This window comes from Bombina bombina, chromosome 6 (assembly GCF_027579735.1).
Source record: "Bombina bombina isolate aBomBom1 chromosome 6, aBomBom1.pri, whole genome shotgun sequence".
Lineage (NCBI taxonomy): Eukaryota > Metazoa > Chordata > Amphibia > Anura > Bombinatoridae > Bombina > Bombina bombina.
The window spans coordinates 553,010,134-553,298,491 of record NC_069504.1 but is presented as its reverse complement, the minus strand read 5'-3'; positions in this window follow the sequence as shown (position 1 = coordinate 553,298,491).

The window sequence follows — 288,358 nt, the reverse complement described above, 5'->3', positions numbered from 1 at the left end:
TTACTATATTACCTAAATAATTACTATTTAAAACTAAATACTTACCTATAAAATAAACCCTAAGCTAGCTACAATATAACTAATAGTTACATTGTAGCTAGCTTAGGGTTTATTTTTATTTTACAGGCAAGTTTGTATTTATTTTAACTAGGTAGAATAGTTATTAAATAGTTATTAACTATTTAATAACTGCCTAGCTAAAATAAATACAAATGTACCTGTAAAATAAAACCTAACCTAAGTTACACTAACACCTAACACTACACTACAATTAAATAAATTACCTACATTAAATACAATTAAATAAATTACATTAAATTAGCTAAATCACAAAAAAATCCCACTAAATTACAGAAAAAAAAAAAAATTACAAGATATTTAAACTAATTACACCTAATCTGATAACCCTATCAAAATAAAAAAAATCCCCCCCAAAAAAATAAGAAAAACCCCTAGCCTAAACTAAACTATCAATAGCCCTTAAAAGGGCCTTTTGCGGGGCATTGCCCAAAAGAAATCATCTTTTTTACCTGTAAAAAAAAATACACGCAACCCACCCAACAGTAAAACCCACCACCCACACAACCAACCCCCCAGATAAAAGCCTAACTAAAAAAACCTAAGCTCCCCAAGGGCATTTGGATGGGCATTGTCCTTAAAAGGGCATTTAGGTCTATTGAAGGCCCAAAGCACTAACCTAAAAAATAAACCCACCCAATACACCCTAAAAAATTCCTAACACTAACCTCCGAAGATTCACTTACCGGGAGAAGTCTTCATCCAAGCGGCAAGATGTCCTCAATGAAGCCGGCAGAAGTGGTCCTCCAGACGGGCAGAAGTGGTCCTCCAGATGAGCAGAAGTCTTCATCCAGACGGCATCTTCTATCTTCATCCTTCCGGCGCGGAGCGAGTCCATCTTCAAGACATCCGACGCGGTGCATCCTCTTCATCCGACGGACTAACGACAAATGAAGGTACCTTTAAATGATGTCATCCAAGATGGCGTCCCTTCGATTCCGATTGGCTGATAGGATTCTATCAGCCAATCGGAATTAAGGTAGAAAAAATCCTATTGGCTGGTGGGATCAGCCAATAGGATTGAGCCCGCATTCCATTGGCTGATTGGAACAGCCAATAGAATGCAAGCTCAATTCTATTGGCTGATCCAATCAGCCAATAGGATTGAACCTATTGGCATCAGCCAATAGGATTTGTTCTACCTTAATTCCGATTGGCTGATAGAATTCTGTCAAGGTATTTGAAATATTATTAGATGATATATACTGGTATACTTATTATTATTTAATAGATCTGTGGCTGTGTACATCAAATAATTCATTTAATTTCTAAAAACTTCAAATGGCACTGTGTGAAATTTAGCCCCCTCTCTCATTCATCAAATAAATTACTTGCAGAACAAAGAAATGTTTTCAAAGTAATCTTAGAGGAGACATTTGGTCTATTTAAACAGTCATTTCAAAGAAAATGACAAACGTTTAAACTGTTGAGATAGGATAGGACCATTGAGTCACTTCAAAACATCCCTTACCCCATAAAACTGTTGATTTAAGGCCTAATGAGAAGCTCACAATTTCAAGGAAGTGGAAATTAGCATGCTGGAGCCTCAAAAGTACATGCCCATATATGGGTTTCCTGACCAAGGTGTAGCCGATCCGTCTGTGAGTATGTTTGAAGCTACAAACATGTGTAAAAAATGATGACTACATAGTGATTAACATAGACTTGTTAATTAGTTCCTGCCTGTGTATTGAGGCAGTAAAAATTTGACCAGCTAAAAACACATGTTCTAAATTATACTTTTAAACTTTTAAACTGTTAAAATACAGCATAGGAATGATATTTGTGGACCTAAAAAGCAATGATTAATAGTAACAATTTAGATAAATGCTGCAAATAGACATACATATTTGACCATTTTTGCCATTATTTCACAGGAAAACAAGAGGTCCTTAATCATAAAAACAGACATATGGATATTTTATATTTTAACATAAAAATTAATAACCCTATTATTTTCATTTCAGAGCTGCATAGACAAGATTCATGCATTCAGGATTTATTAGAAATATGAAATATGCTGTATTTGTATATAAATGTGGGGAAATTACTTGGTAACATTTTTAATGGATTTTAAGCTAATAAGTTAGCAGTATAATTGCTTTGATATAATATAATGTGGAAAACATACTGTAATTAGTATTGGAATAATCAGAAAATTCACATGATGCTATCCTACTTGGAATTCGGAGTGTAAGTAATTAATGCAAGAAATTATAATGATTTTAAATAATCATTATATGGAAGATATTTAAAATGTAGCAAACATGAATGTTAGGACTAAATGAGTCTGTGTGTTGTCATGTTGCCCCCCGATGGCCAAGGTCCAGTATTACAGACAGAAGGCTTTGGCTTTTAAAAATGAAAATTTCCAGGGCCAATCCGATGGGACCTCCTGAGTGTCCAATGAGAAGGGACAAGCACTGTGGGCGTGAATGAAAAAGATCATCAATGATTATATAAGGAATAGCTAAATGCAAGACAGGAACAGTTTTTTTGTGACTTGCTGAGACTGGTGATTGATAACTGGCGGCCATACTTGGGAACACATTCACTTAAGCAAGGAGATAAAACTTACCTTGATCTATGTGATAACTTTCCTTCATATGAGATGATCTAAAGATATTTGGAAAAGACAACTACAAATTGGTTCAAATTGGTGATGTATAATTGTTCTAATTTTTAATATTTGAAACAAAGGTTATTGGTAAGACCATGTTCAAATTGTAGTTAAGAGATTTAAGAGAGCAGCTTGCATTTTAGCTTACATTCATAGTCTGGGTATTTTAAAATTAATCCTAAATTTTAAGTTGTTTATCTTTGCAAAATATACATACATACACTTATCTTTGGTAGAACGGTTATCAGGCAGCAGGACTCCAACATTGGTTTCTGAGACAGGATCAGATTGAGACCTTGCAAATGTAAGAGAAAAAACAACATATAAAGCAAAATTATTAATTTCCTTATATGGCAGTTTCAGGAATGGGAAAAAATGCAAACAGCAAAGCCCTCTGAACATAGAAAAAGGCAAGAGGCACATAGGAAGTGGGGTTTGAATAATAAAATTATTTGGCACCAAGTATGACGCACAACGCAAAATGACATTTTTTGGCGCTAACTACTTCAGGAAATGACGCAACTCGCGTCATGGCAGATGCAACCTTGTGCAAGGAATCTGGCGTCAACTAAGACGCCAAAAATGGCGAATTTGCATCACCGAATGTACCTTCACGCTAAAAAAATTCTGGCACCAAGGATGGCGCAATAAGTATTAGCATTTTGCGGCCTCACAAGCCTAATTTTGCCCATGAAAATGAATAAAAACAGTCAATTTTGAAGAAAAGACTATAGCCCAGGTAAGACAAAATAGCTTCCTAAATATGTTTTCCCTATTTTGAAACTGATAGTCTGCAAAAGGATATATACAAAAACCTGACTCGTGGCAAATATAAGTACAATACATATATTTAGAACTTTACATTAATACATTAAGTGCCAAACCATAGCTGAGAGTGTCTTAAGTAATGAAAACATACTTACCGAAAGACACCCATCCACATATAGCAGATAGCCAAACCAGTACTGAAACAGTATCAGTAGAGGTAATGGAATATGAGAGTTGATCTAAAAAAGGGAGGTAGGAGATGAATCTTAACGACCGATAACAGAGAACCTATGAAAAGATTTCTCGCAAGGAAAACCATAGAATTCAATAGGTGATACTCCCTTCACATCCCTCTGACGTTCACTGTACTCTGAGAGGAATCAGGCTTCAAAATGCTGATAAGCACATATCAAAGAAGAAAATCAAGCACAAACTTACTTCACCACCTCCATAGGGAGGCAAAGTTTGTAAAACTGAATTGTGGGTGTGGTGAGGGGTGTATTTATAGGCATTTTGAGGTTTGGGAAACTTTGCCCCTCCTGGTAGGATTGTATATCCCATACGTTACTAACTCTTGCCTATTACCTGAAAGAAAAAGCTGGATATGGTAAACAAAGCAAAATCAAAAAAGCATATGTCTAAATGTAAGTTCAATCCTATTGGCTGATCCAATCAGCCAATAGGATTGAGCTCACATTCTATTGGCTGATTGGAACAGCCAATAGAATGTGAGCTCAATCCTATTGGCTGATTACATCAGCCAATAGGATTTTTTCTACCTTAATTCCGATTGACTGATAGAATTCTATCAGCCAATCGGAATCTAAGGGACGTCATCTTGGATGACATCACTTAAAGGTATTCTGTTTTAGTCGTGGGATGAAGAGGATGGTCCGTGTTGGATGTCTTGAAGATGGACCAGCTCCGCGCCGGATGGATGAAGATAGAAGATGCCATCTAGATGAAGACTTCTGCCCATCTGGAGGACCACTTCTGCCCGGCTTGGATGAAGGCTTCTGCCCGTCTATAGGACCACTTCGCCCAGCTTGGATGAAGATGTCTCCTGGTAAGTCGATCTTCAGGGGGTTAGTGTTAGGTTTTTTTAAGCGTGTATTGGGTGGGTTTTATTTTTTAGATTAGTGTTTGGGCGGCAAAAGAGCTAACTGCCCTTTTAAGGGTAATGCCCATCCAAATGCCAAATGGGGAGCTTAGGTTTTTTTAGCTAGTATTTTATTTGGGGGGACTGGTTGTGTGGCTGGTGGGTTTTACTGTTGGAGCGGTTGTTTGTATTTTTTTTTACAGGTAAAAGAACTGATTAGTTTGGGGCAATGCCTGGCAAAAGGCCCTTTTAAGGGCTATTGGTAGTTTAGTTTAGGCTAGGGTTTTTCTTTATTTTGGGGGAGCTTTTTTATTTTAATAAGGCTATTAGATTAGGTGTAATTAATTTAAATTTCTGTAATTTGTTTATTATTTTCTGTAATTTTGTGGGGGGGGGGGTTTGTACTTTAGCTATTTTTTTTTTTAATTGTATTTAATGTAGGTCATTTATTTAATTGTAGTGTAGTGTTAGGTGTTAGTGTAACTTAGGTTAGGTTTTATTTTACAGGTACATTTGTATTTATTTTAGCTAGGTAGTTATTAAATAGTTAATAACTATTTAATAACTATTCTACCTAGTTAAAATAAATACAAACTTGCCTGTAAAATAAAAATAAATCCTAAGCTGGGTACAATGTAACTATTAGTTATATTGTAGCTATCTTAGGGTTTATTTTACAGGTAAGTATTTAGTTTTAAATAGGAATAATTTATTTAATGATAGGAATATTTATTTAGATTGATTTAAATTATATTTAAGTTAGGGGGTGTTAGGTTTAGGGGTTAATAACTTTAATATAGTGGCGGCAGATTAGGGGTTAATAAGTGTAGGTAGGTGGCGGCGATGTTAGGAACGGCAGATTAGGGGTTAATAATATTTAACTAATGTTGCGAGGCGGGGGTGCGGCGGTTTAGGGGTTAATATGTTTATTATAGTGGTGGCGACATTGGGGACAGCAGATTAGGGGTTAATAAGTGTACGATTAGGGGTGTTTAGACTTGGGGTTCATGTTAGGGTAGACATAAATTTTATTTCCCCATAGGAATCAATAGGGCTGCGTTACTGAGCTAAACACTGCTTTTTTTGCAGGTGTTAGGGTTTTTTTTCCAGCCGGCTCTCCCCGTTGATTCCTATGGGGAAATCGTGCACAAGCACGTTACACCAGCTCACCGCTGACTTAAGCAGCACTGGTATTGAGGTGAGATGTGGAGCAAAATTTTGCTCTACGCTCACTTTTTTGCGGTTAACTCAGAGTTTGTAAAAACCTGTAATACAAGCACTGGCCTAGATTTGGAGTTCGGCGGTAGCCGTCAAAACCAGCGTTAGAGGCTCCTAACGCTGGTTTTGGCCGCCCGCTGGTATTTGGAGTCAGTGATTAAAGGGTCTAACGCTCACTTTTCAGCCGCGACTTTTCCATACCGCAGATCCCCTTACGTCAATTGCGTATCCTATCTTTTCAATGGGATCTTTCTAACGCTGGTATTTAGAGTCGTTTCTGAAGTGAGCGTTAGAGCTCTAACGACAAAATTCCAGCCGCCTGAAAATAGCAGGAGTTAAGAGCTTTCTGGCTAACGCCGGTTTATAAAGCTCTTAACTACTGTACCCTAAAGTACACTAACACCCATAAACTACCTATGTACCCCTAAACCGAGGTCCCCCCACATCGCCGCCACTCTATTTAAATTTTTAACCCCTAATCTGCCGACCGCCACCTACGTTATACTTATGTACCCCTAATCTGCTGCCCCTAACCCCGCCGACCCCTATATTATATTTCTTAACCCCTAACTTGCCCCCCACAACGTCGCCGCAAGCTACTTAAAATAATTAACCCCTAACCTTCCGACCGCAAATCGCCGCCACCTACGTTATCCCTATGTACCCCTAATCTGCTACCCCTAACATCGCCGACCACTATATTATATTTATTAACCCCTAATCTGCCCCCCTCAACGTCGCCGACACCTGCCTACACTTATTAACCCCTAATCTGCCGAGCGGACCTGAGCGCTACTATAATAAAGTTATGAACCCCTAACCCGCCTCACTAACCCTATCATAAATAGTATTAACCCCTAATCTGCCCTCCCTAACATCGCCGACACCTAACTTCAATTATTAACCCCTAATCTGCCGACCGGAGCTCACCGCTATTCTAATAAATGTATTAACCCCTAAAGCTAAGTCTAACCCTAACACTAACACCCCCCTAAGTTAAATATAATTTTTATCTAACGAAATAAATTAACTCTTATTAAATAAATGATTCCTATTTAAAGCTAAATACTTACCTGTAAAATACATCCTAATATAGCTACAATATAAATTATAATTATATTATAGCTATTTTAGGATTAATATTTATTTTACAGGTAACTTTGTAATTATTTTAACCAGGTACAATAGCTATTAAATAGTTAAGAACTATTTAATAGTTACCTAGTTAAAATAATAACAAAATTACCTGTAAAATAAGTCCTAACCTAAGATATAATTAAACCTAACACTACCCTATCAATAAAATAATTAAATAAAATACCTACAATTACCTACAATTAACCTAACACTACACTATCAATAAATTAATTAAATACAATTCCTACAAATAAATACAATTAAATAAACTAGCTAAAGTACAAAAAATAAAAAAGATCTAAGTTACAGAAAATAAAAAAATATTTACAAACATAATAAAAATATTACAACAATTTTAAACTAATTACACCTACTCTAAGCCCCCTAATAAAATAACAAAGCCCCCCAAAATAAAAAATTCCCTACCCTATTCTAAATTAAAAAAGTTACAAGCTCTTTTACCTTACCAGCCCTGAACAGGGCCCTTTGCGGGGCATGCCCCAAGAATTTCAGCTCTTTTGCCTGTAAAAGAATAAATACAATACCCCCCCCCCCCAACATTACAACCCACCACCCACATACCCCTAATCTAACCCAAACCCCCCTTAAATAAACCTAACACTAAGCCCCTGAAGATCTTCCTACCTTGTCTTCACCATACCAGGTTCACCGATCCGTCCTGAAGTGCTCCTCCGATGTCCTGATCCAAGCCCAAGCGGGGGCTGAAGAGGTCCATGATCCGGTCAAAGTCTTCATCCAAGCGGGGCAGAAGAGGATCTTCCATCCGATTGAAGTCATCATCCAGGCGGCATCTTCTATGGTCTTCCATCCGGAGCGAAGCGGCAGGATCCTGAAGACCTCCAGCGCGGAACATCCATCCGGACCGACGACTGAACGACGAATGACTGTTCCTTTAAGGGACGTCATCCAAGATGGCGTCCCTCGAATTCCGATTGGCTGATAGGATTCTATCAGCCAATCGGAATTAAGGTATGAATTTTCTGATTGGCTGATGGAATCAGCCAATCAGAATCAAGTTCAATCCGATTGGCTGATCCAATCAGCCAATCAGATTGAGCTCGCATTCTATTGGCTGTTAAGGTCAGCCAATAGAATGCGAGCTTGTAACTTTTTTAATTTAGAATAGGGTAGGGAATTTTTTATTTTGGGGGGCTTTGTTATTTTATTAGGGGGCTTAGAGTAGGTGTAATTAGTTTAAAATTGTTGTAATATTTTTTATTATGTTTGTAAATATTTTTTTATTTTCTGTAACTTAGATCTTTTTTATTTTTTGTACTTTAGCTAGTTTATTTAATTGTATTTATTTGTAGGAATTGTATTTAATTAATTTATTGATAGTGTAGTGTTAGGTTAATTGTAGGTAGTTTATTTAAATAATTTATTGATAGTGTAGTGTTAGGTTAATTGTAGGTAATTGTAGGTAGTTTATTTAATTATTTTATTGATAGGGTAGTGTTAGGTTTAATTATATCTTAGGTTAGGACTTATTTTACAGGTAATTTTGTTATTATTTTAACTAGGTAACTATTAAATAGTTCTTAACTATTTAATAGCTATTGTACCTGTTTAAAATAATTACAAAGTTACCTGTAAAATAAATATTAATCCTAAAATAGCTATAATATAATTATAATTTATATTGTAGCTATATTAGGATGTATTTTACAGGTAAGTATTTAGCTTTAAATAGGAATCATTTATTTAATAAGAGTTAATTTATTTCGTTAGATAAAAATTATATTTAACTTAGGGGGGGTGTTAGTGTTAGGGTTAGACTTAGCTTTAGGGGTTAATACATTTATTAGAATAGCGGTGAGCTCCGGTCGGCAGATTAGGGGTTAATAATTGAAGTTAGGTGTCGGCGATGTTAGGGAGGGCAGATTAGGGGTTAATACTATTTATGATAGGGTTAGTGAGGCGGATTAGGGGTTAATAACTTTATTATAGTAGCGCTCAGGTCCGCTCGGCAGATTAGGGGTTAATAAGTGTAGGCAGGTGGAGGCGACGTTGTGGGGGGCAGATTAGGGGTTAATAAATATAATATAGGGGTCGGCGATGTTAGGGCAGCAGATTAGGGGTACATAGGGATAACGTAGGTTGCGGCGGTTTACGGAGCGGCAGATTAGGGGTTTAAAAAAATATGCAGGGGTCAGCGATAGCGGGGGGCGGCAGATTAGGGCTTAATAAGTGTAAGGTTAGGGGTGTTTAGACTCGGGGTACATGTTAGAGTGTTAGGTGCAGACGTAGGAAGTGTTTCCCCATAGGAAACAATGGGGCTGCGTTAGGAGCTGAACGCTGCTTTTTTGCAGGTGTTAGGTTTTTTTTCAGCTCAAACAGCCCCATTGTTTCCTATGGGGGAATCGTGCACGAGCACGTTTTTGAGGCCGGCCGCGTCCGTAAGCAACTCTGGTATCGAGAGTTGCATTTGCGGTAAAAATGCTCTACGCTCCTTTTTTGGAGCCTAACGCAGCATTTGATTAAACTCTCGATACCAGAGTTAAATTTATGGTGCGGCCAGAAAAAAGCCCGCGGAGCGTTAGCAGCCCTTTTACCGCCAAACTCCAAATCTAGGCCACTGTCTGTAAGTGAGCAGTGAGCATAAACTGCTCATTAGCACCGCTCCCCTGTTACCGCAAAACTCGTAATCTAGCGGCAAGTTAGTGACTGTTAACGGATAAATGTTTTAGCTCCCAAGTAAATTTTTTAAATGTCTTGGAGGGTTTTCTTCTTCTTTTAAGCCTCTCTATATCAGTCTGCACTATGGACAAATGTGTACAGAACTTATAGTTTAAAATGCAGCCAAGATATGAAAGAGTAACAATCTCAGCATTGAGTAAACAGTATTGAGTAGATAGAAATAATATAATATGTGGACTGAGAAAAAAAAATATTGCATAATATGCTTGGTTAAAAAAATGCACCTCTCATGACTGCAAAGATGCTGATTTAGTTTTCACTTGGGTACCAACCAGGTGGATTGTTATGGGTTCTGTTATTGGAGTTGAGGTGTTGCAGGTCCTTACCCACACTGGAAATAATTATCTCTAGAATACTGTTAAACCTTTGTAATAACATATATATATATATATATATATATATATATATATATATATATATATATATATATATATATATATATATATATATATATATGATACATACCCAGAAAGGGGCATATATTTATCAAGCTCCGTAAACAGACGTTTATGGACCTCTGCTCCATGACTTGTCTGCCTGCTCTGAGGCGGCTGACAGAAATCAACTCGATCGAATACGATCGGGTTGATTGACACCCCCTGCTAGCATCCAATTGGCCGCAAATCTGCAGGGGGTGGCATTGCACCAGCAACATGCATATGCTGTCTGCATTTATCGATGAGCCGCGAACATGATATGCTACTTCGTATCATGTCTGCTCGCACATTGGTAAATAGGCCCCAAAGAGTACTGAAACCCCTTTCGTTTATTAAGAAAGTATTTGTTTTGACACCTTCATCTTTTTTCTATCAATTTTGAGTGGTGATTATAGTACTTGCAGTTTGATGCATACTAAGGCCTAGATTACGAATGGATCACTAATGTTATCGTGAGGAGCATAAATGCAATTGTGAGATCCTGGTGTTCTTTACACTCAAATCCATATTACAAGTGGCGTGCTGTTAAAATTACTGCATATTTGTTTGCGCAACCTCGCGGTAATTTAATATCCTTGTATTTTCTATGGGTATAGTTGAGCGGTGATGTGCGCACGTATTACAAGTTGAAAGTAAATCTGATCATGAGATAGTTTGCCTGGAGGAAACAGTTGCACTAAACTACACTTTGAACCCCTAAACCCGCCAACCCCCCACATCACAAACTATCTCTTTACACTATTAACCACTAAACTGCCACACACCCCACTGCAAAGTAAGTTGCAACACGATTAACCCCTAAACCCCTGTAGTCCCCACTACACTATTAAACGCTTAACTGCCAGCCCTCCAAAGATGGCGATATTGCTTTTAATATTATGCTTGGGGCAGAGAACCCTTGCCTCCCACTTTGAAGTACAGTAAAACCCTCTTGGTGAGACTGCTTCAAACAGTGATTTAACACCTCTAGAGCATTTCACCTACAATCTGGATTGTGAGACGGATAACTTGTTACAATGCTTATTGCTTACAGCATTGGGCCCACTGTCTAATCTTCAAAAAAACTCTTTTTTTTTTTGCTACACTTGAAGAGTAAAACTAAGTTGATATTACTTTCTTAGGGCTAGATAGTGAGTGAAGTGTTTTTTCTGCTCTAGCAGTAAACTGTTTGCACGTGTCAGGTTGCGCTGGTATTATAAGTTAAAAGCTATAATATCACCTGTATGATAACCTATTCCTTCCTAGAAGTCTACACTATTAACCCCTAAACTACCACCCCAATGCAAAGTAACCCACTATACTATTAACTACTAAACTGCCAGACCCCCCAATTCAAAGTAACCCACTAACATCTAAATCCCCTAACCTATCACCCCCTAGGTTAACCCAAAATAGACTTATCCTACCTTTACCAAAAAAAATTAACTATCTTTAAAAAACATAATTTATGCTTACCTGATAAATTTATTTCTCTTGTGATGTATCGAGTCCACGGATTCATCCATATTTGTGGGATATTCTCCTTCCCTACAGGAAGTGGCAAAGAGAGCACCCACAGCAGAGCTGTCTATATAGCTCCTCCCTTAGCTCCACCCCCCAGTCTTTCGACCGAAGGCTAGGAAGAAAAAGGAGAAACTATAGGGTGCAGTGGTGACTGAAGTTTTTTAAATAAAAATATACTGCCTGTCTTAATAAACAGGGCGGGCCGTGGACTCGATACATCACAAGAGAAATAAATTTATCAGGTAAGCATAAATTATGTTTTCTCTTGTAAGATGTATCGAGTCCACAGATTCATCCATACTTGTGGGATACCAATACCAAAGCTTTAGGACACGGATGAAGGGAGGGACAAGACAGGGACCTTAAATGGAAGGCTCCACTGCTTGTAGAACCTTTCTCCCAAAAATAGCCTCCGAAGAAGCAAAAGTATCGAATTTGTAAAATTTGGAAAAAGTATGAAGTGAAGACCAAGTCGCCGCCTTACAAATCTGTTCAACAGAAGCCTCATTTTTAAAAGCCCATGTGGAAGCCACTGCTCTAGTAGAATGAGCAGTAATTCTTTCAGGAGGCTGCTGTCCAGCAGTCTCATAAGCCAAACGGATGATGCTTTTCAGCCAAAAGGAAAGAGAGGTAGCTGTAGCCTTTTGACCTCTCTGTTTATCAGAATAAACAACAAACAATGAAGATGTTTGACGAAAATCTTTAGTTGCTCGTAAGTAGAACTTTAAAGCATGAACCACATCAAGATTGTGCAACAGACGTTCCTTCTTTGAGGAAGGATTAGGATACAGTGAAGGAACAACAATCTCCTGATTGATATTCCTATTAGAAACAACCTTAGGAAGAAACCCAGGTTTGGTACGCAAAACCACCTTATCTGCATGGAAAACAAGGTAAGGTGAATCACACTGTAAAGCAGATAACTCAGAAACTCTACGAGCCAAAGAGATAGCTACTAAAAACAAAACTTTCCAAGATAGAAGCTTAATATCTATGGAATGCATAGGTTCAAACGGACTTTAAGAACTAAGTTTAGGCTCCATGGTGGAGCAACAGGTTTAAATACAGACTTGATCCTGACCAAGGCCTGACTAAATGCTTGAACGTCTGGGACATCTGCCAGACATTTGTGTAAAAGAATAGACAAAGCAGATATTTGTCCTTTTAACAAACTAGCTGATAATCCCTTCTCCAATCCTTCTTGGAGAAAAGACAATATTCTAGGAATCCTAATCTTACTCCATGAGTAACCCTTGGATTCACACCAATAAAAATATTTGCGCCAAATCTTATGATAAATCTTCCTGGTGACAGGCTTTCTAGCTTGAATCAGGGTATCAATGACCGTGCTTTGATAGAATCAGGCGTTCAATCTCCAAGCAGTCAGATGCAGAGAAATTAGATTTGGATGCGTGAATGGACCTTGGATTAGAAGGTCCTGCCTCATTGGCAGAGACCACGGTGGAACTGATGACATGTCCACTAGGTCTGCATACCAAGACCTGCATGGCCACGCAGGTGCTCTCAGAATCACCGAAGCCCTCTCCTGCTTGATTCTGGCAACCAGATGTGGAAGGAGAGGAAACGGTGGAAATACATAGGCCAGATTGAAGGACCAGGGCACTGCTAGAGCATCTATCAGCACCGCCTGGGGATCCCGGGACCTGGACCCGTAATAAGGATGTTTGGCATTCCGTCGGGACGCCATCAGATCCAATTCTGGTGTGCCCCATAGCTGAGTCAGCTGGGCAAATACCTCCAGATGGAGCTCCCACTCTCCCCCGGATATAGATTGCTGAGAGATGGCAAGAGTGATCCTCCACCCATCGGATTATTTTGGTTACCTCCATCATTGCTAGATAACTCTGTGTTCCTCCTTGATGATTGATATAAGCTACAGTCGTGATGTTGTCCGACTGAAATCTGATGAATTTGGCGGCAGCAAGCTGAGGCCACGCCTGAAGCGCATTGAATATCGCTCTCAGTTCTAGAATGTTTATCAGGAGGAGAGTTTCCTCCTGAGACCATAAGCCCTGTGCTTTCAGGGAGTTCCAGACTGCACCCCAGCCTAGTAGGCTGGCATCTGTCATTACTTTGAGCCACTCTGGCCTGCGGAAACACATTCCCTGAGAGAGGTAGTCCTGAGACAACCACCAGAGAAGAGAATCTCTGGTCTCCTGGTCCAGATTTATTTGAGGAGATAAATCTGCATAATCCCCATTCCACTGTTTGAGCATGCATAGTTGCAGTGGTCTGAGGTGTAGGCGGGCAAAAGGAACTATGTCCATTGCCGCTACCATGAGACCAATTACCTCCATGCACTGAGCCACTGATGGCCTAGGAATGGAATGAAGAGCTCGGCAAGTGGTTAAGAGTTTTGATTTTCTGACCTCCATCAGAAATATTTTCATTTCTACCGAGTCTATCAGAGTCCCTAGGAAGGAAACTCTTGTGAGAGGGAAGAGAGAACTCTTTTTTATGTTCAACTTCCACCCGTGAGAGCTCAGAAAAGCCAACATGATGTCCGTGTGAGACTTGGTTTGTTGGAAAGTCGACGCCTGAATTAAGATGTCGTCTAGATAAGATGCCACTGCTATGCCCCGCGGCCTTAGCACCGCCAAAAGGGACCCTAGCACTTTTGTGAAAATTCTGGGAGCCATGGCCTGAAGGGAAGGGCCACGAACTGGAAATACCTGTCCAGAAAGGCAAATCTGAGGAATTGATGATGATCTCTGTGAATAGGGATGTGTAGATACGCATCCTGTAAGTCCATGGTAGTCATATATAGACCCTCCTGGATCATTGGTAGAATGGTCCGAATAGTCTCCATCTTGAATGATGGTACTCTTAGGAATTTGTTTAGAATTTTGAGATCCAAGATTGGTCTGAAAGTTCCTTCGTTTTTGGGAACCACAAACAGGTTTGAGTAAAACCCTAGCCCTTGTTCCTCTTTTGGAACTGGGCGGATCACTCCCATGGTATGTAGGTCTTCTACACAGCATAAGAACGCCTCTCTCTTTGTCTGGTTTACAGACAATTGAGAAATGTGAAATCTCCCCCTTGGGGGGGAGTCTTTGAAGTCCAGAAGAAATCCCTGGGACACAATTTCTAAAACCCAGGAATCGTGAACATCTCTTGCCCAAGCCTGAGCGAAGAGAGAGAGTCTGCCCCCTACTAGATCCGGTCCTGGATCGGGGGCTACCCCTTCATGCTGTCTTAGAAGCAGCTGCAGGCTTCTTGGCCTGTTTACCCTTGTTCCAAGCCTGGTTAGGTCTCCAGACTGACTTGGATTGGGCAAAATTCCCCTCTTGCTTTGCAGCAGAGGAAGCTGAAGCGGGACCACCCTTGAAGTTCCGAAAGGAACGAAAATTATTTTGTTTGGTCCTCATTTTATTTGTTTTATCCTGAGGGAGGGCATGGCCTTTCCCTCCAGTGATGTCTGAAATAATCTCTTTCAGTTCAGGCTCGAATAGGGTCTATCCTTTGAAAGGAATGTTCAAAAGTTTCGATTTTGATGACACATCCGCAGACCAGGACTTAAGCCATAACGCTCTGCGTGCTAAAATAGCAAAACTTGAATTCTTTGCCGCTAATTTAGCCAGTTGGAAAGCAGCATCTGTAATGAAAGAATTAGCCAATTTAAGGGCCTTAATTCTGTCCATAATCTCCTCTAATGGAGTCTCCATCTGAAGAGCCTCTTCTAGAGCCTCAAACCAGAAAGCAGCTGCAGGAGTTACAGGAAAAATGCACACAATAGGTATGAGAAGAAAACCTTGATGAACAAAAATTTTCTTCAATAGGTATAGTTGTACGCTTAGCCAGAGTAGAAATAATTCCCTCCACCTTAGGAACTGTCTGCCACGAGTCCCACATGGTGTCAGATATGGGAAACATTTTCTTAAAAACAGGAGGGGGAGCGAACGGAATACCTGGTCTATCCCACTCCTTAGTAACAATATTCACAATCCTCTTAGGGACTGGAAAAACATCAGTGTAAACAAGTATTTGTCCATTTTACACAATTTCCCTGGGACCACTATAGGGTCACAATCATCTAGGGTCGCTAATACCTCCCGAGCAATAAGCGGAGGTGTTAAAGCTTACATTTAAATTTTTTACAGCATATGTAGCAAGCCTTAGTAAGGTTGCACCACTAGTAAGAATGAGATTAACCCCTTAGTTACCAAACCGGATTGACAAAAGTCTAAAAATCCGGAAATATACAGTCAGCACCTTGCCACAGCTCTGCTGTGGCACCTACCTGCCCTTAGGGGTTGAAATTGGGGGAATAAAGCTTTGTTTTGGCTCCAAAACTGCTTCAGGACCCTCCTGTGTTGAAGCTTGCTATCCAGAGTAAAAACAAATGCGCAACTACGGCGTGAAATTAGGCCACGCCCACCTCATACACGATGTCTGAGGGACCTTAAATTAACACCTCAAGTGTTAAAAAACATAGCCATATGGTATAAAAACCTTCCAATATAAGCCAAATGAACCCCTAAATAAAAGTCCCAAAAAAACGTTTTTCTCAAATCTATCAAAAACGTCTGTTTTAAACCTATAAGTGTCAACCAGCAGTAACTTAGCCCTTATGCAAGCTTATAATACTACCCTAAGTGTCTGATTAAAGCTTACCCTTCCCTTCATGGGGATAATGTCAGCCCTTTTCTTGAAATATCCTGTCTTTCTAGAAAAATTGACTGAACATATCTCAGTGCAGTAGAGACTGCAAAACCGTTCCTCAGCTGAAGTTTCCTGTACTTTTCAGCCTCTGTGGGAACAGCAATGGATCTTAGTTACCAAATGCTAAGATCATCATCCTCCATGCAGAAATCTTCATCTGTTTTCTGCTTGAGAGTAAATAGTACACACCGGTACCATTTAAAATAACAAACTCTTGCTTGAAGAAATAAAAACAAATATTTTGTCACTACAATCTCTTTACCCTTCCATCTTGTTAGAGCCGGCAAAGAGAATGACTGGGGGAGTGGAGCTAAGGGAGGAGCTATATAGACAGCTCTGCTGTGGGTGCTCTCTTTGCCACTTCCTGTAGGGAAGGAGAATATCCCACAAGTATGGATGAATCTGTGGACTCGATACATCTTACAAGAGAAAAGCTTTTTTTTCTATAGGCTGATTTAAATTTTATCATGAAATCAGCCTATAGGAATGCAAGGGTACCCTTATATAAAAAGGGTACCTCTCACAGTGCAGCCACAATATTAGAAGTAAACCATTTCAGTACAGTGTATATCGCAATTGCACTATACCAAACATGTCCTATTTAAACAATTTTAATTGAATAATATTTCTTTGAAGTGTTGCAAATTGCAAAAAGGTCACATGGTGTGGCAAACAATATGCAGGTGTGGCTATGTTCACTTTGGACCCCTTGAAGTGACACAGGGGCTGGAAATACACAGATCCCTTAATGCTTAGAGCTCCCCTCGCCTCGTCTATAGTGTGCAAGAAGCAGGCAGGCTGGGAGGAGGGAAGAACTGACCTGTGTTTTGCTCAGCTGCATGCCATCTGCCATCATAGGGAAGAGTAGTCTAGAAAAACTACAAGGTTAAACATTGACTTGAAACGTGTGCACCAAGAGCTCCCATGCATTAAACCATTAACGAACTTGACGTACCATGTATATCGCCGGTCGTTAAGGGTTTTCCTGTACATAATAGTGTTGGTCCACGCTATTATACCCTTCTGGTCACTGGAAAAAGCATGGTCTTGCAGCTGGTGGTGAGACCACGCTATAAGTCAAGAAAACCCCATAAGAATACCAGTGACATGCAGGGTACGTCCCTGGTCCTTAAGGGATTAAGGTAGTTCCTGGGCTTTTTTCCTTTTTTGAGATTTATGGAAACTAAATACACATTTAGATTACGAGCAAAAAAACACCCATGATAAACCCCATTTCGTTTGAGCATAACTGTTAGCGCTCCATTCGTAATCTAGCCCTTAATGTTTGTATTTAAATCGTGTTCAAGTTTTATATTTTAAAATGTGAGTTGAGCTCTGTTTTTAGGGCTGACCAAATTTTTTGCCATTCCTCATGTTTTCCCCAAAATAATTTCCCACACAACAACCATTACAATCTCGCTCCAAACAATATTATATTTCTTTTAACGACAGTTCTTCAAATTTACCCTAAAAAGAGATGGCTTGACAAATCTCAGGAAGCCAGGGCTCATAGAATATTACATATAGCTCCAAATGTTTTGGATTATTTCACATAGATTTGTATACAAACACCTTTATATAGCTCTAAAAAAGTGCACCTCTAGCTAACGTTCCTAAGTTTAATATTATTTTTTCAGTCCCTGCTTTATAATTTTTGCAGTATCTGAACAACAGATACTTAATCTGTCTCTCAGTAAATAAAATTGTAATCCATTAATGTCATCCTCAGAAAGGTTATAATTTTAAAAGATTTTTAGATATCAGTAAAAAAAACTACACTAATACTAGAAGCAGTTTCTTTATACTTTATTTTACAATTTCTCACTAAATATATTTACAAGACATGACTTTTGCCTCAGTGCAATACATAATCATGTTGCATAAGTACAAACTGTTAGATTTTTCTGAAAAAAAAAAGAAACAACACTTAACTGATATTACAGCTAAGTATAAAATGCAACATTTAGGTCTGTCAGTTATAATGCAAACAGCATTACAACTGTACTTGATTTCAAAAAACACACAACAAATCGGTTTCATATCATCCAAACCAGTATCCTTGGATTCAGATAAAATATTTAATGCAATATATTTTATTGTATGGTAGAATTAGAGATCAATATTTGTTTTTTGTTTTTATTGATGAAACATTTTATCAAAAATATCTCAAGTTTCATGGAAAATACCCCATTATTTTCATTGAAAGAAAACAAAGGAAGTATATGAAAAAGAAAACAAATGGAAGAAACCCTAGCTAAATAGGAAACAATTCAGTAAAGTTGTTTTAAACATAGAGCTGGCTAAACATTGAAGAGAAGTATTAGACTCTGGTAAGGAATGCACCCCTCAAGTATTCTTGACAGCATGTCTTCACAGTGATATTCCAGAAAGGATGGAATAATATGCATAAGAGAACCGCATCCTTTCTATTTTTTCAATTTTAGAAAAAAAAAAAGAACTTCAATGTATGGGATTTATACAAATTGCAAACGTATATAAAAAAAAATATATTATGCAATAAAATAAGATATGCAATAAAAACAAAGTACTTAACACAAATGTTCTGAACAGTATGACGAGGTGACAGAATATGAAGTAATTCAATAAAAGAACTGCACATTAACATACATTTATTTAACAAACACAACTCCTTAACTGATAGTTTGGTTCTTAACCAGGCTGAAAACTGATAGGAAATCAGCCTTACTAAAAATAGCATTAGATAATTTTCAGTTCTAAAACTTGGTTTTGGCACTTCATGGAAACAAGTCCTTGCCAGTCATATAAAAAAGGTACATATCCTCTTCAACATACCTTGCAAATATAGTACTTGTGTACTGTACTAGCAAACACTGAAACATATTGAAATAAACATTCCCACTGATTTGCACATGCATACACAATTCAAATGACAATACTTTATCAACGCTTTTTGAACTTTATCAAGTTCTTTGAGGTGGCGCCTCATGCTGTTGTGTCATTTTAGATCTCTTCAGGAGACCTTGTGTCAGATTTCAGCCTCACAAATTCCTTGGCTACTTCATCGTTGGACCTCTGAGAAAGTATCCGTAAAATTGTTAGCCCAGTTTCATCCATGCAGATGTTTTTTATCAGTGGATACCAAGAGGCACAATTTCCTTTCTCCACGATACTCTTCAGTTGGATGACTGTCATTCCTATAATGCGATCCTCTCTAGCAAAGCAGTAATCCTTTACACAGAGGTGAATCTCATGGGCCCCTGGGCTATCTTCATTACTCAAGATGCTGTGTGGAGGAAAAAAAAAGAAAAAAGAATAAGGTACAAGAACTACATTTTAATTCCTCTTGCTTCAGTGGGATTAGATAGACTTCTGAACATCATTACATTTTTAATATGTCCTTAAGGAATATTTGCAAATTACTAATAAAAAATCTTTGACTTTTGTTACCTAATGCTTCATTTTACTGGGAAAATGCTTTGTTCCTTATGATTTTAATGAAATACCGTTTTTTTATTACTTTTACCAGTCTTGTAATTTATTTATTTTCCTTTATTAGAACATGCTTCATATTCTGCTATCACCTATAATTTTGCAGTGCCTCCAAAGCCTTACAGGCAGAAACGGGTTATATGTTGTTTCTATGCGTGTTTGTTCAAGAAACATTCTGCTTTGTATACCAAGAGGATTTCTAAAATTAGAATGATATTTTTTAAATATTAAGAAACAAGCAGTGTTTGTACATAAACAATGAGCAGCAAATGCACAGATGAAGCAAATGTTCCACCTGCTGACATATTTATGAGGTTTGTTGAATGAGATAAATTACAAAAACATATTTACGATGTGTGTATGCTTGTTTTTTTATTTTTATTATTTTATAAGCAGAGATTATATGCAAATCATATTTCTAAAGTGTCAATATATATATATAAAAAAAAATAGGTAAATAAACATACTTAAAATATATAACTTGACATAGGCAAAAGAGTCATATCAGAAATCAACAATTTGAAAGAGTAGGAAACAAAACAACTTTTGTCAAAGTAACATATATCATAAATATTTCTCATCACCTCTTGCGAGGGAGGGGGAGCTGAGTGAAGAGGAGGTGAAAAAGAAAAATGTGTGTGTAAGAGGGATAAGAATAAAAATTATAATATAAATATATACAAAAAAGGAAAGAGCACAAATGCATATATGTGTAAATAAATATATATATATATATATATATATATATATATATATTCAGAACCTTTTCAACTTAATTCTGAAAACAGTGTATTAACTTCTGTCAGGTTAATCTGAATTCTAGATATGTGCATGGCGAAAAAATTTGGTTCGGTTCGATTTGGAATTTTGCGAATTTCGGTTTGGATCGATTCGAATTTGGAAAATTTTGAATCGATTCGTTTCGGATTTGTTTCGGATTCATTCGGATTTGAAGAAATTCGGCTGGATTCGGTTCGGAAATTCGGAATTTCGGTAAGTGTTAGGTGGGATTAGACTAGTATTATGTAATGTATATTAGGTGTAACCCATAGCAGAGTGAAATAACCTAATATACTGTACAATACTAGTGTAATCCATGGCCATCCGAATCTACCGAATAAATCCGAACTAATTTGAATTTATTCGGTAAATTCTGCAGTATTTTAATTCGGAAATTCGGTTCGATACGAATCTCCGAATTTTCCGAATTTCCGAATCTATCCGAAACAAATTGCACATATCTACTGAATTCAAGACATTCTTTTGTAACAACTATCTTCAGCAGGAAGTATATGTATTTATGAATCAATAGAACATTTTCTTGTATGTGAAAAACGTAATGAGGAATATTTGTCTAGATTACGAGTTTTGCTGTAACAGGTGTGCGGTGCTAACTTGCAGTTTATTCTCACCGCTCATTTACCTGCAGCGCTGGTATTACGGGTTTTTATCAACCCGGCGTTAACAGGCAAGAAGTGAGCATAGAGCAAAACTGAGCTCCACACTGCACTCCAATACCAGCGCTGCTTATGTGAGCGGTGAGCTGGTTATACGTGCTTGTGCATGATTTCCCCATAGACATCAATGGGAAGAGCCGGCTGAGAAAAAGTCTAACACCTTCCAAAAAGCAGCGTAAAACTCAGTAACGCAGCCCCATTGATTCCAATATGGAAACAAATTTTATGTTTACACCTAACACCTAACACCCTAACATGAACCCAGAGTCTAAACACCCCTAATCTTACACTTATTAACCTCTAATCTGCCGCCCCCGACATCGCCGCCACCTACATTATACTTATTAACCCCTAATCTGCCGCTCCGGAGATCACCGCCACCTACATTATACTTATTAACCCCTAATCTGCTGCCCCCAACATCACCGACACCTACTTTATACTTATTAACCCCTAATCTGCCTCTCCGGACATCGCCGCCACCTACATTATACTTATTAACCCCTAATCTTCTGCCCCTAACATCGCTGACACCTACATTATATTTATTAACCCCTAATCTGCCAACCCAGACATCGCCGACACCTACATTATACTTATTAACCCCTTATCTGCCATCCCCAACGTCGCCGCCACTATTCTAAATTTATTAACCCCTAAACCTAAGTCTAACCCTAACACCCCCTAACTTAAATATAATTAAAATATAAATAAAATTCCTATCATTGCCTAAATTATTCCTATTTAAAACTAAATACCTATAAAATAAACCCTAAGCTAGCTACAATATAACTAATAGTTACATTGTAGCTAGCTTAGGGTTTATTTTTATTTTACAGGCAAGTTTGTATTTATTTTAACTAGGTTATAGTTATAGTTATTAACTATTTACTAACTACCTAGCTAAAATAAATATAAATTTACCTGTAAAATAAAACCTAACCTAAGTTACACTAACAGCTAACACTACACTACAATTAAATAACTTACCTAAATTAAATACAATTAAATAAATTAAATTAAATTAGCTAAATTACAAAAAAAATAAACACTAAATTACAGAAAATAAAAAACAAATTACAAGATATTTAAACTAATTACACCTAATCTAAGAGCCCTATCAAAATAAAAAAGCCCCCCAAAATAAAAAAACCCTTGCCTAAACTAAACTATCAATAGCCCTTAAAAGGGCCTTTTGCGGGGCGTTGCCCCAAAGAAATCAGCTCTTTTACCTGAAAAAGAAATACAAACAACCCCCCAACAGTAAAACCCACCACCCACACAACCAACCCCCAAATAAAACCCTACCTAAAAATTCTAGAATTCTATCAGCCAATCGGAATTAAGGTTGAAAAAATCCTATTGGCATATGCAATCAGCCAATAGAATGTGAGCTCAATACTATTGGCTGATTGGATATGCCAATAGGATCTTTTCAACCTTAATACCGATTGGCTGATAGAATTCTATCAGCCAATCGGAATCTAAGGGACGCGATCTTGGATGACGTCATTTAAAGGTACCTTCATTCAGCAAGAATACATCGATTGAAGAGGATGCTCCACGCTGGATGTCTTGAAGATGGAGCCGCTCCGCGTCGGAAGGATGAAGATAGAAGATGCCGTCTGGGTGAAGACTTCTACCCATCTGGAGGACCACTTCTGCCAGCTTCATTTAGGACATCTTGCCGCTTGGATGAAGAATTCTCCTGGTAAGTAGATCTTCGGGGGTTAGTGTTAGTATTTTTAAAGGGTGTATTGGGTGGGTTTTATTTTTAGGTTAGGGCTTTGGGCAGCAATAGAGCTAAATGCCCTTTTAAGTGCAATGCCCATCCAAATGTCCTTTTCAGGGCAATGGGAGCTTAGGATTTTTTAGTTAGGGTTTTATTTGGGGGGTTGGTTGTGTGGGTGGTGGGTTTTACTGTTTTACTGTACTGGGGGGGTTGTTTGTATTTCTTTTTCAGGTAAAAGAGCTGATTTCTTTGGGTCAATGCCCCACAAAAGGCCCTTTTAAGGGCTATTGATAGTTTAGTTTAGGCTAGGGTTTTTTTTTATTTTGGGGGGGCTTTTTATTTTGATAGGGCTCGTAGATTAGGTGTAATTATTTTGAATATCTTGTAATTTGTTTTATATTTTCTGTAACTTAATGTTTTTTTTTTTGTAATTTAGCTAACTTTATTTAATTTATTTAATTGTATTTAATTTAAGTAAGTTATTTAATTGTAGTGTTAGGTGTTAGTGTAACTTAGGTTAGGTTTTATTTTACAGGTAAATTTGTATTTATTTTAGCTAGGTAGTTAGTAAATAGTTAATAACTATTTAGTAACTAGTCTACCTAGTTAAAATAAATACAAACTTGCCTGTAAAATAAAAATAAACCCTAAGCTAGATACAATGTAACTATTGTAGCTAGCTTAGGGTTTATTTTATAGGTAAGTATTTAGTTTTAGATAGGAATAATTTAGGTAATGATAGTAATTTTATTTAGATTTATTTAAATTATTTTTAAGTTAGGGGGTGTTAGGGTTAGGGTTAACTAGGGTTAATAAATTTAGAATAGTGGAGGCGACGTTGGGGACGGCAGATTAGGGGTTAATAAGTATAATGTAGGTGGCGGCGATGTTGGGGCAGCAGATTAGGGATTAATAGGTATAATGTAGGTGGCGGCGATTTTAGGGGCGGCAGATTAGGGGTTAATATTTAACTAGTGTTTGCGAGGCGGGAGTGTGTCGGTTTAGGGGTTAATATGTTTATTATAGTGTCGGCGATGTCGGGAGCGGCAGATTAGGGGTTAATAATTTTATTTTAGTTTTTGCAATGCGGGAGGGCCTTGGTTTAAGGGTTAATAGGTAGTTTATGGGTGTTAGTGTATTTTTTAGCACTTTAGTGAGTTTTATGCTACAGCTTTGCAGTGTAAAACTCATAACTACTGACTTTAAAATGCATTAGGAATCTTGGTGGTAGAGGGTGTACCGCTCACTTTTTGGCCTCCCAGGACAAACTCGTAATACCGGTGCTATGAAAGTCCCATTGAAAAAAGCCTTTTTTATGAAATTTACGTAAGTTGATTTGCGTTAAGGCCAAAAAAGTGTGCGGTGCTCTAAACCTGCAAGACTCGTAATACCCGCGGGCGTAAAAAAGCAGCGCTAGGACTTGATAACACTGCTTTTTCATCTTAACGCAAAACTCGTAATCTAGCCGATTCATATTTTCATGTCAGGTTAGCGCACATGAGAATATTCGATCGGGTTTGCACAAGAGTGGGGTGTCAGGTTTATTTCCACTTTTGCACAAGAGTGGGGTGTCAGGTTTATTTCCACTTTTGTTTTCTCCATTGCCTTTTATGGGGGAATATGCGATAGTCTAACTTTGGCTTTTTGTACTTGTCGGCTTAACGCTCAAATGAAAACAGTTTACTTTCAACTCATAATACCAGCGAAACCCGATGAGGAGCATTAATTAGCACTCCACTCGTAATTCTGCCCTAAGTGTTAAAAATAAGTGACACAAAACACGTTAAAATAAAGTATTACGGGGGGCGGAGCCAGCTACTAAAGGAGTAAGACGTGTTTTTGGGAATCTCCTGGCTTTCAGCTAAAAATATAGCAATTAAAATATACTTCAGAGCCTGAAATTATTTTGCTATTCAGCTGAATACCAATCTTAGCTGCTCTACATTCAAAGTAAGTACAGATCGTTCTTTTTTTAGCTATTTTTACGGAAAGAATTATCTTTCATTATGCCACGTGGAACTTCTGAGCACAGCTTATATGTAACTACGCCGACCGTTATGGACGCTCTGCAAACATGGGAGTTGAGCACTCAGAGACTCCTGGAGACCCATTATCGGAGTCTAGCTAAAGATCTAACGACAATACTGAACTGCCTATAGCTCGAGTGTATAGATCCGGTACTAATTAGGGGAAACTATGGCGTTGAAGAGTACTCAGCTTTAAGGAGACCGGAGGATGAGCCAAGATCAGCCCAGTTGTTTCTAACAGGCAGCAAATTTGGGCAGTCCTCAGAGGCTCCCCCACTCACTATTTGTGCAAAATACTCCCGCACCCAGACACAGGAGGATGGGATTGATTCACGGAGCTGGGAAATACAGACGGAGCTGAGTGATCTGAGTGAATGCATAGATGTAAGGATGTTATTCTGTTTACCCTGTTACGAGCAGCTCCCAGATGATCTGCTACCAAAATCTAATATTCCCTACCTGCTGGAGAAAAAGTTGATCCTTTTACCGAGAGCCCAGATGACCCGCACCAGAGCAGATGACTTTTCTTGTCATATGAGCCATGTCACATATGCTGTCGGAAGGAGAATAGTTCCTGTACTTTCCACTGTGCCCTTTCTGGACCATCAGCTACAGCATTACCCCATCTCAGAATTGGAGTCGGCTAATTTTGTATGGCTCTTGGCCAGCCTCCTGTGTGACTCTGGTATTAACATGTGTACGATAGCCCTTCAAGATGCAGCTTACTGAATGTTTATATAGGACCTGTACTGTTCCTATCTTTTCAAATACTGTCACACAATTTTTTCATCACCATGATGCCACGGACTGAGCATATACCTCTGAGAAATTGTACTGTAAGACATGGTTCTTAATTACTATCTTAAACATTTGGTTGCTCCTTTTTGTCTCCATGCTAAATGTTTTCCTTGGTGGATGTGTTTGGAGGGCTGGTTGGGAAAGCCAATTGGCTTATAGTTATTTGTTAATAGTGTTGTTTTCCTACATATCTACATATTCCTACATATCTGAGCTAGCATCAGGGTTATCTACAAGTATCACCAGAGATATTTCCTTAGGAACTTCACTACATGACAGATGAGAAGCTTGTTCCTACAGACTCCCTACAGAGTATGCTAGCTACTTCTATAACACACAGTGCCCCACACTTCAAATATATGTATTATGCTATAGCTAATCTTCCCTTGCTTAGACATGCCTCTGTTTATTGCAATACTGTTGTCTTTTACCTATGATTATAAAGCATCATACATATATTATAATTATATACCTTGTAGCTTTTAATATGTCATAGAGTAGCTGGTACATGCACAGTTACCTCCCTATTGGGAACAATTTACACGTTCATATGTGCTAACAAAATTCCTAAAGGTTAATGCCTTTCACTGCTTTAGTATTACTAGTCTGTGGCCTAGCCTCTCTACTATGACAGCTATAGTAACTAGCTCCCCAGACCTAGCTATATTGCCATTTCATATTTTAATGCTCCTCATCATTTTATTTTCCATCCTGGGCTCCCCATTCAAGTCTGCCTGATATACCTATACCAAACTTATCTTTAATGTTACACTGACGAAAAAGATGATTATCTAATGTGTTTCAGAGCATCATCTAATGTTTCATATATTCTAAGGGATTCAGATGGTTGTACATTCCCCTAGTATCAGTAGGTCATTCTACAAGCCATAACTTTGTATATTGCATACTGTTTATACTATATTATTACTATTTTATATGTTACTGTCGTAGATGGCCCATATGTTATGTTACTTGACTTGTACTAGCGGTTGAATTATGCCACATATTTTCTATGACGGACTGGACCTATAGTGGCCTCTTGTATCTAACTTTCAATGTCTTATGTATTTTGCTGTAGTTTAAAGCCATATCCTTTCTGTAACAAAGGTCTAAAATCTACAATTCCTGATATCTGCCATTATCGCTATAACACCTGATATTCCTCTAACGTTTAAAGGCCTACTGTATATGTGACTGTAGATCTACATCTGAAGTGGTGGGTTCAATGAGTCCAGTTACTAGTGTTGCCATACATTATTGCTTCCTTATAGATATATATGTTTTTGAGCTTGTGACAAAGGCTACAAGAAAGGACCTAACTGTTGCACTATAAGTCTATTCACCACTTGTTCTTTATTTTATTAATATCTGATGTTATGTATAACTCTATATTTCTTAAAATTGCCCCTATATATATATATATATATACGGCTCCCCGCCCTTTTCCTTATTTGCAGAGCGGTGCTTACCCGCTGATATATCTCCCCCCCCCCCCCCAATATTGTATTCTAATTTTTCGCTTTCATACGCTCATACAGAGCTGCTCATCCGATCACAAGTTGTCTTATCTACTCTTGGACCTTATGGCCTAAAAATGTGTCTCCTATTGGTCAACTAATTTCATCATCATAATATTATAAAATCGAGGTTCCATTAGCCTACTCACTGTCTATTTCACAGTTGTCAAATTGTTTTATTCAGTTGTACTAGTATCTTTTCTTTTGCTGTTGTCAAAGGGCGTTCTATGTTTTAAGTGTATTTTGCAAAACCTCAATAAAAATCATAAAATTTAAAAAAAAAATAAAGTATTACACATGTATATACACTTTTTAATAAAAAAATGTATAATTGAAATAATAAAAATGTTTTAAAAGGGACATACATGTCGAAATATGTGTATGTGTGTATATATTTGTGTATATATGTGTATTTATGTGCTATAATACACATATATAGACATATACACTTTTCAGCCCTTCCCATTCAAATACCTTTAAACATGTAATATAATTTTAACTAGTTAGTTTTAATGTGTTTTAGATAGAAATAGTTGAAATTATTTTGTCCTTCACATAGAATAAAATGTTTTTTTATTTAAAAAATAATTATAATAAAAATATATCTGTATATACAATATATATCTATATATGTATCTATTCATATATATATATATATATATATATATATATGTATCTATTCATATATATATATATATATATATAAAATACAGGACAAGCGCACTCCAAGGGACTTTTCAAAAATCACTTTAATCAGTGTTAACGTTTTCGGACGTAACGGACTATATTACGTCCGAAAACGTTAACACTGATTAAAGTGATTTTTGAAGAGTCCCTTGGAGTGCACTTGTCCTGTATTTCTATCTATTTTGTTTGCTGCACCAAGGGCATAAGGACTTTGGTCATTGGGAGTGAAATTTCCTGCTTGTCTATATATATATATATATATATATATATATATATATATATATAGTAATTTTTATTGTAAATACATATATATATATACCCATACCTATATATCCATTCTTAGTATGCAAAAGTTTAGGCACCCCTGACAATTTCTATGATTTTCATTTATAAATAATTAGATGTTTTGATCAGCAATTTCATTTTGATCTATCAAATAACTGAAGGACACAATAATAGTAGAAATGAGGTTTATTGGATTAACAAAAAATGTGCAATATGCATCAAATCAAAATTAGACAGCTGCATAAATTTGGGCACCCCAAGAGAAATATTGCATCAATATTTAGTAGAGCCTCTTTTAGCAGAAATAACAGCCTCTAGACGCTTCCTATAGCCTGTAATGAGTGTCTGGATTCTGGATGAAGGTATTTTGGACCATTCCTCCTTGCAAAATATCTCCAGTTCAGTTAGGTTTGATGGTTGCCAAGCATGGACAGCCCGCTTCAAATCACCCCACAGATTTCCAATGATATTCAGATCTGGGGACTGGAATGGCCATTCCAGAACATTGTACTTGTTCCTCTGCATAAATGCCAGAGTAGATTTTGAGCAGTGTTTTGGGGTGGTTGTCTTTTTGAAATACCCAGCTCCGGCGTAACTTCAACTTTGTGACTGATTCCTCAACATTATTCTCAAGTATCTGCCGATGTTGAGTGGAATCCATGCAACCCTCAACTTTAACAAGATTCCCAGTATCTGCACTGGCCACACAGCCCCACAGCATGATGGAACAAATTTTAGTGTGTCTAGCAAGTGTTTGTCTTGGAACGCTGTGTTCTTTTGCCGCAATGCATAACTCCTCTTGTTATGACCAAATAACTCAATCTTTGTTTCTTCAGTCCACAGCACCTTCTTCCAAAATGAAGCTGGCTTGTCCAAATGTGCATTTGCATACCTCAAGCGACTCTGATTATGGCGTGTGTGCAGAAAAGGCTTCTTCCGCATCACTCTCCCATATGCTGAATTGTTGAGCGATGCACAGTGACATCATCTGCAGCAAGATGATGTTGTAAGTCTTTGGAGGTGGTCTGTGGGCTATTTTTGACCGTTCTCACCATCCTTTGCCTTTGCTGCTCCAATATTTTACTTCTTGCCTTAACAAGAACTGTGCCTGTGGTCTTCCATTTCCTCACTATGTTCCTCACAGAAGACACTGACAGCTTATATCTCTGCAATAGCTTTTTGTAGCCTTCCCCTAAACCATAATGTTGAACAATCTTTGTTTTCAGGTCATTTGAGAGTTGTTTTGAAGCCCCCATGTTGCCACTCTTCAGAGGAGAGTCAAAGAGAATGACAACTTGCAATTGACCACCTTAAATACCTTTTCTCATAATTGGATGCACCTGTCTATGAACTTCAAGGCTTAATGGGCTCACCAAACCAATTGTGTGTTCCAACTAATCAGTGCTAGGTAGTTACAGGTATTCAAATCAACAAAGTGAAAAGGGTGCTCAAATTTATGCACCTGTCTAATTTTGTTTTGATGCATATTGCACATTTTCTGTTAATCCAATAAACCTCATTTCACTACTGAAATATTACTGTGTCCTTCAGTTATTTGATAGATCAAAAATGAAATTGCTGATCCAAACACTCAATTTATTATAAATGAAAATCATGGAAAATGTCAGGGGTGCCTAAACTTTTGCATACGACTGTATATATAATAAAAAGTACATTCTATATGAAGAACATTGGAATGTAAAATATGCATAACGTGTATCAGGGTTTGCAATGTAGGACTAAGGGTTAGCACAAATCAAGAACTGCTAACTTCAATGCACATTATTGAAATATTAAATAAAAAATATTAAAAAAATATTAATACTAATTATTAAAAATGATTATACATACTGTAAACTGTAAAAAAAAGTTGAAATAATCCATAGGAAAAAAATAAATAATATATATATATAAAACATTATTTTGTATAGCTTAATAATTATTATTACCTCTAAATCTGAGGCCATGGCCTCTATTTATCAAGCTGTTAACTGCAAATATGCTGGAATTCCGCAGCGTATTTGTGGATAGCCTGATTCGCCTTAGTTATCAAAGGCTAGAGACTGGCAAAAGTAGAATTTAGTGATGTAACATACGATCCGCCGGACTCAGTCCGACACAGATCGATGGTTACGTCACTACAGATGTTCTGAACGCAAGTTCGGCACAATCTGACTACTTTTGCTAGTTATTAAATAACTAGCAGGTACGCTAGCCACTATTCCGGCCCAGCGTACCTGGAGGCGGCGGATGCCATAGGAATCAATGGGAGTCTGACAGCAGCGAAAGTTCATGTTCGCTGATGCCCGATATCCCATTGATTCCTATGGGAAATGTCTACACCTAACACCCTAACATGTACCCCAAGTCTAAACACCCTTAATCTGCCCCCCCTACACTATATTATACTTATTAACCCCTAAACCGCTGCTCCCGGTCCCGCCGCAACTAAATAAATTGTTTAATCCCTAAACCGCCGCTCCCGGACCCCGCCGCAACTAAATAAAATGCTTAACCCCTAAACCGCCGTTCCCAGACCCCGCCGCCATCTACATTATATTTATTAACCCCTAATCTGCCCCCCCCCCCTACACCGCCGCCACTATATTAATTTTCTTAATGCCTAAACCTAAGTCTAACCCTAACCCTAACACCTATAAAATAAACCCTAAGATAGCTACAATATAACTAATAATTACATTTTAGTTATTTTAGGGTTTATTTATAATTTACATGCAAGTTTGTATTTATTTTAACTAGGTAGAATAGTTATTAAATAGTTATTAACTATTTAATAAAAACCTAGCTAAAATAAATACAAAAGTACCTGTAAAATAAATCCTAACCTAAGTTACAATTACACCTAACACTAAACTATCATTAAATTAATTACCTAAACTAACTACAATTACTTACAATTACATTAAACTAAAGTACAAAAAAAAAAACCCACTAAATTACAGAAAATAAAAAAATTAAAAGAAGTTTAAACTAATTACACCTAATCTAAGCCCCCTAATAAAATAAAAAAGCCCCCCAAAATAATAAAATTCCCTACCCTACACTAAATTACAAATAGCCCTTAAAAGGGCCTTATGCGGGGCATTGCCCCAAAGTAATCAGCTCTTTTACCTAACACTAACCCCCTGAAGATCACCCTACTGGTTGGAACAGCCAATAGAATGCAAGCTCAATCCTATCAGGCAATAGGATTTTTCCTACCTTAATTCCGATTGGCTGATAGAATTCTATCAGCCAATCGGAATTCAAGAGACGCCATCTTGGATGACGTCATTTAAAGGACCAGTCATTTAGTCGTCGGCCGTCGGATGATGAGGATGCTCCGTGTCGGATGTCTTGAAGATGGACCCGCTCCGCTCTGGAAGGATGAAGATAGAAGATGCCGCCTGGATGAAGACTTCTGCTGGTCTGGAGGTCCTCTTCTGCCCGGATAGGATGAAGACTTCAGACCCTCTGGAGGACCACTTGTGCCTGGCTGGGTGAAGACGGCTCAAGGTAGGGTGATCTTCAGGGGGTTAGTGTTTTTAAGGGGGGTTTGGGTGGGTTTTAGAGTAAGGTTGGGTGTGTGGGTGGTGGGTTTTAATGTTGGGGGGGTTGTATTTCTTTTTTTACAGGTAAAAGAGCTGATTACTTTGGGGCAATGCCCCTCAAAAAGCCCTTTTAAGGGCTATTTGTAATTTAGTATAGGGTAGGGAATATTATTTGGGGGGGCTTTTTTATTTTATTAGGGGGCTTAGATTAGGTGTAATTAGTTTAAACTTCTTGTATTTTTTTATTTTCTGTAATTTAGTGTGGTTTTTTTGTACTTTAGTTTATTTAATGTAATTGTATTTAATTGTAATTAGTTTAGGGAATTAATTTAATGATAGTGTAGTGTTAGGTGTAATTGTATCTTAGGTTAGGATTTATTTTACAGGTAAATTTGTCTTTATTTTACCTAGGTAGTTATTAAATAGTTAATAACTATTTAATAACTATTCTACCTAGTTAAAATAGATACAAAGTTGCCTGTAAAATAAATATAAATCCTAAAATAGCTACAATGTAATTCTTATTTATATTGTAGCTATAAATATTGTAGCTATATTAGGGTTTATTTTATAGTTTAGTTTAGGAATAATTTAGTTAATAATACTAAATTTATTTAGATTTATTTAAATAATATTTAAGTTAGGGGGTGTTAGACTTAGGGTTAGACTTAGGTTTAGGGGTTAATACATTTAGTACAGTGGCGGCGGTGTGGGGGGGGCAGATTAGGGGTTAATAAATATAATGTAGGTGGCGGTGGGCTCCGAGAGCGGCGGTTTTGGGGTTAAACATTTTATTTAGTTGCGGCGGGGTCCGGGAGCAGCAGGATAGGGGTTAATAACTTTATGTAGGTGACGTGGTATAGGGGGCAGCAGATTAGGGGTTAATATGCATAATGTAGGTGGTGGCGGGGTCCGGGAGCAGTGGTTTAGGGGTTAATACATTTATTAGAATTGCGGCTGGGTCCGGGAGCGGCGGTTTAGGGGTTAATACATTTATTAGAGTTGCGGCGGGGTCTGGGAGCAGCGGTTTACGGGTTAATAACTTTATTTAGTTGTGGGGGGCTCCGGAAGTGGCGATTTAGGGGGTAAAACAGTATAGTGTGGGTGCTTAGTGACAGTATAAAAAGAAAGCTGTGAATAAGCCGAAGAGCAGCGAGATCGATGACTGTTAGTTAACAACAGTCCGCTGCTCATCACCCCGTACTTGGTGCGCGGCTTTTTGACAGCTTTATTGATAAATTTGGCCAACGTATTCAGGTCCGCGGCGGCAATGCTAGGCGATCTTAGGCGAGCGTATTGGGGTCGTTGAATGCAGGTAAGTAGACAGCTTGATAAATAGAGGCCTATGACTCTCAGCAGGAAACCAGTGGATTGCATACTCCAGGTAGGGAATAAGTCATTACCCCAAGTGAAGGAGTTTAAGTACCTTGGGGTTTTGTTCACGAATGAGGGGACAAGGGTGCATGAGATGGGAGCAGTGGGGGTGTTGTTGCATTCACTTTACTGCACCATTGTGACAAAAAGAGAGCTGAGCCAGAAGGTGAAGCTCTAGATCTACCAGTCAATCTTTGTTCCTACCCTTATCTATGGTCATGAAGGATGTATTTACATTAAAATTATATTGTTCTGTCATGTGAAGTATTCATAACTCAGGTTAGCACACAAACATTAGGTGGGTTTTTTTTTCTTCTGCGCTCTGTTTACTTCTATTGGGAGAATACGTTAATACGGTCGTGACTTTGGTTAGATTGCATTGGGGTTTCGCTCGTGTGCAACATTTTTACTTTCAAAAGCTGATGCTCGCAAAAAGCCTCAGTTTAGCAAAATTTATATTCAAGTGGGAGCTCTAAATAGTTCTCCACTTTTAATCTAGCCTTATATTGTTATACCCTCACATGTACATCTTGGGGTTTAAGGGACATTCCAGAAACTTATATGCATACAATTTATTAGAGAATTCATTTTTGCAATATTGAATCTTAAATGCTATGGGCAAGATTGCAAGTGGTGTGCAAAATTGAAATAGGAATTAGGAATAAAGAATAAGCCCAGGATCATGTCAAGATCTCTCTCCTCCTGGGTTCCTAATCAAGCAGCTATATAATTCATACTTTCAAAGAAACTGAGAACCAACACCAGGGTGTCACAGGCCTCTCTGTAAGTATTCAGGGCTGTGAGGTTCACAGTGACTTGGGATGTGTACACTGTCCAGTCTGACAGTGCAGTTAGTTTCTGTGTTTTATATTTACTTAATGGATATTACAAAGTCCTGTGAAACCCTGATATTGGTTCTTGGTTGTTTGAAAGTATACATTGTGTAACTGCTGTGCACAAACCTGACATGAGTACGTTAATTCTCATTGCAATAATACAAAAACTGTGCAGACTCTACACAAACAAAGGTCTCATTTAATGCTATTAACCCTAACTATGATCCCATGTCACACTTAACCATGATTGTCCTTGGATTCTCACCACTTTAAACTCTAGCTGCTCTTAGCTTCCTAACTACTAATCCCACCCACCTAACTGCAATTAACCATACACAGGATCAATACCACAATTAAACTTAACTGTACTGAATACCATAACGTACACAAACTTCTGCCCCAATACATCTGAACCTCCTCCTTGACATACTACCCCACCTTAATTAACTGCATACCACAACCCTTAATCACTGTATCAACCCTTATGCATTAATCAGTATTGCTATAAGCAAAAGGATTCAAATTACTGAAAAGGCTGATCAAGAAATAAGATAGGAAATACTTCACAGGTGAGGTGATAAGGAGACTATTATTGTTTTATGGTGTGGAGTACTTACATACTAGGGTTGACCTTGAGGTATTGGAGTGTCTAGGTATGTGCATTTGGATCCTTGGTGAGGATCTGTATGTGGAAACTGATTGTTTCCTTTGGATATTTTTGTAGCTAGAATGATTCCTGTAAAAGATCTCCACTCTAAGGGCTCCATGTACTAAGCAACGAAAGCTGCTGTGGAGCTCTTGTAGGGCAGGTTTGCATATGTGAGTCTGCTTCCCGCAATGTAAGAAGCAGCAGTCATTAGATAGCTGCTTCTTACAATCTACAACACCTCTGAATAGTGAGGAAAAATCACCTAGAGCTCACTCTCTGTGATTGACAGTCCATTATCTCATGCTATTGGTCACGCGAGAGAAGGGGTGGGCTTTACATGCTCACTTGAGTGTGTAATGATACATAAGGGCAGTGAATCCTGTTCATCTGCTGCCCATATGTAGCAAAGGCAAGCAGACAACTTTTTAGCTTGTCCGCTTGCCTTTTAGTACATGGGGGCCTAAGATCTGTATTTACACAAATCTTAGAGTGGGGATCTTTTACAGTAATCAATCTCACTACACAAAATATCCAAAGGGAACAAGTGGCTTCTTACTTCCGCATTCAGATCCTCACGAAGGGTCCGAATGCATATCCCTAGGAAAGACTCCTGAATGTTAGGGGGCATTAAACTTAGTGAGACCATATAAGGAGTGTGTATTAGGATGTAGTGGTGTTTATGTGTAGGGTTAATGGGGAGGATAAGATTAGTAGTATAAAGCCAAGTTCCTGACAGTATAGGTTTAATAGCAGTAGTGAGTCTTTGTGACTAGGCATTAGTTGTGCCGGAGGTCCCATTTAATAAAGGTTAGGAGGCTAGGGATAATAAATGTTTTGAAAGTTGGGGATGTTAGCATTAATAGCAGTGGAGGAAGTGACAATTCTGGGCAGGGAGGGTGCTAAGCACCCACAATTATTGTGCTAAACCCTCAATTCTTAGGTTTGAACAGTTTTTAGCATGCAAGGTAGACACTTTTCAAATTGCACCTTTAGGATATAAATGTTGACAATTAGGAATTTAAATTACAAAAATTAGTAGTTGGAAATAATGTTTCCCACCAGTACCACACTTTAGTAGCTTCCTCAATTTCTAAGGCCTAAAACCACCATGGGTGATGATCCCAGTATGTTTAGATTTGATTGCAGTACAAGGTTTGAATTGATTACTGATACAGAGTCTACTCATGACAATCAAAAGATCACCAAATGTGTGAATAACACTGGTTCCATTATTTTATTGGTTTCAATGTTAATGCAGCAATGGTCATACACTCCTTAGTTGCTGGTCATCTATGAAGAATCTCTATTATTTAGTTAAACATGAATAGTGTGCTGTCACTAATCATTACTGATGAAATGTGGCATAGTCACTAATATTGAACTGCTATCAAAATCTGCTTTTTCTAAACAGAATACCAGTTGCTCTAGTTTAAGGGCTCAGTTATGGTTACACCAACATATTTATGTTAAGATCAAAGGTATTCACACTTGTTTTTAACACTTAGATCAAAATGGTCAATGTATTAGCACTGCACAAAGTATTCTCAAGATGCCCTACATGGTGCTGAAGCCATCATTTAAATATTGGTCTTTTAATTATGACTTAAAAAACAAAATCTTGTCATGATTATATTCTTTTTTAATATTATACAGAACCGTGTTTTGTTACAAAAAAAATAGCTGAGAAAAAAACTTTTAATTGCTTAGAATACAGATAACATACTGTTATATTGTAAATCACTAATTAACTAGTTCTGCCTTATGAATGCAACAAATCTGTCAGTTACTCCTGCAAGACTGAGTATAGACTGCCTGTGGGTACTTCCAGTGGGAAAACCACCTGTTCCCTATAATGTTAGCAAGAATGTGTCATACTTAATATTTAAATATCACAGTTCCATATAAACATGCCAAGCACCCTATAGAGAAGAAATGAGTGTGGATTTAAGCACTGCTTATTGCAAATTCTGGAATTGTTATTATTTACACAGTTCTTATTTTCATTGAGGTAATAATTCATCATGAATTAAAAAAATAAGGTTTAAAGGGAGAATTAGTAACTGAAGTATTACAGTGACATTGTTTGAGAAAAGGGATTATTATATACTGTAATATATATTATATTACGCTTTCAGGATACATATTCCATTAATTTAAAGAAGAAAGCTTACTACAAAAACATTAATGCGAACATTCTGATTGCAAAGTAAAGATAAGGAGTAAAAAATAAACACAATAACCAAATAAGACAAGAGAAGAAGAAACGAGGAAATTGGGGAACGAATGCTATATTTAAACATAGTAAATATGTTGAAAGAAAATGAAATGTGTGTTATAAATAGTAGTTCCAACTGTAAATCAATATTTTATCAAGTTTCATTTCAGACTTAGTACTTACCTGATAAATTAATTTATTTAATGGTGATATGATTCCACAAGCCATTACTTCTGGATTTCAAGTCCTGGCCACTAGGAGGAGGCAAAGAGTCCAAAAACTTCAAGAGTACTTAATTCTTCCCACCTCTTTGGTATGCTAGTCTTATGTATAGCTAAGAAAGGATAAGAAAAAAGGTAAGAAAGGACAAAGTAGGGAATCTAGATCTGCTGACAGAAAAAAATGGGTTGAATGCATTTTTGGAGAGACTTTCCTGCCTCAAAGTAAACCTTGTGAATCAAGAATTATAGCCAAGAATAATTTTGTGGATTAGAACAAAGAAAGGAACTCCAATTTTCCAATTGGCATTATCAGAAAAAAACACTTTTGGGAAAAAAAAATAATCTAATCTAGTCCTTGAAAACACCTTATCTTGGTGAAAAAACAGAAAAGGAGATTTACACAAAATAGCAGTAATTTCAGAAACTCTTCTGTAAGAAGAAATTGATCAAAGTAATGATCAAAAAGAGAGACCTGCAAAATCTTCAAGTTGAGAAACTCATTATCTAGATTATAGAAGGAGCTTTGAGGCAAAAGTTTGTGGTGTAATGGATGAGACTATGGAGGACAACTGAACATCTGTACCAAATCTGCAAACCATGTTCTATGTGACCATGCTGGAGTAACCAGTATGCTGATGATAGCTTGCTTCGTACTAGAACAGTTGGAAGAAAAATGTAAGCAAGACAAAAGACCAGGGAGCTGCTAGAACTTAAAACAATTCCTCTTGTGGACCTCTGTATCCTGCAAAGTATCTGTTGAGTTTATTGTTCAAACAAGAAGCCATTAGGTCTATCTTTAGTAGACCCATAGATCTACATTCTGTTTGAAAATGTCACATAGAAAGACAATTCCCCTGGATGAAGTGATTGATGACTGAGAAAGTCTGCTTCCCAATTGTTCACACCTGGGATATTAATAGTAGGCATAGTACAAATATTTTTCTCTGATCAAGCCATAGACATAAACCACTGCTGTGACCATGTTTGATTGTAAACGTAGATGTCTCTTTTTTCAGGAGTGGCCAGTTTTGAAGGGTCCTGTAGATTATATTTATTTGTAACCTCGAGGAGACCAAACTCCTTGTGCTCTCCTGTTCCCCGATACTGCACCCCCTCTCAAGAGACTTGTGTCTATGATGACTATAGTCTAAGTCAAGGTTTGCATATGAATGACGACCCTAGAAAAAATAATAAATTAATTAGAGATTTTTCCACCAGTCTCAATTTGAAATCCAGGATGATTATATAAGAAGCTATGTTTAGTCCTTGCATCAAAGATGTAGCATATATGAAGAGGTCTCAAGTGAAATCATGCAAAAGAAATATCATCTGATGCTGCTATTGTCAGACTTACCACTTCCATGCACCGAGCTATAGTAGGATTGGAAAGGGACTGAAGCGTTACATAAGCTACCTAGAGTTTTCATCTCTTTTGATCTGTTAAGGAAAGACTCATAGAAATTGAGTCAATAATGACTCTTAGGAAAGAGACCCAGGTCTTTGGAGAAAGTGAAATCTTTGGAACATTGATTCTCCAACTCTGCCTTCGCAGAACCAACAAAAGATTGTTTGTATAAGAAACAGCTAAAGGCAAAGATGAAGCCTTAACCAAGATAATTTTCTGGTAAGGAGCCACCAAAATAACTTGGGGAATGTGTAATAAGGGGATTATTTATCTTTTTCAACAATACAAATTCTGGAGTAGACTGTCTTTTTAATAATTATTACTCTAATAGTTTTAGGCACTGGAAAAAAACTCTGGCATCTTAGTAGAAGGTTTAAGTCCCTTGTTCGACAGGTTTAACCCTCCTGAGATTTAGATCATTTACTCCTAGAATACATAAATCCTCATTTAAGAGAGCAAATATGTTCAAAATTGAACAAGAAAGAGGAGGATTCCAAATTTTGATCAGTGACCAACTCCTGATCATCTGTAATTATTTCACTTTGAAAAGACATAGTCTGAAAGGCATTTAGCTGTTCTGAACCTCTTAGGATGCAAATTTGGTAAATACATTAATTGTAAGTCATGCCTACTTGAAGAAGAACGTTGGTAGAAAGTCTTGGAGTTATAGCCAGACCAAATGGAAGAGTGACAAAATGAAAGTGCTTGTCCTGAAAGGCAAACCTTAAAATGTGTTAATTAATTTTTATACTGACTCTGCTATACCAGAGGGAGAATAGTCAAAATAGTTTGCATCTTGATAGTAGGAGCCATGAGAAACTCTGTTCAGAGTTTTGAAAACTAAAATATGCCTTTAAGTCCCTTATTTCTAGAGAGCAATAAAAAGGTTTGAGTTAAGCCCTGGGACTATTTCCAACACCGGTACTGGAAATATCACTCAATTTAGTTCAAGGATTAAAGCACATTGAAAGAAGGCATTTGTTTTTACATGGTCCTTTGGCACATGAGATAAAAGAAAACTTCCTCAGGGAGGACCTGATTTGGGGCCTATTCTGTATGCAAGGGAAAATATTAAACCAAACCCCCCAAAAAGGGCATAATCTGTCCTCTGCCAGAAATAGATCTGAGATGGGGAACACACCGTCTTTCAGATTTGGAAGAGGAAGAAGCCTTTTTGAACTGCTTGTTACAATAAGGATTGGACATCCATGAATATCTGAAAGATTCTTGTTTCTGTGAAGAGGAATTTTGTCCTTATACTTTTTGTCCTGAAGGAGAAAGGCTTCCTATATCCAGGCACAGTAGAAAACATACCGCTAGATTTAGAGTTTTGTCGGTAAAAAGCCGCGTAGCTAACGCTGCTTTTTTTCCCAATGCACCCTTCCAACAACGCTGGTATTTAGAGTTGTCTGAGGGGCTGCGTTAGGCTCAAAAAAGGATGCGTTGAGCCTAATTTAGCTCCACTTTAACCCTTAATACCAGCGTTGCTTACGGTAGCGGTAAGCTGGGAAAACGTGCTCGTGCACGATTTCCCCATAGGAAACAATGGGGCAGTTTGGGCTGAAAACAAAACCTAACACCTGCAAAAAAGCAGGGTTCAGCTACCAACGCAGCCCTATTGTTTCCTATGGGGAAACACTCTCTACGTCTGCACCTAACACCCTAACATGAACCCCGAGTCTAAACACCCCTAACCTTACACTTATTAACCCCTAATCTGCCGCCCCGCTATCGCTGACCCCTGCATATTATTATTAATCCCTAATCTGCCGCTCCGGACACCGCCGCAACCTACATTATCCCTATGTACCCCTAATCTGCTGCCCCTAACATCGCCAACCCCTATATTATATTTATTAACCCCTAATCTGCCCTCCCTAACATCGCCGCCACCTACCTACAATTATTAACCCCTAATCTGCCGCCCGCAGCATCGTCGCTACTATAATAAAGTTATTAACCCCTAAACCTAAGTCTAACCCTAACCTTAACACCCCCCTAAGTTAAATATAATTTAAATGAAACAAAATAATATTCCTAAAATTAACTAAATTAATCCTATTTAAAACTATATACTTATCTATAAAATAAACCCTAATATAGCTACAATATAAATAATAATTACATTGTAGCTATTTTAGGATTTATATTTATTTTACAGGCAACTTTGTATTTATTTTAACTAGGTACAATAGCTATTAAATAGTTATTAACTATTTAATAGCTACCTAGTTAAAATAAAGACCAAATTACATGTAAAATAAATCCTAACCTAAGCTACAATTAAACCTAATACTACAATATCATTAAATTAATTAAATAAATTACCTACAATTACCTAAAATAAAATACAATAAAAGAATTCAATCAGCCAATCGGAATTAAGGTAGAAAAAACCTGATTGGCTGATGCAATCAGCCAATCAGATTGAAGTTCAATCCGACTGGCTGATCCAATCAGCCAATCGTATTGAACTTGCATTCTATTGGCTGATCAGAACAGCAAAATTATATATTTTTACAAAAACACTTCCAGATGGGCTATATAAATGGATCTTCAAAAAAAAATCTAGTGTAAAATGTCCCTTTAATAAACAAAGAAATTCAGACAAATAACAGAAAACAATTAATTTATTGTATAAAAACAAATAATTATATGGAAACAATGAGAGACAAAAAGCATTTGAATACTCAACAGTAAGGCTCCACAAACTTTGACATAAATATGAGCAAAATAGTTTAACCCTTTAGAGAGCTTTAAAATAAATAAATCAATTATAATCTCATAAATAAAAATATTGGACTCTATGAAAAATCAAAACTTACCCACTTCCACACAGGGATTCAAATTAAAGATGGCCCCCAATAGCACAGAGGACTGTTACCTCATAAAAATTATACAAAGGATGAAAGCATGGTGGGAAGAATTGAACTGTTACGCTGCCAAATTATACTGTCTGCTATGCTGCGAGGGTGCTCTGAGAAAATGCTGACGGACATTTGGCTGACAGCATTTTGTCCGACGGACATTTGGCAGATGGACAGAATGCCGAAGCATGCTACGAGTTCGGCCGAGGGCAGATACACTCTAATCAGAGCCTCGGGCACCGCAACCACCTCTAGGAACCTAACCATGGGTCCCAGCCCGCACGTCTTGTAATTCTCTGTCTGTGAAATTATCTATCTATCGAATCTATATATTTATATATCTATCTATTGAATCTATCTATCAAATTATCTATCTATTGCATCTATTTATCTATCTAATCTATCTATCTACCTATCTTGTGGCCAGACTGTTATCTGACAGCCACTTGTGTGTCGCACTATTATCTGTCGGTCAAATGTCTGACGGCCAAATGTCTGTTGGCTAACAGTCCGGCCACATGCTGCGAGACATAGGAATAAATGGAGTGCAGTAAATCGAGTCAGTAGTGCAGAGGAGAAAAAATACTGTGTATAGATCGAAAGCATGCAAACAGAATGGGAGCACTCTCAAAAGAACTAAAATATCTGTTTAAAAGAATGAGTGCTAAGTACAAGGCAATAAAATAATTGGAGTGCAAAGAAAAAACAGAGTGGCGAGCTAAGAAAAAGTAAACATGAAAAAATAAAAAATGAACTCTCTCTTTTTTAAGACTTTTTAATAGAATAATATCAGAAAGTAATAGTATCAATTATATTGCAGACAAGTCTCCCATTAACAACTAGACTGGTCAAGTAATAAAGCCTAATGTGTAAAGTGGCATCTCTGCATATTACCCAGTATATTACTATGTTGTACCTCATGAATATTGTACCTGCTAATAACCTACGGGCTATGTGAGTGCATGGATTTGTTCACTTACCTTTAGATGCACCCAGAGCTACATAAAAACTACTTCCAGTAAAGAGCCTATCCAGTGCTATGTACATCACAGAAGAGGATCTAGGTACAGAGTATATTAACCAAACAATATGAGGATGTTAAGGTCCCCATGACACCTGTGGCATGCTTGGGACTAACTCTTTTACTGGGAGTGATTGTGTCACTACCCAATACTCCAATCTCCCATCTGTCATTCAGTAGCAGCTCTCTGAAGGGGAAACATGTGCCTCAAAATTGGTCTTAGAACCCATCTCAGCAAATAATCTGGAGCACCTCAATACTTCACCTTCCTCCTAGGAGCATACCAGGGAGGTGAGAAGAATTAAGTACTCTTGGAGTTTTTCAGAATCTATGCCTCCTCATATTGTCCAGGAGTTGAATACCAGGAGTAATAGCTTGTGGACTCACACCACCTTATAAACTAAATAGGGTTGGTACATCAGCCAAGGGTTACTGGACAGTTGTGAGTTATACATATTGCACGAAAATGAATAGAATAGCTGGGCAGCACAATTTATTTCCCTCCCTTCAGACCCTGCAACATGTGTATGTCATAACAGTTTAGGAAAATCTGCCATGCCTGGAAACCACCCTTTACTCTTTTGGACTGCTTATCCTGTGAGATAAGGTATGGAAAACTGTATTAAGGGATTACATTACTACATTTTAAGTTTACAGTGCAGCAATAAAATAATATCATTCCAAAAGAAGAAAGACGGCTATTCTTCAACTTCAACTCTAACAGTGGTTCAATTACTGAATGTATCATTTGCTTGGATACCAGTATGGAGGATATAAACAATGATTCAAATAAGAAATATGTTCCTAAATTGATACATGTATTTAAGTCCCAATCAATGGGACAGATTGATTGGGACTTAAATACATGGGTTTCAAAACACTATCAACCTCACTCATATGAGATAGGTCTGGAGCATGTTGGAAGGGTAATGTTACACACAGAGGCCCAGATTACGAGTTTTGCATTAGAGGCTATGCGGTGCTAATGAGCAGTTTTCACTCAACGCTCACTTACATGCAGCGCTGGTATTACGAGTTTTTACAAACCCATCGTTAAAAGACAAGAAGTGAGCGTTGAGCAAAATTTTGCTCATTATCACACTCCAATACCAGTGCTGCTTAAGTCAGTGGTGAGATGGCTGAAAAAGGTCTAACATCTGCAAACAAGCAGCGTAAAACTCAGTAACGCAGCCCAATTGATTCCTATGGGGAAATAAAATGTATGTTTACACCTAACACCCTAACATGAACCCCGAGTCTAAACACCCCTAATCTTACACTTTTTAACCCCTAATCTGCCGCCCCCAACATCACCGACATCTACATTATATTATTAACCCCTAATCTGCTGCTCCGGACTCCGTCACCACCTACATTATACTTATGAACCCCTAATCTGCTGCCCCCAACATCGCCGACACCTACATTATATTTATTAACCCCTAATCTTCCGCCCCCAATGTCGCCGCAACCTACCTACACTTTTTAACCCCTAATCTGCCACCCCCAATGTCCCCGCCACTATAAACATATTAACCCCTAAACCGCCGCACTCCCGCCTCGCAAATATTAGTTAAATATTATTAACCCCTAATCTGCCGGCCCTAACATCGCCGCCACCTACCTACATTTATTAACCCCTAATCTGCCGTCCCCAATGTCGCCGCCACTATATTAAAGTTATTAACCCCTAAACCTAACCCTAAACCTAACACCCCCCGACTTAAATATAATTTAAATAAATCTAAATAAATATTCCTATCATTAACTAAATTATTCCTATTTAAAACAAAATTCTTACCTGTAAAATAAACCCTAAAATAGCTACAATATAACTGATAGTTACATTGTATCTAGCTTAGGGTTTATTTTTATTTTGTATTTATTTTAACTAGGTAGAATAGTTACTAAATAGTTATTTACTATTTAATAACTACCTAGTTAAAATAAAGACAAATTTACCCGTAAAATAAAACCTAACCTAAGTTACACTAACACCTAACACTACAATATAATTAAATAAATTAACTAATTTAAATACAATTACCTAAATTAAATTAAATTAAATTAGCTAAAGTACACAAAAAAACAAACACTAAATTATAGAAAATAATAAACAAATTACAGACATTTAAACTAATTACACCTTATCTAATAGCCCTATTAAAATAAAAAAAGCCCCCCCAAAATAAAAAAAAAAACCCTAGCCTAACCTAAACTACCAATAGCCCTTAAAAGGGCCTTTTGCGGGGCATTGTCCCAAAGTAATCAGCTCTTTTACCTGTAAAAAAAAAATACAAACAACCCCCCCAACAGTAAAACCCACCACCCACAAAACCAACCCCCCCAAATAAAATACTAGCTAAAAAAACCTACGCTCCCCATTGCCCTGAAAAGGGCATTTGGATGGGCATTGCCCTTAAAAGGGCAGTTAGCTCTTTTGCCTCCCAAAGTCCCTAACCTAAAAATAAAACCCACCCAATACACCCTTAAAAAAAACCTAACACTAACCCCCTGAAGATCGACTTACCGGGAGACGTCTTCATCCAATCCGGGCGAAGTGGTCCTCCAGACGGGCAGAAGTCTTCATCCAAGCCGGCAGAAGTGGTCCTCCAGACGGGCAGAAGTCTTCATCCAGACGGTATCTTCTATCTTCATCCATCCAGCGCGGAGTCGGTCTATCTTCAAGACATCTGACGTGGAGCATCCTCTTCATCCGATGACTAACACAGAATGAAGGTACCTTTAAGTGACGTCATAAAAGATGGCATCCCTTAGATTCCGATTGGCTGATAGAATTCTATTAGCCAATTGGAATTAAGGTAGAAAAAATCCTATTGGCTGATGCAATCAGCCAATAGGATTGAGCTTGCATTCTATTGGCTGTTCCAATCAGCCAATAGAATGCAAGTTAAATCCTATTGGCTGATTGGATCAGCCAATAGGATTTAACTTCAATCCTATTGGCTGATTGCATAGGATTTTTTCTACCTTAATTCTGATTGGCTGATAGAATTCTATCAGCCAATCAGAATCTAAGGGACGCCATCTTGATTTCTTTTAATTATATTTAAGTTAGGGGGGGTTAGGGTTAGTCTTAGATTTAGGGGTTAATAACTTTAATATAGTGGCAGCGACATTGGGGGTGGCAGATTAGGGGTTAATGAATGTAGGTAGGTGGTGGCGATGTTAGGGATGGCAGATTAGGGGTTAATAATATTTAACTAGTGTTTGCCAGACGGGAGTGTGGCTGTTTAAGGGTTAATATATTTATTATAGTGGCGGCGATGTCCGGTTCGGCAGATTAGGGGATAAAATGTTTCTTTTAGTGTTTGCGATGTGGGAGGGCCTCGGTTTAGGGGTTAATAAGTAGTTTATGGGTGTTAGTGTACTTTTTAGCACTTTAGTTAAGAGTTTTATGCTATGGCATTGTAGTGTAAAACTCTTAACTACTGACTTTAAAATGCGGTACCAGTCTTGACAGGAGAGGGTCTACCGCTCACTTTTTGGCAGACTCGTAATACCGGCGCTATGCAAGTCTGATTGAAAAATGTGGCAACGCAATTTACATAAGCGGATTCGCGATATTTCCAAGTCTGGCCAAAAAAGTGAGCGGTACACCTGTACCTGCAAGACTCGTAATACCAGCGGGCGTTAAAAAGCAGCGTTAGGACCGGCTAACACTGCTTTTTAAGCCTAACGCAAAACTCATAATCTAGCCGAGAGTCTCTTATTAGTGCCTCTTGTATAGTAATGTGAAACCAGTCTTGGTTGGCTTCTTTACTATGTACCCCTGATTCTTTTATATTTTTTTCAATCAATGTAATTCGTGCAAGTGACAGATTTTTTTTAAATGTGTTCATTTGGAAAAATGTCAACAATGATGTTTTACAAAACAATTATGTTTTTAGACCATGGAAACGTTTGATTAGATTTATGTTTACCTCTTTAAGTAGCTTTTCAAATGATTACAACATTGCAGATAGATAATAAACATTTGAAAACACAAGTATATTTTGATTAAATGTATGTTTTACTAGTTTTAAAGGGTTTCCAAATGATTCAGACATTGCAGACAGATAATAAATGTTGAGAAAACACATATATATATATATATATATATATATATATATATATATATATATATGTTACCGCTAAATTGCAGAAATCAGTTATTCTACAGATTATCTAGGTAATGTGCAGATTAACTAGGGTGATCCATTAAAGTGCAGAAAAATTGTTTCATTTCTCAAATTACCTAGGTAATCTGCACATTACCTACTAGGCACTTGTTAAAGTGAAAATAAGATCTTTACTTTAACAACAGCAACATTTCTATACGCAGTGCAGAAATAAGATCTTTGCTGGAACAGCAGCAACGTTTCTGTAATTTGAAAACAGAATTAGCTATGCTACGCACTGGCAGCCGACGCAAATTATGAGAAGTAAAAACAACCGGCGACAAGACCAAACTAAAAGTGGAGGGAGAGGGGGAAGGTGTAGGGAAAGGAAATGAGAGAAACAAACTTTTGAACTTTAACGATATGGAAGCCGTTATTGTGCACATTACCTAGGTAAAATGCGGAAAACTCTTGATTCCGCACGTTAACGGAGCAAATCAGTTAATCTGCAGATTAGCTAGCTAATGTGCACATTAATGGCTTTCAGGCTTTAGCAGAAACATATATATTGACTAGATTTATGTTTTACCTCTTTTTACAGGACTGCACATGATTATATATTAAGGTCCCTAAAATAAAAATTGTAAAGATCCACTAAATAGTTCTTAGTACATGTACATTATGTTTTTTCAGACTTTAGCTTTAAACTGAATATGTCTTGTTAACTGAGTTTAACATATATGCCTAGACAGGCCTGTACTGGTCATTGTGCAAGAGCGACTGGTATGTTGGATCAGTATTTTGTAGCTCTGCCAACTGAGTAATGCAGCAAGTGCTGGCTGTAGCATTTTTTGCCTGGCTATCAGGCAGAGTGGAGACCGAGTACAGCATTTTTTTGCCTGGCTATCAGGCAGAGTGGAGACCGAGTACAGCATTTTTTGCCTGGCTATCAGGCAGAGTGGAGACCGAGTACAGCATTTTTTGCCTGGCTATCAGGCAGAGTGGAGACCGAGTACAGCATGTTTTGCCTGGCTATCAGGCAGAGTGGAGACCGAGTACAGCATTTTTTCACCATCACATACAGCCCTGTCCATGGTGCTTTAGTAACAGAATTGTAACTCTGCCCACTGAGGGCTAGATTACAAGTGGCGTACTAAATCATTTTTTTCCTTGCACTGTTCATAGTAAACGTTTAACGCAGGTGGGTTATAGTGCATTTTACAAGTTGAAAGTAAATTCTTTGCGTGTGAGCGATACCCAGTGCACACTAAACTCTGGACTTTGGATATTGCAACCACGTTAACAACTCCTAATAGACTTCAATGGAGCGTGCTTAAAAAAAAAATAACACTAGCAGCTAAAGCGCTAAACCCAAGGAAGTTATAAATATTTTACATTTGAATGTTCTTCACATAGAAGAAAATGTTATATAGATATATATATATATATATATATATATAAATAATGTTTTATAAAATATATCTCTGTACCTATATATCTATATGATTATATATAGGTATATATATAGGTATATATATATATATATATATATATATATATATATATATATAGGAATATATATACATATATATAAATACAAAAAAAATATTCTATGTGCAGAACATTGAAATGAAAAATATTTACTTTAGATACACATTAAAACAGTTTTTTAAATATTTAAATTATTATATTGTGTTTTGGTGCACATTTTTCTTAACCTTTACACTTTATGCTAGGGGGTCGATTTATCAACCTCCATATCAACCTCCAGGGGCTTGATGCCCCTGTTTCTGTGCGAGCCTTCAGGCTCGCCAGAAACAGAATTTATAAAGCAGCGGTCTAAAGAGCGCGGTTCCATGACTTGTCCGCCTGCTCTAAAGGCTGCGGACAGAAATCAACCTGATCGAATACAATCGGGTTGATTGGCAACCCCTGCTAGTGGCCGATTGGCCGTGAATCTGCAGGGGGTGGCATTGCACCAGCAGTTCACAAGATGTGCAGTGGACATGATACGCTACATCGTATCATGTCCGCTTGCACAATCATAAATATACCCCTAGGTCTTCACTTGCACAAACCTGACATGCGCTAATTTAGTATGCACTCAAGAAAATGCATTTGCTTTCAACTTGTAATACGCGCAAAAGTTAGCACTTGTAATCTAGCCCTGACTAATGCAGCAAGTGTTGGCTGCATTATTTTTTGCCTGGGTATTAGGCTATGTGAAGGCTAAGTACAAAATGTCTCCTCTCTCTCTGCTGCACACACAGCCCGTGCCTTGTGCAGTAACAGCATAATGTGCAAAGAAAAAACAGCAGCAGCAGGTAAGGGGATAAAGAAAATGTTTATTCCAATACACTGGTAGCACAACAATGTTGAAGTTGTGGTAACAAATTCTGTAACTTCCAAGATACATAAAACAACTACAGAAACAAGAGAGAAGGAAGCAGAGAATGCCACATAGTTAAGCCGCAGTTTTCTGGATATTTCAGTTACAAACAAAAACTGAATGGTCTGCATTTATTTTCCACCACCTCCCCTCCTTTATTTTTCTCCATCTTAAGAGTTAATTACATATTTTTGGTAATTAGGAAAAATAGCTGCCATCACTACATAATTGGTAAATTTGAATTTAATTATCCAATTTCATCTTGACTCATTAACAGTAGACTCTTATTAAATTCAGTGTTTATCACTATACGTAATTGAGAGTTTATCACTATACGTAATTAACAGTTTATCACTATACATAATTGAGAGTTTATCACTATACGTAAGTGAAAGTTTATCACTATACGTAATTAGGAGTTTATCACTATACGTAATTAGGAGTTTATCACTATACGTTTAAAGGGACACTGAACCCAAATTTTTTTCTTTTGTGATTCAGATAGGGCATGCAATTTTAAGCAACTTTCTAATTTACTCCTATTATCAAATTGTCTTCATTCTCATGGCTCCAGTAGTAAAATCAAAGACAGCTGTAAGCTCTAGCAATCTCAGTCACTCTTTGCCGTGTATCTTTGTAAATTTACAAAACCTGGAAAGTAGGTTACTCTACCTTTTACTGCACAAGACTATTTTATTTGTATTTTTTTAGAAAGAAAAATGTAAACCATTTGCATATTAAACTATTATTAATGACTGATTGTTGGAAGCATGTTTGCTACCATGAACTCACAGTTACTGGATGACTATCATCTCTTTCTAGCTATGCAGACTTTCTTATGATTGCTTTAATGAGACCCACTTTAATGATTCTATATGGCACCACATTACATTATATCAATGTGAAAATACATAGGAGCCTATCTATCAAGCTCTGAATGGAGCTTGATGCCCCGTTTTTCTGGCGAGCCTGCATGCTCACCAGAAACAGCAGTTATGAAGCAGCGGTCACAAAGACTGCTGCTCCATAACACTGTCCGCCTGCTCTGAGCAAGCGGACAGACATCATCGGAATTCAACCCGATAGGGTTGATTGACACCTCCCTGCAGGGGGCGGCATTGCACCAGCAGCTGTTGTGAGCTGCTGGTGCAATGCTGAATATGGAGAGCATATTGCTCTCCGCATTCAGCGAGGTCTGGCGGACCTGATCCGCACTGTCGGAACAGGTCCGCCAGACTTTGTTAAATAGAGGCCATTGCCTCTTTGCAGTATCTTACTCTCTTAAACTGTCTACATTCAACATTTAATCAAATAATGAATATGCAGCTAAACATGAGAAAACAATATCTTCATAGGTTAAATCAAAAGACAGCTAAACATACAACAGAGCTTGACAGTGCATACTAGAAACATCAACATGTGAGATCTTTACTATGGAATTCAAAAAGGCATACTCCTATTGGTCATCCAAATGTAATAAAGTGCTTTAACTTGTTAATGATTGGGGGAGAGGTTTCTGGGGATGGGCCATGAGTAAAACTTTTTAGATATTTTATTTGATGTGCTTTTCATAATCAAGCATGGTGAGAACTGGGCTTAACTACAGTAATTCTTAGGGTAGCAGGCACAATGGATGATGATCAGAAATGCAGTAGTGTGCTACAGGGGGGCATTTGCCCCCCCCCCCAGGTTAAGCCTTGCCACCAACCCCTGTGCAAAAACATAATGAATCAAGATCGTGTCTTGTGTAACACACTGAGTACTGATAACTTTAAGTGTGAAGTGAGTCTGAATCTTCTTAAACAGTTTTACTGCTCTGGGCCGGTGTTATTTTATGTAATGAGATGAGAGAGAGTTAGTTATGCGCAGTGGCAGCATTCAGTTGGATTTGAAACCCCACCCACCACAAGTGCCTCCTGTCAGCAATACATGCAGTACCACTCCAATACCCCATGCTGCTGCATGATGCCTGGCACTATTTATTCCTCCTTCAGACCAGTTCTACTAGCCAGGTCAGTGGTCACATAACGTTCCTACAGCAGCACACTGAGCAGTGATTTCAAGGATCATGACCGGAGACTGGAGATGAAGAGGGAGGAGCACGGGAAGGAGTAGCACCAGCAGGCACTGGCTGTCTGGCACTCAGTGGCAGCAAACAACAAAGTAAAGAAGTCCTCTCCTGTTGAAGATCATCTCATTCTGGGGTAAGTCACTGTCACACTCACAAAAGGGTACTTACTAATAGATTATGATTACTACATTTAGTTACTCCACTCATTAATACCTCACTATCTCCAGGCCAACCAGACTGTTGCTTGGATCTGCCCTGAGACAACTCAAAATCCCTGTTTATGCTACCCTATGACACTTAGTATATACAGTAGTTCTCAATACAAGAGTGCAATGCAAAGTGCAGATTACACCACCAATCTAATGTTCTTTTTAATAGATGTTCCAATACTTAGTCAATCAGGTTCTACTTTAGTTATGTATACTGATAACCTGATGTCCTGGGACCATTAGCAGCCTGAATCTGCACAGCACATTATATCATAGGATTTGGGTAGGTCTTATTATTGGTGATGTGTTTTAAATATAGTAATAACATTAATGTGTTTCTCCTGCTAATAAAGTTTTGAAGTACTACAACAGTTTTGATACACTTTATTAACATAAAAAAACTTGCGCCTAGATTTAGAGTTTGGCGTTAGCCATCAAAAGCAGCGTTAAAGGGGTCATAATGCTGCTTTTTACCACCCGCTGGTATTTAGAGTCAGGCAGGAAAGGGTCTACCGCTCACTTTCTTTCCGCGACTCAAGGCTACCGCAGATCCCCTTACGTCAATTGCGTATCATATCTTTTCAATGGGATTTGCCTAACGCTGGTATTTCGAGTCTTGGAAGAAGTGAGCGGTAGAGCCTCTACCGACAAGACTCCTACCGCCAAAAAAGGTCAGTAGTTAAGAGCTTTATGTGCTAACGCTGGAACATAAAGTTCTTAACTACTGTGCTATTAAGTACACTAAAACCCATAAACTACCTATGAACCCCTAAACCGAGCCCCCCCATATCGCCAACCCTATAATTATTTTTTTAACCCCTAATCTTCCGACCGGACATCGCCTCCACCTACATTATAGCTATGAACCCCTAATCTGCTGCCCCTAACATCTCCGACACCTACATTATATTAATTACCCCATAATCTGCCCCCCCCCCAATGTCACCGCCACTAACCTACAATTATTAACCCCTAATCTGCCGCCCGCAATGTCGCCACTACTATAATAAAGTTATTAACCCCTAACCCTCTTACCCTAACCCTAACACCCCCTAACTTAAATATCATTTAAATTAATCTAAATAAATTTACTATCATTAAATACATTTTTCCTATTTAAAAATAAATACTTACCTATAAAATAAACCCTAATATAGCTACAATATAACTATTAGTTACATTGTAGCTATTTTAGGATTTATATTTATTTTACAGGCAACTTTGTATTCATTTTAACTAGGTACAATAGCTATTAAATAGTTAATAACTATTTAATAGCTACCTAGTTAAAATAATTACAAAATTACCTGTAAAATAAATCCTAATCTAAGTTACAAATACACCTAACACTACACTATCAATAAATTAATTAAATAAATTAACTACAATTAGTTAAACTAAAATACAATTAAATAAACTAATCTTTAATAGAAAACCCCCCCACTAAATTACAGAAATTTTTTTTTTTTACAAGAAGTTTAAACTAATTACACCTAATCTAAGCCCCCTAATAAAATAAAAAGCCCCCCAAAATAATAAAATGCCCTACCCTATTCTAAATTGCAAAGTAATCAGCTCTTTTACCAGCCCTTAAAAGGGCATTTTGCGGGCATTGCCCCAAAGTAATCAGCTCTTTTACCTGTAAGAAAAAATACACCCCCCCAACATTAAAACCCACCACCCACATACCCCTACTCTAACCCACCCAAACCCCCCTTAAATAAACCTAACACTAACCCCCTGAAGATCTCCCTACCTTGAGTTGTCTTCACCCACCCTAGCCGAATTCTTCATTCAAGCGGAGCAAAAAGATGTCCTCCATCCGGTAGAAGTCTTCATCCAAGTGGGGTCTTCTATCTTCATCCATCCGGAGCGGAGCCATCTTCCATCCAGCCAACGTGGAGCCATCCTCTTCAACCGACGGACTAATGACGATTGACGGTTGCTTTAGGAGCTGATAGGATTCTATCAGCCAATCGGAATTAAGGTAAGAAAAATCTGATTGGCTGATTGTATTTATTTTTACAGGTAAAAGAGCTGATTACTTTGGGGCAATGCCCCGCAAAAGGTCCTTTTATGGGCTGGTAAAAGAGCTGATTACTTTGTAATTTAGAATAGGGTAGGGCATTTAATTATTTTGAGGGGCTTTTTCATTTTATTAGGGGGCTTAGATTAGGTGTAATTAGTTTAAACTTCTTGTAAAAAAAAATTATTTTCTGTAATTTAGTGTTTTTTTTGTATTAAAGATTAGTTTATTTAATTGTATTTTAGTTTAGCTAATTGTAGTTAATTTATTTAATTAATTTATTGATAGTGTAGTGTTAGGTGTATTTGTAACTTAGGTTAGGATTTATTTTACAGGTAATTTTGTAATTATTTTAACTAGGTAGCTATTAAATAGTTATTAACTATTTAATAGCTATTGTACCTAGTTAAAATAAATACAAAGTTGCCTGTAAAATAAATATAAATCCTAAAATAGCTAAAATAGATTAATTTAAATGATATTTAAGTTAGGTGGTGTTAGGGTTAGGGTTAGACTTAGGTTTAGGGGTTAATAACTTTATTATAATAGTAGCGACGTTGCGGGCGGCAGATTAGGGGTTAATAATTGAAGGTAGGTGGCGGCGATGTTAGGGAGGGCAGATTAGGAGTTAATACTATTTATTATAGTGTTTGCAAGGCGGGAGTAGTAGTCTCTGGGGTCTAGCAGAAGAGTGCATGATCCTTGTGATCCTTTCATAGGTCCCTCTTTATTTTGGACTTACTAGACACGGCTTACTGTCAGAGAGACTGGAAGTTTGGAGAGAATTTGGCTCACAGTGTCTCTCAGAGAGACTGGTCTGAGAGAGAATTTGGTTCACTGTCTGTCAGAGAGACTGGGAGTGCATTTGGCTTACTCGGTGAGCCAAATTCTCTCCCAGTCTCTCTGACAGACAGTGAGCCAAATTTTTTCCCAGTCTCTCTGACAGACAGTAAACCAATTTCTCTCCCAGTCTCTCTGACAGTGAGCAAAATTCTCTCTCAGTCTCTCTGACAATGAGACAAATTCTCTCCCAGTCTCTCTGACAGTGAGCCAAATTCTCTCCCAGTCTCTCTGACAGACAGTGAGCCAAATTCTCTCCCAGTCTCTCTGACAGTGAACCCCTTACAAGAACTGCTGGTGCAATAATAAATGCTGACATCATATGCTGTCAGCATTTATTGATGTGCCGTGGACATGATAATCTACACCGTATCATGTCTGCTTGCACATTAATAAATTGACCCCTGGGAGAGAATTTGGTTCACTGTCATAGAGACTGGTAGAGAAATGATGATAAAACAAATGCAAAGTAAAGTAAAAACACATTAGCTCGGTGAGTGTTGTCACTTCTGCCACCTTGTCAGCCATAGATACCAAAAAAAAACATGACAGGTGACTGGGGAAGAAAGGACAACTCTTGACAGCTTGTCTTTTAAGTATTAGGTTAGTAGAATAAAAAGGTATCATTGCATCCTGCATTACTCTGGTATTTTGGAATTATATATATATATTTATTTATTTAGTTTATTTTCAATTGTATGATTTAGTGGTGAAAATTATTAGTGCACCCCCAGTTTGACTGTGGTATCTTATGTGCCCCCCCCTATATTTTGCTCCTAGAGTCACCACTGCAGAAATGTATTGTGCATGCTCCTACTTGATCAGAAATAATTATTTAGTCCAGTCATTCCAAGCACAACTTATGCTTTGCTGCATCAGACACAAATAGAAAGTATATTTGAAAATAGCCACCCCATAATGTCCCACTGAGTAATATAATGTTACTTATAAAAATAATTCATCTTTGGATTTACAGAGAAGTATTGGCAATTTAAACAACACCTGGCAACTAAATAGCTTTCTTTAGCTTCTATACAAAATCTGCAGAACATGCTTATGTCCATGACTATTAGACTTGAAGCCACTGAATGGCAGACAGGAAGGGACATCTAAGAAACAGGAATCAGTTGCTGACTCCTCCTCTACTTCAACTAGGGTTGCCACCTCAGCCATGTTTTCCTGGACAGTTATGAGTTACACATGCTGCAAGGTAGGCAGGGAGGAACATGCATTGTGCCACTTGACAGCACATGCTGCTGCTGTATAACACTATTCATGTTCCTCCCTGCACAGCATGTACTATGTGTAACTAATAACTGTCCCTGAAAACATGGCTGGGGTGACAACCCTAACTGCAACCTGCGTCATCTGCATTACTACCATTTTAAAGGAACACTGGTCCTAAAATATTCAGATACGCATTTAAATGTATTTATTTTTATTAAAAAAAAAAGTTAAATGAATTTTAAAAGGTTGGTAGTAAGCAATACAGCCTTAGCATGGTAATGAGCAGCAGATCAGAACCATGTGCATGGTAACATCAAGCACTGAATGCTAATTGTGCTCTAGGTACCAAGCACAAAGCTGTCAATCAGTCACTGCTCATAAACAATTGGAGCAAGCACACTTCCCAATATTAAGTAAAAACCTTTTTTTTATAGACTGCATATGCAGGGGCTTAATTTCCCTTCAAGTAAAACTTTTAAATCTAAACAGAAACTAATACGACAATTTCAGCTGTCTACTTCCTCCTAAGGTGAACTTGCTTGTATTAATCCCATAGCTTTATTTCTAGAGAGGGAAGCATTTCTGCAAATGTAATAAGTCTAGTCAGGACAGGAGCATCTATTTTTTAAAAACATCAAACAAACAAAAAAACTATAATATATTTTGAAAATAAAGATGGAGGAGAGAAGATGAGTAAAGAGTAATTATAGTTGTAGGTATATATCTGTCTAACTAGGACATAGCTGGTAACAATTTATATGTGAGGGAAAGAACAAAATAAAGCAACAGGGAACCAGCAATGTGGCATCCACTGCCCATATTAATTTCACAATAGAATATATGCTTAGCCTGGGCCTTCCCCTTTGCTCTAACACAGTTTGAAGTCTGCCACTCAATACTTCGGAAGCTGCTTTTGTAGATTCATAATTCAAATGGTCTAATAACTCAAACCACATTAAACACATCTTGTTTTTTGTACAAAATTTGTGCTCGTCCCAAACTCCCTAGAGAGACCAAAAATCAAATTCTGTAACCTGCAAATGCTGCAAATCAAACAGCTGGTTAAAAAAATTGCAGCCTAGAACAACTAGATTTCAGATTTTACTGTTTAGCCTTTCTAGGGAGCATGGAACACAGCAACATTTTCTGGAATATGAATTGTTTTGATATCTACAAATATTAAAATGTCCATATAAAGAAAAAACAGAATTTATGCTTACCTGATAAATTACTTTCTCCAACGGTGTGTCCGGTCCACGGCGTCATCCTTACTTGTGGGATATTCTCTTCCCCAACAGGAAATGGCAAAGAGCCCAGCAAAGCTGGTCATATGATCCCTCCTAGGCTCCGCCTACCCCAGTCATTCGACCGACGTACAGGAGGAAATATGCATAGGAGAAACCATATGATACCGTGGTGACTGTAGTTAGAGAAAATAATTCATCAGACCTGATTAAAAAAACCAGGGCGGGCCGTGGACCGGACACACCGTTGGAGAAAGTAATTTATCAGGTAAGCATAAATTCTGTTTTCTCCAACATAGGTGTGTCCGGTCCACGGCGTCATCCTTACTTGTGGGAACCAATACCAAAGCTTTAGGACACGGATGAAGGGAGGGAGCAAATCAGGTCACCTAAATGGAAGGCACCACGGCTTGCAAAACCTTTCTCCCAAAAATAGCCTCTGAAGAAGCAAAAGTATCAAATTTGTAAAATTTGGCAAAAGTGTGCAGTGAAGACCAAGTCGCTGCCTTACAAATCTGGTCAACAGAAGCCTCGTTCTTGAAGGCCCATGTGGAAGCCACAGCCCTAGTGGAGTGAGCTGTGATTCTTTCAGGAGGCTGCCGTCCAGCAGTCTCATAAGCCAAACGGATAATGCTTTTAAGCCAAAAGGAAAGAGAGGTAGAAGTTGCTTTTTGACCTCTCCTTTTACCAGAATAGACACCAGCCCTAGTGGAGTGAGCTGTGATTCTTTCAGGAGGCTGCCGTCCAGCAGTCTCATAAGCCAAACGGATAATGCTTTTAAGCCAAAAGGAAAGAGAGGTAGAAGTTGCTTTTTGACCTCTCCATTTACCAGAATAGACAACAAACAAAGAAGAAGTTTGTCTGAAATCTTTAGTGGCCTCTAAATAGAATTTTAGAGCACGGACTACGTCCAAATTGTGTAACAAACGTTCCTTCTTTGAAACTGGATTCGGACACAAAGAAGGTACAACTATCTCCTGGTTAATATTCTTGTTGGAAACAACTTTCGGAAGAAAACCAGGCTTAGTACGCAAAACCACCTTATCTGCATGGAACACCAGATAGGGCGGAGAACACTGCAGCGCAGATAACTCAGAAACTCTTCTAGCAGAAGAAATTGCAACCAAAAAACTCTTAGCCATCTCTGTGGAGATGTTGCCTGTGCAACGGCAAAGAGAATGACTGGGGTAGGCGGAGCCTAGGAGGGATCATATGACCAGCTTTGCTGGGCTCTTTGCCATTTCCTGTTGGGGAAGAGAATATCCCACAAGTAAGGATGACGCCATGGACCGGACACACCTATGTTGGAGAAACAAGAAACACAGATTACTTTCTCTTTTTGAATTTATAACCCTTATGGCACCCAGTCACGTGCATTTTACAGAAAATAAACAATCATATAGAGACATATGTGAATCTTATTAAATATGTTCAATTGTATCTACAATAAAAAAACTTTCTAACTGACATTAAAAAAAACTATACCTGAAACAACATGAATGGCAAATTATCAAAAAATTGTGAAACAATACAATAACTATACTCAATCAGATCATATGTTTCCCTAAAAATATATGCTTACAAAACAGCTCTTTCAGAGAGGCAATATCAAAAAACCTAATCTAGTTAGTATGCACACACTCTTTTCAGTCTACCTGACAATTGTACAGCCTTTAGCCTGCAGCCAAATGATTGTTATTCTTGCCTACATCTCACATACCCACTTCACATAAACACTTTATTCAAAGAAATAAGTATTTAAAACTTGAAAGGCTTACAATTGGAATGTCTCATTGTACTTTGGAGACCAGGTGTTGCTTTTTGTCTTGGTTCCAAATTTTCTTTTCTTATCGCTGAGATTAGGGCCCAATGCATAGACTTCCACAAACGGCCGGAACATAGCAGTAGTTTGCCAAATTAAGCCATTGAGAGCTACAACTGCAAAAGGAATTATATAATTGAGAAAACAGCTAACATATTTTTTTTAGTTTAAGAAGCATACATTTTTTTCAGCACAAAAGCACAAGCATTTCTACTCCACTACTAACAATAAAGACATTAAATATAATGTAATGAAAATAACATTTATTGTAAGCAAACCTTTTACTGTAATTTTGTGTTCTCCGTTTCCAGGGTGAGTGAAGATATCCACTTGAACTGAAATCTCTCCCACTGAGCTTTCTGTGGACAAACCTAAAACACAAAAGACAATAGTGTTACATCTACAGTGTTTAGCTAAGAAAACCAGATATTTTTTTAAACAACCAGAAATTGTTAATCTGCTTAACATAAAACTTTGATTACTGATTTTTTTAGTTGCACCAATTATTAAAATATTTTGCACAGATCAATAACCTTGCTCACAAATTGTGAATATTTCTTTTTTCAAACAGGTAGAATCTGGATAAGGAAAAATTGAGCACTTCTCAGATTATGTGCCCAACACACATTTGGCAATCAGCAAGTGTCAGCTTGCCAATTGCCACTTAAAAATTGCTAAAATACACTGTTTACTCATAGATGGTATTTGTACTTCTGTTTATAAATCTGAACAGATAAAATCAGTAGTTTTTCTTCTGAACACCATTCATTTTTCTACTGAATAAAATCACTACATTGCCCTGCAACTACAGAAATACAGAACACATCCAGTATTCACCTGCATTAATTAAATATTTATTATACAAATGTATTTTTATTACACAAATATATGTGTGTGTGTGTATATGTATATATATATATATATATATATATATATATATATATATATATATATATAGTATTTATTTCTAGCACTGCAGAATCTGTTGGCGCTCTACAAATAACCGATAATAATAATAATATGTATATACATATATTTATATATATGTATATATATAAATATATATATATATATACATACAGATATACAGCTTCAGTATGTCACAGTACATGTTGGCATTCATGGTTCCCTCAATGAACTGTAGCTCCCCAGTGCCCGGCAGAACTCATGCAGGCCCAGACCATGACACTCCCACCACCATGCTTGACTGTAGGCAAGACACACTTGTCTTTGTACTCCTCACCTGGTGGCCACCACACACGCTTGACACCATCTGAGCCAAATAAGTTTATATTGGTCTCATCAGACCACAGGACATGGTTCCAGTAAGCCATGTCCTTAGTCTGCTTGTCTTCAGCAAACTGTTTGCAGGCTGTCTTGTGCATCATCTTTAGAAGAGGCTTCCTTCTGGGATGATAGCCATGCAGACCAATTTGATGCAGTATGCGGCGTATGGTCTGAGCCATAGGTGTCACTATAGGGGGGGCAAGGGGGGCTATTGCCCCCACTAATTTAATGCTTGCCCCCCTGTGCACCCCCACTGAATTAAAACAATTAGGCAGCCATACTCCCAATAGTCTCAGGTTGTGTGTCCTAGTGAGACTGCCTGCTTTAGTCCTGCATTGCCCCCCCTGTCACTAGCGCTGGTCACATTTTTAAAACATTTTTAGATTTTTTTTCTGGGATAAAGATGTTGCTACGATATTACAAGATTAACAGCTAGTTCCCAAAAGATAATTAACCCTTGCTTCCTCCATGGTTACATCAAGTACAGTGATGATCAAAATAAATAGCACAGAGAGCAGAAGGCAGAGCTGATCATCAGAATACAATTTTTTTCTTCCTAAAAAAACTTTATCATTTGTTTGCATCAGTCACTGCCTGCTGTGACATCACAAGTAAATGGATGGGAACTAGAGATTACAATTTAAGCTCTAATATCCCAGATTCTGCAAGGTATGTTTTACCTTTGATTTATTTTCATTATTTTTAATACTGTTCTTTGGTAAAATATATGGGTAACATATATGAGAGCACTAATACACATGTAGTATATATTAATATACACATTTCTCTCAAAGAGAGAAGTAAACAAGTAAGGTTATTTAACAGGTTATTTTAAGTACAAATTAAACTTAACTTTTATTAAACAGAAGTTAAAAGATCTTTTAACTTGTTATTAGTAAAAGTTATGTTTTATTTGTACAAGTCCCTGTAATTACAACTTACATGATAAGTTCTTTAAATATATTTACTTTTTTCCCTTCTCTCTTTGAGGGAAATTGGTATATTAAAATATATATTAAAGATATAAGGTACTCTCCAACTACATATATGTTATGGTTAATAATTAATATGGGTGAGTGGGGGAAAAAGTGTAGAGAAGTATAATTGATACATTTGAATCTCTTGAGGGATATTGCAATTCTTTTTTCAGTACATATATTATATACCTTATATTTCAACTTCTTTACCAAAGCCCATAAGTTGCTCCTCACATAAATGCAGTAAAGTATTTTCTGTATGCTCTGATAAACATACAAAAGCAAAATATTTCATCACATAATGATAATTTAAAAAAAGCCTTACTTATTAATTTTTAAATTACAATGAGATACTATCAGCCTATATAGTCCTATTGCTGTTTTAGGTTTTGTATATACAAATCAAAACTCGGGTAACTGGGAGAAAGGTGTCTCTCCAAATGTTGAGAGGTATGGTAAAAGTGCCTGCCAATAGGAAGGCAGGGCCACGGTAAGTATACACCTATGGGAAGAAAGCTTTGAAAAGAGCTTGCAGTAGGAGGCAGAAATTACAAGCTCCTTGGTGTTGAACCCAGCACTGACTATTACTCTTTAACCTCTCTCTCTTAGGCCTGTGAGCAGTTAAGTGCATGCTACACTTTGATTTTTATTTCAGTAAAGTGCATGCCACACTTTGCTTTTTCTTTCAGTAAAGTGCAAGCTACAGACCGGGCTTTTTCAGTGAAGACAGGAAACGTGTGTCACTTAAGGTTGCTCTCTTTTTCAGTAGACAGCGCTCCTTTATACTATTGCAGTGCAGACCAAGCCCTGCAGTGCTATTACAGAGCCAGTTAACTGTCACTGGAGGAGTATAGCACTAATATGTACAAATTTAGGGCAAGAGTTTATTTTTTGTCTGCCTCTCTTTTTGTTTGTTTAGGCATCAGATTAAAACCTAAACACACAACTGAGCTGCAGAGAAAAATAACAAGGCAAAAAGATATTAACAAGAATATTTGAAAAATATTTACCAGACTATGTCTTTAGCATATTTACAACAGATAAATGTTTGATTGTGACTTAATCTGTTTGTGCCATGTGATTGTGTGTATGAGTCTGTGTGTGTATGAGTATGTGTGTGTGTATGAATCTGTGTGTGTGTGTATGAGTCTGTTTGTGTGTATGTGTGTGTATGAATCTGTGTGTATGAGTATGTGTGTGTGTCTGAGTCTGTGTGTGTGTGTGAGTCTGTGTGTGTGTGAGTGTTTGAGTCTGTCTGAGTGTATGAGTCTGTGTTTCTGTGTGTATGTATGAGTCTGTGTGTGTGAGAGAGAGTCTGTGTGTGTGTATGAGTCTATGTGTATATGAGTCTCTGTGTGTGTGTGTGTGAGTCTGTGTATGTGTGTGAGTCTGTGTTTGTGTGCGTATGAGTCTGTGTGTGTATGTCTGTGTGTATGAGTCTGTCTTTGTGTATGAGTCTGTCTGTGTGTATGAGTCTGTCTGTGTGTATGAGTCTGTGTGTGTGTATGAGTCTGTGTGTGTGGTGAAAATTATTAGTGCCCCCCCCCCCCAGTTTTGACTGTGGTATCTTATGTGCCCTCCCCTATATATTGTTCCTAGTCGCCACTGGGCTGAGTGCTGACAGGCTGATCCTCCATCCGTTCAACCTCTGCAGCAATGCTGGCAGCACTCATACGTCTATTTGCTAAAGACAACCTCTGGATATGACGCTGAGCACATGCACTCATCTTCTTTGGTGAACCATGGCGAGGCCTGTTCTGAGTGGAACCTGTTCTGTGAAACCGCTGTATGGTCTTGCCCACCGTGCTGCAGCTCAGTTTCAGGGTCTTGGCAATCTTCTTATAGCCTAGGCCATCTTTATGTGGAGCAACAATTCTTTTTTTCAGATCCTCAGAGAGTTTATGTGCCATGAGGTGCCATGTTGAACTTCCAGTGACCAGTATGAGAGAGTGTGAGAGCGAGAACACCAAATTTAACACACCTGCTCCCCATTCACACCTGAGACCTTGTAATACTAACAAGTCACATAACACGGGGAGGAAAAATGGCTAATTGGGGCCAATTTTGACATTTCCACTTAGAGGTGTACTCACTATTGTTGCCAACGGTTTAGACATTAATGGCTGTGTGTTGAGTTATTTTGAGGGGACAGCAAATTTACACTGTTATACAGGTAGTACAAAAATGTGAGGGGTGTACTCACTTTTGTGAGATACTGTATATATATATATATATATATATATATACACACAGACACACATTCGGGTTCATATTACATTATAGTTTTCTATCTAGTATTGTGGCATTGACTGCTCTGGTTTTGGACGTCACATACTGATTTTAAGCTCCTTATACTTGCCCTGACGCTGAACATTACAGCTGTGGATGATGCTGGGGACAGTTGGTAGTTAATAATGTGTGCAATTTTTTTAGAAAATATATTATGTGATTTGTTTATGTTGGTGGACATCATGGACATGTTTGATTATTGGGGGTTGTGGGGCTTTGCTAAATTGGAAGGATTTAAGTTTGAGGCTAGCCTTCGTAAAGATTAGGGCTCTTCAGCTGGATGACATTTACTCTCATGGCAGGTGGCAAAGTCAGCTTTTTGAAACATAGAGCATGACAGTTTGTTGGTTCTTGTTTGACTAGGTTCTTTTGATTTGATTCTTTAAAATTTGAAAGTTTTATGTTTTTCTATTGTATTGTGATTCTGTTCTGGAGTAGGAGATGAAGTGTGAGGTAAGTAATAGGCCACAACTGGACTAAGTCTCACGTAATTTAAATCTGACAAAAAATATGGAGGATATTGGGGTTTTACAGACATGCTAAAAATACCCACCTTCCATGAAGAGAAAGAAGCCCATATGCTTAGTTTCATGCCCCCAAAATGTCTCTTTCTCAAAGTAATATTTTACTTTTTTGAGCTTCCATGGCAGTGCTATTGCCACTTTGCTGCCTATCGAGTGATCAAACTTGTTCAGAATTAAGGTTGTATATGGATTCATAAATAAAAGTTATATTTTAAACCTTTTGAGCTTCCTGTTTGCCACTGTAAGTCACATTATTACCGTCATTATTTGCTGCCAATCTGGAGAAGCCCATTGTTCTAAATAAAGCTACCCCCCATTCCCCCTAAATAAGCCCCATAATATTATTTATAAATAAACACAATCACAATAAACACATGTATTATTCTATAACTATTCACCAATGCTGAACACTATTAACCATAATTTCAACCCCAAACCATAATTAACCATAACTGAAAGATTGCCTAAAATTTATAGCTCCCCTCCACCATTAAGCATAACTGTGAAATATTCAAAGACAAAGTGGGCACTTAACATCTCCACTATACCTAAACACTTTGCCAGCTGAAACACCCACTACATAGCATTTAACAGACTGTCACTACAAGGATTGACCCATCCATTAGCCTACACCTTAAGTGTAAAACACCTGGGGGTCGATCCGATATAAAGCGTCGTCGGAATTCGGCGGACGCCATCTTGGATGACGTCATTTAAAGGTACATCATTCCAAGTTCAGCAGTCGGCCGGGATGGATGCTCCGCGGTGGCGGAGCGAAGAAAGAAGATTGAAGATGCCGCCGGAAGAATGAAGACTTTGCTGCCGCTTGGAGGAAGACGTCGCCGGAGGAAGAATTCTTCTTTGCCGCTTGGAGGAAGACATCGCCCGGATCGGATCAGGAGTTCGGCCCGGTGTGGTGAAGACAAGGTAGGGAGATCTTCAGGGGGGTAGTGTTAGGCTTTTTTAAGGGGGGTTTGGGTGGGTTTAGAATAGGGGTATGTGGGTGGTGGGTTGTAATGGGGGGGGGGTATTGTATTTGTTGTATGCAAAAGAGCTGAATTCTTTGGGGCATGCCCCACAAAAGGCCCTTTTAAGGGCTGGTAAGGTAAAGAGCTTTGAAATTTGTTGAATTTAGAATAGGGAAGGGAATTTTTTTTATTTTGGGGGTTTATTATTTTATTAGGGGGCTTAGAATAGGTGTAATTAGCTTAAATATCTTGTAATCTTTTTTTTATTTTTTGTAATTTAGTGTTTTTTTTTTTTTTTGTAATTTAGTTTAGTTAATTTAATTGTATTTTTAGATAGATGTTAGTAGTTTATTAAATTTATTGATAGTGTAGGTGTATTTGTAACTTAGGTTAGGATTTATTTTACAGGTAATTGGGTAATTATTTTAACTAGGTAGATATTAAATAGTTAATAACTATTTAATATCTATTATACCTAGTTAAAATAATTAACAATTTACCTGTAAAATAAATATTAACCCTAACATAGCTACAATGTAATTATTAATTATATTGTAGCTATTTTAGGGTTTATTTTATAGGTAAGTATTTAGATTTAAATAGGAATATTTTAGTTTATAAATGAATTAGATTAATTTAATATAAATTTAGTTAGGGTTAGATAGAGTTAATATAGTTAATATAAATACTATAGTAACTATATTAACTATATTAACCCTAATATAATTAGGGTTAATATAGTTAATATATATAATGTAACAACTATATTAACTATAATATACTTAGGGTTAATATAGATAATATAGCTGGCGGCGGGGTAGGTAGATTAAATTAGGGGTTAATCATTTTAATAGAGATGGCGGCGGTGTAAGGGGCTTACATTAGGGGTTAATAATTTTAATATAGATGGCGGCGGTGTTAGGGGCTCACTTTAGGGGGTTATAGATATAATATAGCTGGCGGCGGGGTATGGGAGCGGCGGTTTAGGGGTTAATAATTTTATTAGGTTGCGGCGGGGTAAAGGAGCGGCGGTTTAGGGGTTAATAGCATTTTTATTGTTAGGATAGTGAGGGGGGATAGCGGATAGAGGGTTAGACAGTGCGGGCTATGTTAGGGAGGCGTGTTAGACAGTGCGGGCTATGTTAGGGAGGCGTGTTAGACAGTGCGGGTGTTTTAAACTTTAGTCAGGTTTTATAGGCGCCGGCAGTTTCTAACGTGGCGCAAGTCACTGGCGACGCCAGAAATTTGTACTTGCGCAGATTTCTGGACATCGCTGGTTTGTGAGACTTACGGCACGTTAGCATCTGACGGCGACCTATATGGGATGGCTCGAGTTGCGAGCTGAAACTGCGGGCGACGCCGGTTCCCTCGCTTGCGCCGCAAACTGCGATCGATATCGGATCGCGCCCCTGGATGTAGGTTCTAACCTTAATTCTTGTTTCATTGTTATTCACATTATATATTTGACATAGCTCCTCTACTTCACCTCCAATAAAACAATATCTTATTTTTGAGAAACAACTTCAATCTTCATCTTCAGCCACTTCCAACCATGTTTACTACAACAATCCTAGCGTAGGATTATTTTTAATCCTGATAAAGCAATTAAATGGGATTTGGGCCCTTTCCTATTTTGATTGTTTGAATTATATTTGACAGAGTTTGATCATCAAACAGATATTTGAAAACGTTGTGCATTATTGCTTTTTGAATGGTTGGAACAGGATTTATATGGTGTTAACATGATGTTGGTACTATATCTTATTTGGGACACCTTGTTGTGTATATATATATATATATATATATATATATATATATGTATATATATATATATATTTTTTTTTTAATTTAATATACACACATTACTATAATATCATATGTGTGTGTTGTGACACAGAGACATATATTGCCTCTCTTAAACCTAATCTAATTATTTATGTGGTCACTCTGATGTATAACTACTAATTTATCTATTATGCCAATGATATTCTTTGTAACTATGGGATCATTTTTGTGATCTCATATGCTTCATTCGTATACAGGCATAGTACACAAGCCTCAGTGTGAGGTTTTCAACATGATTGGTATATAGTGGGTTAACATTACCATTACATCTCATGTATGCATTGTAATTGTCCTTTTATCCATTACGTATATGATCATTCAGTTATGTTTAACTAAATTTACAATATGTTCTGCAATTTAACATTTTACAATCATTGAATGCCCTATGTATGTTCACGCTAAGTATGACTATTCTTAGCAAACTTGCTAACAGATTCTTGCACTTTTCTCTTTGACTCTATTTGAGATGAGCCTTAAGCATTCTAGCAATTGATTGGTAGTTACAGTGGTAGGTGTGCATTTTTTAACCTTTAGGAGTATGGGGTACCCTTTTTAATGAAGTGCATAGTGTTTCCTATCAGGCTATGATTTTGGCTAAGAGCCGAAACGCGTAAGCCGGTTGCACTGCAGCCACCACTATCTTTGCATGCTGTGTTTTCCTTTTAACATGCTGGAATAAAGTTTTGGATTTTACTCTGCAGCAAGACGCTTCCTCTTCTTTAACATGATGTGAAGCCATAAAATTTGAAAATAGCTAAAGAAACAGGAACATCATTGACTAGTGCAATAAGACCAATAAAAATTAGAATCTATCTCAATATGTTCCATTTAAGGATGGTTAAAAAGATGGGGTTATAAGATAACCGGAGGAATTAAAAGAAAAAAACCAACAACATAGTAATAGGATAACAAAGATAGGAAGGTTGTATCCATGGTTAAGCATTATGGTAAAGGACATGCCAAGGATGTTAAATTACTGTTTAAAGCTTTATTGTATTATTCCATCTTTTCAATATCCTTCTCAATTCAAGAGTTACCTAAAAAAAACAGATTTAGATTTTTTGCAGTTTGCTCACAACATATTTTTTCTCATGTCCTAGAATTTATGTGATAGGTACCTTTAAGATACCGATGTATACCAATGACTTTACTGGCAAGGAATTTAATTTGGGGATTTTATTTGATCAAGTCATTTGTTTGTTATGGAAATAGATTACCTATTGATGGCAAAAGTAAAGTGTATTTTTTTTGCATTCTTCTTGTGTCACTAACATTTGGATTGACATATATTATTCTTAATGAGTTGACCTGTGTTTGTCTGTCAGCTGTTCATTTTTGTGAGAATGGTTGCTAAAAACAGATCAGCCTGTTGGTGGTTGACCTATTTTTTTTAGTTATTTGTGTAAAGTTCTTTGTGCACTGTTACTAATTTTGAATATTTTGAATGTTAGTTGCCTTTGTATACGGAACATAATGTGACAGTTGTGATTACTTAACATTAGCAGGTTAAACAGCCACACTGAAGGGATTTTACAAAATGAGAAGATAATACTATAGAAGGGCAATTTCATTTCAACTGCTTTTTTCAAATTATTGACATATTTTTCAAATTAACTTTTAATTATTTATTTTGGGTGATTCCCCTAGTCATTAACCTTAAAAAAATGATAATCTTCAACATTACATAACAAAGCTGTAGTTTTTAAAGGTTCACTCAAGCCAAAATAAAGTTTTTATGATTCAGAAAGAGCATAGAATTTTAAGGCACTTTCCAATTTACTTACTTGTTATACACACTTTCTGGGGAACAAGATCCTACTTAGCATGTGCAAAAGGGGTATACGTTTACTAGTCTGTGATTGGCTGATGTCTGTCACATGATACAGTAGGGCCAGAAAATATGGGGGGGGAATAAATTTGTCAGAAAAAAATCTATTGCCTATTTAAATTTTAAAGTAAGTGTTATTGCATTGTCTTTTTACTATGCACTTGTTAATTATGTAATTCTAATGCATTGAGTAGTTCTTTAAGGGAACCAGACACCAGATTAACCTTGGTTTTATGGTATAATTTAGACAACCAACATTACAATAGACTGTACGTATGCTGATAGGCATAGTTTGGAAAGCTGCATTACTTGTTAAAGCAGAAAAAAAAAAATTAAGTCATAGTACATGCAAAAAATATTTTTCAAAGTTTAGAACATATGTTTATAAAGTTTTAGCAAAACAAATTGATTGTAAAATGGATAATACTGTATCTAAATGAAAATTTTAAGGTTACAATTGTCTTGTTTTTATTTAAGTTTTTCACCTAAAACTTTGTCAGACAGGTTGATTTCTTTTCACGTAATTGACATATTTATGCAACATTATTATTATGATTTACCATTATTCTACAAATATTATTTTATTTCTTTTTTTTTGTCTAAATTTGACATCACTGTCTAAAGGATTTCAAAGTTTACGTCCTCACCAAGCTTCCCAAAGCTTTAATTTCTGGCCATCTGCTGTTTAAAGGTTTGACAGGCTCATTTTTGGGAACATTTGCTAAACAATGGTATAATTTATAAGAACAGATGGATTTATCTGGCTGGATATTTGGTTTAAAGAAACTGTCTTCTCTACCATCAGCAAAAAGCTGTGATGGCAAGTATTGAATACATTTATAAAATGCAATGTTTTCAAATACATTTTAAGCAAAATTGTTAATTAATATTCACATCATTCCATATGACAGAATGGCTGCAAAATGTAATTTATATTTCTTCTCTACAATGTAAGAAAGAGCCTGGAGCATCATAGTTTCCCAAACAAATGTGCAGTTCTGTATATAAAATATGGTTGTACTTACAGCCTTTGAAATTAAAGTTCTCTGAAAGCCGGTCTTAAGTTAGATGAAAATCTAACAGTTCAGACTACAGAATGAATATGTTAATCAGATACATAGGTTTATTCTTAAGGCATATCATACAACAAGGAATGATTAAAAAAATGTTATTGTCAAAATCCAGATGGAAAAAAGATCTTCGAATACATCATGATTTCTGTTTCAAAAGGAATATTTTCTCAGCAGAGGAAAAGAATTGTCATACAAATGTTATAGACTGCTTGAATACAAGTTTACAGGGATTCGATCGCTGAAGAATATAATATTCTAGGTGCACAGATGTTCATGATATTTATAATTGAGAAAGATAAATATGGAAATAAGATTTGTTAGAATGGTATCAGATTATCATTCAACTGACATATGCTTTGGTATACAACTCAAAAGTCTATTAAATAAAGACTCATAAACTGGGATTAGGGCAAGAATACAAGAGGAGCGCAAATGATTTCGCTAGGGTGTTCACGATAGTTTGCACTAAAATTGTGTTTAAATTGCGCTCATATTACAAGTTGAGTGAAAATCGCTATTTACGCTAGAATCCTTACCGCTATTGAAGAGCTGTGGTTAACTGTTTTCTGAAAATAAAAAAATGTCTCAAAACACATCAAAAATCCATTACAGAGTATCGTTATACGTATAATAAGACTGTCTAATAAAAATTATTTGAAAAATATATTGCACACAAAAGTTTTAAGGGCTCAAAGATATGACATCTCGAGTGTTAGGAAAAAAAAGGCGGCAAAGGACTTTAACAAAGTGGTACTTACATATACATGTCTAAAGATGTATATGTATGTATGTATGTATATATATATATATATATATATATATATATATATGTATATACAGACCTATAAAAACATTAATATATTTATACATTATATATATATATATATATATATATATATATATATATATATACATACAGTATATATAGTTATTCTGCCATACATCCTACCCTCCCTTATTCCCATTCCTCGATTTATGTTATCTATTGTTGTATTAATTGCAAATTTGTTTTATATCATTAACATGTCTACAGCAAAGGCTACAGCATGTTGTGCATTATTATGTTTGTGTCAATGCAGTCACCTTATGAATATTAACATATATTCTGTATTCCACAGTTCAAATGGTTTTTCACTACTAAAGTGGTTACTACTTATCTCTACAACTTGTAAAGGTTTGTGCAGCACATATTCCCTAGGTCCCGGCTCCCAGCCACAGAGTTTGACCCCTGAAATAAATATACCACTACAGACTGTATTTTGCATAGCACATTACGCTAAAACGCCTATTCATACCATACCATGTCCAATAAGAAAATACCCCACAATGTCAGAGGACTTAACTCTTACATCAAACGTAAAAAGCTATATCTGAATATAAGGCTCTAAAAGTACACATGGTCATGATGCAAGAAACACACCACCAAAACCTACACACCCAAATACTGGGATAAATTGTTCCCCATATCACGCAATAAGCAAAATGTGGAGTGACAATACTCTTCCTTAAAATATAAGGAGGAAGAAGAAGTAAACATATACACGCCTAATGATTATCAAATCCTATTTATAACTAAATTAAGAAAACAGTTGACACTCTGTATAAAAGCATCATTGGGGGTGACTTCAATACGACATTAGACATAAGCCTAGATAGGTCATCACATAGGGCCTTAAAGAAATCTAGAAATCTAATAGACAAACAAAATTCTAAAAGATTTTACCGCTGACCACAACTTGATTGACTGTTGGAGGACACTCAATAGAGGGACAAAATACAATTAAAAGCTAAAAATGAAGAATTAAACCAAATGCTGAATAAAAAAGCAGTTAGATCCATCAGATAATTGACACACAATATTACATTTATGGTAACAAACCAGATTGAATGCTAGCAAACAAACTAAAAGAAATCACTAAAACATCCACTGTACCTCACATTCAACAATTAGACATCACAGTTACCAATGACCCCTCTTCAATTGCAAATAAGTTTGCAGACTTTTATAACAAACTATGCAACCTTCAAACTGCTAACAAAGGACAGGATAAAACTCCTGAGCTCGATGATTTCCTAGATAACAGCACACTACCGACACTTAAAACGGAAGAACTAGATTCTTTAAATGCCTCAATCTCCATTATAGAGGTTAAATTAGCTATAAAAAATCTGAAAAGTTCTAAGGCACCAGGCCCAGATGGGTACCTTTTACAAAACCCTTCAGGACGTCATAGCCTTATAACTAGTGCAGCTATTTAACTTTATCCTTCAAGGTAATGAAATTCCAAGGGATATGTTGATGGCTAGAATTGCAGTAATTCCAAAACCTGGAAAGAATAAACACTACTGTCAAAATTATAGACCTTTTTCCCTAATCAATCAAGATATGAAATGAATCACCAAATGATTAGCAAATCAATTAAACCCCCTCCTTTTAAAGTTAATCTACCCCGATCAGGTGGCTTTTCTTTTAAAAATGTTTTTTATTGAGGTTACACATTGTTACAAGTACAAGGTCAGTAAGTACATCTTCATGAAAATAACATATTTACACACATGTTTTCAAACATACATAATAAAGAATTTTCAGAAGTCGTATGATTATGTAGGTTATTACATCCTGAGCGGTTTCAGTAAATCTAGAAAGGTGAAAGATAGGTATAATGGATACCTGCATGGGTCCCTCATTTTAACATTTTAACAATATAAAACAAAAAACGTATAAGCCAACCAACCTAGTAAAACAAAATAGTTTGGTTTTAAAACTTTTGTGATTCCTCAGTATCTAATGAGCCATAATAACAGCGTAGTATCTCTTGTATATATGGGTTTGGGTGAGAGAGAGAAAAACAAAAACCTTGTTTAGAAAAGAGTTTCAATGAGTATCTCCTCTGAGTCATAATTGGGAGTAGAAGGAGGTGTACCCTCATATAGCACAGCCCATTCTCCCCTCAGTGTTGTTGATAATATGAGTTTGTGGTGTATGAATGGCTTTATTATTTGTCTTTGTTTTCCCGGTGGTGTCTATGAAAGCTTTCCACTACCTCAAGAAAGGCAACAATCTGTGTTTGGTGTCTAGAAGGACATTGTATTGTTCAATAAATGTTTGTTTAAGCGGCGTTTGAATTGTGGTAAGGATGGAGAACTTCTGGAGCACCACAGAGAGAGGATACACTGTCTGGCAATTAGGGTGAATACTGTTAAAAAGGAGCAAAATGTACTGTGGGTATTAGTCCAATTGAAAAAAATAGATATTGGTGAAAGTGAATGTAAGATCTATAGCTAATGTTATTTTGAGCCAGTATTGTAGGCAACTCCAAAATCCTTTAACCTTTGGGCATTCATAAAAATAGTGAATTAGGGAGGGATTAGGGTAGTGACATTTAATGCAGCAATTTGGGTGTGTGGGGTTCCACTTCACCCATCTGCTGGGTCTGATGTAATCTCTGTTGATTAGTCGAACCTGGGCCTCCCGTAGTGTAAGAGATAAAGTGGCTTTCTTATCTTGCTCAAGACTATTTTTGACATCTTGGACGGCAACATCATTAGTGGTATCTAGATGCAACCTCTCCAGTGTGTCCCCTTGAGTTTTGAGTGTGTGTTTTCTAAGGAGATCTTTGATAATAGTCTATGATTGAAAAGCGGCCTAAACTGAATGCCATTTGGGAAGTTATGAAGGGTGCAGGAGTCCAAAAGTTAGGGTTGATTTTTTCCAGTTCTCTAATAATTTTTCGGAGTTGGAGGTATGCGTAAAATTGGGCATTGGGAAGATCAAATTTTTCTTTTATGTCTTGAAAAGATTCTGACAGTGTACAACGGATCTAGAGCATCTCCCACCTTCTCAAATCCCCTCTCCCACCAGATGCTAAAGGGAGCATGTTAATTTCCTGCAGGGAAATACCTGTTTCCAATCAGGGGATATATTTGTGGGTGGATTGTGGAAATTGTATCATCTTATGAGCTAGGAATCAGGCCCTGAGAGGGTCTGTATATAAAATATTGTTCTTGACATATACAGTATTGGTAAATTTTTTAATGACCAGTATGGGAGGTAAGACAGATCATAGGGTGCTGTCATTGATTCTTCTAAGGTTCGATCATAAAAGTGAGTTGTGTTGAGTTGTCACACTGTCACAAATTTCGGCAACCTAGCACAATTGTAGTCTTTGATGTTTGGTAATCCCAAACCTCCATTTGAGTATGAGAGGTGTAATTTACATGCAGCTACTCTAGGTTTTTTTCCCCGCCACAAGAACACGCCAATAGCTTTTTCTAGGCATTTAATATCCCTTTTATTACTTAAAAGTGGCAGCATAAGCAGTGGGTATAAGGGTTTCGGGAGTAGGGACATTTTTAGCAGATTTATACAACCAGTGAGACTCAGAGTGAGATTCTTCCAGTTATTTAGTAGTGTCTGGAGCGAGGTACATTGACTTGCTATGTTTAAATCATATAGCATGTTTGGGTTTTTGTGTAGGTGGATACCTAAGTAAGTGAGTGAGTTAGGCACTTCGACAAAGGGGTAGGAGGTTGTCACTGAAGTTTGACGATTTAACCACAAAACTTCTGACTTGTTAATCTTATACCCCGAGTGTTACGGTTACCCTTAGTCTCGCTGAGAGATGGACCGCTTAGTAGCCTGGATCCCTATTGCTAAAGAGGGGAGAAGCTGCTTTCCATAGTATTCTATATGAGTCTCGCAAATATAGAATAATCTCCCTTAGCTGCAGTACAGCTAGGATACCCTTCTGCCCACAAAAACGAGTCAACGCTGCGATTGAGGGTCAAACAAGAACTCAGGACTGGGATGCCCAGCCTGCTTTTTATTAAGGTTACATGCACACAGGGCACTCCCAGGGGGAGAGGGGGGGAAGCACAAAATCCTCCATCACACATTTAGATAGAGAGCACTGTCCTTTGACAGGCCACAATAGGATTACAGTACTTAAGATAACAAGTTTACAAGTTCATCTTATCAATTAGCAGTCTGGCTCCAGAGGTGATTAGACAATGGGATTGGTTATCACTAAACTTAGAGCTGAGGCCAGCAAACGTGTATTTAGGCAATAGTTTCTAAAAGCTGAAAAAAAGTTAACTCTTTATGAAATGATACTTGTTACAGTTTTCTTGGAGCCCTTCTTAGGCGCTGGCTTGCTGGTTCAGGCATTGCTGCTGGGAAATAAGCTCTTCACAACAAAATAACTAATGCTTCTGTAACAGTGCTCCCTTTCTGTGGAACACTCTGGCAGACACGGTCTGACCCCTTTTCGGGGCAGACTAAGGCTGTCCAGACCGCTGGTTATGTGGGGCTGAGGTCGGTTTGTCTGGACAACCCGTCGGCATTGCCATTCTGTTTCCCAGGTTTGTAAGTAATGGTGAAATTGAAGGGTTGCAACGATAAGCTCCAACGTAATAGCCTGCCGTTATCTCCAGAGACCCGGTTCAGCCACACCAACGGGTTATGGTCGGTGACCAGAGTGAACTCCTGACCATATAAATAGGGAGTCAATTTCTTTAATGCCCACACCAAAGCCAAACACTCCTTTTCGACCGCTGCATAGCTGACTTCGCGGGGCAGGAGCTTCCGGCTGATGTAGGCAACTGGATGCTCCCCTCCATCTTCGCCTACTTGGCTGAGGACGGCTCCCAGCCCGAACATGGAAGCATCTGTATGGACGATAAAACGTTTGTTAAGGGCTGGGGCCGCCAAGACAGGAGCGTTAATTAGAGCATTTTTGAGAGCCTGGAAAGCCGTTTCTCAGTGGGGAGACCACAGGACCTGTCGAGGTAAGTTCTTCTTGGTCAAGTCAGTCAGGGGTTTGGCAAGTGTGCTGTAGTCTGGTACGAACCGTCTATAGTACCCTGCCGTGCCCAGGAAGGCTAGGACCTGAGTCTTAGTGATGGGGGTGGGCCAATTGGCGACAGCTTCTATTTTGGCCGGCTCTGGTCGCTGCTTTCCACACCCCACCCGGTGACCCAGGTACTGTACCTCGGCCATCCCAAAGTGGCATTTTTCTGGCTTCAGAGTCAGGCCAGCAGCCCGGATCTGATCCAGAACCATTCCGACATAAGCTAAGTGGTCCTCCCAGGACTCACTGTGGATCGCTATGTCGTCCAGGTAGGCGCAAGCAAAACTCTGGAAGCCATCCAGGAGCCTATCCACCAAGCGCTGGAATGTAGCTGGGGCATTCTTCATCCCAAACGGCATTACCCTAAACTGATATAAGCCGAAGGGGGTGACGAATGCCGACTTGGGGATAGCCTCCGGGGCCAGGGGAATCTGCCAGTAACCTTTGCAGAGGTCAATAGTGGTCAGGTAATTTCCCCTGGCTATACGATCGAGTAGCTCGTCTACCCTGGGCATAGGGTAAGCGTCCGTCACGGTATTTTCATTGAGCCTCCGATAGTCTACGCAGAACCGGGTGGTCCCATCTTTCTTGGGCACCAAGACAACTGGGGAGGCCCAGGGACTATCGGAGGGCTCAATTACCCTGAGCTGGAGCATCTCATCGATCTCCTTCTTCATTCCTATCCTAACTGCTTCGGGGATTCGGTATGGAGCCTGGCGCAAGGGAGCTTGTCCCGGAGTATCTACCTGGTGGGTGGTTAAAGTAGTGTACCCTGGCTTCAGGGAGAAGGTGAGGTGTTTGGACTGGAGGAGTTGGTTGAGCTGCTCCCTTTCAGTGGGGCTAAGTCGGTCCCCTATCTGAACCTGCGCCACTATACCTGTGGGGAGACTCTTTTCTAATAGGTCTGGAATGGGTAAACTGTCGGGGTCTTCCTGAGGGGAACAACATACGGCCGTCACGTTCTCTGGTCGCTCAAAATATTCCTTGAGCATGTTTACATGGAATGTCTTTCTAAGATTGTTGTCATGGCAGCTAGCTATCACATAAGTGGTGTCTCCCCTTTTCTCTACGATCTGGTAGGGACCCTGCCAGGACGCCTGCAATTTGTCTGTCTTCACCGGCTTAAGTACTAACACCTTTTGTCCTATGGTGAAGATTCTCTTTCGGGCCCCCCGATCGTACCATACTTTCTGTCTTCTCTGGGCCAACTGGAGATTAGCCCGCACGGATTTGGCTAATTGCTCCATTCGGTCCCTGAGTTCCAGCACGTATGGCACAATGGGGACACCGTCAGCCTCCATCTCTCCCTCCCAGTGCTCCCGGATCAGGTTTAGGGGTCCCCGTACCTTTCTTCCGTAGAGCAACTCGAAGGGAGAGAACCCTGTCGTTTCCTGGGGCACCTCCCGATAAGCAAATAGGAGGTGCGGCAGGAAGCGTTCCCAGTCTCGGTATTCCTGAGTGAACGTCTTGAGCATTTGCTTGAGGGTCCCATTGAACCTCTCACACAGCCCGTTCGTCTGGGGGTGGTATGGGGAGCTCAGGAGGGACTTAATTTTGCAAACCTGCCAGCGTTGTTGGGTCAATTCAGCCGTAAATTGGGTGCCTCGGTCGGATAGGATTTCTTTTGGAAATCCTACCCGGGAGAACACCTGTACTAGTGCATTCGCTACCGTATCCGCTTGTATGTTGGATAGGGCGACAGCCTCTGGGTACCTGGTAGCGTAGTCCACTACGGTAAGAATGTAGCGCTTACCGGAGGGACTAGGGGTAGCCAGTGGTCCCACTAGGTCAATAGCAACCCGGCTGAAGGGTTCCTCTACAATGGGCATATTTACTAGATGGGCTTTAGGGTGATCGCCTCGCCTTCCTACTCGTTGACACACATCGCAGGTGTTACAGTAAGTTCTAACGTCAGCGTGCACCCCTGGCCAAAAGAACGTGTGAGTAATGCGGTGTAGGGTACGGGTTACGGCTAGGTGGCCTGCTAAGGGGATGTCATGGCCTATTTTGAGGATTTCTTGATGGTATTTGTGGGGCACTACCAGCTGTCGCCTACGCTGTCCCCTTTTCTCTGTCCAGCGGTATAGTTTCCCTTTTTCCCATAAGAATGTTTCGTTATCTGCCCCGCCCCCTCTGGTCTCTGCTCGTTCCCGGTACTTTTGTAAGGTCGGGTCAGTCTTAGACTCTGCCTCGAAAGCATCTGGGGTGTCCCAGGGTATGGGGCCTAACCTGTCAGGCAAGGTCGGGGTAGGTCTTACCTGTGTCTCCCGCACTGGTGAGAGCTCTCGCTCCGTCCGGGCTTGGGCCCGTGTAGTCACTGGGTCCGCCTCGTTGTTGCATACTGGAGCATAGGCAGAAGTCATGGGGCCCAAATCGTTGCCCAGTAGTACTTCGGCAGGTAAATTATCCATTAGGCCCACGTTCACAGCCCCCTTTCCCGCTCCCCAATCAAGATGCACTTTAGCTGTTGGAATTTTGTACACATCCCCCCCCCCGCCACTCTAATGGCCACAGTCTGTCCGGATCGCTTGTGCTCTGGCACCAAATGACTCTGTACCAGCGTGATAGTAGCCCCTGTGTCTCGCAATCCCTCGGTAGATCGCCCCTTGAGCCATACCCTCTGCCGATGGTGCTGGCGGTTATCTGAGGCAGCATATACAGGGTCTGCCTCGTGAAGCGGCCCCACATATCCCTCCATAGGGGCCTCTTGGTTAACACAGAGGGCCCGGGCCGGACGATAGGACCCAGAGGGGTAATTGTAATTCCTGGGTGTCTGGTGCGTATTAAGGGGGCAGCTAGCCATGAAATTCCCCGGTTGCTTGCATCGGTGGCAAGTCGGTCTGGGACGCTCAGAGCTGTTATTGGGTGGTCCTGAGTGTCAGACAGGCCCTGTGGGCACCGGGGCTCGGAATTCAGCACGAGGGGGTGCACGGTAAGCCTCTCTGGGTTCGACCCATGCTGGAGCTCGGTAGTTCATGGGTTCGTGAAGATGGGAGTCATAATGTTCATCGGCCAATTTGGCTGCTTCTTCTAAGGTAGAAGGCCGCCTGTCTCGCAGCCATTCCTTCCCTTGCTGTTCCATGCCATTATAAAAATGTTCTAAGAGAAACAATTGTAAAATTTCCTCCCCAGTCACCGCTTTACTTCCGCTCAGCCAGTGATTTGCCGCTCTCCGCATTCGGTGCGCCCATTCCATATGGGTATCGTTAGGCTTCTTTTCCGTGCCCCGAAACTGTCGGCGATACGTGTCTGGAGTTACAGCGTACCGTCGCAACAGTGTCTCCTTAACTAGCTCATACTGTGTCACTTCCTCAGCACCCAGAGTACGAAAGGCTTCCAGGGCTCGCCCTGATAGTTTCCCAGACAATATCGTGGGCCACTCTCTGTTGGGAATCTGGTGCAGGGCACATTGCCTTTCGAAGTCCGCCAAATATTCATCAATCCCTGTCTCGCTCTCTAGGAAGGGTCGAAATGCCGCATAGGGTATCTTGGGCCTCCCAGCATTTTCGACAGGGATGATTACCTGCGGGGCTTTAGCATTGCGGTGTGCGTTCGCTAGGTTGAGTTCGTGGGCTCGAGTCTCTCGTATATCCTCGTCCGCCTCCGCCATCAACTGCTGTACCAATTCCATGGAGGGGTTCGGCCCGTATAATGAGAGCCTTTCCCGAACAATCCTGGTTTTTTCGTCACTAATCGTGGTCGGTGTTTCCGCCATTGTGAAGCTCTGATCCAGTTCGGTCAATTCTGCGATCAGCTCTCTCCTCGGCCGGTTGCTGGCGTACCCCCCTCTGCTTTCAAGTAAATCCTTTAGGGTTGTACGCTTCAATTTTTCGTAAGCGCTCTCCATCCGTTCTGTACCTCTCCTAGGAAATCCAGGAAAAATCCTTAGTCTCGCTGAGAGATGGACCGCTTAGTAGCCTGGATCCCTATTGCTAAAGAGGGGAGAAGCTGCTTTCCATAGTATTCTATATGAGTCTCGCAAATATAGAATAATCTCCCTTAGCTGCAGTACAGCTAGGATACCCTTCTGCCCACAAAAACGAGTCAACGCTGCGATTGAGGGTCAAACAAGAACTCAGGACTGGGATGTCCAGCCTGCTTTTTATTAAGGTTACATGCACACAGGGCACTCCCAGGGGGAGAGGGGGGGAAGCACAAAATCCCCCATCACACATTTAGATAGAGAGCACTGTCCTTTGACAGGCCACAATAGGATTACAGTACTTAAGATAACAAGTTTACAAGTTCATCTTATCAATTAGCAGTCTGGCTCCAGAGGTGATTAGACAATGGGATTGGTTATCACTAAACTTAGAGCTGAGGCCAGCAAACGTGTATTTAGGCAATAGTTTCTAAAAGCTGAAAAAAAAGTTAACTCTTTATGAAATGATACTTGTTACAGTTTTCTTGGAGCCCTTCTTAGGCGCTGGCTTGCTGGTTCAGGCATTGCTGCTGGGAAATAAGCTCTTCACAACAAAATAACTAATGCTTCTGTAACACCGAGAATTTTCCAAAGGTTTCTAGTGTCTCTAAATGTATAGGTATATAAGTCCTCGGGGTATCCACATCATATCATCTGCGTATAACGCAAGCTTGTGAACACTGTTTCCAATTGAAACCCCTGTGAAGACCTGTCTTAATTTAACAGCTAGGGGTTCTAATGCTAGGTATAAAATCAAAGGCAATACAGGGGCCCTTGCTTAGTACCCCTCTCCAAGATGAACTTTGGGGGAAAAATCCATTGACCGAAATTTGGACCATGGGATTAGAGTAGATTTCATGAAATGCCATGAAAGTGAAACCTGTCCAGTGCTTCGAAGAGGTATGCCCACTCAACACGGTCAAAGGACTTCTCTGAGTCGAGGGACAGAAGAAAAGCCTCAGAATGAGTTTTCACAGAGCCGTGCCCATCTCTCTCCCAATAGTGGTTTATGACATGTAACACTCGTCTTAAATTAGTCACAGAGGTGCGATGAGATACAAAGCCCATTTGGTCAGGGTGTACCAAGGAGGGTAAAATATTTTACAAATGATTTGCACGGATCTTTGTAAAAATGTTGTAGTCCATATTGAGGAGAGAAATAAGATGGAAGGATCCTGGTAATGAGTGATCCTTGCCAGGCTTAGGGTTCAAAGTAATAAACACAGAGGAAAATGTGGTAGTGGGACATTCATCTCCTTGCATAAAGCCATTGTATATTTTAGTTAAAATAGGGGACACTTGAGGCTGTAATATCCAATAAAATTCGGTAGGGAAACCACCGTCTTGCCCAAAACTAAAGATTTGATAGTGCTTTGAAGCTCTGCTACAGTGATGGGAGCATACAGAGTGCTCAACTGCTCCTCAGTAAGTTGGGAAAGTGAAACAGATTTCCAAAACTTCTCAAGCAAATCTGATGATGCTGCCGGCTGTTTAGTATATAATTGTTTAAAGTAAGTTGTGAAGCCCTGGGCCACATCTGAGGGGGTCATGTATGTGGTATCTTGGAGTCTTAAAGCTACCACTTCTCTTCTTGCGGTACATTTATTTACCAGAGCGGCTAACAATCTGCCCAACCTGTTCCCAAACCTATGGAATATACCCGCCGACTTCAGTAATGCTGATGCCGCTTTTTGCTTTAAAAAGGTGTCTAGTTCCTCCTTGGCCAGGATGAACAAACGTATGCCACACTAGTGTAAAGTTTACAGTACTCCTGATATGATTGTTCCACTTTTTTCTGTAAGTCATATTTTTTATATGTTTTGTGTCAGAGACTGGACACATAGGAAATGATCTGACCTGTGAGAACCGCTTTTGTGGTCTCACAAAACAATAGAGGGTTATTGAGATGTTGTTGGTGTAAAAATCATTCCAACTATGTGTCAGGTCTTTTTGGAAGGCTTCTGAGTTATACAGGTAGGTTGGTCCGAAAGCAAGATATCATGGATTTTTTCTTGTCTGATTTTGGCATCAAAGATTCAGAAATCAGGAATAGGTCTATTCTGGATAGAGAGCCATCTGTTTTTGATAGGTGTAAGCAACATAAGAAAACAGAAGCGCCACATGGCCCAATATTGTTTGAAAAAATGATAACAGATAACAGTGTAATATCACACTCACATTTGGTGAGACACCCCTAGTGATGCACTAGGGGGGTCTCACCAAATGTGAGTGTGATATTACACTGTTATCTGTTATAATTTTTCCAAACAATATTGGGCCATGTGGCGCTTCTGTTTTCTTATGTTGTTTACAGATATTTGATATTGATCTGGGCCTTGATCCATTTACAGACAGCTGCCTTGACCTGAACCATTTACTGTTGCTCCGTGATAATACCATATATTGTATATCTCTGGACTTTTATACCATAATATCATGAATTATTGCTTGAATTATTTTCTATCACTATTTGTATATATGTCTCATTGGTATAATTTTCATTAAGAACAATAGTTATTACACTTTACCATGTGATCACCAACGGCGCCCCCTATATCATCCTTCCTGTTTTTGATAGGCATGTATAGTCTCTATCAGTCGGATGTTTCCTTTTACAAATGTCACACACCGCCAGATGCGAGTTTAATCTGGAAAATAACCTATTCTCAAATCTTCCTTTGTATGTTCTGCTTCAGGTGTGTGTCTGAGAGGGCTGCCGTCAAGATCTGTCTAACCGTGGGTCTGGAGCAAAATTGAAGTCTCCGCCCAGTATTAGTGGAGTAACCAGAAATGGGAGCAGGGCTTGTAATAAGGTATTCCAGAAAGAAATGGTTTTGGAATTAGGTGCATATATGTTACACAGAACATATACTATATTATTAATTTTGGTTTTTAGTATGAGAAATCTGCCATCTGTATCTTTAAAGGTGTGTAGGATATCTACTGTTAGGTGTTTCCCGAATAGAATAGCCAGCCCCCTGCTGGAGCTTGTATGTGAAAAATATGATGTGCTTCCTTTCCAGTTCCCCCGCAATTTGTCATGCTCCGGGTCTGTTAGGTGTGTTTCCTGCAAAAAGTTAATGTTGGATCCCATTTTTTTAAGTGTCTGAGAATAGATTTCCATTTTGCCTGGGATTTAATACCTCCCACATTCCAGGAAATTAACCTAATTGACATTTTCTCAAGGGGAAGAAAAAAAAAGGGGGGGAGAAGAAGAGGGATACATAGTTTCTCCACCCTTGTGGACCCCTTTGAACTGATCACTATAAAAGAGTTGGAGTATTTTGGTAGGGAGAGACTAAATTTACGGTGCATAGAAAAAACATCTCTAAGAATTTGATATATATATACATACAACTATACAAACATGTGAACTGTTGTGCAATATAAACCATACACAAATACATATAGCGTGATAAAACATTGAATTTTAATTATGTAATGGATGTCAAGGTTATCAGCACTTTGGTTGGTTCTAACCCCGTAGTTAGTGTTTATACCTTTGTTTACGTTGGATATGTGAATATTCATTAAACTGAGATATACTGTATGTAAGAGGTAAAATAGTGCAATCAAACAAAACTTTAAATAACCAACAAGCAATTCAGAAGCCGGAAATATTCTAGTCAAGCAACAGCTTCTCAAAAAAAAACAAATGGTAATACCATATACATTATGAAATGGTGGAGTTGTTCCACAGTTAAGCTTTTGCTAAATATGCACATTATCAAAAAAGACCAATAGGGCATTAGTCATTGTTAACAGTGATAGACATTAAGAAGTTCATATTTACGTGTTCCGTTGAAGATCTCTTCAGCCAGCCTCTTGGAGCCTTTCTGTGATTAGGTAGGCTTCTACAGCTTGAGGGGTGTGGAAGTACTTAGGGCCCAAGGTATTATGGAGACGTACTTTAGCAGGATATAATAGGGCAGCTTGACGGCCTTGACTGTAGAGTCGTGAGCAGATTGGTGCAAAATCTTTCCGTTGCTTCGAAACTTCTGATGAAAAGTCTTGGAAAAGTAGTATGTGGTTACCTTCGAATTTTGTAGGCTCAAAGAATTTTAAATTTTTCTTGGAAGTTGAAAAATCACTTGCCTAGGTTTAGACTTATTATTTTCCAGATTGCGTACAGGCCCGACCCTATGAGATCTTTCCACGTCAATGGGTAGTACATCTTGTGGTATGCCCAACAGTTTGGGGAAGATAAGGGCAGTGAAGACTAAGAGATCTTTGCCCTTAACTCCTTCAGGGACACCCACTATTCTCAGGTTATTGCGGCAGCTTCGATTCTCTAGGTCATTGACCCTTTCTTGCAAGATTTTGTTGCTTTTGAGAAGTTGTATTGAATGGTTCACTTCTGTCTGCCTATCCTCAACTTCTGAGATTTGCCCCTCAGCGCTGGTTAATCTGGCTGAATATTGCCGGACCTCACTGGTCAATGTGTCCATATCTGCCTGTGGAAGAATTTTGGGCAGGAAAAAGGATTTGAGTTCCTGCATAAGGTGACTCTGGTACCTTGCATGTTTAGTGTGATCTTCAATGTGAGGAGTTATCTCAGAGTGCACCTCTATGGGCTGGCGTGTCTTTTTGTCAGCAGCCCTAGATTTATAGCTCATGCTATCTGTCGGAGAAGAGGAAATCCTTGGAAAATACTTGTCCACTTTCTTTAGCGGAGGATAAAGGTAGTTTGTGTTCTAGTCGGTTATGTTATATAAATATCCTTGTGAGTCACAAAAGCAGGTGGAAGCAAGATGCCCAATGGTATTCCAAGAGGTGATGTATTTTTTGCAGCCTACCTTACATACTGGCTAGAACTGTGGTTCAGGCTGTTATACTTGAAAAATTTCTAGTTACCATACCGCTGTAGAAACTCTTAGAAGCGGGTGCTATATTGGCTTATTAGCAGCAATGAGGCAGCAGGCATAAATTATAATAGAACATTTCCCTCTTTTCTTTCCCTTTTTGTAAGTTATTTCCATTTTCTACCACATGGGGATAGTTGTGTATCACAGTTAATGCAAGCAGAGTATGTGAAGAAAGTAGAACATAGGAAAACATATAACTGTTCCTCCTTTTTCTCTCAGCAGGCAAAGATTCAGGGTATAATTCAGATAAAGGTAGTGGAACAGACATGTGCCCCAATGAACTTTCTTTGATGTGGGGGGTTAATTTGGTATATCACCTATGTATGCTACAATATCCAGGCCATCTATCCACTTGCAACTTGCAGGCCGCTCAAAACTTAGCTGATACATTATTTATGATTGCTTCTCACAGTTCTGTTACAGCTCAGTCTGTGTAGCTCTGTTTATGGCCAGGCGTCAATGTTCTTATGCCAGTGTTAAGGTTCCCTGGCTGTCTCCTTACACAGAGTCTCTCTCTGTTCTTCAGGCAAGATGGCACTGGCGCTTTCACGCTCCTGGTCTATGCACTGTCCGGAGACAGGGGTTTTGGTTTCATACCCCACACGCTCTTTTTGGCTGATACAGACTGCTCCCCTGATGTTAGTGGGGCTGCGGCGGCATAAGGATTAAGCGTGGCAGCAAAATTTGTGGTGAGAATGGCAATTATAATCGCCGTTATACCGGAGCTCTCATTGCAGCGTTGCTAATTCTTCGCTTACCGGAAGTCCGATCAGGTAGGTTTTATCAAAACCAGAGAAGCTCCTGACAACACACGAAAAATAAAAGATCTGATCAATATAGCCACGGCAAAAGGAATGCCTTCTCTGTTTGGTGTTTGACAGGACCAATTGGGAATACATGCACGTCATCTCAAATAAAGTAGGAATTACCGGAGCCTTTCACACAGCTCTTACTGCCCTATATTCAAATCCCACGGCTAAAGTCAAGTTATCGGGCTATCATTCCAAACCCTAAAATGACCCTACTACCAAAACTACTGTACCTATTTTGATCCCTACCCATTTCAATCCCAATCCCAGACCTACACAAACTACAAAATTATATCCTAAAATTTATCTGGCAGGGAAAAAAGGCTAGGATTATTAAAAAATATATGTGTCAGCATAAAAATGAAGGGGAAGTAGGGCTTCCAAACTTAGTTTCATACTACTAATTGGCAAGAATGGCCCAGACCCTTCAATGGTATAAAAAAGACACTAATGAAGACGGTGAGGTAGCTCAGTTGGTAAATGCCCTGACTACAAAAAAGCCTGTTTAAAAGATCCAAGTCACAGGTTCAAATCCCAACAGGTCCGACTCAGCCCTTCATCCTTCCGAGGTCGATAAAATGAGTACCATTAAATTGGGTAATAATAACTGTTACTGTTCAGCTGCCGATTTGGTTAATTCCAAGAGCGAGTGCTGAAAAAGCACTTTGAGTCCCGCTGGGAGAAAGGCGCTATATAAATATTAGTTATTATTATTAATATTCAATGGGTTCAAATTGAATTGACTATAATGAATATTGATCAGATCTATAGACTTTTATGGACACCTAAATCTAACAGTCATCCCCCAAAAAAAACATACATAGCGATTAAACACACTATTCACATATGGAATATCTTAAAATCAAAACACCCCATACTCCATGATAAATCCAGAGTAACAACATTAGTAACTCTATAATCACCCATTGACACACAAATGCAAATAAAATGGGTCAATGAAGGTCTTTATAGAATTGCAGACACCCTAGTAAACAACAAAATCATCTTATTTGACCAATACGCTACCCTCGGTACTGCAGACATCTGGTATCACTATCTACAGTTGAAATCCAGAATGCAGGAAATACTAGGTTCAGAGAAAATTCCTGTAAATACTATCTTTGAGTCTTTATGCCTAGCGAAAAAATCATATTAAAGGCCAAATCTCCATTTTATATCCCATCTTCAATTCCACCACTAAAGATACTAAGATACTGCTTATGCTAAAATGGGAGCAAGACCTTTGAAATACATGGTCAACCAAAACGTGGGCCACCAATTTATCTCGAGGTATGTCATCTCCCCCAATGCCTCACTTAAAGAAAATTTCCTAAAGGTTGCCTTTAAATGGTACCTTAACCCAACAAAATCTAACAGACCAGAGACGGTAGCCTCCCAATTATGCTACAGAGGATGTGGTGAAAGGGGAACTTACATGTACATGTGGTGGCATTGCGATAAAATAAGAGATATCTTGGAGCAATCCTCCGCACTACTAAGCTCCATATTCCAAAAGCAGATTGCTTTGACACCAGAACAAGCTTTACTACACTTACCAATCCCAAACATCCCTAAGACTAACCACAAACTAATTATGACCATTTGTACCATTATTAGAATCTGTATTGCTCAATTCTGTAAGACAATGACCCCTAACCTTAACTTCATAAAAGAAAAAATAGTATACCATTACAATATGGCTAGCCTTGCGGCCAATTCCTAAAACAATATAGAGAGCTTTGTGGTTCAATGGGAACTATATATTATGTACCACAAAGTCAATATAAGTTTAGGGCATAATTGAAATGCATAAAACAGAAAAACTCACTCAAGGAGAGCCGGGACCTACCTACCCACCCAACCTTTTATGTTTACTACACAAAATTAAAAAATTATTTAGGTGCCTTGTGTAAATACGCTGTACAAGATTTTAAGGTTACAAGAAAGATATCCACTACATCAAGATAGACTATAATACCATTTGATTCATAATTAGACAAAGCAGCCAAAGAACATTTAAATGTTTCTCTTTTATTGCATAACCATTGTAATGTATAATGATCAATGTATTTTATTGAAATGCTATGTTCAATATACATGTAAACATGACCAAAATGATAATAAAAACTATTTCAAAATAAAGACATATATATAAGTGCATAGGAGCCTTTTCTCGATAACATGAAAACATGTAAAAGCAAATTCATGCAATATTTATATTTGATAAACGTTTTAACTATGTATTTACTGTAAATATTTAATATTCCAATGTATTTCTAAATAGATATTCATATATATATATATATATATATATATATATATATATATATATATATATATATTAATAATCTATGTATACATATACAGTATATATATATATATATATATATATATATATATATATAAAGAGAGAGAGAGAGAGAGAGAGAGAAAATGTAAGTGTAAGATGTGTGTAGAGATGGCGCTGGGGATTCCTAGTGGCGCTAGTTGAAGAAGTGTAAAATTGCAGCCCTAGAAAACCTATCAAAAAATGAATAGTAACCCTAAATACTATTCACCTGATAGAACAATTAATGCTATATAAATAATAGGGGAGAGGGGACGGACTGGAAATAATGTTTCTAGTGGCGCAACACTCGTACAGATATTAACAATAATGGTATCAAAATGGTACCCTATGTATAGGGAAAATGTGGAAAACCAAAGTGACCAGTCTGTACTTCATAAAAAATATATGTGATAAGATAAATAAACTTAACCACATAAATCCAATATATAGCATAAGCTACGTGAAAGTTCTATAATGCTATATAGCCGTCCAAGAATTATACAAAATATACAGTATAATAAAAGTATATAAAAAAAAGTCACCAAATTGGTATAGTAGCTAGTTATTTTCAAGAGGAAAAAAAAAAAAAAAAAAAAATATATATATATATATATATATATATATATATATATATAGCTTGCATAATAACAAGATATAAAATATTCTATCAAGAGCTATGTATAATATACATCATATCATAACAAAATAAAACTGATCTCTATCATAGTAAAAAACAAAGTTTAGTTAATAACAGATAGAGTCCATGGTAATCCTTGGATTGGTAACTTCAAACAACAGGTCCCTTTGGGAGTCTACTTACACTCATTCACCTCAATCTACAAAAGGGATTATCATTTGCCCCCATAAAAGGACCGAATCCTCAATTAATTTACTAGGAGTCTGACCCTAAAAAGACATTTTGAAAAGAATAAGAATAAAGCAGATCTAAATGTAAATAAAGATGGTCTCCTTAATATACAAGAAACTGATATGGATACTCTAAATGATCTGATTTCTCTTGAAGAAGAGAATACAAATATATCAGGGACGGGAGGAGATATAGAACCAAGAAAGGAAATTCATACGAATCTAAAGCCGAGATCCACTTTTTCCCTGTTCAATCCAAAGGTAACTATATATCAGTATTTTTAAAAATGGTGCAGGAAGACTTCCACACCCTTTGTAAGAACTATAAAATTAGAAAAGATAATATGGACAAAAAAGAGAAGGAGTTTATAAGGAATCTGGAAAAAGATAGAAACATCATAATCCACAAAGCGGATAAAGGAGGGGGTATGGTAATTCAAAATAGGGAGAATTACCTGAGAGAAGCCTACCAAATGCTATATGATGTAAATACATATAGAAAATTGGTGGGAAATCCAACTAAGAAATTTCTAGTGGAATATAGACATCTAATAGATAATGCCAAACATCAGGGTATACTGAATGAGGAGGAAAGTAAATATTTAAGAAATGATACACCAACCACAGCTATTTTCTATCATCTTCCCAAGGTCCATAAAGATTTGGCCAATCCCCCGGGAAGACCTATAGTCTCGGGGATAGATTCCCTAACGTCAAGGTTATCAGAGTACATTGATATTTTTCTAAAACCATTGGTTCCAAACATGAAGTCTTTTCTAAGAGACACTCCTGATACAATGGAGAAACTAAACAAAATCAAATGGGAAGAAGGTTGGGTTACATTAGATGTTAGTGCCTTATATACTAACATACCCCATGAGAAAGGCGTAAAGGCAACTGATTTTTGGTTAAGAGGGAAAACAACCTTATCATGTGGTCACCAAGAATTTATACTTAAGTCGGTTAAGTTTATCTTGGAAATAAATTTCTTTCTATTTGAAGAGAAGTATTTCCTCCAGATCAATGGCACGGCAATGGGGACAAAATTTGCCCCCAGCTATGCCAATCTCTATATGGGATTGTGGGAGGAAGAGAATATTTGGCATAATAATAATTATCTCCCCAACACTGTCATCTGGGGGAGATATATTGACGATATTATCTTCATTTGGAAGGGGACAGAAATAGATCTAGATACCTTCATTAAACAACTGAATGTAAATGAGTTCAATCTAACATTTACAGGAAAAAGAAGTAATACCGAGATAGATTTCTTGGATGTTGTATTTTTCAAAGAAAACCAACATATACAGACAAAATTGTATAAAAAGGATACAGATAGCAATGACTATCTTCATGCCCAAAGTGGCCACAATCGCAAATGGATTGATAACATACCTATGAGACAATGTCAAAGACTAAAAAGAAATTGTTCCAAAAAGGATGATTTTGAACAAGAGGCGAAAAACCTTACGAAAAGATTTATAGCAAGAGGATATAATACATATAAACTAAAAAATACCTTTGAAAAAGTAAAAACGATGGATAGAACCACTCTATTAAATACAGGAAAAATAAAGAAGAAAGAGTATACGGACACTAACTGTAATACAGTCAACTTTATTACTACGTTTAATGAAGGTTCCGCAGAAATTAGACATATTATAATGAAACATTGGAATATCCTGAAGAAGGATGATTTGCTTAAAAACATAACAGAAAAAGCACCAAAAGTGATATACAGGAAAAATCAGAATCTCAAAAATATTTTAGCTCCAAGCTAACTAAAAGGAGATTCTGACATAAAGAACGATTGGCTAAGTAAATCAACAACTGGATTCTATAAATGTAATAGACGTAATTTTATGGCCTGTGAACACCATTTTATGAAAAACAAGCCCACAAAGAAAATATTATCCACATTAACTATAGAAAGTTACTCTCTGTAACTGTAAGACTGAGAATGTGGTCTACTTACTGGAATGTGGGTGTGGCATGCAATATGTGGGACGTACTTCAAGACCCTAAAAAAGAGGTTACTAGAACATCTCAATAACATAGAGGTGGGAGAAAGAACCCACAACCTCTCAGCACACTATTTAAAGAAACATAATCAAGATCCGATTGTTTAAGAGGGACAGTTCTAGAGTACATTCCTGAAAGAAAAAGAGGTGGAAATAGGGAATTACAACTTTGTAAAAGGGAAACCTTTTGGATTTACACATTACAAACATTGGTTCCTTATGGCCTCAATAAGGATATAAACCTTGCTGCCTTTTTGGCCTAATTTATACATATAACTGTTCCAAATGAAATCGCTGCCTTCTAATCTGTTCTCTCATATTCAATTTTCCCCTTTTAATGAAAAATATTAATAAGTAAATAAGAAAAATAGGTCCGACAGATTCTATTATTTATTATCCTTTAAAGGATATCTAATTTATTCACCATTGATTGGCATATTGGGTTGACAGCAAAAAAATGTCCCATATATATTATTTTGAAAAAAATCTTAATTCATATTATTACTTTATAGTTCATCCCTATCATTGTAGTTTTGGTCGGAATTAAAATTTAATTATTCAGACTTCTTATCAGGTTTTCGTAATTGTTTTTAAATAATACTGTCAGTTTCAAATTATTAACTAGAGTTTTTAATTTATTATATATGCATTTTTTAGTATATCGTATTTTAATATTAATAATTTTATTTATCTATTTATTCTTCATAACGAATTTTAGTAGAAGTGACAATACGAAAAATTATGTAAGTTATATCATCTGAAAATAATAGGCTTATTGGTACCATGTGATGTTCCATTCTTATAAGAACTCCCAAAATATGTACATGCGCTTCAGAACAATTGCTACACGTACATACATATCTGTTGGTGTCAACGGTTGTTTTTCAATACTAATATATACATATAACACTATTCAATTATAGGAAACCCTTTATACTATCCCATCTAGGGCCAAAAGATTTTCTTACACTATAAGGGTAGAGTTAGTGAACCAGTTTTTCGCGACTCACATTATATTTGTTATAGCTAGTACGATGAATACTTTCTATTGGGTCTACCTATTAGAGCACAACCAATCAACTGAATGAACTACCATGTGATATGAACATATGGGGCTTCTACGTAATGGTGCTTACTTTGAACCAATGAACAAGGGATTAACAAAGGTGTGTGCCGCCGCCGCCCCGTACATTTTTAACCAAGTTTTCCACAGCAAACGATGATAGCCACTGAGGAAGAAGGGAGTAATTTGTTTTTACCCTTCAAAACGCATCGGGACTCATAAAAACGTTTGCACATAGTGCACTCTTTGATTCTTTGTATTTTCCTACTATCTATGCAGTCTATGGCATGAAAGTTTTTAATTACCTCATATTTTATTGAGGGTATTTTATGTAAGCATATTTCTTATCATAATAAATTAATTATATATTTTACACGGAGTTGCACTATTATTTGCTCTCTTTCTCCACATGCCATATACGCTTGGGAACGACTTTTGAAGAGTGGACAAGTCTATTAACAACACATCTCAGCACGATCTGCAGCTGTGATCCCAAGGGACTCTCCATGCACTGCGCGGCACTTAGACTGAGTAAGTAGACTCCCAAAGGGACCTGTTGTTTGAAGTTGCCAATCCATTTATCATCTGACTCCTCTTTTTATAGGATTACCATAGACTCTATCTGTTATTAACTAAACTTTGTTTTTTACTAAGACAGAGATCAGTTTTATTTTGTTATGATATGATGTATATTATACATAGCTCTTGATAGCATATTTTATATCTTGTTATTACGCAAGCTATATATTTTTTTTTTCCTCTTGAAAATAACTAGCTACTATACCAATTTGGTGAAATTTTTTTATATACTTTTATTATACTGTATATTTTGTATAATTCTTGGACTTCTATATAGCGTTATAGAACTTCCACGTAGCTTACACTATATATTTGATTTATGTGCTTAAGTTTATTTATCTTATCACATATATATTTTTTAAAGTACAGACTGGTCACTTTGGTTTTCCACATTTTCCCTATACATAGGGTACCATTTTGATACCATTATTGTTAATATCTGTACGAGTGTTGCGCCACTAGAAACATTATTCCCAGTCCGTCCCCTCTCCCCTATTATTTATATAGCATTAATTGTTCTATCAGGTGAATAGTATTTAGGGTTACTATTCATTTTTTGATAGGTTTTCTAGGGCTGCAATTTTACACTTCTTCAACTAGCGCCACTAGGAATCCATTTTGATACCATTATTGTTAATATTTGTACGAGTGTTGCGCCAATAGAAACATTATTCCCAGTCCGTCCCCTCTCCCCTATTATTTATATAGTATATATATATATATATATATATATATATATATATATATATATATATATATATATATATATAGTGTATATATATATATATATATATATATATATATATATATATAAGCAAAAATGGAAGCGTTAGTTACCTCATCTGGCCAAATGGAATAAGCCCAGGTACCACGTCAAGGTCTCTTCCAAAACCTGAGGTCCCTAAACAGCCACACAATGCAAGCTCTCAATCCAACAAACTGGGAACAAGTGTAGGGTGCACAGGCTTATGTAATCACCCTAGAAATATACAAAACACAGAAGGGGACTACACTCTCAGACCGGACCGGGTACACATCTTATGACCCTGCAACATGCACAGCCCTGGGTGCACAATAGCACTCTCAGGAAGCTGCACTGTCCCCTGTCCTCACAGCCAGTTAACCCCAGACAGGTCTGGGTGCAAGGCACATAGGGAAAATTACAAAACAAATTAATACAGCACACAGAGAAAGTCCAGCACTCACAAGCTCTCAGCTAAGATTAAAAGCAAAAAAAATCTTACCTGAGAGCTTGTGAGTGAGTGCTGGACTTTCTCTGTGTGCTGTATTAATTTGTTTTGTAATTTTCCCTATGGGCCTTGCACCCAGACCTGTCTGGAGTTAACTGCCTGTGCATGTTGCAGGGTCATGGTATGTGTACCCGGTCCGGTCTGAGAGTGCAGTCCCCTTCCATGTTTTGTATCACAGATAAATATGTAAAACAAAACAGGCCCCAGAACTGACCCCTGAGGAACACCACTAGTAACAGCCCCCTCTGCTGAATGAACTTCATTTACTAAGACACTGTTTTCTGTCCCTAAGCCAGCATTCCCAGTTCAAAATTTTTGAGTTTAGACCAAGGAGATACAGTTTGTGAATTAGTTTATTGTGTGGAACAGTGTCAAATGCTTTGTTGAAATCTAGATATGCTACATCAACTGCTCCCCCCTTGTCTAATAATTTTATTACATAATCAAATAAGTCAATTAGATTAGTATGACATGATCTCCCTGAAGTAAAACCATGCTGATATTGGTCCTCTAACTTGTTTGTCTTTATGTGAGTCATAATTCTTTCTTTTAAGAGGCTTTCCATTAATTTCCCTACTACTGAAGCTAAACTAACTGGCCTGTAGTTACCAGATTCTTCCCTACTGCCCATTTTTATGAAGAGGTATTACATTTGCTATTCTCCAATCATATGGGACAGCTCCTGTTAATAGTGACTGATTAAACAGATCAGTTAATGGGGCAGTTAGCACTGATCAAAGTTCTTTTAAAACCCTTGGATGAATATTATCAGGACACACTGCCTTTTTAACATTTATTTTTGATCATGCTAACAAAACCTCATCCTCTGTAAAAAGGATTAGTGTTAAGCTTGTTTCTATTTTTCGTATCATCCCTTAATGTAGACATTCTATCTTCACAATCTTTTGTGAAAACAGAACAGAAGTAATCATTGAGACAGTCTGCAATTTACTTATCTCCTTCTATTATTCTACCATCAACTGATTTCAATTTTACTATCCCTACCTTATTTTTTCTTCTTTCACTGATATATCTAAAGAATGTTTTGTCCCTATGTTTTACTGACTTGCTACCTTCTCTTCTGCATGAGCTTTAACCTTCCTAATTACCTGCTTAGTCTTTTTTGTTGGAGTTTCCATATTTTCATATCATCATCTGATTGTGTGTTTCTGTAATTTTTTCTAAGCTATCTTTTTTGTCTTTACAGCATGTACTACTTCTTTGGAAAACCAAATTGGTTTCCACTTTCTTTTACTTTTACAGACATGTCTAATACAGTCTGTGGTTGCATCTAAAATGGCACCCTTCACAAATTCCCACTGTTCTTGAACCTCTGTAATAAGAGTTTTCTACATGTATATATATATTTATGTAAAAGCCCTTTGCCTGCCTTTTTTTCTAACACCTGGTACCTCATATCCTTGAGCACTTATAACTTTTTTTGTGAATTTTTTTTTAACTATACTTTTTAATGTATTTTTTATGTTTTGTGGCACTTTTTTATTTCACAAAACAGTTAACCAGATCTCTGAGAACACGCTTCACCGACGAGTGTAACTTGAATTGCACTCAAGCGATTGTGTTTACTTTCAACTTGTAAAACGATTAAGCCAAAGTGCAGACACCCACGATAAACCTCTTATCACTCATATGCAAACATTTGTGCTCCACTTGAAATCTGGCCCTTAGTATTTAATGTCCCTTTATGGGTTTTAGCCTGGTAATAGTGAGGGTCTCCAGGAGGCATTCACCAATAGTACAGTATTGCCGCTGTCGGCGATATCCTTGCTATTTAACCCCTTAATGTGGAAATGACAGTTGACATACATTGTATGTCAGCTGTCATTAATAGGGTTAAATATGGTTAAATACTGTTCAATTCACAATGTCAAATTATGAAACTTGAACATGACTAATATATGATTATTCAAATGTTCATTTATGATCACAATTAAGGGCTAGATTACGAGTGGAGCACAAAATTGCACTTCCACAAGCACAATATTTGCACTCCACTCAGTAATACCTGCACACTAAAATGTGCACTGGTATTACAAGTTGAGTGTAATGTGAATGCGACCTTGTGTTCGCATTTCATGGAAGCTTTGCGCTCATGAGAGCATGATTCCATTGGCTCCAATGTGAGCCTCGTCCTGATGCCAATAGACATAGCACAGAACTTAGAGCATATACATATATATTTATAGAGAAAACACAGTCCCCATATACCACAATGTAAAGGCACTTTTCAGTGCTGTTGATTTTTTTCTAACATCCCACATCCCCTCACTTTAACCCATTATAACTGCTTTGTGCAGTTATTTAAATAAAAAAAAAAAATCCTAATATTGTTTATTTTTAAAATGGAACTGTACATTTTATTTTGGGGGAAATTGGGGGACATTTCTGGTAAATGAATTTGAGCGCTAATTGCTACCGCAAGTTCACATTAGCAATAACCAGCCACTTGTAATGGCTTGTTATTTAATGCGCGCCCGTTAGAATTGTGCTCTACTTTTAATCAAGTCCTAAGTTGTTAATAATACCATTACATAAAAGTATAAATGTTGTCATTTTTCTATTATTAGTTAAAGAAAGTTGCACTCAGGCGCATCAATATTGAATCAAAAAGCGGATTTATAGGTATGATACATTTGAAAAGGCCAAAGAAAATTAATTTTTCTCACCTTTGTATGTTTATCCAGTCTGATAATCCTGTTAATATTGTAGTCTTATCTAGGTTGTCCAGTTATTTCTAAGCCACAGGAAATTCAAAAACCATTGCGTGAACTTCCTGATTGTTACTTTTAAAGAAATAAAAGTTTACACTGAGAGTTGGCTGGGTTCTATAATCAACCCATCTGAGGTCTTATATAAAGTTACATGTAACCCATTTTCTAAATCACTTGAATGTGATGCAGCATATAGGCAAAAAACCTCACATTTCTCTGTGAAAGAGTTAGATATGTTACCTCAAAATTTCCGCAAAGGAAGTTTAAGCATCTCATCTGGATGCTTGTTCTAGAACACAAGGGAACATGCATCTGGTATGAGCAGACACTCCAACTTCCTTTTTCTCCTCAACTTAATAAAGTTTACTATGATATCGTGAAATTGCATAAGATTGTGCCAAAATCCTATCAGATCACAATAAACAAAAGTGTAAACTCACCACTGACGATGTTGGTTTGTTGAAGAGCAGCAGAATATTAAAGGGACATTAAAGCTAAAATTAAACTTTCATGATTCAGACAAAGGGGTACATTTATCAAGCAGCGGATGCTGCTTATGCTGCGTTAATAAGCAGCATCCGCTTATTCACGCTTAACTCGTCCGCCACATCTGAGGTGGCGGACTGCAATCATCCTGATCAGATACGATCGGGATGACGGACACCCCCTGCTAGCGACCCACACAGCAGCTACTCTGGTGAGTTGATAAATAAAGTAGTTTTAACTAAAGAAAAGCCCAGGTATGCATCAAAAAACGTTTCCTCGCAGCTGCATCAATAATAAATTAAAATGTATGCTGAGTAACATGTCCCTTTTAGTAATATTAACATGAAGAGAAATGTATTTTTTATCTAGTGTCCATTTAATATTAATGTTTATCATAAGAAGAGGATATATGTGGCTTTACATGACTAAAACAAAGGGCGATAGTCTTATGCCACAGAATTTTTATGATAGTTTGTTTTGAAAAACACAAGGTATATAAATGTATGGGTCTCTTAAAGGGGTTTCACTGATGTTATTGTTAAACGTTTCTATATATGGCAACACGACTTACACTGACCTTTGTAAATATGTAAATCATTTTATATTCATCTTGCAATGCCATACTGTAACTTATTAGTTCACAAACCCAAACATGCCTTGCATGGATTCATACCAAGAACCACAAACAATTAGAGATGGAAAATAAGACACACAAATATTTTTAAAAATAAATGCAATTAGATCTCAGAAGGGTTAACATTAACTGTGCTATGCTAATTATTTTGATTTTCTACCAAGAACAGAGAAAGTTAGGGTCTGTCTATTGAAATACGAACAGCCCATCTCTTAGCCAGAAAACAAATGATGCATATCTGAATCTTGTAATCAAATATTAAATTGCATAATTTACCTCAGTTCATTTTTTATAGTGTCAACAAATGAAGCTGGCAAAGTCACTACATTTTGCATGAATATACAAATAAAGATTTATGATAGCTTTTCTTAAGAATGTCAGACAAACTTGATTCAATTATATTATAAGTGTCTGTTATTAATGTTGTAAACACATGCTGGGTATTTATTAATAGCATTAAAGGAGCATTGCCATCAGAATGAATCATCTGCTGCATACAGAGTGGTAGAGAAGGGGAGATCACATTTTCTTTCTGAAGAAATGTATTCTATTACATTTTAAGTGTCTTATTAATGTAAATATGTACTAAGTCTTTAATAAAGGAACAGTAAATTGTAATAACAAATACAAAGTAGTAGTTCATTTTGTTATAAAAAGAAAAAACGTAAATAACATTAAAGTGATATATTTTAATACCCTAAGATGCTGTTATATTTACTTTCCTGCCCCCCACCCACCCGAGCTTCATTTTTAATGTTGATGTTGAGAACAGTTTAGTCAATCAAAATCAAACCAATTAGAGCAGGCTCCCAACACCTCTGCTTGTATAACTCAAATAGCATGTCCGGGGCTGGGTCAAAATGCATACCGCAAAATTACAAATTATGCGCTACACCCGGTGCATAAATAACGCAAACAATTTAGCGGCACCGTACATTCCATAGCACTGCCATTACAAGTTACAAAAAAAGCTTCTTGTGTTGTGCGATATGTTGCGTTAAGCTCCATACCGCACAAAAGCCAAGACCTGACTTGACGTGCTCGTTTTCCCCCATAGACATCAATGGAGAAAACGTGTTAGAAAAAAACTAACAACTGCTATTGCGGAATGGAGATCGCTATAAAGCAATCTCCATTGATGTCTATAGAGACAAGAAAGTGTGTGAGAGAGAGAGTGTGAGAGAAAGAGTGTGGGAGTGTGTGAGAGAGAGAGTGTGTGTGTGTGTGTGTGTGTGAGAGAGAGTGTGTGTGAGAGAGTTTGTGAGAGAGTGTGTGAAAGAGTGTGTGTGAGAGAGTGTGTGTGAGAGAGAGAGTGTGTGAGAGAGAGTGTGTGAGAGAGAGTGTGTGAGAGAGAGTGTGTGAAAGAGAGTGTGTGAAAGAGTGTGTGTGAGTGTGTGTGTGAGAGTGTGTGTGTGAGAGTGTGTGTGTGAGAGAGATACTGTGTGAGAGAGATAGTGTGTGAGAGAGAGAGTGTGTGTGTGAGAGAGATAGTGTGTGAGAGAGATAGTGTGTGAGAGAGATAGTGTGTGAGAGAGATAGTGTGTGAGAGAGATAGTGTGTAAGAGAGATAGTGTGTGAGAGAGTGAGTGTGTGTGAGAGAGAGTGTGTGTGTGTGTGAGAGAGATAGTGTGTGTGTGTGAGATAGAGAGAGAGAGAGAGTGTGTGTGAGAAAGTTACACAGAAAAATAGTGAGAAATGTCTTGAAACAAATTATACTAGGAAACAGGTACAGATAAGTGCTAATTGAAGCCAACTATACAAACCGGTATAGCAGATGTCTGAGTCAGACAAGATCCAAGAGCCTTGGAGCCAAGTAAGGGCATGCCTGCTTCAGTGCTAAGCAAATGAGTGCCCACTTCTGGGCCAAGCAAGGAATTCCAGGGAGCTAAATACAGGCTTACAAATAAAACAAAAAGGAAAAACCCTTTCAATATGTTACTCCCCTTCAAATAAAGGTATATTGCAAACGTTTAAATAATAAAAGATGCAAAAAGTGAAGGGTGCGCCTAAAAGAGTCAGCTATACAAAAATATATCACAATTGAATGTTGACTAAATATAATTTAATGGGTGTCTACATAAAAAAAAACTATTGTTGTATCAACAATTCTATTAAAACAATGTGAATCTTTAAAAAGTAACATATTCTAGGCCACCAGTAGTCTTATAAAATAAACAAAATGTATAAAATGTTGCTGCTGAAAAAATAGCTACTACTGTGGCTGTTATGAGAGTGATCTGTAACTGAGGCAATGCAGTGTGGAATCTATTCAATATATCTCTGAATAGATAGAATAATCCTTGATGGTTAGTTCTCTGAATAAATATTATTACCCAGAGAACTTCGTTAAAGGCCAAATAGGACGTGTGACCGAAGTAGGACCATCTCACATAAATCTGGGATATATAAGAATAGGTAGTTTGTATGTGGTATCCAAGTCTGGGACAACAAAACTTACCGGAATGCGGAAAAAACATTTTTCTCCGCTCTTACCAGTTCCTGATCCACGCCAAACCCTCTGCATTCTCCTTTGGTGGTAAGGAAGCCATCTCTGTGAGCTCTGGTCACGTGATAGTGGGTGGCCAATTGGAAGAGCGGATTGTCGGTGTTTTCAATGTCCCAATTTTTTAAACTTAAAACAGCTCGATCTTTGCTATAAAATATTCAGAGCTCTCAGATTCTCTTCTCCTCTCTTTAGTGTAGTACACAGACTACTCATCACATCGACATGTTTCAGCTTAATCAGCCTTTTTCAAGATGAGTCTCCTTAGTCTGTCAATGTCTATTTATACTGGTTCCTCCTTACTCCCATTTAGAGATTTAAAGGGATAGTCCACTCATTCCTTGGTTATAATTCTTCTTGTATTGTCAGTTATTTTGCAGTTGAAATCTATTTCATGTATTCTTTTATTATTCTCTCTAAGCAGCAAACCTTGCAATAATTCAAAATATATAATTTCTATACATTTACTAATTAACATATGATTGCCATACTTATTTATATCATATACAATCTCATAACCAATAATCAGTTAATTTTATAAACTAAATTTAACTATAAAGTGTTATAAATTACAGAAGACAGAAAGTGCTAATTAATAGTGTGATCATATAGTACTTCATCTCAGGTTAATGTTTCAAACCCTAAATACAGGCTGCAAGAAGCTACAGACAGAGGCAGAGCCAAGCAAATAGGCACAGCAGGAAATAAGGTACTGGAGCTGTGAAAACTGAAACAGAGGAAGTCCAATTAAAAGTACTAACTGGGCCAAATGCAGAGACAAAGTCAGGTCATTCCAAGATTCAAAGGCAGACAGCAAGCATGAAGTCCTGGTAACAGCCAGGAAATCCAGCACAGAACAAACAGGAAGGAAAAACACAAACATAGGAAATACTCCAATAGCAAAGGAAGGAGTGAAGACCTAGGCTGCTCTATGTATCAAAGATAATCTCCCTGATTGGCTGGCATCCAGAGAGGGTATTTTGGGAGACAAAACTACTGATGACAATATTCTTCCTACAATCTATCGCAAGCAAAAATCTACTACTGGCACACTGGACTCTGAACCTGGAGCCTTCTGGTTTGAGCCCAGGCAGGGCCTAGTGAGGTTAGTCTGTGACCTCTCCATGCAGTCTGCATTTTGTCATGAACAGAGCTTATAAGATCCTGACGTATCTTATGGGATCCTGAAATATTTTTGTTTTCTTACATTTCTTGCAGTTATTGTTTGTTATGCAATAATTTATTTAACCACAATTAAATTTCTAAATTACAGGAATGCTCACTAGAGAACAACAATACAAGGGAGATGAAGAGAGCTTCAATGAATCTAGAGCATAGTTTCTTTGGTTCATATAATACAGCATTGTCTACTATTTTCATTGTGTTTTGCTCATGGGCAAAATAATCAAAATGCTCTAGGATACCTGCTAACAAGTTGAAAAGACCAGTTTGGAATTTTATCAAATCCCTTTAGCTGTTGAATTTCATAAGTGAAATATGATCCCAAACATTTTATATGTAGGGCATTTTTGGATGACTGATAATGGGCTAGAATACAAGTGGCACGATAATTTTTGCGTGCAAGAGATATTAGCTTTTGTGTGTATCAGAAATAGCACATGTATTTCAAGTTGAAAGTTAACACGATCGCAAGAGCGCAATCTAATTTTACTTTTGTCAGGATATAGCGACTCAAATCGGCGCGTAAAGGGTAGTGTGTCAACATAAATACACTCATATAAACACTATCTGATTAAAACATTTTCATAGAAATGTTAAAAAAATAAAGTTATAAGGGTTAAAAGGTTTATGGTATATGACAAGGTGTTTGACTGCAAAGGGCTATAATGTATATATACAGTACATACATATACATGTCTAAATATGTGTATGTATGTAATTATATATATATATAGATGTGTGTACATATGTTTTATGTATTTTACAGCATATTTAATGTACATATACAGGTAGCCCTCAGTTTACGCCGGGGTTAGGTTCCAGAAGGAATGGTTGTAAATCGAAACCGTTGTAAATTGAAACCCAGTTTATAATGTAAGTCAATGGGAAGTGAGGGAGATAGGTTCCAGGCCCCTCTCAAAATTGTCATAAGTAACACCTAATACATTATTTTTACAGCTTTGAAATGAAGACTTTAAATGCTAAACAGCATTATAAACCTAATAAAATAATCACACAACACAGAATATATAATTAAACTAAGTTAAATGAACAAAAACATTTGCTAAAAAGCATTATAAACCTCATAAAATAATCACACAACACAGACTTCACTTGCATTTTTCAGCAAACAGTTCTTTCTATGCATTCCAATCTGGACTGATTTATAGACAGGAAGATCTTGTTCCTTTGAAATCTGCTCGATAGCTCAGGTCTGGTTAAACTGATTAATTTCAGCTTGCTTGGCTTTGCTGCAACACAAGCGGACAGCTCCACCTACTGGCTATTTTAATAAATGCACTGCTTCTCAATGCTTTTCAATAGCAGTCACATGACTGGAAGAAAAGGTTGTTATTCTGAAACGGTGTAAATTGAACCGTTGTAAAACGAGGGACACCTGTATCACATTCCAACGTTCTTTACATAAAGGATAATGAAATTTTTGTTGTATATATATATATATATATATATATATATATATATACACACACACAATATACTGAGTCTGTTAAGCAGAAGGTATCAAAAATCCACTTAATTATTAATTCGGGTGCAGGCCCTGTAAACAAATATTTTTACAAATCTCAAGGATGAAAAGTTTGAAGAGGTCACAGTAGTGTTCTCTCCAAGAGAGACAGGGATTTCAGCACTCCATTTAAATGTTATATTCAATACACCCATATGTAAGTATTAATTTAGAAATAGGTGTTCCAGGCCTCCATGCAACCAAACAACTTCTGGGTCCCCTAAACCAAAACCACACAAGATTGATATAGATAAAATAAATTTATTAGTGCAAACAAAGAAAGAAAAATAAAAAAAAAATCAATCACATACATTTAAGAATACATTGTGTACATTAAATGCATAGATAAAGCTGGCCAGCTCACTCAGGTTGATATGATGCAGGTGAATACCTAGATATAGGCTTTTGAGTTATTAGGCAACACCCCTACCAGTGGGTAGCCCTGTGTACCAACAGGAATCTGCTACCATGGATAATAATGGGGATCCATGCGTAATCACTCATATGGTGCACAAATGAAACTGACAACACCTATATATATACCTATACATCTATTTTTATAGATATATAGGTATAGATATCTATTTTACATTAACATTATCAGATATATAGAAATATATATTTAATAATAAAAAAATACATTCTTTTATGAAGAACATAGGAATGGAAAATATGACTAACGAGCATCAAAATTTGCAATTTAGGTCTAACGTGGTGTCGGGTTAGGGCACATGAAGAATTAGTCATTAGTCTTACATAACATTATTGAAATATTAGATGTAAAATATTTCAAAAAATGTACATAAATTATTATAGATACTGTAAAAAAGTCAAATTAATCTATAATATATATAAATATATATATATATATATATATTAATGCATCTATAATAATTTTTATAAATAATATTCATTTTTAAGATCATTTTATACGTTATGTTTCAGTAACGCAATGTAAGATTAGTAATTCTTCATGTGTGCTAACCCGATACCACGATTTAGGTCTAATTCAGTGTTGGGTTTGGGCACATGAAGAATTGCTAACCTCAATGCGTGATTTGAAAAATATTACATATAAAATATTAAAAAATATGAATAAAAATTATGACTAATTATGATATATACTGTAATATATATATTATATTATTTTATATATTATAATCTTACAATATATATATATATATATATAATATTGATTATTTAGCATTTTTACAATATGTATAATAATTTTTAATATTTTTAAAATATTTTATATGTAATATTTTAATAATGCACATTGAGCTTAACAATTCTTTATGTGCGCTAACCCGACGTTAAACCTAAATCATTAACCCCAATGCACGTTGCGTATATTTTCCATTCCTATGTTTCTTAAGTAGATTTTTTTTTATTTTTATTATTATATATACACACACACACACATATCTATATCTATATATATATATATATATATATATATCCAGTAATGTTAATTTAAAATAGATATCTATACCTATATATCTATATACTGTGTGTATATATATATATATATATATATATATATATTTACAATAAAAAAACATAATTTATGTAAGAACTTATCTGATAAATTAATTTCTTTCATAGTGGCAAGAGTCCATGAGTTAGTGACGTATGGGATATACATTCCTACCTGGAGGGGGCAAAGTTTCCCAAACCTCAAAATGCCTATAAATATACCTCCCACCTTACTCATACCTCAGTTTTAACGTATAGCCAAGAAGTGATGTGTATAAAAAGAAGTAAAAATCATACAACAAGAGGAACTGGAAAAAATAATGCAAATGCAAAAAAATCATAACCACAAAAAATAGGGTGGGTCTCATGGACTCTTGCCACTATGAAAGAAATTAATTTATCAGGTAAGTTCTTACATAAATTATGTTTTCTTTCATGTAAGTGGCAAGAGTCCATGAGCTAGTGACATATGGGATATAATACCCAAGATGTGGAAGTCCACGAGTCACTAGAGAGGGAGGGAAAAAAATAAAAACAGCTATTTCCGCTGAGAAATTAAACCCCCAAAATAAAATAAAAGTTTTTTTAAAAATTTAAAAAAAAACTCAAATCAAAGGCATTAGAATCAAGCAGGAACAACTGCCTGAAAAACCTTTACACCAAAGGCTGCTTCCGAAGAAGCAAACACATAAAAAGGTAAAATTAGAAAAAGTATGCAAAGAAGACCAAGTTGCTGCTTTGCAAATTCGACCAACTAAAGCTTCATTCTTGAGAACCCAAGAAGTGGCAACTGATCTAGTAGAATGAGCTGTAATTCTCTAAGTTTTGTGAATTAAAAATCAACCGAAAAAAACTGAGAAATAAAGACTTTCTGACCTTTCCTGGAGTCAGAAAAAATAACAAATTGACTAGAAGTCTTTCTAAAATCTTAAGTAGCCTCAACATAATATTTCGAAACTCTTACCACATCCAAAGAATGTAAAGACCCTTCAAGAGTATTCTTAAAATTAGGACAAAAAAAAGGAAAAACAATTTCCTTATTGATTTTGTTAGAATTCACAACTTTAGGCAAAAATTAAAATAAAGTCCACAAAAAATCTTTATCTTGATGAAAAATTAGATAAAGAGACTCACAAGAGTGAGCAGATAATATAGAAACTCTTCAAGCAGAAGAGATAGCCAAAAGAAATAACACTTTCCAAGAAATTAAAATTTTCAAAACCAAAATTGAAACTCCAAGGAGGAGAAACAGATTTAAAAACAGGTTTAATATGAATCAAAGCCTGAAAAAAACTGTGAATATCAGGAAGTTTAGCAATCTTTCTATGAAATAAGACAGAAAGAGCATAAATGTGTCCTTTCAAAGAATTTGCAGACAAAACGTTTATCCAAACCATCCTGAAGAAACTGAAAAATCCTAGGAATTCTAAAAGAATGCCAAGAATAATCATGAGTAGAACATCATGAAATATGGGTCTTCCAAACCTGAAAATAAATTCTCCTAGAAACAGACTTACGAGCCTGTATCATAGTACCAACAACTGAGTCAGAGAAACCTCTATGACTAAACACTTAAGTGATCAATTTCAATGCCTTCAAAATTGCCTTTAAAATTAAAGATTTGAGATCCTGATGGAAAAAAACAGCTCCTGAAACAGAAGGTCTGGCCTTAAAGGAAGCAACCAAGGCTGGCAACTGGACATCCTGACAAGGCCCGCATACCAAAACCTGAGAGACCAAGTTGGTGCTATCAGAAACACATAAGATCGTTCCATTATGATCTTGGAGATCACCCTTGGAAAAAGAACCAGAGGCGGAAAAAAGTAAGCAGGTTGGTGAAAACTAAGAAACTGCTAAAGCATCCACCATTTTCACCATTTTCACCTGAGGATCCTTGGACCATAAAAGGTATCTGGAAAGCTTCTTGTTTAGACAAGGGACCATCAGATCTATTTCTGGAAGACCCCACATCTGATGACTGATGACAAGATGAAAAAAACACATCTGGAGGGAGAGCACTCCCCCAGATATAAAGTATGATTGGTGTGATAATCCCCTTCCCAATTGTCTATACCTGAGATATGAATAGCAAAAATTTAGACAAGAGTTGGATTCCATCCAAGAAAGTATCTGAGATACTTCCTCCATAACTGAAGGACTGCGAGTCCCTCCTTGATGATTGACAAATGCCACTGTTGTGATATTGTCTGTTTAAAAAACAAATGTAAAAGTTGTCTATTCAATAGAGGCCATGCCTGAAGAGCCCTGAAAATAGCATGAAGTTCTAAAATATTGATTGGTAACCTCGCCTCCTGAGGTTTCCAAACCCCAAGTGCTGTCAGAGACTCTCAGACAGCTCCCCCACCTGAAAAACTTGCATCTGTTGAGAATACAGTCCAGGTAGGATGCTTAGACAAAGCAAGATCTGATAACTAAACTGTCCAACCAAAAAGTTGAAACAGCAGCAACATTAGCTATAGAAATGGCAGTTAAAAAAATATGGCCAATATGAAAATATGCTTCTCTTAAGATAGGAAACAAACTTCCTATCTAAAGGAAACCTTAAAAGAAGAAATATCTCCCATAGGATAGAAGTACATTCGTCAAGAGAAAAAATAGCCTCACCTTAAGCAGGTTGGTGAAAACTAAGAAACTGCTAAAGCATCCACAATTTTCACCATTTTCACCTGAGGATCCTTGGACCTTAAAAGGTATCTGGAAAGCTTCTTGTTTAGACAAGAGACCATCAGATCTATTTCTGGAAGACCCCACATCTGATGACTGATGACAAGATGAAAAAAACACATCTGGAGGGAGAGCACTCCCCCAGATATAAAGTATGATTGGTGTGATAATCCCCTTCCCAATTGTCTATACCTGAGATATGAATAGCAAAAATTTAGACAAGAGTTGGATTCCATCCAAGAAAGTATCTGAGATACTTCCTCCATAACTGAAGGACTGCGAGTCCCTCCCTGATGATTGACAAATGCCACTGTTGTGATATTGTCTGTTTAAAAAACAAATGTAAAAGTTGTCTATTCAATAGAGGCCATGTCTGAAGAGCCCTGAAAATAGCATGAAGTTCTAAAATATTGATTGGTAACCTCGCCTCCTGAGGTTTCCAAACCCCAAGTGCTGTCAGAGACTCTCAGACAGCTCCCCCACCTGAAAAACTTGCATCTGTTGAGAATACAGTCCAGGTAGGATGATTAGACAAAGCAAGATCTGATAACTAAACTGTCCAACCAAAAAGTTGAAACAGCAGCAACATTAGCTATAGAAATGGCAGTTAAAAAAATATGGCCAATATGAAAATATGCTTCTCTTAAGATAGGAAACAAACTTCCTATCTAAAGGATACCTTAAAAGAAGAAATATCTCCCATAGGATAGAAGTACATTCGTCAAGAGAAAAAATAGCATCACCTTAAGGGACTTTTACCTAAAAACACTAAATTAGCCATCGGTAAAGGATATAGCTTTTAAACCTAGAAAAAAAGGTAAAAAGAAGCCTTAAGTTTAGATTCCTTAGTAAACTTATGATAGATAGCATCTGGAAAAAGAAAAACTTCAAGAGTTACCTCAGAAGCTTAAAAAAATAGAATTTAAACATTTGCTATTCTTGTTATCAAGAGGACTAGATTCCTCAATACTCAAAGTAAACAGCACTTCATTAATCAAGAATGAATACATTCAATTTAAAGTTTGACTTATCAAAATCAGTCTTTGAAATAGGATCCTCTGAGTCAGAGAAAACCACATCAGCAGAAATACTACAGAGCAAAAGAGGGAGAGACTTAATATAAAAAAAATTGGCACCAAAAATGACGCCAACAAAAATGACGCAAATGCTGAGAAAAAAACTTTTGCCGCCAAAGTTAACAGGAAATGACACGATTCACGGCATAACCGGCATGACTTTGTGCCCAAACAAATTGCGTCAACAAAGATGCAAGAAATGATGTGACTCGCGTCACAACAAATGCAACCTTCGCATCAAGAATGACGCAATAAATAGAAGCATTTTGCGCAATCGTGAGCCTAATTTTCCCACGAAAATATAAAAAAACAAGACCAAAGTTACAACTAGCTGAATTTGCCCGTGTGAGCCTAATTTGCTCGCGAAAATATGAAAAAACAAGACCGAAGTTAAAACTAGCTGAAACCTCAGGTTAGAAAACAATTTACTAAATTTCTCTCAAACATAATTTTCCATGCTGAAACTGTTAGGCAGTGAAGGGAAATAAACATAGACCTGACTCATGGCAATTATATGCAATATATATTTGAAACTTTAAAAATATAAAGTACCAAACATAGCTGAGAGTGTCTTAAAAAAAAGATATATACTTACCTGAAAACACCCATCCATATATAGTAGACAGCCAAACCAGTACTGAAACATATCAGCAGAGCTATTGGTAGAGGAGTATAATGTCGATCTGTAAAGGGAGGTGGCAGATGAATCCCCATGACCAAATTTACAGAGAGTCTTAGAATAGATTTCCCATAGGTGAAAACATGACATCATCAGGCAATACTCCTTTCATATCCCTCAGACAAACATTGTACTTTGAGAGGAACTGGGCTTCAAAATGCTTAGAAGCGCCTTTCACAGAAAAAATCAAGCACAACTTGCTTTACCATCCTCCAACGAAGGCAAAGTTTGTAAAACTGAGGTATGAGTGAGGTCGAAGGTGTATTTATAGGCATTTTGAGGTTGGGGAAACTTTGCCCCCTCCAGGTAACATAGTAACATAGTAGATAAGGTTGAAAAAAGACTGAAGTCCATCGAGTTCAACCTATACAAATCTAAAATACTTACAAAAAGCTCCAGTTAAGCTTAAATAACCCCATTAAAAGGTGACCCATTTAATACTAGCAATTATATCCATGAATTTTGTTTATATACAGAAATTTATCCAGACTATTTTTAAATGTATCTATTGTATTGGCATTCACTACCTCCTTTGGTAATGAGTTGCTCTTACAGTGAAAAAACATTTCCGTTGCAGGAGATTAAATCTCCTTTCCTCCAACCTTAAATTATGACCTCTTGTCAGAAACAATTTTCTTGGAATAAACAGAGCGTCTGCCATCTCTGTATATGGGCCTTGAATATATTTATATAAAGTAATCATGTCACCTCTCAAGCGCCTATTTTCTAAAGAAAACAGACCCAGTTTGGCTAGCCTCTCCTCATAGGTTAATTTCTCCAATCCCCTTATTAGCTTTGTGGCCCTTCTCTGAACTTTTTCTAGTTCTGCAATATCTTTTTTAGCAATCGGTCCCCAGAACTGCACTCCAAACTCAAGGTGAGGTCTTACCAGGGCTTTATATAATGACAGAATTATGCTTTCCTCCCTTTAATCAATGCCTCTTTTAATACATGCTAGTATCTTATTAGCCTTTGAAGCCGCTGCCCTGCATTGTGCACCCATCTTTAGCTTATCTATTTCTACTCCCAAATCCCTTTCCTCCTGTGTTTGGCTAAGTCTTGTCCCATTTAAAAAATACGTAGCCTGCTTATTTTTACTTCCAAAATGTAGAACCTTGCATTTTTCCGTATTAAATCTCATTTTCCATTCACTTGCCCATAGTTTTAATTTTAGCAAATCCCTTTGTAATGAGAGTTCGTCCTGCTCTGACCTAATGACCTTACTTAATTTAGGTAGGAATGTATATCCCATACGTCACTAGCTCATGGACTCTTGCCACTTACATGAAAGAAATTACATTGTTCTGTAAGTGATGAACATTGGAATGTGAAATATTCATAGCGATAGGTGTTAGGTTCTTTTCTTCTGCACTCTCCATTGACTTCTATAGGGAGAATAAGATATCACGGTCATGATATTTGGTTAACACACGTCAGGTTTAACTCATTTGCAAACTTTTTACTTTCAACTTGTAATACACATGCAGCCACGCAACCAGACGAATGCAAAAAAAAGTTTATTTCTAGCGAGTTTTACGCTTGAGCAAAAGCACTAAATAGTGCGCAACTTGAAATTTTGCCCAATGACTTTTCATTCCTGAAAAACATTGGAAATGGCTGTAGCTGATTCTTTTGAATTTGAAAAGTTCTTATTGGCGGTCAAAAACATGATGCAAAATTATCAAACACTGGATTGTTATTGACCCGATAGTTGTAGACAAGAAATATGGCATAAATACAATGTGATAACACATTACAGCATTGTTCTTTTTATTCTTTTCATTTTTGTCTTTTTATGTCATTCACACTTCAAAATATGTAAATCAATTAATTAATATGCACAAAAGCAACTTTCATGAAGTTTTCATTGTCCAAAGTCAAAGTAATTCACTTTAAGACCTTTACTGTGTGCAGCACATTATTTCATTTAAACTTTTACTGAACAGTTCATATTCAAGTCTTGGTATCCCATAAGGTGAGTAAAGATATTTTCTATGTGTAACGTAGTATAACAGACTTTGATAATGAAAGACAAAGCTTTTTTTAGTCTGGGTAGGATTGTTATTGCATTTGCTACTGAAATTGTTAAGCTTTGCTTGATACTTGTTCAAATCCTCATTTTCCTATGCTTGCACGAATGAAGGATTTGTGGCTTTTTGCCTGTGCATTTTTATTATTATTTCTTACAAGGGATATTTAATTTGACAATATCCCAAAAGCCATATTTTTTTAAAGGGACATGAAACCCAAAATGTTTCTTTCATGCTTAAAATAGAACAATTTTAAACAACTTTCTAATTTACTTCTGTTATCTAATTTGCTTAATTCTCTTGGTATCCTTTGTTAAAGAAGCCATAATGCACTACTGGGAGCTTGCATTGGGTGAGTGAATAGCATGAGGAATATATTTGCAGCAACCAATCAGCAGTTCCTAAGTCTATCTAGGTATCCATTTGAACAAAGAATATCAAGAGACCAAAAAAAATTAAATAGAAGTACAGTACATTGGAAAGCTATTTAAAATAACATGCTCTAATTCATAAAGGAAAAATGTGGGTCTTTTGTCACTTCAATTCAAGAAGCACATACAGCCTTTTTAGTTGTTCACCAATTTTGTTGATTTACGAAATAATGTTAGTTTAAGTTATCACATAGAGAATTTTTATTAATGAAGTCTATGTTGTAAGGTAAATTTGAAATTGAATAGAATATATAAGGAAATCATTTCTCACCAGTATATAAAGTGTTTGAAAAGTAAATTTTACAATAACAAAGCTTATATTCTATTGCAAACACAAAGCTTATATCATTTATTTAAAAAAAAAAAAAAATATTTAAACATTATAGACATTATTGTTATAGGAAGCAAAGCTAATATGATCTCAACTGAGACTCAACCTTAATTGAAATCCTACTGATGGCTGGGTAGACCATCATTTCTAAAACTGTCCTACATTGAAATCTTTTAGCGTTTGTAGTTTTAAAACTTCAAAATCAAGCTGTTGTTTTTTTTAACAAGCTTTATTCATGATACCATGCAGAAAAAGAAGGGAAGGCATATTATAAAATGATATAGTATTTATACTTATGTAAGCAATTGTATCTAGTCTAAGAATGTCTGCAAACTATACATTTAAATTTCTGCAAGCTCAATGGAGTCTATATAGAACATGGAGTCTATTAGCTATTACTATGACTTATGCTACTTTGTTTTTATTCATTCAAAAGTAATTTTGTTTTAGATATTAAAGATATGAAAACACAGAAAAAAAGTTGTAATTGTTGAATATTTATCCTTAAAGTGAATGTAAATTTTGATGCTAAAGTGCCCGGTTTTTAAAAATTCAATGAAAAACAGGGGCACTTTAATTCGTCAAATTTTACATTTCACTTCTGTTGTGAAAAAAAACTTACCTTGTAATCTTCACAGCAGCTCCAGCTTCCTCCGGTCGTTGCAAGTCATTTCTGATGTCAGAAATGATGGATAGGTCATCCTCCAATCACGGCTTCCCCCCGGGGGAATCAGTGTCTGATTCAATGCCATGATTGGAGGAAGCCGGATTCCTCATTTTAGACCCAGGAAGAGGCTTTGCGACGGGTGGAGGAAGCTAGAGCTGCTGTCAAGTTTAAAAGGTAAGTTTTTTCACAACAGGAGTGAAATGTAAATTTTAATGAATTAAAGTGCCCCTATTTTTAATCGAATTCATAAAAACCGGGCACTTTAGCATCAAAATTTAAATTCACTTTAAAGATTCCTATAAAATAACACACATTTGTCTAATCAGTGAGCCTGCATTTTTTTTCTTGCTTACCAACACAATTCCAATGTATAAGATACAACATTAGTGTGCGTTGTTTCATTATTTAATAAAAACAGTAGAGCTCTCTCAGGTTTTTCCCAGACCATCACTAAACCAAATAATAAGCATCTAATGCTAAAAATGTCATGCATAAATTGATTCATTATTACAGATTGTTATCACTTATTTGTTTTTGTACAGTTCCTTAGCTATTCCTAACAAGTTAAATTCATAATGTGCAAATGATATTGCCAATTGTGGTGTTCATTTGAATTAATGTTTGTTACTGTACAAATTATTAATTCTAATGAGGAACAAACATTCTAATTACAAGATTGTATTTCTGAAAATGTCATAGTTTAGAAGTTTGATTTGATCACTATTTTAAGAGTTTTATAAGGCAAGGAAATGACTGTTTTTGAAAGTCTAAACTAAGGGGCCGAATTATCAAAGTGCGGAAGGACATCGATACATGCCGACAGCATACGCTGTCAGCATTTATCATTGTACAAGCATTTCTAGTGAAATGCTTGTGTAATGCCACCTCCTGCACATTAGTGGCCAATTGGCCGCTAGCAGGGGTTGACAATAAACCCGATCATATCTGATCGGGCTGATTGCTGTCCACCGCTTCAGAGGTGGCAGAAGAGTTAAGGAGCAGCGGTTTTAAGACCGCTGCTTCCTAATTCCGGTTTACGGCGAGCATGAAGGCTCGCACGGATAAAGATGCATAGTGATGCATACGGGGCTTGATAAATCGGCCCCTATATATGAATAAGGTTAACATTCTCCGCCTGACAAAAGTGTAAACCATGGGAACCAGTTCCCAATGGGTTTATCAAGGGGGTAAATTAGATAGACTTAAATAAATCTTATAAAAACAGGCGTGAAAAGTGTTTTTTGATAAAATAGAATTTGCTGTTGAGAGTTCACAATGGAAAGAATATCATGGATTTCCACAGTGCGATGTTATTCGGGCTTGCTCTTATTATTTATCACAATGTTTTTTTTGCAAAAAACGCTAATTATTTACAAAAAGTAATAAAAAATATTTAATAGATTGCTGCTTTAATAGATTACAATAGACTCCACTGTAAAAAAATAAATATATATTTACAAAGAAAACCTTAATAAACATGTTTAACCAATCTATTTTTTACCCATTTTGTTTTATATTATTGTACTTTTTAATATAAGCACTAATTGCAGTGTCATTTAACTGTTTTTTTCACAAATTATACATTGTTTAGTTCAATAGACTGTGCACTTAGGAAGAAACCATAAATATGCAGAAAAACACAAGGGGCAAGATTTGGGGTGGTCATATTGCCACTTTAAAACAGGACATATATATAAAAATATACGTCAGGGCTGTTTAAAGAAATGTTTTGAATAATGCTCCATTATAAGAACCCTGACATATGTATTTTTCATATATGTCCTGTATTAAAGCTGCAATATGGCCACCCTAGCCCGATCACTGTGGAACGCTAAATATTGTTAGCAAGCAAATGATATTAGCGCTACCCTTTGTAATACCAGCTGGTATAACAAGTTAATCGCAATGCGAACGCAAGAGCGTGCTTCTATAGGCTCCTATAGAAGCCTCATTCTGATTCCATCACAGACAGCATCAGAACCTTGCAGAGTGAAGGGGGTAAGTAGCCCAGCAATGGGCAACAAACAAATATATATGTATATAACTGTATACATATATATGTATGTGTTTGTATGTGTATCTACACATATTATCACATAAATATATATGTATATAACCATATACATATACATATATATTTACATTGCAGTCCATGGGAACACACAGTTCCCATAGACCACAATATAAAGGTACTTTATTAACACCCCACTACTTTTTTAACATCCCACTCCCACCAACTTAAGACCCCAAAAACTGCCTTGTGGAGTTGTTTTTAATTAAAAAAATACTATGCCCTCTATTATGAGGGCATTTGTGGCACTAATAGAAAATTAACCAGAGATCTAATCTCTGATTTAATTTTTGGAGCGCTAATTGCTCTGACAAATTTGCCCGTTTTGCGGGAGCACAACAATTTATCGCTCCACTTGTAATCTAGCCCAATATTTTTAAAATAAAAAAGTTATTTAAAATAAAAAAAATAACATTTTGCACATATAGTTGTTTTTGCATAAAATGGATAAGGATAAAAACATCTAACAATACAAAATTGGATATTCTTTTAAACTACACAAACGTCAGCAAAGAGCACATTTTAACCGCTGAGTAGTAATTTAGAAGCACAATAAAACAAACAAACCATTTGCACAAAAAACTCATTTTACATACTTGTGTTGCATTATATCTATTACTATATATATTCACATCACACAGTACTATAATGATCACAAGACAACTTTAAGAATGTAAAATAGTGGCACTTTAATACACTGTGCAATTCTTAGGCCACCACCAGCTGTGTTGTTTTAGCAAAGTTTTAATAACCATCCATCGGCTAGATTACAAGTTTTGCTTTATGAGCGGCTTGGTATTAACTTGCAAGTTATTTACACCACTCACCTCCCTATAGCGCTGCTATTACAGGTTTGCAAAAACCCAGCGTTAGCAGGCAATATTGCAGCGTTGAGCTCCATTGAGCTCCATACCGCACTCAAATACCAGCGCTGCTTTGAGCTGGTTTTACGTGCTCGTGCACGATTTCCCTATAGACATCAATGGGGAGAGCCGGCTAAAAAAAAACCTAACACCTGCAAAAAAGGAGTCTAAAGCTCCGTAACGCAGCCCCATTGATTCCTATGGGGAAAGAAAACGTATGTTTACACCTAACACCCTAACATAAACCCTGAGTCTAAACACCTCTAATCTGTCGCCCCCCCGACATCACAGACACCTACATTACACTTATTAACCCCTAATCTGCCGCCCCAGACATCGCCGCCACATACCTACACTTATTAACCCCTAATCTGCCGCCACTAACATCGTCGCCACCTACATTACACTTATTAACCCCTAATCTGCTGCCCCAAATGTCGTCGCTACCTACACTTATTAACCCCTAATCTGCTGCCCCCAACGTCGCCACCACTATACTAGTTATTAACCCCTAAACCAAACCCTAAGTCTAACCCTAACACCCACTAACTTTAATATAATTAAAATAAATCTAAATAAAAATTACTATCATTAACAAAATAATTCCTATTTAAAACTAAATACTTACCTATAAAATAAACCCTAAACTAGCTACAATATACAATAGTTACATTGTAGCTAGCTTAGGTTTTATTTTTATTTTACAGGCAAGTTTGTATTTATTTTAACTAGGTAGAATAGTTAGTAAATAGTTATTAACTATTTACTAACTAACTAGTTAAAATAAATACACATTTACCTGTAAAATAAAACCTGTCTTACACTAACACCTAACCTTACACTACAATTAAATAAATTACATTAATTAAATACAACTGACTAAATTACAAAAACAAACAAACACTAAATTACACAAAATAAAAAAGAAATGATCAAATATTTTAACTCAATTACACCTAATCTAATAGCCCTATCCAAATAAAAAAGCCCCCCCAAAATAAAAACCCACTAGCCTAAACTAAACTGCCAATAGCCCTTAAAAGGGCCTTTTGTGGGGCATTGCCCCAAAGAAATCAGATCTTTTAGCTGTAAAAAAAAATACAAACAACCCCCAACAGTAAAACCCACCACCCACACAACCAAACCCCCTAAATAAAATCTTATCTAAAAAATCTAAGCTCCCAATTGCCCTGAAAAGGGCATTTGAATGGGCATTGCCCTTAAAAAGGCATTTAGCTCTTTTTTCAGCCCAAACCCTAATCTAAAAATAAAGACCCACCCAATAAACCCTTAAAAAAACATAACACTAACCCCCGAAGATCCACTTACAGTTTTTGAAGATCGGACATCCATCCTCAACGAAGCCGGGAGAAGTCTTCATCCAAGTGGCAAGATGTCCTCAACGAAGCTGGGAGAAGTCTTCATCCAAGTGGCAAGAAGTCCTCAACGAAGCTGGGAGAAGTCTTCATCCAAGCGGCAAGAAGTGGTCCTCCAGACGGGCAGAAGTCTTCATCCAGACGGTATCTTCTATCTTCATCCTTCCGATGCGGAGCGGCTCCATCTTCAAGACATCCGGCGTGGAGCATCCTCTTCATACGGTCCCAGCCGTACACTGAAGGTTCCTTTAAATGACGTCATCCAAGATGGCGTCCCTTGAATTCCGATTGGCTGATAGAATTCTATCAGCCAATCGGAATTAAAGGTAAAAAAATCCTATTGGCTGATGCAATCAGCCAATAGGATTGAGCTTCAATCCTATTGGATGATCCAATTAGCCAATAGGATTGAGTTTGCATTCTATTGGCTGTTCCAATCATAATCCAATTATTTTATAGGTAAGTATATAGTTTTAAATAGGAATTATTTAGTTAATGATAGTAATTTTTATTTAGATTTATTTTAATTATATTAAAGTTAGTGGGTGTTAGGGTTACACTTAGGGTTAGGTTTAGGGGTTAATAACTTTGGTATAGTGGTGGTGATTTTGGGGGCAGCAGATTAGGGGTTAATAACAGTAATGTAGGTTGTGGTGATGTTAGGGACAGCAGATTAGGGGGTTAATAATATTTAACTAGTGTTTGAGATGCGGGAGTACGGCAGTTTAGGGGTTAATATGTTTATTATAGTGGCAGCGATGTCAGGAGCGGCAGATTAGGGGTTAATCATTTTATTTTAGTGTTTGCGATGCGGGAGGGCCTCAGTTTAGGATTTAATATGTAGTTTATGGGTGTTAGTGTACTTTTTAGCACTTTAGTTATGAGATTTGTAACATAAAAGCCATAACTACTGACTTTCAGTTTACGGTATGAATCTTGTAGTTATGGGCTGTACCGCTCACTTTTTGGCCGGACAGGCAAACTCGTAATACCGGCGCTATGGAAGTCCCATTGAAAAAGGACTTTTTGAAAGGTGCGGTAGTTACGTTGCGTTATGGCCAAAAAAGTGAGCGGTACAGATATATCTGCAAAACTTGTAATACCTGCGGTAGTGAAAAAGCAGCATTATGAAGCTTTTTCACTCATAACGCAAAACTCGTAATCTAGCCGCATATTAATTTTTATTAAGATACAAACAGAAAATACAAAAAAATATGTACACATATTATAAAAAAACAAAGTTGTCAGAACAAAATGGCTTCTTCGGGCAAAAGTCAGTATTTAGTGTGACCTCCCTGGCACTAAGCCCATCTTAAACTCTTTTGGGGAGACTGTCCTGAAATTTGCTGAAGTAATCTTCTGGTATATTATACCAGGCTTCTTTCAGCACTTCCCAGAGCTGTTCTATAAATTTAGGTTGTCTTTTATTTCTTTCTCTGTTCAGGTGATCCCATAGTGCCTTTATAATATTTATGTCTGGAATCTGTGGAGGCCAGTCCATGACTGTCAGTGTTTTATCAGCTGTTTTTATCTCCAAATATGATTTCACTGCATTAGCAGTACTTTGGATCATGATCCTGCTCCATATGCGGTAGATGCCTGGAGCTTCAGGAGCTCCAGCTCTCAGCTGTGCTTCCTGAAGCGAAGACTTATATATACGTCTTGCAGTACGATAGGCAAAGTACTGCAAGACGTATATATATACATCTTTTTGGGTGAAGGGGTTAAAACCTGTATGTATTTTTCAGCATTTATGATGCCATAAATTTGGACAGTATCACCAACACTACTGGCAGAAATGGAGCCCCAAACCAGGAAAGACCCTCCACCATGTTTCACTGATGGCTGCAAGCACTCATTCTTCCATCTCTCACCAAATCTTCTCACATATTGTTGACAAACGGACCCAAAAATGTCAAACTTGGATTTGTCACTCCATAATACTCTTTTCCAATGGTCTTAATGCTAATATTTGTGAGCTTTAGCATATCTTAGCCTTTGCACCCTGTTTCCCTTCCGAAAAAGTGGTTTTGTGGCTGTTACCCTTCCACAAAGACCATTCCTGATCAAGTTTCTTTGGACTGTAAAAGGGTCAACTTGGAATCCCTATAAAGCTGCCAGATGCTGAGCCAGGTCCTTGGTGGACTTCTTCTGGTCTCTCAAAGAAGAAACTCTGGGAATTCTCATCAGATTTATAAAGTTTTCTTGGCCTTCCAGTACTTTTTTTGTCCTTGAACTCTCCTGATTCTTCAAATTTCTTTATAACAGCTTGAATACCACATCTTGAGTATCCAGTTTGTTTTCTGATTTCCCTTTGAGTGTCCTTGCTGATGCAAAAGTATGATTTTATCTCTGTCAAGCTCTGTGATCTTTGGAATTTTGAATGGAATGATATGATTGAATGTTGGTCTTATTATCAAGCTTCCAATGAATTAAACACATACAACATGTGTGAGTAATGCTTCAGCATGTCTTGCACAAACTTGGTGTAATAGATCTTTTTCACAGGAGTTATTTTGACATGAAATAGTAGGACAAATACAGGTGTTAGGGTTCCATTCCATTTATGTTTACAAGAGTCAGGTTCCTGCTATGGCTCAAATGTAAAGGGAGGTCATACTAAATACTTGTTGAAGTGATAATATTTGGACACTTATTTTTTGCAAACTGTAGTAGAATACATCAATAATTTAAATAATTTGTACTCTATTATAAGGCTTTGCTCTAAACAGTAAGAAATTAATGATTTTTTTTGGAAAATCAAATTCTAATGCACTCTAATACATTTGATAACCATATAATGACTACTCCAATACCTTTCAGATCAAAAATCAAAATAGATCAAATCAAAATAGTAAAGATAAGTTTTACTTTAGTAAAAGTTAAATATAACCTTTAAATCACACATTTAAACAATAATAACAATCTGTACACAATTTAAACAAGCCTTTAGATGTTCAATTACGATTGTAATTAAGTGTTTACAGTTATTAATTAAAGAGAAGATTGAAAATCAAATTTACATAAAAACATATAAAGTTAATTTAAAAATACGGCTTTGTACACATCCATAGCAATGCTGATATTCAACGGTTACATCTTTTGATTACAATAGAATAAAAAAAACCTGGTTGTATAAAATTACAGACATTTCAAGTAATCTCAGCTGTCAGTAGGCTTTTCTTTATATACCTCATATATTTACAGAATTTCTTAGTGACTTATATTATTACTGTCTGCATCTAGTGTATATGTTATATCATTCCATATATTATGTTTCAATCACAAGTTACATTAAACCTTAATATATTGGTTATTATTTCAGTCATAAAACATCATACATTCATAATATGACATTTGACATCAAGTAATATATGCTTATATATTACTGAAATGCTTTGTTGTTTCTAAAGAATTATTTGTAAGAAATACTAAGTTGAAGTATGAAAAAAATATTTAATATATAACATTTTAAACAATAAGCATATTATTTTAATATAATACATCAGATAGAGGCTTTGCTAGCATAAAGCTGTCTGTATTTTTGTTCAAAATACAATTTAGTTGTCACAAATTGAAATGTCTAACAGAATTAAACAATATATATATATAGTATATATTTTAAAACTATTTCTAAAAAAGAAAAGGAATTGATAACATTATATGCAAAATACATGTCTAGATGTTCTAACAGGCAATAGGATTCCATATTCTCTTATTGGCCCCTATTTATGAAAGGCCTGTTGGACATGATCTGACATTGCGGATCATGTCTGACAGACCTCGCTGAATGCGGAGAGCCATACGCTCTCCGCATTCAGTATTGCACCAGTAGCTCTTGTGAACTGCTGGTGCAACGCCGCCCCCTGCAGATTCGCGGCCAATCGGCCGCTAGCAAGGGGTGTCAATCAACTCGATCATATTCGATCGGGTTGAATTGTGGTGATGTCGATCCGCCACCTCCTCAGAGCAGGTGGACAGGTTATGGAGTAGCGGTCTTTAGACAGCTGCTTCATAACTGGTGTTTCTGGTGAGTCTGAAGGCTCACCATAAATACGGAGCTTGATAGATATGCCCCATTGACTCATATTCACGATTATTTTAAGTAGAACATATTGGTCCCAAAATTTTATGGAAAATCAAACTCACAATGCAGATCTCATTAGAAAGTGTATTTATGCATAATACGTATAATACAAATAATTACACTTTCATATGTACTTGTATTAAATAAAGATACTGGACTGCATCCTACAAAATTACCCCTCCAACATGGTGCACCACTGATTGCTTGATCAGTAAAAGAACTCACTGATATCTGTCTCTAATTGGACACATCAATGGAGATAAGGATAAGATCTTCAAGTGGGTATTTTCTTGGATTATAAAGTAAATCTAACAAATTACTAACAAAATCAGTTTTTAATGCTTTTAAAATGTGTATTTATAAATGGGTGTTGTGTGTGTGTATATATATATATTTACACACACATATATGTATGTATGTATATATATATATATATATATATATATACACACACACACATATATATATTTATAATTACATACATATGTGTGTAAATATATATATATATATATATATATATATATATATATATATATATATATATGTGTGTGTGTATATTAGATTTGTGCATATATTTCGGAATGAAATAATTTTCCTTCCGTAAAAGGGATATTCATTTTGTTTTAACAAAACAAATTTCCGAAAGATTGCACAGGTAAAATTGATGAAAACAAATTAATATTGCTAAATTCTGCAATATTTTTTGGTTTTCTTATAAAATGCTAAAATACTTACCTACATGAGCTGGAGCACGTGATAACCCGCTCCTGTTCACTCCAGAGTCCGGTCCGCACTAACTGGAGACATACAGGTCATGCATGGGTGAAAAAAATCTCACTATAGTTTACTGCTCAGGGGTTTTAAAATTAATAGCCCAGAGGGAAAAAGTTACTAGTCCACACAAGGTTAAAAATAGGAAAACAATAAAATTCTTTACTCGGGGGCGGAGCCGGCTGCTGACATGAGAGCAGCTTAACACCTGAGCTCTGCCACTAAAGCCCAAAATCCAACTGTTTATCCTGGCTATCCTGCTCCCAAACACCCCTAAAGCTCCCTAACTTAACTCCTCTACCACCCAGCAACTGTTTAAACAAAGACTGGATGAAAATAAACAAAAAAATTTAATCCGGCCTATTCCGGCCTACCCGGCCCTCCCAGCCAACACAACCAGCATGAATTAGGGGCATTACAACCATCAACCTACACAGAAAGGAGCCCCAATCTGTAATCCAGAAGCTCAGATACTTCAAAAATGATCTGGTAACGATCCAGAGGGTGTATGCTTGAATCCGGATACCAGTTTCAAATTTAGACCCCAGCTTGGGCCTACACCGGACCGGAAAAGGTGAGCTATCTAAACCAACATGTTAGCAATTTATGCACACATACTTCAAGAGATATTAGCTTACCCTACCCCCTTCTCCAAATCAGTGTAGTGGTGTTAATCACAGAACAAAGAAACCTCAATACCTATCAGTAAACAGTATCCAGCCTGGGGAATAGCTGAGGCCTACAAAGCATCACTTTGCAAACATCCTATCCATGCACATGAGAGGTTAATCTGAGCCCTAATTATTGAGATCCTTGTTTACTGCAATAGTGACTGTCAATAAGATCAAAATAGCAAAAGTTGCTTTTTTTTCCCCTCACTTGTAATTGTATTGAAACTTTCAATAAATACTTTCCTGAGACTGAAAGCTCTCATACACTCAGGTTGAACATCTAAATTATCTAACATGTCAACTAGACGCACTTTAAAACAAGATAAGCTGGTGAAACCTGCCACAGGTAAACTTTTAACAATGACCTTTTCCTACAAGGTTCAGACACTGAAGAAATGTCTCCTACTAATCAAAAGCAAAAAGGAAAATTTGCAGCAAATACCACTCAGGACTTGCAGCACTGCATTCCCCAAACAACAGATTCCCAGTTACCAGCTACATTCTTACAGAATCTCCCTACAAAACAGGACATTGCAGACATAGTGCGGTCATGTATCAGAGAGGAATTGGCTGAGATGAGACAGGATATACATACACTTGGCTTTCAGGTGGAAACCTTGGAAGGTAACCAGGATTCTTTGAATGTTTGGTAGGTTTAGACTGTCTAGCTGGTGGGGAATCTAGCACACCTGAAGTAAATTTTATCCCAAAGTTTAAAGAGTTATAGTTAGTTGTAGTAGGTGGCGCAAAACAAGTTGCTATTCCCAATGTGTCTTACTGTAAATATGTGTGATAATATGTGGGTTCAATATATGTTAATGTTTTGATGAGTCCTAATTTTATATTCTCTTTTGGAAAAAATGGATGTCGAAACTATTTAAGAAATAAATATGATCCTTTATTTGATTATGGTAAATTTACCCAATAGTAGTGATGCTAAAAGTACAGTTAAACAAAAATTATTACAATTCCTTCAAAGTTTAAAAAATGACACCGGTGTCTCTATGTATAAAAATGTACATAATATCTAAAAAATAAATTAAATTAAAATAATAACCTTGAAATCTTATAATTTATACAGTTTTGGGTTTATCACAAGTTGTAATTTCTAACAGAATGTTTGTAGATACAATTTTATAGTGGATAAAACAATAGTTGCTGTATAGTTCATATAGGATACTTTGTTTCAAGTTCAGCTATGCAATTGAGATCTTATCTTAGGCAACTATATATCAAATGTAGAGGTATGTTGGTGCGATTTTTATCACACTATAATATAAGTATACAAATTAGTACCTTGAAGTGTATCTGTTTTATATCACTTTTGTGAGATAATTGCGGTTAAATAAACGCCGCTATGCCAGTGTTTTGATTAAGTTTCAAGATCAAGCTGGTGGCAGTTCTATATGAGCTGCTGGCGATTAAATAAATGCCGCTTTGGTTTCCTCTTATTAGATGGGCTTATCTGTTTGCTGCGAGAAAATTCACTTTTATATAAGTGTTTGGGTAGTTGTCGTGGCCGCTCAGTTACCTTATCCTTTGTCGGTCAGTGACCGATCGCGCTCTTAAGGGTTTCTTGGTGGGATCTTCGTTGCGGTTAAGTGCTAACCGTTTGCTGATGTTTTTTAAGTATCTCCGTTTTTTCTATTCTGTGGCTTGTCTGTCGGTCAGTGACCGATCACGATGGTATGGTTGTTGGATAACCTCCTGATGTGGAATTTTTGCGTGCCTTTCCAGTCTGTTGTTCCCAGGTTTCTTAGATGTCGGTCAGTGACCGATCTGGGTGCTGAAATGTGGTTGTTGGGATAAGTAGAAAGTTTGTAGGATAAGTAGAAAAAGGATTTCTAGTTATCAATGTGATCTTTGCGGTTAAATATATGCCGCTCAGTGGGAACTTGAATATTTCAACTGGGTATAGCTGGTATTCACTTTGTCTTCTCAAATCCTGTGCAGGTGTGCTCTGGTATCAACATGTTTCGGCTGGACAGCCTTTTTCAAAGATCACATTGATAACTAGAAATCCTTTTTCTACTTATCCTACAAACTTTCTACTTATCCCAACAACCACATTTCAGCACCCAGATCGGTCACTGACCGACATCTAAGAAACCTGGGAACAACAGACCGGAAAGGCACGAAAAAATTCCACATCAGGAGGTTATCCAACAACCATACCATCGTGATCGGTCACTGACTGACAGACAAGCCACAGAATAGAAAAACCGGAGATACTTAAAAAAACATCAGCAAACGGTTAGCACTTAACCGCAACGAAGATCCCACCAAGAAACCCTTAAGAGCGTGATCGGTCACTGACCGACAAAGGATAAGGTAACTGAGCGGCCACGACAACTACCCAAACACTTATATAAAAGTGAATTTTCTCGCAGCAAACAGATAAGCCCACCTAATAAGAGGAAACCAAAGCGGCATTTATTTAACCGCCAGCAGCTCATATAGAACTGCCACCAGCTTGATCTTGAAACTTAATCAAAACACTGGCATAGCGGCGTTTATTTAACCGCAATTATCTCACAAAAGTGATATCAAACAGATACACTTCAAGGTACTAATTTGTATACTTATATTATAGTGTGATAAAAATCGCACCAACATACCTCTACATTTGATATATAGTTGCCTAAGATAAGATCTCAATTGCATAGCTGAACTTGAAACAAAGTATCCTATATGAACTATACAGCAACTATTGTTTTATCCACTATAAAATTGTATCTACAAACATTCTGTTAGAAATTACAACTTGTGATAAACCCAAAACTGTATAAATTATAAGATTTCAACGTTATTATTTTAATTTAATTTATTTTTTAGATATTATGTACATTTTTATACATAGAGACACCGGTGTCATTTTTTAAACTTTGAAGGAATTGTAATAATTTTTGTTTAACTGTACTTTTAGCATCACTACTATTGGGTAAATTTACCATAATCAAATAAAGGATCATATTTATTTCTTAAATAGTTTCGACATCCATTTTTTCCAAAAGAGAATATAAAATTAGGACTCATCAAAACATTAACATATATTGAGCCCACATATTATCACACATATTTACAGTAAGACACATTGGGAATAGCAACTTATTTTGCGCCACCTACTACAACTAACTATAACCAGGATTCTTTGAAAGAAGATACTCAACACCTCACAGACCAGCTCACCTCACAGCAAGAAACTATTGTGTCACTTCAAGAAAAATTGGATGACTTAGAGAACCGCAGTAGATGCAAAAATATGCACATTAGAGGTGTACCTGAGTCTGTGTTACCAAAAGACTTTCTGGTTTACCTTCAAGTCTTATTTCAACACCAAAAGGACCCATCTTTCTCAGCGGAGATCCCTTGGGTTCAAGCACACAGAACTTTAAGACCTAAACCACCTGACTCAGCACCACCCAGAGACATTGTAATTTGTTTTAAGAATTTCCAAGAAAAAGAGATGCTCTTATCTCAATCCAGAAAGAATCAACCTATACGGTTCAGAGGTAATGCTCTGCAATTTTTTCAGGACCTTTCGACACGGACTTTGCAGTGGAGGAAAGATTTTGCCCCAATCACCACTCTGTTACGGAATAAAAAGATTCAATATCGTTGGGGATTCCCAATGCACATCTGGACCATCAGGAACAATTCCCGCCACATATGTAGGACTCCAGAAGATATCCCAAACTTTTGCTCCACACTGGACCTAGACCCCCCTTCTGGGTCCTCCTCCCTCACCCACGACCTACATTCTCTACCCAAGACACGAAATCCACCAGCCGATTCTTGGCACACCGTCCTACAAAAGAAGAATAAACCAGCTGTGGCCTCACCTGGAAGCCAAACCACTTCTAGCCCTGCTTCTTCACCTCATGCCACCTAATAACTTATTCGCCTTTAGTTTGCACAGACTTTGAACATTGTAAAGACATGTGACTGAAGTCCCCCGTCAGATCTGGCAAGTAACTGTACAATGTGTTTGTAATCTCTTGATACCTTATGAATAACTGTACTTACATCTCCTTATAACTATCCCAGCCCCCCCAGCCCCCTTCCTCTCCCTTTTCCAACCTTCCACCCCTCCCATATCCCATACCCCTTCCGTTCTTACCCCCTCTGGCCAGGGTATCCGGCTCCACCAAACCAACTTAACCCACATTCCATAGGGCTAGTAGTGGTCATATCCCCTAACCACTTTCATGTATGCCCTATAATAGGAAGATAGTTTTTTCCCCTTTTGTTCACCTTGTTGATAATTTCATGTTTAATATTATTGTTAATATTTCATTGTTTTTTATGACTTTTTCATCAACAAAATGCAAAATGTTTGTTGAATATGTTCTCATTTGCAGGAACCCATTTGCTCTCATATATGCATTACACCACTGAGCTGTTCCCCCTCCCCAACCACCAGATATCATGCACTCGGTTGACAGCAAATACACTTTATGGGAAGCACACAAATGTGTGCTTAGAGGAGAGCTCATTAAGCTTAAAGCTCAACATTTAAAAACACATAGACAGTCCTATAAGACCCTGTCAGACTCACTTGCTAAATTAGACCTTGCCCATAAGCTATCCCCAACTGATCCCCTTAAAACAAACGATTTGCATAAAGCTCAACTTGCACTAGATAGTTTTTTACAAATTGAATATCAAACAATATGCACAAAAACAAAGGGTATGTTTTACTACGAAAGTAACAGATCAGGCAAATTATTAGCCAGGGCACTGAAAAAGAAAAAATTAAAGTCGTATATCTATGAAATCCATCAACCCAAATCCTCAATTACTCTTAAAACTACCAAGGACATCCTTCAATCTTTTCATGACTACTAAGCCGTTCTTTATAATCTACAAATAGACAAGTCAGCGTAAGTATCACCCCTATCCATGACTGACTACGTTTCCAGTGCACAATTGCCGACAATTTCGCCTGACCAACTCAAAGACCTTAATAAGCCCATCTCCCATCACGAATTGCTAGCAGCCATTAAATCATTAAATAACAGGAAAAGTCTGGGCCCGGATTATCAGGCAAATACTACTATACATTCTCATCAGTACTCACACCACATCTTACACATCTTTTTAATGAAGTGTCCCATAACAATCCCTTCCCCCAATCTGTGCTATAAACCCATGTAGTCGTTATTCCCAAACCAGGCAAACCACCAACCGTTCCAGCGAACTTCCGCCCAATATCTCTTCTCAATACAGATATCAAATTGTACGCAAAAATACTCACAACCCGTATTAACACTGTATTAGCATCTTTAATTCATTTAAATCAAGCAGGGTTTACCCTCATAGGGAAACAAAAGATAATACTATTAAAATTCTGCATCTCATGGAATATGCCCATAAACACAATATACCCTCTGCATTCATTTCTATGGACGCAGAGAAAGCCTTTGATAGGCTAAATTGGCAATTCCTGGGAACAACACTTACTAAATTCGGATTTGATCAAGCCTTTATAGGTAAAATTTTCTCCTTATACAATCAACCACTAGCCAAAGTCAAACTAAATTATACATTATCCCGCCCATTTCAGATCTCCAATGGTACAAGACAGGGCTCCCCTTTTTCTCCCATACTATTTGTACTTGCCATGGAGGTTCTGGCCTCTCATATCTGAAAAAAATGCTGCTATCCAAGGTTTCAAATTTGATCAATATGAATCTAAGACTTCTCTATATGCGGATGATATATTTTTAACACTCACACAGCCAGCTTCCTCGATTCCCCCCCTCCTCCAAACTTTAAACACCTACAGTAATTTTTCCAATTTCAGAATCAATATTTCCAAATCAGAACTCCTTCCCATTGGGCTTCAGGCAGATGTACTGAAAATAATACAATAGCTTGCTCATTTTCCCACACAGCAACAATCAACTTAGGAATATACATCTCCCCTTACAAGCTCACATTACTAGATACAAATTTCAAAGACATAACCATAACGACACAAGCTCTCCTACGTTCCTGGAGCAACAAACCTCTATCATGGGTGGGCAGGATCAATGCTGTTAAAATGATACTTCTCCCAAAACTACTTTATCTTTTCCAGACCCTCCCCATTCCCTTACCATTACCACTAATACATAATCTGCAAATACTAATCATGAAAAATATTTGGCAACATAAGCATCCCCGAATTGCAACTGCAACCCTCTATCACCTGAAGGATTTAGGAGGCTTGGGGATCCCAAATCTGCAACAGTACAGATTGGCCACCTTCCTTACCGGAATTATCAACTGGTGCAAGCATTCGCCGCACAAAGAGTGGGTTCTTTTAGAGCATCACCTATCCAACACTAACCATCTTGGGAGCAAGTGCTGGCTCTCCCGAAATCGAGGAACCTACCAGTTCCTCTTCCGTCAATAATTGCTGAAACTTTTCATCTATGGGATACAGTAATTAAAAAACACAGGTACATATCCACAATACCCTCTCCCCTGACTCCCATTTTAGAAAACTTAGATTTCCCCTTTCAACAACCAAAGCAAGCAGTGTTGAAACCTCACATAACCAAGTCCATCTCTTGCCATATTCTCATAGATAATGGTAAACCCAAAACTCAAATTGAGATTACCCCCGCATATGAAAATTGGTTTTGCTACCTTCAAATGTCGGATTTTCTTATGAGACATCAACACAAAATCCAACTTATGTGCAACTTAACTAATTTCAAGAGTATCTGTACCCAAGAAGCCATAAACAAAGGTATCCTATCAACCACATATCAAATTCATATGCACCCATACACTACCTCACTTCCTTCCTATGTAGACAAATGGGAAAAAGAGATCGACGCACACCAACCCCAAAAAACATGGTACCACATCTTCTCATGCATGACCAAATCCTCATCTTCTATATACACACTACAGATGAATATTAAATTCTTATGCAGATGGTACTACACACTGTCCCGTGCACATAATCTTCCCCACATCCTACCAAACTTGTTGGAGAGGTTGTAACACAGAAGGTACTCCCACTCACATTTGGTGGGCTTGTCCCATTGCTCAATCTTACTGGATGTCAATCAAGACTGAAATGGAAAGGGCACTCTCAACGACTTTAGACCTAAACATCTTGTTTTTCCTCTTTAACAAATTTACTAAGATTAAATGTAAATTGAGACTCACATTGCTGACCATTATGGTCAGCTCAGCAAAAAAACTTATCCCAAAAAATTGGAAATCACCGCACCTCCCATCAGTTAACACCAGGAGAGAGATAACCACCCAATCTCTCCAGCTAGAAAAACACCACTACACGCAAAGTAAACGTTTGGATGATTATCAATCCATTTGCTTCCTCTGGGAAGAATATCTAAATCAAGCACCACCACCATCCTGAATACACTTCATCTTTCTCACGTCCCCTCTACTACCCACAAGCACTCTAGACCCAATGCATATATACCTCCTTAACCACTTGTCCAACAGCTTGCAAGTCAGTCAGCATTAGATATGCTTGGAATCAGTTGGTTGAAGGATTATCCTACTAATGAACGTTTATTACATCCCAATTCCTCTACAACTGACACTTAAATACTTTCCTGCGAGAACAGCATTGCACTATATTTATCTTATGTTGTTTCTGTTCTTTGTATTTCACTGTTATGTATTGTGTCATCGCAAACTACTTTGTAATGTGACCTTCTTTCAGTTGGTCTCAGTCATACTGATTTTCTCTTTTCAGTAATTTATTTGCTTTACCTTTAATAAAGTTTTTTTAAAAAAAAAAAATAAAAAAAATCTTTACTCTGCATCCCATCCTTGTCAAGTGACCAAACGTAATTGCATAATTGACTGAGTTGTTTCATTGCCATTTGTGGTCTGTTCCCTCATTATTTTATTAACAATAAAGCAGTTAAAAGGTATCCTCCATATATTCTCTACATGTGTAATCTAAGGCCACCCTGTTAGTAACTTTTTCAAATCCACTTAATAAAGGTTGTTCAACATAAATGGGCCAACAAGGGACTTAACAGAATAGGAGATGTTTTGGATGGCCAGACCATGCTAATGTATACACAATATGCAGAACTAGACATTAGAGACCATACAGCTCAAGTCCAGAGTACGAGAGGTCACAGACACAACTGCCATTGCTCCTATATACTGAAACATTATGTTTGGCTTATAAATGACAAAAAAGGAACAATAGTCAAATTATATCCCATTTTTAACTTACATGGCAAACAGGTAACATTGAAATTCATGTCTAAATTGGAGATTAAACTAAATGAAGTATGGTCAATACATAAGTGGGCCAAAGTATTAAATAAAGGGGCTTCCTTTTCATATAGAACTAATCTTCAAGAACCTTTTATTAAGCCTTTAGATGGTACCTACACCCAGATAGACTCTATTACTGTGATAATCCTCAGGATTGTTTGTGTTTTAGGGTTAGTGGAAAAATTAAAACTTTTGTGTATTTGTGCTGGAGTTGTATAAATGTGTTACATTTATAGGAGGAAACATCTACCTTATCAACAATCCCTTATTGTGGTTTAATAAATTGAGAGCTACTATTTGTATGGCTCTTGGGATATGTATTGCTAGATATTGGTAGACTAAGGAACCTCATTTCTCAGTTATCACACATAAAATCAGATATTATTATCAGCTGGCTAGTCTATTAGTAGATATACTAGATAAGATATACCAATACTTAGCCCTTTGGGAACTGTGGATAATGTTTGAGGGATCCCAGAGAAAATAATTATTACTACTTCTAAAACACAATGACTTTATCATCTGTCTTACAAAGCTATTATTTAAGACCCAAGGGGACTTAATTATACAAACCGGTTAACATAAGCAGGGGGCCAGAACTCACCCTGGGGAGAAAGGGATTTTGAACCATTTTGCTATATTCTCATTATACAGGATTTTTTTTTGAGCTTCTATTTAGTATGAGGATGATGGTTGGAAAGGTTAAGAGTAACTGTTATAGATAGAGCAATTTTCATGACTCCTAATTACTGATTCTGTATGTTTTCCCTATTTATTCTTATAGGATGCATTTAATTAAGAGTAACACCATTATTATTTAAAATTGTTGAATAAAAAAGGAGGAACTGGTGAGCACAGCAACATCAAAAGGCCGAAGACAACTGTGGTGGTTGAATGCAAAATGATTACCTTGGTAGGTATATCGTGCTCAAAGTCTACAATCAAGAAAAAACTTAATGGAATTAAATACAGAGGGTTTACTGCAAAGTGCAAACCACAGGTAAGCCACAAGAATAGAAAGGTCAAATTAGGCTTTGCCAGGAAATGTATAAAAAAGCCTGCCCAGTTCTGGAACAATATTATTTGCACAGATGAAACAAAAATCAACCTGGACCATAATGATGAGAAGAGTAGTGTTTGGAGAAGGGAAGGAACAGCTCATGATACATATCATACCACATCATCTTTAAAATATGGTAGATGTAGTGTTATGGTATAGGCATGTATGGCTGCCAATGGAACTAGTGTTTATTGATGATGTTATTACTGACAGAAGAAGTATGATGGTTTCTGAAGTACATAGAGCTATATTATCTGATCAGATTCCGACAAATTCTGCATACCTGGACAATGGCTCAAAAAATACTGTGATAGAAACCAAAGAGGATTTCAAGGCAAAAAAGTGGAATATTATTAAATGCCCAAGTCAGCCACCTGTCCACAACCAAATTAAACATGCAAAATGGAAGGAAAAAATAACCAAAAACAAGCAGCAACTTAATACAGCTGCAGTAAAGTCCTGGCAAAGGATCACTAGGGAGGAAACCCAGGACTTGGAGATGTCCATGTGTTATAGACTTCAGGCAGCCATTCACTGCAAATGGTTTTTAACCACATATTAAGAATGATTAGTTTATTTATTATTATTTTAGTTTGTCCAATTACTTTTGAGCCCCCGAAAATGGGGGACTATATATGAAAATTGCTGAAATTGAAGTTCATAGAAAAGTTCATACAATAGTAATAGTTTTGTTAAACCACTTGAATTAAAGCTGAAAGTCTGCACTTCATTTGAAATTTATTGTGGCGGTGTATAGAGCCAAAACTTTAAAAATAATGTGCATGAGCAAAAAATTAATTTTGGCCGAAATATATTTTTCAAAACGTTCAGTTGAATTTAGTTTATGTGGTTGTTCAGTTCAGCCAAATATTGGTTTCGGATTCATTATCATTGTTTCTATTGGGAACAGCTAATTAAGAACTCATTTTAATATAAATCTGACATTATAGAAGTTTTAATGGCAAATGGAATGAATGAACAAACAAATCGCTTTGGTCAAGCAATCATTTACCCTTAAACTGTTTCCTCCTGTAATGTATTCAGTTTCTCATATATATATATATATATTATTAAATTATTAAAGGGACACTATAAATAGAAAAACTAATAAAAAGGCATATATAGATGTCCTGGGCAGTTTCGTTATCAATAATCCTTTATTGTCATTATTTAAAAAGGCTCCTTCATTTTTGGAATGTACAAAAGTTTTTTGTAGACATTACTACTGCATATACAGTAAGCAGTGAAAATGGCAAATAAAAGGCAGATGTTTTATCTACATCTCTGACCTGTTTGATTTGATTTGCTCTTTATATCTGAACATAAGCACACACTTGATTCACTCATTTCATGCTAATGAGTCACCATTTTTAAAATGATATGCAGCACAAATAGCTATCCTGCGGCATGTTTCCACTGAAATTACTATGTTCTGAGTATTTTATTTTTTCAGCCCCAACCCCTCATTAACATATTTGACATCACGTTTGTGGCCATCATTAACTGATTTGGGCACAACTAGATTAGTTAGTACAATATTTCCAACTATAGTATTGCTGTTTATGCCCCATTTTTAGTATTTAGCTGTGACATTTCTCTCAAGATTTATAAATATAGCTGGAGAGCTTAACTGAACAATAAGTTAAATATATTTTTTTAAGATTTAATTTTCATTATAAAATCCTATCAAATGGGTAAGCTGGTCAGCAGAGATAGTCGTTGTTCATTCACAGATCAATGGATTTACTGATTTATTTTTTGTAGCTAAACTCTGTATATAATGTTTGTAAATGAACAATTTTTGCAACTTGTATTTATTTGTAGCTTATAATTTGTATTTTTTTTAAATAAATATATAAATATTAATAACACTGTTGAGGGCAATCACATGTTTTACAGAAAACATTGATGGTGAATAGATCTTTATTCCATTTTACAAGTTCACTAACATTTTTATTTTATTTTATAAGAGCAACCTTAGCCTCCTTTTTAGTTAATGTTAAGCAGCTTGGTAGTTTTTAGAAGAAATAAAAAAATAGCATCTCAAAGTATGTTGCTTAGAGACTCTAACCCCATGGTATAATGTGACGGAAATGGTTTGCTTGTGCTGCCCCAAAAGATACGCAAATGTATTTAAAAATAATTCATAAACTATGTAAGACTTCTGTTTAGTTAATATATCTTTATTGTTTTAAACAAAAACCATTAAATAACTATAAATTATTTATTGCTTTAACATTTAAAAATGCAATATGTTATATTCCTATTTATTAAAAAAAAATCTTTTTGACTACCAGAGTCAGCATAATTCCTAAATATTTATATGATTTTATTGATTATAGCCTAGCACTTTTGATAGGACAGGGTGTGCTGTCAATATTGCAGGCCCGTGCTAAGATTTGCACACAATCTAATACAACAAGTCAAAGGTAAAACTAAATTACCAGAGAATGTTTAATGCAGGTGATATTTCTTTAGCGACCCGATACTTTCAATGAATATTAAGACCTCTCTAAATATTGCACAAATTGAAAGTTGTGAGCACAACACATAAGAGTGCTAAAAATTTAACGTGACTGGAGACCTGAGGTAAAGTGTTAGGGCTAGAATAAAAGTATAACAAAACACATGTAAAATATTTTTAAAATAAAGTAATGCATTCATTTATATTCTATTAATATAAAATATATTTTATTATGGAAATAAATGTACAAAATGTGTTCATGTATATATATATATATATACATACACCAAGCGTTAGCATTAAACTTGAATCCATTAATGTCAGCATTTGTTCAGCCATTAACTGGTGCAATGTAAACTATTTTTGGTACCCTTTGACTTTAATGTAAGCCAAAAACAATATTATACTGTCATTATGTTGCTACCATAAAAAAGTGACAGATTTGTAAACTGCTGCACAATGTTATCTTTTTTATGGCAGTCGTTTTAACAGCTACTAGTCGGGTAAAAAAATCAACTAAAGCAATGTAAAGGCAGCCTATCTTCTGTCTTTATTATCTTACATGAGCATTCCAGACAACAAAGAGGGTATCTACCTGCTACCGCCAAGACTACCACAGAAAAACTACAAGTTAGAAGGTTTACACCTACCGAGAAGGTCATCCTCTCCCTGGGGTGATACACTAACCTTACACTATTAAGGTTGGGAAATGTGAATGCATTACCTTAAGGTGATTTACAACACTACATATTTCAGCCTTTGGAACTTAGTCTTGATATACCGGTATATAAGCAGTACTAAAGATCAGAAATCAAAATTCCTCTAGGGGGCGGTAATGTTAGAAAAAATTGTATAAAACAATAATTGAATGCTCAGCTTATTGAGAAATATCACTCAGCTAATTCCAGAAGTGTTGTTCTTACACTCCTATAATTGCAGGATGTAAGATGCAATTTAGGATAATTACAATAAACTTAACATCGGTATGATAGTCCCACAATGTCCACATGCAATGTGTTCCACACAAGATGTAAGGTGTCAGTCTCTTGCTTGCTCTTTAAATCACAGAGGCTTCCTTCTCTATTTTCCCTTCAAAATGTGCACCAAATAGATGCTGCTCCTCTGTCAGCCGGGACTCAGTGAGCTGGAGAATTGTGAGTCTCCAGAACGTCTCCAACAGCACACATGAAGCGTCCTATGTTTTATATGCCTAGAATATTAGCAGTACTGTAGCGATAGTGTATTTTTCTTTGTTCTGGATATATACAACAAAGTTATGTTGCAGAAAAGTTTATTTTCATTGAAAGTGTTTACAAAAACCATAGAATTTGAAGGTTCTGCACACTTTTTTGAAAATGAAAGTTTTAGTTTGTCATATGAATCCATATGAGATAAGCTCTCCTTGTAAGATTTGTCAGAAAGAGTGTTTAGATGACATGATGGATTTGATCATTCTAACTTTTTATTTTGTTTTTACTGTAATATCAATAATAGTTCCCAGTGACAGAATCAATAGAGTGATTGCATTGAATGCACAAGGAATAATATTTTAGTGGCACTATTGAGATATTGTTTTCATCTGAAGGTTTATTCAATATCTCCGTCTGTTGCAGATAAAATCATAAAGGGATGTAAAGTCGGATCATTTCAGCAACTATTATTGCTCCATTTAGTAGCACTTATTTTGCTACTTATCCACCTGGTGGACCATTATTTTCTGTAGGAAAATGCCATTGAGCATGAAGCGCGGTTGAACTAAACAGAAAGATTTCCGCAATTTTGAAATGATATGTTTAAAAGCTTTTCTCACTTTTTCTCTGGAAAGTAAAAAAAAAAGTTTCATCAGTGTATGTTGCAAAGTAACATTTACATAGGGAATATTATAACAAGAAACAGAACCTTATAGTAAACATTATGGCCCAGATCACATGTAGAGCACTTATGATAGTGCAGCAAGTGATATTAATATCTCTGGACTATGCTAAAATTAGCACCCACAGATTATTAATGGGGATATCGCAAATAACAATTTTGTAATCCCAGCCATTCTGATAGGAAGGAATATGATATTAAGTTCTTGGAGATCAAAGAAGAGTCCGAGCTTGAGGGAATTCATAAAGAAAATGTTGTACCAAATCAATGTAGAGCAATATGACCCTAGGTTAATACAGTAGGTAGCAGTCAAAAAAATATTTTCCAAATGGCTTAGGGTCATATTTTCATTCCCAGAAGGTACGCAGCGACAGATAGTCAAACCCTTTAAAAAATAATTTTTAACATGTCAGTTCTTATTGGGAATTTTCCCCATTTTTGTTCAGATTGAGGAGGCTGGCCTTAGTTTAGCAAAGGCACAAGGCAGGAGGGACAGAGAGAAGGATTGAGGAAGCTAGGGAGAGAGGGAATATATTACATCTTTTTTTTTCTCTCTTCCTCCCTCCCCTTCTCCATTCAAGGTTTTGCTAGTGTACCGCATAAACTCACTCAGTGATAAACTGATAAATCGCAGTTCCTAAGTCAGTAGCAAGACCTGGCGTAAATAAATATTCGTATATCACTTATGCATTTCATCATATTAAGGTGACTAATATATGTTTTCAGTTATACTCATAGTTTTTATATAACATGATTAATAGTATACTATTTCCCTTCCCACATTAGTATTGACCCATGTATGTATTTCTTCAAACCATGGTGGCTAATTTATGCTTTCAGTTATATTTATAGTTTTTATATAACATGATTCACAGTATACTATTTCTCTTTCCACATAAGTATCGGCCCATAGGAGACACCTCTTTCACATTTTAACAAAAATACTTTGTATGGCTCTCTTGATGCCATAAATTATGTTTTTTCATTATTTTCATTTAAGACTTGTTTTAGATTATTTCAAGGCAAAAGAAAAATTGAAAATGGGAGGTTTAACTATTGCATGTTTCAATTTATCTGTGATGTAACATACAATTGATATGATCTTTCTCTTTTGTACCTGAATGCCACTTGCCTGTCAATTTGCATATTAAACCTCAATAGAAATTAAATTAAAAACAAAAACAACAAAAAAAAAAACAACAGAATTACCGGAGAAGTTTTAGCACAGCTGACATCCCTTTAGCATGCCCTATACTTTTAATGTAGATCACAACCTTGCTAATAGTACAAGTTGAAAGTTATGGCTTGCGCTTAAGCAAAAAAGCAACACTCAATTACACTCATATATAAACATTTTTAATAAAAATATGTTTAATATTATATATTTTTTCTAAAAGTATAAAAAGGGATTTGGTTATATGTTAAAGTATTTAATAGGGAAGGGCTCCAAAGAGTGTATGTGTGTGTGAGAGTATGGGGTTGTCATGTTCGTTGTTCAGAGGAGAATTGCATGGCATTTTGGCTTTGAACTGACCTTACTAGGCAGGATTAGACTGATATACTTCAGAAAAGTTATCCTCTGTGAAAAACACAATTGGGCTAAAAGAGGCTGCTCCTAGGTGGCAACTCGCAATAGAACAAGCTACTGAGCTGTTGTTCATTCCTGGTAAAGTGCTTCTTTTTTTGTATGCATTGGTATTATGAACCTGGGGAAGTCTCCCTAAGGGTGATGGGGAAACCAGACGTGGACTCCTTGCCCATTTTGATTAGAGCGATATGGCTGCATCTCACTGAAGAGGCCCAAAGAAGGCCAAAACGATTGTCTGGGGTTGTCATGTTCCTTGTTCAGAGGAGAATTGCCTGGCATTTCAGGGCTGGACTGACCTTACTAGGTGGTACCAGACTGATATACTTCAGGAAAGTTCCTCTCTGTGAAAGCACAATTGGTCTAAAAGAGGCTGCTTCTAGGTGGTAACTTGCCATAGAAAAAGCTACTAAGCTGTTGTTCAGTCCTGGTACAGTGCTTCTCTTTCTGTATGCATTGGTATTATGACCCTGCAAAAGTCTCCTGTAACGGTAATGGGGAAAACCAGACGTGAACTCTTTGCACAATGTGATTAGAGGGATATGGCTGTACCTCACTGTTAAAGCCCAAATAAGGCCACAAAGTTTGGGGTTGACATGTTCCTTGTTCAGAGGAGCATTGCTGGTATTTTGGGGCTGGAGTGATTTTAAGGCTGCTCCTAGGTGGCAACTCGCAATAGAACAAGCTACTGAGCTGTTCTTCGTTCCTGGTAAAGTGCTTGTTTTTTTGTATGCAATGGTATTATGAACCTGGGGAAGTCTCCCTAAGGGTGATGGGGAAACCAGACGTGGACTCCTTGCCCATTTTGAATAGAGCGATATGGCTGCATCTCACTGAAGAGGCGCAAAAAAGGCCAAAACAATTGTCTGGGGTTGTCATGTTCCTTGTTCAGAGGAGAATTGCCTGGCATTTCAGGGCTGTACTGACCTTACTAGGCGTGATCAGACTGATATACTTCAGGAAATTATTTCTCTGCGAAAAGAAGAATTTGGCTGAAAGAGGCTGCTCCTAGGTGATAACTCACTATAGAACAAACTACTTAGCTGTTGTTCGTTCCTGGTAATTTGTTTCACTTTCTTTATGCATATATACACATACATATATATATAGTTGGGTGCAATTTGTTAAAATGCTATGATGTAATGTGATTAGTTTGTGTTGGTGGATGCCATATGCCTAAGTTGGAATTCAAAAATTATAATGCTGAATATATATATTCATAGAACAGGCTAACAATGGTATAGAGCCAGTTATTCGTTCCTGTCAGTGTGCTTCTATCTGCTTGTATTTAGTCTCCATATGGGAAAAAGGGGAATCCAGATGTGGACTCCTTGCAAAGTGTGCTTAGAGGAATATGGCTACACCTCACTGACGAGGTCCAATGAAGGCCAAAACGATCATCTGGGGTTGCTGTGTTCCTTGTTCAGAGAGGCATTGCCTGGTATTTCAGCGCTGGACTCACCATAATAGGTTGGATCAGACTGATATACTACTCTGTGAAAAGCATTACTGGACTAAAAAAAGCTGCACCCAGGTGGTAAATCGCCATAGAACAGGCTAACAATGGTATTGAGCCAGTTGTTCATTCCTGTGAGTGTGCTTCTGTTTGTATTTAGTCTCCCTATGGGAAAAAGGGGAATCCAGATGTGAACTCCTTGCTCAGTGTGCTAAGAGGAATATGACTACACCTCACTGACGAGGCCCAATAAAGGCTGAAACGATCGTCTGAGGTTGTTGTGTTCTTTGTTAAGAGAGGAATTGCCTGGTATTTTGGCGCTGGACTGACCGTAATAAGTGGGATCAGACTGATATACTACAGGAATGTACTACTCTGTGAAAAGCATTACTGGGCTAAAAGAAGCTGCACCCAGGTGGTAAATTTCCATAGAACAGGCTAACAATGGTATTGAGGCAGTTGTTCGTTCCCGTGAGTGTGCTTCTATCTGTTTGTATATGCATATGTATGTATATATTTATATTTATTTATATATATATATATATATATATATATATATATATATATATATATGTATATATACTGTATATATATGTTGGTAAGTGCCCTGACTACAAAAAAAGCCTGTTTAAAAAGATTCAAGGTCACAAGTTCAAACACCGGAAGGGCCGACTCAACCATTCATCCTTCTAAGGTCGATTAAATGAGTACCATTACATTGGGTAATAAAAACAACTATTACTATTCAGCTGCCGATTTGGTTAATTCCGAGAGCGAGTGCTGAAAAAGCTCTTTGAGTCCCACTGGGAGAAAGGCGCTATATAAATACTAGTTATTATTTTATACATATATATATATATATATATATATATATATATATATATATATGTGTGTGTGTGTATTTTTTTCTGTTAAATTCTGTTGGTGCATTCATTTGGATATTGGTTTCATGCTGAAACAAATGCACATATCTAAAAAATATATAGCTATAGATATATATTTTACACACACACACACACACACACATATATATATATATACATATATATATATATACATATATATATATATATATATATATATATATATATATATATATATATATATATATATACCAAAAGGAATGCACTCACAGGACTTTAGGATATCAATAAGTCAAAATGTTATTGACGTTTCAGGGACTGATATGTCCTCTTCTTCAGAATAACAATACTGTGCCAAACAACACTCTTATATAATGTATACAGTGAAACAAAATCAACCAATCCAAACCTGGTGTGAACAATCAAATCAAACATGCAAGATTCGTAGCTGGAACGCACACCGTGTGTTCCACAGACCCAGAAGTAACCTCACTTCCTGCTTAGGAATAACATAAAAATATATATCAAGACGTTATATACAAAGTAGGTCAACATAAAAAAAATTAAACATCACAGACATATCAACACACATAATGTGAATAAATTCTAATGTGTATACCTTAAATTTTCAATAAATGCGGTGTGTGGCGATATTCACCGTGAGATAGACTTGAGGGTCACTGGTTGCCATGGTAACCACAGATACTGTGAAGTGTGAGTGCCTGTATGCATGACTATGCCAGGAGAGCCTAATGTCCTAAATTTTTGTGCCTAGTAAAATAGTATGAATTATACCATATGTACATGTTTTCAATGTTAGCAAATTATGGGTTCACAAGAATCCCGTGAGATAGGAGTGTTGGCCGGAGGGACTAAGATATGCGGTTCATCACATATCCAATCATGTGATAAAGAACCAGGATATATTTGTTTTTAGTACCTCATTTCCAGCGAGTTAAGTGTGCCACATGCTTAGATGTACCTTCATCAAATCATTTAAACCTAGAACATATCAACAAGTGTATGTAGTGCTAGATATAAACATGGTATATCAGAGTGGCTACAAATCAAGCAAATACCTTGAATAATAAATACAATATCTACAAGTGTCTTGAACTGATAAATTCAACAGCAAATATATCTTTGGAAGTATACATCATATACTTCATTCCTTTGGAATCAGGTTAGTAATTACATACTGTAATATGTGCCATATCTTACTTGACAATATATATGCAAAAATACATATACTGAAGGCCCAATAGAGTATAGACTGTAAATCATCTGTGAAACTGTAGAGAAATATGTCAATGTGTGTACAGGATCAGAGAGACAATCCCAGCAAACACATCAGGCACCAGTAATGTACCAGGAGAGCATGCAGACCTAAAGGTTTGCCTCAGACCAGAGAGCGACTGCCTCCACTTCCACAGAGATACTGCACCCCTGGTCTTTATCAGGTGTTATCTCCTATATTATTGCCTTAAAATCAGGTGTGGAATTAAATCCATGGGGTTGGATGGTCCCCAATCTGTACATCCATTCCGCTTCCCTTTTAAGTAGAATTTTTTTTTGCAGTTTCGGAATATGATCGATAAGGATTGTTCTTATAGAGATACCGTAAGGTCCCTCTCAGAACAGTGGCGTGCCACAGGTTGATCAGAGTAGCCTTTTTCCAAAGCCTGCCTTATGGCCCATCTATGGTTGGCCATTCTTTCTTTTGTGGTACTCTGCGTTTTCCCAACATAGTAAAGGGCACAGGGGCAAATGAGGATGTAGATCATGAAGCAAGAAGGGGTTTCAATGGCACTGCCTAATCAGTAATTATGACTACACTCTCGATGGATTACTGGCTTTATTCCATATAATCTCAGGGTAGACGGTACTGTGTATTATTTGACTTGTAAAGAAAAGCATGGGCAGAAGAGACCATTAGAGAATACACAGTTAGTACTCATGTAGACATCTATAACATAAATTGTGTATATACATTATGAAAAGATTGAGTACCAAATGGTAAGGGGAGTTCGCTTGAATCATTAAAACATGACTTTTATCTAATATGCAAAAAAACAGGAGATAAAATAAAGGGATGTGCAATTAAAAACAATAGCTGCCTGGGACGTGATAAAAGGGGTCTCTTATATCACAATAAGTACCTGAATATAACGGCTATAGGTTGTTATGCATATTGGGTATTAGCAGTATAGACTGCAAATGTATAATAGAACTCTGCAAACAAAAGTGACTAAGTTTCCCTATGTTATGGGTAACACCATGAATGGTTAATTTGCAGGGGTTGTGTTCAACATATATACATTGCGAATTCAGGACATATGTCCAATACTGTCTAAGTATTACCCACAGTGTCTTGTTAGCATGAACTACTGTTCATTAAATTTAGCATAACGGTGCATAAAGCAAAGATATCATTAACTAAAAGATCAGTGTGATTGGTGCATACTTAGGTATCCGTGTTTGTCAGTTCTAGACACCACAGAGTGGTTAAGCATATGACATCTTATGTAGTATAATAGTTTGACTGGTTAAGCAAAAATAGTTTATTTACAAATAATGCTAGATAATCAGGTGTACATTTATTTAAAGAAAGTATTAGTTCACTTGGCAGATATTTGTATGCTATAATAAAGTATTGGGTTGCAAGTATTACTTGACAATAACTGGATTTACACAGTACTGTCTCTAAGGTAATAGCGTTTGCACAGCAAGCGTGTAATGTTAGTCTGAAGATGATTGACTTTAACACTAATAATAAAAGTAACTGACTTGCTGTGTGACGTATAGCATGTGTGTACTAATATCTAGTGATTCACAGCTCTTTATTCCAGTTTAAGTATGATACAATAATAAACAACATAACCTTATGCCAAGTAGATTTTTGGCGATATAAGTAGCTAAATTGCCACCCGATTAATTTAATAACTTGCCTCTCTTACACTTGTGAATCTATAATATAACCAGTATTCAGCTTAAACACAGTAGTGTCCCAGGGATACCTGTGTTTGCACAGCAAAGTATCATGTTTGTCTGGAAATAATCACTGATCTTAGTACCAGTTTTACTAAAGTACAATATTACACAAAGTGAACCCTTGCTACAATAATTTGTAGCGATATGTAAAGCTGGAATGCCACAAGGGTAGCTAATATCTAGCCTCTGTAACACTTGTAAATCTGTGAAACAGCTAGTATTAAGCTTGCACATTAGCTTTCTGTGGTAAGTAAAAGTTAAGCGATATTGCGCTCCAATATGCTACAATATAAAGTAACTGCTAACAAGAGTATGCAAATGTAACCTACTCGAACATGTCTATCAACAGTCTCCAACAGAGTCTATATAGTATACATGTAAGGTAATCTGTATATACATGGTAATAGATTGGAGGACGCTATAGCGGCAGGTCGGTAAGTATAATTAACAAGTTACACCCCAGATTAAGCTAGCCCTAACATACACAGGAGCTCCCTGACTCCTCACCATTGCCATTTAAAAGAAGACATCGCCAACGCAGAGTAAGATTCAACACTGTCAATACCAGTGGCACTGAATACTCTGATAATGACAGAGACTGCTCCACACACATTGACTCTTTTCTCCTCTCTACAAAATATTGATCATAGCATACCACAACAGTCAAGGGGTCAATATAGATCACCTCATTTTTTAGGGGTGACCACCCGATCCAGAGGGGGAGGAACAACAGGCCAAACATCAGGAGGGCAAAATTATATCATCATCAGCTCTTATGTTCTGACTCCTGCTGAAGAAAAATTACTTTAAGGGCTATCTATTGTGCCCAGTCGCGGGATTACAGAACGAGACCTCAGATGAGATATACAACGGTTCCAGAGATTACTCAAAATAAAGGAACATTTTCAATACCACTCCCACAACTGACAGTATACAAAACAGGTGCAAAAAACTTAGCACATTTGAGCCAACTAACTGCAACCCTAGCACTAAAACTTTCATTAGACTCATTTTGCAAGAAATGGAATCTGAACAAAAGGACAGTGGAGAACACTTAGCTGTTAGACATTAACCCCTTAATGACCACAGCACTTTTCCATTTTCTGTCCGTTTGGGACCAAGGCTATTTTTACATTTTTGCAGTGTTTGTGTTTAGCTGTAATTTTCATCTTACTCATTTACTGTACCCACACATATTATATACCGTTTTTCTCGCCATTAAATGGACTTTCTAAAGATACCATTATTTTCATCATATCTTATAATTTACTATAAAAAAAATTATAAAATATGAGGAAAAAATGGAAAAAAACACACTTTTTCTAACTTTGACCCCCAAAATCTGTTACACATCTACAACCACCAAAAAACACCCGTGCTAAATAGTTTCTAAATTTTGTCCTGAGTTTAGAAATACCCAATGTTTACATCTTCTTTGCTTTTTTTGTAAGTTATAGGGCCATAAATACAAGTTGCACTTTGCTATTTCCAAACCATTATTTTTCAAAATTAGCGCTAGTTACATTAGAACACTAATATCTTTCAGGAATCTCTGAATATCCATTGACATGTATATAATTTTTTTTAGTAGACATCCCAAAGTATTGATCTAGGCCCATTTTGGTATATTTCATGCCACCATTTCACCGCCAAATGCGATTAAATACAAAAAATCGTTCACTTTTTTACAAATTTTTTCCCAAACTTTTGGTTTCTCACTGAAATTATTTACAAACAGCTTGTGCAATTATGGCTTAAATGGTTGTAAATTCTTCTCTGGGATCCCCTTTGTTCAGAAATAGCAGACATATATGGCTTTGGCGTTGCTTTTTAGTAATTAGAAGGCTGCTAAATGCCACTGCGCACTACACGTATATTATGCCCAGCAGTGAAGGGGTTAATTATGGAGCATGTAGGGAGCTTCTAGGGTTAATTTTAGATTTAGTGTAGTGTAGTAGACAACCCCAAGTATTGATCTAGGCCCATTTTGGTATATTTCATGCCACCATTTCACCGCCAAATGCGATCAAATTAAAAAAAACATTAAATTTTTCACAATTTTAGTTTTCTCACTGAAATCATTTACAAACAGCTTGTGCAATTATGGCACAAATGGTTGTAAATGCTTCTCTGGGATCCCCTTTGTTCAGAAATAGCAGACATATATGGCTTTGGCGTTGCTTTTTGGTAATTAGAAGGCCGCCAAATGCCGCTGCATTTCACACGTGTATTATGGCTAGCAGTGAAGGGGTTAATTATGTAGCTTGTAGGGAGCTTGCAGGGTTAATTTTAGCTTTAGTGTAGAGCTCAGCCTCCCACCTGAAACATGAGACCCCCTGATCTCTCCCAAACAGCTCTCTTCCCTCCCCCACCCCCCAATTGTCCCCGCCATCTTAAGTACTGGCAGAAACTCTGCCAGTACTAAAATAAAAGCTATATTTGGGTTTTTTTTTTTTTTTTTTAACCATATTTACATATGCTGCTGTGTAGGATCCCCCCTTAGCCCCCAGCCTTACTGATCCCCCACCAAAGAGCTCTCTAACCCTCCCCCTCTGCCTTAATGGGCGCCATCTTGGGTACTGGCAGCTGTCTGTAAGTACCCAGTTTAGTGAATAATGTGCCTTTTTTTAAAAATAAAAACCCTTTTCTGCAGTGTAGCTTCCCCCCCCCCCCAAGATCAACCCCCCACCCCTTCCACATCTCTTAGCTGTTATTTACAGCTTTCAAAAAGTTAATTCAAGTACTTGATTTTTCTGTAGTGTAGCGGTTCCCTCCCACTCCCGCCCCGTGCACGCGCCCGCCCGCCGCCCCCCGTGCACGCGCGCACTCCCGTGCGCGCTCCCGCCCCCCTCCACTCCACTGGGCACATCGATGGCCGCCCACCCGCCTCCCAGACTTGCTCCCACCCACCAACGATACCGGCCACCGATGTCCGGTGCAGAGAGGGCCACAGAGTGGCTCTCTCTGCATCGGATGGCCAAGGGGGGTTATTGCAGGATGCCTCCATATCGAGGCATCACTGCAATAACCGGAAAGCAGCTGGAAGCGAGCAGGATCGCTTCCAGCTGCTTTCCACACCGAGGACGTGCAGGGTACGTTCTCAGGCATTAACTGCCTTTTTTTTGAGGACGTACCCTGCACGTCCTCGGTCGTTAAGGGGTTAAAATCAGACCCCCACCTTGATAATCAGACCAGCTGATAAGGGCGAGCCATAGTCCTGATAAATTATGTAAATTACAGAGATGACATTTTACAGCAACTTGCAGATCAAAACACATACAAAACATTTACGTTTGATCCCATATTGTCCTATAAAAGGGAAGTGGATGAGTTAATCCATTGGGGTTTCGAACATGGTTACATCAGATCAGATGCAGGTCAAAAAAATTTGTATCACAGATATTCCCATTACACCCATTCTGTATACAATACCAAAAAAACCCATAAAACAATACATAACCCCCCTGGTTGACCTATTGTTTCGGCTAGAGGGTCCATACTACAACCAGTGGCCCAGTACATCGACTCCTTACTGCAACCTATGGTCAGACAGACTAAATCCTTGCTACTGGACACTCAGGAGCTCATTTATTTATTTTATTTATTTATAAAATATTTTCCCAGGAAGGATACATTGAGATTTCTCTCATTTTCAAGTATGTCCTGGGTCCACAAGACATTGCATTGATAACATAGGGTACAATAAAATACAAAAAACAATAATAATACACAATATATGAAAAAAAAAAAAAAAAAAAAAAAAAATTAACATAGAACAGGTATTTAATCAACCATGACAGATGCATTCTGTTTTGAGATATGTAGAGAGGGATCTCTTAAAGGATATTAGGCTTGGGGAAGGTTTGAAAGTGTGCGGGAGGTTGTTCCATAATTGTGGTGCTCTGTAGGAAAAGGAGGATCGAGCTGCTTTCTTTTTGTATTGAGGCAAGCTAAATAACGTGCTGGTATTGGATCGGAGGTTATAGGAGGTGGGAATAGCCGGGGAGAGCATTCTGCTCAGGTAGGGTGGGAGCTTCCCAGAAATGCTCTTAAACACAAGGCAAGAAAGATGGAGGGAGCGTCTGGATTCCAGCGACAGCCAGTTTAGTTCTTTTAGCATGTCACAATGGTGGGTCCTGTAGTTACATTGTAGCACAAAGTGGCAGAACGAGTTATATAACGTATTTAGTTTATTAAGGTGAGTTTGCGGTGCAGGTGCATATACTACGTCCCCGTAATCCATGATAGGCATCAGCATTTGCTGTACAATCTTTTCCTTTACTGTAGGGCTGAGGCAAGATTTGTTTCTGTACAGGGCACCTAGTTTTGGATAAAGTTTAGATGCAAGTTTTTCTATGTGGAGGCCAAAAGATAGATTGGGGTCTAACAACATACCCAAGTATTTGAAAGAGTGGACTGCAGTCAGTGTGCAATTGGATTTTGTTTTGATGCGTAGATGGGAATCTTGTAATTTGTGTAATTTAGGCCCTGTTCCAAAGATCATTGTGACAGTTTTGTCAGTGTTTAGGAAGAGTTTGTTTTTTGATATCCACTTTTCTACCTCTGTGAATTGGTCTTGGAGCACTGCTTCAAGCTGCGGCAGATTGGAATTGTTTACATAGATTACCGTGTCGTTTGCGTACATGTGTACAGTTGAGGATTTGCAGACATTAGGCAGATCATTTATAAATAATGTGAATAGCAGGGGGCCGAGAATGGATCCTTGGGGAACACCACACGTGACCGGGAGAGGGAGGGAGTCACTGTCAGAAATGGAGACATATTGTGATCGATCCGATACATATGATCGAAACCAGGTTAGCGGACGATCACCAATACCTGAGTTTTTTAGTTTGAGCAGTAGTATATCGTGGTCTACTGTGTCAAAGGCCTTTGCAAAGTCAAGGAAAATAGCTCCAGTTAGGTCTCCATGTTCCATACCAGTTTGGATGTCGTTGCAAACTTTTAGGAGGGCAGTTGTAGTGGAGTGATTCGGGCAAAAACCTGATTGATCAGGGGTCAGATAGTTAGATTGTTGGTAATACTCACAAAGTTGCGTATGGACGCATTTTTCTAAAATTTTTGACAATACTGGGAGCAAAGATATGGGACGATAATTAGAAACCAAGGTTAACTCCCCACTTTTATGGATAGGCACTACTCTTGCAGTTTTCCAAAGTTTGGGTATGTATCCAGACACCAAGGATTCGTTAATTAGGGTTGTGATGGGATTAGCAATTGCCGGCGCACTGATCTTCAACAGCATTGCTGGGATTTGATCAGGTCCAGACTGGTTTTTCATTTTTAGATTATTAAGGTGTTTCTTAATTACATTAATGGGTACAGGTCTAAAATTGAACTTCTGTATATTGGGTCTTTGCTGATTTAGTGGGGCCTGATCCACATTTGTAGTTTCAGGATGCGCGTCATTTATTAGTTTGTCAATCAGGGTGGTGGAGCATCCGACAAAATAACTATTAAAGGCATTTGCTACTTCTAAGGGGAGTTGCAGGGTTTGGTTATCCACATTGACAGTACGGGGTTGGGAGTGGATTGGTGGATTTTGTAAGTTGTTTATGAGTTTCCAAAACTTTCTAGGGTTTGATATGTTATTGTTCAGATTTTCACAGAAATATTGGGCCTTGGCCAATTTTGTTTGTTTAGTGCATATATTTCGCCATTGTCTATATAAACAGTGATCGTTCATAGAGCCTGTATGCTTGAACTTTGACCACAATGAATCCCGAAACTGGTACATTTGAATGAGGTCAGCTGTGATCCAATTTAAGTGTGCTCCTTTTACTCTCACCTTACGCAGCGGGGCATGCATATTCCAAACTTGTAGGAGTTCAGACTGGAAGAATTCTACTGCGGAATCTAGATCTGGGATTAGGTTTAATCTGTGCCAGGGGAGGTTCTTAATGTCATTTAGAAATGATTGAAGATTAAATTTTTTGAAGGACCTGGTGATTTTAACCTTGGGAGAGGATTTAGTTGCCTTTATTTTGCGCACGCAGTACACTAGGCAGTGGTCACTGAAATTGTTAGGGAGAACACCTGCCTCCTGGATTCGGTTGGGAGAAGTGGAGAGAATCCAGTCAAGCAGGGTGTGATTATGGCTTTTGATGTTTATGCGAGTTGGGGAGGAGATTAATTGCGTTAGCTGCAAAGATTTAAACAGTGAGCGACAACTATTATTTTTTAGATTCAGCCAATCAATATTAAAATCTCCAAAAACCAAAATTTCACTTTTTGGGTTTTGAGCTATGGTTTCACTAAGGAGATGTGCTATGTCAGAAAGGGAATGTACAGGGGAGCTAGGTGGGCGGTAGATCCCTGCAACAATTATTGATTTACTGCATGGGATTTCAATTTTGCCAGAAAGGAAATCAAAGGTGGCAGGAGAGCTAGATTTTTGTAAGGGGGTGAACTTTGTGGAATTGTCAACATAAATTACAATGCCGCCTCCTCTCTTTGCTCTATCATTTCTATGGCATGAATATCCATGTATTGCAAAGGCAGAGTCAGGTATTTTTGCGGTTAGCCACGATTCAGAGATCACAATGATTTTGGGTTTGTATTGTAAACACCAAGTTTGCAGTGCATCAATTTTCGGTAGTAAGCTGCGGATATTACAGTGCACAAAGGAGAGGCCTTTCTTAGCTGGAAGGCTAGGAATGGAATTTGTTAGGGGACCAGGGTTAGACTCTACGTCATTTGCAAGGGCAAGTAACATAAGGAATAGGAATTTGGAAATCATTTTTGATTGGCCATATAGTGAATGTGATACTTTATAATTTTGTGAGGTGGGGGTAGGAGGGTTATTTTTTATAACCCTCCACCAGCACTCAGCAGATAAGTTACAGCAACAGAGTAGGCCATGATGTATGATAATTTGTTTTCCAGTTTGAGGTGTGTGCTTATGGCGGTTATTATGTGAACCAAATTGGAGTGAGAAAAGGGTTATCATGAATAACAGTATGGATATATTTGGATTCATGTTAGTGGTATGAGGTGTGTAGATAAAAAATAAAAATGAAAAGTATATACACTATTGATGTGTGATATATAGCTATATGTAGGAAGAGAGGGTATTTATTCTATAGGGTTAAGTAGAAGGAAGGATGTGCTGATCAGTGGTTGCAGCTGTCATTTAAGGAGAATGAAAGAAGTGTGGGAGACTATCTATAAAGGAAGAAATGAGCCTGGGGTGGGTGGGGTAAGGGGCAGGGTGGGAGGGAAACTATCTTGCAGGATCTACCTTTTTGCAAAGCAGGGGCACAGCTGAGATAAGTTCTGTATTTTCTTGCAAGGCTTGGGTAGATATGTTTAAAAATCAGGCTTTTTGCAAAGCAGGGGCACAGCTGAGATAAGTTCTGTATTTTCTTGCAAGGCTTGGGTAGATATGTTTAAAAATCAGGCTTTTTGCAAAGCAGGGGCACAGCTGAGATAAGTTCTGTATTTTCTTGCATGGCTTGGGTAGATATGTTTAAAAATCAGGCTTTTTGCAAAGCAGGGGCACAGCTGAGATAAGTTCTGTATTTTCTTGCAAGGCTTGGGTAGATATGTTTAAAAATCAGGCTTTTTGCAAAGCAGGGGCACAGCTGAGATAAGTTCTGTATTTTCTTGCAAGGCTTGGGTAGATATGTTTAAAAATCAGGCTAAAGGAGAGAGATAAATTAGCGTCAGATTGGGCTGCAAACATTTAGAGGAATGGGGAGGGAATATCTATGAACATTTGAGCTAAGGGTCATAAAAGCAAAAACACAGGGAAAGTTAAAATTACAGAGATAACACAGAGGTATTCATGTAGGGGAATAAAACCATTAAAGTACAAAAAAAGATACATGGCCTTAGCTGATTAAACTAACTTTTAACATAATGGTCAGACATAATGGTAATAAAATACGCATTTTAAATCATAAAAACAAAACAAAAAATAGCCAATACATATAACAATACACACATCAGAAAATAACAGGGTACGTTAAATATAATGATATAACTATCTTGCAGGATCTACCTTTTTGCAAAGCAGGGGCACAGCTGAGATAAGTTCTGTATTTTCTTGCAAGGCTTGGGTAGATATGTTTAAAAATCAGGCTTTTTGCAAAGCAGGGGCACAGCTGAGATAAGTTCTGTATTTTCTTGCAAGGCTTGGGTAGATATGTTTAAAAATCAGGCTTTTTGCAAAGCAGGGGCACAGCTGAGATAAGTTCTGTATTTTCTTGCAAGGCTTGGGTAGATATGTTTAAAAATCAGGCTTTTTGCAAAGCAGGGGCACAGCTGAGATAAGTTCTGTATTTTCTTGCAAGGCTTGGGTAGATATGTTTAAAAATCACTCTTTTTGCAAAGCAGGGGCACAGCTGAGATAAGTTCTGTATTTTCTTGCAAGGCTTGGGTAGATATGTTTAAAAATCAGGCTTTTTGCAAAGCAGGGGCACAGCTGAGATAAGTTCTGTATTTTCTTGCAAGGCTTGGGTAGATATGTTTAAAAATCAGGCTTTTTGCAAAGCAGGGGCACAGCTGAGATAAGTTCTGTATTTTCTTGCAAGGCTTGGGTAGATATGTTTAAAAATCAGGCTTTTTGCAAAGCAGGGGCACAGCTGAGATAAGTTCTGTATTTTCTTGCAAGGCTTGGGTAGATATGTTTAAAAATCAGGCTTTTTGCAAAGCAGGGGCACAGCTGAGATAAGTTCCGTATTTTCTTGCAAGGCTTGGGTAGATATGTTTAAAAATCAGGCTTTTTGCAAAGCAGGGGCACAGCTGAGATAAGTTCTGTATTTTCTTGCAAGGCTTGGGTAGATGTGGCCCAGTACATCGACTCCTTACTGCAACCTATGGTCAGACAGACTAAATCCTTGCTACTGGACACTCAAGAGCTCATTAAATTATTGAGAGATACAAAAATCTCAGAAGGTGACTTATTGGTCACCTTAGATGTAAAAAACGCATATACTATTATCCTACATAACGAAGGATTGAATGCGGTCAAAAGATTAGATTAGATTTTTTTATTGTCATTGTACAGAGTAAAAAAACAGAGACAACAAAATTATAGTTGACTATCTAACCTATCCATAACACAAGGTAGTACTATAATGGTAAATCTGGCAAAGGACAATGCAAAATCAAGTGACTTGTGCAAAGAATTTTCATACACAAAATGTAAAGTGCAATATGCAAATAAAAATTATTTCTATACCACACATATATAAAATAAAATATGCAAAAATAATTATTTTAATAGTAAAAAGTATATAAGGTGCAAGTGCAAAAGTTAATTCAAAACACACCTTCTTCAGTACACAGAATACACCAGACCTCCAGTGGACTATCTTTTATCTTTAATTGAAATTTGTTTGAAAAATAACTGTTTCAAATTTGAAGAAAGATATTATGTACAGACCTCTGGGATGGCCATGGGCTCCAACATGGCCCCTGCTTATGCAAATAGATTTATGTCCTCTTTTGAGAACCAATATCTGTGGGCTACCAACGAACTGTTGATTATCTTCTTCCGAAGATATATCGACGACATCCTCCTCATATGGAGGGGTAGTCAAGATTCATTAGAAAATTGGTTCACAACATTTAACAGCACTGACACCACGGTATTATTAAAGATTAACATTGAGGAACAAAACATTAATTTCTTAAATTTTTCAATCTTCAGTTCACAGAACTCATTAGGTACCACTCTATACACCAAGTCAACAGACCTCAACTCCCTGCTGAAAGCAGAGAGTTGTCATCCGCCTTCATTAATTAAAGAAATTGTCAAGTCACAGATGATAAGGGCACTGAGAAATAATTCACATACTGAAGCTGGGGTCTCCCAGTTACATGAAGTTAGAGATAGATTTCGTCAGAGGGGCTACAGACCCCAGATGGTGGACACCATGATGGAAGAAGTTTAAAGTCACTGTCAAATGGACTTGATACAAACAAATAGAGAAAGGGAGGTCACAGATAAGAAATTGATCATGGTCACCACCTTCGAACCCAATACCACCCAAGTGGAAGCATACTGAGAAAACATTGGTCCCTTCTAACCTCGGACCCAAAGTTACCATGTATCAAAGATACCACACCAATGGTGGGCTATAGACAAGGTACCAACTTAAGAGACCTTTTAGTCAAGACGGATCCTAAGTCTTGTTACCAACACACACAGAGGACCAATATCAAAGGGTGCTACAAATGCTTAGGATGTGCAACTTGCAACAGTCTAATTGCAACAAAATCCTTTCATCACCCCTACAAAAATAAAACCTTCAAGATTAGGTTCTCTATTTCATGCAACACAACACATGTGATCTACATCCTCATTTGACCCTGTGCCCTTTACTATGTGGGGAAATTCAGGGTACCATGAAAGAAAAATTGACCAACCATAGATTGGCCATAAGGCAGGCTTTGGACAAAAGCTACTCTGATCAATCTGTGGCACACCACTGTGCTGAGAGGGGCCATCCGGTATCCTCTATAAGAACTATCCTTATTGATCATGTTCCGAAACTTGACAGGGGTGGAGACAGAGAAAAAAAATCTCCTGAGGATGTACAGATTGGGGACCATCCACCCATGTGGACTTAATTCCACACCTGATTTTAAGGCAATAATATAGACGATAACACCTGATACAGACCAGGGCTGCAGTATCTCTGTGCAAGTGGAGACAGTGGCTATCAGGTCTGCGGCAAACCTTTTGGTCTGCATGCTCTCCTGGTACATTACTGGTGCCTGAGGTGTTTGCTGGGATCATCTCTCTGATCCTGTACACACCTTGACATATTTCTCTACAGTTTCACAGATGATTTACAGTCACTCAGGAGATTCAGTGTTCCCTATTGGGCCTTCATATATATTGTCAGATATTGTCAGATATTGTCAGATATCTTATTATTATAAGATATGGCACATATTACAGTATGTAATTACTTACCTGATTCAAAAGGAATTAAGTCTATGATGTATATTTCCAAAGATATTTGTTCTGTTGAATTTATCTGTTCAAGACACTTGTAGATGACAGCATCTGTGGTTACCATGGCAACCAATGACCCTCAACCCTAGCTCACGGTGAGTTTCACCACACACCGCATTTATTGAAAGTTGATGGTATACACAGTAGAATTTATTCACATTACGTGTGTTGATATGTCTGTGATGTTTATTTTTTCTTGATGTTCATCTACTTTTTATATAACGTCTTAATATATATTTTTATGTTATTCCGAAACCGGAAGTGAGGTCACTTCCAGATCTGTGGAACGCATTGTGTGCGTTTCAGCTATGAATCTTGCATATTTGATTTGATTGTTCACATCCGGTTTGGATTGATTGATTTGTTTCACTGTATACACTATATAAGAGTGTTGTTTGGCACAGTATTGTTATTCTGAAGAAGGGGATATATCAGTCCCCGAAACGTCAATAAAATTTTGACTTATTGATATCCTAAAGTCCTGTGAGTGCATTCCTTTTGGTTTCTATTATCTACATATTTGCACCCAGGTAGCTGACCCAGGAGGGTGGATTCACTTTTTGGAGTTTGTATATATATGAAGGGGATGGTTGGCTCCCCGAAATGTCACTGCGAGTGCGGATCTATTACTTGGAATTAGATATTTCTGTTCCTGACACTCTGGCTCATATCTTAAGAGGTGAGAGTGCAAATCCCTATGATCTTTCGTATATATATATATATATATTTAAAAATAAAAATAACATTTTCCTCTAAGTGAAGAACACAGGTATTTGAAGTATTCCTAATAGACTGTGGGCAATAGCTCTGTTGGCCTAATGCACCTTCGGGTTAGTGCTCGAGAAAAAATAGAGAACATTTTTTTTGGTGCCCGTAGAAGTCTAGCAGAAAGAAAGATAGCGAGGTCGTGCCAAATGACCACCAGATGTTAGCATGCCAACATTTTTTTCTTGTTCACTACATTTTTACTTTCAACTTTTAATAACAGCACAAACATGGGATAACTATTGATTTATCGCTTTAAGGACCAGTAAACACAGTAGATTTGCATAATCAACAAATGCAAAATAACAAGACAATGCAATAGTACTTAGGGCTAGATTTATCAAGCCCCTGCGGCAGCAAGTTCTCACAAGAACTTGCTTGCCGCGATTTATCAAGCAGCGGTCACCAGACCGCTGCTTCCCTAACATCTTTGCCACCTCTATTGTGGCGAAATCAAATTTCCTCGGTCAAATCCGACCGAGGAGATTGACAGCTCCTGCCCGCGCGTGATTGGCTGTGCGCGGGATTGCACGCGAGCGCAAAATTGCACTCGTGTGCAATGTTAATTACCTGCAGGTAATTTCGCCCCGCCACAGGCGAGCTGAGGCGTACAGGGGCGCGTATATGCGCCCCTGTACACCTCAGCATTGATAAATCTAGCCCTTAGTCTGAACTTCAAATGAGAAGTAGATTTTTTTTCTGACATTTGTAAAAGTTACGTCTATTTCCACTCCCCCTGTACCATGTGACAGCCATCAGCTAATCACAAATGCATACACGTACCATGTGACAGCCATCAGCCAATCACAAATCCATATACGCTTATTCTGTGAATTCTTGCACATGCTCAGTAGGAGCTGGTGACTCAAAAAGTTTAAATATAAAAAGGCTGTAATATTTTTTAATGGAAGTAAATAAGAAAGTTGTTTAAAATTGCATGCTCTATCTGAATCATGAAAGTTTAATTTTGACTTGAGTGAACCTTTAAAGGTTTAGAAATCTTGGTAAAATAGTGCATAAATTAAAAGCCTTATTAAAGTTATAAATATATATGTAATAAAATAACCCTACTTTTATCTAGAAACAAAGCCTCTAAATAATATAAGATGGTCTCTAGGTCAATATTGCATGCGCAATTGTCATTTTAGTGAATCACATGCACACTAGAACACAAAACGCAGATTTGTCATTAAGTCCATCCTATATAATAAAAGGCCAGGTTTGTTTGTCCGAAGCGGTCATATGCAGTAGAGACTGCAGCGTGAGACAAACATACATGGCCTTGCCAGTAAGAAAGCATGAGGATCAGACAGCAGAGAGGGTGGGCGGGACGGTTGCATAACCGGGCATTACTGGACGTGGTGGGGACGTGAACGGACAGGAGCAGGTGTGATGGGGGCGTGGTTGGATGGGGCGGCTATGACGGGGGCAGGCGGGTGGGACTGCTGCACTGCAAAAAATGGCCCGTGTACACAGGCTTCAGGACTAGTTCCTAATGATCTAACAAAATGTTCATTAGTCTTGGGGTAGATTAGATACATACCTCTATCAATATTGCCTCTTCTGCTGCTCCTCTGTCCGATCAGTGAGACAATTCTGTGCTTTGGTGTACCACTCCCTGATGTGAGCATCATCATCCACATGTCCTCTATCCATACGGTGCTTCGATAGTGGCGCACCTCAGGAAAGTGGACAAAGGGGATCAAACATGCGTATGCGTTGGGTGAAAAAGGCTTATAATGCGCATGCAGTCACCATGATGTTTCTACCTAAGTAGAACATCTTTACAGGACTGGGATAACAGAAGAAATAGTGGGGTTGGCGGATTACAAAATTTTAAATATAAAATACAGGAAAATGGAGAAAAAAATAAAAAGGTACCTATTAAAAATATTTATTATTTATATAAAGAAGTTTTAAATGACAAAAAGATCATTTTTGAGTTTCATATTCCTTTAAGAGCAATAAAAATATATCACTCCACTTGTAATTTACACCTATATGTATTATAAAACCTTTTAAGATATTGTAGCAGCAATTACAGATATCACATTTATTAAAGATATCAAAATTAATAAAACCATGAAAAATATGATCTCACATCAGATGGTCTCTCTTTAATGAAGACCCAGATGTCATTCTAATATCTAGAGGTGCTAAAAGCTGCTAAGGCTATCATTCTGTGGATTGGGTATCCAACTTTTTTAATGGGGGCCCACAATTGAGATTTTTTATTCTTTGTGGTGCATTAAGAATATGTGCACTTATAATGAAGTGTTTTAGCAATATATACAGCACAGCTTGAAAATCCCTTCCAATATTTGCCTGATGTATTTTAGGACTGGGAGGCTAGGATGAGACAGGGAAACACGTGGGAACTAGTGCATATGTCCTGCAAACAGGGCCGTGGCCAGTGGGGGTGAGGTCAAGGGTGTTTTGTGGACAGGGTTGGCATAATGTGGGCAGGGCCAGAATTGGTCTTTGATAGGGACTGCTATTACATTTGAAGCTGAGACATTTATAAAAAAAAAAAAGTAAAACAGTGGAGGGGGACAGATCTGTCAATCTGTGACAATTATGAAATTATCAATCTGTGACAATCATGAAATATGCAGGAAGGTTGGGAGCTCTGCATGTGCTTGGACAAGTGCTAGAATCCTACATATACACACATAGGACCAAAAATAAAAAAATGGGTTATCCTAGAAAGAAAATGAACTGCAGAGAATAGGAGTAAGCATGTAATCAAATTAGAGTTTACAACTGCAGATGAGTTATATGGATGGCTGCAATAGTTTGGAAGTTAGTGTGTAAATAATTTATATTCTATATTAACGCCTGTGACATTGTAACTTTATAAGCTCATTTTATAACTTCCCATAGCTGACCGCAGCAGAGGAGATAAGAAAAGGAAAGCATGCTTTTAAGCCTAGAATAGCAAGTTACAGCATAGTGATACCCAATATTCAATATTTTAACTAATACCATGCTAAAAAACAAACAAACAAACCTAGAGTGCGTATATTTTTTACAGGCTAATCTTTACTTTGAGTACATAGTTCTACCTATTGTTTAATGACCTTATATGGATTTCTTTTACTCTATTTTTATTTTAGATATCTGACTGTTTCAGTCTGCATCAGATCAGTGTTAGTACTGCATTTATATGTAATTATGACTGGTTTAATATTTTGTTAAAACATAGCCTATCTGGGCTCATAACCAGATTATTTAAATTCATGCAGCATGTACACTTAAATGTTAAGTATGATAAGATCAAACACTTTTTTTGCTCATATTAAAGGTCAATGTTTATTTCTAAACCGTTCACCTTTCGTTAATTGAAATGTAGTACTCAGTTCATGAGAGGTTCTTTCCTTTGTTGTAGTATAATTTTGTCTCTAAGATGATATCCTTAATATCTAAAATTTAATTAAATTCCCGAATTGTTAAACGTTTATTTTGCAAAAATCCCAGGTAAGGCTTAGTTAAAAATTGTAATGAGCAACTTACACCATACTGTATATACACTCATATAATATCAATAATTTATATTTGCCAGATGTCTCCAAACACAGTGCATGTTGCTCTAAATTACTGTTTTGTGGACTCAACGATATTACATTTAAAATGAAATTAAATTTGGCTGGGGAAGAAACTCCTGAGAAATCTGTGAATCTAGTTTACAAATCTAGACTTAAATATTCAAGGCCCGTAGGATGTATCCATAAGACTGAAATATTACATATTGAGTTTAAATTATACTATATGTATTTGTATTCTAACTTTATTAATGAAACCAGTAATTAAATGTTGTAGGAAATGATGCCACAGGATACCAGTTATGGGCTGTTAATTCAAGGTTCCCTTTCTACAAGTGGCGTGCTAAAGTTAGAAATAAAAAAAAAAAAACATCATATATATAAATAAATATATATATATATAAGAACATTTTCTTCCATTTTGTAGCGCACTTGCCAACTCAAAGGGGACAGTCTCTAATTTTGAGCTCTGTTCCGTTGTCCCTCTGAGAAGGCTTAATGTACCTACAGTGGGGCAAAAAAGTATTTAGTCAGCCACCAATTGTGCAAGTTCTCCCACTTAAGAAGATGAGAGAGGCCTGAAATTTTCATCATAGGTATACCTAAACTATGAGAGATAAAATGTGGAAACAAATCCAGACATTCACATTGTCTGATTTGGAAAGAATTTATTTGCATATTATGGTGGTAGCATTGTGCTCATGAGAGCGTTTAAGTAAGCAGCAATTGCAGCATTTTAAAATATATATGTATAGCTTATATACATATATATTTATGTGTTAATTTGTGTATAGCACACATATTAAAGCATAAATATATATGTAGATATTCAAATACATATGTATTTACTGGAACTACACAGTTCCCATAGAAAGCAATGTTTTAAACACCCCTCACCCGCTAACTTTAAAAGCCAAAAAATTGTCTAGTGCAGACCCTTTATTTTGAGGGCATTTGGGGAACTTTTAGAAAATTAACCAGAGATCTAACCTCTGGTTAATTTTCTGAGCACAACTTGTAATGGCTGGTTATTTATCAAATGCCTGCAAATAGGCAAATTTGCCCATTTGTGGGAGCGCGATAAGTTAGCTTTCCACTTGTAATCTCCAGCCCATTATGGGCTAAATTACAATTGGCGTGGTATTTTTTTTTTTTTTTTAACGATCACGAAAACTGCTAGTTTTGCTAGAGCTTTTTGCACTAGTCAGGTTGCATTCGTTTTAAAAGTAAAAAAAAAACGTATTTTGCGCTAGCGGTAATCTGAATGACGTGAAAAAAACTAAACTAATTTCCAGTGTGCGAGTGCATGTATTCCCCCATAAAAATTAATGGAGAAAAAAAAGTGGGGAAAAAACTCACACACGAGATTGCTCAAACATCACATTTCGCATTCCCCATAGAAGTCAATGGAGAGAAAAAATTGTTAAAATTAAAATAAAATATATATATATAAAATATATATATATATATATTTAGGGTGATATTGCTTTTTAAATTGTTGTTAGTGATAGTGTACTACAAACACATACTTGTCTGTTTCCAAAATCTGACTTGACGTTGAACATCTTAAATATCCCACTGGCTCTCTCACTCTCAGCCAGATAATTACTTACTGACTTGCTTTGCTGACACTTTGACAATGACAGTCAGTCTGAGTGATACACACTGAGTCTCTCCAATCTCACTAAATTAAAAAATCATGTGCACCGTGTGGGTCTACAGAGTTGCTGACGTCACTTGATCATGTGATTTGTATGTGTCACTCACAGATTACGCTTGTTACCCCAGCCGGCACTGCACCAATCCACCACCTGACCTGGCTGTCACCTTAACAACCATTACCACCAAACTCTCAGGAGCACACTGCATGGCACACATCAAAGCTGCATAGCCTAGCCATATGATATGGATAATGGAAATATGAAGTTAAGTGATCACTGATAAAAAGAAAAAAAACGAACAGAAACAGACATTGAAATGTCCGGTTTTCTTCCATAGACATTACAGGACAGAAAACGAAAATACCGGACTATCTGGTCTAATAACGGACACCTGACAACCCTACTAGCATAAACATGATTACGCTAGTGCAAAACTGCTTGCACCTCACTTGCAATCTAGCCCTTTGTGTTCTGTGTCTTTCAACTTTTTCACTAACTTTGTTAGACCCCCTAACTCTAGAACTTAGCTAGCTGGTTACTAAGTACACAGAATTAAAAGAGGGTACAATTTTCAGATAAACCGCTAATCACCGATAATGACAAACTGCAAAACAAACAGAAAAAAGGTTTGCTCTCTTTGCCTTGAGCAGTCTATTTGTCAGCTATTGTCCTGACATTATGTGTCTATTAAATGCTTAAAGGGACAGTATACTGTAAAATAGTTTTTCCCTTAATGTGTTTACAATTGCTTTTTATACCAACTGCAGAGTAAAAAATGTATGAAAATTAGCTTTTTAAGGTTTATTTCTGTATATTAAAGCTTTGATTTTGTGTTTTGAAGCCACAACCTAATAAAATAGGTTGAGCTTGTAGGTATAATCAGATCTCATTACTGTATCACATTGTGCACATATACCTGCTTCTTTATCTTATATCTGTCCTTAAAACAATCACCAATACTTTGAGAGAACAATGAAAAATCAACATTTTATTACCTTATCTCTGCTTTATCACACTGGGAGTGTAATTTCTTCTGCTGGCTGTGTTTACAAAGCTTATCTATAGTTGGTACGCGCGGCCACAAACTTTCAGAATAGGTGGGGATACCACATGCTAAATTAACAATTTCAAATGCCAATATAAGGGTAAAGGAGCTACTTGTAAACAATTTAATACACTCCAGCAGGTAAAGTGGATCATTGGGAACAAATTAAAGGGGAGACATTTTTTGAGTAAACTGTCCCTTTAAAGGGATAGAAAGGTCAAGAATAAAATGTGCATGGATGCATTTCAATTTAAAATAAAAGCATTTTTGCAATATACTTTCATTAGCAAAAACACTTCTAGTAATTACTGTTTTTCTTCTGCATACACACATATCCTGTGAGGGCCCGTGCGCCAGTATTCAAACACCACACCAAACAGTGGTTTGTATGATACAAATTACATCTTCAGAAGCAATACACCAGGTTTTTGAGAGGGGGAGGTATTTGAATACTGGTGCATGGGCCCTGACAGGATATGTGCGTATGCTGCAGAAAAGCAGTAATAACTTTTACTAGAAGCATTTTTGCTGATGAAAGTATGCTGCAAAAATGTTTAGATTTCAAATTGAAATGCGCCCATGCACATTTAATTTTTTACCTCTGTATCCCTTTAACCGCAGAGATGCAAATAAAACTTCTGCTTGGCCATTGTTTTAATGTGAACATAGCTTTGTGCAGATTGATACATTTATAAATTAGTGATCTTAAAGGTTCCCAGACAGAAATTGCTGAAAACTGAATGCATATTAATTGGCAGTCATTCTCAATTTGGAATGGAGCATTTATTTTCAAGAGCTGTTGTTTGATTATAAAACCAATAACCTGTTTTAATACAGACTGGATGCACAGCGACCTGTTTATAGTTTGATACATTTGCCAGAGAATCTAAAACTGACCAAGCTATTGTGCATAATAATATGCTCCAGCAGCTGAAAATGGTATTTAGGAGACAAGAGAAAATTGTCTTTCACTTTTACCTTGTCAAACCTTCAATCAGGAAAAAAATATTGTAAATATAAATGTAAAAATAAAAACCTGAAGTTAGTCTACTAGAATATTCATTGGCTGTATTTAGATTTCCCTAAATTATAAATGACATTTAACTATAACATGATGCTGAATTATGTTTGATTCATTATTAAACTAAACTCTTCTATTAAAATAATTTTCTTTACTCTACCAGTTAGAAATCAAATACAAAACTGTTATTAAAAACCTACCCTACTACTATCACTGTGCCCATTTTTAAGGTTCAAGTTTTATTTGAAACTAAAAATGGAATTGTTACATACCTATTGCAACATTCAGTAAATGCAACTTTACTACAAGTAGTAAAACAAATTTTTTTAATGAAATATTTATAAAGCACTGTGTTAACACTTTCAGGCCTGTTCATAAAAATGTTGAAATAAGTCAATAATACATCTCCTCAACCTTTCAAGCTTCATCATCTTCATCAACCTTTGTCTCACCAACTTTTGATATTCCATGCAGTTGATTCAACATAAAATGGAGTAATGAGTAAGCTTTAAAGAATCTGCTGCATAAAAGAAATTAACAAGCAGGTACTAAATCTTAAAGATACACAGCTAGAAATCTCCATCATAAGTACAACCATCAACTACGCGAAGAAGACTCTTACATACCTCTCACAGATTAAACACCCCCTTACAGGTAAGAGACAAATTTCTGCATTTCAACTTCTAACCTTTTAGAAATGGAATACACCTGCAAGATAAAAACCCTAACTGATCCCAAAATTCATTTTTCTTCCTTAAAACTTGATCTAGAATTACAGTTTCACCCTCTTCTTGCTGCAGCAACACTGTCTCTTTCAGTCAATTTCCTTATTGAGGTCTGTGCTTTATATAGAAGAATGAATAGTCTAAATTCTGACATTTAGCCCATCGTAGTCCTGAATAGTTCATTAGGATTACTTAGAATTGTATTATGCAAATAAGGATAATCAGGCAAAAACAACTTATGGCTGCTGTATGATTGATTTATTGTTTTCAGTAATATAATCACTGGCAGTATATTGTGGGTGCATGAACCACACTTGCAAGCAACCAGGCTGTTGCTATGTAACGGCAGTGGCAAGCTTGAGATCTAGAGTTATGTGTTTTCTCTGAGAAATATGTATACAACCTACATAGTTAATACTTGGATGCAATACATATGTGCCATAACATGTTCATCAAAATTCATGGTAAATAGCATTGTATTTTTCTCATCTCTAAGCACATAGACATGCACATGATGTGAAAATTCCTAAGGAAGAGTATAAAAACATAGATTCCCCACCCGATTTTATATCAGCAGCCTAATTTGTATGCTCTTTAAAGGGACAGTCTACACCAGAATTTGTATTGTTTACAAAGATAGATAATCACTTTATTACCCATTCCCTAGTTTTGCATAACCAAGACAGTTATATTAATACACGTTTTACCTTTGTGATTACCATGTATCTAAGCCTATACAAACTGCCCCCTTATTTCAGTTCTTTTGACAGACTTGCATTTTAACCAATCAGTGCTGACTCCTAGGTAACTCCACGTGCGTGAGAATAATGTTATCTATATGACAAACCTGAACTAACACCCTCTAGTGGTAAAAAAAACTGTCAAAATGCATTTAGATAAGAGGAATTCAAGGTCTAAGAATTTAGCATATGAACCTCCTAGGTTTAGCTTTCAACTAAGAATACCAAGAGAACAAAACAAAATTGGTTATTAAAGTAAATTGGAAAGTTTAAAATTACATGCCCTATCTGAATCATGAAGGTTTATTTTGGACTAGACTGTCCATTTAACTCATTCCCATGTAGGATTTCTCGAATTGAATACTACATTTTTTAGCAAATTAGGTAACAACTGTTAAACTGAATGTCTCTTAGGGTAATGACTCCTTTTTATATCAAGGGTCATGTACCACCCTAATTCAAAAGAATAATTTCCTCTTTCAAATAAGGATTCTTATTCCCTCTAATTAAAGGGACACTCAAGTCAAAATTAATTATGATTCAGATAGAACATACAATTTTAAACAACTTTACAATTTACTTCAATTAACAAAATGTGCAGTCTTTTTATATTTACACTTTTTGAGTCACCAGCTCCTACTGAACATGTGCAAGAATTCAAAGAATATATGCATTTACAATTGGCTGATAGCTGTCACTTGATAAAGGGGGACTGGAAATTGACATAATTTTGAAAATTGGCAGGACAAAATCTACTACTCATCTGAAGTTAAGACTAAGGGCCGAATTATCAAGCTCCGAATGATGCCTCTGTTTCCATGCGAGCCTTCAGGCTCCCCGGAAACAGCAGTTATGAAGTAGCGGTCTTTAGACCGCTGCTTTATAACACGCCCGCCTGCTCTGAGACTGCGGACATCAATCCACCTGATTCTATCCGATTGGCCGTGAATCTGCAGGGGGCAGCATTGCACAAGCAGTTCACAGGAACTGCTTGTGCAATGATATATTCCTTCAGCGTATGCTGCCGGCATTCATCGATGTCTGCCAGACATGATCCGCTTTTACAAAGTTTACATTCACTTTAACTAACGTGTCTGTCTGGATTTCAATTTTCTGACTTTTATTTGCTGAAATGTGATTATTTATGGGTAAGTTTTTTTTTTTTTTACAATTGTTTCTTGATATGCATCTACATTAGTGAACATGAAATCAAAGCTTCCCGAGCTTACCTTTTACAATCTGAGGAATAGCAAATGTTCCATATTTTTAAAATCAAATTTAGCCATAATTTGAAAAAGAAATGCACTTTTTATAGAAAAAAACACCAAAATAGCTATTTAACAAAACTATAGAAGTCATTTAATTTCAGCTGGCCAGATAAAAGTCAAAGGAAAGACTTTCTTGCACAAATTTAAAAGCACATGATTGCATTTCAGTCACTTGAGCACACATTTTTGACATGCACCTGTCTGTATAAACTAAAATGCTTCTAAAAAAACCCAGTCAGTTTTAGTGAAAATGTTCACAGTGCACAGGCACGTGGAGTATATCTAGATATTCTATATGCACCATCATTTGTAAATCATTGCCGACATGACGCAAAGCAATGCTAGCTCTATGACCCAAGTGTCCATGCAAATAAAAAGCTGTCACTTTAACTGTGACATCTTTTGCTAGAAGTATGTTAGTTAATATGAGTGTGTTTATGAGTGTGTTTTTATATATATATATAACATTTCATTAAAATTATGGGGGAGATAAAAAACTGAAATTAAAATCCTCCATGTCTCAAAATTAAATCAATATAAATATTTGCACATATATATATATATATATATATATATATATATATATATATATATATATATATAGAGAGAGAGAGAGAGAGAGAGAGAGAGAGAAAGAGAGAGAGAGAGAGAGATCGTTTTTTTTAAATGGACATTACATTAATCCTTTTAATAGTTATTATATATTACATTCACTAAATTGTAATTAGTGGAAATAGTATACATTTACAGCACTTACCTTGAGATATCTGGGTGTCTATAAATTTTTTTATCAAAGCATCCGTAGTTTGAGTATAGAGGTTTAGAGCATATTTCAGAGATTGTAAGTCTGGGCTTTTCTCCAAGAAATGTTTTTTCAAACCACTACCTCCAGCATGGAAATATTGCTAGAGTAAAAAAAAAAGAAATTACAATTACAACATTTATTAAGAAGTAACAGACTTAAAATATATGAAAACAATACCAATGGACTGCCAAATAACTGATATATTTAAAAGAATAACGCGTTATTATATTAAATACACATATAATTATAAACTTTAATGGATTTAGGTACACAATATTTTATTAGTTATATAGTTATGCATTAAGCTTATGATAGATAATATATTCTAGTGGAATAATGCTTAACCAAGAGAAACAGGAGGCTGCAGTTTTTAATTGATGTTAAAAAGAATTTCAGCTCATGCAAGTATGTAGGCAACTGTCTTTAAATCTAACATAAAAGAAGAGAATTTATATAAAGAATATAGGAAATTTATAAAGGGTTCTAGAGGGAGAAAAATACATACACTGGAGAAAATTATGTTTGATTTTATTTTTCTTATTATCTTTTTATTTATTTATTTTTAAAATAAGCAAAACCCAGTTTTTACGTAAAAATAAAATATCGTAGACAGAAAAGTTTTCTTTCAGCTATTTTATTTCTGGCCATTTTTAAAGTTTTAAAAAGTGAGCCAGTAATAATATTCTTTTATGCCCAATACTAACACATTTTTTTTAAAGCAAGCTCATTAACCTCGAGTGCTAATGAAGGCTCTGAGCTGTCACAGAGTTCCCCACTCTGGTGCTAACGACGGCTCAGAGCCGTCGCTAGCACTCTCCCAACTTGAGGGAGATCTGGGGGCTCCCACCCGATCCTACCCCGGTGATCGGGACTGCATAGTGACAGACATTGCCGGGGCTTCACGTTACGCGTGGTGACGTCATGCAAATGACGTGATGACGGCACCGAACAACTTACTTTATACTTAACAATGTTAAGCATAGGAGCAGGGGGCATGCTGCTTAGAAGCCTGTATCTCAGGCATCTAAGCAGCTACAGACCCCCAAGACCCACCGTTGGAAAGGTAATCGCCTAACCTTTGTAAGTAAACAGTGTAAGTCTTGGGGATCTGAAAAAAAAAAGTTAAAATTTCAAAAAATAAAAATATTTAAAAAAAACTTAAAAAAGCTTAGCACCCAGGTGGGAAAGTGTTTAGCACTCAAAGGGTTAAACTGTGATTCTTTTTCAAAGATTATGTTTTCAGTTGACTTACTTTTCTAACAGGCATATTCATATTTTTAAGCAACTTGCACATTTATTTCCTAAAGGGAATATCAGTACTAAAGGTGTACATATTATAAGCTAAGTGATGTAACATAAACCTATAAGTGTTTATGGCTTTCTCTTTTTTTGTAATATTTAAAAATTACTTACAGTAGGCTTATTCCTTTAACCCTTCATATACTTGAACAAATCTTAATAATAGCAAAGCTTATATTTGTAATAGGCAATAGTAAAGCAGTACAAAGGCAGTTTAATGTTTAAAATACCACCATTATATTTTCTCCAAACATACGGCTAGATTACAAGTTGTGCGTTAGGTTAAAAAAACAGCGTTAAGTGGTCCTAACGCTGCTTTTTAATGCCCGCTGGTATTACGAGTTTTGAAGGTACAGGCTCACCGCTCACTTTTTTGGCCAGACTTGGAAATACCGCAAATACACTTCCATAAATTGCGTATCCTCTTTTTTCAATGGGACTTGCATAGCGCCGGTATTACAAGACTGCCAAAAAATTAGTGGTATACCCTCTCCTGTCAAGACTGGTACCGCATTTTAAAGTCAATAGTTAAGAGTTTTAAACTACAACGCTGTAGCATAAAACTCTTAACTAAAGTGCTAAAAAGTACACTAACACCAATAAACTACCTATTAACCCCTAAACCGAGGCCCTCCCGCATCGCAAACACACAAAATAAATTTAACCGCTGCCACTATAATAAATATATTAACCCCTAAACCGCCGCACTCCTGCCTCGCAAACATTAGTTAAATATTATTAACCTTTAATCTGCCGTCCCTAACATCACTGACACCTACCTACATGTATTAACCCCTAATCTGCCGCCTCAAATGTCGCCGCCACAATACTAAAGTTATTAACCCCTAAATCTAAGTTTAACCCTTACCCCCCCTAACTTAAATATAATTTAAATAAATCTAAATAAAAATTACTATAATTAACTAAGTTATTCTTATTTAAAACTAAATACTTACCTATAAAATAAACCCTAAGATAGCTACACTGTAACTAATAGTTAAATTGTAGCTATCTTAGGGTTTATTTTTATTTTACAGGCAAGTTTGTATTTATTTTAACTAGGTAGAATAGTTATTAAATAGTTATTAACTATTTAATAACTACCTAGCTAAAATAAATACAAAAGTAGTTGTAAAATAAAACACCTAACAATACACTATAATTAAATGACTTACCTAAATTAAATACAATTAAATAAAATTAGCTAAAGTACAAAAAAAACCCCCACTAAATTACAGAAAATAATAAACAAATTACAAGATTTTTTAGCTAATTACACCTAATCTAATCCCCTTAACAAAATAAAAAAGCCCTACCCTACACTAAATTACAAATAGCCCTTAAAAGGGCCTTATGCGGGGCATTGCCCCAAAGTAATCAGCTCTTTTACCTGTAAAGAAAATTTACAAATCCCCCCCGAACATTAAAACCCACCATCCATACAACCAACACTACTCTAAAACCCACCCAATACCCCCTTAAAAAAATCTAACACTAACCCCTTGAAGATCACCTTACCGGGAGAAGTCTTCATCCAACCGGGCCGAAGTCTTCATCCAACTGGGCCGAAGTCCTCAACGAAGCCGGGAGAAGTCTTCATCCAAGCCGGGCGAAGTGGTCCTCCAGATGGGCAGAAGTCTTCATCCAGACGGCATATTCTATCTTCATCCATCTGGCGTGGAGCGGGTCCATCTTCAAGACATCCGATGCGGAGCATCCTCTTCATCCGATGGCTCTTCTGGAATGAAGGTTCCTTTAAATGATATCATCCAAGATGGCGTCCCTTCAATTCCGATTGGCTGATAGAATTCTATCAGTCAATCGGAATTAAGGTAGAACAAATCCTATTGGCTGATGCAATCAGCCAATAGGATTGAGCTTGCATTCTATTGGCTGATTGGAACAGCCAATAGAATGCCAGCTCAATCATATTGGCTGATTGCATCAGTCAATAGGATTGAACTTCAATCCTATTGGCTGATTGCATCAGCCAATAGGATTTTTTCTACCTTAATTCCGATTGGCTGATAGAATTCTATCAGCAAATCGGAATTGAAGGGATGACGTAATTTAAAGGAACCTTCATTCCAGAAGAGGATGCTCTGCGTCAGATGTCTTGAAGATGAACCCACTCCACGCCGGATGGATGAAGATAGAAGATGTCATCTGGATGAAGACCTGCCCATCTGGAGGACCACTTCCCCTGGCTTGGATGAAGACTTCTCCCGGCTTCGTTGAGGACTTTGGCCCGGTTGGATGAAGACTTCTCCCGGTAAGGTGATTTTCAAGGGGTTAGTGTTAGGTTTTTTTAAGGGGGTATTGGGTGGGTTTTAGAGTAGGGTTGGTTGTGTGGGGGGTGGGTTTTAATGTTGGGGGGGATTTGTAATTTTTTTTAAAGGTAAAAGAGCTGATTACTTTGGGGCAATGCCCCACAAAAGGCCCTTTTAAGGGCTATTTGCAATTTAGTGTAGGGTAGGGCTTTTTTGTTTTGGGGGGGCTTTTTTATTTTGTTAGGGGGATTAGATTAGGTGTAATTAGTTTAAAAATCTTGTAATTTGTTTATTATTTTCTGTAATTTAGTGGGGGAGTTCGTACTTTAGATAATTTAATTTAATTGTATTTAATTGTATATAATTTATGGAGATAATTTAATTATAGTATAGTGTTAGATGTAATTGTAACTTAGGTTAGGTTTTATTTTACAGGTACTTTTGTATTTATTTTATCTAGGTAGTTATTAAATAGTTAATAACTGTTTAAAAACTATTGTACCTAGTTAACATAAATACAAACTTGCCTGCAAAATAAAAATAAACCCTAAGCTAGCTACAATGTAACTATTAGTTTAGGGTTTATTTTACAGGTAAGTATTTAGTTTTAAATAGGAATAATTTAGTTAATGATATGAATTTTTATTTTGATTTCTTTTAATTATATTTAAGTTAGGGGGTGTTAGGTTTAGGGTTAGACTTAGGTTTAGGGGTTAATAACTTTAATATAGTGGAGGCGACGTTGGGGGCGGCAGATTAGAGGTTAATAAATGTAGGTAGGTGTCAGTGATGTTAGGGATGGCAGATTAGGGGTTAATAATATTTAACTAATGTTTGTGAGGCAGGTGTGCGGTGGTTTAGAGGTTAATATGTTTATTATAGTGGTGGAGACGTTGTGGGCAGCAGATTAGGGGTTAAAAGTGTAGGTAGGTTGCTGCGACATTGGGGGCGGTAGATTAGGAGTGAATAAATATAATGTAGGTGTCGGCGATGTTGGGGGCAGCAGATTAGGGGTTCATAAGTATAATGTAGGTGGCGGCGGTGTCCGGAGCGGCAGATTAGGGGTTAATAAGTATAATGTAGGTGTCGGCGATGTCAGGGGTGGCAGATTAGGGTTTAATAAGTGTAAGATTAGGGGTGTTTATACTCGGGGTTCATGTTAGGGTGTTAGGTGTAGACATAAAATGTATTTCAGGAATCAATGGGGCTGCGTTAAGGAGTTTTACGCTGCTTTTTTGGAGGTGTTAGACTTTTTTTCAGCCGGCTCTCCCGGTCGATTCCTATGGGGAAATTGTGCACGAGCACGTTACACCAGCTCACCGCTAACGTAAGCAGCGCTGGTATTGGAGTGTGATAATGAGCAAACTTTTGCTCAACGCTCACTTCTTGTCTGGTTTGTAAAAACCTGTAATACCAGCGCTGTCTATAAGTGAGCGGTGAGCATAAACTGCTCGTTAGCACCGCACAGCCTCTAACGCAAAACTCGTAATCTAGGTGATATTCTTTTTATTGGTGATACTTATTTTTTGAGTTGTAAGAAAAAATAAAAAAATGTTCCCATAATATTAATAATAATTAACCAAAATACTATCTTTTCATTAATGGAACTGAGGCTTTTAAAACTGATTGTGCCTTTCTATTCAAGTGCTCTTAGTGATTTCTTCCTTTATTATTTGATCATTGCCCTTTGTATAGGCTATTTTACAGGAAGATTTTAACATGTGTCACTCAGTTCCTCTGCTATGATACTTTTCCCATAACTATTCAGGGGACAAAAAAGTTCAAATTAAACTTTCATGGTTCAGATGGTGCAAGCAAATTAAATATACTTTCTTTTATAAAATGTACTTTGTTCTCTTAGCCTTATCATTAAAAGCATTACACTAAGAAGGATTTGCTCATCTAAACTAACTATGAATTCATTTTTATGTGGGTGATCTTGGATGCTGATTGATAAATTTTGGAAAATTAATTTACTTTTGTTTGATAATTAACTGCATTTTTCTGGCTGTCCACAATTTTTTTTTTTACATCAAGATGATCATAATCAGCCATTTTCATTGTTTATCAGAATCACTTTTTTTTTCCATTATCAGTTTTGCGAAAAATGATCACACACTTATGTGCCAGTACTATATTTCCTGATCACAATTCATATTCCAGATAATTATCAACACATTTCCTGGGACATCTTTCACTTATCCAATTCCTCAGCTAAAAGGATTTGATAAACACAGAAGTACTGGGTACCCCTAAAAGATTTTGGATAAAACATCGGTTTTGTGCATGTGCAAAACACACTGATATCAATTCTGCAAAAATGGAGGACATTAGAGAGCAACATCACCAAACAAATGCTACCTGGTCAATCAATTAAAGTAAAACAGTAATAGTAAGCATGTTTACACTAATACGATATGCAACATTTATAACTCACCAAATGCACGTGCTAACTGTTCCCATAATATCCCTTTCTAAGTAGCATGAGTGTATACTATAAAATAATTTTGTAGACATAATTCAATCTCCGGCCCTCCTTATAAAGCATCATTTTTATCTTTTATAGGAAATAAAGACAGACAAACAAAATGAGATGATCAGATTTCTTACTCACATATATAAAATTGTAAATATCATACTATGCTATTGTAAGTTACTGTCAGATAATACCAGAAAGTATTTCAATGCCAACCTCCTTTCTGGACATCATTGCAAGCAGAGATGCTGAAAGCACATACAGCTATCAGCTTATGCTTGAGAACTATTAAAGCTGTGTGAAGCAGCTCAACACACATATACATTATCAAATTAGCAACAACGTTTGGCAGCAATGAATGCAGTCAGGAAGAAAAGTGTGAATGGTGTGGAATTTTAAGTTCTATAAGAATAATTTTTGGACAAGGTAGGGACATTGTGCTACTAACTACATGTATAACGCTTGTTCTGCTACTACTGAGAATACAACATGTAAAAGTATAATGTTGTCTCATTAAGAGCTCTATAGCTCATTATGGTGGGGTTTTAGACTGCATACTTTGCATTACGTGTATTACAATATACAAATCTGATCTGTAATAAAAAGCACATTAAGACTGTATTAATGTAATGTTTTCTAGCTTAAATGTTTCATAGTGACAATGATTGTTGTGTTTGAATTTTTCTCATACCTGGACACAATATTAACTAGCTCTGAGAAAAACAGCATTTTTCTTTTCTTTTACCATTGGCTTGAATTGTATATGTGTGTGTTTGTGTATATACACAGTATATATGTTATATGTGTGTGTGTTTGTGTATATACACAGTATATATGTGTGTGTGTTTGTTTATATACACAGTATATATGTGTGTGTGTTTGTGTATATACACAGTATATATGTGTGTGTGTTTGTGTATATACACAGTATATATGTGTGTGTGTTTGTGTATATACACAGTATATATGTGTGTGTGTTTGTGTATATACACAGTATATATGTGTGTGTGTTTGTGTATATACACAGTATATATGTGTGTGTGTTTGTGTATATACACAGTATATATGTGTGTGTGTTTGTGTATATACACAGTATATATGTGTGTGTGTTTGTGTATATACACAGTATATATGTGTGTGTGTTTGTGTATATACACAGTATATATGTGTGTGTGTTTGTGTATATACACAGTATATATGTGTGTGTGTTTGTGTATATACACAGTATATATGTGTATGTGTGTGTTTGTGTATATACACAGTATATATGTGTGTGTGTTTGTGTATATACACAGTATATATGTGTGTGTGTTTGTGTATATACACAGTATATATGTGTGTGTGTTTGTGTATATACACAGTATATATGTGTGTGTGTTTGTGTATATACACAGTATATATGTGTGTGTGTTTGTGTATATACACAGTATATATGTGTGTGTGTTTGTGTATATACACAGTATATATGTGTGTGTGTTTGTGTATATACACAGTATATATGTGTATGTGTGTGTTTGTGTATATACACAGTATATATGTGTGTGTGTTTGTGTATATACACAGTATATATGTGTGTGTGTTTGTGTATATACACAGTATATATGTGTGTGTGTTTGTGTATATACACAGTAAATATGTGTGTGTGTTTGTGTATATACACAGTATATATATGTGTGTGTTTGTGTATATACACAGTATATATATGTGTGTGTTTGTGTATATACACAGTATATATGTGTGTGTGTTTGTGTATATACACAGTATATATGTGTGTGTGTTTGTGTATATACACAGTATATATGTGTGTGTGTTTGTGTATATACACAGTATATATGTGTGTGTGTTTGTGTATATACACAGTATATATGTGTGTGTGTTTGTGTATATACACAGTATATATATGTGTGTGTTTGTGTATATACACAGTATATATATGTGTGTGTTTGTGTATATACACAGTATATATGTGTGTGTGTTTGTGTATATACACAGTATATATGTGTGTGTGTTTGTGTATATACACAGTATATATGTGTGTGTGTGTTTGTGTATATACACAGTATATATGTGTGTGTGTTTGTGTATATACACAGTATATATGTGTGTGTGTTTGTGTATATACACAGTATATATGTGTGTGTGTTTGTGTATATACACAGTATATATGTGTGTGTGTTTGTGTATATACACAGTATATATGTGTGTGTGTTTGTGTATATACACAGTATATATGTGTGTGTGTTTGTGTATATACACAGTATATATGTGTGTGTGTTTGTGTATATACACAGTATATATGTGTGTGTGTTTGTGTATATACACAGTATATATGTTATATGTGTGTGTGTTTGTGTATATACACAGTATATATGTGTGTGTGTTTGTGTATATACACAGTATATATGTGTGTGTGTTTGTGTATATACACAGTATATATGTGTGTGTGTTTGTGTATATACACAGTATATATGTGTGTGTGTTTGTGTATATACACAGTATATATGTGTGTGTGTTTGTGTATATACACAGTATATATGTGTGTGTGTTTGTGTATATACACAGTATATATGTGTGTGTGTTTGTGTATATACACAGTATATATGTTATATGTGTGTGTGTTTGTGTATATACACAGTATATATGTGTGTGTGTTTGTGTATATACACAGTATATATGTGTGTGTGTTTGTGTATATACACAGTATATATGTGTGTGTGTTTGTGTATATACACAGTATATATGTGTGTGTGGAGAGAAATCTTCTAACAGTATGGGTATGACATTCTAAGGAACTTTGCTTGTGAAGTGTAGTTAGACCCTTCCTTTTTATTACTGTGTAATGTTCCCAGCAAAGATAGACCTGCAGTCTTACAGACCATGGAGATTTGATTACATTAGGCCTGTGACATTGTATAAAATTAATTATAATGGTTAGGTGGATTGGAGGTCAAATTAATCATACCTGGTCTATTACTTGTAATATTTAGCCCCTTTAATTATGTAAGGAGAGCTGGGCTTGGATCTGGAGCTAAGGAAACACAAATACGTTTCATAGGTAACTTTTACTTCTATCTATGTCTACCTTTACTGTATGAATTTAAAACAGCTTGCTCACACTTTTTCTAATCTTCAAAACTTAGGGTTAAATAACAATCTATTGTTTAATATGTTTTCTGCATATTTGATGTTGATTCAATCCCAATCACTAATTTTTATTGTTTATGGGCATTTTTTCCATTATAGCTTTGGTGAAATATCCTCCTATACCTAATATGTTCCAGGCAACAGTTTTTCATTTTTTACTAAATACTCCAAAAGGTTTTCAAATGTAGCATTGGTTTTGTGCGTTGGGTAAACACACTAACATCACCCAACCATGATATTGGATGATATAAGGAAGCAACTTAAAAAAAAAAATCTTCAGAGACATTAATGACGCATTTTAGGATTGTATTCACTGGAAAAAATTCTGAGAAGTTCAGAAACTGTTACTACCAAAAAACAAGCACCAGATTGTGATCACCCCCTTGGTTTGTAGAATAAGGAGAAATGTACCCACAACGTACAAAACAAATATATAAAATATATGCTTACTAAAATGTAAAAGCTTGTATAAAGGAGCATAAAACTTCTATGTACAAAACACTTATATGAGTGGTGCGTTAACAGTTAAGCACAATCACTTGAGCGCAATTGAAGTTAACGCACTTTGGTTAGCGAGACCAAAGAAGAACATTGGATTGTGCTGCACAATACAAGCAATTGGTATTAGACAAACTGCTAGTGGCAGCTGTGGAGACCTGGATAAAGTGCCCTCTGGTTGCTTTGTGGCTGTCATCTACGGACATTTTAATAGAAACATTATCTATTAGCACTGAAATTGACAATATCTTATGCTCCTCTATTCCAGTTTGCTCCCGCAACACTCCCTTATGGACACAAAAGACACATGTAGAACTTAGCCTCACCTCGGTACAGGATGTCAGATCTGTCTCTCTCAGTCCGTGCACAGTAGATTGTAAGCTAAGAGGATCTTGAAAATAGAACTGTCTCATATGTTATGTCTGCAGCCTTAAGAAAAGAAAATTGAGACTCATCGGCTAGAGAGACCTGGCTCTTATGCTGAATTGCTCTTGCAGATTCTTCTAGGGGTTAGCCATATACCTGATATGAACTGTTTATTCTTTGCCACCATCCATTCCCTACAGATTAAAACAGGAGTTGGCAAATTTGGCCATTTGCAGGCGCACAATAAAAAAAACAGCCATTACAAGTGGCTGGTTATTGCTACGGTGAGCTTACGATTAGTCAGACCTCTGGTTAATTTTTTTTAAAGTGCCCCAGCTGCCCCCCCCAAAAAAATAATGTGTAGTGCCTTTTTAAAAAGAAAAAATTGTGGCATTATTTTTTAAATCACTGCGCTAGGCAGTTTTTAAGGGGCAAAAGTTCGCAGCTGTGGGGTGTTAGAAGAAAAAAAAAGGCACTGAAGAGTGCCTTTACATTGTGGTCTATAGGAACTGTGTGTTTCCTGTAGATATATATGTAAATGCATATATACATATATATTTATATTCAATTAAAGACTGAAACAAAGTAGACCTTATCCAGCACCACTTATGTACAACTACAATAAATACAAAACTAGGACACAGTAATAAAGAAAGACAAAACAGTCTGCCTGATCAGAAGCCAAAAAATAATTATATTGTTAATTCATGAAAATATATACATTAAAGGGCCACTAAACCCAAAATCTTTCTTTCATGATTCAGATAGAACATACAAATTTAAACCACATTACAATTTACTTCTATTATTTATTTTGCTTCATGTTTTAGATATCCTTAGTTGAAGAAAAAGCAATGCACATGGGTGAGCCAATCACATGAGATATCTATGTGCAGCAACCAATCAGCAGCTACTGAGCATATCTAGATATGCTTTTCAGCAAAGAATATCAAGAGAATAAAACAAATTAGATAATAGAAGTAAATTAGAAAGATGTTTAAAAATGCATTCTCTTTCTAAATCATGAAAGAAAAAATGTGGGTGTCATGTCCCTTTAAGCAAGAGGTGAAGCTTCCAGCTGAATTATTAAAGTATTACTAAGTGGGGTACCCCTATTATGGCACATATAAAAGCATACCCTTGATGCCTAATATTGTAGCAAACATACATTTATGTATATTAATATTCATACTGAATACATGTTAATAACATTGAGTTGGATTGTGTTACGCTAGCCAACTGTTGCAATTTGAAGCAGCCCACAATTATGGCCATAACCTTGTTGTTACAAAGTTCCTATGCAAGCCAAAATGCACATGTCAAGTTACTTAGTCCCAGCTATGCATATAATCATGGCTGATTTCACAGCTGTACTCCTAGGGGTCTATTTATGATAGTGCGGACGGACATGATACAAAGTAGTGTATCCTATCCGCCGCACATCGATAATTGCCGACAGCATATGCTGTCGGCATTTATCCTTACACCAACAGTTCTTGTGAACTGCTGGTGCAATGCCGCCCTCTGCAGATCCGCAGCCAATTGGCCGCTAGCAGGGGGTGTCAATCAACCCGACCGTATTAGATCAGGTTGATTTCTGTCCACCGCCTCAGAGCAGGCGGACAGGTTATGGAGCAGCGGTCTTTGGACCGCTGCTTCATAACTTCTGTTTCCGGCGAGCCTTGCCGGATACAAGGGGCATCAAGCTCCGTATGGAGCTTGAAAAAGTGACCCCCTAGAGTGTTTTTTTAATACTTACTGACAAATATATTTAATCCCTAGGTGCTGGGACTTTTTTTTATCTATATAGATATATATTTATATATCAATATGTGTATATACACATATTAACTCATAAATCCTTTTTTTTTTTAGTTTGAGAAAAAGCATTTGACAAGACTTGAAAGTGACACTAAAGAGGATTGGCTGACCAAGATTAAGACACAGATTACCGAATATGAAAATGAACTAATATTGTTCAAAGAGAAAAAAATGGGAGGCTGTATTGTGAGACTATCATAAGAGGAGGGTTTAATGCTGGACCTTGGGTCCAGATGAGAGGAAATTTTGACCCAGATTAAGGAGACACAGGGTGCAGAAACCTACATCACCAGTCACTATTGACAGCTCAGACAATAGCTCTGGCAACAAGGGAGCTCTATCTACAGTGGGTGATACCACAATGGGAGTTATGACTTGATCCACAAGGTCAAAAAACTTCAAAGGAGACACCCCAGACAAGGGCACAGACGCTCTGGTCAGGGGCAAACCCCCAAGACTGAGGCACAGATTCTGACCAACATGCTGCGTTTGAAGGAACACTTTGCGACACAGGAAAGTACTAAGATACAGTTTAGGCCTAGGAGCCAAACGTGAGCATACGCACAAACGTGAGCATACGTAAGTACTCAAGGATCATTGCACAACAAACAACTGAGGATGTGAAAGAACATCAGAGGACAATAAGAAAGAACTTAACAGGCCGTGATTGGCGAGCATTGAAAAATTCTAATGAATAAACATAAGATTGTGATCAGAATAGCTGAAGTGGGGCCCTTGTCATTCAAGACTACACTGTGTATACGTAGGGATGAAATACTTTTACAACTGGCTGATGACACTGTATATAGAATGCTACCTGGGGACCCGTGATAAAGTTTAAGAAACAGGTTGATGGATACCTGGAAAATACTTGAAACACAACAGATAATCACAGGCATTTTGAGATCTTACCTTACGGTTAAATATCCTGTTACCCCTATAATTTATACATTGCCTAAAGTGCACAAGAATTTGAAGAAAATAGCCACCTATGTGGATACTTTACTACAGCCACTAGTACAAAGATCTGCATGTTTTCTATTGGATTTAATAAACCTGCTGAGATTACTGAAGGAAATTGAGATTGGGGACAGTGACATACTAGTCACACTGGATGCAACTAGTTTGTATACGGTAATCCCACATGATGAGGGATTAAGAGCTGTATATCGCCAACTGAATTTCTATCCATATGTGGGACCCCCTGTGGATGTTGCCCCTATAATTTATACATTGCCTAAAGTGCACAAGAATTTGAAGAAAATAGCTACCTATGTGGATACTTTACTACAGCCACTAGTACAACGATCTGCATGTTTTCTATTGGATTTAATAAACCTGCTGAGATTACTGAAGGAAATTGAGATTGGGGACACTGACATACTAGTCACACTGGATGCAACTAGTTTGTATACGGTAATCCCACATGATGAGGGATTAAGAGCTGTATATCGCCAACTGAATTTCTATCCATATGTGGGACCCCCTGTGGATGTGATTATCCAACGGTTGGAGTTCTGTCTGAAATTGAACTATTTTCGATTTGAGAGGCAATATGTGTTGCAAATCGCCGGGACAGTCATGGGTTCAAATAGGGCATTGGCGTATGCAAACATATTCATGATCGAATTTGAGACAGCAGGAACACCCCTCTTCAAGAACCGACAGATTAAATGCTTTAGAAGATAAATTGATGAATTACTGAACATTTAGAGTGGCACTGAAGATGACCTACTGAAATGGATTGAGCAATTAAATTTGGCAAATACAGCTTTAAAATGCAAGACCATAGGATGTGCAACAAATCCATTTTTTGGACCTATGAATTTACAAACAGAATGGCGAGTGGCATACTACACTTTACAGGAAAGATACCAATCGGAATTCCCTTTTAAGGGCCGATAGTTTTCATCCACTATCCTTGAAACAAGCTTTTTCAATGTCACAGTTTAAGAGAGTTATCAGGAACAACAGTTCTGTGACAAATACTGCCATACAATTGAAGGAAATGACTGAAAGATTTTGTGAGAGGGGATTCAAACCACAGGATTTGTCCAAAGTTGCTAGTGAACTAACTAGATTAACACAAGCGCAGTGCCTGGATACTCCTGTACAGAAAGTTGAAACAAAAAGACTTACCTTCACTACCACATATGCCCCTGATACAAAATCATTGCTTGGTATTTTGAAAGATAATAGTTTTTTTGTTATCTACAGATATGTCTTTACCTTTACAGACCTTTGATGCCCCTAAATTAGGCTACAAAAGAGGGAGTTATTTAAAAGATTTACTCATGAGGTCTGATAACAAGGCTAGTTATACACCAAGAAATTGGTTACCCCAACCTAAAGTGGGTTGCTATAAATGTAGTGACTACACCTCTTGCAATGGGTTTGACATAAGGTACATTTTTTACACATCCTCATACCAATAAGAAATATTTCATCAGACACACAGTAACATGTACCAGTCATTATATTATCTATTTATTACACTGTAATTGTGGGATGTTTTATGTGGGAAAGACCAATGATGTTCTGCACACCAGGATGGTGAACCACCGGGCATATGGTGGCAGATCTGAGGTTTATGATAATTGACCATATACCACAACTGAATAGGGGTGGGGACAGAGGTACTCTTTTTCTTCAGAGCTAGTCATCCTGGATATTTACCCTGAAAACTAGAAGTCCATTTGTGCTAAATAGTAACTTTGACTTGCAATGTTTATTATAAAGTGTAGATTTGCTGTTTAAGTGGTGGTCTGTTATTCTTTGATAACTATGGAGATCGTTTAGCTAATGATTAATGTGCATTTAGTTAATTTAAGGGTTAACAATTGGCTAATTAACTAGCAGTGACCCCGTACCTTAGAATAGCCACTAGAGGGTGGGTACAGGTAGGATCTAATGTTTGTAATACTATACATTAGCCTCTATGAGGAAATGCTGTTTAACATATTGCCTAGATATTCTGCTAAGTAATTTAATATTAAAGAGGAAGTGGTTTGGAGATACATGCCTATATGGGTATGAGTAGCATTGTTGTTAGTATGAAAATGGCTATAAATTGTGCTTTTGCCTTTTTAGATTGTTGTCAAACTGGGGCTTCTATAGCGCTGGGTGCGCATGCGCAGTTGCGCTTCTGGATCGCCATTGGATGGCCAGGATCTTACTTAACACGGTGGTGGGGATATAAGGGGGGTAAGTTGATGTTTATTTTGTTTATGATCTGAGGAACCCCGAAACGTTACCTATAATAAACAAGATTGTTTTGGTATATCAAAACCGGAGAGTGCCTGTCTATCTTTGGATTCTGTATTATGCCTGCAGTGCACCCTTGTGAGTGAGTGCTTATGCCTACACTGATTTGCATATTAACACATAAATATATATGCATATATTCATATATATTTTAACTTGCTGCCCATCACTGTGCTACTTACTCCTTTTGCTGCACTAGTTTTCATGTTGAGTTTCACAGCATGAGAACGAGGCTCCCATTGGAGCCTATGAAAGTGTGCTCTTAATACCAGCACACACAAATGTATTCTAAGTTGAGTGCAAATATCGATTTTGCGGAATCAATATTTTACACTCAACTTGTAATCTGGCCCATGATCTATAAATGAAGTGATATCTAAATGTTGCATGTGCTAATTACACTATTTAAAAATCAGTCTAGAGAATTCTTTGAAGGCCTGTATGCTAGTCAAATTTTTCTTACGTATGTTTTAGGATACGTTATTCTCATTTAATCTGATGTAAATGCCCTTCGGATGAGAGTTTCACTTAATATGTGAAGTCATGAGACCCAAGAGTGGCTTCCAATTGATATGTGAAAGATTTATCAATACTGTAAGATGCCAATGACATTAAGGTGCACTGGTTGTTTGACAACGTATCTTAAGCTTGTTGTATATTTAAAAAAATTCAATAAAAATATTTCAAATAAATTATTCAATAAAGATCTATAGTAAAAAAAGAAAAAGGCTAGAATTGGTATTAAATTCCTGTAATCTCAGTAGTACTAACACCTAATCTTTATATATATATATTTTTTTTCTTTTAATTTTTTACGCACTATTTATAGAACTAACCCTAACTACGAGACAATTCGGCTTTAAGAAAACAAAAAGTGTATCTTTAAACTAGAGAAAGAAATACAATTATATAGATCGCTGTTTTAAATGCTTTTGAAATACATATGAAATTGCAAATCAATTTGTTCTGCAGCCTCTCACTTAACAGTCGAAAGATATCACAATCCTCAAAGCTCCTGTACTGAACATATAAAGGTCAGATGCAACAGAGTTATCACACCAGTGAATTGAGCAGAAACAGACTCAGCTGGGAAATTGATTTGTTCCTTTCCTACCTCAGTTTGTATAAAATGGCACTACTGAAATAGGTTTATTAAATATTTTATAAGGAAAAAAATGTATTTTGAATACAAACCATCTTCTTATAAAAATGGGGTTGCAGAAGATCAATCAGATTCAATCCAAATGGCATTTGTCACATCATTTTTACAAAACATGATTTATAATATTACAATAGAATGTTTATTTTTTTACAATCTAAGAGCATACAGAAATGGAAAATGTATTATTTTTTAGAGCTTTTTAGAAATGTGTTAGAATAATGTTTTGCCTAAGGGAAGGCAAAAATGTATATTGTGAATTAGAAATATGTATAAGTTTTTTTAAATAGATATTCCTATATATATATCTGTATATTTCTATACCTATATATAATCATGTATGTATATGTATATATATATATATATATATATATATATATATATATATATATATATATATAAATAAATTGAACATATTCTTCTATGTTTAGAACATTGGAATGTGAAATTTTCATGTTTTTATGTCAGGTTTGCGTACTTGAGAATATGCGATCGTGTATGCACGCGAGTAGAGTGTTAGAATTTTTTCCCACTTTTTTTGCTCTATTGACTTCCATGGCGGAATACACTATTGGGTATGCAACATTTTAAACTCGGCTTTATATGTGCAACAGGTTAGCAAAACGTGAGCAAAAACTGTTTACTTTTAACTTGCAATATGCGCACTACCCGACGTGTGCAAAACAACTTCTAGCGGAGTTAGTGCTTGAGTATGAACATTAAATACTGATCTACTTGTAATTTGGACCTAAATGGGCCCAGTAGAAATCCTAATAAAAATACAATGCACATACAAAAATCCTGAGAAATTCATACATATAACATGACATTCTATAGCCAACATTTAACAAGCACCAGGTGGACAAGGCTCGCTCTAGCGAACCTGTCCGTTCGTTATCATGGCCAGCAGGCAGCAATACGCTGCCCACATTTATCATTGCACCAGAGGCTGCTAATGTAATGCTGCCCCCTGTTACCGTGCGGCCAATCCCCCCTGCTATTGTGTGGTCAGACTTGTCCAGGTTCACGGTCAACTAAAATGTGGCATATAGGTAAAAAAGCCAGTGGTCTGATGACTGCTGCTGCTTAACTATCAGCTGCAGGCTAGCTTATGTGACTCTGCACCTCACAGATTTATAATAAGATGAATAATAGAAGATTCTTTTTAAATTGTTTTCCAATATTCTTGAGTATAAATTATGCACTATGCCCTATTGACCCTTTTAGGGCCTTTTTCTCACATAACTCTGGATCCTATAATAGCATATATCTGCAGCTTTTAAATATTTTATTTGTAAAGTAAAAGTAAACTTGCAGGGCCCATACATCATTACAGAGACAATTGCACAATATAATCAGTCAAACAAATAAAAAATACAAGAAATAGGTGAACGAGCTGTGTAAACAAACACAACTCAAGTGAACAACTTAATAAACAATAAGACTGCATGCACTTAGTCAAAGGATATAAATAACAGTCTTTCAGTGATATAGTCTGATCTGGTCTCCATGATTCAGCACATGTAAAGAGAAAACCAAACCATAGAGCAAGACTATCAAAGTCTTTTGTAAAATGGTGTGCAGAATATTACTCACGTTCTTCTGAGCTGTGTACTAGCTATATGTATAAACCACATTTTTTATAGGTGGATCAATCAGTCGACAATCTAAAATGAATGATTGTTTTATAGCATGTAGAGGCTCTGAGAATTTACACTTTAGAAGGAAATATCAGCTCACTCAATGAGCTTTCTGATTTATACCGGAAGCAAAATCTTTTTTATGTATCCCTTGCACACCAAAATATACTCTAAATGGGACAAGTAACCCTTCTTTTTAAAGAGTCAAGGCAAGTCTTTCATAGGAGGGGTCAAATGCCCAGGTGGTTTTCCTGTGATCACTTTTTTTTTTAACAGTGATCACCTGCCAGAACCATAAGAATATAGAAAAACATCAGGGAAGTGAGGTATGCCCTATGTTGATCCTCACAATACATATGTTACAGTTAAAGTGCAGAATCAGTTAATGTGCACATTACCTAGCTAATCTGCAGATTAACTTTACCTAGGTAATGTGCACATTAACTGCTTCCGTGTAGTTAAAGTTGGAAAAGTTTGTTTCTCTCATGTAAACTGTTTATTGAAAAGGAAGCCGAAGAATGTTCCAATTTCGGCCGAGGGCAGATACGCTCCAGAGCGCAACTGTCTCTGGGAACCTTACCATGGGTCTCAGCCCGCACGTCTTGAAATTCTCTGTCTGGGAAATTATCTATCGAATCTATCTATGTAATTCAAAGTGTCACCAATTTTTAGACTGCACAAATAAGTAAGCAATTGCAAATTCTTTTCCTATATCAAATCTAAAAACTGCAATAAAACAATTTGTGACTGCAAATTCATTTCCTAGATCTAATATTTTAAACCGTTTGATTGTTTGTATTATATTTTTTAAATTGTTATAGTTGAGCTTAACAAAATAAATAAAGAACATGATGTTAAATAATAACATTATGTTAATTTCCTTAATTGTTATAGTTGAGTTTAACGAAATAAATAAAGAACATGATGTTAAATAATAGTTGAGTTTAACAAAATAAATAAAGAACAGAATGTTCCGATTTCGGCCGAGGGCAGATACGCTCCAGAGTGCTCTGTTCTAATCAGAGCCTCGGGCGCTGCAACTGCCTCTGAGAACCTTACCATGGGTCCCAGCCCGCACGTCTTGAAATTCTCTGTCTGGGAAATTATCTATCTATCTATCGAATCTATCTATTTATTATAGATTCGATAGATAGATAGATAATTTCCCAGACAGAGAATTTCAAGACGTGCCGGCTGGGACCCATGGTAAGGTTCTCAGAGGCAGTTGCGACGCCCGAGGCTCTGATTAGAACAGAGCACTCTGGAGCGTATCTGCCCTCAGACGAAATCACAACATTCTGTTCTTTATTTATTTTGTTAAACTCAAATATTATTTAACATCATGTTCTTTATTTATTTCGTTAAACTCAACTATAACAATTAATGAAATTAACATGATGATATTATTTAACATCATGTTCTTTATTTATTTCGTTAAACTCAGCTATAACAATTAAAAAAATATAATACAAACAATCAAACGGTTTAAAATATTAGATCTAGGAAATGAATTGGCAGTCACAAATTGTGTCTGGAGCGTATCTGCCCTCGGCCGAAATCGGAACATTCTGTTCTTTATTTATTACATTCTTCGGCTTCTTTTTCAATAAGCAGTTTACATGAGAAAAATAAACATTCCTAAAAAGCTAAAGTACTTTTTTTTTTTGCACTTTAACTAGTGCCTAGTAGGTAATGAGCAGATTATCTAGGTAATTTGCAGATTACCTAGGTAATGTGAGAAATGAAACAATTTTTCTGCACTTTAACTGATCACCCTAGTTAATCTGCAGATTAGCTAGGCAATGTGCACATTAACTGATTTCTGCACTTTAACTGTAACACATACATAAACTTGAGACCCTTTATTTGAAACTAGTAATACTGCTCTTTCAAATGAGTGGTCCTGTGTCTGCCTGCTGCTAACAAACTTCTCTGCCACTTAAAGTGTGGTGGATTGTAATTGGAATGAGATGATTGACAGCCCCCTCTTGCATGCTATTGGCCGCACGTGAGTAGGAGCAGAATAGCACATGCAGCAGCTTGTGCAATGTTAAATGAGGGCTGCATACTGCTGCTGGCTCATTGCAAGGCTGAGCAAATGTGTTTCATGACAGTGAACCTTGTACGTCCGTCCTTTGAAAAAAAGAGCACTATATGCCAAAGTGGTAAAATTTTGGTCGATGGAAGCCTCATTACGGAAGGACCAAGGAGTGACAACTGCTATAAGGGAATGAACAGTAATGCATTCTGTAGAGTCTTCCACACAACAAGTTTAGGCCTTAGGCCAAGTGGCTAAGGTAACTACCATAGCTGTATTAACATTGTGAGGTTCAGAAAAATGGATCAACAGTAGAAAGCCTACAAATGTTTGATGCCTCAACATAGAATTTTAAGGCTCTCCCAATATCCCGGTTGTGAAGAAGCTCCTTAGAATTCATAAAGAAGAAAGCGCAATTTTTTGGTTCATAGCATCCATAGATACCACCTTGTGAAGAAAGGAATAGCTAGTTTGAAGAACAGCCTTGTCGTGATGAAAAATGTATAAAGGAGGTTTAGAAGAGAAAGATGAAAGTTAAAGATATATACAATGCATCAACAAAGGTCTGGATATCAGACATCTTCTTATAAGATAGATAAGGCCAAAGTATGACCCTTAAAAGAAATAGCTGACAAGCCCTTCCCCAGACTGTCTTTGGGTACTCTAGTAATTCTAATAGAATTTTAATGGTATCCTTTGTTAGCAGTACACCAGAATAAAAATGTTTTTCAAACCTTAAGATATACACTCCTATTGAAATGTTTTCTGACCTGAATCAAGGTATCAATAACTTTATCAGATAAACCTCTTTGAGAAAGAATTAGACTACAATTGCCAGACTGTTGAATTGAGTTTTGAGATTGTGATGAAGGAACGGCCCTTGAGAAAGAAAGTCCACTCTGAAAGGAAGCTTCAAAGTAGGCATGAGGACATTTGAATCAGATCCTTAAACAGAATTATGCAAAGACCTGCTGGACCAATCAGAATGACTGAAGATTGTTCTTGTTTGATTCTGGTTAATTTAAGGAAAATTTTAAATCAGATTGAATGACCAGGGAACCACTAGAGCATCTATCAGATCTGCTTGAGGATCCCAACAATTGTCACAATATCTGGGCAGCTTGTAATTTTAGTGAGAGGCCATGAGATCTATTTGTGGCAAGCCCCAACATCCATATGTCTGCCTCCCAAATGTACATACCTGGGATGTAAATAGTAGAGATCCTGCAATGATGATGTTTTGACTAACAGCTAATGTGGAAAACTGTCTTCATCACTAGGGAACTAAGAGTTCCACCTTAGTGATTGATTATGTGACATTGTTGGATTTGAATCAAGGAAAGGATTCCTGCCTGAGGTTGTGACAACTCTGAACAGCCCTGAAGATTTCATAGTGTTTCAAAATGTTTGCTGGTAACTTCACCTCCCAAGGAGTCCAAAATCCCTGAGTTTTCTAGACTTTCCCGCAAACTTGTAGGCTGGCATCTGTGGTGATCCTTGAACAAGGAATTAGGGAGTCTGCTTATGTTTATAACTGTCTTGTCTTGTGATCTAAATGGATCTTCTGACAGTGATCCTCGTAGATTCTGTTTGACTAATGCAGTATCTACAATTAGGAAGGCCAAAGATGAAATCTGGCAAATGAGAGTGCATGTCAGGCAGAAACCATGAGGTCCATAATTTAAATGCATCTAGCAATAAAACTAACAGAATAAAGCTGAAGTTGAGTTTTAGTCTGTGTTGGTCTGTCGATGACAGTTGCATAGTCACTGAGTCGATAATAAACCCTAGAAAAGTCACAAAATGTCTGAAAAGTAAAAGAAACCTTTGGAAAATTTACTTAATTTCCTTTCCAACTGTGACTGTGAAGCAATTGATGAACCACTTGTGTGTATCTGTCACAGCCAGTTGAAAAGAGGGTACTTGGACCAAAATAAAAACTAAGTAAGGAATTACAGATATTACCTGAGCTTGTGCCATGGTAAACAATGTTTCTAGAACCATGATAAATAGTAGACATGTACAGCCAAGAAAATTTAGTTTTAGACTAAATATTCGTTCAGAATATTCAGGGAAATTTGTTTCTCTGAATATATTCATTGGCTCCGCTACAATACTTACCTTAATGTGCTCTGGAGAGCATGCAGAGCATGCTAATGTTAGTATTAACTGCTTAAAAAAATACAAAAATAAAAAAATGAATACTAACAATGTTCATCACAACAACAAAAAAATTAAATAATTTATCCCAATTTTTTAGAAAAGCTCTGATATCATCAGACAGTCTCACCACCTCCGCCGGTCCTGATAGCTTATCTAGATCTCAGAAGCAGGAAAAGAAGAACACAGGAAGGTTAAACCTTAGAACACACACGCTACAGGTGGGCCTTAAAACCGAAACCCTATGCAAAAAACATGGATCTTAGCGTAGGTGAGTAAAGAAGGATGTTTTAAATACTCAGTTGCATCGGAGAGTGCTAAAGCAGTTCACTCTTTTTAAATCCACATTTCATCTGGGACGCCTATGAATCACACAAGAAATAGGAACAGCATAATGTAGACTCCTTACTGGAAGAAGATTTTCACTGCCTGCCTGAAACTCCTGTTTTCCACTCCTTTTTAGGTACTCTGAGGGGGAAATGGCTTTTACATAGGTTAGAGAACCTTTATCAAGTACAAGTAAATTAGCACTTCTGAATTCCTCTAGCTCCACTTGGTGGCAAACATTTAACAGAGCAATTCTGGGAAAGTGGGAGGGATGTAAACGCTACTATGTTTTTGCCTGCTCCTTGCGGACTGGAGTGTAATTGCACATGTAATGTCTCATGGAATCTCACCATCTGATTAAAGAAATAGAAACAGAAGTAACTTAAAGGGACCCTGGACTTACAAATTTTACAGCAGCATTTAAACATGTTAATATATTTTGATTTTTTTGTAAAATTTGTGAAATAAAACTTGTTAAAGGACCATTTAACTTTTAAATTTATAGATCTTTTTTATTTAATTTGTTTTTTTTAAAATATATTTAATTATTTTATTTGCATACTTTTTCTGACATTTTTTTAGACCTTTTTGGATTTTCCTAACCCTCTTTTATTTATTGTCAGCAGTCCTATCTGTTCACACTATCCGGATATCCGTTACGTTGGGTGGAGTTTGGCGGCCATGTCTACAGCTGAAAAACGTATGTGTTGTGGACGATTACTCCATATCTTTAGAGGTATTTAACATGGGAGGTGGTTTAGGCGCATCTTATTCTGAGTATCTAAATGATGGTATTAAGATCGGCCAGTTGTTGACTGTCCCTTTAAATTGAAACTAATACAGTATCAATTTTGTATTTTCTAATAAAATGCATTGTATGGAATGTACTTCTTACGAATGCTGGTTGGCTGTTGTCCATGTTTAATTGCTAAAATACCTTTAATATCAATGATAAAACATTTTGAATATAAGAAATTGCTAGGTAATGAATCTTGAATCTACACTTTTGAAGATATCTCCATAATATTTTACACACACACACACACATATATATATATATATATATATATATATATATATATATAAAAGTATATATCTATATATATATATATAGATATATATATATATATATATATATATATATATATATATATATATATATAAAAGTATCTATCTATCTATCTATATATATATATATATATATGTGTGTGTCTGTATATATTTTTGAAGATATCTCCATAATATTATACAAAAAAATTAAAATATATTTTTTTATATATATATATATATATATAAAAAAATTTAAACAAATTATACAGTTAAAAAGGAAACACAATTTTATATCCTGCCAGTAACAAATATAGCATCAGATAGTGGCATTTATGTTTTTACAATAAAAACGATTTAAACTACCTTTATTGTGGCTAGTACAACCTCCATGACTGAACATTGCCGGGGAGTAAGGCTTCTGGCTTCCTCACGAATTACATGGTCCTGATAAAAAGAAGGATAACCATTAAAACAATACACAGTCAATAACTTTAGCTTTAGATACCTAGTGTATATGTGTTCTTTAAACCAGGGTCGGAATTTTTTTTTTTACGGCAACCCAGCAATTGTTGTTATAAGCCCCCCCCCAGCCCCAAACCTTTCCCCTAACCCGCCCACCTAGTATGCAGCAGAGTGGCCTTGCAACATGCACTGTGCGCACAGGTTGCTCTGTCGCCTCCCTCTGCGTATCACACTGTCCATTAATTATTTTTTTTAATAATCATTGCAACAAGACATTGATTAAAAAGTTCTGTAAACATGTGACTAGGGTTTTAAAGGACAATTAGATACAGTAGAATTGCATACTTAAAGTGAATGTAAATTTTGATGCTAAAGTGCCCGGTTTTTAAAACTTCGATTAAAAACAGGGGCACTTTAATTCATAAAAATTTTCATTTCACTCCTGTTGTGAAAAAAAACTTACCTTTTAATCTTCACAGCAGCTCCAGCTTCCTCCACCTGTTTCAAAGCCTCTTCCTGGGTCTAAAATGAGGCATCGGCTTCCTCCAATCACAGCAGTGAATCAGACACTGAATCCCCCGGGGGGGAAGCTGTGATTGGAGAATGACCTATCAATCCTTTCTGACATCGGAAATGGCTTGTGAGACCGGAGAAAGCTGGAGCTGCTGTGAAGTTTAAAAGGTAAGTTTTTTGTCACAACAGGAGTGAAATGTAAATTTTTATGAATTAAAGTGCCCCTGTTTTTAATCAAAGTTTTAAAAACCGGGCACTTTAGCATCAAAATTTACATTCACTTTAAAGGGACAATATACACTCATTTTCATATAACTGCATGTAATAGACACTACTATAAAGAATAAGATGCACAGACACTGATATAAAAATCCAGTATAAAACTGTTTAAAAATTTACTTAGAAGCTCTCAATTTAGCTCTGTTAAAAAGGTAGCCGGAAAGCCCACTGCAAGTGAGAAATAAGACACTCCCCCTTCTTTTGAATATGAAAAGACCCTTTACACAAACAGGGGGAAGCTGGAGAAGGTAGCTGACGGTATTCTCATAAAACTATTGGGCTTGTTTAGGAGTCTAAAAATCAGAGCAATGTTATTTAAAAATAAGCAAAACTATACATTTAAAAAAATAAATAAAAAAAAAAACTTTATGGGCTATATAAATAGATCATCTACAAAACATTTATGCAAAGAAAAAATGAGTGTATAATGTCCCTTTAAAGGGAGATGAAATCCAGACTTTTTCTTTCTTTCGTGATTTTTTTGCTCTCCTGATATCCTTTGTTAAAAAGGTCACCTAGGTAGACTCAGGAGCTGATGATCGGTGGCTGCACAAATATGCCTATTTTTATTAGCTCACCCAGTGCATTTAGCTAGCTCCCAGTAGTGCATTGCTACTTTAACAAAAAATACCAAGAAATGGAAGAAAATTTGAATATAGAAGCAAATTGAAAAGTTGTTTAAAATTGTGTTCTCTATCGGAATCATGAAAGAAAAATGTTGGGTTTCATGTCTCATCAACAAGTGCATAATAACAAGACAATGCATTAACACTTACTATGAATGTCAAATAAGCAGTAGATTATTTTTCTGACAAATATATTTTTCTCAATTGTCTGCACCCTGTATCATGTGACAGTGATTGGCCAATCACAGACTAGTATATGTATACCATGTGAACTTGTGCATATGCTCAGTAGAAGATGGTGCCTCACAAAGTGTGCATATTAAGACTGTGCAAATTTTGATAATGGAAGTAAATTCTAAAGTCTATTAAAACTGCAGGCCCTATCTGCATCATGAAACTTTAATTTTGAGTTTAGTATCATTTTACGTAAAAATAGATTTAGAAAAATAAGCACACTTCTAGTCATATTTTTTCCATTAATGCTGTATTTAGAAATATATATGAAAATAGCAATAAAAGCATGTCAGGACAATTGTCCAGTATAATTCACCATTTTGATATTGCATATTAACCCCTTAACGACCAACGACGTATGGGGTACGTCCTGCAAAAATATGCAGTTAACGACCAAGGACGTACCCCGTACGTCTTTGGTCTTTGAAAGCAGTGGAAGTGATCCTGATCACTTCCAGCTGCTTTTATGTTATTGCAGTGATGCCTCGATATTGAGGCATCCTGCAATAACTGTTTTTAGCCATCCGATGCAGAGAGAGTCACTCTGTGGCCCTCTCGGCATCGGCCATCGATGGCTGTTAGCATTGGTGGGTGGGAGCTCATCCAGGGAGGCGGGTGGGTGATCATCTGTAGAGGAGGGGGGAGGGATTGAGTGCAGGTGCGTGCATGGGCACGTGCACGGGGATGTGCGCGCGTGCACGTGGGCACGCGTGCACGTGATATAACTAAAAACAGCATAAATATGCTGTAGATGTGAGGGTGGGAGAGAGGATTGGGGAGGGTGGGATTTTAAAATTATGGGATCTGGGAGAGGGTGGGGGGTTGGATGTTGAGGGGGGCAGCTACACTACAGAAATAAAGCAATACTTTAATTTTAATAAAATAAAAATACCTATTATTTCAAACTGGGTACTGGCAGACAGCTGTCAATACCCAATATGGCGCACAATAAGGCAGGGGGGTTTAAAGAGCTGTTTGGGGGGGATCAGGGAGGTTGGAGGCTAAGGGGGGGTCCTACACAGCAGAATAATTTAAAAACAAAAACAAAAAAACCCAAACCCCCCCCAAAAAAACTTTTATTTTATTACTGGCAGTATATAATTGCTTACTCTGAAGTTTTTGTACTTTATCAAAATAATCCATGTTTTGTTACTATGATATTCAAGGTCCCCAACATAGCTGCATGATTCCTATCATTATATTACTGGTATAAATATCCACAAATATCCCCATCTTTGTCATACATGGTTCCAGTAAGTGTCTTTTTCTATAAACATTTGTGGGGTTCAACCTTGGTTAATGGTCAGATAGAGATACTGACTTGTTTTTCAGAAGTATGAAACAAACCTATATGAAACAGTTTTATTAATATGATTTATGCTCTTTACATTTATATTGAAAATTGTATTATTGAATCAGGTGAGTTAATCAATTCTGGTTTGCCCTTTATAGTCACAAATATTTTGTTTGGTAATTCCTGTTAACCTGGTCTTATCTGTCGACAATAACGCTGGGTCAATAAGGAATCTGGTAATAATATCATTTTCTTATGGTCTTCAGGATTATTAGTTTACCTGATTCTTGCCAGCTATGCTGAGAATTTAAATAACAAAAGTTTCTGTTTCTCTATTATACATGCAAGTGACTGCAAATAAAATAATTTAGTGATTGTTTTCATTAGTGTTAACCTGATAATCATTAAATCATTGTAATGGTGTATGCTTATTGATTTGCTTTATTCAAATATTGCTTATTATTTCTAATAATTCTTTTAATAAACGTAGGCCTAGATTTGGAGTTCGGCGGTAGCCGTCAAAACCAGCGTTAGAGGCTCCTAACGCTGGTTTTGGCCGCCCGCTGGTATTTGGAGTCAGTGATTAAAGGGTCTAACGCTCACTTTACAGCCGCGACTTTTCCATACCGCAGATCCCCCTACGCCATTTGCGTAGCCTATATTTTCAATGGGATCTTTCTAACGCTGGTATTTAGAGTCGTTTCTGAAGTGAGCGTTAGAGCTCTAACGACAAAATTCCAGCCGCCTGAAAAAAGCAGGAGTTAAGAGCTTTCTGGCTAACGCCGGTTTATAAAGCTCTTAACTACTGTACCCTAAAGTACACTAACACCCATAAACTACCTATGTACCCCTAAACCGAGGCCCCCCCACATCGCCGCCACTCGATTAAAATTTTTAACCCCTAATCTGCCGACCGCCACCTACGTTATATTTATGTACCCCTAATCTGCTGCCCCTAACCCCGCCGACCCCTGTATTATATTTATTCACCCCTAACCTGCCCCCCACAACGTCGCCGCCAGCTACTTACAATAATTAACCCCTAATCTTCCGACCGCAAATCGCCGCCACCTACGTTATCCCTATGTACCCCTAATCTGCTGCCCCTAACATCGCCGAACCCTATATTATATTTATTAACCCCTAATCTGCCCCCCTCAACGTCGCCGACACCTGCCTACACTTATTAACCCCTAATCTGCCGAGCGGACCTGAGCGCTACTATAATAAAGATATTAACCCCTAACCCGCCTCACTAACCCTATCATAAATAGTATTAACCCCTAATCTGCCCTCCCTAACATCGCCGACACCTACCTTCAATTATTAACCCCTAAACTTCCGATCGGAGCTCACCGCTATTCTAATAAATGGATTAACCCCTAAAGCTAAGTCTAACCCTAACACTAACACCCCCCTAAGTTAAATATAATTTACATCTAACGAAATTAATTAACTCTTATTAAATAACTTATTCCTATTTAAAGCTAAATACTTACCTGTAAAATAAATCCTAATATAGCTACAATATAAATTATAATTATATTATAGCTATTTTAGGATTAATATTTATTTTACAGGCAACTTTGTATTTATTTTAACCAGGTACAATAGCTATTAAATAGTTAAGAACTATTTAATAGTTACCTAGTTAAAATAATAACAAATTTACCTGTAAAATAAATCCTAACCTAAGTTATAATTAAACCTAACACTACCCTATCAATAAAATAATTAAATAAACTACCTACAATTACCTACAATTAACCTAACACTACACTATCAATAAATTAATTAAACACAATTGCTACAAATAAATACAATTAAATAAACTAGCTAAAGTACAAAAAATAAAAAAAGAACTAAGTTACAGAAAATAAAAAAATATTTACAAACATAATAAAAATATTACAACAATTTTAAACTAATTACACCTACTCTAAGCCCCCTAATAAAATAACAAAGCCCCCCAAAATAAAAAATGCCCTACCCTATTCTAAATTAAAAAAGTTACAAGCTCTTTTACCTTACCAGCCCTGAACAGGGCCCTTTGCGGGGCATGCCCCAAGAATTTCAGCTCTTTTGCCTGTAAAAAAAAACATACAATCAGCCAATCAGATTGAGCTCGCATTCTATTGGCTGTTCCGATCAGCCAATAGAATGCGAGCTCAATCTGATTGGCTGATGGGATCGGCCAATCGGATTGAACTTGATTCTGATTGGCTGATTCCATCAGCCAATCAGAAAATTCCTACCTTAATTCCGATTGGCTGATAGAATCCTATCAGCCAATCGGAATTCGAGGGACGCCATCTTGGATGACGTCCCTTAAAGGAACCGTCATTAGTCGGGAGACATCGGAAGAAGAGGATGGATCCGCGTCGCCTGCTTCAAGATGGACCCGCTCCGCACCGGATGGAAGAAGATCGAAGATGCCGCTTGGAGAAGATGTTTGCCGGTCCGGATGTCCTCTTCTTGCCGGATAGGAGGAAGACTTTGGAGCACCGGATTATGGATCGCCAACCCCCGCTTGGGTTGGATGAAGATCTTGGAGCCAGGACGGATCGGTGATACCTGGATGGTGAAGACAAGGTAGGAAGATCTTCAGGGGCTTAGTGTTAGGTTTATTTAAGGGGGGTTTGGGTTAGATTAGGGGTATGTGGGTGGTGGGTTGTAATGTTGGGGGGGGTATTGTATGTTTTTTTTTACAGGCAAAAGAGCTGACATTCTTGGGGCATGCCCCGCAAAGGGCCCTGTTCAGGGCTGGTAAGGTAAAAGAGCTTGTAACTTTTTTAATTTAGAATAGGGTAGGGAATTTTTTATTTTGGGGGGCTTTGTTATTTTATTAGGGGGCTTAGAGTAGGTGTAATTAGTTTAAAATTGTTGTAATATTTTTATTATGTTTGTAAATATTTTTTTATTTTCTGTAACTTAGTTCTTTTTTTATTTTTTGTACTTTAGCTAGTTTATTTAATTGTATTTATTTGTAGCAATTGTGTTTAATTAATTTATTGATAGTGTAGTGTTAGGTTAATTGTAGGTAATTGTAGGTAGTTTATTTAATTATTTTATTGATAGGGTAGTGTTAGGTTTAATTATAACTTAGGTTAGGATTTATTTTACAGGTAAATTTGTTATTATTTTAACTAGGTAACTATTAAATAGTTCTTAACTATTTAATAGCTATTGTACCTGGTTAAAATAAATACAAAGTTGCCTGTAAAATAAATATTAATCCTAAAATAGCTATAATATAATTATAATTTATATTGTAGCTATATTAGGATTTATTTTACAGGTAAGTATTTAGCTTTAAATAGGAATAAGTTATTTAATAAGAGTTAATTTATTTCGTTAGATAAAAATTATATTTAACTTAGGGGGGTGTTAGGGTTAGACTTAGCTTTAGGGGTTAATCCATTTATTAGAATAGCGGTGAGCTCCGATCGGAAGTTTAGGGGTTAATAATTGAAGGTAGGTGTCGGCGATGTTAGGGAGGGCAGATTAGGGGTTAATACTATTTATGATAGGGTTAGTGAGGCGGATTAGGGGTTAATAACTTTATTATAGTAGCGCTCAGGTCCGCTCGGCAGATTAGGGGTTAATAAGTGTAGGTAGGTGTCGGCGACGTTGTGGGGGGCAGATTAGGGGTTAATAAATATAATATAGGGGGCGGCGGTGTTAGGGGTAGCAGATTAGGGGTACATAGGGATAACGTAGGTGGCGGCGTTTTACGGAGCGGCAGATTAGGGGTTAATAATAATATGCAGGGGTCAGCGATAGCGGGGGCGGCAGATTAGGGGTTAATAAGTGTAAGGGTAGGGGTGTTTAGACTCGGGGTACATGTTAGGGTGTTAGGTGCAGACGTAGGAAGTGTTTCCCCATAGCAAACAATGGGGCTGCGTTAGGAGCTGAACGCTGCTTTTTTGCAGGTGTTAGGTTTTTTTTCAGCTCAAACAGTCCCATTGTTTCCTATGGGAGAATCGTGCACGAGCACGTTTTTGAGGCCGGCCGCGTCCGTAAGCAACTCTGGTATCGAGAGTTGCATTTGCGGTAAAAATGCTCTACGCTCCTTTTTTGGAGCCTAACGCAGCATTTGTTTTAACTCTCGATACCAGAGTTAAATTTATGGTGCGGCCAGAAAAAAGCCCGCGGAGCGTTAACAGCCCTTTTACCGCCGAACTCCAAATCTAGGCCGTAGTTTGCTTATTGATCTGGTCTCAGTTTAATTAATAGACAAATCAGATCTAAAAGGATTCAGGTTTTATATATATTATCCTTTGCAAATGATATAGTTCAGAGTGTTATTAAATTGCACACATTGCCCCTGCAAAGTTGGTAACCGCTATTATATATATAATGAGTTAAATTATCAGAATGATATAGAGGTTCCATAATATTTATTGTGTCTAAACACATAATACACTTTGTAGGTACACTTGTGAAATAATAATAATACAAATAATAATAATAAGGATAATATTCATAACAAGCAAATGGCTTGAAAATAACAGGCTGGTGTTTCATCCTATATGAAGTGTATCTCATATAGAGAAATAATGATCCAGAAATGACCTTAAAGGGACAGTCTAGTCAAAATTAAACTTTCATGATTCAGATAGGGCATGCAATTTTAAACAACTTTCCAATTTATATTTATCATCAAATTTGTTTTGCTGTCTTGGTATTCCTTGTGGAAAGCTAAACCTAGGTAGGCTTATATTCTAATTTCTAAGCTCTTTAACTGCCTCTTATCTCAGTGCATTTTAACAGTTTTTCCCAGTTAGACACTGTTAGTTCATGTGTGCCATATAGATAACATTGTGCTCACTCCCGTTATTTAAGAGTCAACACTGATTGGCTAAAATGCATGTCTGTCAAAAAGAGGTAAAAAAGTGTATTAATATAACAGTGTTGGTTATGCAAAACTGGGGAATGGGTAATAAAGGGATTATCTATCTTTTAAAAAAATAACAATTCTGGAGTAGGCTTTAAGTAAATTAACATAATTATCAAAACTGTGAGATAATTGTACAAAATAACTGCCAAAGCATTTTGCAATAAAAGTAGTATACCATTAAAATTTATATATAACATTACTAATTTTTTTTAGCAAATATTACTAAAATAAACCCTTTCTTGTGGAATGAGGGATCAATAATAAGGTAATTGTACTATTTTCTTTTTCTTTTTTAACCAGTGTATTGATCAAGAATACTTTCTTTTAAATCATTACATTATAATCACTTTATACAATATAATTATATTCTCTATCTGACTAAGGAAAGAATAATTTTGGGTTTCATGTCCCTTTAAATTTTAATTCAACATCAAGTAGCAATTTACAGACACACAAAGCATTACAGCATCCTACGGAAACAATGACCATTGCATTTTGTCTGTTTTAAATTTATATTGGAGGTTTGTATTCTGATATTCATTGTTGTAAACAAATATTTACATTGACCTGCTATGAATGTGACCTTTAAATATAACATTAAACTGTAATCTATTTTTCTTCTCTTAATTAAACTCTATGAGAATCAGCATTTGAATGTTTAATTAGGTCTTTTTTTATGTTTTACTAAATTGATTGTTACATACAATTAGGAAAAATTAATATTTGGATATAAAAAAGTTTTTTAGAAATACAAAGTTGAGGCTAATTTGGAGCCACAAAGCATTAAACAATTAATTTGGAGTAAAGCAAATAACTTCTATTTTTTACTAGGTTTACATAATTCCTCATTTAATTTAATATATATATATATATATATATATATATATATATATATATATATATATATATATATATATATATATATATATATATATAAAGTCAGGTGTTATCATTTAACATTCAACTAACTGGTAATTTATAGAAGAAAAATAGCATCTTAGTGCTTGTTGCTTAGCAACTCTAACCTGATGGTATTTGCCAGGAATTTCTTTGCCACCTTCAACTGTGATATAATTAGTCACAATAGACATGTAAAAATATTTAATATTTCAGGATTTAATTGATTTTATATTCATATAGATAATTTTATATATAAAATATTAGATTAAACCTAATTTTAAAATATCCACATGGTTTTATTGAATATTTTTTTGTATATTTCATGTTTGTAAATAATTGTGCTGAAAGTGCATTTTTGCATTTTGACCCTTTACGTTTAGTACAGGAGACTGCATGGACTTCCTAAAGGTCCAACATAGATCTACATTATGCGGTACGCTGGGCCTTGCACCTCATGATGTAGATCTATGTGTGTTTGGGCAATACGGTTACTCTATGACATAGTTGAATAAAAGAATGATTGCCACAAAACAGACGAGCATTAATTACGTTCCTTATGGGATGTACCTTGGGTGAGTGCAGCCTCATTTAGACCATTTGAGTCTTTCACAGAAGATCACTTTTCTGCAGTATATCATTCTGATCCCATTTAAAATGATTCTTAAAACCCTGAACATCAGGAAGTCCTCTCCTGAATGAAGGATGTGTACAGCTAACCCCAGATGTATGTTTTTGCTGATAAATTGAGACTATCAGGTTTTATTGAATATGTTCTCAGCTCAAACATTGTAATCCCCTAGGTGCAATACATGTATATGTAGCTATGGGATTAAGCAAAAACATAATTTATGTAAGAACTTACCTGATAAATTCATTTCTTTCATATTAGCAAGAGTCCATGAGCTAGTGACGTATGGGATATACATTCCTAAAAAAGGGTGGGCCTCATGGACTCTTGCTAATATGAAAGAAATGAATTTATCAGGTAAGTTCTTACATAAATTATGTTTTCTTTCATGTAATTAGCAAGAGTCCATGAGCTAGTGACGTATGGGATAATGACTACCCAAGATGTGGATCTTCCACGCAAGAGTCACTAGAGAGGGAGGGATAAAATAAAGACAGCCAATTCCGCTGAAAATAATCCACACCCAAAATAAAGTTTAAATCTTATAATGAAAAAAAATGAAATTATAAGCAGAAGAATCAAACTGAAACAGCTGCCTGAAGTACTTTTCTACCAAAAACTGCTTCAGAAGAAGAAAACACATCAAAATGGTAGAATTTAGTAAAAGTATGCAAAGAAGACCAAGTTGCTGCTTTGCAAATCTGATCAACCGAAGCTTCATTCCTAAACGCCCAGGAATTAGAAACTGACCTAGTATAATGAGCTGTAATCCTTTGAGGCGGAGTTTTACTCGACTCGACATAAGCATGATGAATTAAAGATTTCAACCAAGATGCCAAAGAAATGGCAGAGGCCTTCTGACCTTTCCTAGAACCAGAAAAGATAACAAATAGACTAGAAGTCTTTCGGAAAGTCTTAGTAGCTGCAACATAATATTTCAAAGCTCTAACTACATCCAAAGAATGCAATGATCTCTCCTTAGAATTCTTAGGATTAGGACATAATGAAGGAACCACAATTTCTCTACTAATGTTGTTAGAATTCACAACCTTAGGTAAAAATTGAAAAGAAGTTCGCAATACCGCCTTATCCTGATGAAAAATCAGAAAAGGAGACTCACAAGAAAGAGCAGATAATTCAGAAACTCTTCTAGCAGAAGAGATGGCCAAAAGAAACAAAACTTTCCAAGAAAGTAATTAAATGTCCAATGAATGCATAGGTTCAAATGAAGGAGCTTGAAGAGCCCCCAGAACCAAATTCAAACTCCAAGGAGGAGAAATTGACTTAATGACAGGTTTTATACGAACCAAAGCTTGTACAAAACAATGAATATCAGGAAGATTAGCAATCTTTCTGTGAAAAAGAACAGAAAGAGCAGAGATTTGTCCTTTCAAGGAACTTGCAGACAAACCTTTATCCAAACCATCCTGAAGAAACTGTAAAATTCTCGGAATTCTAAAAGAATGCCAGGAAAAATGATGAGAAAGACACCAAGAAATGTAAGTCTTCCAGACTCTATAATATATCTTCCTAGATACAGATTTACGAGCCTGTAACATAGTATTAATCACAGAGTCAGAGAAACCTCTTAGACTAAGAATCAAGCGTTCAATCTCCATACCTTTAAATTTAAGGATTTGAGATCCTGATGGAAAAAAGGACCTTGAAACAGAAGGTCTGGTCTTAACGGAAGAGTCCGCGGTTGGCAAGAGGCCATCCGGACAAGATCCGCATACCAAAACCTGTGAGGCCATGCTGGAGCCACCAGCAGAACAAACTAGCATTCCTTCAGAATCTTGGAGATTACTCTTGGAAGAAGAACTAGAGGCGGAAAGATATAGGCAGGATGATACTTCCAAGGAAGTGACAATGCATCCACTGCTTCCGCTTGAGGATCCCTGGATCTGGACAGATACCTGGGAAGTTTCTTGTTTAGATGAGAAGCCATCAGATCTATTTCTGGAAGTCCCCACATTTGAACAATCTGAAGAAATACCTCTGGGTGAAGAGACCATTCGCCCGGATGTAACGTTTGGCGGCTGAGATAATCCGCTTCCCAATTGTCTATACCTGGGATATGAACCGCAGAAATTAGACAGGAGCTGGATTCCGCCCAAACCAGAATTCGAGATACTTCTTTCATAGCCAGAGGACTGTGAGTCCCTCCTTGATGATTGATATATGCCACAGTTGTGACATTGTCTGTCTGAAAACAAATGAACGATTCTCTCTTTAGAAGAGGCCATGACTGAAGAGCTCTGAAAATTGCACGGAGTTCCAAAATATTGATTGGTAATCTCACCTCCTGAGATTCCCAAACCCCTTGTGCTGTCAGAGACCCCCAAACTGCTCCCCAACCTGTCAGACTTGCATCTGTTGAAATCACAGTCCAGGTTGGAAGAACAAAAGAAGCCCCCTGAACTAAACGTTGGTGATCTGTCCACCACATCAGAGAGTGTCGTACAAATGGTTTTAAAGATATCAATTGATGTATCTTTGTGAAATCCCTGCACCACTGGTTCAGCATACAGAGCTGAAGAGGTCGCATGTGAAAACGAGCAAAGGGGATCGCGTCCGATGCAGCAGTCATAAGACCTAGAATTTCCATGCATAAGGCTACCAAAGGGAATGATTGAAACTGAAGGTTTCGACAGGCTGAAACCAATTTTAGACGTCTCTTGTCTGTCAGAGACAGAGTCATGGACACTGAATCTATCTGGAAACCTAAAAAGGTTACCCTTGTCTGAGGAATCAATGAACTTTTCGGCAAATTGATCCTCCAACCATGATCTCGAAGAAACAATACGAGTCGATTCGTATGAGATTCTGCTAAATGTGAAGACTGAGCAAGTACCAAGATATCGTCCAAATAAAGAAATACCACAATACCCTGTTCTCTGATTACAGACAGAAGGGCACCGAGAACCTTTGTAAAAATCCTTGGAGCTGTTGCTAGGCCAAACGGCAGAGCCAGAAATTGGTAATGCTTGTCTAGGAAAGAGAATCTCAGAAACTGATAGTGATCTGGATGAATCGGAATATGCAGATATGCATCCTGTAAATCTATTGTGGACATATAATGCCCTTGCTGAACAAAAGGCAGGATAGTCCTTATAGTTACCATTTTGAATGTTGGTATCCTTACATAACGATTCAATATTTTTAGATCCAGAACTGGTCTGAAGGAATTCTCCTTCTTTGGTACAATGAAGAGATTTGAATAAAACCCCAGTCCCTGTTCCAGAACTGGAACTGGCATAATTACTCCAGCCAACTCTAGATCTGAAACACATTTCAGAAATGCTTGAGCCTTCGCTGGATTTACTGGGACACGGGAAAGAAAAAATCTCTTTGCAGGAGGCCTTATTTTGAAGCCTATTCTGTACCCTTCTGAAACAATGTTCTGAATCCAAAGATTGTGAATTGAATTGATCCAAATTTCTTTGAAAAATCATAATCTGCCCCCTACCAGCTGAGCTGGAATGAGGGCCGCACCTTCATGTGGACTTGGGAGCTGGCTTTGGTTTTCTAAAAGGCTTGGATTTATTCCAGACTGGAGATGGTTTCCAAACTGATACCGCTCCTGTGGATGAAGGATCAGGCTTTTGTTCCTTATTGTGACGAAAGGAACGAAAACGATTATTAGACCTAAATTTACCTTTAGATTTTTTATCCTGTGGTAAAAAAGTTCCTTTCCCTCCAGTAACATTTGAGATAATAGAATCCAACTGAGAACCAAATAATTTATTACCCTGGAAAGAAAGGGAAAGCAAAGTTGACTTAGAAGACATATCAGCATTCCAAGTTTTAAGCCATAAAGCTCTTCTAGCTAAAATAGCTAGAGACATATACCTGACATCAACTCTAATGATATCAAAGATGGCATCACAAATAAAATTATTAGCATGTTGAAGAAGATTAACAATGCTATGAGAATTATGATCTGTTACTTGTTGCGCTAAAGCTTCTAACCAAAAAGTTGAAGCTGCAGCATCATCCGCTAAAGATATAGCAGGTCTAAGAAGATTACCTGAACATAAGTAAGCTTTTCTTAGAAAGGATTCAATCTTCCTATCTAAAGGATCCTTAAAGGAAGTACTATCTGCCGTAGGAATAGTAGTACGTTTAGCAAGAGTAGAGATAGCCCCATCAACTTTAGGGATTTTGTCCCAAAACTCTAATCTGTCAGATGGCACAGGATATAATTGCTTAAAACGTTTAGAAGGAGTAAATGAATTACCCAAATTATTCCATTCCCTGGAGATTACTTCAGAAATAGCATCAGGGACAGGAAAAACTTCTGGAATAACTACAGGAGATTTAAAAACCTTATTTAAACGTTTAGATTTAGTATCAAGAGGACCAGAATCCTCTATTTCTAATGCAATTAAAACCTCTTTAAGTAAAGAACGAATAAATTCCATTTTGAATAAATATGAAGATTTATCAGCATCAACCTCTGAGACAGAATCCTCTGAACCAGAGGAACCACTATCAGAATCAGAATGATGATGTTCATTTAAAAATTCATCTGAAAAATGAGAAGTTTTAAAAGACCTTTTACGTTTACTAGAAGGAGGAATAACAGGCATAGCCTTCTTAATGGATTTAGACACAAAATCTCTTATGTTAACAGGAACACTAGTATTAGATGTTGATGGAACAGCAACAGGTAATGTAGTATTACTAAAGGAAATATTATCTGCATTAACAAGTTTGTCATGACATTCATTACAAACAACAGCTGGAGGAACAGATACCACAAGTTTACAGCAGATACACTTAACTTTGGTAGATCCAGTACCAGGCAGTGATTTTCCAGTAGTATCTTCTGACTCAGGGTCAATCTGGGACACCTTGCAATATTTAATAGAAAAAACAACATATAAAGCAAAATTGATCAAATTCCTTAAATGACAGTTTCAGGAATGGGAAAAAATGCCAGTGAACAAGCTTCTAGCAACCAGAAGCAATAAATAATGAGACTTAAATAATTTGAGAGACAATAATGACGCCCATATTTTTTAGCGCCAAAAAAGACGCCCACATTATTTGGCGCCTAAATGCTTTTGGCACCAAAAATGACGCCACATCTGGAACGCCGACACTTTTGGCGCAAAAACGTCAAAAAAATTACGCAACTTCCGGCGACACGTATGACGCCCGAAATAGAAAAATATTTTTGCGCCAAAAAAGTCCGCGCCAAGAATGACGCAATAAAATGAAGCATTTTCAGCCCCCGCGAGCCTAACAGCCCACAGGAAAAAAAGTCAATTTTAAGGTAAGAAAAAATGATAAATTCATATGCATAATCCCAAATATGAAACTGACTGTCTGAAATAAGGAACGTTGAACATCCTGAGTCAAGGCAAATAAATGTTTGAATACATATATTTAGAACTTTATATAAAAGTGCCCAACCATAGCTTAGAGTGTCACAGAAAATAAGACTTACTTACCCCAGGACACTCATCTACACGTAGTAGAAAGCCAAACCAGTACTGAAACGAGAATCAGTAGAGGTAATGGTATATATAAGAGTATATCGTCGATCTGAAAAGGGAGGTAAGAGATGAATCTCTACGACCGATAACAGAGAACCTATGAAATAAACCCCATAGAAGGAGATCATTGAATTAAAATAGGCAATACTCTCCTCACATCCCTCTGACATTCACTGCACGCTGAGAGGAAAACCGGGCTCCAACCTGCTGCGGAGCGCATATCAACGTAGAATCTAGCACAAACTTACTTCACCACCTCCATAAAAGGCAAAGTTTGTAAAACTGATTTGTGGGTGTGGTGAGGGGCGTATTTATAGGCATTTTGAGGTTTGGGAAACTTTGCCCCTCCTGGTAGGAATGTATATCCCATACGTCACTAGCTCATGGACTCTTGCTAATTACATGAAAGAAAAGTGGATTAAAATGATAGCCATTTCAAATGGAATCATTTACATTATTGTCAGAGTTTACCATCTCAGATTATTGCTTCAACCCTGCAATTTCTTTGCTTTGAGTTTTAAATTTATGAAAATATAAAGCAACCTCTAACCCTAAAATATAAAGTTTTGAGTAAAAAAACAACTTTTGAGTACAAATGACAAATAGAAATGTATGTCTGTTCTACTTCCTAGTTCTTCTAACCAACAGAACATTACATTACTTTTTTCTATATTGTTTGTGAGAACATTGTGAATTTTGGACATAGATCAAAGGCCTATTATAAAACCAGAAGCAGTAACATTACTCACAAAAGCCTTAAAGCTGGAAATATGCATTTTAAGTGGCATAGTGTGGCAGTAAACACATTTGAGGTATAAATCTGTAGGTTCTTCTTTAATAATGAATTTTTGAGTATAGCTAAGGATTGCTGAGATTAAAATAGTGTGTAGATTTTTTTTTATTAATTTGTTTAATCTTAAAGTGACACTTGACATAAATTAGGGTCTATGACAAAATGACAATAATATTTGCACTGTTGTGAACAAGTTTGGATTTAGTGTGCATGGAGACTTGTCCCCTATAAAAAGTTGTTCACAATTGCACAATCTCATTTAAAGGTTTCTTAGAAAGATACTAAGCAGCAAGGAAACAGTGTTGAGATTTACAGCTTTAAAGACGTGAAAATTCTGTAAAAATATATATTTGAAGTATTTTATTTTTACATAGAAACTTGCAGTCCCCATTTTGTGTTCAGTCCATGCTAAAATGGAACCAGGCCTTTAACAAACACTACAAAAAAAATCTTGTTTAAAAACAATCCTTGTGAAAGTTGTCAAATGATCATGTAGTGATAATTAACAGTGCACAGTCTGCCTATACCAGCAACCTGATAGATGCATTTAGATGTTTTAAAAGGGTGTGGATAAAACATATGGCAATATTTAACCCCGAAAGCCATGACTATGCTATCGTCTGTAAAAATGCAATTTTAATAATGCCTGTACTGTTTGTGACAATCAGACAATCATGCCAGTGTTAGCGAGAAATACAATCAAATATAAAATCACACCATTTGTAGATGTAGGTGTCCTTAAGTTAGTTTACCTGTAGACGCCCTTAGCTGTACATCATATCCCATAGTCATCACATTTAGATATACATACTCCCTATACATATGTAATTGTGTGCCCTGTTGACAGTATCCTGCCTCTTCAATAGAGAAGAATGGAGGGTTGATTAATCAATGCCACATGTGTTAAAATAAATTCCAGAATGTGTTCAGTGGCCATTTCAGAGTGTTAAACATAGGTGTAATGTAAAAGACTGTTTGGAAATAGCCGTGACAAGGTCTAGAAGGTGGCCAGAGTACTTATTAAAGGGACAGTTTACCCCCAAAAATAAGGGCTATTTTAATAAAGCTTGTCATGTAGATAAAGTTTGCAATTAATATGTATTAGCTGTTTTGCTGCTAAACGTGGTAAAAATGAGAAAAAGCCTTGCTGTATTTTTAGATATACATCACACTGACCTGTTACAGGGCTAAAGCTTTCCCCACGCTCCCTAACTAGTGGGCTTAAAAAAGCAGGAAGTTACCGGCTTTCTCGTGCTGGATATGTAACTAGCCTGACTATGCACTGTGTACAAATGTGAAACATCACAAATGTAGTATAATCTCTCCCCCTCCCTTCCTCTTCGTTTACTTGGCCACTACTGAAAAACGGACATAAATCTCACACTCACAGCTCTGTCCATTTGAAGTATGATCCTCACATCGTTTTACAGAGCTGTGTGTGCTTCTTCCTGTCCGGTGACCTAAATGGTGATGAGGAGAGGGGAGTAGATTTCCACCACATTTTTAAGGACCAGGAGAACTGCAGCGTGGATTAGTTATATCCCCATTGTCTGACCTAAAACCTTATTACACTCTAGCAGTCACGCTTGAGTTCTCCTTGTCTGTAAAAATGTGGTGGAAATCTACTCCCCTCTCCTCATCACCGATTAGGGCACCGGACAGGAAGAAGCACACACAGATCTGTAAAACGATGTGAGGATCATATTTCAAATTGACAGAGCTGTGAGTGTGAGATTTATGTCCGTTTTTCAGTAGTGGCCAAGTAAATGAAGAGGAAGGGAGGGGGAGAGATTATACTACATTTGTGATGTTTCACATTTGTACACAGTGCATAGTCAGGCTAGTTACATATCCAGCACGAGAAAGCCGGTAACTCCCTGCTCTTTTAAGCCCACTAGTTAGGGAGCGTGGGGAAAGCTTTAGCCCTGTAACAGGTCCCTTTATTAAGTAATCTGGCCACCTTCTAGACCTTGTCACGGCTATTTCCAAACAGTCTTTTACATTACACCTTACCTTTCCACCAGGAAGGGAGGGGGGGGTGATTATACTACATTTTTGTGAAGCAGAGAAGGTAAAAAACAAAAGATTTTTTTAGCCTGCTTTGGGGAGAATTTGCGAGGCTTCACATTTGTACACAGTGCATAGTCAGGCTAGTTACATCTCCAGCACGAGAAAGCCGGTGACTTCCTGCTTTAAGCCCACTAGTTAGGGAGCATGGGGAAAGCTTTAGCCCTGTAACAAGTCAGTGTGATGTACGTCTAAAAATACAGCAAGGTTTTTTCTCATTTTGACCCCATTTAGCAGCAAAATAGCTAATACATATTAATTGCAAACTTTATCTACATGACACGCTTTATTAAAATGGCCCTTATTTTTCTGGGTAAACTGTCTCTTTAAGTGCCTTGAGGTGTTAAATTTGACAAGCCAAAAATGATCTAGAAAAGTAGTTGAAAAGTGAAATGAAAATGTATTGTGATCACAGAGCAGGTTTCAGCTCCATAGTGTAGATAGGACTTTTTTTGAGCGGCTAAAAACCTGTTTGCAAGGGCGAGAATCAGCCGAAACCACTCTATTGTGATTGTGTCAAATTGAAAAGCAGCTGAAAACACAGCTCCTAATAGATTGTGATCGATACCTGAATGTCCTTTGAGTACAGGAATCAACTCTGATTGTGATTGCTGGTCTCTGACTTTAACTAGATACAAATCTACCTTGTCAAGCTAGCTAGCAGCTTTCTTAAACTCAATTTTTTTTTTACCAGCACAGATCCTTATTTTTCCCTCTTTTCTTGAATTAGAGGGTCCATTTCTTTGAAGAGTTAAAAAAAAAAATAAGTGTTTAAATGATTAAGAAAGAAGGACATATGTTGTTTCATTAGAGGGGATGGTGAACAGAGGGTTTTTAGTATTTTACTTTACATATAAAATAATAGCTGTTCGCCCTTTGTGAATTGTATAGCTATGTTGCTTTCTCATTTAAATAAAATGATTTTAGTGTCACTTTGGAAGGATGAACAAGTATCGTTAAAACTAAGAAACATAATATCATGCCCTGATATTCAATACTAAGCTAAATATAATAGGAATATATTTCAATGTGGGTTTAATTCTTTTTAAAGGGACAGGGACAGATGGGTTAGACTATCAATGCACTGAATCTTTATATCGCATGATGGGGAGGTCAAGTTTCAAACTTTTTAAAATGTAAGCTGTAAAGTGTTTTTCTCTGCCTTAAAGGGACAGTCAAGTCCAAAAAAACTTTCATGATTCAAATAAGGCATGTCATTTTAAACAACTTTCCAATTTACTTTTATCACCAATTTTGCTTTGTTCTCTTGGTATTCTTAGTTGAAAGCTAAACCTAGGAGGTTCATATGCTAATTTCTTTGACCTTGAAGGCCGCCTCTAATCTAAATGCTTTTTGATAGCTTTTCACCACTAGATGGCATTAGTTCACGTGTTTCATATAGATAACATGGAGCTCATGCACGTGAATTTACCATGGAGACAGCTCTGACTGGCTAAAATGCAAGTCTGTCAAAAGAACTGAAATAAGGAGGCAGTCTGCTGAGGCTTAGATACAAGGTAATTACAGAGGTAAAACGTGTATAATTATAACTGTGTTTGTTATGCAAAACTGGGGAATTGGTAATTAAGGGATTATTTATCTTTTAAAACAACAAAAATTCTGGTGTTGACTGTCCCTTTAAAGGGATATGAAACCCAAAAATGTTCTTTTGGGATTCAGACAGAGTGTACCATTTTAAAAAAAGTTTCCAAGTTTCTTCTATTATCAAATTTGCTTTGTTCCCATGATATTCTTGAAGAGATACCTAGGTAGGCATCTGGAGTACTACATGGCAGGAAATAGTGCTGCCATCTAGTGCTCTTGGAAATTGATAACATGCTTGCAAAACTGCTGCTATAAAGTGCTCTAGAAATGGCCCAACTCCTAAGTATATGTCTCTGCTTTTCAACAAAAGATATTAAGAGAACAAATACAAATTATACTAGAAGTAAATTATAAAGTTGTTTAAAATCGTACTATCTGAATCTTGAAAGGAAAATGTTGGGTTTCATATCCCTTTAATCAATAGTAAGTTCTCTTTCAAAAGAATCGGAAGATTTGTTCATAAGTATAGAGTTTGATATTGGAAGAGTGAGAAGAAGTGCTCCTGCAACAAAATGATTTGTGTTACATGGTAATACTTTCATTTTGCAGTCAGGTGTTGCTATAATAATATTGAAACATATGCTGAGAAAACAAGATTAGCTCATACAAAACTAGGCCACCATTGTATTGTTTGTTTGGAATAATGACAAATAAACAAGTACATTCATCTTATCTGTCTAGTATAGATAAGCTAAATAATCACAAAATAGATATGTTAATTCATTCGTATCCCTTTAAACTCAATAGAACAGCTCATTTTCATTTTTAACTAGAGTGAAACTACATGTTCTTAGTTAGAATGCAACAAGAATAGACGTGATAGTAAGCTTCTCTAACTGTTAAGTAACTATTGATTACGGAGTATTACCTTTAATTTAGACAGCTGTCCAAGGTCTTTAGCTGCACTGAAAATCATTTGGGCACCCTGGAGTAAACAAGACAAATAAAACAATTAGTATCCAAATACATTGATTGCAATTATAATTACAATGAAACAAAGCAAAAAACAACTAATAAAGCACATTGCATGCAGAAATTATTATTCAACTCAAAATTTTCATCCTGTATTGTAAGTGTATTCAACTTTTCAGATGATATACTCACTAACTTTTTTTACTATAATAATTACTATATACTGTATAGCTTTTTTTTTTTTTAAAGGAAAACTGAACCTAATTTTTTCTTTTGTGATTCATATAGAGCAAGCAATTTTAAGAAACTTTCTAATTTACTCCTATTATCAATTTTTCTTCGTTCTCTTGCTTTCTTTATTTGAAAAAGAAGATATCTAAGCTAAGGAGCCAGCCAATTTGTGGTTCAGGACCATGGACAGCACTTGTTTATTGGTGCTGTCCAATCAGCAAGGACAACCCAGGTTGTTCACCAAAAATGGTCAGGCATCTAAACTTAAATTCTTGCTTTTCAAATAAAGATACCAAGAGAATAAAGAAAATTTGACAATAGGAGTAAATTAGAAAGATGCTTAAAATTGCATGTTCTATATGAATCATGAAAGAAAAAATTTGGGTACAGTGTCCTTTAAAGTAAAAGGAGTACATGAATATATCCACTAATATTGAAGGAATTATGATAAGCAAGATCAATTAGAAGATTCTGTTGAAGACAAATAACTCATCTTGACATATTATTCAGGTTTACAATGACTGATCCTGACATTGTTAAAGTTTTTGCATTTCAACTAAGTGAAAATTAAACATTAAGGCCTAGATTACAAATGGAGCGCAAAAATATTAGCGCTTTTAAGAACTAATACTGCTAAAGTTAAATCAATAGCACTCCTATTCTTGCGCTCATATGACAAGTTGAAAGTTAAAAAATAAAAAATACTTGAATGTAAGCCTAAAAAAAAAGCACTTTAATATTCCTTGGTCCCCAAAGGAAGACATGGACAGTCAGCTACTCAGAAGAGGCAATCTGCAAGCCTCATCAATCACTGTCTGTGTGCTGCTCAGTAGCAGCAAAATTTACAGCTCTCAATAGAGTTTACATTTGTATTTAAATGCTTTGTTGAGAAAAAAAAATAATCACATTTACCAAGGCTCACTTATGCAAAATTGACATGCTCTAACAAATAAGTGCATATTTTTGCATTAAATTGTCCCTTATAACAGGTCAACACACACTGTAAAATCTATGCAAAAATGATAAAGATACATTTTCTTCTATTTTTCACAGTACGTGCTAAAAAGATGTTGGCCAAGATAAACATTCTCGCACCCTGCGCTATGAAAAATAGAAGAAAGTTTATGTTTAACATCTAACATGTAAAAATGTTAAATGGACAGTCTATACCAGGATTTTTATTGTTTTAAAAGATAGATAATCCCTTAATTACCCATTCCTTAGTTTTGCATAACAACACAGCTATATTAAAACACTTTTTACCTCTGTGATTACCTTGTATCTAAGCTTCTGCAAACTGCCCCCTTATTTCAGTTTTTTGACAGACTTGTATTTTAGCCAATCAGTGCTGACTCCTAGGTAACCCCACGTGCATGAGCACAGTGTTATCTATATTACACACATGAACTAACACCCTCTAGTGGTGAAAATCTGTCAAAATGCATTCAGATAAGAGGCGGCCTTCAAGGTCTAAAAAATTTGCTTATGAACCTCCTTGGTTTAGCTTTCAACTAAGAATACCAAGAGAACAAAGCAAAATTGGTGATAAAAGTACATTTAAAGTTGTTTACAATTGCATGCGCTATCTGAATCATGACAGTTTATTTTGGACTAGACTGTCCCTTTAAACATATATTTTCTTCTATTTTTCATTTTTGCAACCTCACATCCATCTGCACCAATTATAGTGCTTTAAACAGTGATTATCCAACAGCTTTTTGCTTACTTTTGTTTTAGTAACGTGTGATGCAGCTTTGAATCTTTGTATATATGCCTCAGGGGTGCATATGGGAAATGATCTGTGACAAAGACCAATTTTATTTTATTTGTATTTATGTTTATATAATGTTTTATTTTCTTTCATACATATTGACTCACGTTTCACATGCTCATTACATATGCAAAGTAACACACAGGAGTTATAAGTTGGATAATCACTGTTTGAAGCACTACGATTGGTGCAGATGAGGGTGGGGTTAACTGGGCTAAGGTTTATAAGTTGTTGTATTTTCACTTGTTTGGTAAGGTCTGAGGAAGGGTTGCGGTGCTGTCCCAAAATGTCACAAATAAAATTCACTGTTTGAAGCTATAGATGTCCAAAGTCCAGAGAGTGCTTTTTTTTGAGTTTATATATATATATATATATATATACATACATAGACACACACACACACCCTTCTCATACAAACACCTTGTTATATACCATATAACGTTAAAACAATGTGAAAAAAAATATTATACACACACACATACAGTATCTATCTATCTATCTATCTATCTATCTATCTATCTATCTATCTATCTATATATAGATATATATTTATAGATATATATTGTAAATTGAAACCCAGTTTATAATGTAAGTCAATGGTAAGTGAGGGAGTTAGGTTCCAGGCCCCTCTCAAAATTGGCATAAGTAACACCTAATACATTATTTTTAAAGCTTTGAAATGAAGACTTTAAATGTTAAACAGCATTATAAACCTAATAAAATAATCACACAACATAGCTCAGGTCTGGTTAAACTGATTAATTTCAGCTTGCTTGGCTTGCATATCTAGCTGCAACACAAGCGGGCTCCACCTACTGGCTATTTTAATCAATGCACTGCTTCTCAATGCTTTTCAATAGCAGTCACATGACTGAAAAAAAGGTTGTTATTCTGAAACGGTGCAAATTGAACCATTGTAAACCGAGGGCCACCTGTATATATATCCTGGTAGAGCGCTTCTCTCTTTGTATGCAAATTATTATGACCCTGGGGAAGTCTCCCTATGGGTGATGGGGGAAACCAGATGTGGACTCCTTGCCCAGTGTGCTTAGAGGAATGTGGCTGCACCTCACTGACGAGGCCCATAGGAGGCTGAAACGATCGTCTGGGGTTGTCATGTTCCTTGTTCAGAGGAGAATTGCCTGGTATTTCGGGGCTGGACTGACCTTACTTGGCGGGATCAGACTGATATACTTCAGGAAAGTTTTCTTCTGTGAAAAGCACACTGGTCTAAAAGAGGCTGCTTCCGGGTGGTAAATCGCCATAGAACAAGCCACTGAGCTGTTGTTTGTTCCTGGTAGAGCGCTTCTCTCTTTGTATGCAAATTATTATGACCCTGGGGAAGTCTCCCTATGAGTGATGGGGGAAACCAGACGTGGACTCCTTGCCCAGTGTGCTTAGAGGAATGTGGCTGCACCTCACTGACGAGGCCCATAGGAGGCTGAAACGATCGTCTTGGGTTGACATGTTCCTTGTTCAGAGGAGAATTGCCTGGTATTTCGGGGCTGGACTGACCTTACTTGGCCGGATCAGACTGATATACTTCAGGAAAGTTTTCTTCTGTGAAAAGCACACTGGTCTAAAAGAGGCTGCTTCCGGGTGGTAAATCGCCATAAAACAAGCCACTGAGCTGTGGTTCGTTCCTGGTAGAGCGCTTCTCTCTTTGTATGCAATATATATATATTCCAGAATAAGCAAGGGATTTGCACCTACAACCCAATAAACATTTGCCAGGGTGTCAGGAAAAGAAGATATAATTCAACAGAATCCGCTTTCACTGGACTTATGATAGAAAACAATTCTTAAAGTGATGTTTCGGAGCATGGCAGCACCTTCCTCAGACCAGGGGCTGCCATGCTCCAAAATGTTTTAAGTTACAATATACGGTGGGGGGAAGCAGAATAAATTAGAAACAGGAGACTTATTGAGAGTAAATAATATCTAGAATTATTTCTAACTGTATATAGAATAAGACTGCCTGCTGCAGAACGAAAGCTGAAAGCAAATGACAACTAACAAAGTAATTGTATAAAGTTATACAATAGAGTATAAAGAGCTTTGGATCTGCATTGGGTAATAAAGATTCTGCTGTGAGTATGTTATTTACATCAATAAAAATTCATTCATTCCAAATAACTTTATTCAAAAATATCTTAAAAAGAAAAACACACACACGATTAGCTTAAGCTCGAGAGATTAAAAACACTTGAACCAGCAACAAAGCTGAAACTTCCATTCAAATGTAAGGTAAATATAAACCAGCAGCAACTATATTTGACTATAAAAAGCCCTTTCAATGCAAGGGCAAGAGTTAAGTTATTTGTAAGCCATTAACATTTTAAGCTAACTGCTGGTATTTATAATTTTAAATACGTAGGTGGAAGTTCAGTATATGAGCATGGTAAGCTAAATAAAACAGCGGAGAGACAGAGCTACTCCACAGGACCCCTGATGCGCATTTCACAAGAACGCTTCCTCAGAGGGGGTGCGGGACGCCGCTTTCATGATTCATTTGTTGCCCCATTAATCCCTCCTCACAATCTGATAGGAGTAACTCAATGAAGGGCGATAAATAATTGGTTGTCAGAATTGTCACATATGCTACGATACTCAATCAGAGAGATGCTGTACGTATAGCCTTTGACGTCACTCACCGAGTCATATCTCTCAGGAGCTAAAAGTATACACTGACCATATACCACTATGGCGGGACTGAGAATCGTAGGAGGTTGTACTTTTGGAACGCATGACCAATTAGAATCAGATAAACTCAATACTGACAACAAAAAGTGTCATAAGAAGGAGTGGTTCAGTCAGCTGTATTATGTTTACCTAAATACTATTGGTAGATCGTCTTTTTACGTTCGAGGTGTACGTAAAGCAAAAGACAATGACAGGCATAGTAAAAAGACGTAACGACTTATGATATTATAAATATTCCTGTCATATAAGTAATCCGTCTGGTTCACATAATTAGTATAGATCTATATGTTGTGTACACTGTCATCATACATTTACATGTCCTATATATGTCTGTATACTATACTGTTAATTCTGGCATAAGTCCCTGAGTTATAGAAGGCGGGATAAAATAATATTGATTATTGTTATTTGTAGGTTGCTTAAAATATCACAATGTAATCAGCTTCATACTGACAGTAAAAGTATCACAACATAAATTGTATCAATCAAATATGCTATGTTTTTTCAGAATGCTATAGGTGTATCTTAATCAGCCGTAGTATAATTAAGAAAGGGGGGGGGGGAAGGAGGATTGGGAATTTTTTGCACACAGAAGAAGAATAGAACAGCTCTCCCATCTTTGTTACTTCAATCATATAGCGTGACATCTTTAAATATTACATGAGAGTTAGATTAAATATTAAGCTGTTCCTATTTCCCATCGTAGTAGTCCATAAAACCTCTTTACAAAGAGGAAAGGTTATTTGTAGAAAATTAAGAGAAGCTATCAGCAAAATAGGGATTAAATATATCTAAATGGCCATTACTAGATATTATATAATAAAATTTGTCAATGTGAGCAAGTGACAGTGAACGTGGTGCAAACAATGTGTTAAACACATACATAAAACTGTGCATAATTACAAATATACATTATAAGTACAAATAGGACTATAATAATTCTAATGAAAAAAATAATTTATTATAGGAGGGAATAGGAGCAACCCATCCGGATAAAATGTGAATCAGGATAATAGAAATTGTGAATACATGATTATGATAAAGTGAAAGAGAATAGGAGCAACCCATCCAAATAAGATGCGAATAAGGGTAATAAAAATTGTGAATACATAATTATAATAAAAAGAAACCTATTCTCCAATGTGAATTATATTAGAGATATACAAAACAATTTTATTAAAATCATTCATACCATTAGGTTTTACTGAGTTTAATAGATAAATCCATTTGCATTCCATTTTGAGCAGTGCTTTTTCTACATCACCTCCTCTTATCCCTAAGGATACCTTTTGGATTACTGAATATTTGAGATCTTTAGTTGCACTTTTATGGCATTGTTGGAAATGTTTTGCTACAGAGGTTAATTTTTTACCCCTTGCTTCATCCCTATTAGCATTCTTGATATTATTTGCATGTTCTAGGATGCGTACCCTTACTTCACGTGTGGTCATCCCAACATAGGTCATTTTGCATGAGCAGAAAAGTGCATATATAACTCCTACAGTTCGGCAAGAGAAATGCAATTTTAGTTAATATTTTTGGCCCGTTTTCTCAGTTATGGTTTTGGTTTTCAGAACAAACTTACATGCAGAGCATGTGCTACAGGGATACATCCCTGGATCTGGATACTTTCTTTTTGCAGATCTCACAAAGTGGCTGGATACTAATCTATCCTTCAGATTAGTAGGTCTTTTATATCCTATGGATAATTTATTCCCAATTGCAGAATTTAGGATAGGATCATTTTGTAATATCCTCCAGTGGTCATTAATGATTTTAATTACTTGTGACATTTGAGGATTATAGGTGGTTATTAATCTTGGGTAAGAAACATCCAACACTTTTTCTTTAGGGACAAGTAATTGTCTTCTTTGAATGTTTAGAGCCTTATATTTTGCTGTTTTTACAGATTTTCTGCTGTAACCCCTTGCCATTAATCTGTGCATTAGATCTTGGCTCTCCTTAATATAAATCTCAGTACTTGAGCAATTACGCCGAAGAAATTTGCCATATGGAATGGCTTTCAGGGTACATGATGGATGGGCACTGGAGTTATGCAGAAGTGTATTGGTTGCAGTCTCTTTATGATAAATGGTGGTATTTATCATTCCTTCATTGTTTTTAAAGATGGTCAAATCTAGGAAGCATATCTTATTTTGATCAGCTGAATAGGTTAATTTGATATTTTTATCATTAGTATTCAGTTTCAGCATAAAATCATTCAAATCCTGGCGTGTTCCTTCCCAGATAAATAGGTCATCATCAATATACCTGAGCCATAGTGGTATATGGTCAGTGTATACTTTTAGCTCCTGAGAGATATGACTCAGTGAGTGACGTCAAAGGCTATACGTACAGCATCTCTCTGATTGAGTATCGTAGCATATGTGACAGTTCTGACAACCAATTATTTATCGCCCTTCATTGAGTTACTCCTATCAGATTGTGAGGAGGGATTAATGGGGCAACAAATGAATCACAAAAGCGGCGGCCCGCACCCCCTCTGAGGAAGCGTTCTTGTGAACTTCCACCTATGTATTTAAAATTATAAATACCAGCAGTTAGCTTAAAATGTTAATGGCTTACAAATAACTTAACTCTTGCCCTTGCATTGAAAGGGCTTTTTATAGTCAAATATAGTTGCTGCTGGTTTATATTTACCTTACATTTGAATGGAAGTTTCAGCTTTGTTGCTGGTTCAAGTGTTTTTAATCTCTCAAGCTTAAAGGGACAGTCAACACCAGAATTTTTGTTGTTTAAAAAGATAGATCATCCCTTTATTACCCATTCCCCAGTTTTGCAAAACCAACACTGTTATATTAATACACTTTTTACTTCTTTGACTAACTTGTATCTAAGCATCTTCTGACCGCCCCTAATCACATGACTTTTAGTTATTTTGCATATAGTTGCATTTTAGCCAATTAGTGCAGTGTCTGCCACTAGCTACGAGCGTGATCACAATGCTATCTATATGGCCTACATGAGCTTGCTCTCCCCTGCTGTGAAAAGTAAATAAAATAGAGGCGGCCTTTAAGGGCTTAGAAATTATCATATGAGCCTTCATAGGTTTGCTTTCAACTAGAATACCAAGAGAACAAAGCAAAATTGTTGATAAAAGTAAATTGGAAAGTTGTTTAAAATTGCATGCCCTATTTGAAAAATGAGAGTTTTTTTTGGACTTGACTGTCCCTTTAAGCTAATCGTGTGTGTGTTTTCTTTTTAAGATATTTTTGGATAAAGTTATTTGGAATGAATGAATTTTTATTGATGTAAATAACATAATCACAGCAGAATCTTTATTACCCAATGCAGATCCAAAGCACTTTATACAATTACTTTGTTAGTTGTCATATGCTCTAAAACGTCACTGTAATACATTATTACTATCATAAGTCCAGTGAGTGAGGATTATACTATTTGTTGGATTATATGAGAGCACCTTCAGGTTAGCAATAGAGCATAAGCCAAAACATTAGCACTCTAAAAATTAACCAGAAATTAGATCTCTGGATGATTTTCTAAGTGTGCCTCAATTGTTTAGATGTTCAAATGTTAGAGAAAAAAAAACGTCACTGAAAGGTGCCTTTACATTGCAGTCTATGTGAACTGTGCGTTTCTATAGACCGCAATGTAAATATATATGTTTATGATTATATACATATATATTGTCAGGCTATTGCTGAGTGACATTAGATAATATCTATCTATATATATATATATATATATATATATATATATATATATATATATATATACATACACACACACACATACCTATTTATGATAAAATAAAGTAATTAATTTGTATATGAACCTGGCTAATGTAAGTTAAATTCTAAAATCAGAATTTTCAGCCCCAAACCCTCTCTACATTAAATGCCCAGACTACCTGCTGTGACTAGATACACATTACATTCCAGGATATTTCAATTATCCACTTCAAAGGAAGCTTGTATAAAGAGTTTTCCTATCTAAAGAAACAGTTGCTCGGTCTAGAGCTACTCTTTTGAAGCCCAAGTGTATGCACAAAAAAAACAGATTTTTCAGGAGAGATAACCACTTGGTATGCAAGAGTTAATTACCCTATGCTGAGTTGAATATACAGAACCCTAGACTTTCTGGCAGCTTAGATCTTAATAGCAGAATGTATAATTAGAAAGTCATATAAATGGTTCATCTGTAACTTTCATATAATTTAAAATACTCAGATTGTATTAACAACATATACAGTATAGATATATATATATATATATATATATATATATATATATATATATATATATGAAACCTAGAAGATTGTATATGACTAAGAAGGGTAATATGGAAAGTTGAAAGCCTAAGAGTTAAGATTTTCAAATATTTTAACCTATATACTTTTGTTAGTATGAAAATACTCACATTGAATAGTACTATATAATCCTATAGATATTGAACATATAATTTATTAGTGCTGGGAATTATAGGTATGTTTAATGAACATATTGCGATATATCAATTAAGCTGTAGTAGGGTTAAAAATTAAAATGTTTTTAATGCCTATGTCACCCTCTGGTGGTTTATGCGAGAATTGCAACCAAGGGAGATTGTAATGTCAGATAACCATGCATTTCCCAGTTAGCCAATGAAGGGACAAGCTCCGATAAGAATTTTGACTGACAATTGCAAAACTAGGCTAACCTTTCTTTTTCCATAATTGCAAATGCCTCTCTTATTTATGAGGTGAACTGGATTTATCTGAAAAGCTGAAACCTCAAATTGGTTTATCTTGTAACGTATAAAGGGTAATTTCATACTATATTTAAATCAAGGTATTCTAAAGCTACAGTAAGATTTCAGATGGTAATTTAAAGAGCATATTTGGTGTTTTAAGTTTATATCCATAGTCCTGTGTAAATTAGAACAAGTCATATTTAGTGCTAAGTAATTTATTTGCTAGACAGGATTTTGCACTCCAGATTTATAAGTCAGTTATTATTGTGAACTCTTTCAGAACTGTACATACATTGGTTATTGTGGTTAAATCTCTGGTAGTCATTAATTAAGCATTGTTAAGCTAACAGTCCATATTCTGATATTGGAGTGAACTAAGCTGGATAATTATAGACTGTTATCCTCATTTCAGGATATTTTTAATGCAATTCATTGTGAGTAAGGTTAATTTTAGAGATATATTTTTATGATCTGTTGTATAGAATATTGTAACAGAATAAGCGTGTATAATTGATTCATAATCTAGTTTCTACATAATTATAATTCAATGTGTCTATAAAGTTAACTAATCAAGAATTTAGGAATAAATATTAATTTTTAATTGTTACAAATATACATTTTATTGGTTGGCTAAGATAAGTTCTCCAACATTTTACTGGAGATTACTGCTAATATAATAATAAATTATATTATATAGCTAGTATATACCGACAATATTTATGTGTTAATATGTGTATATACACATATTAACACATAAACCTACATGTATATAATCATATACATATATATTAAAAAATGCTGGACATTGCTGCGCTACTTCCCCCCTTTGCCGCATGAGGTTCTGATGCTGTCTGTGGCGGCATCAGAATCAGCCTATGGAAGCGTGCTCTCATGAGTACAATGCTTCCTAGCAATGCAAACGTGAGCTTGCGTTCGTATTGCGAGTTACTTTGCAAGCAATATTTAACGCACCACTTGTAATCAGGCCCTAAGAATGTTATTGATTAAATATTAACAGTAGCGCTAATATTTTTGCACTCCACTTGTTATGTAGGTTTTCATTTTTATGAACACAAATAAATAAGGAAAAACAGTATTAGTCTTAAAACTAAACTAGTTTAGTTTTTAAACTAGCTAATTTTGGCACATTATTATCCAATAACTATTGTTACACAAACATACCTTACAACATACCTTCTGCCCCTGGACGGCCTAGATTTTGTGAGAAAAACTTGTGGGGGAATCACAGTTGTTTAGTATGGGTGGGTCCTTGTTTTAGGTTTTGGAATATGTGACTTTTCAAGAGAATGGGAAACTATGGGAGGTATATGGGGAAATACTTATTCTAAGCACTATGGGCTAGGTTACAAGTGTTGCGCTAACTGTTGCATGCAAGCAATAAGGGGTATTCTGAATCTCTTTGAGTGTGTCAGAAATAGCGCATGTATTACAAGTTTAAAGTAAATGCAAATGCGTGAACGCAATCGCAATTTAAGATCATCGGATTTGGACAACTTCAGAGCTCTGGATAACTGTTACACTCAACTAAAAGGTTGTACAAAACACATCAACAATACATTGTACAATAGTTACATTCATAACAATATCTAATAAAAAGGATTCAAAAAAACTTAAATTATGCTTACCAGATAATTTTCTTTTCTTCTGTACGGGGAGAGTCCAAAGCTGCATTTATTACTTTTGGGAATACAGAACCTTGCCACCAGGGGGAGGCAAAGACACCGCAGCCAAAGTCTTAAATAACTCCCCCACTTCCCTCATCCCCCAGTCATTCTGCCAAGGGAACAAGAAACAGTAGGAGAAATATCAGGATGAAAGAGGTGCCAGAAGAACGAATAAAAATGAATTTAAGGCCGTCTATGGAAAAAGTACGAGAGGGGAGCTGTGGACTTCCCGTATAGAAGAAAATAAAATTATCTGGTAAGCATAATTTAAGTTTTTCTTCTTAAAATGGGGAGACTCCACAGCTGCATTTATTACTTTTGGGAAATCAATACTCAAGCTATAGAGTATTCTGAATGCAAACAGGCGGGAACAAAAAAAGGTGGCCCATTCTGAGGGCACCACAGCCTGACATAACCCAGACTCCCGACAAAAAAACTACTTCAACAAAAGCAGAAGGAACAAAAATGGGAAGAGGACAAAGTAACTGCCCATCAATTAGAACCATAAGGATCTTTGTTAGAGACCACATATACATTCTGGACTCAACTGAGCACAAAAGCCTCTGAGGAGACAAAAGTCCCATTGTCTAGAAGCACACAAAAATAAAACCCTCTCCATGATCAATGACAAGGGGAACAGCAAACAAACACCCCACACCACATTCTCCCTAACTAAGAAGAAAGGAAGTATCAGATAAGAAAGTAAAAAAAGACCTCCAGAAAAAATACCCGAAAAACTCATGGACAAACAGAGGGAAAAGCCCCTAGCATAACTTGAAAAAGAGCGGACTGCAAGGCTGCAAGAGGACAAAGCCCCGTAGAGAATACTTTACCGACGGAGGAGAGCAAAGAAAGAAAAAATTCCAGTCCACCTTCTTCATGACTCCAAAGGAAATAATGTAAAGTCTTAACCAGAACCAAAGTCCTAGAAGGACAAAAGGTAGAACAGAACTACCTTACCACAGACAGCTATGTATCACAGAGAAACTGAACACCCGTAGGTCAGAAACCCTGGGAGCAGAACAGGAACAGAATAGTAATATCCGTTTATGCCGAAAAAGAAAGCCAAAGGCTTCCATCGAATAGGCAGTCAGACTAAACGTCAAGCCATAATATCTAGCCAACCCTGTAGCTAGCAAACCTGCACCAGGACCTGGAAAGGAAGAGAAAAACTCAGAAAGCAGGCCGAACCAACTCCCCCCCCCCCTACTAGAAAACGGGGTAAGGGAGAACGACACCCTGCCTAATAATGAAGGACCATCTACTTGCTAAAGGAAGGTTCCATATAATCTGAACCAACCGCAAGGTCTCCCAACCTAAGGAAGGAGTACTCGGGATTTATGATAAGTGGTCAATGCCCAAACAGAGAAGTCAGAGTCTCTGACCCCTACTCTGAACGAACTGTCCCATCACAGAAGCTACTGGCAAGGTCCAAAAGGACAAGGGAGATTAGAAAGTCCCAGCATCGACAAGGGACGGAGATCAGATAACAAATCTCCAGCCACGATTTCCTAAGGAAAAAAAGTAGGAAAGAGGCACCGATACCCAAAGAGACTAGCTTGGGTTCAAAGACACCTTTCCTCATTTCCCTTTAGAAACCCATAGGGAAGGTACACTCAGCAAAGAGAGACCTTCGACCTACTAAACTCCTATAGTCAGATGAGGAAAACAACCTCAGGAGGAGCCAACTGGATAGTCGCAGTAGCCCAGATCCTCCCAAAAAGAAGGAATCAAAGAAACCCAGGAAGACTGCCAAGTCAAAGACAAGGACTAGGTTAAAAAGCCGACACCTTGAACCAGAAGCTGGATAAAACCAAGAAACCTTGTGGTACAACCACAAGTTACCCCTTCTATAAACTAAATTGCACAAGAGTTGATGCAATTACTGCCATGCCCCCATGGGGTCTTGAACACTGATCTCTCATGATGAATCCCAGTGACTGTCCACTCAGCCCCAAAGGGGTTCTAGGATAACACCCACAAAGTCAAAAGACAAAGGTAGGACCCAAGAGAGATCAGAACTCAAACCTTAGAAATTAATCCCTGTTTGAGAGAATATGACAGTCTCTAAAGATCCAATCTGGATCAACCCCTGAAAACCCCAAAGGTCAAGGAATTGACTAATGAACGAGCATCCTAAAACTCCTATCAGGCGATGGCAAAATAGCCTGCATAACAATTCCCCAGATCCCCAAGTATATAGGATGATGAGAATACTGCAAGAAAAACAGTCCCTAAGAACCGGTTCTCCTCAACCAGATGACATGAAGTCCTTCCCCAAAAGGCAAGGGGAAGCGAAAAATACAGATATCCGAGAAAAAGAGAAGAGAAGCACTGCCTAAGGAGATCGGAACCAAAATAGGACAATTCAATCCACAATGGAGTACTAATAGAGGGGAAAATGAATCACCCCCTATACCAGGTACTGAAGATCTCCATGAAGTCATCTGATTCCCCCCCCCCCCCCTTGGAAGAGGGAACTCTAGCTCCTGTCCAAAGGACCTCAGGAACTACAAATATACTGCTGGTTGTCAAGGATACAACATGTCTGATATAAACCTCAAAAGTCAGAAAACCGATTCCTCAAGAGCTCAGAACTGGAATTAGATACACAAACAAGAGATAACCAGGAGTAGGATCTCCATCCCTCAACTCGTCTAGCACTGTTCGCCATCTGATTCAGAAGGCTGAGGATCCGTTGACAAATCAGAACTGAAATCCTCCAATGCCGCCAACACATGCCTCAGCAGAACACGCAGGTGTTCCAGTCTGAATCTAAAGGCAAAACTCACCTCTGGCGGGGCATCTTAAGGCCCCGACCCTGAAGGCTGTACCCCTGAAGCCTCAGAGGGAACCGCTTCCCCAGAGGAAAGACCCAATATAATCAGTCTCTCACCTGACGCACCTGGGTTAAGAGGACACAGATGAGCTCTTTGCTTACAATCAGGAAGATGTAAGTGCACCAACGCCAAAGATATGGCCATGCAAAACCGTGCAGAAACCTCTGGTGGAAATAAACCTCCTTCCGGAGAAGGGGTAACAATATTTGGGACAACTGCCTGTGTAGGAACAGAAGATTCTAGGGAACACACCTCACGGGACACCTCACAGGACACAGAATCCTCAGAGGCGGACAAGCTCAGTGGTCTCTAACCTCTCCCCATTGGGAGAAGAGAGCACTGTATTATGGTATACAGAACATAACTGATTGGGCTGAAATACCCGGACCTCCACACAATCTACGCAGGTAACAGAATCTGAGTCAGAGAAATCCTTCTCCGAAAAAATAGAATCCTCCATAACTTGACTGATTAAATTATGGACAAAAATAACTGGCACCTTGCACCCCCAATGGCTGGGGCACTCACCACCTCCTATGACCCAGACAAGTAGAGAAACAGACCCTCACCACAGACACTGAGTCAGGAATACGGGAAGGGAGAAGGAAAACGTGACCATGCCCGGTCACGAGGTGCAACATGCAGGCCAACGGAAAAGCTCGCCAGTCCACATGAACTGCGCAGCTCAAAAAAACTTGTATGTTCCTTAAAAGCCATGAGCCCCATAATCTCTACACATAAGCAGACAGAATCACATAACAAACATGATTAAAGTCCCCCATTGTTCAATAACCCCCCTCAGGAGATATTAACCCTTGATTCCATAAATATAAAGGAGTCCCACTGAGACCCTGTCTTCTATCATTACATTATATTCCTACAATGAAAAGGAAAATTAAACAATCTTACCAGAATCTATGCCGTGGAACGGTAACACGGTCCTTCAAGTTTGACAGATAGTAACGTTGCTTCTGACATGGACTTGAGTGAAGAAAGCAGGCAGCCAAGCTCATCAACGCTGATTGCTTATGGAGCTGTTAATATGAGTCGGGATGGTTTTGCAGAAAGACTCTTCCTGTATCTCCGGACTCTAACTTTCATCCATGCTCGCACTGAGAGGTTGACAGGACTGCTTAAAACTCCAGTCCCATGTCGAAGAGTACTACCCTCCATAAGAGACTACTCCGTAATCTTCTGATACTTCTCTGCCAAACTCCTGTGATAAAAGGCAAAGAATGACAGGGGGATGAGGGAAGTGGGGGGGGGGGGTATTTAAGTCTTTGGCTGGGGTAGCTTTGCCTCCTTCTGGTGGCCAGGTTTTGTAGTCCCAAAAGTAATTAATGCAGCTGTGGACTCTCCCCGTTTTAAGAAGAAAAACAATATTTCATAAAAAAAGGTCTCAAATATATGAGGGCTATAACATAGATACATACATATACATGTCTAAATATGTATATGTATATATAGGTGAATCCAAAGAACTGGGAGCAAGAACCAGAGCCAAAAAGCTTGGATTCAAGTAATTTATTAATTAAGTACCAGGCAGATAGACAAATGACACCTATATATATATATATATATAATATATATATATATATATATATATATATATATATATATATATATATTTATATATATATATATATATATATATATATATATATATATATATATATATATGTGAATAATGGAAAGCACTCTCTGGTCTTTTAATGAAGAATTTTTAATAAATCAAGCGTGACGTTTCGGGGACACACTCCCCTTCCTCAAGAATTTTTAATAAATCAAGCGTGACGTTTCGGGGACACACTCCCCTTCCTCAGTCTGAGGAAGGGGAGTGTGTCCCCGAAACGTCACGCTTGATTTATTAAAAATTCTTCATTAAAAGACCAGAGAGTGCTTTCCATTATTCATATATTCATATCTGCTAGCACCCTGGCATCTAATATCCTGGAAGTGAGAGTGCTCTCATTAAAACAATATATACAGACATATATACACATATAAACACATAAATACATATGTCTAGGTGTATATTGCAAAATATTTAAAAATACTTTTGTATATATATATATATATATATATATATATATATATATATATATATATATATATGCATTTATTAATTTTGAGGAATACATAGTTCCATGCCTTTCTGCTTAAAAAAAATATGAAAAATACAAATATCTCATGTCAACAATAGGCAGCTTATTCATTTATTTATTTGAGCTGATCTGAGCATAACAAGGCAGAAGGTCTGCACAATAGTTTTTGACAGTTACCTTAATTATTTTATATCGTTTTTGACAGTTACCTGAATTATCTTATATTTTAAGGGCCCCATAGTATGGTACTGGTTGTTAATGGGTTTAGCTTGCTTTCTATATTTATAATATATCAATTATGAAAAATATTAATAATTAATGCAAATAAATATCATAGACGTACTAAAATATATTTGGTAAAGTTAATGTAAAGTATTTTTCTATACCTATATGAATATATATATCTATATACACAGATATATATATAATAAAAAAATCCTGTATTTAAAGAATATTGGAATGTGAAATATTAAGAATTCCTGTTGGATTAGTGTGCGAGCCATAAGTGTTATTTTTTTTGTTCTTCGCTCTCCATTAAAATCTATGGGGTAAAAACGTTATCGTGGTCACGATATCTGATGTCCTGAAGTAAGCACGTGCTGAGTTTTGTTCGCACGCAAATGTTTTACTTTCAACTTGTAATAAATGCTCTCACCCGTGCGCACAAAAACTTTACTTCTGCCTGTTTTATCACTCAAGCAAAACCGTTAAATATCATGCCACTTCTAATCTGGCGCTGTATGTGGAAATCATTTTTAACCGTAATGACCCTTTAATTATGTACACTTCTGTATTTTTTAATTTAGGGCCAGATTTTGAGTGGAGCACAAATTTACGCTTCAGCTTGAGCGTTAATTGCGCTTGAAGTAAGCTTTATGCCCTTGTCGGTTTGCGCTCATATTACAAGTTAAAAGTACACTGTTTTTGTTCTCGCACTAACTCAACAAATGCAAAATGCTTAAGTTAGAATATTGCGTGCCAACCTAATTGCATATTCTCATGTGCGCTAACCTGACATGAAAATGTGAATATTTCACATTTCAGTGTTCTTCGCATAACAGAATATGTTATATTCTTCCATAAATACATATTTCTATATAAACAGTATCTGATGGTATTTTGGTACAATATATATCTATACCTATTATATATACATGATTATATTTAGGTATAGTTAGATATATACAGACATATATATAAATACATAGAACATAATCTGCTATGTGCAGAACATTGGCATGCAAAATATTTACAGTAAATACATAGTTAAAACCTTGATTAAATATGAATATTGCATAAATATGCTTCAGCATGTTTTCATCAACGTAACGGTCTCCGATGCACTTATATGTATGTCTATATGTGTAATATGTCTTTATGTGTTTATATGTCTGTAAATACATATATACACATATAAATACATACATATGTACACATATATAGACATGTATATATACATATATAGACATATTTAGAGATGTATATGTATGCATCTCTATGTTAAAGCCCTATGCCTGCTTTTTTTCTAACACCTGAGACCTCATATCTTTGAGCCTTTTTAACTTTTATGTGCAACATTTTTTTATAATATTCTTTATTAGATGGTGTTATTATGAGTGTAACTGTACTTTATAATGTATTTTGATGTGTTTTGTGCGACTTTTATGTTTTGCAAAACAGTTAACCAGCACTGAAGTTGCGGTAATCATTCTAGCGTAAATCGCAATACTGATCAAATGATCATGTTTACTTTCAACTTGTAATACCAGCGGTAAGCCTTATGAGTGCAAACCCCCTCAATAAACCCATTTTTGCTTTGGCGCAAACGTTTGTGCTCCCCTCGTAATCTGGGTCTTAATATCTTTAAAATACTACTTATCATTTTGATTGTATCAACTGTAAACAAATATCTGAAATAGCTAGGATAAATATAATAGAAACCATGCCAAAGTCTGTCAGGATATTACAAGCTGGTAAAACCCCTTTTGTGTTAAACAACCATCTGCTTAGCATCCAACTATAATGTAATGCTACCATGTGTTATATTACAATTACCCTAAGAATTGTAATTACTACTGTTTTTTTGGCAGTTTAACAAGGTGCAATCTGGAAGGCTATGTGTTGCTATGGATAACAAAAATATCAATTTTATGTCTGAAATAAAAAGCATCCAGTTTTATAGCTGTTCAGTTGTTAAGTCTGCCATAAAGATGAATCACTGCAGTACACTTCCAAGAGGGAAGGGATTCCTGATTCAGTGGGACATCTTCTCTTATACACACTGAGTTTTTAGAACTGTAGGGTTCTTTGGACAACTGTTATTATAGATTTTAATGCGTCAACAGCTTAAATGGCCATTAAACAACTCTTGCTTTTTGTGTAAACATTGTGATGGTCCCACACTCCCTAGAGATGCCAAAAAAGCAAATTCTGTTAGCAAATCTGTTAACCAGTTTAGGCAATTTGAATAATTTAAAAAAAAAAAAAAAAAACAGGTTACAAATGTTGCAAGTTTACAAGTTTACACAAATGCAAGAGGTGTTTCATTTCCCTTCAATACATAATGGCCTAGATTATAAGTGGAGCAATACATTTTTTTATCACTCATGAGCGTTTACTGCACTCAAGGTAAAACATTAACGCCCTTAAGTTTGCGTCAGTATTACAAGTTGAAAATAAAAGTTTAGCGTGTAAGGACTACTGGCATCATGACCATGATATTCCAGTGAGTAGAGCAGCAGTGTCCACTGGTTAATGCAAATGCAGGTGCAAACAAGAATTCACTGCTTGCTCTCCAGAGCACTTTCTTAATAATTCTCACATTTATTCAGGCTTGCTTCGGGCAGTATACCCTTAGTCATGCCATCACTTGGCATGACTAAGGGTATAGACGTTTATAGAGTGTGCTAAAGATAGCCTTTTTAAATTATCGCTCACACGCTAACCCGAAACTGCATTAGATCAACAGCACTAAAGCTGAAGGTGCTTTAGGAAGACTTAGGAATTTCTATTAAAAACACATACAAACATATTAAGTTAATTAAAGATGATATTGTATATTTCAAGGTATTTTACTGGGAAGGGCTCAAAAGTGTATATATATTTATGTGTATATATGTGTTTATATGCATGAATGTGTGTGTGTGTGTGTGTGTGTGTGTATATATATATATATATATATATATATATATATATATAGTAGGTATGGATTTGCACTCTCCCTACTGACTTATTCCAGAAAACTGCCAGGGTGTTAGGTATAGTAAAATACAAAAAGCAATACAGACCGCACTCGATGGATTCATAAAGTGTGATGGTGACGTTGATGGTGACGTTACCAGAAGTATATGACAATACAAGCATTCAAAGGCAAACAGGCCTCTCCCCCTGTGAAAATTGTGCTTATACTGTTGCAATGACAACCCCCATAAACACAGCACATAAAAATAATGCCTAGCGAATTTGATGCATTAGTAATGATCTTTATATGCTTATGGAAGCAACAATGTAACACATGCATTTGACCAAAAAGTTAAACATGATATATAACAAGAATAATGCCTAGGCATTTTGATACATTGTACAAAATATTGGCCTTTCTGTCCTATATACTAAACTACAGACATAATGAGCGCCCGACTTCATCATCTAACCCAATGCTAAATTCAGCTCAAATATATTACATTTTCCCTGAAATGTATGCACATACAATGGTTAAGCGCAGTGTATATTGTTAATATTGGCCACAAGAATATGCTAGTCGTGTGCTACATTTAGAATACCGCCACCTCACTGCATTGGTTAGCCGCACACTGATGTGAATACAAGACGACTGAAATGCCCACTATTGACATGACGGCAAGAAGGTGAGTTTTACAATACTGTTCCCGGCATATGTAATTGGCTGTTTGCTGGCAAGCCCCTTTCGGGGATGGGGTGGAAGAATAACACAGATTTGTCATAGCATTGGCGTACACCCATAGGGGGTGGCTCTAGTCATTACCATACACAGTAGAGTGGATAAAGTCTTCACACCATATTCTACATCTATACGATTTATGAATCATTTTAAATTAAATGAGTATTAGTGATTATAACACATGGCACTCACATGTAATTAGTATATTACGGCAGTATGCACCAGAATGCTAGCAATGATGATGTAATTATAGCAATTTCTTGGTACAACACTTATGAAGTTAGAGGTGATATTGATCAGCATCTAGGATGTTATTGTTCTGAAACAGGACTCTAACATATAGGAATATGATACTCACTACAGCGTGAGATAATTATTAGCACACAATATTCACTTGCTTTGTATGGTTTGTTGTTTTAACTCTTTGTTTATGGGGTTTTCATGACAACAGATTGAACACAATTTTCACAGAGGGAGGGGTCTATTAGCATTGAAATTCCTGTATTTCCATACACTTCTAGTTACTCTGAAGAAGGGGAGTCTATCCCTGAAACATCACCGTTAATAAAGGATCGATGCACTTTATGAAGGCCAGCAAGTGCGGTCTGTATTGCTTTTTATATATGTATGTGTGTGTGTATATCTATCTATATATATATACATATATATATATATATATATATATATATATATATATAAATACTGGGAAGGGCTCATATGTATGTATGTATATACAGTATATATATATATATATATATATATATGTGTGTGTGTGTTTGTGTGTAAATATATATATATATAATATTTAGCAAATTTGCGATATGCATTGAAAATAATGCGTGCACTAGAGCAATGTCGGACACGCAAAACCTCTGGTAAACCTGTTTTACTACGGACTTGTAAAATCAAGTTGTGCTCAAATTTTAGTGCATTCCAGCGATACTGCCTATCACATCCTGCACTAGCATTACTGCGCCCCTTGTAATCTGGACCATAGTTGCTATGTATTAAACAGTATTAAAGAGTATCACAATGGTGTTACATTTTAGGTTGCCTAAGGGTGATGGGGGAAAATAGACATGGACTCCTTTCTTAGACATAGATTTGGAGTTTGGCGTTAGCCGTGAAAACCAGCGTTAGAGGCTCCTAACGCTGGTTTTAGGCTACCACCGGTATTTGGAGTCACTCAAAATAGGGTCTAACGCTCACTTTTCAGCCGCGACTTTTCCATACCGCAGATCCCCTTACGTCAATTGCGTATCCTATCTTTTCAATGGGATTTTTCTAACTCCGGTATTTAGAGTCGTTTCTGAAGTGAGCGTTAGACATCTAACGACAAAACTCCAGCCGCAGGAACAAAGTCAGTAGTTAAGAGCTTTCTGGGCTAACGCCGGTTTCTAAAGCTCTTAACTACTGTACTCTAAAGTACACTAACACCCATAAACTACCTATGTACCCCTAAACCGAGGTCCCCCCACATCGCCGACACTCGAATAAATTTTTTTAACCCCTAATCTGCCGACCGCCACCTACGTTATCCTTATGTACCCCTAATCTGCTCCCCCTAACACCGCCTACCCCTGTATTATATTTATTAACCCCTAATCTGCCCCCCTCAACGTCGCCTCCATCTGCCTACACTTATTAACCCCTAATCTGCCGACCGCAAAACGCCGCCACCTACGTTATCCTTATGTACCCCTAATCTGCTGCCCCTAACACCGCCGACCCCTATATTATATTTACTAACCCCTAATCTGCCCCCCTCAACGTCGCCTCCACCTGCCTACACTTATTAACCCCTAATCTGCTGAGCGGACCTGAGCACTACTATAATAAAGTTATTAACCCCTAATCCGCCTCACTAACCCTATAATAAATAGTATTAACCCCTAATCTGCCCTCCCTAACATCGCCGACACGTAACTTCAATTATTAACCCCTAATCTGCCGACTGGAGCTCACCGCTACTCTAATAATAATTAACCCCTAAAGCTAAGTCTAACCCTAGCACTAACACCCCCCTAAGTTAAATATAATTTACATCTAACAAAATTAATTAACTCTTATTAAATAAATTATTCCTATTTAAAGATAAATACTTACCTGTAAAATAAATCCTAATATAGCTACAATATAAATTATAATTATATTATAGCTATTTTAGGATTAATATTTATTTTACAGGTAACTTTGTATTTATTTTAACCAGGTACAATAGCTATTAAATAGTTAAGAACTATTTAATAGCTAAAATAGTTAAAATAATTACAAAATTACCTGTAAAATAAATACTAACCTAAGTTACAATTAAACCTAACACTACACTATCAATAAATTAATTAAATAAACTACCTACAATTACCTACAATTAACCTAACACTACACTATCAATAAATTAATTAACCCTTTAAGGACACAGCTTTCAGTTTGCTCAATTGTTTTATGACGGAAAAATTCCGTCATATGTCCTTAAGAGGTTAAATACAATTCCTACAAATAAATACAATTAAATAAACTAGCTAAAGTACAAAAAATAAAAAAGAACTAAGTTACAAAAAATAAAAAAATATTTACAAACATAAGAAAAATATTACAACAATTTTAAACTAATTACACCTACTCTAAGCCCCCTAATAAAATAACAAAGACCCCCAAAATAAAAAAATGCCCTACCCTATTCTAAATTACTAAAGTTCAAAGCTCTTTAACCTTACCAGCCCTGAACAGGGCCCTTTGCGGGGCATGCCCCAAGAAGTTCAGCTCTTTTGCCTGTAAAAAAAAACATACAATACCCCCCCCAACATTTACAATCCACCACCCACATACCCCTAATCTAACCCAAACCCCCCTTAAATAAACCTAACACTAAGCCCCTGAAGATCTTCCTACCTTATCTTCACCCTGCCAGGTTCACCGATCCGTCCTGAAGAGCTCCTCCGATGTCCTGATCCAAGCCCAAGCGGGGGGCTGAAGAGGTCCATGATCCGGCTGAAGTCTTCATCCAAGCGGGAGCTGAAGAGGTCCATGATCCGGATGAAGTCTTCATCCAAGCGGGAGCTGAAGAGGTCCATGATCCGGATGAAGTCTTCTATCAACTGCATCTTCAATCTTCTTTCTTCCGGATCCATCTTGCAGACCTCCGCCGCGGAACATCCTCTTCTCCCGACGCCTACTAGCCAAATGACGGTTCCTTTAAGGGACGTCATCCAAGATGGCGTCCCTCGAATTCCGATTGGCTGATAGGATTCTATCAGCCAATCGGAATTAAGGTAGGAATATTCTGATTGGCTGATGGAATCAGCCAATCGGAATCAAGTACAATCCGATTGGCTGATCCAATCAGCCAATCAGATTGAGCTCGCATTCTATTGGCTGATCGGAACAGCCAATAGAATGCGAGCTCAATCTGATTGGCTGATTGGATCAGCCAATCGGATTGAACTTGATTCTAATTGGCTGACTCCATCAGCCAATCAGAATATTCCTACCTTGTTCAGAGGAGCATTGCCTGGTATTTCGGGGCTGGACTGTCCTTACTTGGCACAACTGGGCTAAAAGAGGCTGCTCCTAGGTGGTAACTCGACATAGAACAAGCTACTGAAGCTACTGAGCTGTTGTTCGTTCCTGGTAAAGCGCTTCTCTCTTTGTATGCATTCCAGCGATACTGCCTATCACATCCTGCACTAGCATTACTGCGCCACTTGTAATCTGGACCATTGTTGTTATGTATTAAAGAGTATCACAATGGTGTTACATTTTATTCTACTTAAAGGGAAAGTCAAAATAAAACGTTCAAAGTTCCAATAGAGTATGTAATGTTTTAGAAACTTTTCCAGCTACTTCTGCTGTCAAATGTACTTTGTTTTCTTGGTATCCTTTCTTTGAAAGCATACCTAAATAGTCTAAGGATCAGCAATGCACTAGTTTGAGCTAGATGTTGTAAGGGAATGGTACAGTTAAAGACAATTCTTACAATTTACATGGCATAGTATTCCCTTGCAATTAAATGTTACATAGTTCTGCTAATCTCCGGATGTGTGCTCTTAGTTTTTTCTCAAACGTTTAGTTAGTAACTAATCAAAGACAGAGTAGTAGGGGATACAGTGAGGAAAAGCTGTTCCAGTTGATTCAACCTGGGCTGAGCTGCTGATTGACTAACCATAATATGTACATCTCTATATAATCAATGATTTATAATTGGTTTAATTATTAAACGGAGTGTGATTTATTCACAAATAAAAGATTGAGCAAAGTGTAACCAAGTAATTGCATATTTTACTGCTTTGTTAGAATCATCGAGTCTATGTTATCTATCTATGTTAGCATTGATTGTTGTAAATAATAACCATTTGGAATAAAATAATAATGATTAGTAGCTTCATATATATATATATATATATATATATATATATATATATATATATATATATATATATATATATATATATATATGCCTCTTGTCATTGGCTCACCAGTTGTGTTACAAACTTTTAGCTTCACATACAGAAGAAGAAAAACAAACACATTCTTTGCCAGTACTTTCATAATAAGAAAGCCCAACTATTCACAAATCTAATCAGTGAAGGGTATAGAGGAAATCATAAACAAACTACTTACAATCTGATCTGTTAAAGGTGGCAGAACAATTTGTTTCTCTATCCTATTAAGCACCAATTTCCATAGCTCTTTCAAAACACGTTTTAGAACAGTCTTCTCACATATTTTTGCTGAGACGGATAATCTGAAATAAAGCAAAATATTTAACAATGAAAATCTCATTAGATAGAGATCCTCTCCACAGTTAAGTACAAAGTAACAAAATGAACAAAAGAAAATTCATCAGTAATACTGAAATATCTACTTTTTGTTAATTGTCACTATTTCTTAAAAGGATCTTGCTATGATTGTGTAAATGGAGCAAACATGACAGGGGAACTTTATTAAAAGCAATTTTCCATTCCTCACTGATAAGCAAAATCTTTTTATTTATGCTAGAAGCTGTTGTGTTTGCAGTTGTATACAATCTACAGTATTTCAGTCACATGATTTTTACCCATACTGCAGACTTAGCCATCAACCATTATGCAATCTGTATAGAATGTATGCAGACAACACTTGTCACTTTTCATAATAATGAGGGTGATCCTCGTCTAGCAAGTACAGGAAAGTATAGTAGACAAGTCTTTTAAAAGTAATAAAGTAATGTGTCTGCTCCCATTGGTGGTTGGACATTTTAACAAGGTTATCAAGAAGGTCGCCAACAGCTCCATTATATATGCAGAAAAAAAGGTTATTGCATTGAATGAAGCTTGTATGAGCGGCTTGTGCATCTATAGTATCCAGCACACATACAAACACACATATACACACATACACACACATATATATATATATATATATATATATATATATATATATATATATATATATATGCATGTGTGTTGTGTATTTGATTTATAGGAACAGTCTTCTTGAACATGTTTATTGGTTTATTTTTAAAAAATAGATAATCCCTTTATTTCCCATTCCATAGTTTTGCATAATAAGCACTGTTGTATTATTATCATTTTTACCTCTGTGATTATCTTGTATCTAAGTCTCTGCAGACTGCCACCTTATCTCAGCTCTTTTGACAGACATTTTAGCCAGTCAGTGCTGACTCATAACTAACTCCATGGAAGTAAGCACAATGTTATCTATATGACACACATGAACTACCAGTGTCTAACTGTGACAACTGTCACAATGCACTGAGAAAGAGGCAGCCTTCAAGGGCCTAGAAATTAGCATATAAGCCTACAATGTTTAGCTTTCAAAAAAGAATACCAAAATAACAAAGCAAATTTGATGATAAAAGTAAAATGGAACGTTGTTTAAAATTGCATGACATATCTGAATCATGAAAGTTTAATTTTCACTAGACTGTCCGTTTAAGTGATAATCTTTTGGCTTTAGTTGGTACTCAAGCTGATATTTAATAAAAGTTTTAACATCCACAATAAAGCAAATAGTAGGGATTAACTAATGTTCAATACCTGTCATTTTATGTATTATCTCTAAAATATATGCTAGCAGCCATATCAGTTCAGGCCGGAAATGTTTATGGATCTAAAGCACTTGTTTTCCTCACAGAACAATTTTGTGAAACGGTACATTTTCATGTCAGGAATAGAACTTTGGAAGCCATCATTATTATTTAAGCATTGTGAATAATATGATATCTACTGGCACTAAACGTTATTACTAAAAACAAATTAACAGTGGAGTGGAGTGAGCTATGTGAAACAGTGAAACATTTAACTTAAAGGGACACTGAACCCACATTTTTTCTTTTGTGATTCAGATAAAGCATGCAATTTTAAGCAACTTTCTAATTTACTCCTATTATCAAATTTTCTTCATTCTCTTGGTATTTATATTTGAAAAGCAAGAATGTAAGTTTAGATGACGGCCCATTTTTTGCGAACAACCTGGGTAGTTCTTGCTGATTGGTGGATTCATTTAACCGACCAATAGACAAGTGCTGTCCAGGGTTCTGAACCAAAAATAGCTTAGATGCCTTCTTTTTCAAATAAAGATAGCAAGAGAATGAAGAAAAAATGATAATAGGAGTAAATTATAAAGTTGATTAAAATTGCATGCTCTATCTGAATCACAAAAGAAAAAATTTGGGTTCAGTGTCCCTTTAAAGAATTATATATATACCTTACGCAATTTTTCAAAAATATATGATGCTAGTAAAGAATATTAGTTATAGGGAAGCTAAAGTAATTTTTATTGATCCATCTAAAACATAATTTCTTTCATGTAATTAGCAAGAGTCCATGAGCTAGTGACGTATGGGATATACATTCCTACCAGGAGGGGCAAAGTTTCCCAAACTCAAAATGCCTATAAATACACCCCTCACCACACCCACAAATCAGTTTTTACAAACTTTGCCTCCTGTGGAGGTGGTGAAGTAAGTTTGTGCTAGATTCTACGTTGATATGCGCTCCGCAGCAGGTTAGAGTCCGGTTTTCCTCTCAGCGTGCAGTGAATGTCAGAGGGATGTGAAGAGAGTATTGCCTATTTGAATTCAATGATCTCCTTCTACGGGGTCTATTTCATAGGTTCTCTGTTATCGGTCGTAGAGATTCATCTCTTACCTCCCTTTTCAGATCGACGATATACTCTTATATATACCATTACCTCTACTGATTCTCGATTCCATACTGGTTTGGCTTTCTACTACATGTAGATGAGTCTCCTGGGGTAAGTAAGTCTTATTTTTGTGACACTCTAAGCTATGGTTGGGCACTTTTATATAAAGTTCTAAACATTTGTATTTAAACATTTATTTGCCTTGATTCAGGATGTTCAATATTCCTTATTTCAGACAGTCAGTTTCATTATTTGGGATAATGCATTTGAATAATCAATTTTTTTGCTTACCTTAAAATTTGACTTTTTTCCCTGTGGGCTGTTAGGCTCGCGGGGGCTGAAAATGCTTCATTTTATTGCGTCATTCTTGGCGCGGACTGTTTTGGCGCAAAAAATTTTCTTTGTTATTTCCGGCGTCATACTTGTCACCGGAAGTTGCATCATTTTTGACGTTTTTTGCGCCAAAAGTGTCGGCGTTACCGGATGTGGCGTCATTTTTGGCGCCAAAAGCATTTAGGCACCAAATAATGTGGGCGTCTTTTTTGGCGCTAAAAAATATGGGCGTCATTATTGTCTCCACATTATTTAAGTCTCTTTGTTTATTGCTTCTGGTTGCTAGAAGCTTGTTCACTGGCATTTTTTCCCATTCCTGAAACTGTCATTTAAGGAATTTGATCAATTTTGCTTTATATGTTGTTTTTTCTATTACATATTGCAAGATGTCCCAGATTGACCCTGAATCAGAAGATACTTCTGGAAAATCGCTGCCTGCGGCTGGATCTACCAAAGTTAAGTGTATTTGCTGTAAACTTGTGGTATCTGTTCCTCCAGCTGTTTGTAATGAATGCCATGACAAACTTGTTAATGCAGATATTTCCTTTAGTAATGTTACATTACCTGTTGTTGTTCCATCAACATCTAATACTCAGAGTGTTCCTGTTAACGTAAGAGATTTTGTTTCTAAATCCATTAAGAAGGCTATGTCTGTTATTCCTCCTTCTAGTAAACGTAAAAGGTCTTTTAAAACTTCTCATTTTTCAGATTAATTTTTAAATGAACATCATCATTCTGATTCTGATAATGATTCCTCTGGTTCAGAGGATTCTGTTTCAGAGGTTGATGCTGACAAATCTTCATATTTGTTCAAAATGGAATTTATTCGTTCTTTACTTAAAAAAGTCTTAATTGCATTAGAAATAGAGGATTCTGGTCCTCTTGATACTAAATCTAAACGTTTAAATAAGGTTTTTAAATCTCCTGTAGTTATTCCAGAAGTTTTTCCTGTCCCTGATGCTATTTCTGAAGTAATCTCCAGGGAATGGAATAATTTGGGTAATTCATTTACTCCTTCTAAACGTTTTAAGCAATTATATCCTGTGCCATCTGACAGATTAGAGTTTTGGGACAAAATCCCTATGGTTGATGGGGCTATCTCTACTCTTGCTAAGCGTACTACTATTCCTACGGCAGATAGTACTTCCTTTAAGGATCCTTTAGATAGGAAGATTGAATCCTTTCTAAGAAAAGCTTACTTATGTTCAGGTAATCTTCTTAGACCTGCTATATCTTTAGCGGATGTTGCTGCAGCTTCAACTTTTTGGTTAGAAGCTTTAGCGCAACAAGTAACAGATCATAATTCTCATAGCATTGTTAATCTTCTTCAACATGCTAATAATTTTATTTGTGATGCCATCTTTGATATCATTAGGGTTGATGTCAGGTATATGTCTCTAGCTATTTTAGCTAGAAGAGCTTTATGGCTTAAAACTTGGAATGCTGATATGTCTTCTAAGTCAACTTTGTTTTTCCTTTCTTTCCAGGGTAATAAATTATTTGGTTCACAGTTGGATTTTACAGTATTATTTCAACTGTTACTGGAGGGAAAGGAACTTTTTTACCACAGGATAAAAAATCTAAAGGTAAATTTAGGTCTAATAATCATTTTCGTTCCTTTCGTCACAATAAGGAACAAAAGCCTGATCCTTCCCCTACAGGAGCGGTATCAGTTTGGAAACCATCCCCAGTCTGGAATAAATCCAAGCCTTTTAGAAAGCCAAAGCCAGCTCCCAAGTCCACATGAAGGTGCGGCCCTCATTCCAGCCCAGCTGGTAGGGGGCAGATTACGATTTTTCAAAGAAATTTGGATCAATTCAATTCACAATCTTTGGATTCAGAACATTGTTTCAGAAGGGTACAGAATAGGCTTCAAGATAAGGCCTCCTGCAAGAAGATTTTTTTCTTTCCCGTGTCCCAGTAAATCCAGTGAAGGCTCAAGCATTTCTGAAATGTTTTTCAGATCTAGAGTTGGCTGGAGTAATTATGCCAGTTCCAGTTCTGGAACAGGGGCTGGGGTTTTACTCAAATCTCTTCATTGTACCAAAAAAGGAGAATTCCTTCAGACCAGTTCTGGATTTAAAAATATTGAATCATTATGTAAGGATACCAACATTCAAAATGGTAACTATAAGGACTATTCTGCCTTTTGTTCAGCAAGGGCATTATATGTCCACAATAGATTTACAGGATGCATATCTGCATATTCATCCAGATCACTATCAGTTTCTGAGATTCCCTTTCCTACAAGCATTACCAGTTTGTGGCTCTGCCGTTTGGCCTAGCAATAGCTCCAAGGATTTTTACAAAGGTTCTCAGTGCCCTTCTGTCTGTAATCAGAGAACAGGGTATTGTGGTATTTCCTTATTCGGACGATATCTTGGTACTTGCTCAGTCTTCACATTTAGCAGAATCTCATACGAATCAACTTGTATTGTTTCTTCGAGATCATGGTTGGAGGATCAATTTACCGAAAAGTTAATTGATTCCTCAGACAAGGGTAACCTTTTTAGGTTTCGAGATAGATTCAGTGTCCATGACTCTCTCTCTGACAGACAAGAGACGTCTAAAATTGGTTTCAGCTTGTCGAAACCTTCAGTCTCAATCATTCCCTTCGGTAGCCTTATGCATGGAAATTCTAGGTCTTATGACTGCTGCATCGGACGCGATCCCCTTTGCTTGTTTTCACATGCGACCTCTTCAGCTTTGTATGCTGAACCAGTGGTGCAGGGATTATACAAAGATATCGCAATTGATATCTTTAAAACCGATTGTACGACACTCTCTGACGTGGTGGACAGATCACCATCGTTTAGTTCAGGGGGCTTCTTTTGTTCTTCCAACCTGGACTGTGATTTCAACAGATGCAAGTCTGACAGGTTGGGGAGCTGTTTGGGGGTCTCTGACAGCACAAGGGGTTTGGGAATCTCAGGAGGTGAGATTACCAATCAATATTTTGGAACTCCGTGCAATTTTCAGAGCTCTTCAGTCGTGGCCTCTTCTAAAGAGAGAGTCGTTCATTTCTTTTCAGACAGACAATGTCACAACTGTGGCATATATCAATCATCAAGGAGGGACTCACAGTCCTCTGGCTATGAAAGAAGTATCTCGAATACTGGTATGGGTGGAATCCAGCTCCTGTCTAATTTCTGCGGTTCATATCCCAGGTATATACAATTGGGAAGCGGATTATCTCAGTCGCCAAACGTTACATCCGGGAGAATGGTCTCTTCACCCAGAGGTATTTCTTCAGATTGTTCAAATGTGGGGACTTCCAGAAATAGATCTGATGGCTTCTCATCTAAACAAGAAGCTTCCCAGGTATCTGTCCAGATCCAGGGATCCTCAGGCGGAAGCAGTGGATGCATTGTCACTTCCTTGGAAGTATCATCCTGCCTATATCTTTCCGCCTCTAGTTCTTCTTCCAAGAGTAATTTCCAAAACTCTGAAGGAATGCTCGTTTGTTCTGCTGGTGGCTCCAGCATGGCCTCACAGGTTTTGGTATGCGGATCTTGTCCGGATGGCCACTTGCCAACCGTGGACTCTTCCGTTAAGACCAGACCTTCTGTCGCAAGTTCCTTTTTTCCATCAGGATCTCAAATCCTTAAATTTGAAGGTATGGAGATTGAACGCTTGATTCTCAGTCAAAGAGGTTTCTCTGACTCTGTGATTAATACTATGTTACAGGCTCGTAAATCTGTATCTAGGAAGATATATTATCGAGTCTGGAAGATTTACATTTCTTGGCGTCTTTCTCATCATTTTTCCTGGCATTCTCTGCTCTTTCTGTTCTTTTTCACAGAAAGATTGCTAATCTTCCTGATATTCATTGTTTTGTACAAGCTTTGGTTTGTATAAAACCTGTTATTAAGTCAATTTCTCCTCCTTGGAGTTTGAATTTGGTTCTGGGGGCTCTTCAAGCTCCTCCGTTTGAACCTATGCATTCACTGGACATTAAATTACTTTCTTGGAAAGTTTTGTTTCTTTTGGCCATCTCTTCGGCTAGAAGAGTTTCTGAATTATCTGCTCTTTCTTGTGAGTCTCCTTTTCTGATTTTTCATCAGGATAAGGCGGTGTTGCGAACTTCTTTTAAATTTTTACCTAAGGTTGTGAATTCTAACAACATTAGTAGAGAAATTGTGGTTCCTTCATTGTGTACTAATCCTAAGAATTCTAAGGCGAGATCATTGCATTCTTTGGATGTAGTTAGAGCTTTGAAATATTATGTTGAAGCTACTAAGAATTTCCGAAAGACTTCCAGTCTATTTGTTATCTTTTCCGGTTCTAGGAAAGTTCAGAAGGCCTCTGCCATTTCTTTGGCGTCTTGGTTGAAATCTTTAATTCATCATGCTTATGTCGAGTCGGTTAAAACTCCGCCTCAAAGGATTACAGCTCATTCTACTAGGTCAGTTTCTACTTCCTGGGCATTTTAGGAATGAAGTTTCGGTTGATCAGATTTGCAAAGCAGCAACTTGGTCTTCTTTGCATACTTTTACTAAATTCTACCATTTTGATGTGTTTTCTTCTTCTGAAGCAGTTTTTGGTAGAAAAGTTCTTCAGGCAGCTGTTTCAGTTTGATTCTTCTGCTTATAATTTCATTTTTTTTCATTATAAGATTTAAACTTTATTTTGGGTGTGGATTATTTTCAGCGGAATTGGCTGTCTTTATTTTATCCCTCCCTCTCTAGTGACTCTTGCGTGGAAGATCCACATCTTGGGTATTCATTATCCCATACATCACTAGCTCATGGACTCTTGCTAATTACATGAAAGAAAACATAATTTATGTAAGAACTTACCTGATAAATTCATTTCTTTCATATTAGCAAGAGTCCATGAGGCCCACCCTTTTTGTGGTGGTTATGATTTTTTTGTATAAAGCACAATTATTCTAATTCCTTATTTTTTATGCTTTCGCACTTTTTGTCTTATCACCCCACTTCTTGGCTATGCGTTAAACTGATTTGTGGGTGTGGTGAGGGGTGTATTTATAGGCATTTTGAGGTTTGGGAAACTTTGCCCCTCCTGGTAGGAATGTATATCCCATACGTCACTAGCTCATGGACTCTTGCTAATATGAAAGAAATGAATTTATCAGGTAAGTTCTTACATAAATTATGTTATTTTAAAATATATTGCACTTTTGTATTTTTTTTTAAAAATAAATGTTCTTTTGCTGAGAAAAAAACAGCTTGTTTTTATGTAGTGTGTCACTGTCAAAAAGCAGAGCTGTGTGGGATTTGCTAGTCAGCAAATTAGCTTTTTACTTCACAAAACTATTCTGCAGCAGCATAAACTTTCTGTCAGTTTATACATCAAAATAAATATCAAACTGGGCCTTTTTTGTATCAAACTTGGTTCTTTCTTATGCATTACAGAAATGTGAAGATTTTAATATCCATTAACATGTACCAATTTGAAGATCTTTAATGAACAAATGGTGTGAACAAATTTGCAAATCATCAATATTTTTGACATTTTATGCTTAGGGTTGGGCATTAGGGTTGGCAATCAGGAACAAAGGTTAGAATTTGGGTTTTGATTAATATCACAGGATAAACCCTTAAGACGTCAGAGAAAGCTGTAATGCAATGTGAAGCAATGTGTTGCTGATCTCACGGGCTTTGAAAGAGTTGAATAAAATGTTTCCACAACTATGATGATGTTAAAGGTACATTTTTGTAGCGAAGATCCCCCCCCCAAAAAAAAACACATTGTTGGCACATGTAAAATATTTATACCAATTTAGCAGTAGCAGTTTCACCTCTTTAAACTACAAACAGGGTTTCTATCAATGTACAAACAGGTCAGACTTCATAAAAGCAAGGCCAAAATATGAAGCAAATACAATTTAGGTGTTATCTTTAACCCGTCCTAACTGAAAACATAGTTAAGTATTGGGCAGTAACACAGGTTTATGAGTTGAACATAGACAATTAAAGGGACACTGAACCCAAATTTTTTCTTTTATGATTCAGATAGAGCATACAATTTAAGCAACTTTCTAATTTACTATTATCAAATTTTCTTCGTTTTCTTGCTATCTTTATTTGAAAAAAAGGCATATAAGCTATTTTTTTTGTTCAGTACACTGGATAGCACTTGTTTAATGGTAGGTGAATGTATCCACCAATCAGCAAGAACAACCCAGGTTGTTCACCAAAAATGGGCCAGCATCTAAACTCACATTCTTTTATTTCAAATAAAGATACCAAGAGAATGAAGACAATTTGATAACAGCAGTAAATTAGAAAGTTGCTTAAAATTGCATGCTCTAGCTGAATCATGAAATAAAAAATTTGGGTTCAGTGTCCCTTTAATTTGATTTACAAATACAAATTATGATGTGGCTAGTCATATTATTAGATTTAAATAAGGTTTCCCTTGAATGTGCTTTTGAAAATGCCTCAGGGTAATTTATTTTAACTTAGAGGCATATTTTACACAAACTTGGCGATGAACTTAGGTCATGCAAAGAAGCTGACTGGTGTACGGACACAATCCAGTGACGTGACGTGACTGATATTTGTCAAATTTTATTGTACAGAGATTTTCAATGTAAATGGTGCAAGAATGAGCTGCCTTAACAAGTGCATCCTACATTTCTGTAAGTGCCTGTTAAAAAGGATGATTTTAGACCATTGAAGCAATATTTAGCGCTGTAGTTATTAAAATTGTAATGAAGTACTCAGAGATAATGGATATGATGTCATGTGATCTAAAATACCATATTGTTATACTATGTAGACTAACGTTTGCTTATTAATTTATGCAGAGCTGTTTTTTTAATGGTTTACACTGCAGTTACTACTCTTTTTATGGGCCTATATCTGAGGTTTTATGTATACATTATATAAGTACTTATGGATACTTAAAGACTTTGAGTTGAACCATTATTGGAACCGACATACTGACGTTTTATCCAGGAAATCCATGAGTGGCCGCAGTACGATCTCAGCATCTATTGCTGCATTGTTTCTGTTGGCGGTTGCATTTCCATTCCCTCTCATCTGATTTAATTCCATACTCATTTGCCTTACACATTCCTCTATGACACTTTGGAAGCTGAAACAATAAAAATATTAAATAAAGAGTTGAGGAAATATTTATAGAAATGAATGTCAAGGAAACTAAAGAGATAAAATTAAGATATACGTAATTTTGTATCACTATAGTTTTACACACAACATAATATAGATAGATATATAGATAGATAGATAGATAGATAGATAGATAGATAGATAGATATATAGGATATATAAATGATAGGTAGATAAATAGATGAATAGATACATTTTAGATAGATAGATAATTGATAGATGATAGATAATAGGTAGATACATTAGATATTTAAATTATATATACATAGATGAATCGGTACATTTTAGATATATAGATAAATGATTGATTGATAAATGATAGATAAATAGATAGATAAAAAGATACATTTTAGAAAGATAAATGATTGATAGATAGATAGATAGATAGATAGATAGATAGATAGATAGATAGATAGATAGATGCCAAAAAAGAGTTTGCTTTTAACAGTAAGTATATTTCTGTGAATCTGGTCAGATATAATCATCCTACCTTGCAGCAAATGTACAACTCAGTTCATCAAGCACTCCACTCAGCTTTACTTGGAGTTCTTTAAGCATGGCACTTGCATCAAGATCCAGCTGAAGAAAAGAATAGTTATATTAACTATAGATGTCTACAATACAAACCAAACTTGTATTTAATAAAAATATTTGCCTATTAAAACAAAAACACTAACAAATAATTGTCCTATTCATATCTACTAGAAGAGTTGTGCAAAAGAACAACTATTACAGCTCAGATGATTTTTGGATTTATTCTAATCTAATAGATCGTCAGTGGTTTAATTTAATAACACAAATATGGTATTAAAGGACAAGCTGGTTAAACACTTGAGAACTTAAAAGAAACAGTCGTTTTACTACATTTTTAAAAGGTGGGTTTTTTTGGGGTTTTTTGCAGGTTATTTACATGCATTTATTGAAGCAAAAGATACACTGCCATAGCCAAAATCAGACAAAATGGCTAATTGATTTAAAATTTACCTTGACAACTTAATCTCTGTTTATGACATGTAAAAATAACTAGGTACCATTTTTATAACCTTATATTTAAACCTATTTAAGAATCCTTCACTACAATTATAATTGAACATTCTGATTATCATATTTAAACTGTGTGGAAAATGTTTAATTTACAAGTGGGATTTGAGCTATATATTAGCATGAGAATAATATGTACATATATATTTATGTGACTTATTTATATCTTAAATAAAAAAGTGCAATATAGTCTCCATAAATAATGGGACCTACCACATGCCAACTTTAAAGCCTGTTCCCCTTATTTTATAGGACAGTTATAAATGAGTTACAATATCAATGAGATAACAATCTAAAAGTGTTTAATGTCTCTTTAAACCGGTAAACAATTGTAAAAGAAATGTAAAACGAGCAAACATTTTATCATTGGAAAAACTCCATTGCAATTAGTCTTGTCTTGCCACTTGAAAGAGGAACAAGTGTTTTGAAAATGTCAAGGCTGCTGAGTCAGAAAATCATAATACTGAAAAAGGAGTCTAATAGATTTAAATGCTGTTGTTGAATACAATTTAATACTGGAGTTGTCACAATGCAAATCCCTCTGACAAACACATGATCATTTGGATGTCCATAGAAGTTCTTAATAAACTGGAAGGATTTTACATTTGAAAGCCCAAGGAAAAACATGCAAGGCTATATAGCATTATAAGTGCATGTTATAAATAATTCCTCGTCACATTCTGAAAATGCACTGTGCTTTCAAACTGTAACCAACAACTTTGGCATTTTATCCTTCCTTCCTTACTTGATTCCTACTAAGACCTCTATTTTCTCTGGTACTTCTGTGAGTGACCACATACTAGGGAAATACACTCAAATCCTATTGCTGTAAAGCAGAATTCAAGCTTGGTATAGTGTGCACTAAATGAGGTCATTTTGTAAACAATGGACTACAGAAAGTATGACAATGCATGGTCAGAATTACTTTTAAAGTAAAGAAGTGATGCTGACAAAACTAATAGCATTCTAAAGAATGAACATTTAAATATAAATTTAATATAATAAAATCATGCGCTCGAAATTTTATTATGAGACCTACTCAAATAACAAAAATAGTCAATCACAACAATGGGTTACAGAACAGGGTAACATGGTATGCTAGGAACACAAAAAAGCCCAACTATTTATATTTTTTCATCTTTTCATAGGTGAAAGATTTCAGTGTTGTGAGTGATGATGATACTTCTATATAATGCAAATATATTATTGTCCTAGGCTGTGCAATACAAGAGGAAGGCCACATAGACAGAACTATGTATTCAAGATTGTCGGTTTCGATGCAAATATGATCATGAAAATGACAATATTGTTGGCTTACTTATAAAAAATGCATTCAAATCTGTGTTGAATAATAAAGGTTGAATGACTGATTCAAGTTATTTATGAAGCCATATAAGAGTATAATTTGTATGAACATCTTTGCTTCAAAAATTATGAGTGTGTTTGTGCATGCTTTGAAAACAAAATAATGCTCAGATGGGGAATTCAAAGCAGTATAAAGCCAGTGGAAGAAAGCAGTTTACTAGCCAAGTTTTAAATTATATTTTGAATGCATTAGAATGCAAACGATCAGGTTGATTGACACTCCCTGCTAGTAAATCTGCAGGGGGCAGCATTGCACAAGCAGTTCACCAGAACTGCTTGTGCAATGTTAAATAGCTGTCGGCATTCAACGATGTCTGGCGGACATGATACGTTACAGTGTATCATGTCTGCCAGACATTGATAAATCAGCCCTAATGTGTTTACCGTGTTTAATTTAGAAACCCATAAGTTATTAAAAAAAACTAAAAAAAAAACACTTGAAAATCTTGAAAAAAAACACGTTTCTATTTCAAAATGTAAGAAAAACAGAATAGCCACATCAGTAATTTCAATTGAACTAATTAAAGTTCCAGTTCTGCTAATTGATTGGAGAACAATAAAAAAGAAAGCCAAAAACACCTGAGTACAAAGTTTTCCCATGGTACAGCTCTAACGGATTGGAATGGTTGCTAATGTTTGAAAAAAGTCTAAGTAGGTTTTTTTGCTTGGTCAGTTTGTTTCTTCTTTTAATCTGAGGTTCCTACTTATGTTGTTTTCTAATATGGAAACAAAGATAATTTATAATAAACAAAAATACATCTTTCATACACAAGAAATTGCAAATTGAAATGCCAATTTTGAAGCAGGGATTCACTCCCATACACTTTCTACCCCAAAAACGTTTCACCCACCTAACCTTGTACTCATTTGAGTTTGCTTGTCCCACAGGGATGCAGAATTGTAGGATGGGTAAGTGTTCCCTCTAGGGACACACTCCTCTCTCTGCAATTTTTTGTTTGATAGAGTGCTATTTGGTGAACAACCTATCATAGCAACACCCCTTTTGGAATGTTACTTTTACTATGTTACTTTGTTACTTTGCTGGGGTATACCTGTACACAGCTTTAGCTAGCAGGTATGGTAAGGAAGTTACTATAGTAAAAATGATTTAATTTAGCAGGTTTATAAAAAAATAATATAGAAATAGTTGAACTCTTGGTAATAAGTCAGTAATGACTTATTTGGAGACGTCTATCACGTGTATTATATTAACATGAGATTAATGCCATTACGATAAACTTCAGAATAGCTTAAAGTTAATTCAAATAAGTCATAACGACACAAGTAAACTTTTAAATTCATGGAAATAAGGAGTGTGAAAGAAAACATTATGTATAATGGTAGGATTAGCCTAATACAACCTTTCTTGCTTTACCATTATTGTAGATATAGCCTTTTGGAATGACCGTGTCAAGAGTGTTCTTTCTGCACGAAAGCTTTTGCTATTCTGAAGTGCAACCTCCTACAATAATCATAATGTAGTAATACATCTAGCTCAAGGTTAAAACACTTCAAGTAATTGTCACTGAAAAAATCACCCTGTAATTAAAATTAATAAGAGGTGGTTCAAATCTTCAGCCTAAAAATCAAAACTATTCTTCAAAGGGCTTTAAATGTGCTATTCACAGCAAGATGATGTATGTAAATAGACAATAGCATAAAACAGTCATTAAATCTGTGTTTATGTTTACATACAATTGCATACAAGCTGTGACTTGGTGTGGGGGTAAGGATATGTGCTTAGTGTAACACAAAAACGCAAGGAAACTCAGTTAGATATCTGGCAAATGCAGACTTTTTATACCACTAAAGCAAAATACTTCTGTATTAAAAGATATTTTGAGGCCCCGGATGGAGCTTGAGGGCCCGTGTTTCTGGCGAGCCTGCTCCATAACCTGTCCACTTGCTCTGAGCCGATTGGCCGCGAATCTGCAGGGGGCGGCATTGCACCAGCAGCTCACAAGAGCTGCTGGTGCAATGCTGAATATGGAGAGCGTATTGCTCTCCTCATTCAGCAAGGTCTGGCGGACCTGATCCACACTGTCGGTTCAGGTCTGCCAGACCTTTGATAAATATCACCCTAAGTGTGAAAGTATAATGTGACCTTGCCTATCACAAAGCTTGAAAATAGCAACTTTTATTGATTTTACATATTCATTACTGAAGTTGCCCCACACAACTAGAACAAAAAGTTGTTTGGAACTTGAATAAGTCACATTTTTCAGGATCAATCATTATCATAAAGTCTAGGGAAGCAAAAACCAAACACCAAAAATATTATAAGATATATACAGTATATATATATATATATATATATATATATATATATACACACTCACCGGCCTCTTTATTAGGTACACATATTCAATTGTTTGGTAACACAAATTGCTAATCAGCCAATCACATGGTAGCAAATCAATGCATTTAGGCATCTAGACATGGTGAAGACAATTTTGCTGAAGTTCAAACCGAGCATCAGAATGGGGAAGAAAGGGGATTTAAAGGGACAGTAAACCTCAAAAATAATGTTATATAATTCTGCACATAGTGCAGAATTATATAACATTATATTAGCCAAACTTTGTAAAACCTAATATACCCTTTTATTTTTTTTTTTAAAAACGGCTGTTTTACAGACCCGCTCTCTGTGCTCTTCTGAGCGGGTCCGTTTTTTTCACAAAGCGAATCGGGCCAGCTGTATAGTCACAGCCCGGCCTGACCGTGCCATTATACACAGTGCAGCTCGCTCCTGCTGTCAGACAGAGCAGGAGTGAGCTGCACTTAGTGTTATGGCGCGGTCAGGCCCGGCTGTGACTATACAGCCGTTTTTTTAAAACAGCCGTTTTTTTAAAAAATTAAAAGGGTATATTAGGTTTTACAAAGTTTGGCTAATATAATGTTATATAATTCTGCACTATGTGCAGAATTATATAACATTATTTTTAAGGTTTACTGACACTTTATGTGACTTTGAACGTGGCATGGTTATTGGTGCCTGGTCTGGTATTGAGTACTTCCAAAACTGCTGATCTGCTGGGACTTTCACGCACAACACTCTCTAGGGTTTACAGAGAAAGGTTCAAAAAAGTGAAAATATCCAGTGAGCAGCAGTTGTGTGGTCAAAAATGCCTTGTTGATGTCAGAGGAGAATGGGCAGACTGGTTTGAGATGATAGAAAGGCAACTCAAATAACCACTCGTTACAACCAAGGTATGCAGAATACCATCTCTTAATGCACAACACGTTGAACCTTGAAGCAGATGGATTACAGCAGCAGAAGACCACACTGGGTGCCACTCCTGTCAGCTAAGAACAGGAATCTGAGGCTACAATTCGCACAGGCTCACAAAACTTGGACAATAGAAGATTGGAAAAACTTGCTTGGTCTGATGAGTCTCGATTTCAGCTGCAACATTCAGATGGTAGGGTCAGAATTTGGTGTGAACAACATGAAAGCATGGATCCACCGTGCCTTGTATTAACAGATTAACAGTTTAGGCTGGTGGTGGTGGTGTAATGGTGTGGGGGATATTTTCTTGGCACACTTTGGGCCCCTTAGTACCAATTGAGCATCGTTTAAATGCCACGGCCTACCTGAGTATTGCTGCTGATCATGTCCATCCCTTTATGACTACATTGTACCCATCTTCTGATGGCTACTTCCAGCAGAATAATGCACCATGTCACAAAGCTCAAATAATCTCAAACTGGATTTTTGAACATGACAATGAGTTCACTGTACTCCATTGGCCTCCACAGTCACAAGATCTCAATCCAATAGAGCCTTTGGGATGTGGTGGAAGGGTAGATTTGCATCATGGATGTGCAGGCAACAAATATGCAGCAACTGCATGATGCTATATTGTCAATATGGACCAAAATGTCTGAGGAATGTTTCTAACCCCTCATTGAATCTATGCCACAAAGAATTAAGGCAGTTCTGAAGGCAAAAGAGGGTCCAACCTGGTACTAGCAAGGTGTACCTAATAAAGTGGCCAGTGAGTGTATAAATATATACTAGACATGTGCATTCGTTTTTGGATAAATGCGCATTTGTACTGAAAATCAGATATTCATTTTCATTTACAAAAAAAGAATATCCTAATGAATGCACCAACGAAATTTAAAGAAAATAAAAAAAATCCTGACAAAACAAAATGAAAAACGTATAGTGCAGGGAACAAATATTCAGGGATATGAATTTCCTTGAATATTTGTAATGAAAATGTAATCCTGCACATGACTAGTATATACATAAACCTGTATATCTATTCCTATAGATATATAGGTATAAATATATTTTTTATATTAACATTATCATATACTGTATATAAATAAATATATTTAATAATAATAATTATATTATTTTCTATGTGAAGAACAAAGGAATGTAAAATATGTGTAACGTGCTTTGTGTCACAATGTAGGTCTAACACGGTGTTGGGTTAGTGCACATGAAAACATAGTTATCTTAAGGCGTGTTTTTGAAATAATTATTCATTTTTTATAGATATTGTTAAAAATTCTAAATAATACAGAGAATATATATATATATATATATATATATATATACATATATTTAATAGTAGCTATAATAATTTTTAATAATTATTATATCCGAAGTCCTGAAGTTAGCTCTTGTCAGGTTTTGGATCACTCACAAAACTTTTACTTTCTAATTGTAATATGTGCACTAATCCACATGTGCAAAAAAATTACTTCTAGCAAAGTTTACACTCGAGCAGGAACGCTAAATAGGGCGCCACTTGTAATCTATTTTATACTGATTTATAATAAATTAGACAAACCCCAAATAATTCCAGTAAGATAATGCAATATAAAAGTGAGATGCACTTCTCTGAATGTGTAGTGATCACTGTATAGTAGCACATATTTTACTGCGTTCTTTGGGTACATACCAAAGAGTTGTCACCACATTTTCCAGCATCACGTAACTCACAAAAACATTTTGCATCATTACAAAATAATTATGGATTACATTTGAAATTCAGGTTCACTAAAAACTTAAGGTAGTTTATTGCAAAGTGCATTCGTCTCAAATATCATTTGATATGCTCAGATGATAGTTAGGTTAGATACTATAATAATCTTCGAAACCTTTAATCTTTCAACTTTTAATCTCCCACTTTTCTGCCATAGAGGGTTTGAACAAACTGTGGATAAGGGAGTAAATCTGTAGTTATCCATTTTGACTAGTCTATGTGTAAATCTAGTTCTGATTTTCTATTTCTAAATATGTAAATGTATTCCTCCATTTATAAAAATGAAAAGTGTATATTCATAACAAACATTCAAAATAATAAGTGTGACTTTTTTTTATTTTTTAAAAAGTGACTTTGAATATTTCATTTTCATTGGCCAGCTAAAACAGAAAAATTTCACAGTGCAAAAAAAAATACTGATATCTCCACAATGAGTAAGAGAACTACTCTCTGCCTCGCTCCACAAGACTCTCCCCTAGTTTTGACTAACCTTTCCTAAAACCAGTTCCTCTCCTCCACTGCTCCATCATGAACCCCCTTAGCATGTAAGCCTAAGAGACCAACTGTTTGCAGATCACCTTCATAAGAGCTGACTGCAACAGCGTGACTCTTGGCAGGGCCCTTTACCCATTTGATCCCTATAAATGCTACCTTGCGTACCGCCTATGTTTTTTAGCGCTGCAGAATCTGTTGGCACTCTACAAATAACCGATAATAATAATAGTAACTGCAACTTTTCAAGCAGAATTCTTATGGAACCTAAACTAAACAATTGTACAAAAACACAAAATCATTTGTTGGCAAAAAAAGAAACAAAACTTTTTATTCTATAATTGATCAAAATGCTAAAAGATTTGTAATATTATATTGAAAGTGAACAGATAGGAAAGATTATTCATTTGTTTGTTTATTCATTCATTATTCCTGTTACATTGAAGTTGGTGTATCTATGCCCTGCTTTTAATTTCTCTTGTAAATAGTATTAATGGCATATGTATCTAAATTTAAATAAAGAAAGAAAGCATCATACTATAAAAAAATGAAAAATGAGTGCAATGTATTAATTTGTTGGTAAAGAAAAATACTTTCATGCAACTTTTTATCATTGTAAACCATTCATTCAAATTATTTCAAATCTGGCATATCACTATCCTGCCTTCTTTATGCTTTTTAAGTAGTATGCTTGGTATTTGTTTATGGTCTTAGTTAACTAAATAACATATTATATATTTTGGAAAATGTATACAGTATCTGAAAAACAAAATCACCTGTTGGCAAAAAATAGTGTTCTTGCTACCATTTCTGATTATAAAACAAAAAGGTTTTTTTTTTTTTTGGTAGACATTTCTGTATAAATATAAATAAAAGCTGTTTATTAATATATTCATAAAAATAGGCAGTTATAGAAATGCTGTTTGAAACAACAGCAATTATATTAGCAGATCTGTGCCAAGGTGTTCTTTTTTCATTCATCAGAAATTATTATAATTGTAAAAAATGAGCAGATAAACAGATTTTAAAAATACGTCAGGATAGATTCTATAATGGTTGTAAATGTTATCTGTGCGAGTAACACAAAAGATCGTCATTACAGTCTATGGAGAAAACCATTGGTCTTAAAAGCAAAAAGCTCTAAAAGTAATATTATTCACTTTCTAAAATTCCAAATAAAATGGTCTATTCCAACCAACTAGAGGATGCATATGCATTTTAGTTGGGTTTTCGGATTTAATGACATGTCAGTCCATTCAAAATACATTAGAAAACCTGAGTGAATTTGCACAGTTAACTTTACTGAGACTTTTAATTTTTTCGATCCTTCAAAATCTCTTTTGGATTTTTCTTTTCTTTTTTTTTTAATTGAATTTTAATAGCTTTGAAATCTTCAAAATCCATTTTTATATATTGATAGGAATGTATCTTGATTATTCTTGCTGTTTTTTATGCATATTTTTTTGCATTTTTTGCATATAAAAAACCACAATTATAAAACAAATACATAGCCAAATACATACTTATAAACTATGAAACTTCTACTAAAATAAAATACTGATATCAAAATGCTCATTTTTGATTGTATGACTGGTAATGTTTATTTTGCATTTGTGAAGATCTGCAGCTTAAACCATTAAAAAAAAACATTTTCTTTCATGTATTTCAAAATGTTCATGTGGGTACCATAGCTGAATGCAATACTAATATATAAATAATAGATTTTCTTAATTTATCGTGTACGTAGTTTGGGAAACATAACAAATTCAAATGTAGGTTGCTTTAAATGGATTGGAATTGCAGATAACAGACCAGATTATGAGTGGAGAGCTAACAGTTATGAACGAGCGATAAGGAGTTTATCACAGGTGCTTGCACACGTTGGGTTTTCCGCTCTTATTACAAATTGAAAGTAAACACAATCACTTTAGTGTAATTGAAGTTAACCATGCACCGTGTTAGCGCATCCTCAAGGCTCTAATTAACTTTATGTTAATGTAGAAATTACTATTGGAGAAAAGTTTCCTTATGTTTTGTTATTTGTCAATCAAGGTAAAAGACTATAAAAGTAGCATAAAAGGGTATACTTTTATTTTGGATCCATAGACAAGTTTTAGACCCCTGATTGTGAAAAGACAACTAAATACCACTTACTAAGAGGTCATTTGTATGAGTGCTAAGTTACAAAATACTGACAATACTGATATTATCTAACCAGTAAACTAGCACACTAGTATTTCTGCTAGAGTAAGAATTTCCAGAGTGACTACACATTAATATAAGATATAATATAATACAATGGTGCAGATCTGCTAAGTGGTCTCATCTGTACACATTAAAATTATGTTGATCAATTGGCCAAACATTTAATGAAATAACCCAAATACATGCATTGCCAGCTTTTGTTAAGATATAGTGACCTTGCCTAAATCATATTATTTATGTATAGATTCTTTCACATTGTTGAATTGATTGCACACTTGATAAGTGGAGGTCTTAAGAAATTTTGCATTATAGTATATTTTTTAGCTGGATATTTGGGAGTTTACAGATTGTTGTGGTTACATTTTTTTTACAGCATTTGACTTTGCCTACAAAAAGCAACATCCTTGTAATTGTTTTGTGATGGTTGTGATTTTTGGGTTTAAGCTAACCAAGTAAAGTCAGTAATTTATAGTGCTGTGTACGCAAATATTTACTATTAATATCTGGCTACAAAACTGGAACATGCTTAATACAGAGCAAAGTACTATTAGCTACAATATTTGTTGTTCTTTTTTAAATGTTGCTTCACTCCAAGGATGTCAGGTTTCATTTTTCCTCAACATTCTATTCCCAATTTTTTTTATTAATTGGCCTTTTCTCTTCTTCCTATACCTACTCTCTTTTCCCCATCAGACATCTCATGCATATCTCACTCTCACTTCTTTTTTTCTTTAAACGTTCCATCCCTCATTACATAATAACTACTTCTTGACACACTATGGTCAAAAAAATCTCTTGACTTTCTTTCCATCATATAAGCCTTTGTTCATATTTAACACCTTAGCTTCTCACCCTAGTTTTATTTTCATCTCTATTTAGCCCTTTTCTTCTTCTTAAACCTTTTTACATTACATTTTGACCTTCTGAAATGTTGTTTTTTGTGTGGACCATGGTTTAATAAAGGTCTTTTTATTAAATCTGCCAAGGCTGGAGTACCTTTGTTCAAGATTTGCTGATACGGAGGGGTGTCTGACTCCTTGCTCCTGTGCCTGATTGTTTTGGTTGCTGTTCCCCATATTTCTGTTATACACTTAAAATGTCTCAGTACATAATGCAAAAGGAAGCTGATATACAGGACACTCTTATAACTGACTACTAAAAGCTGTGTGAAAAAAGCTGACCAGTACAGAAGCTTGGATTATACATTTCTTCAAATCAATGATTTATTATATAGATTCATATGGTTTATTAGCCAAAATGAACTTTAAATGACTAACACTTCTTACTTTTGTGTAAATATTGTGCTTGTCCCACATGCCCTAGAATGAACATAAAGTCAATTCTGTAACATACAATTGCTGCAAATCAAACAGCTGATTTCCGCATTGCTTTTTGGAACATGGGACAAAGCACAATTTTTACACAAATGCAAAATGGGCTTAATGTTGCTTAAAAATGGTACTGTGCTCCTGTTTTCTTTCAGCAGTTCAGCTAAACTATATATTATGCCTGATATTTTATTTTCACTACAAACTATAACAGGCAATAGTGGTTGGATATAATGAATATCATGATCTCAATTATTTACATTGTTTTCTGTTTTTCATGTAGAATTTCAGATTTATGTAATTGCAGTGTTATGTTTTGCTTTCAATTCTTAGGCTGGCACAGTCACGATAACCTGTCATGCTGGCATTCGATTACAGCCTAAATCATATGATTAAATATATGAATGCATGCTGGCCTTCACAAACCTTATAAAAGGCTATTGCTCCTTCTTTCTTCTCGTAGTCGATTGCAAATTAAAGCATTAGACAAAGACATGACACATTACAGACAAAGCACAAATCACAAACCAATCAACACAAATACGAAAACATAGTTTACAGTAATGTCAACTACATATTACAACATAATACAACACAAAGACATGAAATATTTGTTTCACAATTTATTTATGTATTTCTTTTTTACAGATCATTAGCCTATGGTGCAAGATTTTAATTCTTGAACCAGTGCAGTATGACTAGCTAGATTTTATATCCTTAAATTGCTATCCTGATTTCAACACTGCAATGCATTAAATCAGTATAAATATTGCAATAAATTATTATATTAAGATTGAGCTAATGATCTCTAAATATTTCATATAAAAAATAAATCCAAAAATGGAAAAACACAGAATACTTACATCTTTGCCTCCCATATTCTCAAACATTTTTTCCAGTTGAACTCTTAATTGCTGGATGTTATTCATCAGAATACATAGCTTAAATAAAAACAAAAATATATATCTTTAAAATGTTCCAATAAATATAGAAATTTAAGAACATGTAAGAAATTAATATGAGGTCTGAAATAAATAGTGTTGATTGTGGTTAGCATTACATTTTAGAGAAAACATCAGAGGGGCATGATACTCAAATGGCTAACTGTTATCTCTAATGACCCACTAATCTAAGAAGTCTTATCAGTCTTGAGAGCTGTTTATCTAGTTATGCAGGGCTCTGTATATGAAGGAGAAACACATACATTAGAACCTAATGCTCAAAAAAAGCCCCCATGATTTCCCTCATGCTGTCAAGTTTGTAATTATCAGAACTTAAAAGAGAATATATCAAAATATATTACAGAATTTCATTTTTTTTAAATGCATGTTCATGTGTTGAATACACCATTTTTTCCCTAAAGGAGTTGTCTTTGTCAGCCAGTGAGGCCCAGGACTCAGTTATATTTAATCATACAATTCATTTTAGTTCCACTTACATTTAATAAACTTTTTCTTAATCTTTTTTTTTTTTTTTTTTTTAAATGGAAAAAAAATAATCTTGTATATACATGTAACTATTGTTCTTCCATATACATCAGTGGTTCCCAACCTTTTTTCTCTCCTGTAACCCTTGATTAGGCTTTTCCCAACCCTCAAAATAAAGGAAGCGCTTTTTTATAGGGGAGGTAAGCTATACCTGAATGGCATATGACTGTACGTGTATCAACAGGATTAAAGCTCATTCTCAGGAGGAGCCCTGCTGTGTGGCTGGTGCCCCTGGCAGCTGCCTGGTTGCCCCTAAACATGGCCGTGGGGGGGAGTAATGCTCATAAAAATAAATATTTAAATTTGTGAGATCAGATTGATATTAACCACCCAGCCACTATGGACGTTTGTAGTTGGATGTGAAGCAATCTGAATCAAGCAAGCACTAGCAGCAGTACTTTACTTTCTGGCACTAACTATAACTTATTTGGAGATGCAGACCCGTCTTGCCTGTGTGACTTGCAAACTCCATAGCTCTACCACACGTGTCCACGCAGCTATGCTGCTGCAGTGCCGTTTTTAACTGTGTACTCGAAGACAAAATTTTGTGCACAGCATGGGGGTGGGTGGAGCAGGAGGCTAAGCTGTCTGGTGACACAGGGTGGTCATTAATATGTGAACCAGAGTCATCCACACCCGGTCCACATATTTCAGGTGCAGGGGCTCCCCTCTGCCTATATGCCAGGCCAGGACTTCACTTGTCACTTTCCGGCTGAGCACTCCTTCCTTCTACAGTTCCTCAATGGTTATTAGTGGATGACCCATTGAGAGTGACCCCCGACCCTCCCACTGCATCTTCTGCCATTACCAACAATATTTTTGCATAACTCCAACCGGTCTGCCAAGTACCAGTACCAGGGGTATGTGTACCACAGGTTGGGAACCGCTAATATACATGACAGTAAAAAAAACATAATTTATGTAAGAACTTACCTGATAAATTCATTTCTTTCATATTGGCAAGAGTCCATGAGTTAGTGACGTATGGGATATACAATCCTACCAGAAGGGGCAAAGTTTCCCACACCTCAAAATGCCTATAAATACAACCCTCACCACACCCACAATTCAGTTTAACAAATAGCCAAGTAGTGGGGTGATAGAAGGAGGAGTAAAAAGCATCAACAAAATGAACTGGAAGTATAATTGTGCTTTATAAAAAAAAACATAACCACAATAAAAAGGGTGGGTCTCATGGACTCTTGCCAATATGAAAGAAATTAATTTATCAGGTAAGTTTCTTTCATGTAATTCGCAAGAGTCCATGAGCTAGTGACGTATGGGGTAGTAATACCCAAGATGTGGTACTCCACAGAAGAGCCACTAGAGAAGGAGGGATAAAACTAAAAAGAGCCATTTTCCGCTGAAAAAAATAAATCCACATCCAAAAAAATAAGTTTTTCTCATAATTGAAAAGAAAAAACTGAAAACATAAACAGAGGAATCAAACTGAAACAGTTGCCTGAAGAACTGTTCTACCAAAAACTGCTTCCGAAGAGGCAAATACATAAAAACGGTAGAATTTAGTAAATATATGCAAAGAAGACAAAGTTGCTGCTTTGCAAATCTGATCAACTAAAGCTTCATTCTTAAAAGCCCACAAAGTGGAAACTGATCTAGTAGAATGAGCTGTGATTCTCTGAGGCGGGGCCTGACCCAACTCCAAATAAGCCTGATGAATCAAAAGCTTTAACCAGGATGCCAAGGAAATGGCAGAAGCTTTCTGACCTTTTCTAGGACCAGAAAATATAACAAATAGACTAGAAGTCTTCTTGAAATCTTTAGTAGCTTCAACATAATATTTCAAAGCTCTTACAACATCCAGAGAATGTAAGGATCTCTCCAAAGAATTCTTAGGATTAGGACACAAAGAGGGAATGACAATTTCCCTATTAATGTTGTTAGAATTCACAACTTTAGGTAAAAATTTAAATGAAGTCAGCAAAACTGCCTTATCCTGATGGAAAATCAGAAAAGGAGACTAACAAGAAAGAGCAGATAATTCGGAAACTCTTCCAGCAGAAGAGATAGCCAAAAGGAACAACACTTTCAAAGAAAGTAGTTTAATATCCAAAGAATGCATAGGCTCAAAAGGAGGAGCCTGTAAAGCCTTCAAAACCAAATTAAGACTCCAAGGAGGAGAGATTGATTTAATGACAGGCTTGATACGGACCAAAGTCTGCACAAAACAGTGAATATCAGGAAGCTTAGCAATCTTTCTGTGAAATAAAACAGAAAGAGCAGAGATTTGTCCCTTCAAGGAACTTGCAGACAAACCTTTATCCAAACCATCCTAAAGAAACTGTAAACTTCTAGGAATTCTAAAAAATGCCAGGAGAATTTATGAGAAGAACACCATGAAATATAAGTCTTCCAAACTCGATAATAAATCTTCCTAGAAACAGATTTACGAGCCTGTAACATAGTATCAATCACTGAGTCAGAGAAACCTCTATGACTAAGCACTAAGCGTTCAATTTCCATACCTTCAAATTTAACAATTTGAGATCCTGATGGAAAAACGGTCCTTGAGACAGAAGGTCTGGTCTTAAAGGAAGTGGCCAAGGTTGGCAACTGGACATCTGGACAAGATCCGCATACCAGAACCTGTGAGGCTATACTGGTGCTACCAGAAACACAAACAATTGTTCCATGATGATCTTGGAGATCACTCTTAGAAGAAGAACTAAAGGCGGAAAGATATAAGCAGGTTGGTAAAACCAAGGAACTGCTAATGCATCCACCGATGCCTGAGGATCCCTGGACCTCGACAAGTACCTGGGAAGTTTCTTGTTTAGATGGGAAGCCATCAGATCTATTTCTGGAAGACCCCACATCTGAACAATCTGAAAAAACACATCTGGATGGAGAGACCACTCCCCCGGATGTTAAGTCTGATCGCTGAGATAATCCACTTCCCAATTGTCTACACCTGAGATATGTACCATAGAAATTAGACAAGAGCTGGATTCCGCCAACTTTTTTCATAGCTAGGGGACCGTGAGTCCCACTCTGATGATTGACATATGCCAAAGTTGTGATATTGTCTGTTTGAAAACAAATGAATGGTTCTCTCACCAACAGAGGCCAAACCTGAAGAGCCCTGAAAATAGCATGGAGTTCTAAAATATTGATTGGTAATCTCGCCTCTTAAGATTTCCAAATCCCTTGTGCTGTCAGAGAACCCCAGACACCTCCCCAACCTGAAAGACTTGCATCTGTTGTGATTACAGTCCAGATTGGACGAACAAAGAAGTCCCTTGAACTATACAATGGTGATCTAACCACCAAGTCAGAGAGAGTCGAACATTGGGATTTAAGAATATTAATTGTGATATCCTTGTATAATCCCTTTATCACTGATTCAGCATACAAAGATGAAGAGGTCTCATATGAAAACGAGCAAAAAGGATTGCATCCGATGCTGCAGTCATGAGACCTAAAACTTCCATGCATATAGCCACTTAAGGGAATGATTGAGACTGAAGATTTCGCTGAAACCAATTTTATTTGTCTCTTGTTAGAGACAGAGTCATGGACACTGAATCTATCTGGAAACCTAAAAAGGTGACCCTTATCTGAGGAATCAAGGAACTTTTTGGTAAATTGATTCTCCAACTATGACTTTGAAGAAACAACACTAGTTGATTCGTGTGAGATTCGGCAGAATGTAAAGATTGAGCTAGTACCAAGATATCGTCCAAATAAGGAAACACTGCAATACCCTGTTCTCTGATTACAGAGAGTAGGGAACCGAGAACCTTTGAAAAAATTCTTGGAGCTGTCGCTGGGCCAAATGGAAGAGGGACAAGTTGGCAATGCTTGTCTAGAAAAGAGAATCTCAGAAACCGATAGTGGTCTGGATGAATCGGAATATGAAGATATTCATCTTGCAAGTCTATCGTGGACATATGATGATCTTGCTAAACAAAAGGCAGAATAGTCCTTATAGTCACCATTTTGAAAGTTGGCACTCTTACAAAACGATTCAAAATTTTCAGACCCAGAACTGGAATGATTTTTCTTTCTTTGGGACAATGAATCCATTGATTTTGCACAAAATCTGCCCAAATGTTTTTGAAAACTTTTAATCTGCCCCCCACCAGCTGAGCTGGAATGAGGGCCGCACCTTCATGCGGACTTGGGGGCTGGCTTTGGTTTCTTAAAAGGCTTGGATTTATTCCAACTTGAAGAAGGTTTCCAATTGGAACCAGATTCTATGGGGGAAGGATTGGCGTTCTGTTTCTTATTCTGTTGAAAAGAACGAAAATGATTAGAAACTTTAGATTTACCCTTAGATCTTTTATCCTGAGGTAAAAAAACTCCATCCCCCCCAGTGACAGTTGAAATAATTGAATCCAACTGAGAACCAAATAAATTGTTACCTTGGAAAGAAAGAGATAGTAATCTCGACTTAGATACCATGTCTTCTAGCTAAAATAGCTAAAGACAGATTTAGCATCAATATTGATGATATCAAAAATAGCATCACAGATAAAATGATTAGCATGTTGAAGCAAGCGAACAATGCTAGACAAATCAGGATCTGCTTCCTGTTGCGCTAAGCTTTCCAACCAAAAAGTTGATGCAGCTGCAACAGCAGCCATGGATATAGCAGGCCTAAGAATGTAGCCAGAAAATAAATTGGCTTTCTTTAGATAAGATTCAAGTTCCTATCTAAAGGGTCCTTAAAAGAAGTTCTATCTTCCATAGGAATAGTAGTACATTTGGCAAGAGTAGAAATAGCCCCATCAACCTTGGGGATTTTTTTTCCCAAAACTCCAACCTAACTGCTGGCAAAGGATACAACTTTTTAAAACTAGAAGAAGGAATAAAAGAAGTACCAGGCCTATTCCATTCCTTTGAAATCATATCAGAAATAGCATCAGGAACTGGAAAAACCTCTGGAGTAACCACAGGAGGTTTATTAACATAATTTAAATGTTTACTAGTTTTAGTATCAAGAGGACTAGTTTCCTCAATATCCAAAGTAATCAACACCTCTTGTAACAAGGAACAAATATACTCCATCTTAAAGAGATTTGTCAGTGTCAATATTTGAGTTAGGATCTGCTGAACCAGATAGATCCTCATCAGAGAAGGATAATTCAGTATGTTGTCGGTCATTTGAAATTTCATAGCCCTCTGAGCATAAAAAGAGGCAAGAGGCATATAGGAAGTGAGGTTTAAATAATTAAATTATTTGGTGCCAAGTATGAAGCGCAACGCAAAATGATTTTTTTTGGCGCTAACAACATCCGGAAATTACGCAACTCTCGTCATGGCAGATGCAACCTTGGCGTCAACTAAGATGCCGGAAATGCCGAATTGCGTCACCAAACGTACCTTTACGCCAAAAAAATTCTCGCATCAAGAATGACGCAATAAATATCAGCATTTTAAGACCTCGCAAGCCTAATTTTGCCTGCAAAAATTAATGAAAAAGCAGTCAATTTGAGGAAAAGTCTATACCCCAGGTAAGAAAAAATAACTTTGCTAAATATGTTTCCCAATTTTGAAACTGATAGTCTGCAAAAGGAAATATACATAATCCTGACTCATGGCAAATAGAAGTACAATACATATATTTAAAACTTTATATTAATACATAAAGTGCCATACCATAAGCTGAGAGTGGCTTAAGTAATAAAAACATACTTACCGAAAGACACCCATCCACATATAGCAGATAGCCAAACCAGTACTGAAATCAGTAGAGGTAATGATATATATGAGAGTATATCGTTAATCTGAAAAGGGAGGTAAGAGATGAATCTCTACAAACCCATAACAGATAACCTTTGAAAAGATTTCCCGCGAGGAAAACCATAGAATCAAATAGGTGATAATCCCTTCACATCCCTCTGACAAACACTGTACTCTGAGAGGAATCAGGCTTCAAAATGCTGAAAAGTGCATGTCATCAAAGGCAAAGTTTGTAAAACTGAATTGTGGGTGTGGTGAGGGGTGTATTTATAGGCATTTTGAGGTTTGGGAAACTTTGCCCCTCCTGGTAGTATTGTATATCCCATACGTCACTAGCTCATGGACTATATATATATAATAACTGTAAAAATATATACCAGTTTAATAAATAGCTTTAGTAGTAATGAGCTGTATAATTTCCCGGTTATATAACATACTTTATTTATTATACCGGTCAGAAGCACACATTGGCTTATAAAAGTTTAAATTAGAAGACTAAAATATAGACAAAGAAAATTGCACTCTGTCAACATCTCCACTCATGTTTTTATTAGAAGACCATTATGGGTTACCTTTATATATTTTATGTTGGTTCAGATTTATTAGTTTGTCTATTTTGTCTCAGTCAGTATATATGTGATATAAAGGTAAATAAAAGTGCAAAAAGAAAATGCTCTGATATGTTAGAAATGTTATCATTGCACTATTGCTTGTATTTAGTTGTGTGCAAATGTGTTAAACACATAGTTAAAATGAGCTCCAGAGCAGCAGTGCACTACTGGGAGCTAGCTGAGCACATATGGTTAGCCAATGACAAGAGACATATGTGTGCAGCCACCAATCCCACAGATAGCTCCCAGTACTGTGATATACTTTTCAACAAAATAAATTTGATAATATAAGTGAAAAGTTGTTTTAAATTACATTAAATAGGTCTATCTGAATCATGCAAAATTAATTTAGACTTCCCTATCACTTTAATTAATTATATGATAAAAGGGTTTGATGTGAAGGGTCTTGCTAAGTTCACTAGCTGGATGTCTGAAGTCATCATCTGATTACATGTTGCAACAGATCTGAGTGTCGTCTTACATCTAGTAACATGTCAACCTTTGATCCATACAAGCAAGCAGAATAAAGAAAACCTTTCCATTTAGGAAACATGTACAAGGTTATTCATTTTTATTCATTGTGTGGGATTTATCAAGTTCCATTATTTTTTAATTCTTCCATTTTGGCCATAACTCTTTTTGACTTGAATGGAAGTAATACTGTATTAAACATTCATCAGACCTGATGAAACAGGCCTACTGCATTTTATTTTGTTCTATAAGTCTGACATCTTCAATTCCCTATGAGACTTAACCAAAGATTAGCTATCTAGGGAACCTCAAAGATCAATCATTCTAATGAATAAATAGGAACCCTGGGGGTTAGTGACAAGAGTTGTGCTGTCTCATAAATCTCTGCAGTTTAGAAAAATGTGCACATTTACAATAAAGCTACCCTGAAAGGTTTTATAATAGAAGAAGTGTTCTGCATTAAGCACTGCCATTTTCAAACAGGATTAATTAAATATTATCATTATAGGGTTATTTTTAATACTTGCAATTAAATGGGCATTGTCATGTCAGCAATAAATGTAATAATTAATATGATTTGTAGAACTAGCAGCTTAGCATAACTTTAAATTTTGACAGGTTCCTAACAATGTGATAATTTTTTTTTATCTTAGTTTTTTTTATGTTCATTGTTCAGTCCAGTTTATAAAAGGAAGCATTTTGTTTTAATACTAAAGGCATTGTACAATGTTCCAGTATAGTCTGAGTTCATTCACCTTCTAAATCATATCAACACTTTTACTGCAGGGGGGGGTCCTTGGTCAATAAAAACACAAGCTCAGCAATTACTGCTTGGATACAACATTGCATATCAATACGCAGTACTAATGCTTATTGTCCCTAATGCATTTATAAAGAAACCTTTCTGGCCACTGCATGTCCGGGATACCATATTTACAAATAAATATATTTAATTGTATCACACTACAAAATAACTCACCTTATAACACAAGCTGAGCTCTGTGCAGACCTCTTAAAGGGACATTAAACACTTAGAGATGATAATATAAAATGATAAATTGTATATAATAAAACAACTCTGCAATATACTTTCATTATTTATTTTGTCCTCTTTGCCTGTAATTCCATTCTGAAATTGTGAGCTTTTCAGTTCCTGTTAGAAATGGAAGTGCAGAACACTGTTAAATCCAGCACAACCATTGGCTGCACACTCTAATGACCTATGTATAACTGTCCCTAATTTGCCACAGCAGAGAAGGTAACACAAGTTACAACATGGCAGCTCCCAGTGTTTTATAGACACTAAAACTTTACACTTATTTTGTCACTTTTTAAACAACTAATGAAACTTTAAAAAAATACATCTACATGTTAGTCATGGACTAATCTTTTCTTTGAATGCATCATTCTATCTAGCATGTATTAAGTGTTTAATGTCCCTTTAACCCCTTAATGACAAGTGACGTACCAGGTACGTCCTGCAAAAACTTGCAGTTAGTGACAATGGACGTACCTGGTACGTCACTTGTCTAAGAGAGTGCTGGAAGCGATCGCAATCGCTTCCAGCAGCTCTCAGGGTATTGCAGTGATGCCTCGATATTGAGGCATCCTGCAATACCCTTAGAAAGCATCCGATGCAGAGAGAGCCACTCTGTGGCCCTCTCTGCACCGGTAGCGATGCGGCCGGTTCGTTGGTGGGTGGGAGCGCAACTGGGAGGCGGGTGGGCGGCCCATCGCTACCCGGCATCCGGCTCCTGTTAGTGCAATGTGCACGCCGGGTGCCGGGAGCGTGCGGGTGCGCGCGTGCGCGTGCGCGCGCGGGTGCGCGCGCACGCCCGCGATCACCTACCCACACTGACACCAATGAGTGGGAAGAGGGGGGGAAATATATATATATGAGGATCTGGGAGGGGGAGGGGGTTGGGGTATTGTGGGGGGCTGCTACACTACAGAAAAAAATAAATTAGTAATAAAAAATAATTAAAAACACTTTTTTGGGGGGCAAATTGGGTACTGGCAGACAGCTGCCAGTACCCAAGATGGCGGCAATTAGGTAGGGGAGAGGGTTAGATTGCTGGGGGGGGGGATCATGGAGGTTGGGGCTAAGGCAGGAGTCCATCACAGCTAAAACATTTTATTTTTTTTTATTAAAAAAAATAAAAACTCCTTTTATTTAGTACTGGCAGACTTTCTGCCAGTACTTAAGATGGCGGGGACAATTGTGGGGTGGGGGAGGGAAGAGAACTGTTTGGGAGGGATCAGGGGGTGGGATGTGTCAGGTGGGAGGCTGATCTCTACCCTAAAGCTAAAATTAACCCTGCAAGCTCCCTACAAGCTACCTAATTTAACCCCTTAACTGCTGGGCATAATTTACGTGTGGTGCGCAGCAGCATTTAGCGGCCTTCTACTTACCAAAAAGCAACCACAAAGCCATATAAGTCTGCTATTTCTGAACAAAGGGGATCCCAAAGAAGCATTTACAACCATTTGTGCCTTAATTGCAGAAGCTGTTTGTAAATAATTTCAGTGGGAAACCTAAAGTTTGTGACAAAATTTGTGAAAAAGTGAACTTTTTTTTTATTTGATGACATTTGGCGGTGAAATGGTGGCATGAAATATACCAAAATGGGCCTAGATCAATACTTTGGGTTGTCTTCTAAAAAAAAATATATACATGTCAAGGGATATTCAGGTATTCCTGACAGATATCAGGGTTCCAATGTAACTAGCGCTAATTTTGAAAAAAAGTTGTTTGGAAATAGCAAAGTGCTACTTGTATTTATGGCCCTATAACTTGCAAAAAAAGTAAAGAACATGTAAACATTGGGTATTTCTAAACTCAGGACAAAATTTAGAAACTATTTAGCATAGGTGTTTTTTGGTGATTGTAGATGTGTAACAGATTTTGGGGGTCAAAGTTAGAAAAAGTGTGTTTTTTTCAATTTTTTCCTCATATTTTATATTTTTTTTTTATAGGAAATTATAAGATATGATGAAAATAATGGTATCCTTAGAAAGTCCATTTAATGGCGAGAAAAACGGTATATAATATGTATGGGTACAGTAAATGAGTAAGAGGAAAATTACAGCTAAACACAAACACTGCAGAAATGTAAAAATAGCCATTGTCATTAAGGGTAAGAAAATTGAAAAATGGTCCGGTCATTAAGGGGTTAAGAAAGGACATTTTAATCATTATTTAAATAATAGTTTTATGGCATAATTCAAACTGGATAAACCTTTCATTGAAGGATTTAAAAGGTGTTATCTATAGACATTGAGTTCTGTACTTAGTGGTTAAATGAGAAATAGGGGTTGTTTAAGTGTTCAAAGATATCTTATGGCACCTGACATTCACTTTTTGAACTCATAAAAATATGTTTTAAATACAAATAAATTGTGGATTAAAACTTAACTCATTCTCTCTTAAAAGTCAAATATAAAAGGTGTCATGAAATAACACAACATAGGGCAACATTTACCATCCTTAAAGGTGGACAGGTTCCCAAGTAGTTAACCTGTCCACCTGTAATGGCCACGTGCAATGTCGCATCACATGGCAAAATGTAACATTGCACAAGAAGTTTCTTGTGCAATTCTGCCCCCTGCTTCAGCGCAACCAATTATGCAAGAGAAGGGGATGTCAACCCCCCAAATCAAGTTCTTTAATATGTGGCAGCAGGCTTGATTATGCAAACCTGCTCCACATAGCCAAAAAAGCCGTGAATGCAGCTTCATAAATCTACCCCATATTGGTAAACTTTCAAAGTTTTATAGGTAATTATACTTAATTCTTAAAATCCACATTAAAAGAATTTAAGAAGGGAACTTACCACATTTTCTTTGCCAACGTACAAGTTGAAATCATTTAATATAATTGCAGCATACTGTAGAAGCACTTTATTGATGGTCTAAAACAAAACAGATATAATTATTGTAAATATTTCCATCTGTAGATTCGAGTGACTGTTTTAGTTTTGTAACTAAGTTGAAAAGAGAAGAAAGAAAAAGGAAAAACACTACTGAAGAGTACAGTATTATATTATTGCTTGATGCTTTTATCAAATTTGCTCCATTCTCTTAGTATCCTTTGTTGAAGGAGCAGCATTTCACTACTGAGCACATCAGATCAGCCAATGACAAGAGGCATATGAGTGCAGCCACCAATCGACAGATAGCTCCCAGGAGTGCATTGCTGCATTACCTAGGTATGGTTTTCAACAAAGGATACCAAAAGAACAAGACAAATTAGATAATAGAAGTTAACTGTGATGTTATTTAAAACTGAATGCTCTATCTGAAGTATGAAAAAATTATTGTGGGTTTCATGTATCTGCATGTCCTCAAATATGAAGTCTGGATTGTTTTCTTAATAGTGAGATTAAAGGGACTTTGTCATATCTACTAGATAGTCATGTTGTTAAATTGCACGCTTTAATAAGTAATAATACAAAGAGGCAAATTATTTTCAGTGTATAATATCATTTGAGGAAGCATGCTTGTTTCTTCACTGTTACAGATTTATCTAGTATGCCTATAGGCACAAAAATAATTACATTTAAAATACAGACAGTATTCTTACCCATGAGAATTAAATAAACAGCTGTATGTTTTGATACAGTAGCTTTACCCAAACATTTTATTATTCACTATAAATTAAATATGTAAACGCTTACAACAATAAATCTGCCTTTAAGACAGATATCTTTCTAGAGAGGCCTAACAAGTAAAGCAAATGTCATACTGTGGCAAAATCAATAGAGAATTCAGCAAAACATAAGTGACAGGTTTCAGAAAGCAGTAAGAGTGGAGGTAGCAGTTTGTGTATTTTACTCAAGGAGACAGTTTCAGACTTTTTTCATATAATAAATTGGACAATATTTTGACTCATTTGTTGCTTTTCTAGCAGGAATTGTGACAGAAAAAAACCGAATGTGTCATAATGAGTCAAAAAGGTTTCTTATGTGCAACGAATATTCCTTAAACATATTCATCTTTTTTATGTAATTATTTCCACTCACTGCACATTTAAAGCATGGAAACTGACTGCAGCCATTATTTTCCAAAACAAATAACTGTTATGATATATGACCCGGAATACCTATACTTTGTGACACAGAGTCTGTGGTTATAAAATGATTAAATTAATAGAATAGAAAGAATTAGGATAATAATGGGTTAATGTCTAATAGACGTGCATTTGTCTTCAGGATGAATATTCATCAACATAATGTCTAGATGGAAATAGGACCGAAATGGCAGAGTACCTACATTTTCCATGTTTAGTCGCATTAGTTTAGTTTTTGTGTGGCACTTTTGGTGGCAAAAAAAAGGGCAGAGAACTACGTAAAGGGGTAAGGAGCTGAGATTATTTGACAAAACTGTTTATTTATTTCCAGTGATGTACAGAGGGTCTAACCATTCATGTGTACAATCCTAACAGAGCATTACTAAATGACTGATGTGAGGGCTAGCAAGTCGAACGTTAATGGCCAGATTACAAGTGGCGCGCTATTTAGCATTTTTGCTCAAGCGCAAACTTTGCTAGAAGTAATCTATTTGCTTGCATTGGGTTGCGTGCGTGTTACAAGTAAAAAGTTTGCGCGTAAGTGAAATGTTAGTGTATTCTCCCCATGGGAGTCAATAGAGAGCGCAGGAGAAAAAAACACTAATCACTCGTGCGATAACCCAACAGGAGTTATTCATATTTAGCATTCAAATGTTCTTTACTTAGAGAACAATGTAATTTTTATTGTAAATACATATTTATATATATATATATATATATATATATATATATATATACACAGTATATACCTATATATCTATTCCTATAGGTATAGATATCTATTTTACATGGACATTATCAGATAAAGGGCCAGATTACGAGTGGAGCGATACAGGGTTTATCGCAGGTGCTTGCGCTTATCGGGGTTACCACTGGTATTATGAGTTGAAAATAAACACAATCGCTTAAGTGCAATCATGATTTACGCTAGAATTATTACCGCGACTTCAGAGCTATGGTTAACTGTTTCATGAAACAAAAAAGTTGCACAAAGACATCAAAAATACATTACAAAATATAGTTACACTCATAATAACACTAATAAAAATTATTCCAAAACAAATATTGCACACAAAAGTTATAAGTGCTCTAAGATAGGAGGTCTAAGGTGTTAGAAAAAAAAATAGGCAGGTAAAGGGATTTAACACAGACATAAATACATATACATGTCTACATATGTATACATATATATATATATATATATATATATATATATATCCATATTTGTATGCATATGTATTTATATGTGTATATACATATTCACAGACAATATATACACATATAAACACATGATACATATGTACTCAAAAATAGACATATAAATATATATAAATATATATATATACATGTATTTGAGCGAAAGTCGACAAGCAAAAGCAAATGGTATTCACAAATTTGCAATTGTGTTAACATATTCTCCCATATTTTTAAATGGAGTTTCCATTTGAGGTGTAGTTTTAAAATTTGTGTACTGAAGGACTATTTAGTTAATTTATTCTGCTGCCTACTGCTGCCACTCCTGCTCCTGCCATTCTTGCTCTGTGGTTGCCATCGTTCATAATACTCAGAAAACTGCTGGCCACTGTGTCAAGGGAAACCTACTTAGAAATGCTCCTTTCCTTCCTGTTCCATGGTGGTTATTATTCATCATTGCCAAATCCTCATGGAACTGCTGGCCACTGTGCACAAGGGTGTTTGTCCTCCTCCTTTGGAGGTGTATTTTTGGGGTTTGTGTACAAGGGACCTACATTGTTCAATAACTCTACTGCGTTCTGCTGCCTCTCCTACTTCTGCCACTCCTTCTCTGTGGTAATCATCATTAGTTAAAGTAAAAAAAAAATAAAGCAAACTGTTGGCCACAGTGTCCAAGGGACTCTAAGCACTTGTTTGTCCTCTTTCCTTGGAAGTGTATTTTTTAAGCTTGTGTACTGGAGGCCTACCTAGTTTAGTAACTCTGCTGCCTTCTGCCACCACTCCTCCTCCTGCCTTTACTGATCTCTGGTAGTCATTATCCATCCATGACAAACCTTCAGAGAACTGCTGGCCGCTGTGTCCAAGGTACTCTAATCATGTTTGTCCTTCTCCCTTGCAGGTGTATGTTTGAGGTTTATGTACTGTTATTAAAGACCTACCTAGTTCAGTAACTTTGCTGTCTGCTGGTGACACTTCTTCTGCTCCTGCATTGTGTCTTCTGACTAACTACAAACTTGTTATAGAGCAGGTGTGTGAGAACATGAGGAATCGGAGTACTTTAGCATGAGAGATTTGAAAAAAAGTAAAGTTGTACGAAAAGGTTGCAGTGGTGGGAAGTGAAAGGTTAGAAGGGGGAGACAATAGGGTGGTGGGAAAATGTAGTACTAGTGAATAATTGATATTCCTGTAATTAACAAATGTTTTTCAGTTCAATAATTCAATTAATTGTTTAAAATCTCTTTGTAAAATAAATATTCTAGTTCCTATGTGTTCCTGTGTCCCAGTTAGCACTGAATATTTCAACTGCTGGCATTTCCTAGCAGTGTCATTTTGTTGCTAAAAGGAATGTTATCTGGGCTTCCCATTAGCATTAATGAAATTGAATGAATTTCTTTTTAAAAGAAAATCTTTTCCAAATACAATGAAATTCCAAACCAAGGGGCCTTTTTATCCAGCTCCGTATGGATCTTGATGCCCGTTTCCGCGCGAGCCTTCATGCGCGCTGGAAACAGAAGTTATGAAGCAGCGGTCTAAAGGGAGCTGCTCCATAACTTCTCCACCTGCTCTGAGGCCGCGGACAGAAATCATTGATTGACACCCCCTGCAATTGGCTGCAAACAGAAATCATTGATTGACACCCCCTGCAATTGGCCGCAAATCTGCAAGGGGCGGCATTGCACCAGCAGTTCACAAGAACTGGTGGTGCATTGATAAATCCCAAGGGTATGTTGTCAGCATTTATCGATGTGCAGCAGGCATGATATGCTACATATAGATATACAGAATTAGATAGACAAGATTGTATTACACTTGCTTAGAGATAAGAGTTAGAATTGTGTCAGGCAGATATGGACTGCTACGTATGGATTCTGTGTAAAAGTCTAAAATGATAGATAAACCATAGTAGTGAATAAAACTTTGTTAAATGACTGCCATTAGATATTCTTGGGATTCTGAGGTATCATAATTTATTATTATCAGTATTCCAAATGTTAATTTTATTTAATACAATATTAGCTATTGTTAATTTTTTAAAAAACAGTAACAGTTGGCATCAGAGCTATTAGGGGTTAAACTTCACACAGAATATGACATCACCAGTTGAGGGTGATAGACCTAGGGAGCACAACAGCATCTGCTTTTTTATTTAGATTGCAAGTTCCCACGGGAACAGGGCTCCCAATTCCCCCTGTATTTGTTTGTTAAATTTTGTCTGGTGTCTCATATTGTACTGTCCTGTTTACCTTTGTTACCCATGGACAGCGCTGCGGAATCTGTTGGTGCTTTATAAATAAAGAATAATAATAATAATAATAATAATAAAGTGTGTCTATGTAATCTATCTATACATGCAATGAGGATAAGAAAACCTTAGCTCACATACAAAGCTGATTTTAAAAGGACAGTCTACTCAAGAATTTTTATTGTTTTAAAAGATAGATAATCACTTTATTACCCATTCACCAGTTTTGCATAACTAACACTGGTATATACCTTTTACCTCTCTGATTAGCTTGAATCTGAACCTCTGCAGACTGCCCCTTATCAAAGTTATTTTGACAGACTTGCATTTTAGCTAATCGGTGCTGACTCATAAATAACTCCATGGGAGTTAGTACAATGTTATCTATTATGGCACACATAAACTAACACTGTCAAGTTATGGAAAAACTGTCAAAATAGACTGATATAAGAGGCAGCCGGCTTAGAAATCAGTTTAAGCCTATCTAGGTTTAACTTTAAACAAAGAATACCAAGAGAACAAAGAAAATATAATGATAAAAGTAAAATTGAATGCCCTATCTAAATCATGGAAGTTTAATTTTGACTTGACTGTCCCTTTAAAATTTTAAGTTAACACAGGGACTAATTTTTTTGTATTCAAGGGACAGTATACACTCATTTTCATATAACTGCATGTAATAGACACTACTATAAAGAATAAGATGCACAGATACTGATATAAAAATCCAGTATAAAACCGTTTAAAAACTTACTTAGAAGCTCTCAGTTTAGCTCTGTTGAAAAGGTAGCTGGAAAGCCCACTGCAAGTGGCAAATAAGACACTCCCCCCTCCCCCCTTCTTTTGCATATGAAAAGACCCTTTACACAAACAGGAGCAAGCTGGAGAAGGTAGCTGACGGTATTCACATAAAACTTTGGGGCTTGGTTAGGAGTCTGAAAATCAGAGCAATGTTATTTAAAAATAAGCAAAACGATACATTTATTTTAAAAAAATACTTCATGGGCTATATAAATAGATAATCTACAAAACATGTATGCAAAGAAAAAATGAGTGTATAATGTCCCTTTAAGTCCTCCTTTTTAAATTGAGACCAATGTAGCGATGAAGAATATACCTGTGGAAAACTAATTTTTACAATAAGATTGAGTGCAGAACTTCTAGCAAAGAGGAAAATGTTTTGTGATCTGGCAGATTCCAAACTACATTTTTTTAATCAAATCTGTTATTGCCTTTAGTAACATGATATGCCAAGTACTGTGATCTTGATTAGTGCAGAGGTAGAGCACAATTGCAGGGACTGAATAGCAAGATAAAGGTGAAAAAGTGCACAACTAATGAATGTATTGGTTAGTAAATTGTCTATTATAGATAGGTTTAACACAGTTTCACTAATTAGGGCAGTATATGCATCATGCACAAGTTGTTCAAAGAAATTCAATTAAAAAGATTTGTAGGTAGAAAAACATTCTAAATTGTAAAGGGAAATTACTTTTAGAGGTATAAACCTAAAATCAATATAACCATAAAAACAAGTAAATTGATATTGGTTTTGTTAAAAAATGTGTAATTGTTTAAACCTAATTGAAAATACAAAATGAGAATTACAACATTAAAACCTCTGCCAGCTATAATTTTCCCATGATGAGTTGAGTTTAAGAGGCCTATTTATTAAAGGTCTGTCGGACCTGAACCGATAGTGTGGGTCATGTCCGCCAGACCTTGCTGAATGCGGAGAGCAATACGCTCTCCATATTCAGCATTGCACCAGCAGCTCTTGTGAGCCGCCAGCAGGGAGGTGTCAATCAACCCAATCCTACTCGATCGGGTTGAATTTTGGCGATCTCTGTCCGCCTCCTCAGAGCAGGCGGACAGGTTATGGAGCAGCAGTCTTTAGACCGCTGCTCCATAACTTGTGTTTCTGGCGAGTCTGAAGGCTCGCCAGAAACACGGGGCGTCAAGCTTCATACAGAGTTTGATAGATATGTCCCAATGCCACAAATAAAAATGAAAGAAGAGCACATCTTATTGAAATAACCAAAACTTTCCACCTCCCTAACAAATGCTTTACAATATGCACAGTTCCGCCAAATCTTTGGTTTAGAATATTCAAAAAACTTTGTATTTCAAATATTCCTCACCCGTGCTGTTCGTTACTCATCTTGTTTTAATGGAAATGAATACCAACCAATTGTGGAACATTTACATTTGTTTTTGTTAAACTAATACTTGTTCCACTTCTACAGGTGAAAAAGTTCAGCGACTAAAATACCTAAGTGCGCTAGAGATCTACACTAAACCATTCCTCTTCTTTACAGAGCCCCAGCTATACTAACAAAAGGCTTAGCCCGGTGGCTCACAGGGCTGGCACTAAAGTACCTTTTCCTTTAGTGCAGGCCCTGGGAGCTGCCATGCTAAGCTTCCTGTTAGCATGGCTGGGGTTCTGTGAAGAAGAGTAAATGGTTAGCTTGGCTCTTTAGCACACTTACTTAAAGGGACAGTCTACACCAGCATTTTTATTGTTTAAAAATATAGATAATCCCTTTATTACCCATTCACCAGTTTTGCATAACAACACAGTTTTATTAAAGGGACACTGAACCCAGACTTTTTATTTCGTGATTCAGATAGAGCATGAAATTTTAAGCAACTTTCTAATTTACTCCTATTATCAAACTTTCTTCATTCTCTTGGTATCTTTATTTGAAATGCAAGAATGTAAGTTTAGATGCCGGGCCCACGTGAACGGGTAGGGGGCTGGTGGGAACCGCTACACTACAGAAAAATATTGGAAAAAAAAGTGGCAGAGATGGGGCTAAAAATTAAAATAAAACGATCTAAGGGATATGGGAGGGGGTGGGGGGTTGGTCTTTTGGGGGGGGGGCAAGCTACACTACAGAAAAATATTAAAAAATATATATATATTTTACTGTAAACTGGGTACTGGCAGACAGCTGCCAGTACCCAAGATGGCTACCAATAAGTTAGAGGGGGAGGGTTAGAGATCTGTTTGGGGGGGAGGATCAGGGAGGTTGGGGGCTAAGGGGGGATCCTACAGAGCAGCATATGTAAATATGCCTATTTTTAAAATAAATATCAAAGATAGCTTTTATTTTAGTACTGGCAGACTTTCTGCCAGTACTTAACATGGCGGGGACAATTGTGGGGTGGGGGAGGGAAGAGAGCTGTTTGGGAGGGATCAGGGGGTGTAATGTGTCAGGTGGGAGGCTGATTCTACACTAAAGCTAAAATTAACCCTGCAAGCTCCCTACATGCTACCTAATTAACCTCTTCACTGCTAGCCATAATACACGTGTGATGCGCAGCGGCATTTAGCGGCCTTCTAATTACCAAAAAGCAACGCCAAAGCCATATATGTCTGCTATTTCTCAACAAAGGGGATCCCAGAGAAGCATTTACAACCATTTGTGCCATAATTGCACAAGCTGTTTGTAAATAATTCAGTGAGAAAGCTAAACTTTGTGAAAACATTTGTGAAAAAGCGAACATTTTTTTTTATTTGATCGCATTTGGCGGTGAAATGGTGGCATGAAATATACCAAAATGGGCCTAGATCAATACTTTGGGTTGTCTTCTACACTAAAGCTAAAATTAACCCTACAAGCTCCCTAATTTATCCCTTCACTGCTGGACATAATACACATATGGAGCGCAGCGGCATTTAGAAGCCTTCTAATTACCAAAAAGCAACACCAAAGCCATATAAGTCTGCTATTTCTGAAGAAAGGGGATCCCAGAGAAGCATTTACAACCATTTGTGCCATAATTGCACAAGCTGTTTGTAAATGATTTCAGTGAGAAACCTAAAATTGTGAAAAATTTTACATTTTTTTTTATTTAATCGCATTTGGCTGTGAAATGGTGGCATGAAATATACCAAAATGGGCCTAGATCAATACTTGGGGTTGTCTACTACACTACACTAAAGCTGAAATTAACCCTACAAGCTCCCTACATGCTCCCTAATTAACCCCTTCACTGCTGGGCATAATACACGTGTGGTGCACAGCGGCATTTAGCAGCTTTCTAATTACCAAAAAGCAACACCAAAGCCATATATGTCTGCTATTTATGAACAAAGGGGATCCCAGAGAAGTATTTACAACCATTTGTGCCATTTGCACAAGCTGTTTGTAAATAATTTCAGTGAGAAACCTAAAGTTTGTGAAAAAATGTGTGAAAAAGTGAAAAAAATGTTTTTATTTGATCGCATTTGGTGGTGAAATGGTGGGATGAAATATACGAAAATGGGCCTAGATCAATAATTTGGGATGTCTTCTAAAAAAAAAATATATATACATGTCAAGGGATATTCAGGTATTCCTGACAGATATCAGTGTCCCAATGTAACTAGCGCTAATTTTGAAAAAAGTGGTTTGGAAATAGCAAAGTGCTACTTGTATTTATTGCCCTATAACTTGCAAAAAAGCAAAGAATATGTAAACATTGGGTATTTCTAAACTCAGGACAAAATTTGGAAACTATTTAGCATGGGTGTTTTTCGGTGGTTGTAGATGTGTAACAGATTTTGGGGATCAAAGTTAGAAAAAGTGTGTTTTTTTCCATTTTTCCCTCCTATTTTATATATTTTTTTATAGTAAATTATAAGATATAATGAAAATAATGGTATCTTTAGAAAGTCCATTTAATGGTGAGAAAAATGGTATATAATATGTGTGTGGGTACAGTAAATGAGTAAGAGGAAAATTACAGCTAAACACAAACACTGCAAAAATGTAAAAATAGCCTTGGTCCCAAACGGACAGAAAATGGAAAAGTGCTCTGGTCATTAAGGGGTTAATATACTTTTTACCTCTGTGATTACCTTGTATCTAATCCTCTGCAGACTGCCCCCTTATTTCAGTTCTTTTGACAGACTTGCATTTTAGCCAATCAGTGCTGACTCCCAGGTAACTCCATGTGCATAAGCATAATGTTATCTATATGGCACATATGAACTAACGCCCTCTAGTTGTTAAAACCTGTCAAAATTCATTTGGATAGGAGGCGGCTTTCAAGTACTAAGAAATTAGCATATGACCTACCTAACTTTAGCTTTCAACTAATAATACCAAAAGAACAAATCAAAATTAACGATAAAAGATAATTTGGAAAGTTGTTTAAAATAGCATGGCCTATCTGAATCATAAAAGTTTATTTTTGACTTGACTGTCCCTTTAAGTATATTTAACTATTTCTAGGAAACAAATTCATACATTCCATTAATACATTCCATTAATACATTCCAATGTTCTTCTATTATCTAATTTGCTTTATTCTTTAAGTGTCCTTTGATGAAGAAAATATAATTTATGCTTACCTGATAAATTCATTTCTCCTGTAGTGTAGTCAGTCCACGGGTCATCCATTACTTATGGGATTATATCTCCTCCCTAACAGGAAGTGCAAGAGGATCACCCAAGCAGAGCTGCTATATAGCTCCTCCCCTCTACGTCATACCCAGTCATTCGACCGAAACCAAACGAGAAAGGAGAAAACTATAGGGTGCAGTGGTGACTGGAGTTTAATTTAAAATTTAGACCTGCCGTAAAAAACAGGGCGGGCCGTGGACTGACTACACTACAGGAGAAATGAATTTATCAGGTAAGCATAAATTATATTTTCTCCTGTTAAGTGTAGTCAGTCCACGGGTCATCCATTACTTATGGGATACCAATACCAAAGCTAAAAGTACACGGATGATGGGAGGGACAGGCAGGATCTTTACACAGAAGGAACCACTGCCTGTAGAACCTTTCTCCCAAAAACAGCCTCCGAAGAAGCAAAAGTGTCAAATTTGTAAAATTTTGAAAAAGTGTGAAGTGAAGACCAAGTTGCAGCCTTGCAAATCTGTTCAACAGAGGCCTCATTCTTAAAGGCCCAAGTGGAAGCCACAGCTCTAGTAGAATGAGCCGTAATCCTTTCAGGAGGCTGCTGTCCAGCAGTCTCATAGGCTAAACGTATTATGCTACGAAGCCAAAAAGAGAGAGAGGTAGCCGAAGCTTTTTGACCTCTCCTCTGTCCAGAATAAACGACAAACAGGGAAGAAGTTTGACGAAAATCTTTAGTTGCCTGCAAATAAAATTTCAGGGCACGGACGACGTCCAGATTGTGCAGAAGTCGTTCCTTCTTTGAAGAAGGGTTAGGACACAATGATGGAACAACAATCTCTTGATTGATATTCTTGTTAGTGACTACCTTAGGTAAGAACCCAGGTTTAGTACGCAGAACTACTTTGTCTGAATGAAAAATCAGATAAGGAGAATCACAATGTAAGGCCGATAACTCAGAGACTCTTCGAGCCGAGGAAATAGCCATTAAAAACAGAACTTTCCAAGATAACAGCTTGATATCAATGGAATGAAGGGGTTCAAACGGAACACCTTGCAGAACGTTAAGAACTAAGTTTAAGCTCCACGGCGGAGCAACAGTCTTAAACACAGGCTTAATCCTAGCCAAAGCCTGACAAAAAGCCTGAACGTCTGGAACTTCTGCCAGACGTTTGTGTAAAAGGATAGACAGAGCTGAAATCTGTCCCTTTAACGAACTAGCAGATAAACCCTTTTCTAAACCTTCTTGTAGAAAAGACAATATCCTAGGAATCCTAACCTTACTCCATGAGTAACTCTTGGATTCGCACCAATATAAGTATTTACGCCATATTTTATGGTAAATTTTCCTGGTAACAGGTTTCCTAGCCTGTATTAAGGTATCAATCACTGACTCCGAGAATCCCCGCTTTGATAGAATCAAGCGTTCAATCTCCATGCAGTCAGCCTCAGAGAAATTAGATTTGGATGTTTGAAAGGACCCTGAATCAGAAGGTCCTGTCTCAGAGGCAGAGACCATGGTGGACAGGACGACATGTCTACTAGATCTGCATACCAGGTCCTGCGTGGCCACGCAGGCGCTATTAGAATCATCAATGCTCTCTCCTGTTTGATCCTGGCAATCAATCAAGGAAGCATCGGGAAGGGTGGAAACACATAAGCCATGTTGAAGACCCAAGGTGCTGTCAGAGCATCTATCAGTACCGCTGCCGGGTCCCTGGACCTGGATCCGTAACAAGGAAGCTTGGCGTTCTGGCGAGATGCCATGAGATCCAGATCTGGTTTGCCCCAATGATGAAGCAGTTGGGCAAACACCTCCGGATGAAGTTCCCACTCCCCCGGATGAAAGGTCTGGCGACTTAGAAAATCCGCCTCCCAGTTCTCCACGCCTGGGATGTGGATCGCTGACAGGTAGCAAGAGTGAGACTCTGCCCAGCGAATTATCTTTGAGACTTCCATCATCGCTAGGGAACTCCTTGTTCCTCCTTGATGGTTGATGTAAGCCACAGTCGTGATGTTGTCCGACTGAAACCTGATGAACCTCAGAGTTGCTAACTGAGGCCAAGCCAGAAGAGCATTGTAAATTGCTCTTAATTCCAGAATGTTTATTGGAAGGAGTCTCTCCTCCTGAGTCCATGATCCCTGAGCCTTCAGGGAATTCCAGACTGCGCCCCAACCTAGAAGGCTGGCGTCTGTTGTTACAATCGTCCAATCTGGCCTGCGGAAGGGCATCCCCTTGGACAGATGTGGCCGAGAAAGCCACCATAGAAGAGAATCTCTGGTCTCTTGATCCAGATTTAGCAGAGGGGACAAATCTGAGTAATCCCCATTCCACTGACTTAGCATGCACAATTGCAGCGGTCTGATATGCAGGCGCGCAAAAGGTACTATGTCCATTGCCGCTACCATTAAGCCGATTACCTCCATGCACTGAGCCACTGACGGGTGTTGAATGGAATGAAGGACACGGCAAGCATTTAGAAGTTTTGATAACCTGTCCTCCGTCAGGTAAATTTTAATTTCTACAGAATCTATAAGAGTCCCTAAGAAGGGAACTCTTGTGAGTGGCAATAGAGAACTCTTTTCTACGTTCACCTTCCACCCATGCGACCTTAGAAATGCCAGAACTAACTCTGTATGAGACTTGGCAGTTTGGAAACTTGACGCTTGTATCAGAATGTCGTCTAGGTACGGAGCTACCGCTATGCCTCGCGGTCTTAGTACCGCCAGAAGAGAGCCCAGAACCTTTGTAAAGATTCTTGGAGCCGTAGCTAACCCGAAGGGAAGAGCTACAAACTGGTAATGCCTGTTTAGGAAGGCAAATCTTAGATACCGGTAATGATCCTTGTGAATCGGTATGTGAAGGTAGGCATCCTTTAGATCCACTGTGGTCATGTACTGACCCTCTTGGATCATGGGTAAGATGGTTCGAATAGTTTCCATTTTGAACGATGGAACTCTTAGGAATTTGTTTAGGATCTTTAAGTCCAAGATTGGTCTGAAGGTTCCCTCTTTTTTGGGAACCACAAACAGATTTGAATAGAACCCTTGTCCGTGTTCCGACCGTGGAACTGGGTGGATCACTCCCATTAGTAAGAGGTCTTGTACACAGCGTAGAAACGCCTCTTTCTTTATCTGGTTTGCTGATAACCTTGAAAGATGAAATCTCCCTTGTGGAGGAGAAGCTTTGAAGTCCAGAAGATATCCCTGAGATATGATCTCCAACGCCCAGGGATCCTGGACATCTCTTGCCCAAGCCTGGGCGAAGAGAGAAAGTCTGCCCCCCACTAGATCCGTTTCCATATCGGGGGCCCTCACTTCATGCTGTCTTAGGGGCAGCAGCAGGTTTTCTGGCCTGCTTGCCCTTGTTCCAGGACTGGTTAGGTTTCCAGCCCTGTCTGTAGCGAGCAACAGTTCCTTCCTGTCTTGGAGCGGAGGAAGTTGATGCTGCTCCTGCCTTGAAGTTACGAAAGGCACGAAAATTAGACTGTTTAGCCCTTGGTTTGGCCCTGTCTTGAGGCAGGGCATGGCCCTTACCTCCAGTAATGTCAGCGATAATTTCTTTCAAACCGGGCCCGAATAATGTCTGCCCTTTGAAAGGAATATTAAGCAATTTAGATTTAGAAGTCACATCAGCTGACCAGGATTTAAGCCACAGCGCTCTACGCGCTTGAATGGCGAATCCGGAGTTCTTAGCCGTAAGTTTGGTTAAGTGTACTTCGGCATCAGAAATAAATGAATTAGCTAGCTTAAGGGCTTTAAGCTTGTTTATAATCTCATCCAATGGAGCTGTGTCAAGGGTCTCTTCCAGAGACTCAAACCAGAATGCCGCCGCAGCAGTGACAGGCGCAATGCATGCAAGGGGTTGTAATATAAAACCTTGTTGAACAAACATTTTCTTAAGGTAACCCTCTAACTTTTTATCCATTGGATCTGAAAAAGCACAGCTATCCTCCTCCGGGATAGTGGTGCGCTTAGCCAGAGTAGAAACTGCTCCCTCCACCTTAGGGACCGTCTGCCATAAGTCCCGTGTGGTGGCGTCTATTGGAAACATTTTTCTAAATATAGGAGGGGGTGAAAAAGGCACACTGGGTCTATCCCACTCCTTGTTAACAATTTCTGTAAGCCTTTTAGGTATAGGAAAAACGTCAGTACACGCCGGTACCGCAAAATATTTATCCAGCCTACATACTTTCTCTGGAATTGCAACCGTGTTACAATCATTCAGAGCCGCTAAAACCTCCCCTAGTAATACACGGAGGTTCTCAAGCTTAAATTTAAAATTTGAAATGTCTGAATCCAGTTTACTTGGATCAGATCCGTCACCCACAGAATGAAGCTCTCCGTCCTCATGTTCTGCAAATTGTGACGCAGTATCAGACATGGCTCTATTATTATCAGCGCACTCTGTTCTTATTCCAGAGTGATCTCGTTTACCTCTAAATTCTGGCAATGTAGATAGTACTTCAGTCATAACATTAGCCATGTCTTGCAAAGTGATTTGTATGGGCCGCCCTGATGTACTTGGCGCCACAATATCACGCACCTCCTGAGCGGGAGGCGAAGGTACTGACACGTGAGGAGAGTTAGTCAGCATAACTTCCCCCTCGTTGTCTGGTGATATATTTTTCACATATAAAGTTTGACTTTTATTCAAAGTAACATCTATACATTGAGTGCACAAATTTCTATTGGGCTCCACATTGGCCTTTAAACATATTGAACAAACAGCTTCATCTGTGTCAGACATGTTTAAACAGCAGAGCAATAACACTAGCAAGCTTGGAAAAAAACTTTTAAATAAATTTACAAGCTATATAAACAACGCTACTGCGCCTTTAAGAAAACATAAAAATGTGACACAGTTGAATTAACGATGAACCAAATATGTTAAAACAACCAAATTTTAACATAAAATGTATAAAGTTAGCAGAGAATTGCACCCACAAGCAAAAGGATGATTAACCCCTTAATACCCAACACGGATAACAGTTGAAATAATAAACGTTTTTTATCACAGTCAAACACACTGTCACAGATCTGCTGTGACTGATTACCTCCCTCAAAACTAGTTTTGGAGACCCCTGGGCTCTGTAGAGACGTCCTGGATCATGGAGGAAGAAACAGGAAGACTGTGACTAAATTTTTACTGCACAATAAAGCGCTAAAATAGGCCCCTCCCACTCATATTACAACAGTGGGGAAGCTCAGTAAACTGTTTTATTCAGAAACAAACGACAGCCATGTGGTAAAAATCATGCCCATAAAGTTTTATCACCAAGTACCTCAGAAAAAACGATTAACATGCCAGTAAACGTTTTTAAAAATGAAAATTATGAAGTGTTATTAATAAGCCTGCTGCTAGTCGCTTTCACTGCAGTGCAGGCTCAAAAATTACTTTAATATAGACAGTATTTCCTTAGTGAAATTCCATTCCCCAGAAATACCTCAGAGTATACATACATACATATCAGCCTGATACCAGTCGCTACTACTGCATTTAAGGCTGCACTTACATTACATCGGTATTAGCAGTATTTTCTCAGTCAATTCCATTCCTTAGAAAATAATATACTGCACATACCTCCTTGCAGGTGGGCCCTGCATGCTATCCCCTGTTCTGAAGTTACCTCACTCCTCAGAATGGCCGAGAACAGCAAGTGGATCTTAGTTACGACCGCTAAGATCATAGACAAACTCAGGTAGATTCTTCTTCTAATGCTGCCTGAGAAGAAACAACACACTCCGGTGCCGTTTAAAATAACAAACTTTTGATTGAAGAAATAAAAAAAACTAAGTTTAACACACCACAGTCCTCTCACACGTCCTATCTATTAGTTAGGTGCAAGAGAATGACTGGGTATGACGTAGAGGGGAGGAGCTATATAGCAGCTCTGCTTGGGTGATCCTCTTGCACTTCCTGTTAGGGAGGAGATATAATCCCATAAGTAATGGATGACCCGTGGACTGACTACACTTAACAGGAGAAATAACAATGCACATAGGTGAGCCAATCACTCGAGGCACCTATGTGCAGCCATCAATCAGCAGCTACCAAGCCTATTTAGATATGCTGTCAATAGAAATAAATTGGAAAGTTGTTTAAAAGTGCATGCTCTTTCTGAATCATGAAAGAAAAAATGTGAGTTGCATGTCCCTTTAAGTATTACGTGTTTAAAATCAAGCCTGGGTAAGATTTTCTGAAGAAGAAAAAAACAGTGCTACCTGGTTCTTCACAGGATTCTTTAAAGGCACAATTTTAGTTTTTTCTAAAAGCTGTGTATTTTGCTAAGGAGTGTAGCATACATTTCTATATGTGAAAGAGAGACACATATATAAAAAGTACTTAGTAAATAAAGTGCACATTTAAAGACATTAGCTAACAAGAGAAATATGTAATAACAGAATTAAATTACTAACATTAAAAAATAATGTAAGTAGATTTTATCTGCTATTTTTTAATATTCTCAATAATCTGTATCATGATCAAACCTTCACTTCTGAAGAAAAAATATTTGGACCCAGCAATCATCCCTTTACAATGCCTGTTATAATAAACTTCATAGCTACTTGTAAAACATTCAAGCCATATGTCTTTGCTGATGACTAGTGATGTCGCGAACCTAAAATTTTGCGTTCGCGAATGGCGGACGCAAAACTTCCACAACTGTTCGTGAACGGACGAACCGGGCGAACCGCCATTGACTTCAATAGGCAGGCGAATTTTAAAACCCACAGGGACTCTTTCTGGCCACAATAGTGATGGAAAAGTTGTTTCAAGGGGACTAACACCTGGACTGTGGCATGCCGGAGGGGGATCCAAGGCAAAACTCCCATGGAAAATTACATAGTTGATGCAGAGTCTGGTTTTAATCCATAAAGGGCATAAATCACCTAACATTGCTAAATTGTTTGGAACAACGTGCTTTAAAACATCAGGTATGATGTTGTATGGATCAGGTAGTGTAAGGGTTACGCCCGCTTCACAGTGACAGACCAAACTCCCCGTTTAAAGGGACAGTCTACACCAGAATTTTTATTGTTTTAAAAGATAGATAATCCCTTTATTACCTATTTCCCAGTTTTGCATAACTAACACATTTATAATAATATACTTTTAACCTCTGTGATTATCTTGTATCTAAGCCTCTGCAAACTGCCCCTTTTTTCAGTTCTTTTGACAGACTTGAAGTCTAGCCAATCAGTGCCTGCTCCCAGATAACTTCTCGTGCACGAGCACAGTGTTATCTATATGAAATACGTGAACTAACACCCTCTAGTGGTGAAAAACTGTTAAAATGCAATCTGAAAGAGGTGGGCTTCAAGGTCTAAGGTGGGCTTCAAGGTCTAAGGTGACACTGTGCCCTGGCAGGCAGGCACTGAAACGCACACGTGTGAAGGAAACTGACTGCTATTATTTAACACAGTCAAAAAAGTGTTGTTTTTTTTTAAATCTACACTACTGTTACACCAGATATGAGTTGCACTGGGGTGACACTGTGCCCTGGCAGGCAGGCACTTAAATGCACACGTGTGAAGGAAACTGACTGCTATTATTTAACACAGTCAAAAAAGTGTGTTTTTTTTTTAAATCTACACTACTGTTACACCAGATATGAGTTGCACTGCGGTGACACTGTGCCCTGGCAGGCAGGCACTTAAACGCACACGTGTGAAGGAAACTGACTGCTATTATTTAACACAGTCAAAAAAGTGTTTTTTTTTTTTTTAAATCTACACTACTGTTACACCAGATATGAGTTGCACTGGGGTGACACTGTGCCCTGGCAGGCAGGCACTTAAACGCACACGTGTGAAGGAAACTGACTGCTATTATTTAACACAGTCAAAAAAGTGTTTTTTTTTTTAAATCTACACTACTGTTACACCAGATATGAGTGGTGGCACTGGGCAAGTGGGCACAGTATACGCTGTGAGCCTGACACACACGCTGGCAGGCAGGCAACTGCAATTAGATTACACAGGAAAAAAAAAAAAAGCAGCCCTAAAAAGGGCTTTTTGGGGTGCTGTCCTTACAGCAGAGATCAGATGAGTCCTTCAGGACTGTAGTTGACACTGAATACACTAGCCTAGCTATAGATTTCCCTACTAAATCAGCAGCAGCTACACTGTCCCTCCTCTCACTAACAATGCAGCTTCCGAATGAATCTAAAATGGATGCTGTCCAGGAGGTAGGAGGGTCTGGGAGGGAGGGTCTGCTGCTGATTGGCTGGAATGTGCCTGCTGACTGTGAGGTACAGGGTCAAAGTATTACTCAATGATGACGAATAGAGGGCGGATCGAACATGGCATATGTTCGCCCGCCGCGGCGAACGCGAACATGCTATGTTCGCCGGGAACTATTTGCCGGCGAACAATTCGCGACATCACTACTGATGACTAACAGATAGTGAACTGGTAGAAGAAACTTAAAGGGACACTGTACCCAAAAATTTTATTTCGTGATTCAGACTAAGCATGAAATGTTAAGCAAATTTCGAATTTACTCCTATTATCAAATTGTCTTCATTCTCTTGGTATCTTTATTTGAAATGCAAGAATGTAAGTTTAGATGCCGGCCCATTTTTGGTGAACAACCTGGGTTGTCCTTGCTGATTGGTGGATAAATTCATCCACCAATAAAAAAGTGCTGTCCAGAGTACTGAAACCAAAAAAAAGCTTAGATGCCTCCTTTTTCAAATAATGATAGCAAGAGAACGAAGAAAAATTGATAATAGGAGTAAATTAGAAAGTTGCTTAAAATTCCATGCTCTTTCTGAATTACAAAAGAAATTTTTTTGGTTCAGTGTCCCTTTAAAGGGACAGTTAACAACAGAATTTTTGTTGTTTTAAAAGATAGATAATCCCTTTATTACCCATTCACCAGTTTTGCATAACCAACACTGTTATATTAATATACCTTTTACCTCTCTGATTACCTTGAATCTAAGCCTCTGCAGACTGCCCCTTATCAAAGTTTTGCATAACCAACACAGTTATAATAATATATGTTTTACCTCTACAATTACCTTGTATCTAAGCTTCAGCAGACTGCCCCCTTATTTCAGTTCTTTTGACAGGCTTGCATTTTAGCCAATCAGAACTGTTTCCATGGTAAATTCACAAGCATGAGCTCAATGTTATCTATATGAAATACGTGAACTAATGCCCTCTAGTGGTCAAAATGCATTTAGATTAGAGACGGCCTTCAAGGTCTAAGAAATTAGCATATGAACCTCCTAGGTTTAGCTTTCGACTAAGAATACCAAGAGAACAAAGCAAAATTGGTGATAAAAGTAAATTGGAAAGTTGTTTAAATCATGAAAGTTTTTTTGGATTTGACTGTCCCTTTAAGCAGACACACACACACACACACACATATATATATATATATATATATATATATATATATATATATATATATATATATATATATATAAACAACTTTATTATTCCTTGAATTTTCTGCAGTCTTGTAAAGGGTTAACATACCATCTAAGAATTTATATATGAAACCCACATTTTTTTCTTTCATGATTCAGATAGAGCATGCAATTTTAAGCAACTTTCTAATTTACTCCTATTATCAAGTTTTCTTTGTTCTCTTGGTATCTTTATTTTTTGCTTCTACACCTGGGTAGCGCTTGCTGATTGGTGGCTAAATATAGTAAATATGTCTGTCAATACATGCATATACAAATAAATACGTATGTATACATATAAAAACTTTTTTTCTAACACCTGATACCTCATATCTTTGAGCCCTTTTGTGTGCAATATTTTTTTTAAAAATAATTTTTATTAGAGAAGTGTTATTCTGAGTGTAACTATACTGTGTAATCACACGCACAATTTTTATGTGACAGGTTCTGAATATAACATTAAAGGATGTATTAAGTGTTCAACAGATCATGTGATATATCTTATTGAGTGTAGAGAACACAAAAAACAGTACATTGGAATGACCACTAGGGATGTAAGAACCCGGATACGTGAGCACATATATAACATCGAAAAAAATATTGCTTGCTCAGCCCTTGCCACTCATTTTATTGAAGAACACAACCAAGAATTAAATTTTTTCAGTTGGTCTGCTATTGAATATATACCTAAGTCCCATAGTGATCGTCTTAATATCCTAAAAAAACAAGAAGCTTATTGGATTTTTTTTGTTTAAAACTTTGGTCCCACTTGGGTATAACTCTGAACATGATATCATTAATTGTTGGCTATGATATCTGTTTATACAAACAGTACAATAAGCTTGTTGCCTCTATAAATCCCTCCTAAACCCCTTCCATACCCTGTTTAAATAACCTGTCAATGGTATTTTTATAGAATGGAGTAAATAATAACTTTTTCCAACCTATTATGTCACTTAAATTTATGTCATAAGCTGCAAATTTAGAGAAATGAGTAATATGTGTATAGTATTTTTTAAAGTCTTTACCTATGTGTATTAATCTGTTATTATAATATACACTATATGTGCATAAAATGAATAGACTGACTAGAGAAAAAGTCTTTAGGTTACAAAGTAAATAACCAAATTTAAGAGTTGAAACCTAAGTTGCATAATTTGTCTAAAGTGTAAAAACCATTTCCAAAGCTTTTTAAACCATCTGATATATAAATTGTTCTTTGCTTTGAAGTCTATGTAAAAGCTTGATATATGTTTATTTAATATGTATCAAATGAAGGTTCATTGAAGGTGATACTATCCCCTTAAGAATTCTCTGTAACTTGTAATATGATCACATAGAGTAAATGCTAAGTAAGAGGGAGGGCATAAGCATGCCGTTATAAGCTCCAGGTGTATGAGGTTCAGGTATGGTCTATGATTAAGGCGTAAGCTCTCGCCGAAACGCGTAAGACCGAACCTGCATACACCACTAGATTGTGTGTAATCCCTATGTTTTATCTACAATTGGAAAATAAAGCCTACAACTGTTTTTCAACTGCTGGTCCAGAGACACTTTCTTTCTTATATTTATACTGTGTAATGTATTTTTAAAGTGTATTTTGCAACTTTTTTGTTTCGTGAAACAGTTAACAAGAGCTCTGAAGTCACGGTAATCATTCTAGTGTAAATCAGGATAGCGCTCAAGCGATCACGTTTACTTTCAACTCATAATACCAGCGGTAAGCCCAACAAGCGCAAAAAACAGAATTTATGCTTACCTGATAAATTACTTTCTCCAACGGTGTGTCCGGTCCACGGCGTCATCCTTACTTGTGGGATATTCTCTTCCCCAACAGGAAATGGCAAAGAGTCCCAGCAAAGCTGGTCACATGATCCCTCCTAGGCTCCGCCCACCCCAGTCATTCGACCGACGGACAGGAGGAAATATATATAGGAGAAACCATATGATACTGTGGTGACTGTAGTTAGAGAAAATAATTCATCAGACCTGATTAAAAAACCAGGGCGGGCCGTGGACCGGACACACCGTTGGAGAAAGTAATTTATCAGGTAAGCATAAATTCTGTTTTCTCCAACATTGGTGTGTCCGGTCCACGGCGTCATCCTTACTTGTGGGAACCAATACCAAAGCTTTAGGACACGGATGAAGGGAGAGAGCAAATCAGGTCACCTAAATGGAAGGCACCACGGCTTGCAAAACCTTTCTCCCAAAAATAGCCTCCGAAGAAGCAAAAGTATCAAATTTGTAAAATTTGGCAAAAGTGTGCAGTGAAGACCAAGTCGCTGCCTTACATATCTGGTCAACAGAAGCCTCGTTCTTGAAGGTCCATGTGGAAGCCACAGCCCTAGTGGAGTGAGCTGTGATTCTTTCAGGAGGCTGCCGTCCGGCAGTCTCATAAGCCAATCGGATAATGCTTTTAAGCCAAAAGGAAAGAGAGGTAGAAGTCGCTTTTTGACCTCTCCTTTTACCAGAATAAACAACAAACAAGGAAGATGTTTGTCTGAAATCTTTAGTAGCCTCTAAATAGAA